The 285467-nt window shown below is 41.1% G+C and overlaps 9 protein-coding genes and 1 long non-coding RNA gene across 26 annotated transcripts; 5 read left to right on the top strand and 5 right to left on the bottom strand.

Moving 5' to 3' along the window:
• Nucleotides 1-22286: 22286 nt before the first annotated feature.
• Nucleotides 22287-30473, bottom strand: NPY4R2 (neuropeptide Y receptor Y4-2). Its single transcript, XM_014875323.2, has 2 exons — nucleotides 30336-30473; nucleotides 22287-24746 (listed from the first exon to the last, which is right to left on the bottom strand). Exon 2 carries the CDS (start codon nucleotides 24628-24630, stop codon nucleotides 23497-23499), a length of 1134 nt encoding a protein of 377 aa, XP_014730809.1. The 5' UTR covers nucleotides 24631-24746; nucleotides 30336-30473; the 3' UTR covers nucleotides 22287-23496.
• A 16746-nt stretch (nucleotides 30474-47219) lies between these two features.
• On the bottom strand, nucleotides 47220-51206 carry LOC106852601 (beta-microseminoprotein-like). Its single transcript, XM_014875325.2, has 4 exons — nucleotides 51156-51206; nucleotides 49699-49807; nucleotides 48364-48469; nucleotides 47220-47657 (listed from the first exon to the last, which is right to left on the bottom strand). The coding sequence occupies exons 1-4, from the start codon at nucleotides 51204-51206 to the stop codon at nucleotides 47528-47530; spliced, it is 396 nt and encodes a 131-aa protein (XP_014730811.2). The 3' UTR covers nucleotides 47220-47527.
• A 4463-nt stretch (nucleotides 51207-55669) lies between these two features.
• LOC148223021 (beta-microseminoprotein-like) lies at nucleotides 55670-59577 on the bottom strand. 2 transcript variants are annotated; one of them, XR_015805152.1, is made up of 5 exons: nucleotides 59425-59577; nucleotides 58930-59032; nucleotides 58512-58763; nucleotides 56956-57001; nucleotides 55670-56752 (listed from the first exon to the last, which is right to left on the bottom strand). XR_015805152.1 is itself a non-coding variant. In XM_088169072.1 (3 exons), the coding sequence occupies exons 1-3, from the start codon at nucleotides 59573-59575 to the stop codon at nucleotides 58634-58636; spliced, it is 384 nt and encodes a 127-aa protein (XP_088025198.1). In that variant the 5' UTR covers nucleotides 59576-59577; the 3' UTR covers nucleotides 57171-58633. The 2 variants fall into 2 exon arrangements, 1 of the variants encoding a protein (XP_088025198.1); XM_088169072.1 differs by lacking the exons at nucleotides 55670-56752; nucleotides 56956-57001 and having other exon boundaries at nucleotides 57171-58763.
• Nucleotides 59578-62785: 3208 nt separating this feature from the next.
• Nucleotides 62786-69791, bottom strand: LOC106852602 (beta-microseminoprotein-like). 3 transcript variants are annotated; one of them, XM_088169069.1, is made up of 5 exons: nucleotides 69544-69791; nucleotides 67259-67377; nucleotides 64792-64891; nucleotides 64315-64417; nucleotides 62786-63152 (listed from the first exon to the last, which is right to left on the bottom strand). In XM_088169069.1, exons 2-5 carry the CDS (start codon nucleotides 67259-67261, stop codon nucleotides 63023-63025), a joined length of 336 nt encoding a protein of 111 aa, XP_088025195.1. In that variant the 5' UTR covers nucleotides 67262-67377; nucleotides 69544-69791; the 3' UTR covers nucleotides 62786-63022. The 3 variants fall into 3 exon arrangements, with proteins under 3 accessions (XP_088025195.1, XP_088025196.1, XP_014730813.2); XM_088169070.1 differs by lacking the exon at nucleotides 69544-69791 and having other exon boundaries at nucleotides 67259-67393; XM_014875327.2 differs by lacking the exons at nucleotides 67259-67377; nucleotides 69544-69791 and having other exon boundaries at nucleotides 64792-64915.
• Nucleotides 69792-69821: 30 nt separating this feature from the next.
• On the bottom strand, nucleotides 69822-71764 carry LOC148223020 (beta-microseminoprotein-like). The gene is made up of 4 exons (XM_088169071.1): nucleotides 71649-71764; nucleotides 70850-70949; nucleotides 70355-70457; nucleotides 69822-70188 (listed from the first exon to the last, which is right to left on the bottom strand). Exons 1-4 carry the CDS (start codon nucleotides 71649-71651, stop codon nucleotides 70059-70061), a joined length of 336 nt encoding a protein of 111 aa, XP_088025197.1. The 5' UTR covers nucleotides 71652-71764; the 3' UTR covers nucleotides 69822-70058.
• Nucleotides 71765-75932: 4168 nt separating this feature from the next.
• Nucleotides 75933-112612, top strand: WASHC2C (WASH complex subunit 2C). Of its 5 annotated transcripts, XM_088169064.1 has the most exons (31): nucleotides 75933-75990; nucleotides 76100-76204; nucleotides 76579-76743; nucleotides 78329-78394; nucleotides 78953-79126; nucleotides 79797-79890; nucleotides 80255-80313; nucleotides 81107-81154; nucleotides 82396-82500; nucleotides 83035-83122; nucleotides 84297-84365; nucleotides 84733-84845; nucleotides 86993-87065; nucleotides 87853-87909; nucleotides 89751-89909; nucleotides 90488-90621; nucleotides 92410-92502; nucleotides 93002-93106; nucleotides 94017-94133; nucleotides 95507-95670; nucleotides 96106-96208; nucleotides 96956-97141; nucleotides 98134-98316; nucleotides 100639-100767; nucleotides 100977-101072; nucleotides 103155-103271; nucleotides 104859-104921; nucleotides 105587-105799; nucleotides 107545-108147; nucleotides 108779-108953; nucleotides 112118-112612. In XM_088169064.1, exons 2-31 carry the CDS (start codon nucleotides 76100-76102, stop codon nucleotides 112252-112254), a joined length of 3993 nt encoding a protein of 1330 aa, XP_088025190.1. In that variant the 5' UTR covers nucleotides 75933-75990; the 3' UTR covers nucleotides 112255-112612. The 5 variants fall into 5 exon arrangements, with proteins under 5 accessions (XP_088025190.1, XP_088025192.1, XP_088025193.1 ...); XM_088169066.1 differs by lacking the exon at nucleotides 87853-87909; XM_088169067.1 differs by lacking the exon at nucleotides 104859-104921.
• A 2773-nt stretch (nucleotides 112613-115385) lies between these two features.
• On the top strand, nucleotides 115386-136913 carry ZFAND4 (zinc finger AN1-type containing 4). Of its 2 annotated transcripts, none has more exons than XM_088169063.1 (10): nucleotides 115386-115525; nucleotides 116223-116525; nucleotides 123641-123716; nucleotides 123818-123885; nucleotides 124415-124601; nucleotides 128698-128845; nucleotides 129695-130876; nucleotides 131492-131546; nucleotides 133822-133936; nucleotides 136021-136913. In XM_088169063.1, the coding sequence occupies exons 2-10, from the start codon at nucleotides 116342-116344 to the stop codon at nucleotides 136154-136156; spliced, it is 2151 nt and encodes a 716-aa protein (XP_088025189.1). In that variant the 5' UTR covers nucleotides 115386-115525; nucleotides 116223-116341; the 3' UTR covers nucleotides 136157-136913. The 2 variants fall into 2 exon arrangements, with proteins under 2 accessions (XP_088025189.1, XP_014730806.1); XM_014875320.2 differs by having other exon boundaries at nucleotides 133819-133936.
• An 8904-nt stretch (nucleotides 136914-145817) lies between these two features.
• Nucleotides 145818-232012, top strand: MARCHF8 (membrane associated ring-CH-type finger 8). Of its 6 annotated transcripts, none has more exons than XM_088169060.1 (8): nucleotides 145818-146015; nucleotides 167727-167905; nucleotides 211397-211447; nucleotides 221001-221080; nucleotides 221390-222235; nucleotides 224157-224337; nucleotides 228008-228155; nucleotides 230671-232012. In XM_088169060.1, exons 2-8 carry the CDS (start codon nucleotides 167810-167812, stop codon nucleotides 230973-230975), a joined length of 1707 nt encoding a protein of 568 aa, XP_088025186.1. In that variant the 5' UTR covers nucleotides 145818-146015; nucleotides 167727-167809; the 3' UTR covers nucleotides 230976-232012. The 6 variants fall into 6 exon arrangements, with proteins under 6 accessions (XP_088025186.1, XP_014730794.1, XP_088025187.1 ...); XM_088169061.1 differs by lacking the exon at nucleotides 145818-146015 and adding an exon at nucleotides 146491-146580; XM_014875311.2 differs by lacking the exon at nucleotides 145818-146015 and adding an exon at nucleotides 165096-165216.
• Nucleotides 181455-182813, top strand: LOC148223019 (uncharacterized). The gene is made up of 2 exons (XR_015805151.1): nucleotides 181455-181647; nucleotides 182686-182813. It is a non-coding gene; the product is annotated as an uncharacterized LOC148223019 (long non-coding RNA).
• Nucleotides 232013-240184: 8172 nt separating the features above from the next.
• On the top strand, nucleotides 240185-267980 carry ALOX5 (arachidonate 5-lipoxygenase). Of its 4 annotated transcripts, none has more exons than XR_015805148.1 (15): nucleotides 240185-240488; nucleotides 246179-246377; nucleotides 248048-248129; nucleotides 249581-249703; nucleotides 252752-252858; nucleotides 255742-255914; nucleotides 256625-256771; nucleotides 256870-257073; nucleotides 257298-257384; nucleotides 259031-259209; nucleotides 261891-262012; nucleotides 263637-263844; nucleotides 264149-264249; nucleotides 266054-266224; nucleotides 267390-267980. XR_015805148.1 is itself a non-coding variant. In XM_088169059.1 (14 exons), the coding sequence occupies exons 1-14, from the start codon at nucleotides 240243-240245 to the stop codon at nucleotides 267567-267569; spliced, it is 2121 nt and encodes a 706-aa protein (XP_088025185.1). In that variant the 5' UTR covers nucleotides 240205-240242; the 3' UTR covers nucleotides 267570-267980. The 4 variants fall into 4 exon arrangements, 2 of the variants coding, with proteins under 2 accessions (XP_088025185.1, XP_014730792.1); XR_015805149.1 differs by lacking the exon at nucleotides 240185-240488 and adding an exon at nucleotides 242280-242476; XM_088169059.1 differs by lacking the exon at nucleotides 263637-263844 and having other exon boundaries at nucleotides 240205-240488.
• The last annotated feature ends 17487 nt before the right edge of the window (nucleotides 267981-285467 follow it).

The following is a 285467-nucleotide window of genomic DNA, read 5'->3' as shown; positions in this document are numbered from 1 at the left end:
GCATCCCGGACTATTCCGGGGAATTCCGGGCACCCCGAGCACGGCCTCCTCGGGAGCCAAGTGGAACTGTGGGTGGGATTTTCCCTCCTTCCCCCGTTCGTTCAGCAAAGGCTGACAGCGAGGGGTGAGCTCCCTGTCCCCTTGGGGAGCCAGCTCGGGGACTGTCACCCCGCAGCCCTCGGCATGGCTGCGGGCTCTGCAGCAAGGCACTCCACCGGCCAGAGTCGTGTGAGGAGGCTTTACTGAAGGTATGACCCATTCCGGTGTGTCTGGGGTATTATTCTGGAAAGGCCAAACGGGAATTTGTGTCTGCCTGAGCAGGGAACAGGAGTGATTTACACTGCTGCACTTACAACACTTCTGTTTCCTGGGGCTGGGCAGGCAGCAAGTGAACAGCAATCCCAGCTTTGAGGGACTTAATGTCTGACTAGAAAAGCCAATGAAAGCTCAGCTCTTCAAGCATGTTTTAGTTCAGAGTTGTGTGATGATTTCACTAAAACATTTGTGTTTCCATCCCCCCAGAGCTCCTGTTGTTGTTATTGTTATCAGGTTACTCAGGTCAGAGGTTGGCTTTTCTTCTTGGCCTGTGCTTAGCACAGTGGGCATGGATTAGAGCTGTTTCACTGTGATTGTGATCCCAATTTATTAATAACAGCTTGGGAGATGTTAAGTGAGTTGCCAGAATGCTCACAGGAGATCAGTAGTAAAGCTGGAAAGGAGGAACAACCAGGGGAAGCTGATTCTATCACTGTAATTGCTGGGAAACAAAACAATTGTAAAACATCAATGAAGATTTAATTACATATTGATTGCTGCTAAAATGTTCCCTGGGTGAACAGGTGCTTTAATAAATCAGGATCAATTCCTAAGCTGTTCTAACCAGTCTTTTCTAGGTGCAAATATTGACTTAGGGCCTTTCTATTCATTCACAGTTTTATTAACATGATTTTATTGCACAAAAATCAAGATAAAAGCTTGGCAAGGAAAAGGTAACAGGGGCGATGTAAAAGATGCCCAGGACTGGTGTAAGCCTTCTGCTGCCTCTGTGCCAGCCTTTTTCTTCCTCCTGTGCTGCAGAAAGACCCATGTGCAGGGAGTCTCCCGGGACAACACTAATGCCACCTTGCAGGGTGGCTGCTCCGTGTCCCCAGATGCAGCACACACAGCAGGAGCTGTGCCACCCCTCAGCCCCGTGGGCACATCAGCTCTCTGCTCACTCACACCCAGGTGTACCAGCTGTTAGCTCCGCTACTGAGACCTGGAAAACTAACAGAAATCTGTTCCAGATAGAATGCTAATGCACCTACTTCATGTTTAACCCCTGAGAGTTTCTGTTCCAGACAAAGCTGACCTCATTTAGTCTTGCTTAATTCTCCCAGAAACCCAGAGCAGATGTGACCTGAAACGCAAGAGGCCAGCCACAGGCAAACAAAGGCCCTGCTTCTTAAGAGGTATGTCATCACTGTGACTTCTGGAGAGAAGAACAAGAGATTGGATTGGTTTGGCCTCATTTGTATTTCTATTTTGCAACAGTTTGGAGTAAATTTTGGATAAAATATGTTTAAGTGTTCAAACTGAGGTTAAAAGAACATTGTTCCTGTCAGGAAGTGGAAGAAGAGAATAGCAGATATCTTAGGCAAAGTGGGAGATCTCTTTACCATCTCTTCATGTTAAGGAAAGTGTTTCAAGGGCAGGAAGTAATCTGAGAAACATGTTCAGTCTTCCTTTATCCCTGTGGTTTCCTCGTCAGTGCACAGAGGTGACCCTGGCTGCTGCAGGCTGTGTGAGCAGGGGCTGGGCTGGGCTGGGGCAGAGCCTTGCCTGAGGCACCAGAGCTGACACTGGGGCATCTTTGAGGCTGCCCAGACGGCCCCTCCCTTCAGAGCTGAGGGTGGGCTTGCCAAAACACAGAACAGCACAGTGTGTGGCCCAGGGGAAGGGAAGTGGGTTGTGCTGTCGTGGATCCCTCCACTATTTGTTCCAGGGTGGGCTGAAAGGAGGCTCAAGGGCAGAGCACCTTCACTGCTGGGCAGATGGGAGCCTTCCTGAATGGAAACTGCTGATTATTTTCTATTCTTAAATTAATAAATTAATGGTAAATTACTGTTGATGCATTCATGTAAAATGCTGCAGTGTTTAAATACTGCCTGCTACAGACATCCAGATGGGATAATGGAGTCTCCTAGTGTCGTGGCTTATTGCCTGGCTATCTTGAAGCAGACTGTTTTTCTGGCAAGGTGGCCATCTGATTATAAAATGTACACCTTCCTCTGGGATTACTGTGTGGGATCTCCTTTGCTGGGAAGATAGCAGCAAACTGTGAGATGCTAAGATGGGAGTGTGCCAAAGACCTGTCAGGCTTTCCTTCAACTTCTGCCTTGAACCCAAATGCCTGAATGGCTCCAAAGACTCTTCACTTCTTTAGTGTCTGGGGTCAATAACTGCAGAACATCCCCATGCCTGGGATGCTGCAGCAGCAAGAGATGTTTTGTTTGACAAAAACAAGCAGCAAGCTCTTCTCCTCACATGCAAACAAGGTCACTCCAATTCCCTTTCTCTCCCCTCACTGCAAATATTATTGGCCTTGTAAGTAATTGTTGTTTGGTCTTCTGGTGTCATACATTTGAACCCAAAAAACTCTTCCCTGAGGTTCCAAGAAATTGCCAGTAGTTTTTGTTGTTCACTAAAAACCTTATGTTAGGCTGCAGAAAACAATTAATAGTTTGGGGGTTGACATCTGACTGTCCTCTGAGAGGACAGAAAGAACCAATCCTGGGGATCTGGGCTCCTGTCTGCTTGGAAGGAAGTATTACTTGTTCAAGCTGTGTCTCTGTTTCCCCAGCATCCCTTCCTGTTACACATCTCACTCAGCCATGGTGCGTTGGTATCGTGCCTTGGACTTGTTGGAGGATTAGAGCTGGAATTTCTGACTGAAAGTTGTGTGCCCAACACTTAAGACTGTCACTGTATGGGAGATCAAAGTTCAGAGGGACTTTATCTCATAATAATTTGCATTCTTCCAGTTGCAAATAAATACTTATGGTGATACTTTTCTGTGATATAGAAGCCATATGGTACATCCAAGTATAGTCCTGAGAAACCTTTTCTGCATTTGTGGCTTGATAAAAGTACTTATTGCAAAAGAAACACAGATGTCTGTAGGTTCTGTACATGCAGGAACCTAACATTTGGAGAAATAAATAGCTCTGGATCACACAGAGGAACCAGTACTGTTCTCTCTGTGGTAATGAAGAACAGGATATGTTGTGGGCACAATATTATTAATAAATAGTGAGCAATGCAATATGAATCTGTAATTCAATTTAGGTTTTCAGCTGAAATTGCTCTTTGGAATTATAGATGGCAGTGAGCTCTGAAATTGAATTACATTCCAAACAGGAACTGAGTCATGTGTAGCAATGGTCTAGGGAAGCATAGAATCACAGTCAGCACTGGGCAAAATATTATTGGCAGTACTATATTCAGAGGGAAAAAAGGCATTTGGTAGACATAAATGAAATTTAACTGAGCTTATAAATTGATATCAGCCAGAAAAATAGGGGGGGAAATGAAAGTCAACATTTACATCTATTGATTTTAAAATGGCAACTTTATTTTTAAAGCTGATTCAAGCTGAAAAACAATTATTGAAAGGTTTCACTAATCTGAAGCTTAAACATGAACATTTGGGAGGGGAAAATTTTAATATTCAGTTTGCTTGAGAACATAACATTTACTTTCTGAAATATCTCCTAAATTTCTCTTTTCGTTTAAGCCAGAGAACCAGTCTCCCCCTCAGTTCCTCCGTTTAGCCACTAAGCTGAAAGGTCCCTTGTTATTTTAGCAAAAAAAAAAGGCTGATGTTTTTCAAAAGGGAGGGGAGAATCATGGCAATCTTCTCTAACAGAAGAGAGCAGTGTTGGGGGTCTAATTTCTGAGTTTAAACGGATCCCCAAAGTTTCAAAGAAGGAATAGGAAAATTACAGCTACAGCCGATGTCCATTTCTAGCCTTGTCAGAACCAAAACAGGGGCACGGGTTGCCCAGAGAGGTGTTGGATGTCCCATCCCTGGGAATATTCAGGTTGAAGGGGGCTCTGAAGATGTCCCTGCCCATTGCAAGGGAGCTGGACTGGGTGGCCTTTAAAGGTCCCTTCCAAACCACTCTGTGATTCTGTGCTAAGTTCACTTGTTCCTCACTGCTTGTCCTCCTTCTGGGACTGAAAGAAAACCCCTGCACAAGGCAGTTTTCTGCTTTGCAGACATGACAGCTCTGGATTTCTAAGTCACCCTGAGTGATGTGCTAACTGTAAAAGCCATGTGGAGATAAATCTTTACTTCATGAGACTGTCTGTAATGAGGCTAAATGGATTAATTTCAGGAAAGTGTTTAAAATCCATTATAGAAGCTGCTAAATAAATAGGATTTTCAAGCAGTAAAGCACAAGATGGGGTTCATCTGAAGCACCAGGTATTGTCTACAGTTAAATTGGTGAGCCAATATGATGTTCTTTTTAAGAACCACACTAAGTCTATAGATTCCATCTCTTTCTCCTGCATCTAGATCATTCTGTAAGAAATCCACAACCCCACTATTGTCTCCTTTCCTGCCAGGAATTCTGAACAACTGGTCAGAGAAGGCAGGATACTGAAAACCAAGCTACCTTCAGAAAAAAGCTTGACAAGATCATCTGTCTTTACATATGTAATAAATTTTCTACAACTGGCTCCCAAATAAAATTATATCAGACAAAAACTTAGAAGAGCTGTAGCTTTGGGTTTTGGTGGAAGATAGGGTGAGGAGTGTCTTTTTACACCAGCCTCTAGGCATTGCAACTTTTTTTTGGTTTCCTGGTGAACTTTTTGCATGGTTCTAATGATAGGTCATAACTACTTCGTTGAATGTTTCAGTGACAGTAAACACAGCAAAAATAATTGTCTAGAATACATTGTTCCTTAAAGCTCTCTCACTAGTTTAGGAAGATCATGGCTAAAAACTGTGGCATTTGGATGACCTCCCTTTTTCTGTTCTCCAGCTAATATTAACACTCAAATCTAGTATAAATAAAGGCAAACATTAGTGATAATAAACTCTCAAACTCAGTCACTGGTTTGTTTATAGCTAGGTTGGTACTTGAGGGATCCAGTGCAATTTAAAAGGCAATAAATTGAAACAAACTCACTTGTTTTGGAGGCTGTTTATGAACCCTTTTAATTTGGTGTCATATTTATTTGGGGAGAATTAGATTATCCTATTCATTAGATGCTGTGGCCAGTGATGAATGGAACAACATTCCACATCAATGGCATTAATTGAATCCTAGCAAGCACAGATAATACCCCTGCAGGAAACAGGAGAAGATGGAAAAGTTCTCCAAAGTAGGTCTGCAAATACTGCAGGGATGAGGGAGCACTACTGGACAGCCAAGATAGTTGGCAGCACTTGAATGCTTTTCTTTTTTTTTTTTTTTTTTTTTTTTTGTGAGACTACTTAGAGAGTCTTGGGGCATGCAGTTAAAATCGATCTCCGTGGTGCTATGGGCACCACGGACCTGACAGAACCAAACAGGGAGTACAGGTCTCCTAAGCTGCAGGCTTGTGCCAGAACTAAAGATTTCATCTCAGGGGAAATTTATTTCAGAGGGAAGCATAATCAAAAAGACTGACAGGCCTTTCAGCAAAACTGATTTACAGCTTGGGTTTGTAAAAATACCCAGATAATTTTCTCCTAGCTCATCAATAATACATGCTTGGGTCTGTTGAGGGTTTCTCAGAAATGTGTCACTCTTCCAGGCAGCGTGTCCTATTGATAGAGCCATAAGCCACTGCCAATTAATCAGGGCATAATGCAGTGCTCAAAAATGAGCATGAGTTTTTCATGCCAGTCCTCTTTGATTCATGCCTCCGCTATGATTCATGCCAGTCCTCTTTCAGATGAGCAGCTGTTTGTTATGAGCAAATTACTTTATTGTCCATGAAAGGTGAAAACCAGCCTGAGACATTGATGAGCCTTGGTGCAAAGAGAGTAGAAACTTCATCAAAATCTCAAATTCCTGCTTGCTTCCTGTGGAACAAACTTTGCTCTCTCACATCTCAGTGGCACAAAGAAGTGAACACTGGCAAATGAGGTTGAAGCAACTGTGCCCTGGATGTATGGGATCCCCCAAGACCCCTGATATGACCTGTGAAGTCTCTGTATTACTGATGGACCCTTCCCATCACTGATGTCCAGTCAGCAGGCAGGGACCAAGTGTCCTCAGCAGTGTGTGCACCCTGGACATTTCTGGGAAATTCAGTAGTTGGAGGGATTTTTCCCAAATGTTCTGATCACATGCCCCAAAAACTCTTGCTGGTAAAATGAGAGCAGCAGGGCAGCACATGTCAGGAATTATGATTACTCATGCTTGAAAACGGAGGTACCAGAACTGGCCACTGGGAATAGTGGTGACTGAGCTCTGCCAGAGCATGTCCTTTGCCACGGGCAGAAGGCTGAAGGCAGTAAGTAGTACCTCATTTTACTGAAGCAGAAACACAGGGCAGGGACCAGATCAGGGTCAGCAGTGGAACAGCACGGATTAGGATGCAGTTCATCAGAGCCCCAGACAAATCACCCACCTGACAGCTCCACATCTTCTCACTGCTTGTGCTGGGCTATATTTTTTTTTTCTGACCTGCACTCTCAATATTGCAGTCCTAAGAAAGTGCTCTCAGCCAAGGTCTCAAAGAGGTTAAAGCAGTAATATCCAGAGAGGGAGTAACAGGAGCATCTATAAAACTAACCATTTCAGAGCACTAATTTCATCAGCAAGCTAATTGCAAATATTGTATCTAAGAACATTTCCAGCCATCTGCAGGAAGGGAATGTCACAGTGCTTGAAAGGCATCTTGTATTTATGATTGTGTCTTGCTGATACATAAATCTGGTGCAGTGAGTTTTGGATGTTATTATGATAATCATACTGAAGGAACATACCTTGCTTGGGAGGTATATACTTGGAGGTATTTACACACCACCTTTATTGTGGTATCTGAATAATTCCTTCTGTGTGTAAAATTCTGCTACATTTCACCTCTGTTTTTGAGTACAGAGCTGAGTGAATCTGGAATCTGTTCCTAATCCCTACAGCAGGACTTGACTGTGCCTGTTGTCACATGGTAAAACTGTGATCCTGCAAGGAACAAAATTACATCTTTCTGGATCCAAGGCTGTTACTCTGCCAAATGCATTTCCCTCTAATTGTGGATCCAGGTAAATATTTACAGTCTCAAACCACTTTCATCAGACTCAGTCCTGCAGTGACATGAGTGTCAAAGGGACCAGGGAAGGGTGTGTGTCTGTGTCCCATTCTGAGTAAGGGCAGTAGTAATGTCAGGGAAGTGGAAGTTTGAGCTGTCCCTTTGCTCTCTGCATTTGTAAGTTGAAATTCTCCCTTCCTGGAGCTAGAGATTATGACAAGCACCAAACTGCTCTGCTGGAAGGTAAATAATTTTTATAAAATATACAGGGCAAGATTCACTTCAAAGTTTGGTTTGGTTTTTGATGCTCCCTGAAACAAGCAAAGATGTTTGAGCTCTAAAGCAACCTGCCACCTCATTGAATAGACAATTTTCCTTCCAGTCCACTTGGAACCAGCTCTTGATGCTTGTTGTTCCCTGGGAACCAAGTTTAGATGTTTTGACTGTCTCACATAACTCTAAACCATCTGCATTTGCAGCCAATGCTTTTCAGGGATTTGCATGTAGTGTATACATAAATTAATTGTGCTTACCTTTTTCCTCCTGTGCAAAGGTGACTTGTAAGGACCTGACATACGAAGCTACCTGATGAGGTGGGAATGTAGCAAATAACCTGCAAGCTCTCCCTTCCACTTACCTGCTAAATAGTTACATATCCGCATACAGACTGAAGATTTTGTGAGTTGCCAGCCAAGGAACTTGGCATTTGACACCAGCTCAGGTCCTGCTTTGCTAGAGCCAGCAGCCTTTTAAAGAGCAGCCAAAATTATTTTTAAAAATACTTGTTTGTGAGTCAGTTTAATGAAGGACACTGTCCCACTAATCCTTGTTATAACACTTGTTATGACACTTCCCTCTCCTGATGATCAGTGGAGACATTATATTGTGAAGTCTTAAAAATTTGTGCTGAGACCGATGTCTTACCAAGCACAACATTTCTGTCTTGAAGATGGGGTGAAGTTATTAAATCCGGGCTTAAGGCTAAATAATCCCAGGGGTCAAGACTGAACTTGAAATGCAGATGTTAAAATATTACCCATTTTCTTCTAGAATAAACTGGGTGAAAAAAACACACTTCTGTTTTTTGTTAATTTTAGCATGCAGCTATCAGTGAGACCTTGATGTCATGTGTGAAGAGAATAGAAACCTTTCCCTAGAAACAGCTCACTTTGGAAGCATTTATTAGCATAACAGTCTGGGCTCCAACCCTGGTAGACAATTTGTCTGGACAGATTCAATGCTAGGATTGAGCACCATGGATTTTGTCAAAGTTCTCTTGGATCTCTGGGGTCCAGTTAACATGTTCTTAAGATCACAACCTATGGTTGGAGCAGAGAGCTGCACCAACCTTCCTTCTCCCATTGGCTTTAGTAAGAGGTGTAGAAGCTAAGCACCTCTAATAAATAAATGTAAGTGTATTATTAAGTGCTTATTATAGTAACTAGACAGAAGTAAATAGACAGATGCTGAGTCACAGCATTTCAGAGGGACACAGCTGGATCTCTCATTGCAAACTCTGGCAGATCACTACCTGGGTCCTGCTTTTCCTACAGTCTGTGTTTTGCCTGCCCTGTAAACATATGCAACACAAGATCTGTACTTTGAAGAACCTAAAGGATTTTCATGTGAATATGAGGACACTGAACTATTTTCCCACTTTACAATCCTGACCATGCTCTGAGAGCTGAGCCTCTCTTGTGGTTCAGGGCAGAGGCTGGATGGTTATGCAGCATGAAGTCTGCTTCTCCTTCTGCTCTGACACAGGCTATGTGAGCAGAAGATGTTGCTGTTACCTGGGGACACCAAAAGAGTTTTTTAACACTGATGTATGAATTAAGGGTGTCCTAGAGTTGCAGTTGTGAGATTGGTGATACTGGTGACATACAAACTGTGACTAGATCATGAACTCTGTATGCCTGCTACTCTTCCCAGCAGAGATAATCCACACAGGTGACCCAAGAGGTGAAACAGGTTGAAGACAGTTAAAATAAGCAGCACACAGTCACTCAGTCTCCATGAGCAGAAGAGCAGAAACATGAACACAAACAAAGCTTTGCTGCCTAGCTTAGCACCAGCTAAGCACCAAAATCTGAACCAGCTCACTGAAAAACATTAGAAAGCCCAGTTGGTCCCAATTCAGAGATGAAGTTTCTTCTAGTCTTTCATGCTCATTCCCAAGAGAACCACTGTAATAATAATATTTCTGTCACAGCAGCAGGTGGAACAGGGCCCAATATTCCAAAGGTGTATGAAACAGGCAGGAAAATTTGCCTCAAATTATGAAGCTCTTACAATTTAACAGAAGGTCTGCTAAAGAAAACAGGCCTTTTCTAGTGTAATAATGAAAATGTTAGCTTTTGTCTATCCTGCAAGAGTGCTATTGACAGGACCAAACTTTGACCTTTATACTGTCTATTTGAGAAAAAACACTGTTTGGAGAAAAAAAACAGCAGATTCACCTGATTAGTGGACAGCATTCTTAAGGTTAATTCCAAATTATGATCTTCCTTTTTAAATGAAGTCCTGAATTAAGGACAAAATTATCAGCAGTCATGGAATCACTTAGCAATTAAAATCTAAGCAGAAGAGTAAGTGATGAAGGACCATGATTTTCACAGAACAAGGGTAATTTGTAACACAGATGCACTTGCTGTTTGTAGAAAAAACAACCTGCTTGCTCATGCCTGAGCTCTCAGTTCAGAATTCCTCAGTGAAATGAAGAATGAAATAACCTGCCACCTAAATGTACCTCAGGATGGTTCAAAACTGCTGAGACCTGGATGGGGATGGAGCTTTGGCCCAGCTTCCCCCATGATAATGAATTGGCAGAGTTTGCACAAGGGAACCTCTGCCCTTGTTTCATTGACTCTGATGGTGCTCTGCTGCTTTAGAGCAGCTAAACATCTGCTTTTAATTTAACCAGATGTTAATTCCCTTAGGCTGGGCAAGTCCTTGCTGCCTGGAAATATTTTTTTTACATAAAACACTCTTCCAGCCTCCCCTGCTGGGGTAGCTCCACCTCGTCTGTCATAACCTTTGCCCTACATCCACTGAACTAGGGCTGAATTTTCAACATCAAATACTAGTGAAAAACTTGGACTGAAAGAAAACAATAAAACAAGGTTTTATTACTGCTTGCAAAATGTTGTGCCATGTTTCACCAAAAGTAGCTTTTCAAAAACACTGATTGCAGTTTATTGTGGACACCTGAGTATAAAATCACCACCTGAGGCATCAGGCCATGGAATAATGTAACTTTGTGTAATGTTATCTAAGATAACCAATTTAGGGATGGTAGGGAGCATCCCAGAAAACTTGTCCTTGGTTTTTTCCTATTTAAAGAACTGGACATGAGGCTGACAAAGTTAGTTGTTGGGGAAGATTAGTCTGAAAAGGAGCAAGGATAGCTGCTACATAGAAACTTGTTTAGCCTTTGCTACTGAAGTGCATTTCCCCATGGTGTTGTTATTGTTGGGGATCTAACTAGAAGTTGTTTAAAGTGTTGTTAATGTTCTTTTGATTGGGTTTGTTTTGTTGGGTTTTTCGTGGTTGGTTTTGGAGTTTTTTTAGTACCCTATACTGAGATATTTGTTACTTGTAGAATTATCTGTCTTGTGATCTAGAAACATCAAGGTATATTTCTATTTAAACAGAAAAAATTTCTTCTTTTACCTGAAGGGAACAGGAAGTGACTGTTGTGCTGTTGTGAACTGCCTGAAGACTTATGCTAGTTCCTTAGCCGAGGTCAATGATATCTTGGGGAATCTTGTCTGCAGGTAGCTTCTGCAAACGTGTTAATTTTTTCTCTGTAATATGTCATCGAAGTACATATTAAGGCATGGAGAGTTAGTGGCTTGGAGGCTGGGAGAAAAGAAGGAGACTTCAAGCAAGGCTGGAACTGAGATTGCAGCAGTCAGTCAGATATCTCAACTACCTGGCAGCAGAGCACAGGACTTTAAAAGCTGGTCTACATCTATCATCTGCTACAGCACCAGGTAAATGTGTTTACTGCCTAACCAGGCTTTTATTCTGAAAGGTTAACATGGTTAGAAGGTACCTCAATGAAAGCCTTTCAGTTTCAAGTCCAGACTTGGCTTGTTTTTGTCTTAACATTGCCCTTTTACCTCAACTGCTTTTTCTTTCTAATTTAATTTGCCTGATGCAGGTACAAATGTCAATTGCACCCTGAACAGTGAAGCTCTTTTAATCATTTTTGGTATATAGATTGGCTGTTTCTCTGTTCCTGGTAATCTTACTTTGCAGCCTGTTCTGGTTTCTGTAGATATTTCCTCAATGTGGGTCTCTGCGTTCTGCCTTACGTCCTTGTCTAGAGTCACTCTTGGCAGTAATTGTAATTATGTTGCTCTACAACACATCCCCAGGTTGTATTTGCACTTCTGAGAACTGACCCGCGTTGGGAGCTCACGGTAATGCTGAGAGGAAAACATTTTCCTCACCCTCCAGCAGCACCAGCAGCCCTTGTTTTCTTCAAAGGGCACGATGGGTTTATACAATGGTACCTCAGAAGTATCACAGGTGAGCATCTCTCTTGATAGTGTGGAGGGCAGTACCTCAGTGCAGGGTGTGCACTTGCATTATAACTACTCCTGAGTTTGTGCAAGGACCAGATTCTGCTCCTCAGCATTATGGTGTATAGCTTAAAAACTCTACAGCCACACAGTATTGACCTAATATTGAATAATTAATGACATAATATCTCTATAGTCCTCAAATGCTCAGACATAACAATGGCAGGACAATACGGAAAGATGTAGGGAGTTGTTTTATGTACTCTCTGGAATAATGGTTTGTGGTGGAATTCACCAGTTTTCCTGTTCAGTGATAATTTACCTTACGCTGATGACTGCTAGAATTTATATTCATTCACTTACTGTCAGCTGACACTTAGTGGTATGAGTTTCATGTTAACTCCTTGTTCCTGCTCTTTTGTCACTAGGAGGCCAAAAAAAAGGTAATTTTAATAAGTAAATAGATGTGTTTATATTTATTTATTCAACTCTTATAACTTACTGAGAATTACTCAACATCTTCTCCATAGTGCTGTGTAGGACAAACTAAAAATAACCAGGTTGTCCCACTCCACTGTGATCAAGAGAGGAACTAAGCCAGATGAATACAATTAGGCAAGCTGGAGCAGGAGCAGCATCCAAAACACACAATCGGAATTCCCTCTGGCACAGTAGTGCTTAAAAAACTTGCCATACATTTGCAATAACTACAGAGGGTCAGGAGCTCAGCTCTACAGCTCGTTGGAGAAAACTAACTTTTCACACTAGTACTTCTACCAGACTCTATTTGGCTTCTTGTTCTAGACTCTCCTCTGTCTTTTAAATCGATAAAAATTCCATTGTGGCAATATAAGAATGAGATTTTCTTTTTTTTCAGAACTTAGAAGGCAAAATTCAATGTGGGGTACTTTTCCTCCATTTAGTATAGAGCTTAAATATTTGTTAGAAGCTTCTATAAAGCACCCTCTGTGGTGAACTTGTGATAATGGGAAGCAATTGTAAATACCGCAGCAATTCTGCTAAGATCAGTCAAAATGCTTCATCCAAATTACATGCTAAGTACTCTCTGCTTTATCATAACATTGTCTGAATTGTCAATATGGAGCAGAATTTTATGTTTTCCTGTTCTGAAAGCCTGCCTACATCTACTGCACATTGTTAAACAGATGTTGCATTTCACCCAAGAGCTGGTTGTGTTTCAATACTGGATAAAGTGGTTCCTGTAAATAAGGCTTGCAAAATGCTTTCTGTCTGAACAGAACTATGGGCCAGTTTTTATTACATGCTATTATTATAATTATAGGATCTTTTGCTTAATCAGGATGGGCTTAATTAGGATAGCCATTTAATTGGGACATCTCCCAAGGAACCAATTTAGCTTAATGTTATTAGTACTATCTAATCAGGCCAGCTTAGGAAAAAATTTGCTTTTAAAAAATAGGACCCCAGCAAAAGAAAAGATAACCTGGTGTTTTGCTGGTCTAATGCTCCCAGTCCATTTCTCAAAGAACTGCAGGGATGATTTCCTCAAAGTAACACAAGACAAGCACAATCCTTTTGTTTTGAAAGCATCAGACATGACCTTCACTCCTGCTGTTGGCTGCCATCTCCTTATACCAGAATACCCTGGCAAATGAGACCGATGAACTTCATATTGTACCCAATTGGAAAAAAATTCTGCCAGCTATAAATGGCAAAATGGAAAATGCTGCTATATGTTCATCTTAAAGGTGTTTGCAAGGATATGAAATAAAGCAACAAGTAACAAGCTTTGAAAGGAGAGTTGCTCAAACAAAGACTCCTAATAAAGCTGTTGGCCATTGAGATGTCTTACTCTTATTTCATTTAAAAAAAAAAATCCATTTGTTCTATCTTAAGTTTTGGAGTTAGTATCATTATGATTATATGTTCAGCACTGTCCAATGGGACACCTCCACCGAACAAAATATACTGTTTTAAGAAAACAGAATCATGCAAGTTGGGTCTAAATTTCAGTAAGTTCAAAGGCAGTGTATTTGGTAATAAAATTTAAAACCCCACAGTTGTCAGCAAGCTGGTGTGATCCTAGATGGGCAGTATGAGCCTGCAGCTGAACTAGGGCTCAATTTTCAATATCAAATTCTAGTGAGAAACTTGGACTGAAAGAAAGCAAAGTGGTGTACAGACTTCCAGTAGGTGTAAACCAGTCATATCCCATTGCCATTTCTGCAGACATTGCAATTGCTGCTGGTTTTCATGTGCTGAAGTTCTTAAGACAATGAGATGAAGCAGCAATAAAATTTGCCTGTGTATGATGGCAGTACTGAACAAAGCTGGCCAGGGCAGTGGTGGAATTTCCATCCATGGAGATATTAAAACCCCATCCAAAAACAGTCCTGAGTATCCTGCTTGTAGCAACCTTGCTTGAGCTCAGGGGTTGGACAAGGTAGCACCAAGAAGCCCCTTCCATCTTCAGCTGCTCTGTGTTTGTACGAAGTTTCTGATCACAGTCCCCTCAGTATAGGTAAAGTACAAATCCAGACACAGGGAGTTGAGTTGGGCAGAACGTTGACTTTGGTGGTAAAGCTCATCTAAGAAATCCGAGTCCCCAACATTCCCCTCTGCTTTTTTTTCCATGTGTAAACTCACTGTCTCTTTATTTGTGATGATAAAATTCTTTATAGGGTCACTGCATTAACTGAATTAATGATAAGACAAAGTTAATAACCAACCAGGGTTTTAAAATAATATTTATAAATAATATTTTTCTTTTTAAATCTTATTTTTAAATGCATGTGAGTTCAGCTATGCAATTCGCAGTTCTGCTGGGATGTACTGTCACAGCCCACAGGATGATGAACAAGAGAGTGGGGAGAAAGCTGAGAAGAGACCAGCATGATGCCTAGATCCATCATGTATAATTGCACACTGGCTTATGCTGTCTCTTGCAGAAAGGAATATATGTTATCTGATGTTAACTAACTGAAAAAATCAGACCTGTGTCTTCATCTCACTGTACATACTGGGTGCTCTTCTTATGGAGATAGAGCATACAAAACCTTTGCTTTCTTTAGGTGCAGCTGAGGAGGTCTAATGGTTAACCAAACAAGAATTAAAATTGCATGAAAGCATATCTATCAATTTCTGCACAGGTAGGTGTTCCTCAGGGGCTGGGTGGTTCATTAGTACTACAGAGCCTGCAAGAAATAAACTAATTCAAACTAAGTTAATTATAAAATCAAGTAACTCCCCAAGAAGGAGAATAATTTTAATTGTTCCAGTTGTGTGACTGCCCCTACTTATTCAGGTCACCTTGTACATCCCCATCTCCTTTCCAGGGCTCTTACCCCGAGTCTATTCTGAATTGAACATGCAGGAGCTGCAGTTTTCAGAGATTTAGGTATGGTTAGGATGGAAGTGGATTATTGATTAGTGTGCTGGTGTAGGACTGGGTTCAACAGCTGCTCAGATACAAGCTCCCTATGTGACTTCAGGATGCCACCTTGGAGCTGAATTTAATATTAGATTTAGATGGAGCTTGGGCATCTATACTCCAAAAAACGATCCTCAAAGCTCTGCCTAACCTTAGACCTCTGCTTTGTGGCACTTCCCTGGTCCCTCTGAAATCCTGCTCTGACTATGTGGGAATACTCTTGGTTTTGTCACCACTGATGAGCCATTCACCTTCCCAGCCCCTGCTGCTGCCTGCAGAATGGGAGCTGCCCAGCCTGTGCCTCCCAAAACCCTGTGCCTCCCAAACCCACCTGCTCCACCAGGTGTACATCAGCAGCTTGGGCAGGGCCATGCCCTTCCCTGACACTCGTGGGACTCGTGGGAATAGCTGATATATGGGCAGTGTGTGAAGACCCCTCCTCACTTCCCTGCACAGCTTCTGCAGCAGCAGAAAGCTGTATTTGTAGCACAGATAGATGAGCAAAATTATCTGCCTGTGTCTTCAGGGCTCTGAAAAGAGACAGGCAAGGTGGACACCTACTTAATTAGTCAGTGTATTCTGTTCTCAAAAGTTAGTTATCTGCCCATGCCTACTGTCTTGTGTGGCAAGGAGCAGGTGTGTGGCTGTGTGTGCACTGGGAGTGTGTGAATATCCATGCATGTCCTTGTGCCATGTAGGAAAACATCCAGTGGTGTCCAAGCTCATGTGGAAAGCTCATTTCCAAGCCGGTGGAAATTAAGAGTAGTTGCCTACACTTAATTTCTGTGTATCATCATGGCACTGGGAGGCCTGGAGTTTATTGTAGGAGATGCTGCTGGCAGTTATTTACAATTGAAGCATATTAACAGAGGATGCAACACAGACATTCTTTCCTAACAAAGCAGTGATTTGTAAACCTCTATTAAAACAGTTGACAGTGTTTTCCTGAATAGATATTATAAATGCTATTTAAAAAAAAAAAAAAGTTTGATAAAGAATGGATGTTCCTGGAAGCTGGTACCACTTATTGACCCCATACCTCTTAGTAATTTGTATTTAGTTATAAAAGGATATATTAAACAGTGTTTGCTCTTAGTATAAAATAGGAGATTGCTGCTGATAAGTATGCTTAAAATAAGCACCAGAGTGGTTATTTTCATTCCCTACCTTTAATAACAGACTATACAGACAAAAGTGAATGCAGCCAGTCAAGGTGATGGCTGAATCATAGCAACAGCATCAATTGATTTGTTTCCAAGTCTAAAAAAAACTAATAAAGACTTTGCATGATCTCCTAGATACAAGAGGATTATGGTTAATGTCTTAAACCTGTCCTTTAAACTCAAATACTCTCTCTGTGTGCTCAGATGCCGCCTACTCTCTCTTTCAGGTGAATTCTATTTATAAAAATTGATACTGAGTTAAGCTGCTTAAAACAAAGGCACGTTCCTTCCTATTAAACTAAAGAGAAGCTATCAGCAGTTCAGAACTGCCACAAGCCAAACCATTTACCAGTCACAACAGTGCACTCATGTGTGCTTTGCAGTGTTTATCATTACTGTTCCTTTTTGTTCTTTCTAGTGAAACTAATGTGTTGACCTAGGAAGTACTGCACAGTAGGAAATTTAACACCAAACCACTCTTATTCCTCACGTAATTTGAAGTAAACAATTTTTTTTACTGCATTCAACCTGTTTGCAGAATGAGGGACTATTTTTTGTCCCTGTTAGTAGTTGTTTGAAATTTTTCAAAATAAAAAATCTATTTTCTTAAGGTCTTATTTTTAAAATGCACTGCTTACATTTGTTCCAAGGCCCAGATACTGAGAAATTGTGTGTTTATGATAGATTTTATGTATATTTTAGTCCTGGAATGCTTTGCATATTGTAGTTCTAACCAATTGTGGTTTGTGGAAAACTGATCAGTGAAAATGTTATGAAGCACAAAACCTCAAATTGTCCTCACTTAAACCCTTAACCTTTGCAAATCTGTAATGCCATATATTCATTTTGCACTGCAAATAATTGAGCATGTGCTGGATCAGGGGTTTGTTTGCAAATACTTCGTCTGTTGCTCTGAATACAGGTAGAACACTTTTTTTTTGTTCCAGCCAAGTAATTCCTTGCTTCCTTCCCACAAACAATAAGATACTCCTTTTTTAGGGATGTCCATAAGCCACTCACCCAGATGCTGAATGCAACTGCAATGCCATGAAGCTTTTCCTTGCCATGCATGGAAAACATCTTCATCCTGTCAAGAGCCACCTTTCATAGAGTCTTTCTGAGGCAGGGGAACTGATTGGCAGTTTTTAGGTTTAACACAAGACCTTTTTGTCTGCCCGAGGAGATGAGCTAGCCCGGGGTGAGGCTGTGCATGCCTGTGTGTTGTGTCATATGCTGCTGCGTGGGGCTCCTGCAGTGGTTTGTGGAAATGTGGGTTATTATGAAAGGACATTGTGCAATTTGGGGCCACATGGCTGGATCTCCCTGGTGGGTTTCAGCACATGCTGAATTCTAAATGGGACTGCTGGTGTGAGTTCATTTCACCAGCTTTAGAAACCTTTACCACAGTGCTAGCCAGCTTCTGCTATTTTTATAGCCTGGGAGCCTTCCCAAAGCTAGCCCTGGGGGTACTGTGTGCTGTGCTCCTGGAGCACTCTGTGCATTTGTAAGTTTAAACAAAAGTCTCTGCTTGACTGTGTAAATTCCTTTCAGTTTAACATACATGCTGAGAAAACCACAATTTTCCTGTGTTTTTCAGCTGTGAATGCAGGGTCTTTCAGAAAGTGATTACATTGGTCTTTAGGGCATCAGGAATTTTTCTACAAACTATCTTTAATATAAAGAAATATATGGTGCATGTAATTAGTCATTAAGTCAACCTATCAACCAGATGAATCAATGCTCATTAACTTACCAAAGCCATGGCATTGGAGAAGTGCATTTTACAAGAAATCACCTTGTAGCAATGGCATCAAAACAAATACTTAGGAATGATGAAGTAGTATTTGCCCACTAGCTCCTAAGAGGAAGGATTTATATTCCCACAGACAGGATAAGGGACACAATAATTCATGAACTGAACTTACTATATTCAAAGGACAAAATTTTTTATTGGGGAATTTATGAACAAAACCTAGTCCTATTTTAAAGAGTTCCAGTGCAAGTCCCATGTTCTCTGTTAGCATACCTTTTGACTGAAAATCCATCTTGCTACTGTCAGTTTGCAACTTGTGATATTCCACTAAAAGTACTTATTCATATTATTATTATGCCATCATTTTATGAGTATCATGGCCTTTTGTTTTAGCATTACATCTGGTAATCTGTGTTGCAATTTCTATTGAACAAAATACTTTCTACCATATGTGATGAATATTATAGCATTATTTAACTGAGTATTGTTTTACAAAGGGATGGTGGGTCTCATCAACTAAAGTTCTATAAAGAAAAAAACAGAAGGTAGACATCTCTGAAATTAAATTTCAACACAGGTTTCCATCATAAAATTTCTGTGCTGCTCCTGGGCTTCATATAAACATTTATTGGAAGGAGAACAATTCTGACTACGGCCTAATGAGCATTGTCTGGCAGGAAAAGCATGGTACAGAAGTATAAATCTCAGGCTTATTCTACTTATGACTTCCTGAGTTAAAAGAAGTAACTTTATAGAGCAAACTGAGAAAGGGAGGGAAGATCAAAAAAGCTCTGTGGATTTTGATGCTCATACAATACAAACCCAGATTACACATCGTGCTAAGCATCAGCAATTCACATTGAAATCAATACTGGTATGAAAATCAGGCCAGTGTTTGATCAATAAGAAACTTGAAGAGAATAGCCCATAAAATGAAATGCCAGGTGATCTTGTGAGAAGGCACATGGGTCAAGGCTAAAGGATCTCTGAAGTGCTCCTCGGGGTATGACATTTTATTTTACAATAATCTCTCATTGTGTTTGCACACAGCAAACCTACACTGCAGGCATGACTGATGGCTGGCACAGCCATCACAACATTGCTGCCAACCACTGTAGCAGTTTATGCCACACCTCACCAGGCCAGGCAGGCAGACACTGCTATTGCACTCTTCCCTTGCTTGTGCAAGTGTCATAAACCAAACCTGGTTATAGCACAATCTGCAGTCATTTCTAGTACCTTGGTTTACTTTCTGTCAAGCCAGGTAACCCAGGTCAGAGAAATTTACCAATACTTTCAACCCAGTCAAAGCATTCTATGAAGTTCAGTAAAATTTTGTTAAATGTCCCACATCGGTTTTCATCCCAGCAGGGGCAGTTAATTTCTGGCTGTGGTTCTGCTCAGGGTTCAGGACACTGTGCCACGTAGGACCCAGCTTCCTGTGCAATCTGAAAAGTCTGTGAAGATGATTTGAGTTCTGGCATCAGAATATTCCAATGTTCCATGTTGAATTTTTGGTACTTGCCAGTCCTCCATTGTTGGCTGCACAGCACCATTGTCCTTTGGAATAATGTGCCAAATTATTAATCATTCACATATTAGTGGCTCTTATCACACCATACACTTTTTCTTGATAAACATTAGTTGAGGACTAAATGTTATGCATTTTTATACTATGAAGAGCATTACATCATTTTACAGAAGCAGGCACAAAGAAGTGACACAGACAATATTATTTTATTTGTTATTATAAGATTCCCTGTAGTGTGCTACTTATATCACAGAAATTAATTGTTCTCTTGCTCTGAAAACCTTACTGTCTTCTTATAATGTGTCACAAGAGGCAAGATTATGAATCTTTTTTTTTAAAAAAGGCAGTGTAAGGTCTTAAAATTGCAGGAACTCATGATTTGCACAACTCCTGCCTATTTCTCCAATGTTGCTTTTGTGACTCAGTAGCAGAACTTGTAAGAGTATACCCAAAACCATGACTGTATACAATGAACACAAAAATGCATAATGCTTCTTACACATTATCTGTTATTTACAGATGGATAAGAGGTATGTAAGCTATTTCTGTTCTGTTACCTTCTGCTGGGACCAAAGAAGGCTAGCCTCCCTTGGCTGCATAAAGCCTCAAGGTGACAAATAAAATGGCTCTTTCAACTGTGCAGGCATAACTGCACCCAGCCTTGTGGCTTTGCATTCAAAGGGAACAGGGAACAGTTGCTACAGCAGTTCTTAAAAATTAACATTGTAGTATCCTCTACTGTGTTTGTGCACAGCAGCATAAGCCTTGGTGTATGCACAGAATGAAGAATTGGTTCAGGCACCTTGCCTGTTACATGTTCAGTCCTTTGGTACCTAGATATATTTATTCTTCTGGGTTTTCTTCAAAGTTTATTTAGTTACTTAGGAAATTTAAGAGGTTGAAAAACATGCATCTCAGGATGGTAAGCAGATGGACAGACTGCAGCTGATTGGGGGTTCTGAGGATCTGCATTCTTGCAGTTAGATGTATGGGTGCAGTTTGGTGACTTTTAGTGTTTAAATCCTGTAGTTTATCCAGTCCAAAGTCAGTTACCAATAAACAGTAGTTGACTCCAAACTTGACACTTTGCTCCATCACGAGAGGAAGAAAACATCTGTTTGTGTTTGTCAGTGTTAGTGTAAAGTTGGATCTGCTTGCTTGATAGATCTACTTGTATTCGTGGAAACAAATGGCCACGTGAATTACAGTTAAACAGTGTCAGATCTCGCTCATATTTCTGCCCTTTGCAGGAAGAACTCGGATCTGATGCACAATGCCAGTGCATAGCTGTAGTGGCATGATATACTGGAAGTGCTTTACCAAATGTTTTCACTTAGAATTGGTGACAAAGGTTCATGGAAGTGCAAATGCTAAAGGTAATTGTGTTTCCGTTTAAGACACTGGTGCTTGAAAATTCATGTATTTAAGACCATGTATCAGTTAATTTTCTGTGTTTGTGTTTAGCACAGTATTCTTACAATAGCTTTACAGACACCTTAGCTAGCTAAATGCTGGAATTCTAACAAGTGTGAAAAACAGGCAGAATTTCTTAAATTGATTCCATATGCAGAACAATGACAAAGCTGAAACAGTATTTAAGCCCTGAAGTAATATAGCACAGTTCTGATATAACTCACACTGATTAGGAGAAGCTACTGTATTTTGTGCTACTCAGCATCCTATGGTGGTTTTGGCTACAGCAGCAAATTTCAAGATGCATCTAAGATAAAATAAGAGACCTCTTGTTCTGTGTTTCTAGTAGACTCAATGTCCAGTTTAGAAATCACATTGCATGCAAACTAATCAAGAGAAACAACTTCTCAGCATAGCATAGCAAGTAACAAAGGAAAAAAAGGAAAGCTGGAATCCATTCAAAAAAAGCAAAAATGTCTTGTCACATCGTTGAGGAAGATACAAAAGGTAATCACACACAAAATCTATTACTAAGATAAAGAGGTTCTGGCCAGAATTACAGGCGTGGCTACATCAAAAAAGCTTCTGCTGTAAGATTCTGCACACAAGAATTCAAGGCCAAACTTCGAGTTTTACCACTGAAATCTGTGCACTCAGCTCATGGCAAGGGGTTAACTCTAATTTCTGCCAGCTGGGGATATGATCCCATACTTACTGATAGCTCTTGCTGCCTTATAACATAGGGTTTAGCTCTTGTCCTCAGATACTCTGCTCAGCATCCATATTCCTGTCAGTTCACAGCATGGGAAGAAGCCTTTTCCTTGCCTATCTTTATACCAATTTGTCTAATCAGAGATTTGCCAGCTAAGGAATTTCTAGCTGTTTGCATAACTGTACACTGGATATCTTCAGCTCCATGCAAACCTATTGACTGCAACAAGTAACCACTGCTTATCATAGCACAATTCATGCTGGAAGTTACCTCAGCTGACCATCTAGTCCAGTCTTCTGCTAAGGTTAGTTTAGCAAATTAGGACAGAATATGCTTCAGTACTTCATTAGCATTGAACTGGTTGGTCTCCTTTTTGCACTTGCAAAAAACCTGCTGTTTTTTTTTTAATCTGTACCTCAGTATTGCCTTCTTAGACATGCCTTGGTTTCTCAGTAGTCAGTGAGCAATTTCTCTGGCTCCAGAGGTTAAAATGAGTTTATAGTTTGTAGGTTTCATGAACAAAGGCTACAAATAAGACAGTTGTGGAAAAAAAATGATCTTCATTTTACTAGAGCATTTTACAGTACTACTTAATTGCATGTGGCTTGACTTCAGCCTGACCTGGATTCCACCTGTGTATTTTCATTAACCTACTATTGACTTGTTGGAAATTCAGCTTCACCTGTGTTGCTGATGCCAGTGAGTGGGATTGATCACTGACATCAGGTTTCATTTTTTAAGAAAACTGAAATTCTCCATGCATATGTTTATTTCTTTGGAAATGTATCCACTCTGGAAACACATGATTTCCACAAACAGGTTTTTATGCTCATTCTGACCTTCTGAATAAGATATTTTGCAATTAAAGTACCTAGAAGATGCCGAAGCAGAATGTCATTTTGCTGCCAAGTCCTGGAACAACTCCTCTAATCTGGCCATCTTGTACCATCATGGCATGAAGTTTTAGCATTGCAGAGCTTTGTGATTGACAGCAGTGAGACCTGACTCATTTCCATGTAGATCTACAACTGTTTTTCACGTGCTTAAAAATAGTTCTCAGTATCATCTCAATGCATTTTGAGTTTAATCCATTGAATAACATTTTCATTTGCTGCCATCCCTCATAAGTGACTTTCTTCTTTACATAACAGGGTCATTGTTCCTTGTCCCTACTTGCAGAGGCAATGACTATTTTCAAGCCTATGGCAGAGAGTGAAGTTTCATAGAAACAGGCAGTTGTTTTATGTGAAGATCTGAATGATTACTGTTACTTAATGGGCTGTGAGAGGTGGTAAAGCAAAAAAAAAGAAATTTGATATTTACATATCTCTGTTCCACTGGTGTTTCAGCCGTGCATAAAAATCTTACTAATACTGAAAAACTGAGTCTTCCCCAACACAACTTTTGGCAGCCGGCAGTGCTGAAACTGGAAATCTGTTTTTCTACTGCAGCCATGGTAGAGATTTCACTGATGAACCCTCTGTGCAGCCACAGCTCAGCTGCTGATCTTAGAGCAGCTGCTTATACATCAGCCCAGTCTCCTCAGTGTCTGTACCTCCTCATTGGCACGAAAACCTTGTGCACCACAGCAGCAACTGTGAACATTGACATTACTTTACTTCTTCCAAAAATCAGGTAGTGATGGGTTCCTGTTCACATCCCAGCTGTGGCATCACCAGTTGCTTTATATGCCCACAGGTAATAATTGGTGTGTGGTGTTAGCACACCCTTCTGAAATGTTTTCTGCTCATTAGATAGAATTGTGCCTGCAGTTCAACATCAGTGACCCCTTGGAAATTTCAGTCTGCATGGTGGATAAAGGCAAATGATCATATTCTTCCATTGAGGCAGTTACTGAATTATGCTGGCAGCTCAGAATCAGTGACTTCACTTCTTTTTTGAAGTTGCTGTTTAGGAAACCATAGATAACAGGGTTGACACAGGTGGAAGCCATAGCTACCAGGTGGCACAATGAGAAGATCAGGTTGTGGTGGCAAGGTGAAATGATTTTGTAATTCCAGTCCACGATGGTGTTGAAAACATGCAGAGGTAGCCAGCAAACAGCAAAAGCAGCAACCATGGATGCTAACAAAATGTTTATCCTCCTCAGCTGGACAGCTCGGTTGCTGTACTCACTCTTCTCAAACATGTCCTTTCTCTTCTGCAGGCGCAGGTAGATACGCAGGTAGCAAAGGATAATGAAGAACAGAGGGATGCAATATTGCAAGAGCAGCAAAGTGGTGGTGTAGATAAGTTTGTGCTGCTCAGAAGGCCACGAGTTGATACATATTGCCTTATCAGTGGAAAAATTCATGAAGTGTGAGAGCTGCTCGTACAACTCGTTAGACAAGACGGATGTGGTCAAAAAGGGCAGGGACATGAGACATGCTAAAGTCCAGATCACTCCAATTCCTAGGTAGGCTTGGGAGGTGTTTGGCCTCCAGCCAGTCGGGTTTATGATGAGCTGGTGTCTTTCCAGAGCAATAAGGACAAGGGAAAGGATTGACACTGTCACAGTCGTGCACTGAGTGAAAGAGGTCATTTTGCACATGACTTCTCCAAATATCCAGTAGTCCATCATGGTGTAGACAACGGTGAAAGGCAGGCAGACAAGACACATAAACAAATCTGAAATTATTAAGTTGGAAATTAGGATATTGGTGACATTGGCCTTTTCCTTCTGCCTGGCAATGACAGCAATCAGACAGATGTTTCCCACAATGCCCAGAACAGTCTCCAAGCTGTAAGAGGTGGCCAGAAAGACAGTAAGGTCAGTGATGTTCATGCACTGATTAGAAATGTTCATAGGAAAGCTTCGGCTTGAGCTCCAGTTCTTGCTGATCAGGAAATGAAAAACATCATTAACAGCCCTTGTCTTATTCATCCTGAATCCCAAAATATTTATCCAAAAGGGTGGTAGTCAAACACAGTCTGAGTCTTCTGGAGCCAGCCTAAAAGCGTTATATCTGTTCTGTCTGGCTGTGGAAGGTCTGAGTATATCTGCAAAGGAAAGGCAAAGAAAAAATATGTTTAGTTATGCTGCAAGAAATTAGTCAAAAGGGTAAGGAGAGAGACAGGAAAGCAAATGCCAGGGATTCTGTGTATATTCTGCAGCTCCCTCTTACATAGTTTATTAGATCATAAAATTGAGCCCTTTGCTACACTGTGCTATGAAACTCTGTGCAACTGTATTGAATTATGATCATGTTTATTCATTGTGAGGTTGTCCCATAGATTTAAGAACATCTTAACTTCATTATTTCACTCAGTGCAGTATCTTGAACATCACTAATGCAGTAGAGTGGGGGTACAAGAAAACCGGATCAAAACCCACCCAGGGTAAAAATAGTGTGCAATTCTGGTTTTGCAAGGTTCTGATCCAAAACCGGGCAGAGGACATTGTGAGGCTGCATTTACCATCAGCTGAGCTAAATATCAATGTGCAAAGCAGGGCATATTAGGTGTAAAAGGCCAGCATGAAAATATCTTCTGTGAAATGCATTTGTAATTGAAGCCAGAATGCACATTTGTGCGAGAAAATAACCATGCAAAAATTCAGGCTCATTATCTGGAGGGATATCATGGGAAAATTTTTAAAAGTCTAAAATAATTCAAAATAATTTCAACATTTTCCAGCTTCTGCACAGCTGTGATAGGTCATGGGAACTGCAGCCCAAATTTCTTGCTTCCTCATTCCAGATGAACGAACTACAGTGCCCACGAAGCATTGATATCTCCCCTAACATGACCATGACAGGGTTTATCAGAAATACAGTCCAGTTCCCTGGTTTTGGCTTTAAGAGTGAGTGATTTTGATAGTGTCTTTTAATTCCTTCTGGGAAGACTTTTATTGATTCTCCCTCAGCATAATTTTGCTTTTTTTTTTTCAAGTTTGTTGTAAAAGCCTGTTCTATCTGCTGGATAGTGTTCCTGCACAGACAGATAGGTCTGCTTAATAATCACTGCAGCAAGCCATGAGCTGGGACTTTCAGTGGGATTCAGGAAGCAGAACCCATGGAGTTAATTGGTGCTGCATCCTTTTGGAAATCTCAGTCACAGGACTGCTTCGACTCCCAGATGACTCCTGTGAGCCATAGCAAAGGCTGCTTCATAATCCTGACCCTCGAGTCCAAATCCTCTGTGTCCAGGAATCAAAGAATAAAAAATCTGACTCTTCTGGGAGTTCTCATCAGGCCAGAGGCAGTTGCATGCTGTACAAAGGCTTGTAGTATGAAAAGTAAATAAATACTTGGGGAATGACACTATTTAACCACTGCATGACCCTTTCCTCAATGACTAAATATCACTCAAACAAGTTTGTGGGGTGGTAAAAAATGTCTGAGATCCAGAAAAAAACAACTGATTAAGGTATGACTACATAAATAACATGGTAGAGTGAGCTTATCACTTCAACTGAGTAGCATTTATGGCTGAACAACTGCATGCCTAAAGATAACCAGTACTGTACAGAAAAGCACCCAATATCCTATATCTTTCTTTTTGCCTTGTCTTTCCCATTATGAATTTTATTGTTTTGAGATATGTTGTCTCTCAGGAACTGTAGAAAGCAATCGTGTGCAGTAAAGGAAAGGATGCTTTGGGGTCATTGTTCTGCTTGATCAGAAAAAATAGATGAGTACAGTAATTTTTTTGTTACTTTGCTAGACCTGCTGTCTAACTGTATCTCTCTTTCTCTCTCTATCATCTGTCTATATCCATCTGAGGCAGTCAAGACAGCCACACAAACAAAATATAGTAGCCCTTTCTCATTGTCTTTCATTTCCTCAGTAGTTTAAATCTTAATTAAAGAGGGGCAAAGAATATTTTCCAAATTGAGGGTACAGGCATGACTCCTTCTGTCCACTTATTTTTATGTTGTTGCCCAATCCATGTGAACAGATTGATACATTTGCTGGAAGAAAAGGAAGAGGCAATGGTGATGGATTCCATGTTCACATATGGGGAGGATTCAGTAGTCTGTTTCAGTGTGAAAATGGACATAGAATGAAAAGCCTTCAACCAGCCCCATAGTTTTTAATGATTGCTGGCCAGTGGAGATGCTGCAAGCGAAACAGAGCAAAGGGACCAGCAGCCTGCAATATTATTTTGTACCAGTCAGGAGAGATAAGTCCTGGCATTTGGACAGGACAAATAGATTTTGCTGTAAACAAAACACAGCTTTTTACTACAGTCCCAGCCTCATATCCTTAGCTACAGTATCCTCGACAACAAACACATGGTTCTCCTTTGTTGCTTGAAAAATATGAAAATATGTGCAGTTATTACAAACATCTGTGTCCACAGAGTAAGCCCTCTCAAGGGTCCCAGACACTTTTGGACATGCTGAAGCATCAGTGAGAACTAATAATGCTGAAGGAAAAAAAAAATAAAGTGGTGGAGCCACCTGAAAAGTAGAAGCCAGATCCCACAGGTTTATGGACCACGTTTCCAAGAGAGAAATACTAAAGACTGAGCATGGCTGTGTGTTTGTCACTGGGGGTCAGAGTGGTGGGGATAAAGAGCATCTCTGAAGGCTCTGTGTGGTGTTGGGTTAGGAGCTCCCTCTCTTTTAACACCTTGCATTCCATGGTGTCCCCCACCAGGTGACTGGCAGGCACTTCCTGGGCATTCAGGAGGTAAATAAGGAATTATCACCCTCTTATCACAGATGAGGGGACTGTGAGAGGGAGATGGGACATGAGTTGTGCAGTGTCTCAAGGGAACCTGTGAGGCACTATGAGGTGCTTTAAACCACCTGCCAACCTGATGTGTTGGGAAAAGTCAATGCATAGACCACCCATGTCTGTAGTGCGCTTTAACTCTTATTCCAGCAACCAGAATGTAAAAAGCAGTCCCAAAAAACCAGAAAAATAAATATTGCAGTGACCTTATACTCGTGCATCCCATTATGGTATCCTTGGGTGGCAGATCCTCAGGGATAGTCACTCCCAAATGATGTGCTTGACTTTCAAGGTGTTTGGTTGCCATTCAGTTTATTCTAAACCAAAAGCCAGTAATAAGCAATGTGTGCATATTCTGTTTAGACATTTGAATCAAAGGTGAGCTAATATAGCAAATCACCAGTGCAGTGGGAACAAGGGTGTTAGTCCCCTCATTGTATTGAAGGTTTGTTGATTACCCCAGAAAACACAGCAGTGAGATTATGGTCTAAGAAAAAACAGCTTATTTCTCCAGAAAGTGAAGCAATATTTACTTGGCTTGTAGGAGTAAGAAGTATATCTCCTAAATCAGCTTGTTGAGGGAGAGAGGGAGAAAGATTTTTCATTTGTTTTTCGTTAATGTGTTTTTAAAGAAGAAAGAGGAATCCTGTTCAGAACTCTTAATGAATATTGGGAAAGGGTTAGGTAACAAAAACTAAGATATTCATGAGAGTTTCTTCTCTAATTAATGCAGCATGAGACAGCTTCTCTAAAAAGCAAGTGTCACAAAAGTCTGCAGCAGATTAACAGGTTACAGAAGGGAGAAGAGAATGAGCTTTAAGATTTAATCTTAGTGTTAGCTAAATTGCCCACATCTTTTTTTAGACATTTATCACTGTTTGCCATCATTCTGTTTGTTTATCATTTATTATTCTGTTTGTGTTGGAAGCAAGGAAGAAGAGCAGGCAAAGTTTGAAGGGTTTGTCTTGGTGAACAGCACAGCCTTCTAAACTAACAAATGTCACTCAGCTTTGTCTCAAATAAAGAAACCAAATTATCACTTGTCAGCTCAAAAGTCTTGCCCCAAGGCATTACCCTGTATTTCCCAGAAAAATTCCTCAAAGGAAAGGGAATTGTGCAGAAATGAGTCAGAGAAGAAAATGAAACCCTCAGTGGGTTTCAAGGAGAGTGCTAGACCGTAAGTGGCTTCAAGCAGTTAATGCATGACTGCTCCTTTACGAGACCTCTGGACTCAAAGACATCCTATGTAAACCCCTATAAAAACTTTTTTCCTGGAGGCAGGATAAAGCAAGGGACTGCTACAGATGCTGGGCTCTATGTGCCCACTGAAAAAGGGGGGTCGTTTTTGCAAAGCTGATCACGATCATCCACTGCCATAATCAAATAAGTCTCCATAGCTGTGATAGACAGTGGAAGCCAATTTCCACATCAGACATCAGTCAAAGAAAAACATGTTTGCAGTGTCTGGCTTCATTATCTGGTACTTAGAAGCACTTGTTTGTCTACCTCAGAGCCTAACTAGTTGCTCAAACAACTGCTGCTTTCAGTCCATAAGACATTCTGAGAGAAGCAATTCCTAAAGACATGCACTGATTGTATCACTTATTTAAAGAGTTACAGCAATTACTGGGAGTAAAGCTGCCTGTTGTCTACTAGGAAAAAAAAAAAAAGAAGTAATGGAAAGGTTCAACAGAATGCCAGAATTCATATTACAGATATTAATTGAGGTAGTGGGGACTGGCTGACAGTGGTATTCCCTTTTGGCTGCCAATGGCATTATCTCAGTAAAGCAGATTTGCCCTGTTTAGCCTTATATAATAAAGAAAAGTTTAAAATCGCTTGGCTATTATTACAGCTTCCCAGGAAAGCAACACTTAAACAGAAGAGGAAACATGTCACTGAGTTTGCACAGACATCCCACAACAGTGTTAAATCCATAAGGGATTCGATACAGTGAAAGTTAATGATGGACTCTTCACCTCTTTGTAACTCTGTATTGCAAAAATATTGGGAGAAACTATCTTAGGTCATTGAAAAAGCTATATAGGATAAAAATTTCTAGAATCTGCATAATTAGGGCAGAGAAAAACTTTTGTATATTAATATATTACAAGTCTATAACAGAAGGGGTGGTGTAAATATCCAGGAAAGTGAATTCTTTTTCCCCCTCTCACATCTGCATGTTTTCAGATGGAAAACATTTGGACCTTATGAAATTCTGGTATGAGTTAATCTTCTCTGATCCTGTAGAAAGGAGGGAAGTTTTACAAAAGCATTTACTCCGATTTTTTAATTTTCTGGTTAAATTCATAACCTTACCAAAGACATGGAGTCAGCTCACAAAGGTAAAATGTGAATAGCAAATCGGAGACTGAAGAATGGTGGTTAGTCCCTAATTTCTGTAATGGCCTTTGTGACATGTTTGCTACCCAAGAGAAAAACATTTTTATAAAGGTGATCTTTACCAAAAAAAAGGAAGTGGTGAATCTGTAAAACATTGCAATGGGCACCTTAGCAGACAGTCAGTCAGGATTTCTGAAGAGTGATGTGTTGTGTGCTGTCTGAAGCTGCATTGGTTGTGTGAGGATCAAGAAATCTCAGGGACTAGGAGATAAGAAGGTTTTCCAGGACCAGAGGCAGCCAGGAAGGTTCTTTCTGTCACACCACAGGGTGGCAGGGAGCACACTGAACTGCAAAGGCCCCCAAGAAGCTGCCATCTCCCTCTTGCACCCCAAAAGGTTGCAAAGCTTTGCTCAGTAGATACAAGGGTTGGGCCTTTCATGACAAATCAAACAGTCTTCATTTATCAAACACAGCAATCTGCTTTTTTAACATTAACAGTTGGTAACTTTCATAAAGAGATGTGAGGTCTTGACAATCTGAAATAGATAATTTAGAAAATTCTTACCAGTTATTGATGGAGAGAATCACTGCTGTTGGTGCACATTTCTGTTCTGGAAGAAGGCAGAAATGTTGTAGGAGTGAAGTAAGATCTTCTGTGCCCTAGCAGCCCAGGAGAGAAGCTCTGCTGGCTGTTTCTGTAGGTAATTTGGATGGCATCTCTCTCCCTCTCCCCCTCTCTCTCCCGCCCTCTGTCCTTCCCTCCCTTCAACTTAGCCAATGAATTCTGCTTTATGGTTATGGTCTGACTTTGAAGTTCTGGCTCCCTCTGCTGTTGTATAAATATACAAATTCTAGGGATACTTGGGAGGAATAACAACTTCAGAAGAGAGCTGTGAAGTATCTGAAGCACAGCATGCCCCCACGCTGCACGGGAGTGGGATCTCAAGTGAAAACAAAGAGACAAAATACATAGAGCCTGATCCCCTTCTCCTTGCTCAGGCAAGATTTCTGTAGGGCTCCAAAGAGAATTTGCCCTCATAGTTATGAGGCCAGTAGCCGTTTTCTCAGATTTTCCATTCTATCACAGACAGATGTTGAAATTTCCTTTTAGATGGGTGCATACTACAAGACCTTAGATTGTGAAAGGGGAAGAGGCATACTGTTACTCAGAAATGAAAGAGCACTTAAAAAGGTGGAAATAAACAGGGAAAATGGATTTGCAGAAGTGCCAGATTTCTGTTATTTTTTCCCCAGGTATTTCTCATCAGAAACCAAGGCAGAAATCAGAGTTTCAAATATTTCTCTTGCATTGAGAAAACACTCAAACAGAATATTTACAAGTGCTATACCAAAATAACTAATTTTGGTCTTCGTATAAAAATGGTCTTAAGCTATGGTCAGCTATGTAATTAGTCCAGTGGCTAATGCTGCTCTGGAGCCTTTCTGAAGTTGTGATAAGCAGTTGTAGCAAATAGGTATTTTTATTTGTAGGTATGTAGTATGTTAACAGAAATCAAATGTTTCAATATCAAAATAAATGCAAGCTCAGATGAACTAAACTAATAGTGAAAAGAGTTTTTAATCTATCTTGTACTTCTTTCATTTTTTCTGGTAGCAGCTATTACAGATGTGATCATCGACTTCAAGAGCTTAGCAGACAGCTTTCATCATTAGAGAAATAATCAAAGCAGAAGTAGGGATATAATGTATTTTGGTATTTCTCATGTCTTATGGTGCAGAGAAGCACAGAATTGGAATATATATAATGAACAGTGTAAGCTGGACAGTTGTCCAGTTAATGATTTTTAAATCAGGGGTTGCTTGAGCTGCTTATTTTGTGTTACTTATTTTTTTTACAGCCTCCTTTTCAGAGGCTTTATTTACCAGCTAGTTTGAACCAGCACCCCATATCCCAACATTTCCCCTTCACCCAGGCACCTCTGAAGGAGATGAGCTTTCCAGTCTGACAATGGAAAAGGACATACAGGCTGTGCTCAGGATGAAAAAGCATCAGCCCACACAGATCTTGAGCTTCTGGCCAGCTTTGCAGGAAGTAGAAGATTCTTCCTATCTTACTGGGGACAGAAAATCCAAAATTATTTATTTGGCTGGCCTGTACACTTCTGTTTCTTCCTTAATTTATTTATCATATGTTTATTTGTACTGCTGTTCAAAGCATTAAAGAAAGGGGAGGAAAACCATTAGGAAACAGACAGGACTTTTCCTGAGGGATATTTGGATTTGTGAAGCTGTTCTTCTGTTCCCTTCAGCTGCAGAATTCCTTAGCCAGCCTTGCCTCCACACATCCCAAATTCCATTTAAAGATATATTGCGCCACTTTTGTTCTCTCAATCAGACATCTGGGCAGAGCTTGCAAACTAGCAAATAAACATCTGTTATCTTCTTAAAGTCAGTAGAGAACAGCTGTATCACTGTTCCTGAAACACTGCTCAGGGCTCTGCTGTCCGGGGGTCAAGAAATGATTTAGCCACCACTATCTTGCTGTGTCATCTGGGACTTGACAGATTTTTAGGATGAACTTCTCTAGCAAGGTTCTGGCCATTGTGGTGAGGTGAATGGGCCTGCATTAGAGTCCTGTTACACACATGTTCTTTCCACCTCATATCCAAAGTGCAGGGTGAAAAGGCTCACTATTAATAAGCTGATGTGGGAGCAGCACTTGGGTCATTCCAGCCCTGCAGACATTCATGGAGTTGGGACTTACACGCATCAGCAGCCACTCAGGGTTAGCCAAGAGGTGCAGTGGGGCTGGAGCTGCCAAGCAGCAGCTGCCCAGGCTGTAGCACAGAGAGGACAATGCTGCAGTGACCCTGGAGTGACAACAGCAGCAGCAAGACAAAGATGCTGATGCGAACTTCCTCAGGTGAGTCTGAGTTCAGCCCCTTGCTGGAAGGGGTTCTGGTACTGGAGCTGGCTGGTTTGTGCCTGGCCATGGTTCACTTCCCAGTGGGGACTGCTGAACAATAATCTGGACAGAGTCTCTGTGAGGATCCCAATCTATTAGGACTTGAGAAATGAACCAAGAATATTTGTATGAAGGTGCAAAATAATGGAAATTCCACCCTGGGAAGCAGTGTGGAAGTACTGTAGTCCCAAATATTGCTAGTCAAGTGCTGCTAATAGACCAGTCACATTTGCTGTTGATAGGGGATGGGGTAAAGAAACTGTAGCTGGTGTGGCATGGGCCTGTCCTAGTTCCCAGAGAGCAGTAAGAAGCCTTGTTCCCATTCTGCACCCACAGCTCATGCTCCTGTTATGGGAAGGCACTGGAGAACTGCCCTGCTTGCTCTGCAGCTGGCTACAAAAACAGCTGGACTCCATGGAGACAACACATTTCAAGGGGGTACAGGTGCCTGGAGAAACAGTTCTCTGCTCTGGCCAGGTAACTCCTTCCTGCAAGAGGTAATGGGACAGCAAGGCCTCCAGCAGCCAACACTGATTGGGTGCAATTAAACATTTCCCTGCAGTGGCAGGATTGTCACAGCAGTGGGATTAGGGATGCTTTGAGGATCTCCTCCAGCATTCTTGTGTCAGATCTTCAGCCATATCAGCCTTCCTTGATGGAACCCTGATACTCTGTCTCCTTCTTTCCTCTGAGCGTGACATTTCAGAGGCCAATTCTGCTACAGTACATTTAGCAAATCTAATTGTGTTCCAGCATCTGGAGTCCTGCTCTCTATGGCACTGCTAAACAGTGAGCAAACAATATGCACAAAGAATAGTACTAGGCACTTGATGACAAAAGCATGTGGAGAAAATGTACCATGGAACAGTACATAGTCCATGTGTATGCTAAGTTTATCAGGGCTACACAGCATCCTTGTATATATATTTCACAGAAGTTTGGTTTGGCTTCACTTTGTCAGAATCTTTACCTCTTTCCAAAGCAGAATTGCTATTTCAACCATTATCACCCATCCTCAATCTGTTCATAACCTTCATTCCATGGGGAGAGCTATGAAACTGAAGTATCATCACAGGAATTTTTCTGAACTGCTTAAATGATGTTCAGAGAAGTAGCCTATTACTCAGGGGTCCCTAGATAGGCCCTTATAAATGTATCTGGCATTTAGGAAGCTGATAGCAAGACCCCTTGTATATATACCTGTATCTATATCTACTTCCACAGATATATACACACAAAAATCTATATGTGTATGTTTATATCTAACTGGATTAAATCCTCTGATTCATCTTCCTCAAGCAGAGAGGTGAGAGCCCCTCTGATGTCTGTTCCTCCAAGACTGGTCATAGCCAGATGCAGGGATGTCCATGGCATTGGTCCCAAGAAGGCACAGGGGGATATCATCAAAGGGAGCTGTTACTAGTTCTAACTGAGCCTGAGGCCCAAAGATTTAAGAAGATAAATTGTATTTCTCATTTTACCTGCTTTCTGGATTCACCTTATTGACTGCCACAGATGGGGTTTTCTGATAATTGGTAAGCAGTTTTCCTTATTATGTGCAGGTTTTCTGCTTGTATGTTCTCAGCACCACACTTTAAATAGACCATGTGATTGTAGTTTTCCACAACAAATATTGAAAGAAGTTGTTGTTTGCATCAGGTGAAATGTTTAATTGTAATACACTTCAGGAAGGTAGAGGAAAGGCAGATGAAGAAAAAAACTATGACGACAGGGTTGAATAAACTGAACACACTCAAATTATTTATCTGGGCCTTTTAAGCTGTACAGAACTCTTTTTATAATTGCTCTTAATAGTGTATAAATATATTTTATAGGATATTTCTCATATTAACTACTTTTATGGACTTTGTACCAGGCACAGTGTAATGCCTGAAGTCTACAGGCTAAACATGATTTACAGTCTAGGTTTCCTATAAAAACAGCTTTGATGGGGTTGTTTGTCAGTGGACTTTGATCCAAACAAGATTATTGCAGGAAATTCTACCCTGGTATGGAAGGCTACAGAGCTATTTATATGGCATTTCTTTGCAGTAGGTTGGACTCTCAGGCAAGGGATTGCCGTTTTTGAAATGTACCCATCATCTCCTGGAGAATATGTTCCCTTGTGCATCTGCATTAATGGATTGACCTACACAAGGCACCAAGGTGAGGGGAGACTTTCAAGGGGCTGTTTTTCTGCTTTGTTTCATCCCATTCTTCTAGTACACATGTCATTGGTGGAATGTCAATAAGTGTAATAGCATAATGAATCCCTGTGTCTGGCAACAATTTATACAATACTTGTTACTTTAAAAGCTAGATTATTTCCAAATCAGTAATTAGATTTGCAAACATTTATAGACACCATGAATTCTTCTGTTTTCAGGGAGACCAGTCAGTGACTACAGTGATTCGATGTATATGAAAATTTATTTAACTCTGGATCCCAACAAGAAAAAAGCCTGTGGTAAAGTTTGGTTACAAATGTGTATAAGACAAGCCAGTGACAGAAACGAGACAGATATGGCACAATTAGAGCTGTGAAAGGCACAAGGCAAACTCATTTTTCTTGAAGCCATGCTGCTTGCTGCTTTCCTCTAAAGGAGAGATCCAGAGCGTATTCAGCTTCTGGGGTCAGTGTGAAAGAGGAGAAATACATCATGTGTAGACTTTGCAACTTATCTCAGGATTAGTCTTCTTCACCACTCGAATGGAGCAGCTTTTCTTGTGGAATAGGCCAACACAGTTCACTCTATCATACTTCTTGGGGATTAGAACCCTGTCATTGAGAAAGGCAAAGAGAAAATCAGCAGCTGAGGCATGGTCTGAGAAGGATACTTACTGAGCTGCAGCCATCCTGGAGCAGCCATGGACTGACTTGGCCTGTGGATATACATAACAAGTACTGTGGGTTATCATAGGAGGGATACAGAGCCCTGATTGTGGCTGTTAACAGATGAAGTGATTCCTCAACGTTTGTTCTTGTTTAAAGGCAGTTCTTAAAGGTCATTCTGTTAGGAATTAGTGTAAATTCCCACACAAAGGCAAAATACAGATTAATTCTGTCTTCCCCATTCAGACTAAAACTTTATTGATAATAACAAACAATTTAAAGAATGCTGAATCATCTCAGCATGAATGACTCCCAGCTGAGCCTCGTCTCAGCACAGGCCAACTCCCTCCCTCTTATGGCTGAGAAAAGCTGGGAATATTTCCTCTAAAAGTGCCTTGGATTGTAGTCTTCCTCACTGATCATTTCTCTGGGACTCTTTCTCCCTCTCCTTAAAAGAAGGATTTTTCTATAATTCTGAGGAGATAATCAGCTCACATCACTATTCAGCTCTCCTTGATGAGTCACTGCCATCCATGAGGCAGAAACACACAAGAAAGTAAATTGTCAGCATGTATGTCCTGTTTTGATAAGGAGAAAATGTGGGCTCTTGGCAGCATGGCAAGGATGTTAGAATATCTGAATAGATGCTTGCAGGCAGGCAGTGGTTTGGTGCAGAGCTGCAGAAATTCATAGGTTCACGTGTTGTGGGGTGTTTAGGTATCTGGAGACAAGTTGGTGAATAGAAGGAACAAGAAAACTGAGGCTAAAGGGAACCACACACCCAGTTAGTGTCTGAATCAAAGGAAGGACTAGGTGATGAGGAAGATCTGTGTGCTGGGAACACCCTGTGTTTCATTATGTTTCTTCCCCAAAAAGTCTGTGTGATTGACCAATTATTCTGCTGGTCATGATTAGAGCTAACTGGGACACAGGTAAAGGAGTTTTGTTCTCATGAGTATGACACTTCAGTGCATGCTTTCAATGAGGTTTTTTTAAGTCTGAATATTTCAATCAGTTTCTGAATAAATAAACAATAATTTGGCTAAACTTACAAGCTGCAGCAAGTCATTGCACCCATCTTACACCTGCACTGGAAACAATCTTCATTCTTCCACACCGCACCGAAAACGTAGAGGTTTCTGTCTGAAAGGCACCCTGAATGTACACACCAGAAAATAATAGTCAGTAAATCAACATAGACCATGGTCCTATGTTTGTGATCTAGTAATCAGATCACTGATTTCCACAGAGTCACACCAGGGAAGAGCTTTGATGAAAAGATACCCTGCCTTTGCTCCTGCAGTGTGCATGAGTGCATGGCACAGCATGAAAAACTGTTGCAACCACATACCAGATGCACATTATTCTGCTATTGCAATGAATCTGAAAACGTCCTTAGCTTATGGCTACAGGAGGATATTTCTGCCCTTTCTTATATTCAACGCACAGGTTTTATTTTCTCATTCCTTCCTCCTTCCCAATTCTTATTATACTTCAACTTGCACTACTAAATGGAATTTAAACAACAGCTGTGTTGCCTTTGCTTTGATTTTAGTGTCAGGTGCCCCCTTCAGATTAATCAATGCTGCTTAAATTATGTGGGTTTTTGCCAAACAGGCAAGTACCTCAGCCCAGAGTAATTATTGAATCTCTCAGTCCAGAGATGCCTCCAGGTGTGTTGATTCCTGAGTAAGCAGCTGTTTGGGTCACTCCTCAGCAAAGAGCGTATTATGCTACTCCAACATTTCTAAGAGTAAAAGCTTTTGAATCTCTGAATTAATGTTTCAGGGATGTCCAATATATATTTGGCATTCTTACCATATTTTCTGGCTGGTCTAAGGTAACAGCGAGAAGGAACACACAGACTTCTTGAGAAGAGAAGGATCAAGCAAAAAACAAGCAAGAATTTCTAGAAAGAAAACAAGAGATTTTTTTTTTTAGAATTCAGTGCTTTTTTCCAAAGGTCTAGCACAGAGTTATGGATGAGTCTTACTATTCTAAATAAAATCAAATTTAAAAATACTTCCAGTGTAAAAAATACTACATACACACACACACAAAGCTGATAACTTACCATACTTGCATGGGCTGCTCACATATAATAATGAGGAGTAGTGTCTATTTATATAGAGTGAGGAAACAATGGTCAGTGCAAAGGGATGTGAATGTGTTCCCAATGGACACTCTAACCTGTTCCGATCATCGATCAGAAGGTGGCACCTCAAAAAGTCCTGCAAAGGCTCATTTTGTGCACTGGCATACTTTGGCATCTTGAACTCCATTGTGCTGGAGTAAACCTGAAGAAACTCCAGCAGATACAGTGGTTGCTCTGCATCAGCACTGGTGTCAGTGGGGAAATCTGACCACCAGAAAGCAGCGCCTCCAGAACTGGCAGGCCATCAAGGACCAGCAGGGAAAGGACACCATTGTTCAACTGACCTGCTATGGGGAGGTACAGGACAGGTCATTCATGCAGTGCTGTGGTGTGGAAAGTCCACTGTTCTCAGACTGATTTATTTTATTTTCAATTATTTTATACAAGACGCATTACATCCATATTTAGCAGCCTGCAGGAACTAGCTGTAGTTATGTATCTCTCAGCTTTTGAAGCAAAGCCAGGCCTGGGGACTAGAGGCAGATCAGCATGACCAGGTAGCACTTTTTTGGCAGCAAAAATGAGATATGTATTATCTCAGTCCAGAAGCAATGGTAAGGACTGAGGAAGGCAAAGAAAGAAGTTCCACTTTTATTTCACTGTATGTGTGTCCTGACTCAAACACAGCTGGAATCAGACACCAAAGGCAGTGTTATTTCTGCAACAGTAAAATGAGGACATTTCCTTCAATACATATCTTACCATAGGTGTCCAGGTTTTTGTGACAGTAGACTATTAAAGCACACACTATGTGAAGCTGCCTCTCACAACCAGTCAGAAAAATTAGCACAGGTCACTGTGGCTACATTAGGGCTGCAGGGATGCAATGCTTTACTGAATTGGAGTATAGGCATAACAAGTTTCAAAAGTTACCAGAGCATTCCCAGCCTAATGAGTTGCATTAATTCTATTAGCTTGGCTCTTTTAGCACACTTGGCTTTAATTAGGCACTTGATTGGTATGCCTGAACTCATTAGCTTCCACTGATTGACAAAGAGCTAGAGGGAGCAAAGCTGCACTGGAAGGGTTTTGGGATAAAAAGGACAATGGCAGAACGAGAGTGGTGTCCTGAGGGATTTGGAGTCGAGTAACAGTTGTAGAGGAGGTGGCCACTCTTTGTTATGGTAGAAGATCTGAATTATGTAAGTTCCTTTCCTTTATTTGCTTGCATGAACTTTGCAAGAGACTTTAGAGCTTCTGCTGTGTTTTGCAGTACAGCTGTCAAGTTTTGTGTTAACCTTATGATTTTAGTAGATCACGCTCTCTGTGTGCATTTCTGCTGCAGGGAACAGTTGCAGTGTCTAATGAAGTGCTTTGAGGAAATACTCTTTCTCTGGTAGCCTTTAAATAAATGAATTTCTTTTTGAAGGGAATTATTTCCTCAAAATAACTTGTTAGCAAAGGCAACAAGGTGAAAACATAGTGAAGCTCTTATACTACTGTGAATTTGGTTTTATTTTAATTGAAACCAATTGATTAGGGTCTAGTGTAGCTAGAAGCCAGACCCACTGCTTCTCTGTCCCTGTTATAGTTCTCGATAAACCTTGTGCTGTGTCTTAAATAGACAAAAAAGTGGATAGTATCTCTAACAAGAATATAGTTGCAAGGAAATGTAATAAACAATTCTGTCTTGAATGACATGGCTGATTCCAAATTATTCTCTTACTTAAAATTATTTTTTTTAATTAGTTAGTTATTCTTTTCTCCTTGGAGACAAATAACTGTATTAATAACTTTCATGTAATTTTTGATGTTTCTCAGGTAGGCAAATACATTTATATGTATCCAATATACACATAAAATAGGAAACTGAAGTGTGGCTAAGGCTATTGCTTCCAGAGGTCCCTGTTAGCTCTACCTCCTGAAACTGAAGTATATACTGAAGTATTCTTTGTGCACCGTTTTCTAAAAAATTTTAAAAACAAAAAGGCAACCTAAAGCATCTTGGATGAATTTACAATAAAAATTGCAAATGCTTATGAAAGCCTGAAAATTTGGGTGAGTTGTCTGTGGGATCTGGGGCAGAGAAGAGGCTGAACCTGACTATTCATCTTTCTGCTTGGACATTTCCTCTTGAGACAAACAAGGTTTTCCATATCAAATGATTGGAAAAAGAAGGAGAGAGAATTCTCTGTTGTGTAGATATAGATGAAGTTGTCTTCTGGGGCTGCAATGTTAAGCACATGTCCTCTTTTAAGGGAAGGATAAGTTGTCTCGGCTGAGGTGATGGATGGCCGGGTACCTCAGACATGGTGACTTTGTCAATTTGCTGCTTTCCCTCTGTACCTTCTCCCTTGGGCTCTGTTGTGCTGGAAGTGCTAAAAGCCCAGTTCTAGACATGCTGGCTTAGGTCAAACAGCTTCCTTCACAGCCTTGTGAGGGAACAGCAACAGTTAATGTGTCTCCCCTGCCTGAGTTCTGTGAGGCAATGAGAGGAACACCCAGCACTTGCCTTCCCCTCTTTGTCTTGCTCCTGCATCTGTCAGAGAAGTTGCCAAAGTAAACTGCTCAAATCATGTAGTGGATTGGCTAAAACAGGGACTCGGAGCCAAAGAGGCAATTCTGCCCTGGGAAGATTTAGACGATTAGAAGGATCCTGTGTTTTCTGAGGAGAGACCTGGAGCTGGAGGGACTGGGCTGTGATTCCCCCTCGAATCAGAGGGGTGATGAGATGGTGGCTCCATATCACCAAGGCTCTGCCTAAACTATCAACTCTGTAATTTTATTACAACTTGCCCACATTGAAAACATATCCTCAGAAGACTTTAGTGGCTTTAGATGCAATCTGCTAGACGTCTGTTGCTTTGCCCTGTGTTTCAAAACTACATCAATGTAAATTATTACTAATTTACTTAATTAGTAATACTTAATTACTAAACACTATGGTGGGCTTCAAAATTGGGTTGAAGAACAAAAATAAATATGACCTGACTTTAAAATGGTTCATGTCAATGTGTTTTAGTGAAGTTAATAAGGGAAACTGATGTTCCTGCTGGCTCTGACAACTGGCTGACTCCATTTTTAGCTGAACTCATGGGGGTGAGTCACTAGGTAGGATGCTACCTAATGTTCATGCAGCTCTCAGGAAATCAAATGAAATTTATTGTTTTCCCCAAAACTACTGCCTGTGTGACATGGCTCTTTTCAGTGACAAGATGGTTTGCTTCTTATGAGAAGTGCTGCAGCACCAGTCTGGCCACTTGTGTTGGGTGATACTGTCTTCCCTCTGTACAAAGGATTCCTGATGCTTTTAGGTTATGCAAAAACACACTACCCAAATCCTCTCCCTAATGGTATATTTTAAAATCATTTTCCTATTAACTCTCACTTTTTCTCCATCAGTTCACACATTTACTGTTCTGGGGCAGATGGGTCTTTTGTGTATGTGGGGAGAAGTTATTTATTTTAAGACTGAAGTATCTCAAGTTGTTTAGCTCATGTGCATGTTCCCCTGCTTGGGAGTGTTTCTGAACACTCTCCCTTTGAGGCAAAAATGGATTTCTCTAATGGCTCCTTGTGAAAAATGCCTGATTTTTTTTTTTTTTTTTCTTTAAACTCGTCAGGAAAATGGCATAACACAAATGAAGTGCAACACCTATATTACTTTAAGGAGAGGTCAACATTGCTTTTCCCTTCCTTCTGTACTGGGACTACAGAGGGAGTAGTTTTGGTCTAAATCCACAAAGATTCCCACTTGCCTTCAGAAGGAATTAGCCCTTGCTAATTAGTTTGAGTTCCAGAGCAATTCCCTTTGGTTTTGCTGGCCTTTCTGCACCCAGGAAATCTCTCTGCTCTTTTCTCATGCTGCCATGGAGAACACACTGCAATGCACAGGGAACAGGCACACGTGTGTCAGAGCTGGCATGACATGAAGAGAAGGTGAAGGGGTAAGGCTAACAAATGAAATTCATTACCTTCCAAGCTAAAGGGTGCTGCACTACTGTAATGCACATCAGTGAATTTTTAAAGCTGATGTTAAGTATTTTTACTGGCATGGAATGTAGAAAGCCTCAATCAACTGGGCAGAAATTTTCCTTCAAAGGATTAGGAATTTACTTTCTGATACTTGCCTTCTCCAATCTTGATAGGTGAGAAAAATGCAGCGGAAAAGGGGCAGTATAGACAGAAACTGAAATAATAAAAAATGCAGTTTGAAGTTCTGTAAGAAAAAGGTTTGTGACATAAACTTTAAAGCACAAGATTGGTCCTATCAATGCTTCTACTAAGAAAATGTATCAAGTCATTTCACTTTTCTTCTCAAATCAAATTAATCCCCTATTATTTTTCTGTGAAACAGAAATGCCTATTTAATAACTCATGTTGAGCTTTCCCTTTTACTCCCAGTGATGTTTTCATAATCTGTCATACCTGACTCAACTTGCACTGCTGTGCTCAAGGGGAAACCCCTGATTTTGTTCTGTTAACAGTCAGAGGTGCTGCTACATCTGTTCCCTGAATGAACTTCTGATGTAGTGTTGTGATGGTTTTCCTGGGATATATTTTTTCTCTTATATCTACATATAGCTATGTACACAAACAGCAGGACGGGCCTGTTGGAGCAGCTGTCTCAAAGCCTTTATTCCATCACAGTCATCAGTCTCATTTTACAGAGCTAAGCCAGGGAGATGGAACAGCCTCGGCTGCTAACAACAGCAAATGAAGTTCACTTTGTTACAAAGTCTTTTAACAACTTTCTACCCAAGAGCATAATATTAAAAGCTGACATGCATTTGCATAAGGCCAATTAATAAAGCTACATGTACATATTGCTTTGAACAATGCTTGCTTGTAATAGCTTAAAAAAATGGATAAAGCTTCATTATTAAGCTTACATATTTCTACTATCTTGCTTAACATATTTTCCTGAGGCCTCTCTCGACACAGCTCATAGCCCTATTGTTTCTTGACCTTGCATCTGCAACATTCTTGTATTTCTCCATCCTGAGATTTGCTTTCACAGAGCTTTCTGGGAGTTTTATACCTTTTCTACTTCCCACAGTGTTGTTGTTAAGCTTGTCTTTCCCTGTAGTGAGGATAATTCAGGCAAGCCAGTCTTTGTTCAGGTTCAAAAAGCATTCTTAAAACTGCTCAGTCCCACTTATGATGTCTCTTTGGCTATAGACTAAAGCCAGGTCTAAAATGCCACTACATTCTAAACCTCAGTGGAGCAAAATTAAAATGAGGTCAAATCTGCCAGCTGGGTGAGGATCTAGGTTTTTGTGCTCTCTGTAGCTCCAACTTTTCTATCCACTCCTTCCAGCACAGGAGCACTGTGACAAAGCTATGCTGTAATGCAGTGACTAGTGAATTTATAGTAGAGAAAAAAGAACAAACAAATCCAAAACATTGGCAGCCACAGAAAAAGTTCCAGAGCTGTATTATCTGTACATAAATAAGCTGTACTAATGTAGCTGGGCTGTAGTTATAACAGTCTGTTCAATCAAGCTCCTGGCACCTTTCACTAGGCTTGAAGTGAAAAACTGAGGTCCTCTCTGAAATTCTTGGCTGGTGTGTCGCTTTCTGTCTCTGCTAAAATTTTGATTGTTCCAACTTTTGAACTCTTTCTTAGTGTAGAGAGATTGAAGAGTCCCCCATGTAAAACTGATACGCAGAAGAAAATGGAAGAACATGTTAATGTGACAGATATTGACTGCTCAACAGTATTTCTATCCTGAAGTCATAGACCTAAGGCCAACCTTGTAGCCAAACCAGACACTGAACTCCTGGGTGTTGTGCTTACAAATGCCTGCCATGATTTCTCGTAATATTAGAGCTGATCTTACCTAATCCATTTATATAATTTCTTGTTAATATTAGAGGACAATACTTTCTATGCTTTGAATGAAATTGTTCAGTAGCCTCCTCTGCACAGCCAAATACAGATAGGAACAAATAACTGAGCTAGGAAAAAAAAAAAAGGAGAGAGACTTGTTACATAATCCAGTTTATTACTTGAAGAGTCTAAAGAATTTTGAATGAGTACTGCAGCAAGTCAGACCCCTGCTCACCTCTCCTTGACCATCAGCTTTGGTGTGCAGAACAGCATCCCTTTGTTCAGGAGCAGGGCAAGAGCAGCAGAGAACCCCAATAAAATAAGCTCTTGCAGCCCCCAGAAAGCTTCCCTTTTTAATGCAGAACATGAGGACACTAAGGGACAGTGCTATTAGGAGAGCTCAAGCAAGTCCCAAACTAGAAACTGAAAAGGGGAGGCAAAGTACTTCAGGGAGACACTAATGAATGTAGTCATTAGGCTTGTAGTCTAATGAGACTGTAACTTTTCTCAGGGCATCATTCTTGCTACAGAGCCCCAAGCTGGTTTTCAGCCCAGTCCAGCTCCCTTGTCTTTCATACAGCAAACTGGAGTGACTTCTGCATTATACAGCTTAGGGAATGAACGTTTTCAGTCTCTGTGCCAGTATAATTAGCTGCTAAACAAAACTACTTGTTCCTGTCCCTGCAGATTCATCCCATCTTTAGCAGACCGGGGCAGCCATGGGAGAAGCCTCTGGAATTACAGTGGAAAAAATACTGGGATATTTTGAAGGAGGTTATCATCTAATAATGACAAGGGACTGCAGTTTATCAGCAGTTCTTAATGGAGATCTACTGGAAGCATTGGCTCTGCAAAAGCACTGAAACCCTGGAGAAGTGTAAATACCATGGGTCAGTGCTTGAGACCTCCTGAGATAAATAAAATGTGAAAACAGACTTTTGAGTATGGGGAAGAAGGTTAAAGTAACCTGGTCTTTCTGTGTATTTTAGAATGGTCATATGACTTGTGTGTTCTACAGTTTCATGTAAATACCTGTCAAAAAGCAAATAAATTCCAATTAGTTTCACCCTTAAATAAACCACAGCTTGACCCAAGGAAACATGCTCACAACATTAGATTTGAACAGAAACTTTCAAGCTTTGAAAAGGTGCTAATGCAAACTTTCCTGCATAGCAACAGAAGAATTAACTAAGAGCAAAGTGAACAAGCAAAATTGTCATTAATCGAATTTATCTGAGATTTTTAAACTGGCACGTAGCAGAATGTGAACTGAAAGTCCATGGGTTCTTTGGTATGCATAATGTAAATGAGATATTCACTTTCCTTGTTTAAGTTGGATTTTCATTTTAAGATTGGGTGTGAAAATCTTATTGGACGCAAAATATAAATGGGTACAAAGCTATTAAGCTTCAGGTGATAAGCATTGTTTAATAGGAAAACTTGCATCAGATTTATGTGTGTTCTGGTGTTTGATTTAAAGGGTTTGGTAGGCTAGGTTTGGTTTCTAGGATGAGAACACCTTTCCAATATTGAAAAGAGTTGCCTTAAGAAGACCTACTGGAAAAGGAGGGCCAACTATCCAAAACTGCCTCTCTCTCTAGCAGGAAAGCTGTGTGCTTTGAGGAGATGAAAGGGAAATTTGGGGTAAGAGAGCACACAGAGAGTTTTGCTCTGCCAGGGATGATTTGCCCCTGAAGCTTCTGCAGAGCTTCCTAAGCCTTTAACCTGACAGGATAGTGGAGGAAACTTTCCTGTAAATATTTTCTTTCCACTATGTGGAGCTAGTGGTGTTATGATCTAAAAGTTTTGAGGCTGGGGGAAGTATTCTTTGTATGAGACTGTAGCTGTGAATGCTGAAGTAGAGAAATACCAAGGCAAAACATAACTTAGCAAAAGTGGGAAGTTCAAAGTAGAGCTTTGTATGCTCTCTCTCTCTGTTTTTTCCAGGTTTGAGGGTTTTGTCTTCCCACAGCTACAGAAGGGAGCCAGGTCTCTGCTGTGTTTCTGGTGTTCCAAAACTAGATGCAATAGGTAAAGTCATCTGTATCCATGTTGAAACTTGGAGCAGACAAGAGGAGAACAGGGTCTCTACTTGGATGTGTTTTGAATTAGGCAGGAAATGAACCTTTCCTATTTCATCATAGCAGACAAGGTAAATCCACATCTAAAACTTGGCAGATAGTGGAGAAAGGTGATTGGGTGGATTCAAAATGTGATTAAATAGCTCCAGATTGTGTAGGAGTCCTGCTTCAGGCTGGCTTTTTTGGAATTTGGGTGCATCCCAGTCAGCCTTAAAAAAACAGAAGTAAATCTTTGGTCACAGCTTACTTATGTATTGGTGTTCTCTGTACAACTGTACCTGGCAGTCTGTTGCAGACAGAAACACATCTAGAGAATGGTTTGGATTGGAAGAGACCTTTAGAGGTCATTCAGTCCAACCCTTCTGCCATGAGCAGAAGACATGAGAAGGGACACCTTCCACTAGACCAGGTTGCTCAAAGCCTTGTCCAACCTGGCCTAAAGCACTTCCACGGATGGTGCATCTGTGCACCATCAACAAGTTCTCTGAGCAACCTGTTCCAGTGTTTCACTACCCTCATATTGAAGAATTTCTCCCTTGTGTCTAATCTGAATGTAGCCTCTTATTTTAAAACCTTTACCCCTTGTCTTATCACTGCCTTCCCTGGTAATATCTGTCTATCCATGCTGCTCCTCTTTCTATGTCACCTGCTTTGGTGAAAATGAGAAAGAACAACCCTACAGTTTCAATGTACCAAGGTGCAGTAGTTTCTCAGAAATTATTTTCAAATTCTCTACCCTCAACCCTCAAGTATTGGAGTCTGTCCTGGGTGTGGTGTCATTCGAAGATGCCATCAATTATACTTTATCTTAGCACAGGCTTGCAAAGGGTAGTAAGCAGGTTCACTGCCCAGCTACAGTGGGGACAGTGTCTCCCAGCAATGTCACTGAATGTGGATAGAATTACAGAACTGTTAGGATTCAAAGGGATATTTGGAGATCATCTAGTGAATTGTGAAGTCAAAGCCTATACAAGCTGAGGTTTGCCTTTACCCTGCAGACACCAGGTCTGGGCACTGCTCATGAGGCATTTGCTCATTCCATAATTTGAAACTATGAGCTATGGAAGCAATGACACACTTTCTGTTGTGAAGAAATAGAATATGGAGATGTAGGATGCCCATAGTCACTTGTGAAAAGAGGCAACAGAATAAATAAAGATTATGAAGCAGTGCCTCAAAGGGAGCTCATACCAGCAAGCATATCCCTCTCAGTTACTGTTCGTGGATTTGCTGAGCTGCTTCTCTGTCTGAGCCCAGTATAGGTCAGTCACTCCATGCAGACACAATCCTTCCTCTGGCCCAATTTAAAACCTTTAATTTTTCAAGGGTTAATCTGAAAAAGGGACCCTTTCTTTTACCCAAAGCTCAGGCTGAGGATTGGGTCTGCTCTGCTGCCAGTGTAATGGAAGAATAGTACTGGGTTACACTGGGTAGCTGGTACATCTTGCAGGCAATAGGTTGGTCTCCAGGGAGCCATATAGGACAAAAATTACTCATGTGAGACATTGTCATAGAAAACAGAATGTTCAGAAAGATTTTTAAAGTAGCTTTTCATTTTCTTCCTGTGGTTTTAGGAATTTTAATTCTTTTGGTTTTTATCCTTAAAGAAAAAAATAAGTCACATGAATTTCTGATGCTTTATTTGGTTTTATTTCAGCTTTAAGATACAGCTGTGCACAGATTATAGAATATGCTCCTTGACACTGAAATATGACCAGAGAAGAATACAGATTAGCAGCTACCAAGGATGCCTTAAAATGTCACATTTAATGTCTGACCTCAAAGAAGGAACAGGTCAGTTCTTTGTTCATGGTGAAGCATAAGGCAGAGAAGTCAAGGGAGATTTTTGTGGGTAGGTACTCAGTTTCATTATATTTTGGTTTTATGAGTAGATTTCACTCAACGACTTCATTTTAAGTATTTTTGAATTGTGAAAGAGAGCCATGAAAACAACAAAAGGAAATATCCCCCCAGTCCACCATTCTTCTGTTACCCCACCCATGAATGGACTGGGCATTCTTTTGAGTGATCATCTTTCTCCACTACTTTATAAGAGCAAGTCTCCTTGTTGAAAATGCTTTCACATTTCTCTTCATCGTAGTCGACTGGTGTAATATAGCTGTGGTTGGGAAAGGAAAAAGAGGTGAGGAGACCAAGAAGTAAGCAGCTTCCACTTCAGGTGGTATCTGCACTTTTGATATGAAGAGGCTATACTAAGGAGACCTTTGGTAGCAGAAAAGGGAACTTGCACGAAGCTCCCAGCTCAAATGTTACTTAGCCTGCTGTGTAAGCAGAATGAGAGGAGAGTCGCAGCTTTTCTGGTCTGATTTACACCCAGGGATGTTTGTTGTGTTTATTTGCTATTCCAATATCACTACTTCTTCTCTTTGCCCATGGTACGGAGCTCATATTGCAGGAGTGGTTGGGTATCACTACAGGAAGAATTACAGACAATGTACCTTGAGCTGCTTCTCAGAGGAAAGTGTGGCAATGCTTGCTTTTGGGATGATCTGGACTAGGATCAATAGAAATCTCTTAGAAAGTTCGCTCTTGAATCAATAATTTGCCTGATGTTTTAGCCCAAAGGAGAATGAAATTCTCTTTTTGTTTTAAATCTAGAATGATTTGTTAAACATTACTTCTATTTTTTAGAGGAATTTCTTGCATGTTCAGTGATGATGGTGTTGGATTAATGCATAACTTAGTGATGGGAAGTGAGTGAGAGAAGGGTTATGGTTATTTCTCAGGAGCTCCTGTGTGAAGGGAAATGGTTTGTGCTGTATCATGGCAGCAGAGGAAAAACCCCACTGCTACTCTGAACTCACCTATTGCAGCAGCCAATTCCAGTATCAGAACAGGAGCAATCATTGCAGTCCTCAGTCCTCCAGCTGGAACCAAATTCATGGACCTTTCCTTCCTCATCAAGGCAGCCTGAAAATGCAGTGTATTGGCAGACTTCAGTGTCAGACCTATTGCACTAACAGCACTATGGCATGTACAAAATGGGTGGGATCTTTCATGGCTTTTTGCACTGACATCCCTATCTGCCAAACATGGAGGTTCCCCAACACAGCAGGGTGTGCTGTCCTAATGCATGGAGAAGAGAGACCTGTGTCACTCTGTCTCCTGAGGCTCTTAGCAGCATGAGGTTTCCTGGAGTAGTTCATCTTCAAGTATGGAATTTGAAGCACCCAGCAGAAAGACAACTAGACACAGACCTGGCCAGGATTAAAAAGGGCTTTGACTTTCCTATTAACACCATATTTTGTTGACTCCTTTAAAGGAAGATTATATCTGACCAGAAAACTTTTCCCAGTCCTCAGCTGTAGGAAGAAAGCAAATACTGGATGTGAAGTTCCTGTTCAACAGTCACAGAATAGATCATAGGCCTCCTAAATAACTGATCTGGAAAGCAGAATTTTATGAGAACAGAACAAGGGAGAGGGATGGGGCTTCTAGGTTGTATCTTTGTGTATAAATGTTCTTTTCTTTGGCAATGTTAACTCATTTCTTCAATGAGAACAGCTTTCCTGGGTAAAGCTGGGGTTTTAGACCACTTAGGATTTTTTTGCATATTGGGACACAACTCTTGTTGTGTCCAAAAAATAGCATGCTTCTCTTTTGGGAACTTATTTTCCTGCAGCTCCACTCATCTGTAGACTGATAGACTAGTTGTGCTCAGGCAGGGTAGATCCAGATTCAAGGGATGCAGCCATCCCGCTTTTAAGAATTTGCTTTGGGATACAGAAACAAGACATGAGTAAATTGTGTGGTGCTGAATACTTGTAAATCTGTCCTGTTTTAAACTGACTATACACACTTAAACACAGGTCCTTCTCCCTTCTCTGATTTCTAGATGTGATTCCATGGTAGAAATATGAGTTGCTATTTCATGCAGAGGGGTAAACTAAAACTGTGCTACTTCCCTGGTAAAAAATAATTTGTAATTTGGTCTGTATGAAGCTACCCAAGTAACTTGTTCTTCTTATAACATTATTATGATATTGCTCTCTATACCTCATTTCCCTCCCATTTCTCTTTGTTTCCTCTCCACTGTTTCCACCTATTTCTAAATTGTGATGAATTACACAGAATGGACAAATCAAATCAAGCAGTGATTCTGACGATGTCTGCCAAGCTGAGGGCAGTTGACTTCTTACCTACAACCTCACCATTAGACGTCCCTGGCTTGAGTGGTATGAAGTAACAAGCAGCATCAGACAGTGGCATGCTGATGGCAAGAGCAAGAAGGCAGGCCACGATGGTGTTCTGAACAAGAAAACAGAATTAATATCAATCCTTCAGTAACTATGAAGATGTCTTCATGATAAATAACAAGAAAATACATTGTGGTTTCAAATTAAAATCCAATTTTTGATGCCTTAAGTATTAGTTTTCATATTTTACGGATTCTGTACTGCATTAGTATGTAACTCTGAACTTCATATAAAATGTTAGCAAGTTCTCTTCACAGTTTAGTTAGACAAAACAATCCTTTTGCAGCCTAAGAATCAAGGACACCATTGCAGCCTCAGGCCCAGAAAGTTCAAACAGCAGCAAATTGAGGAGAGCAGTCTGGGAGGATGGGACTGCAGAACCTGGAGCTGTAATTGGATAATTAACCCCAATATGTAAATGGACAAAAACTTATAAAAGTGTGGAAACTCGTGACACGCAGTCCATCTGGCCAGGCTCTTGTACTGCCCAAGGTGAATCCTTTGAAGGCCTTTTAATAAATACCTAAATAGCTCAGTCTAGCCTCTGTTCTAGGTCAGCCTCTCAAGGCATTGTTGTCTTTTGCAGTTTAGACAGTTTAACACACTTATCAGGAATACTGAACCATTTTGAAGAAGCAGAGGCAGAGCATCACATGGGAGGAGGGAAAATGCCTGTCTTTCCAAGTTGTTAAAATCAAGCATTGACTGCTAGACCCACATACTTTTTGTGAAAAGAGTGTTTTATTCCTTTACACTTCCCATTAATTTTTCTTGTCCTTTTTTTTTCTCTATAGGGCTTGTCACCAACTGTTTTTTTCACTAACCTCACCTATAGTTGCAAAAACTTCTTTACTGTAGTCTGAAGCACTACAGAATGTTTCACTCTAATATTGAAGGATTAGGAACAAGTGAATTTACTCTAGCTGAAGTTAAATACTCAAGTCTTGGCCCTGTACCTTACTTGCAGGTGTTACAACCCAGACAATTCTATATTCTGTGACCTTTGTTAGGGTTTTTTTCTGAAAGTTTAGCTGAAGTTTCAATATTGGTTTGAAATGTTTGAAGGGCTTCCTTTGGGGAAATGAAGGAAATAAGTGCAAGAATTCTAGGATGGAATTAGCTGTGATTAATTGACGAAAAGAAAGGTAGACCAGGGATAAACAATCACATGCATATATTGTATGTAAGTGTGTCGTCTTGGACAGAGTACAACTGGTAACTTATAAAAAGTCATTCCTGAGAGATAAGAGGAGGAAAATTTAGCATTTTATTTTGCAGAAGAGAGGAGGTTAAAACCCACAAAACTGCAACAGAGTGACAAAGGAGTAAAAATCAAGACACTCTTTTTAGTTCAGTTAAATGTTCAGATATTATCCCGACTTTTCATCCCAAGTTCTTACCTGCCTTTGCCTCTCTTTGACTCTTGCTCTCATAACACAGAATTTATACATTCTCCAAGTTTCTTAATGTGACAAGTACTCAGAGAAATCCAACAGAAACTCCTTTAAAATCTATAGCAACATACCATGGTCTTTTACAGCACAAGATGTAGGACTCACCATTCTTGCAGGATTATGAGACTTCCAGTAAGGAGAGGGCCTGTACAAAGCTCATCTTCCCAGAGACCTTATATAGAGAGGGAATTTGTGCTAACAGCCCTTGAGCAAACTGACCATGCATGTCTAGCACCAATGAAGTATCTGCAAAATTACCTCATGGGGTGGACATTATTAATATAAGGCAATTACATACAGGAAGAAAGGTTTGTTCTAACAGATACTGGAGAAATAGGTGTGGCTTCTGTGCCACACCAGACTTGGGAGGTAGCTACAGGAAGCACTTTTCAAGCCTAGAAGGAATATTTAGCACTTGCCCTGAGAAAGCCATCAGAGACATGATGATTGTTACTCACAATAAAATTGCATGCTTAGTTTGAACCATCTTGGGTTTAAAACATGGGTTCTAGATAACAATTTTCTTCCTTGTTCAGCTTTCCATCATGTAGAAGATCCATATGCTCAGGTCCTCTATGAAGAAATAGGCATTACATATTTTATTTCTTAATTCTTATAGCCAGTGAGAAACTGCTCCTTTTCTGCAGAGGCTTGATATATCAGGGGCAGACACACTTTCCAAGTGCTTAGAACAGTAATTTGATAGAAAAGAGGTCCAGTATGGTCCCCTTTTACTTAGCTTTCACCGACTAGATTCAAGTATTTTAAACTATGTGGCTCTTCTTGGTGATTGAATTCTATCCCTTACTACCAGAGCTGCACAGTTTGCAGTATGTGAGTTAATTACTCTGACCACATAATTGTGATGACTTCTTGTGTGGTTTTGGGAGTAGAGGCTGAGCTCCAAGTTGGGTTGGCTACTCCACGTCTTCTACCCAAACTCCAGAGCTGAGAGGTAGCTCAGAAGTCCATGAGGGAAGGTCAGAATTAGTGCAATGCAGGTCACAGTGAGACCACTACTTCCAGTGACATCTTAGCTGGCTTTCAACTCAGTAAGTTGGGTACATTGGTTTTTCTTTGGTTACAAGACCATCACTCTTCAGCACGACAGAAAAGGGATGAGTGCTTGCAGGTGTTTGATAAAGCTGTGACAATCCTGTCATCAGTAAATTGGACTTGTCAATGCTGATTTATGCCCTGCCCTGAAATGGAGGATAATTACCATACCCTTGACTCCTAATCAGTGGACATGTGAGCCCTGGGAATTTCTTTATTGGAATCAAGAGAGTCCACATATCCCCTTTGAATCTCTCAGAAATATGTGTTAAGCCAATTGAGCAACATCATTGTGGTTTGGGATACTGTTGGTGTTTCTGAACACGTTCATTTTCCAATTAAAGGAGAGGGGGAAAGGCACAGTAGGAGAGCAAAGTATTGCACACTGATCCTAGGCCAAAGCTGCTTTTGTGTTGGTTCCAGTGAAGATGGAGAGAGTTCACAGTCTCCCTTTTCACCATCCTGTTCCTGTGCTGCCTGACCTGATTAATTAATATCTGTGAGATGCCTAAGGATGTGCCCTAGCTTTGCATGCTGGCTCTTCATTGCCTTTAGGTACTGAGAAGTAACAATGTCCTCTAGGCTGGTGATACCTTGAGCAGGATTCTATGCTACTTCCCACAGTATTGGCTCCTCCATATCCTCAAAGGTGACCTGGAACAAATGTTCCATGATATTTTGGTATAAAAGGACCGTCAAATTGCACTGCATTTATTAAAATTACTGAGCTATTTGATTTTTTTTTTCTTCTTGTGTGTTATGTACTTGGCAGGCAATATTTTCCTTGTCAGACACCCTGCAGCAGTTCTTGTATATGAATAAAAATTATCAGTCACAGGGAAATCTGTGATGCAGGAGTGAAACTCATGGAATTTGTTACAGCCAAAATGAAAGGAAAGACAACTTTCTGGGTTGGTATTGAGTGACAAGGGATCAGCTTGTTGCTCAACTCTGATAAAATTAAACATCCAACCAACATGCTGGCATACTTTCTTTCGCAGCTTTCCAGACTGCCCAGCTGCTCCCAGTGCAGAATGTCCCCCTGTTGTCTAGGTGCACGCTATGCAGACAGCTATGCAAGCTATGGTGGGAACTTGCAAATAGTTTTCTTTGGACCACAGCAGAGAGTGACCTGCCTAAGCCTGAGCAGTGTTAAGGGACAATGAAGAAGCCTTTTTGCATCTTTGAATTCAGAGGAACCCTGACAAAATGCTGTGGTGCTGAAACCACTCACAGCAACAAACTCTCTGGGGATAGTCCATTCATGTATTGATTATTTGGGTCATTTGTGACCCACATAACATCACATTTCTTCATATTGCTCATGTATAGGATGATAGGTGCCTTGCTTCGATGGGGAACAGGTTTCTCTAACAGACGTAGCACTGTTGAAATCTTATGTTGGCTTCCCAACTGGTTAATTTCTTACTGAAAACATTCTAAGAATATCATTGCTCTGCCCGCCTCTATGCATCCTTTCCACTTATTCTGGTGGATAGAGTATCCTCTTTCTTCCTAAGGCAGAGAAAAGTCTTGGAGACTTTTCTGAAGATTTACCTTGCTATTTTACTCTAGTCCTTCTTCAGCTGAAGTTTCTGGTTACATTTCACTGATAACAGAGAGAATCAGAGTAATGCAAGATGACAAACTTGTTTTTTTCCTGTGTGTTTTAGTGCAAGGCAATCAACAGAGAAATACAGCATGGTTTCAGAGCAGTAATGTTATTAAAACAGCCCAATAAAACAGCTAATATCTATGGAAAGCTCAAAGCTAGAAGAGATGTGCTAAAATGAAAGCAGTCCAAGAACCTTGTTTCTTAGGCCAACATTTCAGTACTTCTCTCACATTCTTGAGAGGCATCAGCTTTCTGTGTGGGAGAGTAAGTGCAGAACACATCACAGCAGTTTGTAACCTACTTAACTCAGTAGGTTGATTATCACCACTGTTGGGAGGGGAAAAACAAGAGGAAGCATGAAGCATTTCAGCTCACAGACCATAAGTAAACATGATTTTACAAATAAACTCTTCTTGACATTAAATTGGCAACGCTACATATAATGTACTTTGGCATTACTTTATTAAAGTCTGTCACATTTGTGTGTGAGAAAGGACAACTGTGCTAAGGAAAAGCACACACAAAACACTAAAACATACAGTGCACTGTTTACACAAGAACATATTGCAAGGGTGGTAGAAGGATGTTTTATCTTGGTGGGGACGCTTTTCTTAAGTCTGAGGTTCATATACCCACAAATCTCAAAGCCTAGGCACTCAGATATCTTCCAGGACAGGAATTTCCAAAGAATTGTATTAATTTTATAGCAAGGTACACAGGCGGTGTATTTGTCCCAGGTAACAGATGGCAGAGCTGAAACTTGAATTGAGATCTCAATTCAAGATGGAAGACCCAAGGCTGAGACAATAATATTATTTCTCCTCTGATCTGAACATACCTGTCTTCTTCTGTGTGTAGTCAAGTCCCCATCCATGAGCCCAGTTTCAGTTTTAATTCAATGCAGTTTGAGTGGGATGAGAAACACTTAATTTTTTATCTTGATGCAAACGCATTTTTAAAACACATTATAACTTCTCAGATAGCCTGGAAAATCCTGTCAGATCATGATCCCGGGATGAAGGATCAGTGCTAAGCAAGGGACACAGGGACAGACAAAATGATCTAAAGGGCCAACCACGAATGCCAGATAATGCTTGCATCTCTGAAGTGTGGGTAGAACTGAGGGGGATGGCCACAGACACTGTACCAGTGAGAATAAAAGTCCAGAGGCAGTAAATCAAGATGAATAGGAGTGGCAGATTCAGCAAAAAAGGTATTCTCTAGCTTATGGGAAATGCTAAATATCTTTCACTTCCACCTTCCATTTCAAGGCATGTAGTAAAAAAAACTCTTAGTCTTCAGTGAACCAGAAAAATTAAAGTTTATTCCACCAATTAAAAAAGCCACAGTGGTTCCAAACACAGCTTGTTATCTTGACCCTGCAGCTGACTAAGCAAATGAAGACCATATGTCTGTGAAAAACACTTTTTGTGGAGCCATGACTTAAGGAATTAGCTACAGAAAGAGTGGCAGGTTGGAGAATTGCTGCAGTTCTGTCCACTAGTGCCTCTGGTTTTGTGGAACTTACATGGTGCAACAGCAGACCCTGCTGTGGCCACACTGGCCTTGGGAACATGCCTTTGGTCCTTCAGGTGGTAGCAAATTATCTGGTCTTTCATCTTGAGCACATTCTGCCCATGCATGCACAAAATGAAAGGAGGCTTTACTTCAATTTTATGCCACCAATTACTTAGTTCAGCATCCTTTGGACTTACTTCTGAGGAAATTCAGTTAATTTTATGTATATTCTATTGGGAAATCAAAATCACAAGAGATGGGGCAACTGAGACACTTTTAAAAGATGGTTTATTGCCTCATGGCATCAGTCTCATAGAAGGATGATACATTAAAGGTCTGTTACATTTAATGCCATAAAATAAGAAGCTGTCTAATTTCTTGGTTTAGTGCCTTATGTTAATTTTTTAGCCAATTGCATACTTCTACAAAACTTGGTAACATCTTTTTACACCAATCATTAATTGCTTTACTTTTGTGCCTTTGCTGCAATGTGTCATTTTTAACCAATCATATAACACTTCACAAACCTACATTGATATATCTTAAGCTTCTAACTAACTTTATAACGTGTTTTATTGCTAAACTTTAAAATCTTTTACTCACTTAACATATTGCTTAGCTTACATATCTGCATAATGCATATCTGTTTGCTTAAAACATATTTCTACTTAAACTATGAACTTATATTCTTGTTTTATGTCTGTTTTATTTTCACTGTCCTGATTCTCCAAGCTTTCTCTAAGGCCTTAGGTCAAACATTGTATCCATCTTTATCTTTGAGCCTGTATGCACAAGGCCCTGAGAGCACTCTGTACTTGCAATTCCCACATATCCCACCTACACTGTACTCCAGCTCTATTTAGAGTGCATGAGGTTTTTTCCATTTTTAAAACCTCTTTGATACTGATTCCATGAAGACTAAATGCCATGGCTAGAAGTTATTGCTGGAGGACTCAAAACAGATGGGGATGGGGAGGGCAACCACAGAATGCTTCAGCCAAATCCAAAGCGTATCTTGGATTTTGGGACCTCTTCTCTTTTTTTTTTGCTGTTTTCCTCTGTAGTATGTAAAATCCTGCTTCCTGCCACTTCTTGTCCTACACCCTTCCTGTCAATTGAGATGGGCAGGAGCTAGAACAGAACACCATGAGAGATTTTGTGACTTGTATCTCTGACAGGTTTCACCAGAATTACACTTGGGTTGTTTAGTCTGTAATGACAGTATGCACTATGCAGTGGAGTGAAGAAGTAAGCCCAGGAAACCCTTCTGTAAAACCCCCACAATGGCTTGAAATACTTCTTGAAAGTAATTTATCACTTGCTGAGAGCAAACTTGAGTTAGGATTATGGCCACCTGAAAGGGTAGAAAATGAAACAAATTTAATATAATGTTTTTAGAAAATGACAGCTAGCATTTTATTTTTTAAATCCTTAAAATGTTAAATTTGCTGCAGATTAAATACATGTGTGGTATTGCCATGATTATCTGATCATATACACGTTAACAGATTGAATTTGAGTGCTATAAAATCTTAAGAATCTGAAATTTGGACTTACTCCGACAATAATGGGTTGTTTCTAAGGAGCTTTTGTAAGGTATATCCTGTGGATATAAAAATGGCAAGAGTTTATTCTCCAATGTCTTACTAATACAAAAAATATTTCTCTTGGAGAGAAAGTTCTTTTGGGATTTCTGAGGAAGTTACCAAAATTCATCAAGTTTTTCTTTAGTCGCATTGCTATGAAGAATGGAAAAAGAATTAATATCTATCTCTTTCTGTCCAACACATTTTATTAATTTTTGGTAGTATGTAAATAATAAAAATAATTCAAAACAGGATGAGTGATATATAAGCCTGCTTTCCTGCAGATGGATAATCTTATTAATAAAAAACCCCAAAACAGTAAAAATTACCTGTGGCAATGTTGTTGAGCATTTCCCCACTCAGAGCAAGGGAGATTAAAGACTCCTGAGCTTCATTTATAAATTAGTTTTAATTAGAGGGGAGGAAACAATAAACAAAAAAAAAAAAAGTTTAAAAGGCAGTTTCAGTATTGGCAGCTACTCTGGTAATAGAAAAACCAATACAGTTGCACATTGAGACTAAAAAATATCTTTTAAAAAACATTTATGTGCAATTTCTGGATCTCAGTGAACACAGTCTATTCTCTGGAGCCTATGGGATAAGGCTCTAAATTTCCTTGGCCTGGTAAACCCATAAGAATTCATTTTCTTTCTTCTCTAGTGTCAGCTCTTGTTTGTGCTGAGCTACTCACATTCTGCTTCAAGTACAAGTTGTGGAGGAGGTGCCCTTGCAGTGGAAGATGGACTTCCCTACCCACAGATAACTTCTGGAAGGATGTGCTAATCACAAATATGCTGTTCCTCCCAGTCCCAGAACCTTACATGAGTGGGTCATTAGTGGGAGACAGGGGCTACACAAACTTTCAGAGATCCATGTGACAATAGCCATGGTTGATTGTTTGGACCTTCCTTATAGAGCAGGTTTGAATCTGCAGCTTAAGAGAGCTGATTGGTTGGGATGTCAGATGTCCAGCTCTCTGACCATTGATATCTGCATTTAGGGCTCAATGACACAGGCTGAAGGTCTCTGTGTAGGTTTGAATCCAACCAATCTTTGTTTACCTGAGGACTTGTTTACTTCTAGGCTGCTTGAGTCTGGGGGGCAACTTCAGCCCAGCTTGCAGGTTACACTTACAGAATATATTCTCATGAGATTCAAAACCTGAGTTAGATTTATTTTTTTGATCATTAATTCACACTTTTACTGGTGCTGTCAGCAAATCAAAAATGTTCTTGCCTTAAGAAAGTCATCTTCATCTGTAAGAAAACTGACACCAGGGTTATACAGAAAATCTTGGGACCTTACAGGTAATACGGCTATAATTAAAAAATAGATAAATACAGTCCCAAAAAAGGAAACTATAAAAATGAAATCCTACTTAATTTAAAAGTTGACTTCGCATTTGTAAATCACTTAAATTCAAAGTTTTAAAAAAATATTAACAAGAGGAGTAAGAGCTTTTGATAGAAATGAGACATTATCTGATTATGCATCTTGTAGACTCCTGATACTCCTGATACAGCTTACAAGTGACATAGTGAAGTGCTCTCTTTTCTGAGATTTTCCCATGTCATGGTGCTTCTCTGTGATGGCAAAGCATCTGTGGGAAGGTGAGGAGTTCCACAGTGCAGAGAGGGTTGTAGCAGGTCTTAGCCCACACGAGCAATTTCCGAACACGTCTTTGAGGGGTCGTCCTTCTGCACCACATCATAGTCACAGCGCTCTTTGTTGAAAACGGCTTTACATTTCTTATTGTCGTAAGAAACAGGAGTAAAGTAGCTGTCAGTGTCAAAGAGAAACCAAATGTCAGCTAGAGAGCTTTCACTAGCTCTGCGACATGGATGAGAAAAGGCTCTCTTGTGCCCTTACAGACCCATTTATCCCCAGCAAGGGAAAGCTGCAGTCATCCTACAGGCAATGAGGGTACCAAGAAGTTCAAACTTACAGGGTACAGCATCCCATTCCATCTTTGTCACAGTAACATTTGAGGCAACCTTCTGTCCTCTCAATGTGTCCAAAGGGATACAGTTTTCCATTCATCATACAGCCTGTATGAGACAGCAGCAAAACAGAACATGTTCTTCAAGCCTCCACCCAAAGGCTGGAGAGTTTAAAATTTATTTCAGCTCTTCTGAAAATGCTATTCCGGGCAAGAGTAAAGTGCAAGGATTTGGGTTCTATTCTCTCAACTCCTGAATGAGCTCCATGTGCTGCAACAGCAATAGCCACCCACCACCAATTGCAATAACATTGCTGCAACCATACACAGCCACTGGGAAGATTTTGTTTTCTCTTACTTTCAGCAACTTGCTGCTGGAGCCCCCTATTTGTGTGTTGGCAATGTCTTCCCCCTCCCTTGTATTTGAGCCCTTCCTGGCAGCTCCACATAGAGCCAAGTTATAAAATAGCCATCAGGTCAGAGAACCTTCCTTATTTCTACCTTTGTAGGGCCATCCTGGCTTTCTGAATTCTAACATGCAGCTTGCATCACCCAGGGTCACTATGCTGTCCATCACAACTAAGAAAACCAGAAAGCTCTTCTGTAGAGAAAAAGAAGCAGATGGTAATTTCTCCTGTTTATGAATCAACATGTATTATAGAAACTACTGCCTGCTCTGTAGAACTTCTGCCATTCCTGATATGCTCATCAAAGCTAGTTCTTGATGTATGTACCTCTGGGATGCCATGATTACAAATTACAGGAAAACTAGGCCACAGGTCAGTCTATTTATCATTACCTAACTATTGATTCTCGTTCTGCAAACACCTTTAGAGGCTTAAAGACATGGAACAGGACATAATTTGAGGGATCAAAAGTGATGAAAAAATACACGGACAAAACATGTATTTATTTTTTGTGTAAATGACTATTTTTTAAACTGTATTTGACATTTGTAAGTTTTAAAAGCATAGTCCTCAATGGTTCAAAATTCTTCTTTCAAGAATGTTTCTTTTTACAAACATTTCAGAGGAAAGGATAATAACCAGTGAAAGACTAAGAGATAGCTATTAGATCTTCTTGCAAAGAATTACAATACAAAGAACATAATTCACAGTAATCTTCACAGAGGTGTCTGCCTGTCGTTGCATCTTACAGGTTTGAATGATAATATAGCCACATTGAAAATGTGTCACTAGATGATTCTCTCAAATGCTCTCCTTTTGCTCTTTTAAAGCAAAATACCTGTCTGTATCCCCATTACAAAAAACCCCAGACCAATCAAAACCTTTGACTTACCATTGTGGAAAGCTTGCCTTCCAAAGCGATCTAAGTTTCCAGAGAAAGCTGAGTTTCTTTATGTGGAAGCAGAGAGCAAATATTTTATGATGCCTTTATGTTGTGCAATTCAAGTCTAGCTGGAGGGAAAAAAGCCTGCTCAATACACATGCAGTTATTTTGTAATACCCAAAGAAATCTCTGAAATTTTTCCAGTTGGCAACAGGAAAATGTTTGGTTTTGTAGAGCACTGGCCTGGGTAAATGACTGAGTCTAGAACCTGATGCTTCCAAGGAATATGATGATGTGAAAAAATGCCTTTCTGATGGGATACAAGTATTGATAGCTAAGCTATCCATACACTATTATCCAGCTGGGTGGTTTTCAGGTGGGACAGAAATGCATGCCAAATCCTTTCTGCTATCAGAGGGCTGGAACATGCTGTGAGTAGTGCGTTAGGTATTAATAGCAAATGGAGCTTTTGCCAGATCTTTACATACTCCTGGTTAGTGCTGTGGTGTGCACTGGAAGATACCAAAGGAACTTGGCCCCTACCAGGATCAAAACCTCCTAACACTGAGACCTTAGCTGAAGCTGGATCCCATTACAACATCTCTCTTTCTCCTTCACCAAAGTAAGATAATGAACTAAGTTTCCTAAATTTAGAAGAAATACTTCCTCACTTAATTTGTGATGGCTTGCTAGGAAAAACATTGGAATTCTGAAATATTTCCATGTCACTTGACACAGTTCCAGGCTCCAACAGGCTGGATATTAATCTTCATGTCTGCAAGTCTCAATGATTCCAATGAAAAACGAATCCATTAGGAAACTCCAAGGTGTTTTGTTTGTTAAATTCTTGATTTTTATAAATGAAATTTAAATAAACCCATACATTCTGAAAACCACGTTTTCTCAAGCAGCAGTTGTGTAAGCTGCTCAGGGAGGAAGTCTTTGATCTCCATGCTCTAAATATTACTTCCCTGAGAAGCAGGGACTTTTTTTTCCCTAAGCAGGAACGTTCCTTCTGGTGCATCAGCTGAGGCTGTGCTCGCTGTAATTTTGACATGAACTGGCATAAAAGCAGAAAAGTCAATCAGGACAAGTTTCAAATCAGTCCCTCTCCTGCAGAACACAAAAACCTTTTGGGCAAAACTTGCTTTAGAACATTAAGCAACACGAGAATGTTTGTTTTCACATGCTCCATTTAGAGGAATGGTAGGATGGAATCAGTGAATAGGCGTCAAGATTTTTAAAAGGCATATGGGAATGTCTGTACTGGAAAAAGCTGAGCTGACCCTTATTCTGGCCCCTCACATTTTTCAACTTTACAGGAAGCAGTTGTACAGAAACACTGAGCTATTGACTGATAGCCAGATATCCAGCCCGCAGCATTACAAGAGAGCTTTTAAAATTGAAGTATGTAATACCAGTGCCTGCAAAATACTTGGATTTCTTCCCCAAAACAAGATATGTTACTTGCAGATCTTAGAAACCATAAAAAAAGTTCATAAGCAAATTACCAAACCAGAGAAAATACCCCACATTTAATCTTTCTGATTTTAAGAATGGCTCACAGAGCTTGAGATAGATTGTCTTGTGAAGGAAACACCCCTGCTGAATAAATGGGGATTGACACTTGACTGGGGGCCAAGTGAGGATCCCTGCTCTAAGAATGCTCAGCTGTGTGTAACCTCATACTTTCACAAGACAAATGATTTGCTGTGATCCTGGAACATCATTAAGCAATCCACTTGTTTAGGAAGGGGTGTTTCTGTTCAAACCATGGAGCACTTAACTACAGACTGCTGTGACTTTTTAACATCCAGTTCTGGAGTGGAGGACTCCACGCAGAAGCAGCAATTAACAGGGTTTTGTTGTCTGGTCTCACACATGTGGGCAGATTTCAGAGTCTAGGCATTGCCAGGTGGGAGATTTGATTCCCAAGCCCTGCTTGGAAGCTGAACTTTATTCCCCTGTCAACGTGGGGAGTTGTTGTAGTGAGGAGACAGAAGGCATCTGCATTATTAGTACCTCAAGCTCTGCTGCCATCAGGAAGCATGACTGCAGGGGCTGATCTAGATCTCTTTCTCAGAGTGGATGAGAACCACTAAAGCAGCACAGTGTGTGCAGACTTTCAGGATCAGGGCTTGGCAAAGGACAAGTCAGAGTATCAGAGTTTAAAAGGGAACATTGCTTGAAACTTCAGGTCTGCTCAGAGTGGGCAATGGACATGAACAGTCCCTGCCAATGCTGGGTGAGGACATAGATGAAAACAAGGGAGAAAGAGGAGGATGATCTCTCACCTCACTGATTTTTCTGAGGTGTGAGCAGCACAGGTCTTACCCAAAGCCCATGCACCCTGAATTGGGGCCATTGTACAGCGCATTCCAAAGAGTGCATCACTTCAAACTGATAATGGATTTTGACACCTGGCAGGAAGAGAACTTGTAAAGCATGAGAGTGGCTTGTGCCAGGGTACTGATGCACAGCATGTCAGAGTAGAGAGCCAAGTGCATTTATTTCTCACAGAAGGTGGCATTTCCCCATGTCACTGCAAAACACAAAACATCAATATGAAGCGTTTCTGGCTGTTTCATCTCAATTTATTGTAGTCAACAAATGCACTAACGACAGAAATGAGACACTCTATCTGATTATGCATCTTGTAAGCTGAAGTTGAACAATTAGGAGATTATAAGCAAGCTACTGAAGTGCTCTCTTTTCTGAGATTTTCCCATGTCATGGTGCTTCTCTGTGATGGCAAAGCATCTGTGGGAAGGTGAGGAGTTCCACAGTGCAGAGAGGTTTGGAGCAGGTCTTAGCCCACACGAGCATAGACAATACACATCTTTGAGGGGTCGTCCTTCTGCACCACATCATAGTCACAGCGCTCTTTGTTGAAAACGACTTTACATTTCTTATTGTCGTAAGCAACAGGAGTATGAAAGCTGTCAGTGTCAAAGAGAAAGCAAATGTTAGCTTGGAATCAGTAAAAGTTTCAATATTTCAGTGATTATTGCCTGAGCTACAGCTGAATGAGAGAGGACTGAAACTATGGCTAAGGGTAGCTGAGCCAGCTTGAGTACCACAGAGCTGCAGCTTTCAGAGACTCAAACAATGCCCTCTGCACTGTGTGGATCTGTCGCCTTGATGTTTCTGGCGTTCTGATGTTGACATATTCATGTTATACTTTCTCACACACTCTTTCTGATAAACAGAATTCTTTTGCATTCCTCTTTGGAGGAAGCGAGCATTGAAGGACAAGTGATGAAGCCAGTGGAGTCAGGAGGTCTCATCATCACTGTCCAATCCATGCTCATTGTTAGATCTCTTTAAATAGACATGTCATGTAAATAAAGTGCTCTTTTCCTGTTCATCTAAGTCAGGTGCGTGCTTGCTCTCTCTCTTTTATGTGTGCATCACAAGACCAGAAGTGGTGACCCCGACTGACATGGATGTACCAGGATGCTCAGCACTAGCAAAGTGTGACATAACCATGGGCTTGGTGTCTTTCCTCTGTTTTCCTTTATTTTTTCATTATTTTGAGTTCGCATAGGATGTGGTGGCTGCTCACTGACAGACTGTGCCACCTAAACAAAGACAATCCTCAAAGTATTTTGGACCTTTGAGAAAGCAGGAGTGGAGAAAAGGTGGGTGCTGGAGAGGTACATCAGAGCAGAGCCTTGCCATTCTACATTTAGCATATTCACTAGTGAAAAGCATTTCAGGAAAGGGATTCAGATCATCCTAAGCTCTTTAGGGAAATGTCACTTAAGTCATTCCTCCCTACTTCCTCCCTACCCCCACTTTCTAAGCTAATGAAAGCCTTAACTGCAGTGAAAGAGGAGTTTACAAGTTCCTTAAAAATTAAAGGCAAGCACCAACTGGATATGCCTGGAAAGGTTTATGTCCACTCCCAGTCAGCAGAAAATGAGCTAAGGCAAACACAGCTAAGGATTCAAACAATCAAGAGTTATCTGTGGCTTTCACTAGCTCTGTGACATGAATGAGATAGGGCTCTCTTGTGCCCTTACAAACCCATTTATCCTCAGCAAGGGAAAGCTGCAGTCATCCTACAGGCAATGAGGGTGCCAAGAAGTTCAAACTTACAGGGAACAGCATTGCAGACTACTTTCACTGCAGCTGCATGTGTAGCAATCCTCTGTCCTCTCAATGTGTCCAAAGGGATACAGTTTTCCATTCACCATACAGCCTGTATGAGACAGCAGCAAAACAGAACATGTTCTTCAAGCCTCCACCCCAAGGCTGAAGAGTTTAAAAATTATTTGAACCTTTCTGAAATGTAATTCCAGGCAAAAGTAAAGTGCAAGGATTTGGGTTCTATTCTCTCGAATCCTGAATGAGCTCCATGTGCTGCAACAGCAATAGCCACCCACCACCAATTGCAATAACATTGCTGCAACCATACACAGCCACGGGGTAGACTTGGTTTCCCCCCTACTTTTGGCAACTTGCGGCTGGAGCCCCCTGTTTGTGTGTTGGCAATGTCTTCCCCCTCCCTTGTGTTTTGAGCCCTTTGAAGCTCCACATAGAGCAACCAGGTCAGAGAACCTTCCTTTTTCTTACCGTTTTGGGCCTCCCCTGGCTTGTAAATTTTACTCCAGCAGTATGCATCACCCATAGCCACTATGATGCCCATTGCAGCAAAGAAAGCCAGAAAGGTCTTCTGTAAAAGAAACACAGAGCTCATGCCATGCATTTTAATCCACTTTGAACAACTCTGTTCTCAAAAGCTGTCACTGAACCTGAATCAAAATTAGAAATAACCTTATGTGTACATCAAAATAGTGGCAAAGTCACTCCAGATATTTCCTGGCGTTGATGACTTTTTCATTTAGGTGGGAAGATACAAAATGGCATGATATTACCATTTCAGCAGCATTATACGGACAAAATTCAGTCTCTAGAAATCACACTAAACTTCAATTGTATTAAAAACTTGAAAGCCCTGCCAAGCTCTTTTCAATGCTTTATTTATTGCCTTTGAGTCAGATTTAGCTATTTCTCCAGAAAATCTTTGTAGACCATCCTATTGCTTCACTTTTGAGTACAGCAATTGCTTCATATTTTGCAATGGAGAGGAGATTTCAGATTTAAATATATTCCAGTAGGATTTTTGACACAGGCAGCTGGTTAGAGAAGAGAGGGATAAAGGTGTCTTTGGGCAAAATTCAAGTGCTGTACATTGTACTTAGGATCACCTGAGCCATCTTGTCAAACCATGCAGACATGAGTTGGGACTTGAGACAGGATTCACCTCCTTTTGTCTAGTGGGGGCAACAGCTAAGCATCTGTAAGAGACCTCCAGATATGTCCCCTGGCACCTGCTGAACATACAGAACTTTTTCTGAAAAAGCCTGCATGACTTTGTAATGACTGTTTTACTAGGGTAGAGGGACTGGAGAAGCAGGAGAGAGCACAGGCTTGTTTTGATGGGTCCCTCCAGCTGAGTAACTTCAAAGAAATTTTAGGAACAGCCAGAGACTGAGAAGTAATGGAGGAAGTTATTTAAATTTTCTTGATAGCACTTGCAGACTAACATGAAAGGATTTTAAATGAGTAGATCTTTCCCAGTTACTGTTCTGAACTTCAGAAGCTATTGCTGAGGCTGTTGCTGCTTAAAATTGGGTTTAAAAGAGCAGTGAGGGACTTGGTTTACTTGAATCACAGTGCTGTAAGACATTGAAAGGTTCTGAGCTCAGGCAGGAGGTGAGCCAAGGAGAAACTTCTCTGTCTGCTGTGAAAAAAACTTGGTATTTTAACCCTTGATATCTTGTTTCCTTATGAGACTAAGTGACATTTACAGTGTAGAGAAAGCAAGAAGGAGGAGGGTTTATGGAGTGGTCTGGGAAGGGGATAATGCATCATTTTCATTGTGATTCTGGGATGTGGAGTTCCCGAGGCTTTAGGCTAGAATAGAGACACTTGTCATGCTGAGCACCATAGCCAGAACGAGAGCAGTTAAAGAGAGAGACTGAAATTCCTAAATTGGGCTATTCTGTGGTGCCTGGGTCAGGTGTTTGCAACAACACAGATAGTCCATGCCATGTCACTCAGGTCTTTATAGAAAATACAAAAATCCTTCGTTTGTTGCTGTGTCTTCTGTTAATGTTTTGTCATTATTTTTCCCTCCAGCATTTTCCTTATCACGTTGTTCCTGGAAATGCCAGTTACTTGAGCTTGGGCATGCTGCTCTCTCTAAAGATCAGAGTTTTAGGCCTTCCAGTGAAAGTAAACAGAGACATAAGGGCAAGTCTGTGGTGTTCAATCAGGTGTCAGAATGTGCTTTATGCTGAAACAAGCAAACGATTTGTCAGCTAAGTAACAGAAACTTTGCAGCAAAGCTTAAGCAGAGAAAGAAATGGTAATTTCTCCTGTTTATGAATCAACATGTATTACAGAAACTACTGCCTGCTCTGTAGAAACTCTGCCATTCCTGAGATGCTCACCAAAGGTACTTCTTGATGTCTGTACCTTTGGAATTAAGAGAACACAAATTACAGGAAAACTAAGCCATAGGTCAGTCTATTTATCATTACCTAACTACTGATTCAGATTCTGCAAACAACTTTGAAGGCTCAAAGACCTGAAACAGGACATAATTTGAGGGATCAAAAGTAAAGAACAGAAAAAAATATGGACAAAATATACACATATTTTCTTTATAAAATTAATATATTTTAAACTGTACTTGACATATATAATGTTTAAAAAGCATAGTCCTAAATGATTCAAAATTCTGAGTGTTTTCAAAAAAATTTCTGAGAAAAGGATAAGATCAAGTATAAGATTAAGAGATATATGTTAGAGTTTCTTGCAAAGAATTACAATACAAAGAACATAATTCACAGTAATCTTCACAGAGGTGTCTGCCTGTCGTTGCATCTTACAGGTTTGAATGATAATATAGCCACATTGAAAATGTGTCACTAGATGATTCTCTCAAATGCTCTCCTTTTGCTCTTTTAAAGCAAAATACCTGTCTGTATCCCCATTACAAAAAACCCCAGACCAATCAAAACCTTTGACTTACCATTGTGGAAAGCTTGCCTTCCAAAGCGATCTAAGTTTCCAGAGAAAGCTGAGTTTCTTTATGTGGAAGCAGAGAGCAAATATTTTATGATGCCTTTATGTTGTGCAATTCAAGTCTAGCTGGAGGGAAAAAAGCCTGCTCAATACACATGCAGTTATTTTGTAATACCCAAAGAAATCTCTGAAATTTTTCCAGTTGGCAACAGGAAAATGTTTGGTTTTGTAGAGCACTGGCCTGGGTAAATGACTGAGTCTAGAACCTGATGCTTCCAAGGAATATGATGATGTGAAAAAATGCCTTTCTGATGGGATACAAGTATTGATAGCTAAGCTATCCATACACTATTATCCAGCTGGGTGGTTTTCAGGTGGGACAGAAATGCATGCCAAACCCTTTCTGCTATCAGAGGGCTGGAACATGCTGTGAGTAGTGCATTAGGTATTAATAGCAAATGGAGCTTTTGCCAGATCTTTACATACTCCTGGTTAGTGCTGTGGTGTGCACTGGAAGATACCAAAGGAACTTGGCCCCTACCAGGATCAAAACCTCCTAACACTGAGACCTTAGCTGAAGCTGGATCCCATTACAACATCTCTCTTTCTCCTTCACCAAAGTAAGATAATGAACTAAGTTTCCTAAATTTAGACGAAATACTTCCTCACTTAATTTGTGATGGTTTGCTAGGAAAAACATTGGAATTCTGAAATATTTCCATGTCACTTGACACAGTTCCAGGCTCCAACAGGCTGGATATTAATCTTCATGTCTGCAAGTCTCAATGATTCCAATGAAAAACGAATCCATTAGGAAACTCCAAGGTGTTTTGTTTGTTAAATTCTTGATTTTTATAAATGAAATTTAAATAAACCCATACATTCTGAAAACCACGTTTTCTCAAGCAGCAGTTGTGTAAGCTGCTCAGGGAGGAAGTCTTTGATCTCCATGCTCTAAATATTACTTCCCTGAGAAGCTGGGACTTTTTTTTCCCTAAGCAGGAACATTCCTTCTGGTGCATCAGCTGAGGTTGTGCTCTCTGTAATTTTGACATGAACTGGCATAAAAGCAGAAAAGTCAATCAGGACAAGTTTCAAATCAGTCCCTCTCCTGCAGAACACAAAAACCTTTTGGGCAAAACTTGCTTTAGAACATTAAGCAACACGAGAATGTTTGTTTTCACATGCTCCATTTAGAGGAATGGTAGGATGGAATCAGTGAATAGGCGTCAAGATTTTTAAAAGGCATATGGGAATGTCTGTACTGGAAAAAGCTGAGCTGACCCTTATTCTGGCCCCTCACATTTTTCAACTTTACAGGAAGCAGTTGTACAGAAACACTGAGCTATTGACTGATAGCCAGATATCCAGCCCGCAGCATTACAAGAGAGCTTTTAAAATTGAAGTATGTAATACCAGTGCCTGCAAAATACTTGGATTTCTTCCCCAAAACAAGATATGTTACTTGCAGATCTTAGAAACCATAAAAAAAGTTCATAAGCAAATTACCAAACCAGAGAAAATACCCCACATTTAATCTTTCTGATTTTAAGAATGGCTCACAGAGCTTGAGATAGATTGTCTTGTGAAGGAAACACCCCTGCTGAATAAATGGGGATTGACACTTGACTGGGGGCCAAGTGAGGATCCCTGCTCTAAGAATGCTCAGCTGTGTGTAACCTCATACTTTCACAAGACAAATGATTTGCTGTGATCCTGGAACATCATTAAGCAATCCACTTGTTTAGGAAGGGGTGTTTCTGTTCAAACCATGGAGCACTTAACTACAGACTGCTGTGACTTTTTAACATCCAGTTCTGGAGTGGAGGACTCCACGCAGAAGCAGCAATTAACAGGGTTTTGTTGTCTGGTCTCACACATGTGGGCAGATTTCAGAGTCTAGGCATTGCCAGGTGGGAGATTTGATTCCCAAGCCCTGCTTGGAAGCTGAACTTTATTCCCCTGTCAACGTGGGGAGTTGTTGTAGTGAGGAGACAGAAGGCATCTGCATTATTAGTACCTCAAGCTCTGCTGCCATCAGGAAGCATGACTGCAGGGGCTGATCTAGATCTCTTTCTCAGAGTGGATGAGAACCACTAAAGCAGCACAGTGTGTGCAGACTTTCAGGATCAGGGCTTGGCAAAGGACAAGTCAGAGTATCAGAGTTTAAAAGGGAACATTGCTTGAAACTTCAGGTCTGCTCAGAGTGGGCAATGGACATGAACAGTCCCTGCCAATGCTGGGTGAGGACATAGATGAAAACAAGGGAGAAAGAGGAGGATGATCTCTCACCTCACTGATTTTTCTGAGGTGTGAGCAGCACAGGTCTTACCCGAAGCCCATGCACCCTGAATTGGGGCCATTGTACAGCGCATTCCAAAGAGTGCATCACTTCAAACTGATAATGGATTTTGACACCTGGCAGGAAGAGAACTTGTAAAGCATGAGAGTGGCTTGTGCCAGGGTACTGATGCACAGCATGTCAGAGTAGAGAGCCAAGTGCATTTATTTCTCACAGAAGGTGGCATTTCCCCATGTCACTGCAAAACACAAAACATCAATATGAAGCGTTTCTGGCTGTTTCATCTCAATTTATTGTAGTCAACAAATGCACTAACGACAGAAATGAGACACTCTATCTGATTATGCATCTTGTAAGCTGAAGTTGAACAATTAGGAGATTATAAGCAAGCTACTGAAGTGCTCTCTTTTCTGAGATTTTCCCATGTCATGGTGCTTCTCTGTGATGGCAAAGCATCTGTGGGAAGGTGAGGAGTTCCACAGTGCAGAGAGGGTTGTAGCAGGTCTTAGCCCACACGAGCAATTTCCGAACACATCTCTGAGGCTCCGTCCTTCTGCACCACATCATAGTCACAGCGCTCTTTGTTGAAAACGGCTTTACATTTTTCTCTGTCGAATTTTCCAGGACTAAAGTAGCTGTCAGTGTCAAAGAGAAACCAAATGTCAGCTAGAGAGCTTTCACTAGCTCTGCGACATGGATGAGAAAAGGCTCTCTTGTGCCCTTACAAACCCATTTATCCCCAGCAAGGGAAAGCTGCAGTCATCCTACAGGCAATGAGGGTACCAAGAAGTTCAAACTTACAGGGTACAGCATTCCATTCCATATTTGTTACAGTAACATTTGTGGCAATCTTCTGTCCTCTCAATGTGTCCAAAGGGATACAGTTTTCCATTCATCATACAGCCTGTATGAGACAGCAGCAAAACAGAACATGTTCTTCAAGCCTCCACCCAAAGGCTGGAGAGTTTAAAATTTATTTCAGCTCTTCTGAAAATGCTATTCCGGGCAAGAGTAAAGTGCAAGGATTTGGGTTCTATTCTCTCGAATCCTGAATGAGCTCCATGTGCTGCAACAGCAATAGCCACCCACCACCAATTGCAATAACATTGCTGCAACCATACACAGCCACTGGGAAGATTTTGTTTTCTCTTACTTTCAGCAACTTGCTGCTGGAGCCCCCTATTTGTGTGTTGGCAATGTCTTCTCCCTCCCTTGTATTTGAGCCCTTCCTGGCAGCTCCACATAGAGCCAAGTTATAAAATAGCCATCAGGTCAGAGAACCTTCCTTATTTCTACCTTTGTAGGGCCATCCTGGCTTTCGAAATACAAAAAAGCAGCTTGCATCACCCAGGGTCACTATGCTGCCCATTGCAACAAAAAGAACCAGAATGCTCTTCTGTAGAAAGAAAGCAGAAAATTGTAATTTCTCCACTGTTTATAAATAGACATGTATTATAGAAACTACTGCCTGCTCTGTAGAACCTCTGCCATTCCTGAGATGCTCACCAAAGTTCTTCTTGATGTCTGTACCTTTGGAATTAAGTGAGCACTAATTACAGGAAAACTAGGCCACAGGTCAGTCTATTTATCATTACCTAACTATTGATTCTGGTTCTGCAAACACCTTTAGAGGCTTAAAGACATGGAACAGGACATAATTTGAGGGATCAAAAGTGATGAAAAAATACACGGACAAAACATGTATTTATTTTTTGTGTAAATGACTATTTTTTAAACTGTATTTGACATTTGTAAGTTTTAAAAGCATAGTCCTCAATGGTTCAAAATTCTTCTTTCAAGAATGTTTCTTTTTACAAACATTTCAGAGGAAAGGATAATAACCAGTGAAAGACTAAGAGATAGCTATTAGATCTTCTTGCAAAGAATTACAATACAAAGAACATAATTCACAGTAATCTTCACAGAGGTGTCTGCCTGTCGTTGCATCTTACAGGTTTGAATGATAATATAGCCACATTGAAAATGTGTCACTAGATGATTCTCTCAAATGCTCTCCTTTTGCTCTTTTAAAGCAAAATACCTGTCTGTATCCCCATTACAAAAAACCCCAGACCAATCAAAACCTTTGACTTACCATTGTGGAAAGCTTGCCTTCCAAAGCGATCTAAGTTTCCAGAGAAAGCTGAGTTTCTTTATGTGGAAGCAGAGAGCAAATATTTTATGATGCCTTTATGTTGTGCAATTCAAGTCTAGCTGGAGGGAAAAAAGCCTGCTCAATACACATGCAGTTATTTTGTAATACCCAAAGAAATCTGAAATTTTTCCAGTTGGTAACAGGAAAATGTTTGGTTTTGTAGAGCACTGGCCTGGGTAAATGACTGAGTCTAGAACCTGATGCTTCCAAGGAATATGATGATGTGAAAAAATGCCTTTCTGATGGGATACAAGTATTGATAGCTAAGCTATCCATACACTATTATCCAGCTGGGTGGTTTTCAGGTGGGACAGAAATGCATGCCAAACCCTTTCTGCTATCAGAGGGCTGGAACATGCTGTGAGTAGTGCATTAGGTATTAATAGCAAATGGAGCTTTTGCCAGATCTTTACATACTCCTGGTTAGTGCTGTGGTGTGCACTGGAAGATACCAAAGGAACTTGGCCCCTACCAGGATCAAAACCTCCTAACACTGAGACCTTAGCTGAAGCTGGATCCCATTACAACATCCCTCTTTCTCCTCCACCACAATAAAAAATTCCTCTCAAATAAAAAGCCTTGCTCTTACTCCTGTGGAACTGTTTTGATTTTGACCTGAATAATCCTAGTACAGTATATTTTTAAATGTGCACTTTCCCAAGAAGTGATAAATTTCTGAGTGCTAATCAAGTACTCTGCTTTCTCCTGCTCCTACCACCTCTCTTCAGAACACAATATCCACTTGCGGCCCTACCTACATCTAAAATACTTTGTTGCAGATGCTACCAAGCAATTTGAAACTCATTTCTGGGGTAGATTTATAATCCACTACAGGAAATTTAGCTTATGGTAAATGCTCTATGCTCCTCTGGAGATTTCAGGCTGCTGTGCTGGTCCAGTGACAGCACATGTACTTATTTCTAGCTATAGATACTCCTTTCTACAAGGTGCACCAGAGTCTGGAGCATCTTCAAGCCCTGACATTGCCTGTCACCCCCGAGACTTTCTGCAGCCTGGGGATAATGCAGGTTCTGGGATTACATCTCAGAGGCTGAGGAATTCTGGAAACTGCAGAGCTTGAAGAGTCACATCTCTCTGCCTCTACACCAGGACATACAGCACTACTGAGCACGAGAGCAAGGAGTGGCTGGGGAAATGAAGAACAATGTACAAATTGTATTGGAGTTCTTTTCCACGGGATGAAGAAGCTTAACTTTTAATTGTAATTTGACTTTTTTTATGTTTGCATCCTGTTCTAAGGTTATAAAAACATGTTTGCTTTCTGTTAGCTATGAGGAAAGCTGGCTGTGGTATTCTCTTTACCTTGTAAATATTTGTGAGTTTAACCAAGTGCTAAGGCATGGCTTTAAGCACCCTATATGGTCTTACATGTTCTGTTTCTTAATCTGCAGATTAGTCCCTGATTATATATGTGATTTTTGATATCTTCATGTCACACAATCATTTAGAGAGTTCTGAGGGGAACAGCAAGTGATTTTTCTTGCTGCCGTCTTTTCTTTAAACTTTAAATGGAACCTGTCTAAATTTCTCTTTAAAAGGAATTTTAGGATCAAATGCTTTTTGTAACCTTGTCTGTAATGTTTAGGACAGGACTTCTAGAAAGCAGATTTTTGTTGTGCCATTCATAGTCCTCTTGGCTCAGAGACTGGTGTATCACAAACAAACAGCTTTCCCTAAGGAACCATTCAGGTTCTATGTAGCTGTCATGCTGGGTTTTTTATGGAAACTGATCTGTAAGACCCCCAGGCCTGAAGCTGCCCAATGCTAAGACCCTACATTTTGCAGCATCAGTGGACAAAGAGCACATAGATCTCATGTTTTATAATGCAAAAATTTCTGTGAAAGTAGAGCTTTGCATTATCAACAATGGAGACTCATATGTCAGTGAATATGGAAAGTAACTAAAGGCAAGCTTTTCTGGATGTTGGAATATTGTGGAGGAAGAAACTACGGCAAAATATTAAAAGGTTTTGAGAATAATTTTATATTAAACCCATCTGTGATTTTTAATAATCTTGCTAAAGACGTTGTGAAATTAGCCTAGGCTAGTATTTTTCTACTTGTCCTTTATTAGTTCCTGCTTTATTATCAATATATTACAATTCTTTAAATTCAACTAGGTTTGAAAGTCTGAGCCAGTTCAGTAATGGTGTCTTGTCATAGAATCACAGAAAAATAAAGTTGAAGGGAATATTATTGTTATAAATGAGAGACAAAAGTCTCGATATTCAGCGCAATTTAGATTGTTTTATTTGATATAGAAAGAGCAAGCAGCACACTGGGGAACGTGAGGGGTCACTGCCCACACCACGCTCCACTGAACCTTGGTTTGCAGCCTCTTCTTAAACTGTGGTTTCTCGTTGTAATAAATAATTTTTGGGGTTTCTTTGTTGTCATAAGCAGTGGTGGTTGAATAAACATCCTTGTAGATAACCACCAGAGAAGTTCTGGAAGCCTGGTCCTTGAGTTAAGCAGTATTGATCAGACAAAGGCAGGAAGGGCTATTGGGAAGTCTGATTTTGCAAGCTGGTAGCTGATATAACTTATTTGGAAAACATAACATAATATAACATAATATAACGGAACATAAAATAACATAATATACCATAACAAGGTGATTTTAAACAGATTTTTTTTTATCATATAATTTCCTTTATCTAGTGTCTATGCTTCACTTCAGAGCTTAGTATTCTGGTTTACATAAACCCCAATGCTTTTGTGATTAACACGAATCTTTTATCAATTATCACATTATGATATTTTGCTTTTAGAAGTTTCTGTGTCCCTTATTTAACAAAGTATTTCCAGTATCTGAATGTAGCCATTAGATCAATATATAAGAACTTGGAGATCTTGCATGTTTTTTTCTTATTTGAGAACACCAGTAAGATCAATCAGTGCTCTGGTTCCTCATGAGTGGTATCAATGTAGTCAAGTGCAATAAATAAATAAACTCCATGTGCTAATATAAAGGTCTGATTATTGCCAATGGATTATTTAGTTACCGTCTGGAAGAACAGGTTATTTTATTGTCATTTCCTTTCTCATTAATTCACTTGTAATAAAGACCATATGAAATACGGTGGTATGACAAGGCTTTTTAATCCATTGGAAAAAAATTAGCAAGAAAAGTGGAAGTTAGTGGGGTGTTTAACCTCAAAAGGCCTCGGGATAACTGAATTCCAGTTTGGCGATTTGCACTGTATATTTGTTCATGTTAGTGTGTTTTCTTCTAGCAAATCCTGGAATTCTGGCATGCGTTTATTAAGGCTCAGGCATTTCAAAACTAAGTTGATTTTACTTGGCTTAGGCTAAGCCTTGCACTTACATTGGTAAGAAAAACAGGAGGAAGGGGTCCCTTTTTACTCGTAAGCCTGGGCATCAGCAGACCCCAGTGCAGCGCTCCAGTGGGGAATGATGTGCGCAGACCCTCCTGCTACACTCCACTGTGCTGCCCGCACGTGTCCCTTACATGTCCCCATGTCCCCTCCTCAGGGATGGTGGTCATACCCTGGGCACAGCTGCGGCGGCCGGAGCCACCTCCCACCGGGCTCCCCTTCCCGCGGGACGCGGCGAGGGTGGGACGGGATGGAACGGGACGGGATGGGAGGAGATGCGATGGGATGCGATGGGATGGGAGGGGATGGGAGGGGATGGGAGGGGATGCGATGGGATGGGAGGGGATGCGATGGGATGGGAGGGGATGCGATGGGATGCGGTGGGATGGGAGGGGATGCGGTGGGATGGGAGGGGATGGGAGGGGATGGGAGGAGATGCGATGGGATGCGGTGGGATGGGAGGGGATGCGAGGGGATGGGAGGGGATGGGATGGGATGGGATGGGATGGGATGGGATGGGATGCGATGCGATGCGATGGGAGGGGATGCGATGGGATGGGATGGGATGGGAGGGGAGGGGAGGGGAGGGGATGGGATGGGATGGGATGGGATGGGATGGGATGGGATGGGATGGGATGGGATGGGATGGGATGGGATGGGATGCGATGCGATGGGAGGGGATGCGATGGGATGGGATGGGATGGGAGGGGAGGGGAGGGGAGGGGATGGGATGGGATGGGATGGGATGGGATGGGATGGGATGGGAGGGGATGGGATGGGATGGGAGGGGATGCGGTGGCTCCGCCCACCGGCCCGCCCGCGCGCGCCGCCTCGCGCCCCCTGCCGGCCCTGCGGCGCTGGCGCGCGGGCGGGTCACGTGACGGCGCTCAGCTGACCGCGGGGAGCGGCGGCGCGGGCCCAGGGTGAGCGGCCGGGCTGGGCCGGGCCGGGCCGGGTCGGGTCTGGCTGGGCTGGGCTGGGCTGAGTGCGGCCCCGGCGGTGGCTCCGCTCCTCACTGTCCTTCTCCCGCAGATGAACGGGGACGTGGCCGAGCCGGCGCCGGTGTGGGAGCGGCCGTGGTCGCTGGACGAGATCCGTAAGGGCAGCCAGAGCTGGTCCTTGGCCTCGGACGCCGGGGTGAGCGCTGCGGCCGGAACCGGGCCTGAGCCCGATACCGGAGGGGTGCGCGGGCCGCGGCCTCCCCGGGGCCGTGAAGGGGCGGTGCTGCCGCCCGCTGGCCGGGGGTCTCGAAACGGGCCTGCCGCGGGAAGAATGCTTTAAACCTCCGGTCCTGGCAGGAAAACTGAAATGAGGAGTTGACCCGAACGGAGGTGCAGAATGAAGTGGCTGAGACTTGGTCCTATGTGTGTGCGTGGGAGTGTTTCAGTGTAATGTGCGTGTATTTTGGTCCTTATTTGAAGTCTATGATTAATTCTGCCTGTCTTACAAACGATGCCAAAAGGAAAAAGAGTTGGATGCTGACTATTGTTTTCCTTTGTTGTTGTCAACAGCTTCTGCATTTTCTACAAGAGTTCTCACAGCAGACCATTTCAAGGACACATGAAATCAAAAAACAGGTGGACGGATTGATTAGTGAAACAAAAGCTACAGACTGTCGCCTTCATAATGTCTTCAATGACTTTCTTATGTTGTCCAACACGCAGTTCATAGAGAATGTGAGTGTGTTGTAGTGTAACATCAAACTTGTACTTCAGACATTGTCTCTTACTGTAGTGTGGAGAAGTGATTTAGCTTTCTGGCAAGTCTGATGCTTATTTAGGGATGAAGTGACTTTTAATTGTATTCTGTTAAAGGATATTCTAATTCCCTTGTGAGTGATGCACTATCCAATATTGGCAGGTTCCCTTTGCCTTTTCAGCAATACCTTCCTTCCTTGCTAATGCATGACTAGGAGATCAGAGTTTTGGTTTTAGAACTGTGAATTAATTGGGAATTCGGACATGTCTTGGTTTACCTTCTCAAGTTGCATGACTGTAGCATTTGCCTGCACTTACCTGTCTAAATATGAGGAATTTACAGTGCTGTAAATTTGCCTAATGGTGTTATTTTACTCTAAAAGCATTTGATGTTAAAGCTGTTGGCCTGCAGGCAGTTATGCCCTTTGTGTGGTCGTGACAATGTTAATATTGCCACTTTATAGATATCTTTATTTTGAAAGATAAAGCTAGCTTTGAAAGCCTGTTGCAGTATCGTATCACTAGAAGTATGTGTCTAATGAAGATGGAGGACATTAATAGTATTTTAGATTTTTTGAGGGTTTTTAGCACTTGTGAGTTTTATCAGGTGTTTTGTTTTGATCAGCATTATTTCAGGCCCTACGTGTCTCAACATGGCATTATTATTGGAAAGATGGTGGCAGATGAAAAGATGAAAAACTGGATTTATATTCTGGTGGTAGTGTTTTTTTTCAGAGCTGCAGTGTCCTTTTTGACCTAGCTTGGCTGTTAAGTACAATAATTCTGCTGAGAACTGGTTGTACCAAGTGTTTTAAATCTCATGTGCTTACAGCTGTTTGTTCCCAAATTAAGGTGCACAGAAATAGGTCTTCATTTCTGATTTTCAGTTTAGTTAGTGAGAGAGCTGTCTCTTCTCAGGGGATAACTGCATCTGTGTTTGAGATTTGGATTTAGGTTTGCAGGTTCCATGGAGATCTTTTATTCCCCTTTGTCTCCTTGTAGCTGGTCCTACAAAAGAGTGCTAAAAGAGCTGGATGTGGGGGGATCATCAGAACAGACTGAAGGTTGAGGGATGTTGTGAACCCACTCTGTGAGTATGGAAGGAAAGCTACTAAATTACAGAAAGCTAAAGGAAAGTAGACAGCTGATAGCCTTCTCCAAGGCCTCAGGTCAAAAGCGGTGTTATTTTGAGGGTCAGTGTCAGAAAGCACAGAAAGTTTAAAACTCCCAGGCTTTAGAGTTCCAACAAACAGCTCTAAGTAAACTATAAGTTTCACTCTGAAGGTTTTGGGAAGGTTAAAAGTGAATTTTTTATCATGTTCAGGTAATTCAAGTCTGTTAGCAGACATGAATTACCTCAGTTGCATTGAGAGGCTGCTGATGGTACCTTCACTACCAATGCATGAAGGTACTTGTCATCATCCATGGCTTCCTTTTTTTAATGTGTAATGAATTAATGTGTAATTAATTCTATATTAACGGTGTATTTTGTTGTGGTACCCATGGTTTAGCCCCTGTAGTAGTACATTGTTCTTACATGAATTAATTTTGCTTGACTTTTTAGAGAGTATATGATGAAGAAGTGGAAGAACCTACTCCCAAAGCTGATGTTGGAGACAAAACAGAGCAGGTAGTGTATGTCACTCAAACATAAATTTGACAGTGATATTGAAGGCTACTACAGTGTGTGATCATCTGTTAGGGCCTCCCCAAGCTCAGTACTGTGCCCAGCAGACAAGACTTATGCATTGATTGTTCAAGTAGTTATGCATGTTTTTTCAGCAAGAGGACTAAGGCCTTGGGCAACCTTACTGTATTCACAGGTAGTGAATTGGGGAAGCAGAATCTGACTGGAATAATTCCTAGGAATAAGTACTCAGAGAGCCTTTATATGTATATGTGTGTGTGTGTTACAATCTAGGTGTATTATACACTAATGTCCCCATAATAGTTTAGGAGCACAAATAAAACAATACTGTGCTGGTGTGGATGTTTAGAACATCTCTGTTTCTGTACTGATGAATATTAAGTCAAGCAAAAAAACCAAAAAATTCTGATTGTCCTCCTAATGCACATAGTGAAAAAGCTTTCATTGTGTTGATTTGAAATTAACATTTTGTGTGTGTATTGTGGTAAGATTGAGTTTTAAGTAAAATGCAATGAGCCTGTGTTTTTTCTGTTACTAAAGGAAAAGACGCGGGAACAGAAAGAAGCTGATCTAATCCCTAAAATTCAAGAAGCAGTGAATTATGGGTTGCAGGTTTTGGACAGTGCATTTGAACAGCTAGACATCAAAGCAGGGAACTCTGACTCAGAAGAGGAAGAAAGTAACGAAAGAGTGGAACTGATACTTGAGCCAAAGGTACAGGGACCTGTTCTTGTTGGGTTTGTTTTGCTTTTTTGGACTTGCTCTTTGCTTCTATCAGCTATAACACTGCCTCAATGTAAAATTGATGTTACCTAAACCTGTTACCTAAAAAGAGGATTTGATGACTGCATCTGAAGAAGTGCTCTCTGTTGAGCTATTCCTTGTGTAACCTGCTTGTCTTACAGTTAGGTTAGCATTAAGGTATGGCACTCTAAAGGAAGGTAGTTTAATGGAGTCAACTACGAAGGGGAAGCCTTAGTTTTATGTGGGAGTGGGATGTACAAATTTCATGCTTTTTAGGTACAAACCATATCTTTATGGGTATTTTTTACTGTCCCAGTAATTAAAAATCCAAGGTCCAGGTTTTGGGATAAGACTCATGCCTGTAGAATATCCTTGCAAGGATATTCTTCTGTTAGATGGCATGTAGAAAACAAGTCGGGACTACTCAAATGGAAGTAGCCACTTTCTTTTGCAGTGTTGAGAGGAATGAACCTCAGCTAGCCCACCCGGTTGTATGTTGACTTGTAGCATATGTTTGGTGGGACTCTAAACAAGCTTGTACCTTTCTTAAGTTAAAACAAGGAGTGTAAGACTTCTGTCTTTGTCAGCCGTGCAGGGCTGTTCAGAGATGTCAGAAAGACCTGATGTTTTCTCTTTCCAGGATCTCTATATTGACAGACCTTTACCTTACCTGATTGGCTCTCAGCAGTTTATGGAACAGGATGATGTTGGCCTTGGAGATCTTTCTAGTGAAGGTATGTGCTGGCATGACCTTTTATTTCTGTGCAAGTAATTAGTTCCTAATCCAAGATTTCTGACTGTTTTAAATCACTGCTTGGTTATCCTGTGTGCTGTTCTTGCACGTTTAGATGCAAACTGGGGAAAAAATGTTCATCATGCTGTAACAATCACTTTGCCAATATACGAAGCAGTAACTTCTCAGTTACCTGTTCTTTGTGTATTAGAAATGCAAATTTCATCATCTTTCAAAGCTCTTTCAAACCACTCTCTACCCACCTGAATTTTAGTTTTCTTCACAGAGTCTTCAGGTTGCTTAAATGGTGACTACATTGTTCTGTGTCTGTCTGATCTCACCTTTTTTGTTTCCATTTAAATTAGAAGGATCAGTAGATAGTGATCGTGGAAGTGTAATTGACAGTGAAGAGAAGGATGAGGAGGTAAGTGGCAAGTTCCAGCTGCTTTGTACAAGCATTCCTTGCATGTGAGGCCATTGACTACCTTGCTTTTTGATGTTGGCTTTCAAGACACTACTGCACGATGTTTGTGCCCTGTGTTGGTTGTGGTAAATTTACTTCCTGTTACTGTTCTTATGCAGTGGTTTCCTCTGCAGCTTTCCAGAGGAACATTTATGTGGTACTGATTCTAGCTGTTAGGAAAGTAGAATACTTCAAACTGAAGTGTTTTATTCCATTCTAAATTAATTTTGTGAAGCAAATCAGATTCTTATAAAGAATTGAATTTATGCAGAACAAATCTGTTGTAAATTAGAGTTACAAAGAATGGGATGGAGACTGACAGGAAAAAGTTTAAGTAAAAAGCTTTAAGTAATGCACCTCCAGGCTTTGCCTCATAAATCTGCTGCATTGGCATATCAGTTTCTGATATGTTTTGCCTGCTTTGGCTGGGATGTCTCTGCTTTGCAACTGTGCTTTGGAAGCAGTCTCTTTCTCCTCAGGTGTTTGCTTTTAGTGGTTTTGCTCACTTAAAGTGAAATCCCTTTTGAGTTACTTGGATGCAGTCGCAATGGGACCTGCTGTCTTTGCTGAATTAATGACTTTCTAATGAGCTCCTTTCATAAAGATGGTCAGCAGTGGGGGAACAATTTCTTGGTCAGATCATGACGAGGAGATCTGAATGTCCAAACTTCAGGTTCAGAGTTTCTGAGCCTTCTCCCTTAACCACTGGATGAAGTAATGTGTAATACTTGTCTCTGGGTCTCTTGTGTTACAGGAATCAGATGATGAATTTGGAAACCCTAGTGAAGATGACCAAAAGACGGTATGGTTAAATGTTCTGGTACATGCCTGAAAGACTACACACCTGTGGCACAGTGAGCATGCAGGAAAGAGGAGATGAGAGCTCTAGACAATTGACTATTAGCAACTTTGTGAGGCCTGATTTTTATAACTTTTTATGGGAGAGTCCTGGCCAGATGGCACCATGTTCTGAAAATGAACCTGGATTGGGCTTAAAGACACGCTTGCAAGTTGTCATTAGATACAGAGCCTATGGGGATGGCATTGCCTGATAGGGGTTTTCTCAGGGATAACTTGGGAGACATGAGAGATCAAAGAATCTACCCCAGGAAAATTAGGCTTCTGTGGGTTTATTTGGTTTATAATTAAAATCCTGATCTTGCCATACAGGAGGCAAGGAACAGTACAGTTTGAGTATGGCATGAAATCAAAGATGTGAACATTATTAGATGTTTCAACAGTATATCCATTTAGATAATGAATGAGAAGGGAAAAGAAACGTTGAGATGGAAAAGTTCAAGCCTGATTTTAGTGACTGGTTTTAGAAGAAGGAATCTTATCCATATTTAGATGTGCCACTGCAAAAAACTTTTATGTGGGGTTCCTCAGTTTGGCATGATTTAATGTCAAAAGAGCAATGTTGCAAAAAGCAATCGTTATTTAATCTACTTATTAATAAAACAGTATTGCAAAAGCATTCAGATGTTACTTTAAGCTTAAGATCTTCATAGGGTAGCTTTGTATGCCTGATCTATTTTAAGATGAGCAAGTATCTTTGGGTTGTTGGTGATTTAGTTCAATTCTGGGCCCTTGCCTGTGCCAGCCCCCAGCTCTCATCCAGTTGACTTTATCTTTTTCACCCTCTTTTTAACGTGACTGAAACCAGGATGTGAGCATGTAGTGTCTGTTATTCTGCTGTTCAAATTATATTTTTTTTACAAGTTCACATCTAGTTCGCTAGATCACAGTATTCCTGTGTTAAGACTAAATACCAGATCTTGAGTTTGTGTATGGTAGTGGTGCACGCCTTGTGAGGGGAGCCTTTGTAGCCTCAGTTGCAGCATTCAGTAAGACAGCACAGAGTTGGGGTGTGCTAGAGAATGTAGCAACTTGCTTGGAGCTAGAAGCACTTCTTTCTTTACCTTTCAAAAGCTGTGAACTACTACTACTGTGCATCCTTTCTGTAAGTTTGATTTGAATGTTTTATCTTAGAAGATGTAATTTTATGCTTGTTTTGTAAACAGGATATTAATTGTTTTTTAGAGGGTAGTCCATATGAGTGATGAAGATGATGATGATGGCTGTGATCTCTTTGATTCTGAAAAAGAGGAGGACGAGGATGGAGACATAGATGAAAGCATAAAGCCTGTGAGTAATTGTTGCTTTCCTGGAGTGGGAGATTTGACTTCCTGTATGTAAAATCTGTTCTTAGAGGGATTATAATGCTAGCTCTCAAGTACCTGGAATAGAGTCCTGTAGGAAGTGCCTCCAGAAATCCTGAGTAATCTTTTAACATGATTGTTCAGGTGTTACCCCTTTAAACTGAAGGATTCCTGCACCTTAAGCAAGTATCAAAGTTGTCTTTCAAGAACATTAAGAAATGGATTGTTTCATTTTTGTGAGGAAAAGGCCTTTTGTTTCTCCTGTTTACAAAGCAAGGTGACATTAAAAATTACATGTTCATCAGAACTAGAAATTCTAAGTTTGTTTTTTTTTATTCTTGATGCACACCTAATCTCTGAACAGAAAGCTGTATTGCTTCTTCTGAGGGCTTCAGGCAAAGTCTAGACAAGATACTGTACAAGTCAGGCTATAGAATACAGTATTTATAATTACAATTGCATCAAGTTTCTAACTGGATCTTATGTAATTAATATGCTGTTATTTGTCCCTGCTGCTCAGAAAAAGAAGAGGCCGACATCATTTGCAGATGAGCTGGCAGCCCGAATCAAAGGAGAAGTGCCAGTCAGACAGGATGAAGAGCGTTCGTGTGAGTTACCTCCCAAGCTTTGAAAAGTGCTTGTACAGTAATGGGGGACTCATGAGAGTATGTGGGTAACAATACATGAAGTTACACAGACGTGTTATTTGAACATGTATTAGATAAAGCATGATGAGGAATTGCAGACACTATTTTGTGCTCTGAGAAACCCTTTGGCCATAACTCAGAGGACTGAATTGGAATTCACCGAGAGTTAATAGTGGGAAACACATTGCTTTCAGATCAGACAGGTCACGCTCAAAACACACATTATTGGAAAGGTTTTCTCTCCAATCTGATTCTCCCTCTGCATATTTGACTACTTGTGCTTTCTCCTGTTTCAAGTAAGTATGTGGAAGCTACTGACCACTGTGGTCTTTCTGTGAGCTCTACAGTGGAAAACACCTCAAGCAGTAGATTAGTGTTTCCATGTGGTGTGGATTGTTTGTTTTCTTTGTGGCTTAAATATACTGTTTTGAGGAAATTTTCCTTGCTACTGTTACTCATGATGTTTTAGACTAAAGAAAGCATTTGCTTTTGTGTTGCTTTCAAAGGGAGAGATCTCTCAAGTATTTAGTCTTGTAGCAAAGCAGCAGTTGAAAATAATTGGCTGAAGTTGAGTTGGCAAGTGCTTATGAGGTTCCTGTTGACCTGTAATATTGAGAAAATGAGCAGACGAGCTCTGTGTGTGTGTTCTTGCACAGTTCAAACAATCAAACTATGTCTGCTGATATAAGAGCATAAAACCTTACCCTATTCAGTTACAGGGAGATCTTCCAGTCATTGAAGTAACCTTGTAGGGCCAGAGAGATAAAACTGCGGCTTTGCATTTGGTAACTGAATGAAGACAATAATAAATCTGGAGTCATTTGAGGTGCTCAGAGGTTCTGCAAAGGTGTGGAACCTGTACTGTTTGGAATGCTGTGTTGCTTTCTGACATCTCAGGCGACACTAGTCTGCCTGTGGACAACTGTATGGAGCCCCTGGTGCCTGACAGGATGATTCTATTCCAATTTTAGGCACTAGTTTTAGAAACTATCTTAGAATTGCTTCATCAGGTTGATTCATATGAAAGCACAGAGGTCAGCTTGATTTGCTGATTTTCAGGTTCTTTTTGCCATAAATTGATGTCAGACTGTAAGTAAAGGTGGACTAGTTTTTAATTGAAACTTTCTTCTTAAAGCCCTCTCATCAGAGCCCAAAACAAGGAAAACCCCAAAAGAGAAGAAAGAAGTTAGAGTCCCATCGGATGGTAGGATATCCTCCTCTCTTGTTTTTGAATTATGGGCTGGATTGTAAGCTACCACTTAAGAAATTGTGGCCTCTGCTATAGAGTCTGGATGGGATATCAATGAGCATCCTTCGAGGTGAATGGGTAAACAAATCTAGGTTGTGATGTGTGTGTAGATAAGGCTGGGAATACCCTTTGTGAGAGTTCTTCCTTTAATGTGGCCTTCTGGAGTAACTGCACAACCCAGTGTGTCTTCAGCAGCTTCTCTCTATGTGTCATGTTTATGAGAGCAGATGGAACCAAAGCCATTTTTATTTCGGTTGTCTCTAATTCCCTTTCCTGAAACTTGATCAGTCTTACCAAAGCTCATGGCTCTTGTACTTTCTAGATGAAGATGATGACATCTTCAAGCCTCCTAAACTGACTGATGAGGACTTCACACCATTTGGTTCAAGGGGTGGCCTCTTCAGTGGTGGAACAGGCCTCTTTGATGATGAAGAGGTGAGAATGCTGCAGATTGTAGAAATGGAGTGTTTCCACCTTTTAAAAACAAAACAAAAGATCCATGAAAATTCCCATCTCTGGAAGACACAGAGGACAAACAGCATTTTGTTGCTTGGTAATATTCAAGTGTTGTGGAATAGTATAGCTTTCCAGTGGGGAAACAGAACTACACATGTATCCCCTTGATACAGTGTCCTCTCTTCTGTCTCTCTTCTGTCTTCTCTCTACTGTTGAGAGATGAAAGTGTGGTTCAAGCTCTATATTAGACAGGTTCTCATTCTAGGAGAGCTTAATTGACCCTTTACTTGTAGCTCTGGTGGTAAATCAAATGCCATCCAGTTTGTTTATTTTAAATGAGTAGATTTCTATTAAAATGCCTGTGAAAATACTGAATTTTGTCATCCTATCTCTGACTGTGGGAGAAGTGTAAAGGAAAGAGAACCCTGAATGATACCATTCACACTTTACCTTTCACATACCATGTGTAGACAGTGCTACCACTGAGTTTCTCTCTGTGCTGTTAAGAGTTTCCTCTTGCAATTATGCTGTATTGTTTCATGTAGTTATTGTACAGTTCCTGGGATGCCTCTGTTGGCAAGAAAAGTTCAGTTTAAGTTTACTCTTGTGCTATGTAGAGCTGCCTTGAGGAAGAAATGGCATGAAGTGCATTTCTGACCTTATTTTACCACTGTGCACATGATGTCAGGGCTGGTTAAGATTTGAGAATACAGCTGTGTAAAGCAAATGATTGCCTCTGAGGGAGCTGGTACTGGTGACAGTCAAGATTAGTCCAGAACAGTAGTCAAAATGCTGCCTTTGTGGGATGTTGTGTTCATTGTTGCACCAAGAACAAAAGTCAGATGTTCCTTGGAGCCAAGGAGGTATTCAGCTGAAATTTGGAGGGAGGCCTCATGTTTCTCAAGCTTACCATGCCCAATCTACTAGAATATAGAAAACAAAACACCAAACAGGGACATTGTGTGTAGGGAGGGGGGATAGTTCCATGCAATGCTTTCCATTCTAACACAGCCTTTATTGAAAAAATGTTCGTTCTTTGTTTTTTAAGTGGAAGACAATATCTTAAAAGAATATTAAGAAAAATAATCTGATCGTGCAAGCCAGCTTTGTGTCAGTGCAAATTTGGATGAAGCCATGGCTGGTTACCTCTTGGTGACTTATTACTGAGACTGCTTTCCTCATCTGTGTAGACACAGGACAGCCAAGCACATCTCTGTGATTGTTGCCTGCCTGCATACACCTGTTCTTGGTTTTCTGTTGTCTGAAGTCAAACATCTCAGAAGGGTGACTTCACTTTACTTGTGCATTGGAGGAGGCTGTGCTGTACCAGCAGGCAGACACAGCAGGGCAGCAGGCAAATAACAGCTGACGAATGGGCAATTGATCACTGACACCTCCGCCACACCCCTGTGCTCCTATACTCTTTCTGAAGTGTTTTGCCTTCTTTCTACAAAGTTTTATACAACGACCATGCATTTTGAGTCTACAGGTAGTCAACCTCTAATACACAATTTGCAAAAGAGAGAGATTTTCAACAAATTAAGTGGTCAGTACTCAAAAAATCTGGAGGTTTCCTGGAAATCCAGGCTGTGATTGTTGGAGATTGGTACACGGCACTGCAACCTGAATACAAGAACAATGTGGGAGTGTCTTGCAATGCTTTTGAGCAGTAACGTGTTTCTCTGCACATTTGTTTTATCCACATGAAGTTCAGGAGTATTTTTATGCTTGTCCTGACCTGAATTTTTCACTCAAACCTTACTATATAAACTTCAGTAGGAAAGCTTAGAAGGGTATAATCAGGATCTAAACAGCTGTAGGTTAATTAGTATAAGTCCTTGAAGATGTGCAAATAAAAGATCATTCCTTCTCTTCAGCAGACAGACTAGTGATGAGTAAATTAAATTTTAGAAGAGAGCTGCTTTTCTGAATGTATACACTCAAGTTAATACTTGAGTACCTAGGTTTAAGTCTGTATTTGCAGACATCCTTTTGAGAAGGGAGTGGTGATACTGCCTCTGTCTTGGCTTAGAAGTGGACATTCAATATGGAAAAATCAGCATCCTTTATTTCCTACAAAAACAAATTCACCACTTCTTTTGCTTTGCATTTTCATCTATGATCAGAGTGATCTTTTTGCTGAAGCACCAAAAGGAGAAGAATCAAAAAAGAGAGAGGAGCGAGTCTCAGTAAGTGAAGGTAAGAACCAACAGTTGCCTCTTGTAGTGTTGTCTATGCTGTGATTTATTACTGCTATCAGCTACATTGTTTGTTCCCAAACTGGAAAGCCTGGTGTAGCAATGGCAGAGCAAGTCTCTTCTCCTCACCAGTCTTAGTAGAAAACAGCTGTGTTGAATTTTCCATGTGTTTGTTTGCTATGATCTGTTACACACACCTACTCCCCTAGAGCTGAAAGATGTCTTACTGCTGTTGGCAGAACTCTCTGCGTGTGCTGGGTTCCAACTTCTCAAGTGTACTTTGCACGATCCAGTTGGGAGTTTGAGGGGAGCAGAGATTTCTTCTTGCAGATTAATTCACATGAGTTTCCCACTAGGTGCATATCTAGACCCTCAAGGACTCTGAGCACACATTCTGTATTGCAGAACTCTTACTGAAGCAGTGTATTTTATGAATATTCAGATATGTGTTGGGAGATTAAGCCATTTTGTTTTGAATGTATTGTATTGAAGTGGTTTTGAGTGTGTATATGTGAACTGTTGTAAGTAATGCTGTATGTAAACATGTAATGTGGTTATAAGCTTCAGTGTATTAGAGCTGTTCAGTGGAGTTTAAATGGAAAAAAAATTAGACTATTACATACCTTTGCAAAAGCCCAGAAATTCAAGGAAAACGTGTAAAGACTTCTGAGCTGTTAAAAAAGAGACTCAGACAACTTCTTGGATTCCTGTTTCTGTGGTAGAGTTCTGAAGGCTTTGACAGCATAAAATAAGTGCATCCATTTGTATTGTACTTCCTATGATTTCAGCATCCTCTTCAAAGTCCCTAAAGAAAGTTCCTGCAGGTGCAGTATTTCTGTTTCCAGGTATGATTTATTCAATAGCCAATTGCTTCATGCACAAAATGCTCTTTTCTTTAAAACCTACTGCCGAGGTTTTAAAGAAAAAACTATCCAAATACAGCAGCACTGCATTGCTTGATCAGATGCTTCTACCATGCTAAGCCTAAACTGCAGCATGTTTTATTGATCATCAAAGATTCTGGAGGAGCCCTGAAGGTAGGTGTCACTGATGGCAGATGTTAGCAACTGTCAGCTTCAAGTGTTGTGCTCTGAACTTTTAAGAGTGTGTGTCACTTCAGCTGATATTATACAGCTTAGTTCTGCTGTGCTTGCAGTCACAGCTTCCACCTGTACTCTGAGAAGGAAGTGCATTTTGATCTTTCATATTTGATCATATTCCTCTGGGTTAGCAGAAGAATAGTTTAAACATCAAGTTCCTGTGTTTAGACCACCTTGTTTTTCTGGTTTTGATTCAGAGGATCTTGATACATAGAGAAAAAACAGATCTATAACCTGGAGCTGAAAGTAAAAAAGAATTGTACTAAGATCTCTGTTTCTTATTAGAATCCAAGCTGATCAATGAGAAGAAACACATCACCAGTCTTTTTGAATTTACTGACAAAGATTTCTGTCAGTATGCAGGCTCTTCACTTGATTGAAGTACCTGAATTTTAAATTTTGACCTTTGTTAATAAAGAACGGCTTCAGTTAAGTGAGCCCTCAGTCAGCATAAATTTTAAAGTAGGAAGTATACAGATACAGACTTTTTACTCCAGGGTCAAAGATACATGTCAACAATGGAACTTCTACATAATTGTAGAACTCAGTAGCAGAGTTTAAAATAGCAGATTGATCTGTGGGGTTTTTTTGTCTTCTTTCTTGGAGGTACTGTTGTATAAGCAGTGAGTTTAGAGTTTAGTTGCTCCCTCTCAACTTGCAGACAGGTTTTAAGTCACCAGAGAAAAGCCAAGAATGAAGCTCCTTTGCTATTCCAGTGAACAGTTTGTTTAGGAGCTCAAAAATCTTTAATAAATTACCAGATTTTCTGGCCATATTCCTGTCAATCCTGAGGCACTTTATAATTGCATAATACCTTTTTTTAAATACAAACCTGCTGCTGGATCAAATTTGTTCAGTCTGCTGACTTAACCATATAGCAGTTGTTCTGCTTTCTGCCAAACTTTCATTTAAGTATCTCCCCCACCTCTGTCTCATTTCCAAGCATCTACACATGAGAAGCAAAAAGACAGGCTTAGACCATTAGAAGTATTTGCAGATGATCGTGCACTTAGCACTGAGGCTGGACATTGCCACAGCAGATGCAGGAGCCAGCAGTCGCTCTGGCTGGCTCTGATTAATCACTGCCGTATCTGGTGTATGCCAAGCCCAGCCTCATACCACAGTACAGCCGGTGAGCTCACATGGCAAGTGTGGCTCCTGGGAAGAACTCAGTCACCTGTCCTTCCCTCTCCCCAAGCACTTTACCACTTTTATTGAGCCACAGTGATGTTAGGAGTTTATGTACTAGTTAGGAGAGCAGGATTCTGGTTTGAGAAGTCCACAGGGGCAACCATGTGGGGCTACCAAGTCTTCTAGTTTCAACACGGAGCCTTGCTGCTGTTTTTAGGGAAGATGAGCAGTTTTGAGGAAGAAGTGGCTGCAATGAGAGTGAGGGGCTGTCTGTGACTTGGCTTTATTAGAACGTGTCCAGCTAATGCTTTTGATGTGGCACTGTTGCAAGAGCGCCTTAAAAGTTGCTGAGATGGAAACTATACCTGACGTCACTTACTATGGCACAAATTCAGCTTTTTGGTAACTCTGGCAATGTTATTTTGGTTTTTATTCTGCCCCTGTCTGATCTCCAGGAGGAAGTGATGTGTTTAGTTCCACTGTAGTTGAGGAAAAAGACAAGAAATCTGCAGCACCGAGCACAGAAAAAACTCCTAAACAACCTGGGAAAGTTGTTCTGTTTGATAATGACGATGACTTCTTTGTGGAAGCAACTAAAAAGCCTCCAGCTCCAGGTACCTCTAAACATTTGTGGTGAAAGGTTAAACACTGAAGTTCATAAAAATTCAAACTGGTAGGAACCAATGAGTGATAATATTCAAACCTTCATCACTGCTCTTTCTGCTTGGGTTTTGAGGGGTTGTGGTTTTGATTGGTTTATGGTATTCTGTTGTAGAGGGGTTTTTTTGTCATTGGCATTTCTTTTCATCAGAGCCGTGTGGGGCTGGTTTGTACATTCTCTCCCCGGACTTTTCTCTCTAAGGATGCTCCTTTTACCACTAGGGCAGTATCTAGACTTGAATCAGGGAATTAGTACAGGCTTTATTCACGCAGCCTTGACTCTTTGCGCCCAAAGTTCCCTATCCCTGTGCTAAGCCAATACAAAACACTGGTTTAGAGGTGCCAGCTGACTCAGCTGTGTGCATATTCTGTCACCAGTGCTTTCAGGTAAGTGATGTTTCACTTTGAGAGCTTGTCTGGCTTTTTCTCTCTATGTTGGTCATTGTTTAAATAGTATAGTATAGTATCTTTTGATACTCTCTTCTCTTGCTCTGTATTCCTCATTCCCTGTTTGTTTTGTCTCTTTATGTAGTCAAGTCCACAGCTGATCTGTTTGATGATGATGATGAAGGTGACTTATTCAAGGAGAAACCTGCCATTCCTTCTGTGGTTGCTGGCACAACTAAAGAAACACAAAGCCATAGGGAGGCAATAATGGAAAAAAAGGTAATGGCATAAAAATGGATTGTATGGCTGAGGTTTTAGGAATTGTTTATAGTGAAGTTGAAGTAGTCTTTCTATATACAACACAATGAAAATGATATGAAATAGGACTAGGTTCATAGGGTCTTCCATAATTTAGTGCTTCACTAGTCCTTAAATGCCTTTTGCCTTTTAAACTAGGGGTTTATTGGAAGTTTTCATTTTGGACAGTGATTGAAGGAGTCTTATTAAGACAGGATTGAAATGAGTGCAAAATGATAAGCTTCGGATAGTAATAAATGTTTATGGATTTTGTGGCTGAAGTGAAACCAGCCTGAGTTACGAACCTTTGGTGTCACAGTTCTGTGCTGCAGAGTCTGCTCTTACACCAGCCACTGACAGCAAGTTAACTGGTAACCCAGAGCTTGTGTGTATTATGGGAGAGGAGGGTGGGTGTCACAGTTCTACCTAAGCATATACAAAACTTGGAGTTTTTATAAAACTGTTTTTCAGCTGAAAACTCCTCTAAGTTGTAGAAAGCTCTGAGTGTGGTGCTGAGCACATACGTAGAGTTATGAGAACCTCCTAATACCACTCCACTTTGAGAACCGTGCCTTGAGGAAAGTAGTAATGTTTTTTGTTTCTATTTTAGATACTCATATGTATATACTCATTTTATACTTCCTGTCCAATTAGTGTTTGAACAGAATTAGCTGCAGTGACTCTTCTCCCCTCTGAACTGAGGGATACACTGCTGGGGATGTCTAATGCAAATTGCTGTAGCAATTTCTCCATATTGTCCTATGAGAAGCACCTGAGCACAGGCACCAAAGCCAGCTTCTGTTTCTGCTGCAGTGCAAGAGTATCCATGGTCAGTGAAGTGGGAGCAGTCATGGGAGGGAACTCACAGCACTTGCCCTTCCTGGAGAAGAGGATGAGAACTGGTTCAGCAGCCCCTCTCGTGCTTGGTCAGGAAGAGAGGGCTGTTTTATACTCCAAGCTTTATGACAGTAGTGCATGGGTCTGGGATCGTTCTAAGTTTAATGGCAGTATAGCTGGTGGCAGGCTGGGGATGTGCTGTGATAATGCAGGAAATGATGGCTGGCACAAATTGCCCTGTCCTTTATGAAAAACAGGTTGTTAAAAGAAACATTTTCCTTTAGCTCATGAGGCCTGGCATGAGTTGCTGCATACATCCTTCTGGTGAGAAGGATGGTGTGGCAGAGGAGGCCTGTGGTAAGACCTGCAAGTCACTTGTACATAGCACATGAGTTTTGGACTTCAGCCCACGTGTGACAAGCTTGGGTTCTATCCCTTCAGCTGCGGGCATTTTGCCATCAGCATGCCTCTTAGCAGGGGTCTGTCATGGTTTAGGAAAGGTACTTCCCAGTTTAGTGCCCCCACTCCAACCGGACTGTTGCTCACTCCTGCCACCCCTCTCTCCCTGGAGAGGGCTAAAGAGGGGAATTGGCGGCACAAAAGGTAAAGATCAGGGGTTGAGATAAAATCAATTTACTTGAAACAGCAATGAGATAAAGCGAACAGCAGCAGCAGCAATGCTAATGACTGAAGGTACAAAAAAGAGGCAAATGATTCTGCTGCCTCTGCCATGCTGAGCTGACTGGGAAAGAGTGCTTCTCCCTGGAAGAGACTCCCTTCCCCCTATGCCCAGCAATGACACTAGGTAGTATAAAATAACTTCTGGGTCGTGGTCACGCCCCCTCCTGGCTACTGTAAAAAAAGAGTCCCAGATGTGCCAGCCCTTACTGAATCTAAATGGGTGCTGATGCAGTGTCTTTCTTTGTCCTAAAGAGTCAACTATCTTCAGGTGAGGACTTCAAGCCTTTATCTGAAACACCTCCAAGAAAACAGAAGAGCCTTTTCTCTGATGAGGAGGATTCTGAAGTGAGTATTTCTTTGAGAAATCCCTACAGAAATCCCTACAGAAATCCTTGGGGTCTCAGTCAACCTGACTTCAGTCCACTTGTATATGGGGGCTCTCTATGCATTTTGTAGGATTCGGAAATCTGACATCCATGCACGTACTCCCAGCTGTCCTGAAAGTTCCTTCTTTCTCCAAGAGTGAAAGCCCTGTGATTGTTTTCCCTGTCTTCAGGGAGTTAAACATTCGTGGTACACACAGGTATAAATTAAAAGCGTGAAGACAGGAAGGAGCAGTAAATGAAGAGTAAGAATCATTAAAGACTGCATGTGTTTCGTTTTTGCTTTCAGCAAGCAAATAATCTGAAAAGATCAGGAAGATCCCTGTGCAGTTGCAAGTGATTGGTACATCAGATAAGGCATCCACTGCTTCATAGGCATTTTAAACATCGTTTTTCATAAGGAAAAACATGAATGTTCCCTTTAGAGTTCTTAAACATATACATTTCTTTGGTTTGCATAGGATTTGTTTTCATCAAGTAAACCTGTGAAGTCCAAAGCTACATCTCTCCCCACCAGCAAGTCCATGACAAAAGCTCCACTGTCCTTGTTTGATGATGACGAAGAGGTAAGTACCATTTCCTGATACTGCCTGTGTATGGGAACCCACCTGCACAGGATGTTGCAAATGCAGCAAGAAATATTCAGAAACTTACAACACTGGGCTTGCAAATGGAGCACTAAATTGATCTTGCATTGTACAGCAGTTCTGAGCATGTGGACAGCACTGTGGAGGAGAGTGGGAGTGGGGAGTCTTGCAAGTTCTTGAGGGCTTTTAAGTAGTTTGTAGTCAGTGCATTTCACCTCTGGACATGAAGGATGTTATTCCTGTGATTGATAGGACACTGATAGAGAACACTGAGCAGTAGCACAAATATGAGCTTCAAGAAGCTGTTGTATCCTAAACCTTGCTTCTCTTGTCATGGCTGTTGAATTCCTTCTTTTTCCCTCTTCAGTGTGTAAGAATCATGATTGCTAGTATGAAGCAGAGGTCAGAGCACAAGTTTGTGCAAGAAACCTTAAAAAAAACTTCAATTAGTGCATGCTTTAATTTTTTACCCAGTGGTAGTTGTTCAGGTCTCTTTATGCCTGTCCTCAGAATAAGATTCATTCTCCACTTCATTATATGGGTTAGAAACAGTGCCCCATTGTGTTGGCTGCTGTGCTACAGAATTGCTGAGTGGTGCTTTTTGGCTGCTGGTTACATCTTGTGGTGGAGAATCTGTGGGCCAGACCCAGGCTATGTGCTTACAGGTTTCTCGTCTTTCCAATGCTGTTATGTGTGGAATTCCTTGTACCAGAATATGGTGTTTATACTTGAAATGGCCTTCCAAAAACACCATTTCTGTATCCTACTTATAGGAGAAGTGGATGGCAAAAGTATCTTACGTGCTGATGATTTCTCAACGAGCTTTTCATTGTGACTTTGGCTTTTTTATTGGATTTTTTAATAATATTATATTTTATTTTGTTTTAAGGATCTCTTTGGTGTGGGACCTGCCAAGAAGCACGAAGAAAAGCCTCCAGAAGAGAGAGCAAAACAGTCAGGGCCTCTCAAGAAAGCTTCCAGCTTATTCTTCAGCAGTGATGAAGAGGTAACTGAGGACTTAGATTTGGTTGAAGGTGGTTACTTTCAACTAGTTGCTGGGTTTTATACTGAGCAAAGCACAGACCAACTCTGCTGTGTTCACATGCCATACCTACCCCAATCCTTTGACTTCTTTGCAGCTAAGAAGACTGATCCTTGGTCCAAATTTTCATGGGGTCTAGGTAATAGAAGTCATGTGGAAGAGAAAATCAGTGTTTTAAATGTAATTTATAGAAAGTTTAATAGAAAATGAAGACTTTTGCCAACAAATCTGACTTAAAAACACTAAGAGGGAAAAATAAGTCTGTTCTTACTGCTTTAAATTCTGTAAGGAAAGTTTATCAGTTCTAGAGAGATATGTGTTGAGATTTTCTTTGTTTTGAGGTGTGTTTCTTTTGTATGTCGTTTTGTTTATTGGAATTTTTATTTGTTTAAGTTTTGCTTTTTTTTTTTTCTTTGTTTGACTTTGTTTTTTTAAATCTAGGGATAGGAAAATTATACATAAATAGTAAGGCTTCCCATAGAGCAGTCCTTTTCTAGGGATGGGCTAGGTATTGTCCTTCATCTTAAATGAAAGCCAGAGACACTGAAGTAAATTAAAAACTTAAAAACTTGTCTGGAAGCCTCTGAATTAGCTCATATGAATAGGATCCAGACTCTTCTTAGTCCTCCTATCTCTCAAAATTAGTCTGTTGCATAGACTTTATTACTTATCCTGTAATTGCTTGTTTAGTAGACAACAGTAATATCTTTAGATGCATTTTTATCTTAATGTAGAATAAACCAAGTTCAACCTTTGCCTTTCACAAAGAGGACAAACAAAGGTGAAATACTGGGGAAAACCACTTGACATGCTGGGAATAGCAAACCAGAAAAGGCAGAAGTATCCTGTTTAGTGTGTAGGCTTGAATAAATGGTAGCTGTAGGAGGAGATGGGTGCCTGGGGGAGAAGTACTGTGAAGGAAGTAAGTGCAGCATTGAGCACTCTAGTAATGAGGTGTCTTGGGTGTGTATGTGGTGGGATTTTTCTTTTTTTCATGTTTTTTCTGATACATCAATCTTGCTAACAATTAGTGGCTCCAATCAGGTTCTACTGAATGACCCTACTTTTGTGACACTGCAGTTGACACTGACCTCAGTTGTCAAAGGAGCTGTAACAAAGCGTGTGTACTGTATTTTGCTGGATTAATACTGTGCCAAAAGGTGACCAGGCCCTCTGCAAATCCTGAGCAATGTCAGATTACAGTGGCTAAAATGCAGGCAGCTAAGTAAACTAGTAGAGAGATGAAAGGACTGCCAAGATGATGAAGTGTTCCTTATAGAGAAGATTGCAAAGTGGCTTTGACCAAGACAAAAGAAAAGTTATTCCTTCTTTTTAAGGAACATTGGAATGTCCCCAAGCCAGCTAAACTTCCTTCTGAAGATGGCCAAAAAGAAGACCCTGCAAAACCAGCTAGCACTGTCAATCAGGTTAAAGATGTGAAGACGACAAGCCTTTTTGAGGAAGAAGATGAGGAGGACTTATTTGCAATCACTAAAGAGAGGTGACAGTCCTGGGAGGGGAGTGGGGAGGCATTTATTCAGAACAGCCCAGCAGGCCTTTCAAAACCAGATGGAGCCAGGCATATTGCAAGTGTTGGTTCCTGGTACTGTTGCTGAGGAGGAGGTAGGGGTGTGTGAGTAGGAAGGAGCAGTGCTGGGCTCTTTTGTATCTGTGGTGGGTCATTCTCCTTGCCAGCACTGAACTGGCCTTTCCGTTTCTATGCCAGTGATATAAAATCCTTTTGACCTTTTTTTATCTCCATTTCTTCAGAAAGCTTTGCAGACAAGAAAGAGGGTGTTGGAATTGTTGGGACAATAAGGAAGCCAAGTGCTGTATCTGGGAACACTTGCTGCAAATAATGGCCCTAAGTGATGCTTTTAAACAGATGTAGTGCGTGGCCACTGAATCTTCCACTTTCTTCTCTCTCTCACTGCAGCCAAAGGAAGCCACAGAAGCCATCATTGTTATTTGAAGATGATGATATTAATGGAGAATCGTTCTTCAGCTCCCAATCAATGCTACTTCCTTCAGCTGCTAAGGTAACTCCCCATTTTTTAAAAGTGACATGGAACACTTTTACAGTCTTTTTACAATCTGTCTTTGTCATTAGGTACTGAATATAAGTCTTAACTCGTTTTACACAATGGTAACTCTAACAAATTGGCAATGGGAACAGGGAAGACTGAACTCTTACATGTGCACTCTTACTACTATTAGCCTAATAGAGACGTCAAAATTTTCTTGACCACTTACCCTAAATTTGTTTGGTTTATGCTAAAAGCACTTCCTAAGGATGTTTTAAAAGCTGTCAACCATTAAATTACACTAAAAGGAGCAAACAGCTTACTGCTGACTCAGTAGCTAGGGTTAACCTCTCGTGTTACCCTACCCAAGATGATTCAGATGTGTAAACAGGCTTCTTACTGGCCCTCCCTTTTGTGTGCAAATGCCATTCTCTGTCTTACAATCTTAGCCCACGATGTACTGCCTGTCTGGTTGTGCTTTGGAATTGAGAGGAGGAGATGCAAAGCTGTATCTGTCGTTGGGATTCCTGTACGTGTGCTTCCTGGCACTCTTCAACCAGATTAAAAAACTCATAACACTGGAAATTAATAGTCACAAACCAGAATGTCCCATGGGAGGAAAATAGGAGAAGTCAAATATGTTGCCAGTGTCCTAGACCTCTGCAAACTGAGGCAAACTGAGACTCTGCTATCCCACAGCAGCATACACTTGTTATATATAACTACCAATTCTGTGTTGCCAACATTCTGCTGATTTTGCAGGAGAAAGTAAAACCAGCACAAGCACCACTTATCTTTAATGAAGAAGAAAAGGAGGAAAAGGAAGATCTGCCAGATAGAACAATGAAGTCTAACCAGGTAGAAGATACATTGTGGTGTTCTGAAGACCCTGGAGCAGCTCCTGTGTGTCGAGGAACAGATGTTGCAGAGCAGCAAACAAAGGAAAAAGTGAGGGATTTTCTTACATTAATCTGAAGTTTGGTAAAGATTCAGTTAAAAAAAAACCAATCAAACAGTGCTGCTCTGGCACAGAAATATTTTTCTGGATTGGAGGAAAGAGTAAATCAGTCTCCATTTGACAAAATCACTTTAAAAGTTGTTTCCTAACTGATGTTCTTGAGAGGGATTGGGATTTTTGGGGGGGAAGGAGGTTGGCAGAATGTTTCAGTTTTCCTTCCAGGGTGGGTTGGGTAATCTTATTTACATGAACAGAGCTTTCCCTTAAAACATAGCCTATATTAATATATAGATTTTTCTTCAAGCTCAGTAACTTTGTTTCACCATAATGTGTGATGATTTATAAAATGATAAGTGTTATTATGGCCTTCAGGATTGTGAATTTCAGCTGGGCAATACTGTTACAGAACAATATTGATGAGTATTGAGTGTACCATTGCAGAAGCTTCAGCAGAACTGATCTTGGGCACAGTCTTACTGAGTGATTGTCGAGGAATTACAAGCTGATGAATTTCCATTGTAGTTCTTACTCTTCACACTTTTCCTGAGCACATTTAAGGTTCTGGTACTGCTGTTTCCTCTAAAGTATCCCAAATGGTATGAGCTAGGTAACTCAGTGGAAAGCTGATCAGTGCAGCCTTGTGGTGCATATGCAACCTGACATAAAGATAAGGAGAAAAACTTACACAGCTTATCAATAGTGCCATAGGGTAGGGTGAAAATTTGGAGGAAATACAAGAGGAAATTTGTCTTCCTTTCAGAGCTGAAATTGCTTTCTTTATCAACTCTCTGTTGCTAACATGCATATTAATATTCTGTCTGTTTGGGAAAAGTTAGTTGAATACAGTTGCCTGCTTGGTAACAATTGCAGAACTCTGACCACTGTTGGTATTTCTCCAAGAAAGCTCAGCAGGGTTTTTGGTCAAACCTGAATTAAATAACAGGCTGATGTGTTACTTGTTTTTTTTTCTTCTTTGGTGGAGCCTTTTGCAGTAATATCTTCAGAGCCAGCTGGCAGTTCAGATCTGTTTGCAACATCACCACCAGCTCCGGGGAAAGATGTGAAAAGCCAAGCTAAGAAAGTGCTAAGCTTATTTGAGGAGGAAGAAGAGGAAAGACTGGAAGATAATAATGGCATAAAAAATGCACAGAAAGGAGCTGATGTGGTGAGTGTAAGGAAGTTCTTGAGCACTGGGAAATGGTATTTCTATCTCTGCTTTTCTAGGCAAGATTTTGTTTTCACCTTTCCCTCTCTTCATGTCATGCAGGCTTATGTTTCTCAATTTCTAGCCTTCCAGATTCTTGGGTGAGAAATAATTCCTGCTCTTCCTTGTGATCTTGAATCCTTCTGTAAATTTTCCTGTCCCACTAACTTGAAAGCATTTTGCTTCATGCTTAGATGAAAAGAAATTCTATACAGATGTTTTGGTGCAGCTACTTGATATTTGCTTTACAGAACTGATTCTTCAGTTACTCCTCAAGATCAAAGATACTAGGAAGTAAAAGCATGTGGACTTTTAAGCCTTGTGGTTTATATTTTTTATTACATTGTTACAGTTTGCTTTCTGGATATATGCCTTCAGACTTAGATTCAGCAATAATTATCTTAATCCTATGCTTACTTCTATTTTTCAAGTATGTGTGTTCATTTTTTTAGAAAAACTTCCAGCTGCTGTACTCTTAGTCTGGCTTTTCTGATAGAGTGTTTACCATCAAGAGGTGAACTTGGAATTTTCAGCAGCAATATCCTTGAATCTATGGCAATATTCTTGTTTCTGCTTTATGCAAATGTACTGAATTTTTTTCTGTAAATTTGAAATAGTGTCAAAAGGTACATACTCTATATTACAGTGTACCACAAAGCTTTGTCATCTTAGTGTGTAAAGTAAGCTGCCAATCCTAAAGCCTATGTACACTTTATTCAGAAGCCCTTGGAACTGAACGAAATAGGTGACTGTTGGAGAAAAATCATTGTTTAGAGCAGCTTCTGAGTTAAAATGCATTGTTAGCATGAATGAATACTGTGTTTGGTTTTTTGTGGGGAGCACACTGGGAGATGATTGAAAGAAGCCACATCTGTCCTATGAATTTGGAAAAATAGAAATCCATTTAAATCTTTCCTTCAAAGCTCTCATCTGTCAGCATATAGTAAGTAGTCACAAAGTGATTAAGGTGCTGAAATGCAAAAATCAGAATGGTAATTTATGGACTTCACATTTTTGATAGGCAAATCTGAAAGGTGCTACTATTTTTCCAGCTTATTTCAACTTAATATTTGTTTTGTGTGTGTCTAATTCTAGATGTGCATTAGGTTTTCACGTGTCTGGGCGTAAACAGCAGTTCTAGTGCTCTAAAAATGTGACTTGGCTTTTGATACGAAAATAAAGCTGGTGCACACAGAGGCTGAGAATGTAATGAAGAAATCACAGTAATAAAAAACATAGGGGAGGGTGTATGGATGAAAAATGATGTACTGGAAACTAAATTTAGGCAGCCCTTTGGGGTTCCTGGGGACTTGAATAGGAATGGGGAGAATCAGGCTTTATTCTTAGGATGACCACTCTTGCTGCCTGGATTTTGTGTGTGGTGTGATGGTACTGGACATCGAATCATGCTCTGAATAGGCACCTTTAATTTGAGTTGTTTTAATAGAGACAGATGGGTGGTAAAACATAGATATGGGCTTTTACCTGGATATTTGAGTGGGGCCTTTGCCTTTTTTGCAAGCCAGACCTGGGTGCCTACAATGACCACGATCATACAAAGGCATTGTTTTTGGTGCTTGAGGAGCTGATACTCATTACTTTGCCAATGTAATGGAGGTAATAGGGTGATACATGCAGCTTCAGTCTTCCCCACAGCAGCAAATTTGAAAGTACAAGTTCTTGCCAAAGGCAGTATATTCTGTTCTTCTTTGAGGGTGTTTGCTTGCTTTCACAGGACAAGAACAGGGAATCTAGTAACAATAATAGCTTTACAGGTGCCTTCTGTTAAAAAAAAAATATTCTGTTTTTATTCTTCTTTGAAAATGTTGCTTAGGAAGGTAACTAAGAAATTCTCTTCCTTTCACTACTGTGTCCTGCATCCTTAGCTGAAATTTTTGAGGCATAAAAGTCTTACTGGAAAATAAACCTTACTGTACAGTCATGATAACATACTGAAAGCTTTTTTTTTTCCTTTGAAGAAAGCTTCACAAGTAAATAGTAGCAGCTGGATCTTAGATCAGCAGACAGAGATATTGTGGTGAATGTCTTCTCATTAAATTGAACTGTAAATACAAATATTTGAACTTTGTAAATACAAATATTTACATTGTAAGTTTTGCAAATTTGATCAAAATAAAACATACCCAGCAGTATAAGTTATATTTTTGTTACCAGTACAGAGCTGTAGTGTAGCCTCAGGGGAATTGTAACCTGCCTTATCATGAGGCAAATAACCTCCTCAGAGAGTTTCTCACTGTGTGGACCTTCCTTCTCTCCTTCCAGGCTTCTGAGAAAAGTACTCGGCCCAAAAGCACTGGGGTCTTTCAAGATGAAGAGCTACTCTTCAGTCACAAGCTTCAGAAGGACAATGACCCAGACGTTGACCTCTTTGCCAGCCCCAAGAAGTCAATGGTGAGTTCAAAGCCCTCCTCTGAACTTCCTATTTTAAAACAGTCTTTGAAATGTTCAGTGTCCTGGTGTTCCTTGTTTGGACACAGTTCGAAGTCACTGATTTCCAGGGAGGGCCAAATGCTAATGTCAGTTATATTCTGGTATCATGGGCTGAAAGAGATGGACTTTGGATCTGTGACACATCTTTCCTTTATCTTTTGTTGCTTTAGTCTGCAAACCGTATCCTGAAGCCACCACCTGGAGGAGGGCTTTTTGGGGATGATGATGAGGATGATCTCTTCAGTACTGCAAAAACAAACATTCCGGTACCTGTTTCTCTACTATAAATGGCTTATATAAAAGAGACTGGAAAAAATTGTATGGAAAGGTTTTTCTCCGTTTGTATACCCACAAGAAATGAAGTGACTTTTCAAATATTTTTGAGAGAACAGAAATGGTCATTGTGACTCTGAAGACATAGGAGGCAAACAGATGCATTGGGTCTCCCAACACTGGGATGAGAGAATTGGATCCTATTTTTGTGTACCGCTGGGACTGGCTTAGGTGTAAGAGAACATACCTGAACAGAAATCAGAGTAGTAGAGTTTGTTTTGTTTAATAGCTTAACTTGCTAGTTTACTTCCCTTTGCTTTATGCATGACTGATGAGCCGTGCTCTGAGTTGTGTAATTCAAGTTTCTGTAGGTTGGTTTGATCTCAGGTAATGATGCAGCATTAAAATCCTTATGGTCACCCAATTGCTTTTAGAGGGCGTGTAGCTGCAGTAATGAATTAAGACTCTGTTACAGGTGGTCTGAGGTCAAAGTCCTAACATACATTCTAAACTGCTATTTTTAAATATAATTATCTTTTAAATTGAAATTAACATTTACATTAGTTTATATTCATGTCTGTAGCTGGAAGTTAGGCTAGAAAACTGGCAATAGTTCCTGGAAACAGTTTCTTTGAGGACTCTGGACAGGGTGGTCTTTACTAATTAGTGCTTGGGAGACTATATGTGGAGCCTGGTTGCTTGAAAACATAAAAATAGCACTGTTCCTTAGCTAGTGTTGTGCTTTTGTTTTCTCTACTGTTTTGTTGATGAGGAAATACGCATTTGAAAATTTACTGAAACTCTCATTATTACTTGTTAGCACAGACAGCAAAGGTTGAGGTAGACTAAAGGAGTGGAGGAATGGAAGGCCCTTGCTTTGCAGAGCCATAAGTCAATGCCTGTTGTTGGAGTGACTTGACCTTGGCAGGATGCCAGACACTCAAAGCCCCTCTCTCAGTCCCCTCTGCAGCTGAACAAAGAAAATACAACAAAGTTATATTTTATATGAATGAATTAAGATAAGGACTGGGAGAGATCACTCACAAAATGCTGACACAGGCAAAACAGACTTGAGTTAGAGATATTTACTGAATTTTTTCTAGCAAAATCAGAGTGGAATAATGAGGAGTAAAATAAGACGTTAAAAACACCTTTCCCCTATCCATCTCTCCTTCCCAGCTCTACCTCCTCCTCCGAGTGGTGCAGGGAGATGGGAAATGGGGGTTAAGGTCAGTTCATCACACCTTGTTTCTGCCACTGCTCAGAGAAGGGAGTCCTCCTCTTGTTCCAGCATGGGGGAGACAGTTCTCCATGAACTTCCCCAACTTAAGTCCATCCCATGGGCAGTGGTTCTCCAGAAGCTGCTGCAGCATGGGTCAATCTTCCACGGTCTGCAGTCCTTCAGGTATAGCCTGTGCCAACCTGGGTCCCCCACAGGGGAAACCTGCACCAGTGTGGGCTCCTCTGCCACGGTTCTGCATGTCCCTGCCAGGAGCCAGGCTTCCCATGGGTTCACAGCCTCCTCCCAGGTATCCATCTACTCTGGCCTGGATCTCCTTCACAGGCTGTGAGTGAATCTCTGCACTCCTGTGGATCTCCATGGGCTACAGGGGCACAGCTGCCTCACCATGGTCTTCACTACAGGCTGCAGGGGAATCTCAGCTCTGGTGCCTGGAACACCTCCTCTCCCTCCTTCTGCACTCACCTTGGTGTCTGCAGGGCTGTTCCTCTCCCATGTTCTCACCCTACTTTTTTTCTGGCTGCAATTACATCTGTGCATCCGTCCTTGGAGCCACTAGGGATTGGCACTGCTAGATATGGTGAAAGCTTCTACCAGTTTCTCACGAAAGCCATTCCTGTAGCCCCCTACCACCTCTAACAAAAACTGGCCATGCAAACCAAATACAACTAAGCACAGCAGGATCAAAAGTTGTGGCTAGTTTTCTGTTCAGTTAAAAGCAAGATTTTAAAATTTTTGCTTGAGTTCTTTTGGGAGTTTGGGTTTTTTTTTTTTTGGATCTGCACACCATGCTTTTTACCCCATTCATGTTGACTTGTGCTCATAATGCTTTCAGAAAATGGCCGAGAAGAAAACTCTTCAGACCAGTGTTGACCCTTCCTCAGTGAGCAGTAATCTAGAAAATGCTTCAAGTGCCAAGCAAGATGAAACTCTGAAGACAGCAACTACAGAGGCAAGTACTTAAATCTTGTGCCTTAAATAGCATGCAAAGAAAAGGGAGATGTTTCATCTTGTTTTAAGTAAGTGTCTTGGAAAAAGGAAAACTAATGCCTGGATTCAGTGGCTGCCACGTGGCAATGCGTGGCCAAACTTCTCTGTTCATCAGCAGGTGCACTGTTACTAGCAAGATGTTTAAATGTTACTGATGTTTTATTCATTGCATATGCACTTTAAAAAGTGAAATGGCAGCGAAGAGCTACGCCCTAGGTCCAGTCGTACTGAAAATTATTTGTTTCTTCTTCTCTGAAGTGCCAGTATCTGTTGGGATGAATGTGATCTTTAAAGGTAGCCTTTCTCAGAGAGGATATCAGGGCATGCAGCATAAATCTGTGTCAGTTGAGACTCTTATGTTAGAGTCTTTATGGTGAGTAAACTAGATTCCTGTCCTTAAGCTTGCAGAATCAAAAGTCTCTGGGAGAGGTGATCTGGACTCGAGTTCTGGCCTGTGCCTCACCAATGCTTGATGGATTTTTATGTGTAGGAGATTAGCTTTTTGTTGTAGGGAGTGGGAGTTGTTTTTTCTCCCCTGGGCTGGAAAACACAGAGCACATCTGTAGGGCTGGTAATTAGCATGTCTTCCCTTTTTGTTAAGTGTTCCTTCAAGTGTAGAACCAGGCCATTCTTCCTGGTTTTTGTAGCTACTGACAGCCTGCTATAGGAATGGTTTCAGCCTGTCTGAGGTTAAACTGAACACCACATGCAATTAAGTAGAAAACAATCTCCTCAGATTCTAGGATTCCTCTGTCATGTTATTGAGCCCTTCAAATGAGTGTCCTAACCCTTGCAAACCCTCAGTTACTTCAACCTAGCTGAAGGAGCTCTGTCTGCCCAGTCATACCAACAGCAGTAGTACCTAGCTCACAGACCTATGCAGATGACAAACTTCTGGAGAGCAAACCCTGAGAAGTGCACCTTAGCTAATATGATTCATTTCTGGAGTCCTAGAATTGACCCAAGTCTTCACACCAAACAGCTTCTCTTGCTCTTTAGCCTAGTCTTCTTTCTAGTACTACTGGCCTGGTTTTTTAGAGGGACAGTCACTTCTCTGAAGCTGTTTTCCTTGAAGTCTGAGTGAAACAATTTTGAAGCCCTCTTGGTTTCCATGTGGGCTTCATTGAAGTCTGTAGTCCTATTACAGCTAGTCACAAAGAGAAAAGTTAGATCACTGCCTGGCAATATGGCTTCAGAGGATTTTAGGGGACAGAATAAGCAAGGAGAGCAAAGATTGCTGTCCTGGTTTGATTTGACTAGTAGTGGCAGTGACCTGGAGAAGATGGATGTTGTTCAGTTACCATGGCAAAGTATAATATTGGGTAGAAGAATAAGTGAATGAAATGTGATAATGAAGATGGGGCCATGGCATGTGGGAAACCGAAAACTTAGTGACTATAGCTCTAGTAGTAGAATGTGATGATAACAAAGTATCTTCAGAAGAAATTGATATGCAATTAGCTGCTTTTTGTACATGTGTTAAAATGAAAACTATGGTTTGGCTGATAACAACTTGTCAACTTGTTTAATCCAATGTAATTTTGTGCAGAAATCTACAGGTCCTGTTCCCATTAAAACCAAAGAGCCTTCATCTCGGATTGGAAAGCTACAAGTAATTAACTTTACTGGCACTTCAACTTTCAAAAAAAAAAAATAAAATCTTCCTTGCCTCGCTGATGGCTTTCCCTGAACCAAAATCTTATTGCTTCCTTACCTTATTCTTGCAACGTTATTTTTTTTTCAGATGGCATATTTTTGATTGCTTTTTCTGTATTGCATGTTTAATATTATTTCCTCCTTGTTTCAGTCCTGACTCTAAACAGCACTATTTACTCATGTTGGGGGGGAGGGCAGAGGGTGGGCTCCTCTTTGAACTGCTACTGATCTTAGCACTACTAAGTATGATTAGAGACTCTTAGGGGGGACTATGGTTATGTCCCCCTTCTGACACAAAACGAGTAGTAACTGTCTATATCACAATATCATTCAAAGTCAGAACCAGTGTCTCCTCAGACAGAATACTAAGCTACACAGGTCTGTAACATAACTTGAGCCTGCTGTTCCTGAAGCTCTTACACAGAATAATACTGTTGACAATTCCACAGTTTTAGTGAGACAGAGCTTGTGGGAGACACAGAAGTTCTTATATGTGAGAAAAGCCAGGCACTTTAGAAGTAGAACTTGAATACTTAGATAAACTAGTTCTTTCAGCTTCTCTGGAGCACTACTAATGTGATCTCTTTTTGTGTGTGTGTTTTTGTTGTCTCTGTTTTGTAGGCTAACTTAGCTATTAACCCTTCAGCCTTACTACCTGGCGCAATGCCTAAAATCTCCAATGTCAAGTCTCCCTTACCAGTGCTGGACACTCCATTACATGAGCCCAAGGAGGTACAGAACAGTGAAGCCTTCCCTGCTGCAGGAAGCAATGAAGAACTGGGTGTAAGCTTTGATCAGCCCATGCAAGCAGACACCTTGCACAACGCCAATAAGGTAACATTGGTATTTAGGATAAGAGGAAGGGTTATTAAAAACACAGTCTGTACTTGTGCAGGAGTTTGTTATGGCATGCAAGTTCTGCTAACTGTGAGATTTATCTGAATCTAAATGGGAGTGTGAAAATCTAATCCCCTCTCACTTCCGTGGATCACTGAAGAGAAAGTCTAGCTTAGCACCTATACTTAGCTCAGTAAGGGGCTTAAGCATATACCTGGTGCCTTTTAAAGTACATGTGTACCTTTTCCAAATACTGGTTTTCCCTATTGGTTGAAGGTATGTTAGTATAACATCTTGTCCTATCCTAGGAGACACCAACCTAAAAAAATATTTAAAAAGACATCTTGCTAGGCTAACTATAAAACAGGTTGCAGGCAGCTGCTTTGACAAGCTATGCAGAACACATCACTGCTGTGAATATCCCTCTGTGGATAAAAATGCCATGCTGTTCTGGACTGTAACTCTCAATTCTTTTTCAAAGAAAAATTTTGTTTTCACACAAAGGAAAACAAAAATAAGTGTTTCAGTTTTTGACATGGCAAATCCTTGCCTCCTGACTCACTTGTTTTTCAGTCATACTTTCTACTTTATGGACTGCAAAAAGCATATTCTAATTAAAGCCTTAGTGGTTCTTTAAAAAGTGGAAATGTCAGCCATGTAGTTAAGATTTCATCTAGGTAACTATGATTTTATAAGTCTGTGGGGTTTCCTGAGAGCAGCAATTTGAGTAAGGTAACTTAAAATCTTAACTTTGATTCTTTCTTCCTTTAATGCTGATGAGGCTGTTCATTACTAGATGAGCAGCAGAGATGACTTGGCAAGGTGCAGCAGCTGTCACCACAATGGGTGACATAACCCCTTAGTGACAAATGGATGTGAAGCTTGTACATCAGCCTGGTGCATTACTATGTAGGCATAGTTGTTTCCAATAGCAGCGTGTTCTAACAGACAAAGCTCTCTATTGTAATACTTTTAAATAGACAGGCTTGCAAAGAATAGAGTGCCTGTAGCTGCATATTATCAACCTTGAATGTTTATTTTAGTGTAGTGATGATGCATGATTTTTAAAGAACTAATCAGAGAAGCCACATGTTGGTAACTATACAGTGAATGCTTTTTGTGGCTCAGGTCAGATGATGTAATTTTGGCATATCATTGCTTCTTCAACCTTTCAAGTTTGAGTGTAAATATATCCAGTCAAATGCACTTTTTTCCAATGGCTGGAACAAAGCAACCTGCTCAGCATTCTGCCCTTTCAAAGACCAGTGCATGAAGCAATTAACAAAAGGGAAGAAGACGTTGTAGTGATCCATTTCCTAGCCATGTAAATACTCCTGTCCATGTGGGATAGGGGAGAGGCTGTAATGGAAACTTGCAGGGGGCTTCCTTAAAAGCAGCAATTAACTGCAATAGGCTATGCATAAAATGAAATTTCGTGGAAAATGCAATTAGTCATGGCTTGAACTGTACTGTAAAAGCCCTTAGATTAGCAAGATAACAGGCTGACTACGGTATTACCTAAAGCAAAGGGGCTGGAGTGGCTTGCTGACCTGTTGTGACTCTGTTTGTGAGTGCTGTTGCTTTTATGCACCAGTTCCACTGCTGTGGAATGACTAAGGGCAGCAAATCAGAAATCCTGGGTTATATTTCTGAATCTTTCTCCAGACGACTCCAAGCTTGAATGTCTTGTGGGGCTTTTTCCTTATGTATGGTCCTGCTTTGCTTTTCCTCCTTCCTTGCAGACCAGGATCAGGGTTCCAGGGAAGCGCAGACCCCCTAGCAGAATGGCGCGCCGACTGGCTGCCCAAGAGGCCGGAGTGAGTGAGGAGGTGGACACTGCTAAAGAGTCACAAGTCTCTCTACCAAAACAGACGTCAGCAGTAGTGAACATAAAGGAACCTCTTGCTGCTGAAGCTGAGTCCAAGGAAAATGGCTTTCTCTCTAGCTTGTCACTACCAGCTCACAGCAGTGTTTCATCTGGTGGAGCAAACAGACTCCTTCCTCCAGAATCCACAGAAAATGGGGATGATCTGTTTGAATCTGAGGACCTTTTTGCAAGCAGTTCAACATCCAGACCAGCTGCACAATCAAAGTTGAAGGAGGAAATGCCAGACGGTATGGCTAACAAACCCATAAAGGGCAGGGAGAAAAAGCCTGATCTGGGTGATGAGGACAGCAATGATCTATTCCAGCCTGTACAACAAAAATCTTCAACAAAAAGCAGCCCTATACCTTTTTTGGAGGAAGAGGAAGATTCTCTCTTCACCTTTCAGAAAACTGGAAAAAAGGAGTTAAAATCTGCTGTTCTCCAAGCAGTTGACCCTAATGCCCAAGATATCTTTGAGGTAATGGCTGAACCTGCCACGTTGGGTTTTTTTGTTCCCCAGGGCCATATGCAGACCCCTCAAATTTTGGCTTAATGGAGGCTGCGGAATAGGATGGTGTGTGCAGGATGAGAGTGTGAAGTAAACTCTCAATCCTGCTCCACTGCTGGGATATAGAAACTCTTTTTTTGGTTGTTCAGCCCCTAACTAGCAGCAGTGGTTTAAAAAGTGGAGCCTTAACACAGAGCAGGCATGCTTTGAATGTGCTGTGACAACGTACCTTTTTCAGAATAATAAGGTATTTGGTTCTTATTTGTTAACTATCTGTACAATTCTCAGCAGCTAAATAATACTTTAAAAAGGAACAAAATTGGTGGTCTGGGCACTTGATACAGGCCTCTGTGTGCTGTACTTGACATGTATACAATCCAGTACTAAGGCACTTCTGCCAAGTCCCCCATGAGGAAAAGGGTCTCAAACTTCTTGCTAGTTAGGTTGGTAAAGACCATTCAGGTCATTGAGTTCAACCTTTGTCTGATAAGCCCAGGAAACCCGAGTCTTCGAAACATCTCAGCTGCTGTGTACAGATAATTTGACTATTCTCTTGAAGTGTGTTTTGGATTGATGAGATCTTTCTGTGTTTTCCTCTAAGGATGATATATTTGCTACTGAGGCAATTAAGCCAGTGACCAAAACGAAAGAGAAAATGCCAGAGACTAACCTGTTTGATGATAACATTGATATTTTTGCGGATCTAACTGCAAAATCAAAAGAAAAGAAGACCAAGAAGAAAGTGGAACAAAAATCCATATTTGACGATGATATGGGTAAGTATATATAGAAGTAAAAATCTTGCTACTAGTCTTCTAATATTGTCCTGAGTTTCATTCATCTATAATCTTTTAGAGCCCTTTGATTTCTTTTACTTTTCAAGTGCTCTGAAATCTCTGGTCATCTTTGGATTTGACCCTTGGATGAGAACTTTCTAGATTTGTAGAACTAGCATGGCATCTAAGTAGTTTAGGAAAGAGTATAAAATTGTTCTGAGATAAAGCTAAATTTCTGTAGGGAATTTCTCCAGACAAGTTTCTAAAGAGACTCATCTCACCTGTTTATGGCTCTGAGACAGATTCTGTATTTCAATTTTCACAGCTTTTTGTATTGTACTTTCAGATGAGTCACTGATATGAACAAATTAGCACCTCTGCCCATCCCACTTTCACTATTGTGTTAACTGCCTTGGAGCCCATAAGATTTTGTTTACATTTATGTATCCAGAAAAATTTACAAATACTACACCTGAAAGCAAAGATTTGCTATGTATAATTTGTTGAGAAAACAGCAAGTAGTAATGTGAAATGATGTGCAAAGCATGCTCCATCGGCAGATACTGAAAGTAATGTGATTTTCAGCTATGTCTGTTCTCAGGCTCTTCCTGTTCATAGCTCTTCTTTGAGATTGTATGTATTTCTTTTCTAAGACAAAATATCTCTAGCTTTGGTTTTTGTCGAATCTTCATTCCCTCTAACTTCCTCAAATTGAACCTGACTTACCACCATTTTACTTGGACTCTTGCTAAGCACTTTAGCCTGATTGCTGAAGACTGTAAATATGCTAAAAAATTTGCTGGAGAATGAGCATCTTGATATTTCGAAATCTTCTTGAGTGATATGAAAAATAAGACTTAAAGGTTTGTTAGAAAGGTATTTGAAATATATTTAGAATAGATTTGAAATTTTTTTTAAATCTTGTTTCAATAATTTACTTTTTTTCATGTAGTCTGTAGTAAGTGAAAGAATTTTCCAAGCAGTTACCCTTCCAAATATTCAGCACAAAAGTCTGAACTGAATGTTAAAAAAACAGTTGTAGAGTGATACTTGAAAATTAGCCACAACAGAACCTGTTGTTTGAACTTCCACTTTTGACATCAACTCCGGTGGTAAAGCTTTGTGTTTGATGTCACAGCTGATCTTGATGCCTGTTGCACCTAAAGCACCTGCATCTGATGGACTTGATCTTCCTGTAGAGTGGTGACTGTTCAGTGGTACAGCCATGGGCATGCAGCTCCTTGGTGCCCATGGAGCTCCAGAACACCAACAGGAGTGCAGGGAGGGATGCCTGAAGATGAGGATGTTCCGCTGGCAGTAGAGTTGTGGAACTGGCACTTGCCTACATTTCACATTAAGGGCTGGCTTAAGTGAACATGGTAACACTTTTACAGAGCTGTATATTGTTGTCTTAGGAGAACCTTTCTGCTGCAAATGAAATAGTAAATTTCAGCTGCAATTTGAGGGGTGTGAAGGCTGCAGGCTGTTTTCTTTTGTCCTACCACACCTTCCAGTCACTAGAGTCCTCATTCACCTTATAGCTGATGTCACCTCTGCTTGTCTTCAAAATGGTGACTGAGCTTTCTTGCACTCTGACAAATGCTGTGTTTTCCCTGGGTAAAATTGTCCTATTCTTTAAGCCTCTTTATAAAAAATGGGAATGATACCTCTACTGCTTATGGCACTCACTGTACTTCCTCTCTGCTGTAAAGCTAATCCATGTGACAGTTTCTTGCTTTGGAGTGATGCCAATAGGGGATTACTCTATTTTGCTGCCTCTCTAAACTGCTCTTGTGCTGAAATGTGGTCCTGGATTATTCCTGTGTAATCCCTATGATCAGCAGACACATGCTGAATTGGAAGTAGTGAGAAGAGACAGGGAAACACATTGTGCTAGACCACATTGTGCTTGGCGTCTTCTCAAGGTTAGGCTATGTGGTGAAGATTGAAATACTAGTTTCTATATACTCTGGTCTAGTAATTCACAGAATATTTCAATGAGTTGGAAGGGACCCACAAGGATCATCAAGTCCAGCTCTTAATGGGAATGGCCTATATGGGGATCAAACCCACAGCCTTGGTGTCATTAGAACCATGCTCTGACCAGCTAGACTCAGTGGCTATATTAACCTCTATATAACATCCATGTTTTCTTAATAGGGACTCAAGACCAGTTATGTGCTATTTACGCTGGCCTTGTGAATCACTAGTGATCCTCTTATCTAAGTCTTGCAATCTTTTGGTTTTATATTCCAACTGCATGATCTGAGTGTCCTACACTTTATATAGTATGAGATACACTGTTGTGTACACTCAGGAAACCTCAGGGCAACCCCTCAGTATGTGTATGGTAGCAGTTTCATCTCTTTCATGAGCACAGTCCTAAACACAACAGTTCTAGCCATAGCAAGAACTGCAGCACTGTGAGCTCTGCAGCTGATACAGGCTATCTGTGTTGGACGATTTAATTTCTGCATATTGTTGCCCTCTGCCTTAATGGCAGTGTGGTATTTTTCCACTTTGTGGTCCTAGTTATTCACAACAGATATGCTTGTATTGAGGAAGGTGGTGGGAAACCTTGATTCAAGACTGTAGACAGAGTTTTTGAATATTCATCAGGATGGTGGTTATAGCTGTCTGCCTCCTTGCATCTTAGCAATGGTCTCTTCTCAGGGGATTTATATTATGTTCTTACTGTGCTGTAGATTAGACTCATGGTTAGTGACTATCACCATAGTAGTTGCTAGCAATTACCATCTTTCCTCTTCTGATTTTCTTTAGCAACAGCCTCGCAGCTCTTGGATCTCTCAGGTTCCTCAGACACTAATGTTCCAGATAAGAGGGATGCTATCTGGCACTTGCATGATAGAATTTATTGTGGAGCTGTAATTTATTAGTACTTTACAAATGCTTATGAGAGCCTGAACATGTTATAAAATACAAGTATTACGCTGTCTGCTGAGAAGAGAAAAAAAATCTTACCGCTAACAGCTCCCATGTATGTCCTTACAAATGCATGCAGAATTGCAAGTAGCAGGAAAGCATTTGTTTATCACAGAATGTCCTTGGCAGTCACTGCTGTGTGATGGACTCTCTTGTGTACAATGTTGCTTCTGTTTAGTAGTCACTTGTCATTAAAATCTCTTTTTTGTTTCCCTCTTTAGATGATATTTTCTCTAGCAGCCAAGTCAAGATACCTACTCCTAAGACCAGATCTTCCCAAGCAACCTCAGAAGCAAAATCTGAGAGCAAGATCATGAGTACATTTGATGACCCGCTGAATGCCTTTGGAGGCCAGTAGTCATGAGGTTATGTTGCAGAGAAGCAGCCTTCCTTAACCCTGTCCAGTACTAATACTCTGGATTCTCTAATTCAGTAGAGCTGGAATGAGATGGACATGGATATTTAAATGAGATTACCCATTTAAAATGGTTAGTATTCTCTTGTGCTTGTCTAATCCTGCTAAATTATATATTTTTTAAAAAATACAATAACTTCCTGCTATCATGTTTTCCATGGTGCCGAGATGAATACAGCCTGTGCAATACCTGCAATGAAGTAATCTATTATATAAAGTATAGTTTGTTTTATTGAACAGATCTATAGATAAAATAATTGTTAAATAGTAAATGGAGTCTATTAAACTTGATTTGTTTGCATGTCTTACTTTCCTCTTTACCTCTTGCTTAGAATGTCTGCATCATGACTTGAAAGCAACCAAAATTACCACCATGCCTTGTCTGGGTCAGCTGCCACCTAATGAGCTAATGGGAGGGTAAGGCTGGGTTCAGTATCAGGCACAGCTGCTCTTACAGAATGAAGCAGTTAGGAAATCTCAGAGCAGGACTTGACATCAGCTCAAATGAGGTATTTCATATAGGCAGCTAATGTGGGCTATAAAAATAACGATGTCTAATGCTTCTCTGCCAGGAAGAGTGTGAAGACAACAGAAATCTAACAGTGTCTTCTGTTCAAGTTGTAGGCCATTAAATGAGTTTTTTTACCTCCATGGAGCTGCCAGAGTTGCAAATAACAGTATTCATAAAGTCCGTCTGTACAGAGCCCGCTTGGTCACTTCCAGGCTAACAAGCCTATGTACATACTTTATGCAAAGACTCTTTTGTGCTTAAAGGCTTGCTGTCTGCTTTCCCTTGTCATCCATAACAGTGTAAGCTGTATACAGGAGGTTGCTCCTCTGGAATCCCTCTAACTGTCAGATATATTTGGTTTAACTCTGCATCCTGTATTTTCTAGATTCCCTTCTGGAACAGATGCCATTAACCATACTTGATAGCCAGTGGTAGATGCTTGCTCTCCTGCATGCATACAAGCAGAGCAAATGCATAAATGCGGGAGGATCAAATGTTTATTTTATTGTACAAGTGACTGTCTGCAATTCTGACTAGATACACTGCTTTTGTGATAGTGATTACTTTATGTTGGACTCTTAAGACTGTTCTCCTGTAAATTTAAAGCATGTGCTCAGAGGACCTCTTTGAAATCAACCCCCACTTGCACTGAAGTCGTCATTCTGAGACATCTGCTTCAGTCTCTTGTTGCCAAAGCTGGATTTCCTTTGTTGGGCACAATAAATACTACAGCTGAAACATCTAGCACTAATGAGGGTAAAGCAGAAGGAAAGGTTGGAAAGGATGAAGAAGAAACATGATATATCGATTTGCACCATAGGTGGGCCTGGCAATGATTCATGTTAAGTGGGGGTAAGCTGGGAGTAACAGCTTAAAAAAGAGAGTGGGGGCTATTTGCAAATGGGTATCTGCAGTGAAAACACTTGAACTTTATTTATAGGCATTACATCTGCTGCATATGCCTCATACATGATTTGGACTGCTTCTTTACTCCTTTCTTCTATGCTTAGAAGGGCTTCAAAGATATGATGGAGAAAAGAAGATGGTGAATTCTTCTGTTTCTTTTCTGCTTCTTTCTTCTTGGCCCTTCACATTAATACCTTCTGTTAGCATTGCAAAGGGCTTTTCACAAGCTGAGAACCCAGAGGGCCAAAAGCTCTTGGAGTAGAAAAAAAAAGCTCCTTAGTGTTTCTTAAACTTTCATGTGAAAGCTCAGCAGAGAAAAGCTCTTCATAGTGCAAGTTTCTGTGATGAAGATCAGAACCTTTCTTCTCACCTAGTCTTTCTTAACTGACAGAAAGTCTTTGTGCCTTTCCCCATGTCTCTTCACACATTGAATTGGGTGGTTGTCAATTTTAACAGACAGAGAACTAAGCACTTCACTTTTGGGGGGGGCTTGGTCTGAGTGGTGACTTCTTGAACTGGGTTATGACTAGAGGGTTTGATTTTGGGTTATGTTGGTTTTTTGGTGATTTGGGAGTTTTTTGTATGTTGGTTTACTTTTCCGGTTTGGTTTTTTTTTTTTTTTGCAAATTCGATAAACCACGACTGTATATGGTGGGAAGGGCGGAGCTGAAGGCTCAGTATTACAGCGTCCAGAAGCTCTGACAGGCTCCCATACCCACTACATACTTCTCAAAAGCCACAGTTTCAACTGGGCCTGAAACCTAACAGCGAGTCACAGTAGGTCTTGCGTATTTTAAAACCTAAATGGGAAAGTACAGTGGTTAATGTAATTAGCACCTGCTAAGAGGATAAGCTTGTTTTCTCTAGCCTGTGATCATCCACGGGCCCCGCTGCTTTTGGAGCTTGCCCTGGCCCCTTCACGCTGAAACGAGAGCACAAATGAAGGTGTTCCAGAGCACTGCCTGGCCCCTGCCATGGCCGGGAACGTTTGTGTCCGGGCTGGGCACAGCGGGGCGGCTGCGCGCTGGGAGCGGGCCCGCCCCTGCCGGCCGGGCCCATCGCTGCATTGACACACCGGCAATGCCGGGGAGTCATCGGCCTGAGCGCAGGGTCTCGCTGCTGACTCTGCGGCTCGGTCCTGAGTAACGACCGGCGGTGTTCGGGGGAACAAGCCACCGGAGCCACCTTAGCCTTAACCTGCCCTGGCCGCCTCCCAGGCCCCGCCGCACTCCATGTCCCAGGAGGCAGCGCGGCCGCCGCCTTTGTCACGTGTTGTCCACCGGTATCGCTGGGGGCGTTGCCCAGACTCAGCGGTTTGGGGCGGAAGGGACCTGAAAGGCCACGCCGTTCCCCTCGGCCCAGAGCAGGGACACGTCCCGCGGGCCCGGGCTGACCGAATCCCCATCCAGCCCGGCCTTCAGCACTCCCCGGCATGGGGAAGTGGATCCGGGTCCTTCCCCGCGCACGCGCTGCCGCCCCGCGTCTTAACGACCACAACAAGCGGCCCGGCGGGCGCCCGCCCCTGAGGAACCGCGAGCCCCGCCCCCGGGGGCGCTGATTGGCCGAGGTTCGTGAGAGCTGGCGTCCCATTGGCCCGCGGCAGGAGCTGTCACAGGGCGGGGCAGCGCGGGGGCTGCCGGGCGGCACCTCCCAGTCCTGACCCCCGGCGGCTCCGGCTGCGCTCCCGGTCCGTGCGTCCCGCCGGGCCCGGCCGGCTCCGGCAGCTGTGGCGGGCGGGGCGGCGCGGGGGGAGGGGAACCGTGTCCCCCCCGAGCGGGCCCGGCGGCGGCAGATGAGGTGAGACCCCGCCTTCGTTCGGTGCGTTCCGGGCCCTCGGGAACGCCGCTCCTGCGGGGACTCTGCGGCGGCAGCGCCGAGGGCGGCGGGCAGAGGGGCCGTGCTCGAACCGCCCCGGGCCCGGCCCCGCCGGCGAGGCGCGTGTCCAGGGAGGAAGCGGGGCCGGGGCGGTGGTGGCGGGGCCCGCGGCCAGCCCGGGGGGCGAGGCCGCCCCGGGGCGCGGCGGGGACGGGGCAGCTGCTCGCCGTTCTTTCTTTGTTCGCGGGCGCTCCGCTCGGCTGCCGGGCTGTGGCCCCCGCTCCGCTGCGGCGCTGGACCCCGCTGGCGGGAGCACGGCTGAGCTGCCACCTCCAACTGCCTTTCCGGAGCCCGGAGCAGTCCCCGTTCCTACGCCTTTCTGGAGTTTTTCTCTAGCTCTGACACTGCGGAGGGCTCAGCTCTTGTCAGGAGGCATTGGGCGTCTGGTTGTCATGTCGCTTGTGGAAACAAAAATAACAAAGGTAGTAGGTTGCGTCTGGAATGCTGGCTGACATTAGGGCCCTAAAACGACAACGTTGGTGATACAATTTGTGCTTATCTTGCCCCACCTAGGTAATAACTTAATGTTTCTCAGCAGCCATTATGCATAAAATAAATTTAAATTCTCTTTCGTAGTTACGTTTAGATGTTGTCAGAACTATATTTGTTTGCTTTATAGGTGAAAAATCCTAAAGATGAACAGCAATGCACTACACGTGTCTTCAAAGCTGCCTTGGCTAGAAGTGGAATGTAGTTTCCTGACAGATCTTCTTACAAGGAAGTTGTAAATCCTTTCTAATGGCAAACAAGAAAGAGCCTCCTTTTTTTAATAAAGATAATATGGGACCATTTCACTACAAACTTCCTTTCTATGAAACTATGGAGCTCTTCATTGAAACGCTAACAGGAACCTGCTTTGAACTGCGAGTTTCCCCCTTTGAAACAGTTATTTCTGTGAAAGCTAAAATTCAAAGACTGGAAGGTACTATTCTCTCTTATTTCAGTGTAAAATTTATCACTTTAATCTTGTTTAAAAAATCATAATTGCTAAAATCGAATCAGAAAGCTTTAATGTCATGTTTAGCAATATGTATAAAAAAACAGGTGCTTAGTTTATGGCTTGGGTTTAATTGAAGTTGAGTTGCTTTTCTGTTCTTTCCATTTTCTATAAGCTCATGCCTTAGGCTTCACTGGAATTGGTATGTTTGCTCTTCTGGTGGGTTGGTTGGGGTTTTTCTCCTATGTACAGTTAAGGTTAATCTTTAAAAAAGTCTGTGGATTCTCTGACCCTAGGTGTTTGTTAACTAGCAAGGTTATAAATATGAGCCTTGCAATATGTGTATATTGTAACTGACCATCCTTTAAATTTGCTGCTATGTTTGTTGCTGATTAGGTTAGTCAGTTTATGGTTTTTTTATGATACTGCAGTCACAAGAGCAACTGCAGTGCAGGCAAATCCCAAAGGCAGCTTTAAGTTACTGATTTGAATTTTGTTTAGGTGAGTGATCTTTTGCTGCTAGATAATTGCTCTGGCTGAGCAATGCTTATCTTAAAGTGATAAACTTGACACATTTTGCGAAGTGAAAATCTCCTTTAAGTTATGAGACCAGTCCTGATGCTTATGCAAGAAGAACAGGTGTAGATTAGTCCCCTCTTACCTCTTTTCCTCTCTGGTGAGGATGACTTGCATGAAAAAATGTGATTTGAAATATTTATATAGTCACAGTTTAAGCATTGCATCCTCTATCTTCTTTTTCACTTTGGAGGGGTTTAAAGAATTGTACAGCTCTAGAAGCTGAGTGCATCAGAGTTGCTGATTTTAAGAAAAGGGATCCCCTCCTTCCCTAGTAACCTGTACGTGTTCTTCATCCTTCTGTCTATGTGGAACCCGTCCTCTGGGAGATGTAATATAATGCTGTTGACTGGAATCTAAGATACTCTCCTCCTCTTATGGAAATCTGCTCTAGTGGATGGAAAAAAACCCAGACAGCTGGCACAAGTCTTAAAACACACAAGCATTGCAACAACAGAGGGGACTGTTTGCTAGTAAGATCCACACAGCAGAAGCTCCAGTGTGCACGAGTGGAGCTTACATCCGTGTAGGTACAATAGGGCAGCTGTGTGGATGGGCTTTTGTTTGCTGTGGACAAGGCCATAATTAGTAGCAAGTCAGAAAATATAACAAGATGCTTCTGGAGGTTAGAGGCGAAACAAGAAAAGGAAAGGGGTTTTCCTACCTATAATTGAATATAGGAGTAGGAGAGATGCATAGAGCACTAGCTAACAGTGAATTAAACGGTAGCAAAGGCAGGAGAGAACAGAAGGCAGGCTGTCTGAGCAGTATCAGTGATGGAGTGAGCTTTAAAGCTCAGAGATGAAGAGATCAGTGGGAGATGTGAGGAAGAAGGATTTGAATTCCTTGTAGTCCAAAATGTGAGATTGTGAATAGCCGTACTCAGTTACACCTACAGCTTACAAAAGTGTCCTCGTTTCTTATTAGAAGAAAGAACAGCTCAGTAATGAAGTTATAATAACGCTTATCTGGAATTTTGTTTGCATGTTGTCATTCATAAGATGGTGAGGTAATTACGGCTTGGCTGCCTGCTGTATAGAATTAATAAGTAAATTTCATTAAACATGGAAGATGAGTTCACTGGTGCTTATCATTGAATTGTAAGAAGTCAGTTGTAATACTTTAATACTCCATAGCAGAGTTAAAATATTTTTACTGTTCTATATAATAATTTGTGGGAGGCAGAGTGAAAGCAAATTGATCAGTTACGTATGGACAAAACAGATACGCAATGACAAATTAATTTTATGTTGCATTTGGGGTCCCTATTGCATTTAAATAATAACAATTTTTCAGCGACAGAGTTCCTATTATAGTGCACAAGTTTGAGCAGTAAATCACCCAGATAGAGTGAAAATTCAGAAGTAATTTTGTTGTGATTTAGCATGAGAAGGGGAAAGCTTACATCTGTTCCTGTTTCTGCTGCTAGTTTTCTCTTTTTATTATTATATATCGTGTCAGCTTTTGTGAGATGTGAATCTCTCTTATTTAAGCTGCACTTCTGGTTGGAGAATGCCTCCTTACAGTGCTGGAACACTACATGAGGTTTCTAGTTATGCATATTTTCTTCATCTGGATGTTGGGGGTGATAGTATGTAAGCAAAGAAAGAGATGTTTTGAAAAAATGAGGTGAGACCTGAAAGCTCCAAGAAAAAAATCTGGAATTGTGTCAAGTTAACAAATTGTTGAAATATTACCAATGTCTTTAATTGTAAGAAGCTAATAATAAAATTGAAACAAGACAAATTGATCTTTGTCAACAACTGGAAAATCAATAGCTGTAGACTGTCTTCAGCATAATAAAAAAGCATAATATGGATGGTACGTTAGGAATTTTGTCTACTTCAGATACTGTTTGTCATTCTTGATGCCTGCTAGTGATCTGATATGGAAAGGCTTTGTTTAGACAGCTGTAGTAGACATTGGCACCTTACTAAGAAAGAGCTCCGTGTTTCCAGCTGTGTGTTTTCAGTGGTTTTAGTCGGCAAAGAATATACATAAAAGCTTACGGGTTCTAATGCATCTGAAATTTCAGTGCAAGTCTTCTACTTGTAAATTGAAGTTATAGAATATCTGATGTGTGTTTGGATCAGGTCCAGGCATTTGTCCTCAAATATGTTCTCTGTGAAGTAAGCAGGAGATTTGTTATAGTGTTGACTTTGGAGCCCCGGGGGTAAATCGCTCCTAGTCTTAAATTCACTGACTGAGCCCTTTAAAATAGTTCATCTGGGAAGAAACAGCTCCCTTTGTCTCTACTGGTGGCATAAAAGCTGGAATACACACACAGTGCTGCTAGCAGTGCTACCTACTCCATTGGTTTTACTTGTTAATCAGTGTTGATGGACATGGTATCTGTATTTCAAGGTGGCTTGAAATACTGAGCTTTAACATGAGTAGTACTTAAAAAATCAGGATTTCATTGAAAGAGGAGGTAATGGGGTTTTTTAAACTGAGATCTCTGTTTTCTCCTTTGCACAAGTCTTTGTAACTGCAGGGCTGGGCAGTCAGAAACACCAATTTTTGCACTGTTAGAGACAGATAGCATTCAGGTAGCATATTCGTAGTAGTGGCTAATTAATCTGTTAAAGAACCATAGACAATACCTGTAAGCATGTTTGTTAGAAAAGATAGGATTGAGTCTCAAGGGAGGAGGTAGGCATTGGGATTTAGTGGTGGTATTATTGTTGTTAGCTTGCAAGAATTAATTTTAATTCTTTGGTATGGAGTGTTAGGGCATTCATTTAAGTAGTTAGCTTTAAAATAAAAATCAAACTTGGTCATGGTTTGTTGGGTGAGTACTTGCAATTGAATTGTATGATCTGTGTATGTGGAAATATCGACCTTTTTAGATGAAAATTTAGATGTTCTCTTGTTCTTGTATTATTGTAAAGGGGGAAAAGAGAACTAGATTTCAGAGTACATCTTGATTTTAGTGTTCAGTTGGTGTTCCCTTGTGTTCAGCAGGGAACGACAGATGCAGCAGTAATTTTGTTGTGTATGTGTGTACTCAGTTCATCATGTGAGTTTTTATTTTTCTTTGGTCCTTTTACTGTCGTTATTTTGCTGCTGGTGTACAGCAGCTTTACTTAAATAAAAGGAACTAGAAGAATGTCGAGCAGACTTCACGTGGATATTGTAATTTCTTTCAATATTCTGTGAATTCAGAGTATGTCACACTGATATTTATTACTATTTGCATTAGAGAAAATAGCTGTGCTTCGGCCGGGACTGGAGTAAGTGGATTGCACAAGTGTCATGAATTTTTAACAGAACCAATCCTGCTTTTTTCTGTTTACTATTTTCCCCCTGCATCTTCTATTTGCTTTATGATTTGCCTGTTTACTGTGCTGATACAGAAGTTCATGAAGCATTTTTTAAGCTTGTGCCTTATCTGAGCTGGGGAAACATTTCTATGAGTGCAAGACTGCTCAGAGCGAGTTGCTGCCCAGAGCAGCATCTGGAAGTTGTAAAGTAAGGTCACCTTTGTCAGGAAATTTTGTTGGCCTGCATTCAATTACTGGTGATTTGCTGTCTTTAGTCTGTTCTTAGTGAGTCCCTTGGACAAAGAGTAGGTCAGTACTGGCTCCATTTATGCTGCCGTAGTTACTGTCATTCAAGTGAAAGCTGGGAGTTTAACAATTAGGAAAATGGTCCTGCTGCTGTAAGTTGTGGGCTTTTGCATGTCTTACTAATGTAGCCAGTTTGTGGGGGAAAATGAGACTGTCAGCCCAGCCTCTCTGTATAAAGAGGCTCCATCAGTTTCAACACTGAATGAAAGATAAGTGCAGTTTGAATTTTGACAGTGAAATGTATGTGGCATTATTAAACATAGGAACTTTATACCCACAACATAAAATCAAGGTTTTTTTCTGAAATCTACAGGGATGTTATTTTTTTTTTCCTGTGTCAGACTTGACCAAATCAGTTTCTGTGGTGAACCTACTTAGCATGTCAAAAAGAAGAGTTAAGGGAGGGAACCTTGTATGTGATGTGCTGATTCAGAGACAGGATAGGGTAGCTGCTTCTCTCCTTCCCCCATTTTAGTAGGTCACATTGTCAGTGCACCTACAGCCATTTCAATAGGTAGTCTGCAGACTCTTCTGTCCTCCTGTAACTGAAATGAGCCTGGCCAGCTCATTTCCATTTGAGCACCGAGATGTAGCTTATTGCCCTGCTTACCTCTCAGTAGTGATTTGGGGCAGGCCAGTGATACCATCATGTGTTGCTTAGGGAGAGGGTATAGTGGTTGGGTATCTCACAATTCTCATTATTGTTGGCAGTTGTACATGCTGATCTTGTGTGCAAATGTCTCCTCAATAAATCCTTACTATAATCCAGAAAAAGGCCAGCTGATGAATATTTTGCTGCCTCTGAAGCTATAAAGCACATACTATTTCCTCAGTGTATAGATACAGAATTCTAAGAAAGCAGTATGAAAGGGAATAAGTAATAAAGTTGTGTCTGTTTCCAATCACAGCAGAGTATCCTCTTTTCATCTGTTCATTTCACCAAAAATACATTGTCATTGTTGAATGAGAAAACCATGTTTCACTCCAGTACTGCCAGCTGCAAGCCAGCCTTTTTAATAAATACTCTCTCAGTTTATCAAAGTAATTGGAAATTGCTCCTTGGAGGCTGCTGAAACCATAACAAATGCAGACAGTAATCAGATTGTTTGTAATCAGAAGAGTGCAAAACAACACAAAAAACTTTAATGTAGACTCACTGGTTATTGCCAGCTTGTTCTTTTGCTTACACTGCTGACTTGTAACATAACCAATAACCAGCTATTAAATAGCTGGCAGCGTAGTAGCAATTATATTAGGCTACTGTATGAAGATACTCTTCTTATAAATGTCCTGTGAACTTCAGAGGATATAAGATTCCTGTTAAAAGTAATCAAGTGGAGTTGTTCATTCAGAACAGGGAAGATTTGGATATGTGCTGTGGTGAGGAGATTGTCATCTTCTGTAAAGCCTAAAGAGAAACAATGACTGTTCCTCCAAAGTGCACTCCCCCTTCTGCAAAGGGATGTCTCCTACTTGCCTGTTTAATATGCTTGGACTTGGATCCCCTCTTCTTCCTTGGGTATTGGGAGCTTTGTGCCCTTCCTCTACCTAGCAAGGGAATACTTTGCTGATCTTGCCACAGCTTGCTAAGCATTCTCACAAGCCTTCAAAAGCTTAGATGATTTTGGGAACTATCTGGAAGACTCTGATCTTTGTGTTCCCCTCCTGCCCGATGTATTTAGGGAAGGCTTACTGTGTAGCACTGCCACGTCCATTTCCTTTTAAGTATCTGAACATGCAATGAATAAAATTTTAGGATAATATTATTTTAATGTAACCTGTAGGAAAATGCATTTATAGATTTTGTTCCTTGGTATGAGAAGTGGTGTTTAGAATTTTTTTTAAAAGTAGTTCTTCCTCTATAGATATACATTTTAATTAACATTTGTCATGAATGCACAGTGAGAGATCTTAATTACCTGGGTTTCACTAGACAAACTGAACAACTTCCTTTTGATGCTGGAGGGAAGATTTTTTTTTTTTTTTTTTGGTGGTGGTGGTCTGATATTTCTCATCCTTTTGTAACTGTCTTCATTTGTATTCTATCCAAAATTCGGAAGGTAGTAGCATTCCAGTAAAAATGTGTGAAGACCTCAAATTGTACCAGCTTTTGCTTATTATCTTTAATGTGTATTACAACTGTATATAACTGAGTTGACTATGCATGCAAAAATAGTGTAGAATTTGGATTCTCTTTGCATAATCCACAGAATTTTAATAAGGAACAAATATTCTGTATACTTACTTTCTTATAATGAAAAATAGCCAAATCACCCCAGAACTTGGGTTGAAAGTGAATATTACTGGATATTAGTAATAACATTCTGATGGCTTGAAAAAACACCCAGAATGAAACAAAAGTGTTTGTAGGATGAAGTTTAATTAAGTGCTCTGGTACTAAACTATACGTGCACACTTTGAGGTCCCAAACCAAGCAGGGATAGGAACGCATTTGCACTTCTCATCACTGTAAGAGAGCTGCCACCAGTCACCTTAATGTGACTGTGTCTGTACTGTGAGTAATACAATGTACCAGTCTGTGATTGCATTATTCAGCAGTTTTGTCAGTAGAAGTTGTTTTTTTTATCCTGATTTTCCTGTTAGTAGACATGAAGTTCAGACAACAGGAAAAAACCTCTCTTATCTGGTGATTTGAAAAAGCAAGTATTCAATAAGCCTGAAGCAGTTGAACACTTCTACACACACTCTGATGAGCCACAAGATTAAACTTTGTGTTTGAGCTAAAGCCTTTGGAAAATCTTTCGTTTTAATAACTATTTGGAGATTGGATGTCATGGCTAAAGACAGCTCAAGTGCCTGTCCTTGTCCTGCTTCTTCTCTTCTTTATCCTGTGATCCAGTTTCAGTCCGTTACCCCCCACACTCTTCAAAGAGACAATCTCCCCAGGAGCCCTCTTGCCAAGCCTTAAGTCATTTGTTTGTATGTTTTGTTTAGGTATTCCTGTCTCTCAGCAGCACTTAATTTGGAATAACATGGAACTGAAGGATGACTATTGTTTGGATGATTATAAGTAAGTATAGAATAAAATTAGGTTTCTAATTAATGTTACTAAATAATTGCCAGCATGAACGACAGAAAATGCTATAAAAACTTATTTATTGTTATTTACAGCATTTCAGAAGGCTGCACTCTGAAGTTGGTTCTGGCAATGCGAGGTGGACCTGTTAACACTAGAAGAGGTGGGTGTTAAGGAAGTTAAAGATAGTGGTTTTCCTGCAATGTCTTGTAACTGTAAAGAGCTTCTCCTAGGTAAGCATTTTAGACAATCAGACTTCAGTCCCAAATTAATTGGAAAAATACTTAAAAATTTGTGCGATTTTTTTTCTCCATCTTCTCTTAGCATATAGAGTGCTCCTTGTTTACTTTTAAATTAAATATATTTGTATATACAGAATCATCAAGTCATAAAACCATCAGTTCTTCACTTGAAGAAAAAATTATTCTGGAATGTCATGATACAAATAATTTTTAAAATATGGTTGATAAGAATCAGACACTGCTGCAGTCAGACAATAAACTTGGTTATGTGGATCATATGTGTAGGAGTGAAAATGAAGAAATTCCCTTGATAATTTTCACTTGGGAATAAACTCGGCATATCTTCTATCTTGGGAATTCCTGTTATAAACCAAGCTGAGCTCTCAGAGATGCTCAAAAGAACAATAATAATATTTTGGTTTTATTTTGTTTTTTTTTTAATCTTTTTAGTTCCTGTGAAAGATCCTATCAGGGAAATGGCTGAGTACATGGATCCTGCTAGAGACAAGATGTGGGAGAAAGGGCCATCCAACAAACAAGTGACCTTCTTAGTGTATCGAGAAGGAGATCGGTTGAATTTCTTCCGTGTAGTTGACCGGGGCGATGGCACTTTAACACCACTGTCTGAATCTTTGAGGTAAAGTTGGTTTTAATCTTGATCTTATTCTTCAAAAGTGGGTTGCTGTGTAATTTTAAGCTGTGTTTGTTGATTTTATCAAAAGAGTATGTGGCATATTCCAGAATTATTCCTTTAGGGCTATTAAATTGTTGTAACTACATAACAGCACGGTAGTGCTTTGTGGTCAGTGGTTGTGATAATGGTTCTGTTATCACCGTATGCATTAATATAGTGAGATAAAACTGACTTCATACTTCAGGCAATTCTCAACATTCCAGTTCTTTCTGAAAAGGAACGTGTTGCAGGAGAGTCAAATGAATATTTTATTAGATATTAACAACTTCTGTTAAGCACTTTCTCTAAATTCTTAAGGCATATGTTTAATTTTGTAAACATTTCCCTGTTCACACAAAATTTTTTTTTCTATGGACTGAATGATTAGTCAGGAAGATAGTAGATTGGCAGTGCAATCCTGTGGGTTTTTAGTTTCTTGGTTGGGGAATGGTTGTTTGGTTTGAAGGGTGGTTTTGTTATGCTTCTTGTGGGGTGGGGATTTTTTTGGTTTTACATGGATTTTGGTTGGGAGGTTTGTCCGTAGGTTTTTTTATGTCTTATGTTTTTCAATGTACTGAGGTAATTACCAATACAGCCAGATTTTGGATGTAATTAGGCCTCAGGTTAGCTACTGTTGAGTACCAAGCTTGTGTCAATTGCTGTCAGAATCCAGTGATTTTATCATCAGGACAGGTGTATCACTTTACCTGCTGCATTGTAGTCGTAGTAAACAGTTTGGTAGTCTTTTCCCTAAAACTATCAAAATGGCTATTAAAAATTATTGCATTTTATTTTTATACTGCAGCTTTTGGGTAGGTACTTTTATCCTCTCAAAAACTTAATATTTGTACAGCTGTGAGGAAAGGAGTCCCTTTTCTGGGAATTAGCTGTATTTTCTCCTAAGCCTAAGGTGCTTTAGTGCTTTAAGTGACTTTTCTTGTTTCTATTTGCAAAGGGAAAGCAAGAACTTTGTACTGGATTTATATTCAGTTTGTATTCAGAATGATACTACTCTTAAAATTTTTTAGGACATCCATACTTAAGAACCACTGACAGAAAGAAATATCAAATTCCCACATTGTTATACATAGTAGAAAGATCTAGTGTTTGATATACAAGGAAGAGAAAATACACAAATATTTTAGATCTGTGATTTTTATCTTTCAGCCCCTGTAGTCTTTCAGTAAATAGCCACATATGTTATTGTTTGAAATAGGTTTAAAAAAGCATAATTGGTTAAGAACTGAGAATCTGGCTACTGCACTGGGCTAGATACACTTCTGGAAAGATGAGCAGACTGGTATAATTCTTGTCCTTGCTGCTACCCTGACTGTTACCACTTTGTTCCTATTTAACCTCTGGCTCCAGTGAACATCAAAACCCATTCACAAAGCTGGGACTGTGGATGCTATACTGTGAGTTAGTGCAAGGAGTTGTCATAAGCAGCTTGAAATGCAATTTTTCAATAGAATGGGGTCCCTGGTGTCTGCCTATGTGTCCAGATTTTAGTGTGTGTGTGTTGACTTTTTTTTTGCCATTTAAAACTGGTGTAGATGATGGTCTGAAAGTCTTTGTACTTTTCCATTGGATAATCCTAATGTACAGATTTAATAGTAATTTTACTGAGATTGGCTAAACGTTGCAAATGGGAGGAGTAAACCACACTCGTTTAGCTCTTACAAGATACCTGGGTAAGCCTTTCAAAGCACAGCAGCACGTAGGAAAGTCAAATGCCTTGGGCTTAAGAAATGTGCTGGCACTGGTCAAGTGAACCAGTTGGGTTGGAAGCCACTTGAGTTGAAAACATTCAGCTTGAGTTGTTTCTGTTTTTCTGTGTTAACTATGGGAGTTCATTTACTAGCTTTTCTATTAAGGCAGATAGTAATTTGGAGGGGAAGGAAATCCTAATTGTTGAGTTTGTTATCATGGCTGGGTGAGACACTGGGAAATGAAAAAAGTAGCAAAGGGAGGAGAGAATGGAAGCAAATCAGACCTTTTTGTTTGATCTTTATAGAGTAAAGCTGTGGGTCTGAATACTACTGTTTTCCATACTGACAGATGTGTTCATATGTGTGGGTACATTGGTGATTAAAAATTTTGAAGTACATGTTTTATCATACTTTTTCACATTGCTGATACTTGGAGCAGAATTCATTGAATGAAATTCAGAAATGAGACATTGGTTTTGGGTTTGTTTTATAGCTCTCTAGATAATTTTATTTTATCTGTGGTTGGAGTACTGGTTAAAACGTGACAAAAGTATAAATCCATACAGTGATCGTTGTCTGGGTTAGAAGAGTGTTGAAGTTGTGGTGGAGGACTGGCAGACACTGGTGCTGAAAGGGTTTCAGCAAGCTAATAGTTTTTGAGATGTACATTTTACAAGGAAGAGCTCAGGAATGTTGACACCTATGGACAAAGTAAATTTAAAATTTACTCACTGTAAAATGGGCTGAAAATATAATTAATATCAAAACTCCATGTCCAACTTCGATAATCTTACAATCACATTAAAGCAAACAATCCTTTTATCACCCCCCCCTTTTTTCTTTTTTTGGTGTGTGTTCTTGGCCCCATTTGTCAGCAAATGGAAGAAAAAGATAACAATTATTTTTGCATTTAAAAACAAAAATCAACCAAACATGAAACATAGCACTTTGCTTTCCATCCTTACCTAGCAGGAAGGGACGTTTAACAAATTCTTTTGACTTGGTGATGTAAACCTTTGTAAAGATAAAATTTTGGAATTATTTTTTTAGTGTTGGGTTTTTACCAGGAGAAGTATGTGTATGTAATATTCGTGCTAACTGTCCCCATATGGAATTACTCAGGTTCTGGTCTATTTTGCTGACTCTCGGTTTGCATTTGCTGCTGTCTTGCTCTTCACACTGTCTCCCAGCTGTGCTCCCTTTGGAATTTTGTTACATTTTAGGAACTGGATTTGGAGAGTCAGTGCAAAAAATGCTGGCTCTAAAGGCAGCAGGATATTTCCAAGAATCAGGTAAGATGCCAGCTCTAATTAGTGATATTTTCTTTTCGGTACTGACTTCCACATGACTTTTAGTCCTTCCTTGATCTCTTTTGGAGAGCTGAATCTACTAAGATATTTGTATGAACACAGGGAATTAGGGGAATTGCCTGATTGTCATGATTTCTAGATGCTGACAACCTAATGGAAGAACTAAAGCACTCTTTAAAATGTACGATGTGCAGTGTTGAAAATGCATCAATTTGTAATGAATGGGACAGTCCTAATAGTTCTTTCATTTTGCTGTCAGATGTTGAATGTGTTACTGATCAAAAGCAAGCTTCATTGCTTCATAGGAAAAACAAGTTAGATGCTGATTTTTAAAACCTTGAGGTTTTGCACTCTGTTAGAATGCAGAATGGAAGAAGGAAATGTCTTGCTATAAGCTTTCAGTGACTACTGACTTAAAATATTTCGTCTTGGGACTAGCAATTCTAATCGATTTATTTTTTTCCAAATATGAGACTCTTTGGAATCTTTGGAAACCTCAACTGATCTTTTTTTTTTCTTTTTTTTTTCTTTTTTTTTTTTCTTTTTTTTTTGAAAAGGAGAAATAGAATATCACATCCACATGGGTGACCCCTCCATTTCCATTTATGGTGAGAACACCCCTCAGGATGGATAGAAATTTGGACTTTTCCTTCCATGCCAGTGTCTGGTTAATTGGAAAACTGATCAGCTTGTTGTCTGAGTCACACACTTAACAGCTTTGGCCATATCTTCAGGAGACATTTGTGGAACTGGATATCCCCTCTGTGGGGAAAATATATAGTGAGTGTGAACCAACTGTATATGATATAACAACTTCCCAGAAGCGTGGCTGTGTTCAGATTTCAGCAACATCACTTTGCCCTAATAAGGGATGCTTATGTGGATAAATGGATTTGAAATATCTTTGCATACAGTTTTACATGATGTTTTGTCAACAGATCAACTACGGATATGACTTCCTAGTTGTGAGAATACTCTACATTGAAAATGTAATTAAATTATTTCATGAGAGGGTGAATACAAACTTTCTTTTATTTTCAGTGGTGGTTCAGTTTATAATTTATATGCTGATGATGAAGATGAGACAGAGGCATCACCTTCTGGCCAACAGATCATTGAGAATTCAATTACTATGAATAAAATGAAACTGCTCAAGGCAAAGATGGAGAACATGAATCTGAGTAAAAAGGTGAAATTGTGATTTCAGTTTTTCTGTCATGAAATGACTTGGGCTTTCCTTGTGCTGACTTCTCTAAAAAGTAGATCAGATACTCTGCCATATTGAGAAGTCAAGTTATCACAGATAGATGATTTCTCAGCTATTTATGTAAATACTATTGTATAAACATTCTGCTGAGGGGCACTATCATTCCTGGGACCTACCTGCCCTCATTCAAAGAATTCATTACTAGTTCTGGATTTATTTGCAAGGGTAGATCTTTTGGGTGGGTGGGTTGGTGGCTTTTGTGATTTTTGTTTGTTTGGGTTTTTTTCTTCCAATACTTTAAGTAGCATTGTTTTGCAGTATTGCTCTGGTAAAAGTCACTGTTTCTCTTAAAATGAAATTTCATTAGATATACTGTAACTGAAAAGCCTATAAAGTGATATATGGGAATTATATAATCTTGAAAATAAAATTTTAAACTGATGCTCATGTGTGACTAGGTTTCCTGGATGTAAAATGAAGAGATTATACTTCCTTACATTGTTTGTTGTATTTGAGACCTGAAGCTCCTCTGGATAATTTTGATGACATTCTGGCTTCCCTTTTCTGTTTCTCTGATCACTGATTTATTGAAAATATTTCATGATTATAATCTTTGATTTTATTACTCAGATGTTAGGGTGAAGTCTTGATGGCTAGTGACACATGAGGGAGTAGAAAGAATGATCTTGACCTTTCCTGGCCTTACACTGTCTGAATTACTCAGAACATATTTTCAGTCAGCTCTTTTGCAGGCAACTGGAATTCAAATACTAATTGTTATTGTATCTGTATTTTTTGATTTTGGTTGGGCTTTTTTTTTTTTTTTAATAGCCTAAGAAAACTGTCAAGGTGAAACCTCGCCCTCCCATGACTCCTCGACCATCTAGTGGCTCAGTGGCTGCTGCTCGTCATCGCTTCCTGAGAGTGCTCCCCCATATTGGACAGTCGTGCCTACCTCCTCCTGGGAATTTGCACCAGTCAGAATCTCCCCAAAATGCACTTTCAGCATTGGCTACTTTGGCCACTGCTGGTAGAACAATGCCATCCACAGCTAATCACTTCCTTAAGGAAGATGACACTTGGCAGAGCAACTCTTGGTCTCAACCAGTCAATAGCATCAGGTTACCACCGAAAATATCTCGCGTTGAACTAGAAAATGCAAAACTACCTACAAATAGTATTCTGACTCCTGTTTCATCCCTGTCTGCAAATTCAGAAAAACCGTCTGAAAATGTGACCTCAGCAAGTGAGGAGGATGCTGTTTTGTTTCCAAATCTAACAAACGTGGAACTGTATGGAACAGAAGAAGAACATCTACCTGAACCAGATGCTTTTGCTTTTTTAACAGAAGCAAGCACTGCTGAACAGTGTAGTGAGATCTATGACATAGGAAAGGTGAACCCAGAGCTTGACCTGCCTGATGGAGACAAAGATTCTAAGGTTGTAGAGGAGCATAGAAAACCTATTGGCAAAGTGCTGAGCACTGCAGCAATGGAGACTGGTCTTCTCAGTACTCGTGAATTAAGTCCTCAGAAAAATCTGCTTTTGTCTCCCCTCCGGTATTCAGCACAAGTGGCACATCACAGTACTCTGAAACCACAAGCACCGCCCAGATGCTTTGAGGCTGGTAGCTTGAGATCTACGGCCTCCCCAAATGTGCTTCGATCGTTGGAAGTACGTAGTATAGCAGACTCCTCTTTTTCTAGGACCGCTAGATTTTGTAGTGTGAAAGTAGAGTCACTTGGCAAAAGACCTGATGTAATTTCTAAAGCAGAGGCTAGGGACATCACAAATGTGGCTAGCAAGGCATCCAAAGAACCTGCGAGTTCTGTAAGTAACTTAGGATTTCTGGCTTCGCTGGCCCGAAGCACAAACAGGGAAAGTTTACAGAGTTCCTGTGGGACTGACAGGTTTCGGACTTCTGGTATTGCACTACCTACAAACCTGCAGCATTTCCAGGAAGAAAGCTTTAGGAAAACTGCTCCTCCAAATGAAGCTGCTGAATATATTCTAGTAAGTATGCACGCGTCCAAAGAAATCAAAGTTTTTCTGGTTTTGTGATACTGATGTTACAAAACTACTGTGTGTGTGTGTCTTGTCAGGAGAGGCAGATGGGCTGTGGGAGGTGTATTTAAATCCCTGATTGTCTTAAACTGTTTTCTGAATGGCTGATGGTATCTACACTGCCTGTTTATCTAAACAGGTCCTAGAAGTAATTCTTCGTTAAGATTAAAGTGGTTGTTCCATTCACAACTGAAAGTATGAGTTACTTTAGTGATGGGGTTAGGAGTGTGTGTGTCAGAAGTGTCATCTGGCTTCTGCTGCTTACCGATTGTCATTTATTCCAAAGTGTGCCCAGTGACTGGCACGATACGTTCCAAGCTTCTGCTCTCTAATGTACTTGGCTATTGTGGTGTATTTTGAAGTATGGGGAGATTGATTAAATAGCCATTGAGGGTAAGGCTCTATATTGCAGAATTGTAACTTTGTGTGCTGAAGTTATCTTGGACTCTTTGTGGGTAGATTGATAAACATTGTTATCAAATAAGCTGATGTCAAACTACCTACATTTTCATTTAATTTCCATCTGCTAGTAATTTCCTTGTGGAAATTTTTCTTTTTTTTTAGTCTGCACATGGGCTTGGAATGAATGGAAGTATGGCAGCTGTAGGGAAAAGAGTAGGTAAGTAACTTACATAATACTTTAATCTTTCCTCGTATATCACACATAGAGAGGTCAAAATAATTTATCTTTGTAAGGCTTTTGGCGTCTAGAGTCCTTGCTGTATTACATTTCTATAGCATGGTTAACCTTTTAATATTGTAAGCAGTTCTTAAAAATGCAGATGGCATCCAGATCTTAGGTGGACCATAACTGCAGCTCTTTCTTAGCTTTTTTAATACTCAGTTAATCCTGCACATCATTTGTAGATCTAAATGTGAGTTTCTGTGCTGAAGTTTCCAAATTATCGGTTCTGTGAATACTTCTGCGTCTACTAAAATCAGAGCCAAATTTACCAGTAGCATTGTCTTTGAAAAAAGTGGGGAGGAAGCAATAAGGGCATGGATGCTGCAGAACACTGATATAGTGCAGATTTTTCACTGCTTTTTGTGCTTTTTGTACCCTAGCCTTGGTAACTGTGGAGTGCTTAATGTTTGACATCTACTGAAAAAAGGTGTGTTATGTGTAGATATTAACTGCTTATGTGATTAATTCGATTGAGGGGAAAGGAATTGTCTAAAATAATGCTTTTAAAGCTCTTAAAACAATGAGCTAAGGATTTTCAGCATGTTTAATTTTTCTTCTATGTATCTTTGACTTGCAGTTAGCAATTTTTCTTTTCTTTTCTGTATGACCTTAGGAAGAGGTAAGTATATATATTCCATATCCAGGTATAGAAAATTAGCTAGACAATAGGTGTTCAAATAACAGCTGTAACAGAAAAAAGTTATGTAATTGTAATGTTGGAGCAAAAGCTGCTAAAAGAGTGGTTTGTGCCTGTGTTTCACAGCTGTAGGTGCAGGTTTGACTTGGCAGTCAGTTAGTAAACAGGTCTGTCCTTTGCTGCTCCAGAGGTGATACCCTGGGAGCCGTGTCTGCATGATGGGAAAGCCTGCTAATACCTGAGTCACTTTGGATAGGACTGTGAAGAAAGCACTCCTCTGGTGAATCTTAGTCAAAAGTGTATTTTCCAAAAGGTGCCAGATATGACTTAGTGTGATCATATCATGCAGGCCCTTGAGAGAGATGTGGCTGGTAATGATTTGTTGTGTAACTGGCCAAAAGACAGATCACTTTTCACTGTAGTTGCTGTAGGGATGGAAATGTGAAGGTAGGTGTATAGTTTTTTCTGTTCAAGTAGGTCCACAGGGCCAGCTGTCTTCAAGTTCTGCCTGTTTCACAAACTGGGCTAACTGATGCTTCTGAAATTGTGTGCTTTCAGATGATGAAGTTGTTAACGTGGACAAACATTGCCTGGAAGTTTCAATGCTAAATAGGAATGGGGTGGGAGTGGTTGGTAGTGATGACTGTGATGTGTAGTGACTGCCTGGTGCTGCTGTTGAGTGTAGTCTGCTGCTTTTCAACTGAGAAATTACTGTTGGGATTAAAGGTGTGCAGGACAAAAAATACTTGTGAACTCATGAGATAACTTTTTGGGAACATCCTGACAATACAGCAGTAGAAACACTGAAAGAATGAGAGGATGCATTGGTCACTTTACTGATCCAGATGTGGGAAATACGCTTAAGCAAGTTGTGGACAAAGAACTTACTCCTATAGAGGAAAGGGAGAAGAAGAAAGGAGAAACCTTTTCTTTGCGTAATCTCCAGCTAATAAAGCCAAGACTGACATGGCAAAATGCAAAAATAAAGTAAACTTTAAAGTATAGAAATTTCACAAACATCTGCAAAGTGCCTAATGTAACCATGTGGCTAAGCAGAGGCCTGTAGTCTAATACTTCTGTTGCAATTATGGAGTACCAGCAAGATTTTAAAATGCTGCAGTACTTACTTGGCAAACTGGTATACTGAATATATTGGATGCTAGGTACTGCTTGTCTGGTTGAGTCTTTGTAAAGTCATTGTGCACAGTGCTTCCCCAATGACACTCTGTGCTTGTTTTACACCTGGGAAGACCATTAAGATATGTGTTTCTTGATTTGTTCTGTAACTTCTTGCTTATGTGAACTTTTAAGGGTGTTCAGAATAACAGTTCAGCACTGTGATTCCTCTTCCAAAGGTGTTCATAGGCTTGAGGTGTTCATAAGTTCAAAGGTGTTCATGTGCTTCCTGTTTTGGCTTTCAGGGTTTATTTTTCTCCTTTCCTTTTATGCTTTGGGGTTCCCCCCTGAAGTATCCCCAGAAATGCAAAATAAATCTGCATTTCAAAAGATAACATTTAACTAGTTCATGAATAAGTTTAAATGTCTTTGCTGTCTTTCTACTTCTGAAAGCAGGTGAAGCAACCCATCTTCCACCTGTGAATGGCTTAATTCAAGCAAAAAAGAAAATTTCAAAGCACTGCTTTCTTTGTGGCAAGAAAACTGGATTGGCAACCAGCTATGAGTGCAGGTAGGCTGAGTATATAACCAGCTGTTACTTTAAATTGATAGCTGATAGTTAACCAAAAAGTTTTCTTTGGTGCATGGTATTCCTTAAGCGCAGCAAATCAAAAGGCAACCTTCAAAAAAGTTGCAGTTCTCAGTTCAGCAGAATTGCAGGAATTAGAACTCAGGAATGTTGCCCCGTTCTGCCCTTGAGGTGTATATTCTTCCAGGAAGGTCAAGAAATAGAAGGTAACAGAATGGAAGATACCAGGAAATGAGCAAGATAAAAAAAACAATAACACTTTATATTGGTGGGAGGAGACCTTGCTATAGATGCATGTTCTGCAAAGTTTCTCATCAATAATGATACCTTTAACAACTTGAGGAAAAACTGAGTTTGGTAGAGTTTCTCAAATCTCCCTCAGATTTCTCCCTTTTGCAGGACATCTTCACAGTTTGTTAACTTATCAAAAATTTGTTGAACACAAATTTGGATTTTATATGTATTCTGTTTTTTGCAAGACTTCAGTCACCTTTGAGCATTTAGAGCATCTCAAACACAGAACACCACAGTGCTGGTCCCCCACATCATTACTTCTAGACAGCACTGTGAGACCTGGTGCTTGATGGTGGTCTTGGGAAACTGTAAAAAAAAACAGCAAAAAACTCCAAACGAACAAAAAAAAAACCCAATAGCAACAAAAACCACAGGGAAAAATAAATGCTTTCTCTGTTATTTTATATAAGTATTTTTTCCCCACAACCTATTTTTTTCTTAGTATTGTTTCCTATGAGCTAGTCTGGGTTGGGAACTGCTACACTGTGAGTGCTGTATTTGGAGCTGATCTTGGTTCACCACTACCAATAGCAAAATGAAAAAGAACTTCTGCCACTGGGGAATCATATAGAGAATTTCAGGGTGAGGAATTGTCTCCTTACTGACTCTTCAGTCTGATTTTGAAACAGTTCTGGATACTGCTCACTTTCCTGATGAGCAAATAGCTGCCAGCTCTTCTAAAGGTAGCAAAGCAGCTTGCCTAAGGTTAAAAATGAAGGGGGAAATGGCTCATCTCCAAGAATAGCATTTATTTTGGTTTCAAAAAGACCAACCATAGGATCTTTTACTAGAAAGCAGCATTAACCAAATAGAGAATACAGTCATATGAGAAGAGTTGTGGTTATGGGACTAAGAACCAAAGAAAAGCAAATTTATTTCCAGGCACAAGGCCTCAGGAACAGCTGCCGAGTTTATTATGAACCCAGATAGATAAATAAATAGGGAATCATAGTGTAATAGTGAGTTCAATGGGTAACACTCAATCCATTTCAACAGAATTCTGATTTTGAGTGGTGTCAGTGTTTTACTGTCAAGAAGCATCTCTATCAAATAATCAGGCAACAGGATACCAGTATGGGTCTCCAGGTAAAGCACTTGTCCAGATCATATATAACATCCAAAGTATGCTTTTCTCCTGTTAAGACTCTTAGCTGCAGAACTGTCAAGTTTGAAGCAAAAATCCTGATCTTAACTCATCAAAATTTCAACTGATATTGGATAGATGGAACCCTTTTGAAGTCCTACAGGAAGTTATGTTTCTTGTAGTTTGTCTGATGTCTTAACAGCTGATGAAATCTGTATTTATTAATCTTAGATGGCTATTTTGAGTTCATGCCAGGCAGAAGTTTTGCTAAAAACAACTGTTTTGATTGTCTGAGTGATGTCATGGTTTTGAATTGAAGTGCATGACATGGATTTCACCGGAGGGTATCTGAATTCTACAAACTAATATTGTGTGAGGTCCTTAAAAAAGAAGATAAAACAAAGCTCATCATTCTTAATTTATAAGTGTGTTTGATCCTTACTAGCTGGTTCATAGAGTACTGATCTTGATTAGCTTCCCAGCTGAAGAGACTGTTGGGTCAGAACTAAAACATTCAGCATGGAAAATTGTCATTTTGTGTACTCCACCAGTTAATGTTACCAGTCAAGGATGATAACAATTCAAACAGCTCTGTCATTTAACACATGATTAAGCAAATGTCTCTCAGCATGTCAGAGCATTAAAAGCTTCTAAAAGTTTGTAACTAGTAATATTTTTGATTCTTCAGATGTGGAAACAACTTCTGTGCAACACACCGCTATGCAGAGACTCATACCTGCACCTACGACTACAAGAGTGCAGGACGGAGGTATTTACAGGAGACCAATCCCATCATTAGTGCACCAAAGCTTCCCAAAATTTGACATGGTTGTGCTGCATGTGGCCACTCTGCTGTTGAAGAATTGTATTGAATTGAGAGAAGCACTTGCTTAAACTGCATATTTTTGCCATGCTCCATATTTAAAGGTTTGCCAAGTAACAAAAGCACATGAGGATGCATCGAAGAATAATGTGAACACTACTGCAGTTAAAACTTTTCTTCTTGGGTGAATGAAAAGTTAAAAACTAGTTTCTAAAAACTTACACTATGATTTAACTGTTACTGCACGTGTTGTGTTTTATATTTGGAAAAGCTATTTCACTAGACAAGTCTTTAAAGATGCACTTTACTAACTTTACTGTATAACCAGAGTTGAGGGGGTGTTGTAATGAGGGTGTCACGTAATGTCTTCTGTACTCTTGGTTTTGTCCATTTTGTGGTATTTTCTAAGTTATTTCACTAGAAAGGTCCTTCTCCCTCCCCTTTCTTCAAAAAGCCTGGTTTGAGATTTTAAGGGGATAGTGTGTTCCACCCCTCTGTTTCATTCTGATTGATATTCGTACGTTGTGTGTCCATTCTGAAAATTACATATCATCTTAATCACATTTTCTTAAAATAATGCTGTTTATATGACAAGTTTGTTTTTAAATAGAAGGTTCCCTCTTTGTTGCCATTAAATATAAGAAACAACTTATTTTAACTTTTTTTGTAATCCTAGATTTTTTTAAGACTTCACAACTTGCTTTGTTAAGATGTTGAATGCTGTTACTGGAAGAAGTTCTAATAAATATTAAATTTTATTCTTGTTTATGCTCTCATAAATGCACAAGTTAACTTCCCTCTTACAATGTGTTCTTAAATTAAAAGTTGGGCTCTGTTGGGAGGGTATATATTTTTTTTTTCAGCAAGCACTGGCTCATATCTGTTCATACTGGAGGTGATGGGAGGAATTCCCACCAACTTCATTAGGAATAGTGTGACCAACACTGTGTGCTTTAAATAAACCTCCTGAAGTCTTACAGGTGTACTAGCAAAGGCAACACAGATGCCCAACAAATGGCATGTATTAACCTTTCTCCCTTCCAGCTGATAGAGTATAAAGGCAATTCAGTAAATGCATGAGACAGCTCTAATGAATATGTAGCCACTGCAGAAACTGCTTTTGGAGGAATATACCTGCTGAAAGACTTTATTCTTTCATTCCCTTAATGCTTGTGAAGTATTTTTATAAGGATAAGTTGCATGAGGTGTTCCAGTATAAAGAGATTAATAAAAAACCTACAACAAACCACCAAAATAAAATAAATCCCCCCACATTGTATTTAGGTAATCAAATGTCATGGTCCCTGTCTTGTCAAAGTCGTCAGCTACTTAGTTGGTTGTGGTATTAAAATGATCTATGCTGCATTCCAATCAAAGGGTAGCAGCTTTGAGAATGACAGTCAAAAGGTGGATGAAAAAAGAAGAAAGATGATCACTGAAAGAATCTCATCCTTGAAGGAAATCAATTTCGTGTAGTCCACTTGAAACTTCATAAACCTGAAGTTTTCAGAGTGATGAACTTGGAAAAAAAATATTCACAATCATTCTTCTGGGCATTGATAAGATAAAAATGTCATTCCATGTGTGTGACTTCTGTGCTTGCTATTACTGGAGGAAGTTCCCCTGATCTGACAAACTTGGTGTTACTGAGCCGTGCTATGTACCATGAACTGCCTGGAGTTTTTTTTCATCTCCAGCATGGGAGTGTTTGATGCTGAAGGAAAAGAATAAGGAACGTGACAAATGTACAAGTGTTGTTTTCCCAGCAATTACATACAGCTCAGCAACATTCTGAAGACAGAAGTATTGCACTTGGTGTAGGTACTGTAGGGGTTTGGTAAGAAGTGGAATTACAATAATGTGGTCTGTGATCACTTAATCTGATTTTGCAGAAGTATAATTGTCAGGGAATTGTTTTCAGTGTGTTGGAATGGCTATACTCAAATTTTAGTACAACTACATAACAGATACATGGTAGGAGGTCTCTGAGTCACATCTCAATTTTGACTCTCTCTTTGTGCATATGTATAACGAAGTGCACAACAGTGCTTTCTTAGAATATGCAATGCACTAATAGTCTAATATCATGTGCATAGCTTCTCCTCATTTTTCTTATACCTCATTTTAATTATACTTAATACAGATACTTCTTGTTCAGAACTCCCTTGGGTTTTGTTCTCATGAAGTGTTCCAGGCATTAATTTTCAACCAGTAGTACAGCCACAAGAGCACTTTAATTTGAAATTAACTGTTTCAGTCATCAATTCAGATGCTACTGGCTTTTACCAAGTCTTGTGTTAGTTTCTGTTACGGATTAATGACTGTTTACTGTGTAAACTTAGTTAAATGGTTTGGGGTTTGAGTATTAGTGTACTGTGTTGCAATGCATCTGCTGAAGACAAATGTTTAGTTTTTGTGTGTTCATGTAATTAGATTATTGTATTATAAAGAGTCTACATACTGGAAGTTGAACAGTAACTTTGGTGTGTGCTCTTCTCTGCCTTCCTGCCAATATGTTTTGCTTGTTTCTTTTATGTTTGAGGACCTGTGAGACTAAGCCAGGCTGCTCTCTTGTTGAATCATCTCCAGGATTCTTGTGTCAAATTGATAGGCACCACAGAAGTGTCGGAAATGCTTTTGGATATTGAATTAAATAATACCTTTCTCTGGAATCTGTGGAAGCCCATGACGATAAAAATCTGTCTGCTTGCAGTTTCTGTCTATTCAGTTTGCAGTCCCCTGGGATGTAATTGCAGTTGTGCCTTCTGCTCAGTCTTCAGCTGTAGACAAGGCTAGAATTGTTAACTCATACTACAAAATATAAATTTTTTTTCTAGGTTTTTTTTTTCATATAATGGATTAGACACTTTGCTTTCTTTTCAAGTACTTCCAGCTTTCATCATGGGGCACTATCTTTGGGGTGTAAACTCTGGATTTGGTGTTGCTTCTGCCTGTAAGGAGTTGCTTCCACCTGCAGCTTTTGTGTTGGGTCACGTTTTTCTGATCTTTATGTAATTCAGGTTCATCTTGAGATGCATTTGACAGTTTTTCTGGTATCTACATTAGCACTGAGCCACAGTTGCTCACATGAGAACATTTATGTGGCTGAGAACCACATCTGGAAGCGTAATCTACTTGTTTGTGCATAACTTTTACACAGGGACGTTGTGGCAGGTTTTTCTTGATTTCTTTTGCATTCCCTTTGTGTGTGAAGCTGCAGAGAAACAACATCAGGGGGCAGCAGAGGCATTTAAAATGGGAAAAAGAATGGGGAAAAGATTTTGGGTCTGTCCAATAACGAGATTTACCAAAAAAAAAAAAAAAAAGTGGTTGGTTGTTTATGACCCTTACTCAGCCCACTCTGAACAGATCTGAGGAGGTCAGCAATAGGGTACATTCCTTCTCCTAATTCCAAAAGTTTTTTAAAAATCAGAATAGAAAAGTACCTCAAAAACTTATCTCTATATGCTGGGTTTCATGATGTAATTTATTAGGTAGTCTTAATGTATTGAAGACTAGACAGCCCTTCTCTCTTCCTTCCACTAACCCTGCAAGGATGGATTTCAGAGGTGTCTGTTAGCCAAGCTATGTTGGATGGTACGTTTAGCTATGTTCACCAGGTATAAAAATACTGCATGTCCCCATAATTTCTTACTTTGAAATGACAAGTGTTGCTTGTTTTTTCTTATGGGTACAGGATGAGGCTATGGAAGTATAAATTCAGTGGTATGTGAGGAATGGATGCCAGTAACTGCTAAAGTGACCACTCCTTACTATCTGTCCTGCCTAGTCTTGCAATTCAAAAAGCTTTACAGTTTGTCAGTGGCAGAAATTTATTTCTAAACCACACTTTAAGGCTGTTTCAATCCTTTTTAATCCAATCTTCAGAAAGACTGATTACTATGCACCATATATATATAGGAAGCATATATATATAGCTCCGTAAGACTTATATTCTAATCACATCTGAATGGTGAATTATTGCTGAAATTAGGTGTTCTGCCCAGCTCCAGAAATTCAAAACAGTACCTAATCACTGAAATAGTATTATTTTCATGGTATGTGATTAAGAGTGTTAATGAGGAGGAAATGAAAACACAAGTTTTCTAAAAGGAAAAATCAGGGAGTTCCGAATACCCTCTCTTGTTTCTCTCTATGTGAGGGGTTTTTTTAGGAAATGCATATGATTTTTTTAAAAGTGAATAGTCTTTTCTCTCTCCCTTTTATCCATAAACTTGATGTGAAGAGTTTTGGGTGGTGGTTTTGGGGTTTTTTTTGTTGGTTTTGGTGGTGGTGGTGGTTTTTGTTGGTTTTTTTTTTACTTTAACTAATGAGACTTAGACTTATTTTGCCTGAATTTTGTATTTAAGTACTGGAACCGTTGCCTGTAATGGGCCTTATTTGCTAAAAAGTTGCACTGGCTGATGCAAAGGTACAAGACAGATAAATAATGAAATACCTTTGGTTTTAAACATGGTCTTGAGTCTGAGAGTTGAGTGACAGGATTTCTTCTTAGCATTTCCTGTCTTGCCAGTGATCATAGGTAGTTTGTTTTGGGAAGACACAGGATTCATCAAAATAGACTGGATTAGCCTGAGATCCGTCCAGCCCCCCATCTGTCTCTGGGAACAGGAGGAACAGTCACTGCAGAAGGTGCAAAAATTCCCTAACCAAGTATTCAGGAACAGGACACTGGATTTTACCTCCTATGCTAATGACTAGTCTGAATTGTGAAGAACTTGCTGTCTCAGTGTACAGTATGATATTAATTTGGAGATCCATAGAGGTCTAAAACTGTTTTTCAACCTTGATAGATTCATAGTTTCAATTATTTATATGTGTAATGTGAAAAGAATTTTCTTTCACTGCAGTTTTGAATTTCCTACAATTTTTAAATTGAAATTCATTTGGTCTAGTGTTATAAGACAGGGAGAACAGTGTCTCCTGAATATTCAGTACGTTCTGTCTTTGAATCACATCCCCTCTTACTCATCTTTTCTATGCCAGCAATTCACTGTCTTTACTATTACAGAGCCTTAATTATGCTTGCTGTCCTCTAAATCTCCTCTAATTTTGCATTACACTTTGTCATCTGCAGTTCTCTGGTTCTCGTTTTCCTGTATTGTGTATTTGGCTATAAGCTGCTCAAGGTACTGTTACAATGGAAGCCTCTAAAATGGTGATTAAAATAATACCAGGTGAAATATGCCCAGGGTTCTTCCAAGGAGGTCCCATAGAAATGCTTAGTATTATTAATCCTCATCTAGCCTGGACAGGATGTAAATAGCATTTGTTAAGAGTATGAGGAAAAAGTGTAGCAAAGTGCCATAAGGGGAACATGTGGCTGAGTTCAGCACAACAGCTGTGCTTATGAGGAAGATGATGGATGGGGTTTGTTGCACAGAACCAGACTGTCTGTTTTTATACCTTCACCACATCTGCATGTTGGTTGCATGCAATCTAATTGCAGTGGAGAGAGTCAAAGCTGAGTATTGGCTGCTAAGAGGTAGGCTTGGAAAATGTCATTCCTCCTCTGCATGTTTGGTATGGGATAAATTACTTTTTACATTCCTTAATAGTCCAGGTAACAAATGTGAAAGTGAAACAAACTGGCAAGATCCTTTTCCCAAATTTTTATCTCTCTGAGTTTCTTCTTCCCAAGTCAACCCATCACATTGAGAAAGCTTTATTTTTTTCTCTCTGTTCCAAAGGAGGGGAAGAACATGGTAAGCCCTAGACCCAGTTGCAGTGCCACCTGACTTCTGGAGAAGCATTACTTGACCCTGAGCTCCACTTTTTTTGTAGTAGTGCATCCTGCCTTGAATAAAATTGACTGGGATACAAAGAAAGGACCAATGTACTTTCTTTTCTTTTTTCATTTGGATACTAAATGACAATGACTTGCAGTGCTCTAAGCTTTAATCAAGTGTGACACCTGAACATTGTGGGTTGTGTTTCTCTAAAGCCAGTTCACCATACCCAGATGGTTTTACCTAGACAAATCACCTCAAAAAGTCAGTTTGTTGTATTTGCCAACCTTTAGTTTTGAGGCTCAGAAAGGAGAAAATACCTCTGAAAGCTTCTACAGAGGATAGTGGTTTTGGGGCCTGAGTTAGGCTTTATTTCTTCAAAAGCTTATCTGCTCTGAGACAGATTCAAAGCTGTATCCAATCTTGTCAGTCTTCAAAGGCACCCTCACATGACTGCTGCAGAGTTGCTGAAGTCTGCTGGGGTGTGTTGTCATATGCCTGTTTGTCACACGCCATGCCAGATTAAACCTGCTGCATTTTGGGCTGGCTACAGCCACTGTCTGCTGCATCCACAGCGTTCCAGGCTCTTACAGCACTGCACTGGGAGAAAGGGGACAGTTTGCTTTGCAGGCAGGAATGCTCTTTCGTCCTGCCATTTTCCATGTGAGACTTCAATGGCTCATGCCACTCTGTCCCACAGATGGGTTTCAAATCATCATAGTGATTTTCAAAGCCCAGGTTCTAGTAAAATGTATTTACTATAGTACTGGTTTATATCTGCACCTGAGACTGAAGAAAGTTGGATGAATTTCAGGCACTTTGAAAAAGCATTTGTTAAGATGTCTCCAAATCACCACCTCTGGCAGTGTTTTTGTTAAAGGTGATTTAGCCTTAGAAATCTGGTGCCTTTCTGGTTAAAGCTGATTCCTTAATCAGTCAGGAAGAAATTAAACTTTATTTGTATTTCCGTTCATCTTTCTACTTGAATTCCCATCAGTTCTGTTCACCTTCTCTAATGACTCCACTTTTCCCTTCTCCTACCAGAATCTGTTTTATTCACCTAGCACAGGCAGAAACCAGCAGAACAACAGCGCAGCTCAGTAAAACATAAGGTCATCAGAGAACTTTTGGAGAAATATCACTTTATTTTGGCCAGTCATGTGCATACAAGAGAGTGGACAGATGGGAGAACACACAGCTCAGGATATGCAGGTTGAAGGAACTAGAGGAATTGAGCTGGCTTGGATAAGAACTAGACCCAAAACACAGTGGAATTACAAAGTAATCCCTGACATATTGTGGAGTTGCTATGGAAACATGCAGGTGCTCAGACCAACACTGTAGACTAAAAAAAATCCTTTATAATTATCTGGGAAAAAATGATTTCTGCTTTTCCACATAACTACTGTATGTATTGTAATAATTAAGGACCAGAAAAGGACACAGTTATACAACAGTTGTTACTATTCAGGGTTTCTGCCCCACACCACTTTCCAGGTCTTCGTGCTAAAAGGAGTAGAAGTATTTCTAAAAAGCATAGACTTAGAATCATATGCTAGACCTGTGCTGCTTCTAGAGAAGATCGGAGTCTACTGGGTATAGAGATAATTTTGTTTTGTCTTTTTAAATAAATTCAATAAAACTGTGTTTATTGTTGATGGCAAGTAAGGCCATGTGTGCTCATAGTCCAGACTTTGTGTGCAGGGCATTGGGGCAGTTCTCTCTGCAGATCAATCAGTTCTTCAGCTAAGTGTGACATGAATTTCTAGGCACACATTCCCAAACTATGTTTTTTCTGTAACTCTGAGCCAGGGCTATTCAATTAGCAAAATGAAACTGCTCTGTTCCGTTCCTGTAATTGTTTTTTAAACCTTGTATCTTCTACTCAGGTTTTGAACAGCAACACTAGCTGAAAGAATTTAATATTTCCATTTGACTAATAGCCTTTAGCTTAAGTTTATTCATTCTTTACTTTTTTTTTTTTTTAATTAGCTGCAAGCTTGAGGGGGGAACACTTACAACAGTTTAGGTTTGCATTTTCTACTGAAGGCTGTGAGGGATTCAGGATGTTCCACAGTAGTGCTTGCCCTTCAGTATTGAGACTTTAGTCTCAGCTCTGCAGTCCTGTATTCAGGAGGCTGTTGCTGAGACTTTTAGCCAAGAGCAACAGTGTGTTAAAATACAAGACAAACTTTCTGGGGAAACAGAGACCATGGAGTAATAATTGTAAAACACAGGGAAAGCTTCGATCTGCAAAGTGGTTTATTGCAGCTTCCTTTATGTCAGGCCTATTTTTTAGGTATTCTAGTTTGCCTGGAAAACCTCTGCTCTGTGCAACTATTTTTCTTTATAATATCTACTTCTATTCCAGCTGTGTCTACAGGCCCTTTTCCTAGTCTGGCACAAAGCACTGAGTGGTGAGCTGCACTATTCACAAAGTGGAATACAATCCTAACCCGAAAAATAATTTTAAAAACCCAGACAAATCACACAACAAAATGGATTGAGAGTGTGAAGGAAGGAAAGAGCCTCCCTTGAGAAATCCCAGTGGCCTCAAGGTAAGCCAGCAGTACTGGTTCTCTTTACAAACCTATTCTGCCTATCAAGACGACGATGGTTATCATCACTTATGCATGTTTCCTTACCCTATTTTATAAAGGGATACAATCTAAGTCTGTTAATTTCAATCTACATAGGACTAAATTGGAGTTCTACACACACTCTCCTCTCCCCAGTAAGTCATACCGTACACCCTGGGTGGTGTTCTCCCACCTTCACTACTCGGGGGTGCAGGGTACTAACGCTGCAATATAATGACACTATTTCAGCCCAGCTTCTCTGTGCTCTGCAAACCTGATGTAATATGTCATTTTTCTGTAGGGGGTGGTCTCTGCATGAAAAGGGGTTACCTTACTCGTCTTACTCTTTTTGCGCTGTTCTTGATGGGTAAATGTAATCTCCCTGGAGCCCTGTAAATTATTGTGAAGAAGTGCAGACTCAGAAGATGAAAATTTCAACTTTCGTTTAGTGAATGAATTTTCATGTCAAGTCAGGAGGTTTCCTTGTTTTCTGCTTTATTCTCTGAATAATACCTGCTTTCTTGTCTGTGCTGCACTGACAGAAACTGTTCAGTGAAGCTGCTTATTTTCCTGTTCTTTTTTGCTTATTTCCAAGTGGGATGGACATCTTGTCTTAACACAGAAAACTCTCCCTTGACTTATTCTCATAAAACTTATTTTACTTTTCCGTCCTGCAAAATTCACCTCAGTTGTATAGTTCACCTATTCCAGCACATCTCAGAAGAGAGATATCTTTGGGAAGAAAAAAATTAAGTATCCTGCTTGCATAACGCAAGTATAAAACAGCAACAGAATATGGCACCCAGACATAAGTATGGGGCAAACTCAAAGCTTTTTGTTGACAATTTTTTTTTTTTTTTGCTGATAACTCAATTCGCGCAGGCGAGCGATGAATACAAAACACCTTACAACGATGGCTACAAGCCATCTTCAGGCTTTCAGCATACATACGTTTTTTAAAAGTTAAATGGCACCCCATGAACTTGTTTTATTCCACGTACTAAAGCGCGGCAACAGGGGCAGCAGCGTCCCCGGCTGCGGGCTGAGCTCAGGACAGCCGGACCCGCTCGCTCCGCTGCTGCTGTCGCCGCCCGGTGCCCGCCGGGGCCGCCCCCGCGCAGGTGCCAGGCGCGCGTTCCCGGCTGCAGCAGCAGCGCCGCGGGGCCGAGCGCGCCCGCGGGGGCGGCTCCAGCGGGGACGGCTCCAGCGGGAGCGGCTGCAGCGGGGGAAGCACCAGCGGGAGGCGATCGGGCGCCGGGACAGCCGCGTTCCGCTGCGGAGCGGCCGCCTCGCCGGCCCGTGCTGCTCCGGGCCATGGCGGCGGGGGCGGGCCGGGGCGGGGCGGCGCGCTGACAGGCAGCCCGGCCCGGGGAGCCGCGGTAAACAGGAGCCGGGGGAGAGCTGGGGGACAGACCGGCCTCGCAGGAGCTTCCCGGCCCCGCGGCCCGCCGCCTCCTGGCCCCGGGCATGGGCAGCAGCAGCCGCCGGAGGAGGAGCCGCCGGCTCGGGCCCTGTGCGGGGCACCACCAAGGTAGGCTCGGCCGCCGCCCTGGTCGCGGGCAGCCGCTGCTTCCTCCGCGGGGGCCGAGCCGGGTCCGGCGCTCCTCTGGCGCCGCGAGGCCGGGCCCGGGGGCGGCCCAGGGTGGGCTGGAGCGGGGGCCGCCCACCCCGGGCTCACTGCCCCGCGGCCGCCGTTCGTCCCGGCCCGGCCGGCAGCAGCTCGCCCCGCCGGGTCCGGCAGGTGAGGCGCTTCGGGGCGACCAGCCGGCGGCGCGGCCCGGCCCGGCTCGGCTCGGCTCCCCGGGCAGGGACAGCGGAGCGCCCTGGCCGCTGGGGCGGGCAAGGCTGCTCCTCTGGCGGAGCTGGGAGAGCGGCACCTAATTCCCTGGTAAGAGGCTTTCCCACCTCCGCCGCCTTTGTTTGCACAGCCTCAGCTGCTGCTGCTGGCGCTGGGAGCATTAGTGTTGCTGCGGGGAAACCGTCAGCTGTGGGAAACGGACTGTGTTTGCACCATGTGTCCCGTTAGGAGGAGGACGCGAATTCGCATTCCGTGAGCAACGTGGGACAGAGATACGCCAGGGATAACAGTACGCAAGGTGTGCTGGTCACAACATGTTCGTAAGGAATCGTGAAGTTTCACGGCAGACTAAGAAAATAGTCAGAATTCCTTCGTGCTTCTTGGAGCTAGTTGGCAGGCAGAGTAGTGCTCGAGTTGTTCCAAACTGTAACACTTCAACTTCTCCTTATTTTAGTACGCTAAAAGTGCAAGCAAAGTGAGAATTGCAGTGTGCCAATGCCGGATCAGTTGTCTCAAACTGCAGTGCGAGAGGGCACGCGGCTCAGCTCTGCAGTTGGCACAGGTCTGGTCTATTTCCGAGCATCGCGAATCTCTGAAATAACCCAGCAGCATAAACGTAGAAGGGACTACGGCTAGAGCTTGAGCGGAGGTGGAAAGAGAAACTGGAAGGAAGATGGGGGTGGGAGAGAGCCGGTCTGACAGTAACGCTTCAGTGAAGCAGCAGCAATCTTTATGAATTTGTGCTTCTAAAATTGGTTTGGAGTAGTGTCAGATGAGGCTGAGATTGATCTAGCAATAATCCTAGTCAAACGTTTTCAGAGAAAAGCTTTCTTTGAAAAATACTTTATTTATTAGACCTAAGATATTTTGTTGGAAATCTGTCAACATTGATCAATTACTACTAATGCAGAGTTCTGCTAAGCCTGCCTGAGGACCAGGATTGCTGGAAACATCAATGTTCCTGTCTCGAGGGTATGCCCTAGCACCCGCAATAATACCTGCCGGGGCTGTTAGCATCTTCTCAGCTGTAGCCCAAACTGTTTTATGCCACTCTCTCCTCAGAGCAGCCTTGTAGCTGCTCAGAGAAAGCGAGACTTGACTCTGCTGCGGTTGCTCAGAGTGGTAGGACTGCTGAAGTTTGAACAACTGCCCTTTTGCTGGGAGCTTTGCGTGACTTAGATCTAATGTAAACTTAAAAAATTAACAATTCACCGAATATTTTTTGTTCTAGTGTTGGGTTTTTTGTTGTTCTTTTGATTTATATTTTTACTTGGTTTTCAGCTAGCCATAGCCGGCAGTTTGGCTTAAAGAGATAAACTAGTTAAAAATAAGTGATTTTCTGCTTTGACGTGTCACACTGGAAGACAAGCTGCATGCTTTCATGCCTTAGAGTATGGATATAGGGCTAGAATTGTTGGAGATGTTCAGATGAGGTGTAGTGCTAGAAAATGCACCTGTTCCCAGGCTGCTTTTGCACAGTCTTAAATATTATGAGGATACATTAATTCAGCATGCTGGACGAACTTTCTGTATTTTCAGGATGAGTTTGTTTGGGGTGGTTTTTTGGGTTTTTTGTTTTGTTTTGTTTTTGTTTTGCTTGTTTGTTTTTTTGGGGTTGGGGGGTTTGTTTTAACTTACGTTGGTTTAGTTCCAACCTTTTGGACAAGTATCTCTCATGTTCAAGGGTGAAAGGACTTCCCAGCTGCTGAGGCTGTCACAGGTACTTTAGGCAATGTACCAAAGTGTCTGACAGACTGACTTCCTTACTGTTCTTTGGAACGCTGACGTTAGTGGGGAAGGCAGGGTACTGCAGGAATGTGACAGCTTCCAGCAATAAAGCTGCTCAAGGAAGGAGTTGAAGGTGGTTGTTACAAGTCCTAAATTGATCCTGCTGTATAAGAAAAAGCAGTTTCCTGCTATGGGTCTTTTCTGCCATGTACCTCAGTGAGCCCTAGTGGGGCTGATAGTTAGCTTCAGAAAATGTGAATTGATAGAGTGTGCATGGCTATCTGCCAAGAAAAAATGAAAGCAGGAATCAACTCTCTTTTTTATTTTGCTAATTGTTTTTTATTTTGTTTTGCTCTTGTTCTGCCCATCCACCCTGCCCCAAAAATCTAAGTAACTCTTGATCCTGTGGAAGTGTTTAACTAGCATTCTTTAAGAGCCTGTAGATGGACCATAAAAAATTAACAGGCGTTGAAAGAAGGAACTTGCAGGAACCCGGAACAATCTTGTGCTTGGACTGTGTGTGGCAGACAAATAGTGAATAGCAAAGCTATAGAAGGCTATAAGGAATGAAAAACTTCAAGTCTGGGAAAAACTTCCCTTCCTGGGCATAAGATGTTAGAGGGGAAATCTTCCTGGGGGACGAATTACCCATTTGCTGCTCGTGCCAGTTCTTTCTTTGGAGCATCTAGTGCTAGCTGCTGCAGGGACTGTGTGAACCGTGTAAATCACACTTCTAATTCCATTTCCATATTAATTTCCATAGTGTGACAGAACTCATGCAGGGTTTGCTGGGACTTCTGTTTTGCTGACTTGTGGATTGACTGCAAAGATCTGGTGGCAGGCTGATGTAGCATAGCAGAGCTGGCATTACACTTGCTGGGTGGGCTTTGTTCACTGTGAATTTTCACAGCTCCACATTGTTATGCTCTTCACTGAGATAGGGTCAGTTCTACTAGTTCTGTTTGGATTTTACTGAAAACTTCTTAAAAGAACTCATAATTTCTAAATCAGATTATTTTTTACTGCTTCCCACGATGTTTTTGTGGGGCTTTATCAAGATATCCATATTCATGTGAAGCATTAAAAAAACCAAATAACAGATTACATAGTGTTAATTGATTCTGGGGCAGGTAAATGGATAAGAGCCCTTGGAAGCCTGGTCTTTTTGCAGTTAAAGATACGCTTTAAGAGCTTTGTTACTCTTAAATGTAACTCATCACCAGACAGCCAGACAGTTCACCAACAGCAAGAGATCTCAGCCATCAGCAGTTTCTAGTGCTTGCAGTTTCTTTTCCCCTGGGATCAAGAAGGAAGGCTTGCCTTTATTAGTGGTTATCATGTTTGGGCTGATCTAGGTCAAAGGTGTTTGTAAATGAATGTTAAACTTCTCTGTCTTTTAAAGTGAGTGCCACCCGAGCTCAGGTTTGTTACCTGCAGGCAAGTGGGGGGGCTTAATAGCAAGTCTTGAATTTGACCTGGCAGAATGTCATGGTTGGTTGGACTCAACTGAAAACAGTGTTGGAAATTTTAGATGAAATGCACATATATTACCTCTGTGTAATATGTATATATGTAATGGGTGGAAAATAGTGAAAGGTTCTAGAAAGTGCAGCTGAGATTTTCCGTAGGTACATGAAATAAAGGTAGTAGATGAGCTCTTCATCCCTGGAGACTCATTTGAGGATCCCAGCTGTAAACTTTGCAAAATATGTAGCTAAAATTCGTATGGAATGTGAATATTGTATATTTTGGGGGTAAGTAAACAGTATATATCAGTTTGGTATGCCTCGATATCTGCCCTTCAGAGTTTCTGTGTGTCCTTTAAAGGGCATCAGGACAGAGTACATGTTACCAGGCAATCCTGCAGGTGAGGCTGCAGATGAACAACTGCACCAGAGTTTCTCCTTGGGAGAACAGGCATTGGTCTTAAGAACGTCATTGAACAGGTCACTGCTACCTCAGCTAAGGCTGAGTTTGTCTCCCATTTGGGTCATGGCTTCAGTAAGATCTTGTGTTTATGCACCATCCAGGATAAGAGGTTCGTTACAAGGAATAAAAATATTGTCAGCTGTTCTTTCCTGAGCTGGTAGCTTGACTTCTGTCATGTCCTCACACAGGATGAGAAACTTCTCTCTTTGAATCAAAGGGTCAGTTGGATAATAGGGAAAAGAAAGGTGAAAACCTTTAGGGTGACAAGCCAAAAACGAAGAAAAGAAAGGAATAGGGTTCAAGTTTACACATAAAGTTGCTAATTTTTTTAAAGTGTACTAATCCTTTGTGCCTCTCTTCCTCTCAAATGTGCTTTATTTTTAAAAGGCTTTTTAGTTCCTCTTTAGTGTGTGTATACTGAGCTTGCGAGGAAGAGTATTTGTAGGGAAAAAAACCAGCAATGCTTCTGAATAAATAGCTAGGCTTCCCCTGGGTCTGAGCTGCTGATTCTAATGACCAGAAGAAGTTGTCACTCAGACTTACTTACTGCTAATAACTCAGTGCCATTGTGCAGCTTGAGGAAGGGAGTTTTGCTTCTGTTCTTTTTGCTAGAGTTGAGTTTGAAGTTCTGCTTTCTCATTACACAAGAATTTCCATGGGTACACCACACATGTGAGGGTCCACACATTGCCATGACTCCTAGGACTGAAACTAGAAAGGGGCTTCTAGTCATGGGATTTGGGTCACTTTTGCCTCTAGAGGACCATTTGAGTACCGTTAACTGACGGAAGCAACAAGTGGAGTCTGAACAACCTGCCCTATAGCTCCAGTTAAATATTGAGCAAGTATTCAGTCAGATCTTCTACTGTAAGCATTTCTCTTGGCAGTGGACCTGGCCTTTACTTTCCTGGGAGAGGTAAGGTGATGTCACAGGGTTATTAGTGGGAACCCCTCATCTTCAAATTACTTCAGGATTTAGAAAAGGGATGTCATTGTTTAATGTCATCCGTAAAGGTCTCCTAAAGCATTTCTTTGTTGAAGAGACTCCTTCAAAACCAATGGGAGCTGTAGCAAGACAAAGCCTTCTCTGCCTATTTATATTTGCTTTTCCTGTCACTGGCTCCTTGTCTCATCCAGGACAGAGGATTAATCTCTCTGATCCCTCTATTTCTAGTTGTAAAAGCGCAGTGTGCTATTGAGGGTGATTCACTACTATGCCAATCCTTGTTATAATCTCTTGTAACTACGAATGCATCAGTCAGAAGAGAAAGAAAAAAATACATACACAGCAACATGCCACATTTTTCCATTAGCCTATGTGCATATAAATATTCATGGGAAGATTGATGGATTAGAGAACAGGAAGTGATGCAATACAGGGCTCTGCCAGGGTTTCATAACATGGGCCACATTACAGCAAGAAATTCTTGCAAATGACTCTGCTTGCCCTGAGTGCAGTTTTGTCTCCTTGCATGTTTTTCATGGCCGCCTCCAGCAAACCACTCTTAAGGGACTTGCATTTAATATCATGATGAACTCTGCTACAATAGATGGAAAGTCAAAGTTGGCAGTGGCTTTTTGGTTCATCATATATAAGCCTGGTGAAGTCTGGCATACTGGAGGAATGTGAAGAGCATGAGGTAATAGTTTACCATAGGTGATGACAGAGAAGAAAACACACATGGAAGCAGTCTGGCTCTTTCTGAAGTAGGCTTTGATATTTTCGTTCCTTTCTAGTAAATGACATGAGTTCCCCTTGCAGTTCTGCATCCAAAATGTCCTTTTAACTGTGATTATTGTTAGAGCTTTTAGGATAATCATCTTGAGCTTGCCTGCCAAATCTGAACTGGAAGTGCCAGGACTAGGAAGGACAGTTGTTGTCAGTGTTTTTTCTCTAGCACAATCTGTGAGCACTGATTTGCAATGAAGCTGCTTCTGTAAAATGTGTCTATACGTGTAGGTATGTATGTGCATGCACACAATCCACAAAAGAGGATGGGCTGAAAGTTTGCTACTCTTTGACATTGTGAGTGATCTCTAGAGGAAGGGATTTTTTACACCAAACATGATAAATGCATACTGAACTAAATGCTGTCTTGTTTCAATGAGAAGAAAAAAATCTGCTTAGCTTTAAAAAGAAGAGGAAGTTCACTTGCAGCTAAAGGGGTTTTTTGTGAGAGACAGGAAATCTGAGTATTTTTTTCCTGCTTCTGGCTTGTTTTCCAGTTTCAGTTACTTCACCTATGCACACCTTAGTTTCCTGCAACTCAGTTGTCATCTGTATCGTGGTATTTGTAAAGTTCTTGGATTTTTTAAAAAATTTTTTTAACCTGTTCTCTAAGGGAGAGTGGGCTTATGCAATCACACTGCCAGTAACTTTTGAACCTGTTGGCTAAATGTCACATAAGTGCTGGAACTTTAGATATTGCAGAAAGAACAGAATATAAATTGCAATGTCACAACTGGGAACTACAGCCTCACTCTGTGCCAAAGCCTATGGAGATGGCACTTTTTAAACATAAGATAGGCTATATGGGTGAGTGGCCCCTTTGGAACCTACAGCCACAGGATACCAAGCACAGGATTCCAGGCTGTACTAATCCTTCTGCTCTGGAATGGCCTTCGTCCACTGCAAGGCCTTCTGAAGGCTTTGGAGAAATTTAAAATATTGTTACTGAATTAGAGCAGGTATGATGTAGCAGACTCTTCACAAAATTAATGTTTGATAATGTAAGGGGGTGGAGGGAGGAGAGATACCCTTGCAAGATTACATGATTCTTGTCAGGCTGGCTTGATCTTGGGAATTAGCAAAAAATTAGTAGCAGGTTTGATTAAAATATAGAAGGGAGTTTTAACTTTGCTCTTGGCATAATAAAGCAGAAGTCAATAAAAACGAGATCAGATCTCAGCCTTCTAAACACATTGGTGTTCTTATGCAGTGTTTTCCTATTGAAGCCTTGAAATAGCTTCTTATTTTGGGGAATGAAAACTATATATTGTAGCAGTTCCTTTGTGTGAGGCAGGTATGTTGTTTCTATGATTATTTTGACAGCGATGTTCAGCTATCTTGTACTCTTTATCTTAGGGTCAGACCTGACAGGGAAGGATAACTCTGACTGAGACCACTCAAGTTGAGTATTTCTGATGTTGCAGAAGTTCTCACCAATCATTGCAAAATGGCAAGGCTTGAAAGGTCTCTGTATTGTTTTGTGTGAGGTGCTACATGCTTTGGCAGGGTGTGAAAAAGAGTCCTGCTCTAGTACACCTATAGAGCCCTGCAGTTCGTAGACCTTTTAGAGATTAATTTCTTTTTATGTGCCATCCTGGAAGTGTTGAAAAACGGCACTGTGATGTTTTCCAGGCAAATCATGGAGAACCTGCAACACTGATGTATTTTCCAAATGGCAAGAAGTTCAAAATTATTCTTTGACCTTTCCTAATCCATCTGATGACTTTCTTAAATGAAATGTGTGGCTTTGTTTCTAGTGAGGCAGTGTGCAAGTTGATAGATTAGAAATGCAGCTTTGAAACAGCAGGAGATGGCCCTGCCAGAGCCCTGTGTCTCGTACTAAGTGCTCCTTGCATTTTACCCCTGCTCAATGAGGCTGCATTTGGGATGGCTGCTAGTGGAGTGTGGAAGCATCTCCTCTATATAGCTACATAGCAAGTGCAGCAGGGTAAGTCTGACATACGCTTTGCAGTGTTTTGGTGGTGTTTTTCTTCCCAGGATCTCCCATGGTCAGTGTTTGGTGTTTTGGGGACCCTGAAGCACTTGTATCTGCCCCAGACCAAGACTTTTATTTACTGGTGGTGTTGGTATCAGCTTCTCCAAACATAAAGCAAGGATCCCAGCTTAGTTGCTGTTGAACATGTGATTCAAGATACGATTTCTCACTCACTTTCCTTTGTTAGTGATACCCTGGCAAGCATAGCATCATGTGGTCCTGTAGCCTGAGAGCAAAGAACTCAGGATAAGTTCCTTTTATAGAGAGGAATTAGATATATCATGCACTTTATTCTTGGCTGTGATATTTCATTGTCTTGTTAGGTATTTGTTATGGTTGGTTGCTTTGTCTGTCTACTTGAGCTCTACTTGTCAGCTTGGACACGTGTTCAGTCTGTCTCATCATCTTTGCCTACTGGGAAGTTTTTGGTTGGCATGTTCTCACTGTGCAGAACTAGAGGTGCTTTGCAGAGACTTGGTAGGGCTGTGATGCCCTGCAGGCATCGTGCTGGTTGGCTGTTTGTCAGCTGCCTTTTCAGTTCCTCGTTAGCTGCTGTATTAAGGCTCTCTGCTCTGTAAGACCTGCATGGGTTTGGCTTAGCCTGTCTTTACTGTCTATGCCTTGTGCAGGGGTTGTGGGAGGAGGCTGCAGGGATGGTTCTGCTTCAGGGTAGATGCTCTGCTCAAGGAAGGGATGTTTTCCAGTTGCATCCTGATGCTCTGGTGTTATCTGCCTTTCCATATGACACTACAAAGCGTACACTTATCCTTTGTCACACAGTTTGCATTGCTGCTTCTGTGAATAAGGGAAGAGAAACTCAGGAGTTGATGATCCAATCTCTGAGTGATTGCCTTTGAGCTATATCCTCTGTGGCTCATGGGCAGGTCTTTGTGGTTGATGTAATCTAACTAATGCATATGAGAGACATCTGAGCCAGGAATGGGGGAATTTAATAAGATGATGAAAAGTCTGTAAGTACTTCTTGTCAGCTGGGGCTGGGAGTGGAAAGCAACTTGACTGTACACAGTGCATCCCACCAAGGCCAGTAACGTGGACGTTCTGCAGCACAGGCCTGCTTTTCTGAGATGCTGTTTATTCTGTGTCCAGCGACCCCTCTGAGTCAAGGACAGTTGGCAAGTTTCTGAGCCAAGTCTTTCTTCTGTGGACCTTTTTTTCTTCCTTTATTGTAACGTGCCAAAAAAAGAAGAAAATCACTAGCAGGCTAAGTCATGCTTTAACTTAGTGAGCAATAAAACAGTGTGTTATGCTGTCTCTGGGCCTTCTACAACCCCTTCTAGAAAAGGTGCCACTCCAGCATGACAGCTTGCAGAGGGATGGGTTACTCAAGCTTGTAAATGCCTTCACCACTGATGTATGAAGATGCCTGTGCCTTTTCAGGTTTCTTCATCTCCCCTCGCCATTATTTCTAGGCTTTGAGTAAAAATCTTGAAGATGTTAAGAAGTACCTTCTTGGGTGTATGACAGCTGCTTTGTCTTTGCTTATAGATGATGGCTTTTGAGGAGATACTAAATGTTGTATTGGAAATTTGTTTGTAAAATGTAGTCTTAGAAAAAGCAGTAACTAATTTGCAACTGAGTGCAGCTTTGGCTTAATCAGACAATTGCTAAAAATAATCTACATTCTAATTCCACTGGTGATGTCTAATTAGACAAGTCTTCTAATTCATAACCTGCATATAGGACAAGATCAGAGACTGAAGTGGTTTTACCAGTCTGGAACGTCTGGACAGAATCAGTGTTTGGGGAAGTGATTCTGGGGGGAGACCAGGTGTTCTGTCATTGATGGCAGTAACTTTGCACTGCATTTATGCTGAGCCTTTGCCCCAGCTAAATGCCGTAGGGTGCAGGTTTTCCAACAGTGTCGTCTTCTTTTGGCAGAGAAGATGCTCCTTGTTGGGCATCTGCTTCCTAGAGATTTTAATTTTCCTTTAGAAAACCTCCACCTACCCCGGAAAATCCAATCCATGAGCACAGAAAGGAACATTATATGTGTGTTACATTGCTGTTTCGTGCTTGAAGCTGTTAGGTTGAGCATTTTAAGACAGCTGTGTGGCTTTGCTGCAGAAGCAGCACAGCAAGGAAGAGGGAGCCTTTTCAGCTGAGGTATTTCGCATCTCCTAAGATTGGCATCTGAATACTTTTTAGCCTCTACCGATTTAATTTCTTAAGTTCGATGATTTCTGTTGTCTGTAGTGAGGCAGTGAGAGACCAGCTGGCCTTGCTGGGATGTGAAACTTCTGTTAACTCTGCAGGAAATGTAGGGGATGTGAGCTTGTACCAGATTATTTCTTTGTAAGATGATGGTAATGTTGCCAGGTAATGCCATTCAATGAATAGCACGTGTCCCTGAAAAACAAGGAGTGTAACTTCCTCCGAGCTCAAGGCTTTGTGCTTCTTTCAGAGCGAGCACAGCCAATGGAGAAGCACCGTGCGTGGCACAAGGTCACTTGTGACGCAGAGGGGACCATGCCTGTTCCCAGGCACACTGCTGCTTCCTGTAGCACCCAGAGACTGAACGCAGTGATTGGGTCCTCTAAGAGGAAAGCAGCAGTGTTTTGGTCACTTGTGGGCTCCTGTGACTTCAGAAATAGCAGAAGACATCTTTAGTCTTTATATACCTTGTGAACATCTTGATGTTCTGTACAGCCCATGTGTGGGAGTAGCTAAAGATGGGACTATCTGGAATGGAACAAGCCAACTGTTTTAAGTGAGCAGAAAATGAAGGAGATTTTTGTCTTGACTTTCTAACATCTGTTGCATTGGGAATAGGAGGTAGTTTTCTTTTTTTCGATTGAGAAAGAAAAACTTGCATTTGCCATTTAAAATGATTAATAGAGAAATACATCATTATCTCTCTATTAGCCTGATTTGGCAGATGTTCAAATTATTTGTTTGTAGTTATTTTTCATCTTCTCTTTGGGAGAGCAAATGTCCCTGAATATTATTGTAATTGTAGCTACTTAGATAGGGAAACCAGAAAGTCAGCTGGTATGGGTCCTGGAAAACATGGGGGAGAGTAGGCTGGAGTTGTGTGGGTTTTCCTCTCTGCAGCGAAGGGTGCTGTTGGTGTAAGCTTCAACAAGTTCAATGCTTGCTTCTTTCTCCAGCAGTAGATTTTCCACAAAGACTAATGATATTTTAGCTTGATAAATAAAGAAATAAATAAGGTTTTTTTCTAGCTTTCAATTTCAACAGATCTGTGATAAATACTGCTTCCAGGTTCCTTCCAGGTTTTGTCTCCATTAATGTTTCAGGTTTTACAGTAGTGCTCATATGCACCAGAGTTGCATCGGCCTTGTTTAGCACTCTTGGCTCATCTCACTGACTCCTGTTTAAACAAATGTAAAGCAAAGGCCATCTGCTTGGGGAAAAGACAGAAAAGCCACTTCTAAATGTGATTGGGTTGAAGAATGTGACATGTCAGTTGGCATGAGTGATGTGGCCATGCTCCTGAATTTTATTTGTCTGTTTGGAGAACTTCATATAGCAGCTTCTTTTACTGCCTTGTAGATATGCAACAGCATCCTGTTATCCATTCCATTGTATTGCTCCAGCTATCACCAGGTTCCTTCAAAGCCATCTTTTGTCCCACAGAATTTTGCTATCTGATGGCTTGGGCCTCACCCTTACTAGACACTTGGAGGTTGCTTTGAAACACATGCTAGGGTAAAAACTGGTAATCATTTAAGGGTAGGTCAGAAGGGCACTGCAAGTCAGCCTCTTCTCCAGCAGCAAGAAACAGACCTGTGCAGTTCCAAGTGTTTCTCATTACTAAGCCCCATTTTTCTGTACCTGGATACTTCACTCTGTCTCAGTAGCTTTCTGCAGTTGGCTGTGTTTGGCAGGCAAGGAGCAGCTAGTGGATGATAGCTGGACTTTACTGCTGTAATTCTGGTGATAGAAAGTTGTGTGGATTTACTTTAATAGGATTCCATACAGGTCTTGCAAGTGCATAGGAATGGATTGATGGAGTTTTGTGCTGTTTCTCTACATTTCTCATAAAATCTCTAAACTTCCAAATACTTTTAGAAATGAAGGGAGTAATATTGGGTGGGACAGAAAGGGTCAACACTTGATTGCTGAATTAAGAACAAGGACAATGGGTGAGGATGCAACTGCTGGACACTGTTTTCTTGTCTGTGCAAGAAGGCAGTGATTGAAAAGAATCCACAGTCGTGTATTCATCTCATGATTGCACCCAGTGGCTATTTTAGGTACAGTAGGGATGAATGGCCCTTTATAGACAGTGGTAAGGAATGCCTTGTCTGTGGGTTTCAGTAATGCCAGTCCCTTCTTTTCGGGTGGCACAGAGCACTGTTGTGAGGGAAGGCTGGTCAGAGCCAAGGCACGCGTGCCAGCCCGCCCGTGTGCAGTCACATCCCCATGAAGGGAAACCGCGCGGGCGCTCCGCTGCCGCCAGCGCGTGTCCCTGTCAGCTCTGGCACAGGGAGCTGGGGTGACACTGTTTGTCAGCCATCTGAAATCAGCTGCTTGGCTTTCAAACTACATCTGGGACACTTAAAATATGATAGGATATGCAGTCTTTTTAACCACCCCATTAACAAATCCCATGATAAGGCTGCAGCTGGAAGAGGCTGTCTTGTTATGGCACTGGAAGGGATTCAGTTCTGCTCACAGAATTGGACTCTGTCTGTGGGCTTTATACATTACTTTTTAATGATAATGCTATGACAGAGGTTCTTACACTCCTCATAGTGTAATTTTCATGTTGAAGTTGATGAGAAATACTGTGTTTGTCTGCCTGGCAACTCTCAATTTTTGGTGACAATGCAGGTGTGAAACTGAAAGGGTGACTCAGACCTGTAGTGCTGTTATTGTTTACTGTAGCACTTCAGCCTGTGCTGATCCAGGTACTGTACACTGCCATGGCAAGGAACAATACCGTCCCACAAAGCTACCTTGTGTGGCTGGAACATCCTGGAGGTGGGAAGTGGAAGTACTGTTATCCTTCCATTGCACAGAAGTGGCTAAACCGAAAAACTCCAATGATTTGCCTTCTTGAACCACAGCCAGTGAGCACACATCTGTATTGGTGATACTTGAAATAAAGATGGGCAGCAGTGTCAGTGGAGCTGTGGACTTAACTTCCCCAGCATGTTGTTCTGCCTGGAGGACAAGTTCTCATGCAGGCTATAATATTGGTCCTTCCCACATTGCCCTTTGCATGGGGGATTCTTGGATATGGCAAATGTACAGGGAAGTATCAGAATGGAAAAAGATGGCAATGTAAAGCCTTTAAGGAAACATACTGTGCCTATTTCCCAATAAAAGGTTCTTGCTGAAGTCTGTTGTACTTTAATGACTCATGGTATTTCCCTGTATTTAAAATGTGTTTAGAATTTTTAAATTTGGGGGGTAGCAAACGACTTCTGGTAGTGGGTTTGTCATCAGAAATCAGGGCACTTTAAAATGTGGGAATTTTGGGTTGAAATCAAGCTCATTGCTGTTATCCAAGTTAGCAGAAGAATCAGGTACAGGATGCTTGGTACATTGCTCTTTTTACTCTACACTTGAACTTCTGAAGACCCTGGTTTTAGACTCTCCAGTTGCTTTGGGCAAGTCCTAAAGAATGTGGTTTGTAGGTGTTTCTTTAAACTCTGAAGGTTTGTCATAGTGATGCAGAAATCTAGATTTTCTTAACACTTCCACCGCAAAAACATGTTGTAACTTAAACCTGTAAATAAAGAGTTACCTGACATTTAACACATAAATCATTCAAAAGAAATACATTCTTATGTGCATGGCTTTGGAAATTTCTTACTCACCCAAAGACAAAGAAGGAATGATTTCACATTTCTGCAAAACACAGAATTATAATCAATAGTATATTCTTTTTACTCTTCTTTAAGGGGAATGTTTTGCCTGGTAGCAGTTAAACAATAGTGAAGAATGTTCATTAGGTGCCTGTTGTTCGTAAATGGCTTCTACAACTGTTAGTCTCTGATGTAATGGAAAATAAGTGATGTAGCACAGAATTTTCCTAAAAATGCATTTTTGTTATCTCTGTACAATATAGAATGTGGGCAATGTCCTCACTGAACAATGGTAAGATTGTTCTGTTTCATCACTGTCTTGCATTGTAAATATTTACACTGGTTGAGAAACCCAGGCTTTTGTTATCTTCAATGTAAGTGTATGCATTTTTTAATAATATTTATTAATTTTGAAGATAAAAATACAGAGCAATTTTTCCTTGGATTTCAGAACTAATTTAAAGTTTTGTGAGCCCCAAAATTATTATAATAGAGAATGGGAAGGGATCAGAAATTATAGGTGTTATATTGTATCATGTGGACTTGTGTACTAGACTAGAAATTTACCTGCAAGTAATTGGTGCTAATTTCTCTCTCTGGTCTAGGCATGTATTAGTATGTCTCTTCTTCCATTGGATTATAATCTTCATTACATTTTCTTTTAAAAAATACGAATTGTCACATGAAGCACTTTGCCAAGTAATAATGATCATGTGGGCTTTTTTCCCAATAGATTTGCAGTTTTTCCTGGAGGTCTGAGGTGTTACCTTGTCCTTGACATCACTCACTGTCTTTCTGAGGCGTGTCATAGTTTTGTGGGTTTTTGCTGTTGCACATGAGTAGGGGCTAGGGGAGTGTTTTTTGTATTTAGTAACTGTATTACTGTGGACCCTTCTGTGCTGATGGCAGGGTGTTCTGCAATTGCACTCGACCAGCTGCAGCAGTCTCGGTGGACCAGTCCCAAACCTGTGTTCACACTGTGATGGAATCCATGTAGGTTACTCCTGTGCATCACTTTTGGACATGCATTGAAGAAGGAAAGACAGCTTTTCTCAAAAGCTGTAGGAATGACATAATAGTGTGACATGTTCTTCTCTGACAATGGGTATTATAATGAAGCAAGTCTTCATCCATATCTTTTATAATTTTATTTTTTTGGAAAAAATTAAAGGTGTGTGATTAAGACATCCTATTTTTTGATCTAGAGGGTGGCTTCAGTGCCGAATTGGAGGGAGGAATGCCTCTTCTGGAGAGGAGCATTAATTTCTCAGGAAGCCAGTCTCTATTCATGCTGGAAATTGATGGGGTTATGGCTAAAAGTGATAAGGCAAGCCTGAAACAGGCTGTGATGTAATGTCCTGCTTGCAGCAGAGCTGTAAAGGCTCACAGCTTGCTGTGAGAGTGATTCATGTGCTAGACTTGCTCTGTTCAGAAGCATGTCAGGACGGGAAGATGCTTTTAATGTGAAGGAATGAGGAGAAATTATGATTATTGAGGCAGAAGAGTGAATGGCACCCCCTTATGCAAATAAATTTGGGAATTCAGCGCAGTAGGTAGAACTTGATGGCTGAGAAAACAGGAGCCCTGGCTATTACCTCTCCCCAGCTCCACCATTAGGACTTTCCAATGTAGAGAATGAAACTCTTGCTTTACTTCCTTTTCTTTTTGCTTGTTGTTGTTAGAGACTGTCCCAGGGATTATTGCTCATGTTATTATGGTCTGTTTCATCAAAAAATATATGAAGGGCATTACTTAAAAGTGTCTGTGAACCAGCAGACCACTGTTGGTAAAGAAGTTTTTGCATCTGTAGCAGGAGCTTACTGCCCCAGGTGTGTGTGGAACACCTGGTGTTTTGTTTTTTCCACAGGACATCAGGAATGATCAGTGATGCTTCTGATGCAGGTCAATTGCTATTAGTAGCAGAAGCAAGTAATTAAGTAAGAAATTAAATAAGTAATTTCTTTGTTTCTCAGGACTGTAATGACTGTATTACTGTTTTATTGTAACAGAGGGAAGTAATATTTGTTTTCCTGAATGCTGCCCAGCTAGTTCATAATTGCATTTATCAGCTGATTTGATTTGAAGGGAACAGTTCTTAAGGAACTTGTTTTTCAGAGGTCCAGATCGTGCTCAATTCCCATTGAAATCATGGAAGGGGTTGCTAAGAGCTCTGGGACTGTTATTTACTGAGACTGTAGTTTAAGTGCTTGCTTGTCTAGCTGTATTATATTAGTAAAAATAATAATATTCTTATTTTGAGAAGAGTTAGCCAGAGCTGGCAGATACTTCTGTTCCTCTGTGGGTCATGTGTAGTCTACACATGTATATTCCTGTATGTTGAGAAGCTTTCAAAGGGAAGATGGGGAACTTGCAGAAGAATCTCTTGTCCCCTTTCTAAGCCTTTCTTTTGATTTTAGCTACTCAGTAACATGATTTAAAAATATATTCGAACTTCAAGTCTTGAAGCTAATTAGTTTTGGGACATTAGCAGGTGGAGGAAAGGAGGAACTGAGATAATAAAGGGAGAAGTTACAGCTAAGCTAGTAAACGGTGCAAGATGTATAGGCAGACTCAGAGCTGTAAATAGCAATAATCCAGAATTATATCTGCCTGGTCTGAATACAAGGGTTCTTTTCAGGGTTAGTACAACATTAGTAGTGAAATGTGAAAGGTAGTGCAGGAAAGGAAGTGTTAGTTCCTCTCCCTTAAGCTCTCTTGATTAGATTTGTTTGTCAAGTTAACAAATGCGTGTGAAGTGCATGAGGCTTGATAACATCTCTTAAATAATGCTGTTAACAAAGTACTGATTAAGCTACAGTAAACTAAAATGAAACGCAGATGCAGGATCCTCTTTTTGAAAATGCACATCTGTCATCTCTAGAAGAGGATTACGTAAGATACATTAGTAGGGGAAGAGTCTGAACAAGCTCAAAATGAAATAAATAAAAGCTGCAAACTGGAGCCAACACAAGCTGATAGGATTGGGAATACTTGCAAATATGGAAAATGTGGTGTACAGAAAGTAGGCATAAGCTATATCCATGTGAAATGTCCAAGTAGCTAGGAAAAGTTAAGATGCACACAGGAATTTGCTAAAGTCATTGGATGAGGACTCCTGTTACCTTTGGAACAATGACAAAAACACAAAACCAAAGAAGTTTTTAAATGGAGCTTTGAGATTTCATATCAAGACCTCCAGCAGAAAAACAGATTCCGAATCTGCATTAATAGATTATTTCAAGCCTTATTATGAGAAAGTAATCCAGCTGATAAAGATGTTACACCATCTAGCAGCAGTCAAATTTCTTCAGGGAGTTTCCATTCCATTTTGGGTTGGTCAGGTTTTCTGCTGCGTAGAGGGGAAGTTTCAGAAGACCAGATTGCATGGCAGCAATCCACAAAGTCTTAGAGCAGAATTTTCAGCCTGCATCTGGAACGTGCTCTGTAGTCTACAGATTAATCTGGCAGGATTGTCACAGTGGATGGTACTTCAGTGTCTGCATTATGTGGACATCAGTGATCTGGTGCTTTATTTTTAACCCATCCACCCTGCAACAGATTCAGAGCACTGACGTAGGTGTTGCTGCTCACCATCACTGCTGGGGACGAGGGCGGTTGAAGAGAAGGGTAAGAAACCTTGGGGCAGACCAGAACAATTCACCAGTGAAATTCTCTCCAATTCCTTTCTGTTAGTGACTGTCATCTTCCTTCTCCCGCAGGTTCGAGGGCATATCTTTCATGCATATAAAGACATATTTTTTCAATCCAGAATACTTATTGTACTTTAAGCAGGAAAGCAACTGACCTATTTGACTGCTGTAGTTTTTCACCTTCTGACTAATACAAAGCATTTGTACACACCTACAAGCATCCTCAGGATGCATTTCTTTTGGTAAGGCCTGTGTACATCTGCAGCCAGTGCCACTGCAACTCCAGAGCGTCTGTTGATGTTTTCCGGCATACCTGGTATAGCAAGGGAATATGGTGCAGTTTCTGAAGTATAAATGACCTGATAGAAATGACCTAGTAGAATCCCAGCTGTTCAGATAGCATGTTTGTTACTATAGTAGGTACTAAACCACAGACAGGAAGTCATGATTTGTGCTTACTTGCCCCATTCCAGTTGTGAATCTTTGGCAGAGAATAGTTTAGCCTTTATTTTGGAACATGTAATGGGCAGAGGGCTGCAGTAGGTGGCAGGTGAGGGAGGACTTCCGTCTATGTTCTTCCAATGGCACTTGACACTCTAACAATCCAGCAAGTTACAGATCATTTGGTTCATCTCATGTTCTTGCTGTCACTTGGGAAACTGAAATCTTGACAGAGTGGACGATTAAAGTGGGAATTCAAGTGGTTTCCATCTACTCCTGTTACACTGAGGTTTCCTGTTGTTGCTGTTGTCCCTTCTGATTGTTGAGGGATACATCTGGTGCAGGTAGTTCAGTTTGCAAGATGCAGATTGAGCTCTGGGTGGGAGCCTGAGACAAGAGGCCATGGATTGCCAGCCTCTTGGATAACCAAGGACATGAAGATGAGTGGTGCCAGTGAGGTAGGTGAATGGACACTGGGAGACACAGCAGGAGCAGGGGACTTGGGAGGAAGAGTGAGATTTTTATGCAGGTAGACTGTGATGGGCTAAAAGTCCAGGGCTCCTTTGGGGGTAGAAGCACTATTTCAGGCTGTTTCTGTGCTACTGCTCTGTGAATAAATGATTTTGTGGAACAAGACATCTGAGATGCTTCCGTGGGAAAGCTGGGGTCAAGCTATTGAGGAAATCTGGTCTGACTGTGTGAGTGGGGTGTGCAGGGAATCAGGCAGGGGTCTCGTGGGCTCACAGGAGTCACCTGCTTTGGAGGGGCTTTGGTCCCAGCAGTGAAAGTGTCTGGTGTTGGATGTGACTGGCAGAGAGTCATGTGGATGGTCAGACTGGAAGGTTTCCTTAAAACCAAGTACTTCATGCTGATAACCCAGAAGAACCTAATTTTCTGCTTCTGTCAGATGTACTATTCAGGGGAATGCCCCAGACACCAGGCCCAAGTCATGTGCATGCTCTTCCTTCCTTTTATACTTCTCAACTACCTTGAGAGACTCTGTCCTGTTTTCTCTGAATCTGACTGATTTTGCTGCAGCTTTGTGGTTCCAGCAATGTAATGAGGACCCAGGTGGTGTGGTTCCAGGTGTCTGCAGGCATTTTTTGTTATTGTTTTGCTTGTCCTGCAGATAGCAAAACTGGACTATCTGAGTGGCTGAAATCTTAGCTTCACTGAGCTAAGATCATCTGGGGGCTCTGCAGCCAGGATTTTGACCTCCTTTGTCTTTTGAAATGGCCTTTGTTTCTGAAGGCTCTCTGCAATGGCAGTGTGGCTGGAGTCCATCTTTTATCTATAGCCACACTGGTTCCTAAGAGTAGCAACTGAGCTTCAAGCTGTCTTCTGTCTTGGCATTCCTATGTGCCCCAGCCAGCTTTGCAGGAAGTTATGAACCAAATAAAGCACAGTGAAGGAGGAAGCTGAGCCCTTACCTGCCTCCTCCTGGGCAAGTGTACTCTGCTGTTGGGTGGAGATTCTGTAGAAATGAGGAATTCTCATTTTTTGTGAGGTGTGGCCTAAACATCTAACTGGAATCCTGAAGAGAAGGGACTATCTAGGAGCAATCTCCTTGCATTAGCATTTCTTCCTTTTTGGCAGGCCCCCGGTTTGATGTGCCTCAAGTTTGGATCCAAATTTGCAGGTGCCCAACTCCTCACCTTTGAATCAGGTAGGATGTGGAATTAATTTAGCTGTGAAATGTCCTGTGGAACTTGTCATAACTCAATTTGAGTGGCATTGCTTCTCTGGCATCCTTGTCTGTTTGTACTCAGTACTGCAGATGGTCTGTTCATTCACGTAACTTTGTCCTTTAATTAGCACTCTGGAGTTAAAGTGCTTTAGGTTGATACAGACAGAATTTGAGCTGTGTGCGTTATTAGGGACCCAGCAGATTGGGGATGTGACAGGGTGGCATCTGGGTTTAGTTTACAGCTTTCTGTGAGCTACCCTTGAACAAAGGCAGGCTTTATTAGAGAGTCTGCCAGACTTCTTTACTAGAGGAGGGCTGTTTCGCATCACCTTTGAATATGCAGTTGGATTATATCTGCTGTTTGAGCTCTTTCAAAGAATTCTAACACATGCTGTCCTTGAAGTACCTGCAAAAAAACTGGTTTGACTTGTTTGCCGTCATCAGAGAGGGTTAACTGTGTTTTCCAATAATTTTCCTGTTCTCTTTATAGTCATAACGTGTCCTTGCCTGCAAACCCAGAACCCTTTTTGAGGGGGGGACACAGAGCAGAACTCCTTCCCTTTTGTTCTGTTATCACTGGCAATAGCACAGAACATAAAACCTGGCATATTTTCATTGAAGCTTAATGTTCTCTGGATTTCCTTTCTCTGTGTTTTCTTGGGAAAATACCTTCCCTTCCTGCCTTGTTGATTGTGGTTTGATAATCTCATCTCAGCCCGTGTTTGTTTATATTCCCTCTGGTTTGGCTCTTTTAGAGGATGTAACTAAGCAGGTGTGGGGAGGATCTGAGGAGGTTCTGTGTTTTCTCTTTATACTGGGATTCAATAATGCTGGTAAAGCTTATGTTTCCATTTGTCCTCCAGTAAGGAAGTATCCTTGTTGCTAGTTTATGCATACTGATACATTTTACTTCTAAAGTAAGTGCTGCCACAAAGTTCTGGAGGCGTTGCCTTTAAAGCTCTGGTACGTGCTGTATGGTGCTGTGTCCTGGCCTCTGTGGGAGTAATACAAATCCTGCCCACGTGTCAGTAAAGCTCTTGAACTTGGCTGAGTGCTCGAGCAGGCAGGCAGCATCACGCAGCACAGGGAGTGTGTGATTGGGATGCAGCATTGCTTGGTTGCATTTGTATGCATTTTTTGTTTTGTTCACAATTTGCTCTATGACCTTTGATAATTCTTTCCCTCTCAGAGAAAAGAGGATAGTGAACTGTCATTCTCTATATAAAGTGACTTGAAACTTAATTTTTTTCCCCTATTGTTTAGTCAAAACCTGTCAAAATAGTTGATCCTGTTTCCATTTTACACAACTGCAGCATGCCTGTGGAGTCTAGTGGAAATAGGCCAAGCTTTTTAGATTTTTGATTCCACAAAAGATGCTGAATGGTCTGGTTCTATCTTCAAAACTTCCAATTAAATATTAAATAAAAAGTGCGTGCAGCTAAGTTAAGGGTATGCACTAAGTGTTAAGCTATGCTTCCAAATTAAGCAACATAATACGTAGGACATTTATCTAGTCTCTGGTTTTGACTTTTTCAGATTCAAAACCACCCAAACAAAAAATTGGTATGTTATGGAAACAGAAGAACAGTGCATCATTCAGTTGTCCTGTTTAACATAGTCCCTGCTGTGTTAATTCCCTTCTAATCTGTTCTTTAAACACAATTGATTGTGTCTCATTTGTGGCAAGTTACATTCCAGATAAACACTCCATGATATTACGTGTTTCAAAAAGCTGTTTATTTAATGTAACTTCACTAATCTAATAAAATATATGGTTAATTATGCCTGCCGTTCAGATTAGCATTGCCAATTTTGGCTAATTTATGTCTATCACTATCTTTCCTATGTGTAATACTTCCCTGTTACATGAGTAAGAGAAGGATAAAGTGTGTTTAGTCCATCCAGTGAATTCACAATCCCTAGTGAGGGATTTTGATTATATTAATCTCTAATAGTCTTAGGAAAGGAACAACTCATGTGATACATCTTTCAACTGACAGTGGTACAGGTTTATATGAATGACAAGAGCCAAATTGACAAATGAGGGCTATTGTCTGTTTTTAGCAAAGCTACAGCATTCACTTTGTTTTAGGATGACTCCTGAGGCAATTTGGGGGGGTTGGCAGTTTAGGAAACTTACCTGTATGAGCTTTGTTCTCTGCACCTCCAGGTAGCATGCTCTACTTGGAAAGCTACTTTTCTCCTTCTCCCTGTCCAAGCAAACTCAAGCATGATCCCTGCCCTCTAGCTCTGCTCTCAGAATGCTTTCAGAACTGGTTGAGAATTTATTTGTTCATTTCGTGTTAATTGTGCTCTGACCTGTCTAGTTAAAATTCTTCAGAATTTCTGTGTCTCTTCTCACCCAGCAAGTGCACCAAAATACAGAGAAAATTAGACATATGTCTTGGTCCAGTGGATAACATAGCTTTGGTTTAGAAATTACTGCATTTCAAGCTACTTTAACATCATCTAATATTTTTATTTTCTAGTTGCAAGGCCTTACAATGGCACGGAATGAGCACTGCGTTCAAGCCTCCTTCCTGTAAATGATAGGACCAAACAAGGCGGTGTGATGAACATGCCACTGCATCAAATCTCTGTCATTCCAGCTCAGGATGTTACCTCTTCCAGAGTCTCCAGGAGCAAGACCAAAGAAAAAGAGGAACAGGTACTGTCAGATATGCTTGATTTTCACAGAAAGTTATGGAAGTATAAAATGATAGGGGTTACCAAATCAGACCTGGTTCTGTTCCAGAGATCCAACTCCTTGCATTTCTGCTGCTTTTAATGAGGACGAATGCTACCAAATTATCTTCTTATTCTTGTGTTTGCTATTTTAAAGCAGCTGGATACAAAATTCTAGAGATTGTTAAGTAAATTCTGCAAAATGCAAGCTACAGCCATTTATTTTGCATAAAAATTCAAGGCAGATATAGGGATTTACATGATGGCTCTAACAGCATTTTTGTAGAAGCTGTTACAGGTGTGTTTAAAGAAAAATTATATGAAATGTGAACCCCTATATAGCCATGCATCCTCTTTTCCTTTGTTCTTGGTAGCATGTTGTAGTTGTGTTTCAAAGTGAGCAGAATATCACAAGGAAGGCTGTATACACCCATATGTATACACACTGTACTGTTTTATGGAATATGATTTGTATTCTTAATTTGGGAGCATGTGTATGATGGAATCAATCTGAGGTCTTGCTGTGGTGCAATGCAAAAATATCTGTAGTATCTACAGATTATAAGTCCAGTAAAATCCATTCAATACACTACTTAACAGTTTGTAATAGCATGTGAAGAATACTAGACTGTGTCTAGTCTTCACATGTCAACCTTATTTATCTGGGCTGTGTCTGATCCAGCCCAGAAACCTTAATGTGCATCATGCTTTAGTGTACACTGTATTGCAGTGATCATATATTGTCTGTCAGTTCCACAGAAACCTCTTTGTGGTTTTTTAGCTTTAACGTGAAATGACGCCAGGAGAACATTCACATTGTGGTACAACTGCAGGGCTTGCTTTGTGCACTGCTCAGCAGTGGTTAACTCTGAGGAGACCTAGAGTGATTTTGATAACAGATGGGGTGTAGCTTATGTATAAGGGACTAGAAAGGCACTGTCATGTTACAGAAAGGGGTTCACCAACACTAACTTTGAGTAGGGTAAAAAAGTCGTTTCTGATGTGTTGGGATAATTTGTCCTGACTACCCATCTCGCCTGACAGCTGTCCAGATTCCACCTATCAAAGTCACCAGGAGAAATAAACTGTCCTAATACTGGGTTTTTTGAGTCTTTTCCTTAGTAACACCTTAAAATAGATTCTAGCCCTTCAGATTCTTAAACCTGTAATTAAGTAGGCTGGCACACTGCTGTCTTCGGTTTCCAGGACTGGGCAAGAATTTACTATCACAGAGGAGATGCTCTAAATCCATAAAGCACCTTGTCTCAAGAGTCTGCTGGGATCTGTCACTTCCCACCTGTCACATACAGTTGCTGTCTGGACAGCTCACTAGGTTAGAGGGCTCTGCTGTTTCCTCCCTTTGGCGTTCTCCCATATAGTAACTGTATGTGCTGAGAGTGAAACAGCTCCTTTGTCAAATGCAGGGCAGTGCTGTGAATTTACTACCCTGCTCTGGGATGGTGGAGATTAGGAGGCAGATCAGAACAACTTGTGCCTCCAGCCATGCAGTGGGCCCAGAAGTGGGAGTCCCAACTCTCCTAAACACGTTTTTCATTTCCAGCACAGTGAATTCAGTGTTAACAAATATGCCCTGCGTTTCCTTCATGATAATTAGTTGAAATATTTATTACTGTTCCCCTTGCTGTTATATTTTCAAGCCTTAGGGCATTAAAAGCAGAACATAATCCTTGTTTAAATACATGCAGTATTGAAGAGGAAGTGGGACCGTGCAAGCAATAGATTAGGTTAACTTGGAAACAGTTCGTGTTTCCCAAGTCTTGTCCTTCCTGTCTCCATCAGTGTATTCAGTCATCCTCAGGTGTCCTGCATTCTGCCAAAACTACAACTGGAGCAGCTGGAGCTCTGGGTGAGCTGTCAGCTGTACTGACACTGTGGCTGCTCCTGTGCACATGAGCCTGGCTCTTATGCTCCCTTGCCTTGCTCCTGCTTCTGGTGTTTACCTTTAATGCTGGATCTTACAATGAGCTGGAGGGCAGTCAAGTTGTTAATGTACTGACTTGGACCAATCCAGTTGAATTTTCATATTGCATCAGTTAGGATGTTCAAGGATGCTTTTTAGTCAGAGTCCCTGTTCACTCTCGGATGCAGTCAAGACCTGCTGGGCATGACTGAGTTTTGCTCATATTTAAAGAATATAGTAGAGGAGAGGTGGGATGCAAGAGAAAAAAATTTCTAGATTATCCTTGTCATATTTTTAATCAGATTTTCGTTTCAAAATGTCTGTTTTTCTGTTGAGATAGCAACTCCAAGATAAAGAGCAGCAGTGCAGATGAACATGATCCTATGTTGGACAAATCTGCTGAGCAGTTGCAGGGGTAGTTGTTGTGCCCTAGGTAATATCTACTGTACAAGAGATTGATACTAGGTAAAGCTGAGAAAGAAGGTGTTTCAGTACAAAGTCAGTGTAACTTCAATACTTTCATATTTCAGTTGCATAAGTTCCCATTAGACAACATAGGTCACAGTTATCTCTTTTTGTTGTGGTTGGCCTAGACACAGTTCTTATGTCTGCAAAAACATAAAATAGTTTTTGAGGAAAACATGCAACATTTCACAGATTGATTCAAATACCATGGTTTTCTTACCTTACCTTTATCATGTAATAAGAATAGTAAATTCTTACTTTTTCTGTGCAGGAACAGTAAGCAACTCGAACAAATGTACACTGTGGTCTTAAAATATTTTGAGTTGTACAAAGCCTCTTGACAATCTGAACAAAATCAAACCACAAACCACAATTAAAACCAATAGTACTATTTCACAGATAAGTACATAGGTTTGCTTTGTAGTACCAAGCTTCTTAGACCAAGTGCATTTCCAGGTGTGCACTTTATAGATTGAGCAGACTCATGTACATATCTCCCCTGTTTATTAGCAAGCTGTTGCTAAAGCCAAGGTGAGTAAAGGTAGAGTGTCATCTAGCACATGAAATTTTGTCTTACTTTCCTTTTTGCTATTTCAAACCAGACCTTTGGCTTGTTGGTACCTACGTTCTGCATTGTCCTTTCGAGGAAAGGCTCAAGAAGCACAGCAGCAGAAAATGAAGGACCAAGGTGTCTAGAACTTCTACCAGTCTCTGAAAAATCAGTGTTTTTCCTGTTCCCCAATACTTGCTTTGTATTCTGTTATCTTTTGTTACATTTTGTTATCTTTATATTATGGACGTGCTTAGTTATCCACATGTGTAGTAGAGCTGCAGAGGAAGACTTCTCAATCTGAACAGTACAGATCTCTTACTATTTCTTCTCTTCTATGCTTCTGGTCAAGATGTAGCTCTTGTATTTCAGGTTAAGGCTTGGTTTTATTCTAGTTTTTCTTGCTACATGAGGAAGTTTTCTGGACTACTGATTTGTGACTAAGTGAAGAACAGGAAGAAATCCTTATCACCTTTATCATTACAGTTCAGTTTCTCATATTGAGTGATGTATAATACCTAGGCATGCTTTGTGGCAGATTAAATTGTAGACTCAATACCTGTGGAAGACTGTGGCAAAAATCCTATTGAATTTCAAAAAGCATTAAGAGGAAAGGCTTTTGCCTACCATTTCTGGTCTGTGTCCTCAGTGATATGTATACATAACAGAGCCTGGTAGATTCAGGTTAGTGTAATTTCAGCGTTTAAAGTAGTTGAAATCTGAGGTTAGCAGCAGTATTTAATGAAACTTTGTCCATTTCCCCAGTAAAACTAAAGGAAGGTCATAAAGGGATTAATACTCTTGCATTTAACTCAGATGAACTGATAGCTTTAAGAGCTATTAATAACCATCATTAGCTTCTTACTTACCCTTCACTAGGAATAGCTTCATGCTTACCTGATTTAAGGGAGAGTCACTCTATTGTGTGTGAGAAGCCACAACCTCCCTTCCCCTGTTTAGTGGTCAGTATGTTGGCAGCAGTGTTTCCTAATGCACACAAAAACAAACAGCTTTCAGGATGTGATGGGGAACAAGGAAACTATGCTGGCATGTGATTGAGGTGGTGTTCTGGGTTTTTTATGTTACAGCATTGTCTTTTTGAGGGCTTTCTGTCTTCCTCACTGAAGCAGACTGATGTCTACTACTAGTTGTTAGTGTTTCTGCAGTGAGTGAAGCTCCCTCGGCAATAGCTTTTCACTGCTCTTCTAAAAATGTGCACTAACCGTGGCCTCCTGGGCTGTGATCTCTGCAGATCTCATAAGCAGATCAGGGATGGGTGGGATCAGTGACTGAATGAAAGATCGAGATGTTGGTGCAAGTCATTTTTGGGCACAGTACTGTTTCTTCTCAATAGCTTCAGCCTGGTAATCAATACTGAGTTGTCATCAAAGATCACACAGCATTTATCACAGATGCAGATCAATCTTCTAGTCAGACTTAAACTTGCTGATTCCAGTTGATCTGAGTTGAGCTGAAACTCCCTTCTGCTCACCTCTCTTGTTTTCTAAGTGTTGTGTAGTGTTACTGGCTGCTATGTGCTCAGCAGAGATGCTGTGATTGTGCCTGACATCTCCAGGTACTTCTCAAAGCTGTCATCTGGAAGATACTGAGTGCCTAATTTGTCTGGATGAAATTATGGTGAGAGAAGCACATTGTGATGTATCTTCATAAAGGTATTTGCCTTTGTTATGATCTCCTGCATCCTGTAACAGGAAAGGCTCTATGGCCTATTGATTCAAAGAAGTCACATCTTACTGGAAAAGCAGGAAAAAAGCAATTGATGCATTTGCAAGAGTTTGTAGTCGTGGATCAATATTCTCAAGGTAAAGGTGTGTGCTTTATGTTGTTGAATCTAGAGTGACACTTTGAGAGCTGTTTTTAAGGTACAGAAGCACTCTGTGACTTTTCCATTCACTTTTTGGACTTTGAGCTGTAAGTGAGGTCTCTGAGCGGCTGAATTTGGTCCAAATACTCAGGCTGGGTAAGGCTCTGTGTGTGTTTTTGGGTTTGCTTGCCCATTTAACTAAATCATTCATTAAGCAACCAGGCTCTAAATCCTTTGAGAATTTTACCCCTTATTTTTTTGTACTGCAATTTGTGTGTTTGTGTAGTTTTGTCATATATTAACACGGGGCCTGGCATTTTTCCTTTTTGAAGTTTGCTTTGTAGAGAAACTGGCTAACTGTGGAAAGATTTTTGTCTGAATATTCTTTATCTCTTCTGTGAGAAGTAGAATGTACTTCTCCTGCAGTAGTTCTTGTAGGCATAGTGTGTGTGGGAATTGTGAAGACCTTTCCTGACAATTCAGATCTTGGCTTTTACTTGGTGTGTTTTTTCAATGGATCATAAAGCATTTCTCAGAAAAAGTTACACTTTCCAATCCTCCTGCCCCTTGCCAGCTTAAGGGCTTTCTTCTGCTGTCCCACATATTCCCGGCAAGAGCATGACTTGACTTGCCTTGCCTTTGGTGTAGTACCTGGAAAACAAGAAGCACTAAATTCAGTGCAGCCAGGACTGACCAGGTCTGTAATTTGGGATTTGTTTTTTTTGTCTTGCTACCCTGCTAGATGGTATTGGGCAAATCCTTTGGGTTCTTGTGCTATCCTGACTCCCTTCTGTGAAAGAGGGCTGGCACTACTGACTAGCCTTGTAAAGGATTTCAAGTGTATGGATAAAAGCTGAGCATCTGGAAGCCATTGTCATTAGGTCCTTTGAGATGTCAGCTTTGCCAGAGTCCTAATCTGCAGACACTTGTGCTGATGGCCCAAAGCTCTGCTGCAGGACATGGTGGGCATGGGCTATGTGGAGAGCTGAGAGGTCTTCCTCCTGAAGGTGAGCATTGCTCGATCTCAGTCATGATGAATGTGCAAAGTGTTGTGACTTTGCTGAATTTCTTCTGCTCTTACCGTGCTTGAGTGCAGGATGAGAAGCTGGTCCTCTCGAGCCCTACTCTTGGAAGCTACCACATGCTACTTCCCAGCAAACCCCAATGAAGGAGGAAGAGGGGAGGGGATGGAATGGGAGGGAGCTGCCCCTGCCTGAGCAGTCCTAACAAAAAAGTCAGATCACGCTGTTTGAGTCTGCATTGTGTTTGTTTTGGAGTGTGTACAGCATGTGTGTGTGAGGAAAGGAGCAGATGGCTGCTGAGTGGGGATGAATTACAAAAGGCAAAGTGTGGGAAGTGGTTTCTGAAAGGGTTTTGAGGGAAAAGAGGAGAAAACTCTTTCTTTTAAAAATTCAGTAAACGTTATGAAAACTAACAGCAGTTGATATAGCAGCAGAGTTTTAGGTAGTGATTCTTCAGAGAAGTTTGAGCAGTTTCAGATTTTGCAGTTTGCTTACAATCACTCATTTGTTTATAGTCTATGTTTTGACTTTGCTTATTGCATGTGAACTCCTTATTTTGATGTTTCAGGACCAGAAACATAGAGTTAATGATTACAATCTCTAGCTGTTGCATTAACCTGATTTTTAAACCACCTTTCCGATATTAACAAAATCTCTGGCTTTTATTAGCCATTTACTTAAATAAGCTGAGTCATTCTACAAAAAATACTGTATTCTAAAAGAAGTGCTGATGCTGTTTAATTACATGATAGTCATGTATGCTTTGGTGGTGTTTTGCAGGTCTGTTAATGTTTCTGGTGTATGTTAATGTGCAACAACTTTCCATAAAGGGGGTCCTGGATGTGAGCGCGTGACTTTGGAGTTTACATGAGTTTATATTTTTTCCTTGCCTAGCAGAAGCATGCTTGTTTGTTTGCCTTCTAATGAGATGTGTGTCAGTCACGATCCCACGGTGATGTATATGTGCATATAAATACCTGTGTTGTTAAAATCATCACAGCTCCACAAAGACATTAGTCAAGACTTGATTGTAATGTGCAGTGATTTTCATCATCCATTGGCTATACTGTTTCTTTCAAGTGAGGCTGTCAGATTGCTGCAAATTGATTTTTAAAGTTCACTGTTTATTAAATGTAATTTCTGTAAATGTGACACCCCAGAAGTATGGATGTTTTTCCTCCTGTAAGATGTTTTGCCTCATGCATTGATACATAATGCATGACTTTGTTGATTTGATCCTTCACACAGATGTGTTTCTTTGCCTGGTGAAATAAAGTAGGTTGGATTTTGGGTTGTTTTTTAGGGTGGTATGTTTTGGGTTGTTTTGGGAGAAGAACAAAGACTAACAACTCTGCAAGGGAGGCTTGGTGTAGTACCCTTAATGTACTTGAACCTCAGGGATTTTTAGAACTCTGTCTAATTTTAAACTGCTGATTCCCCTTAAACCCTGCACCCCAGTGGTTTACAGTGAAAACTTTAGCAAAATTATATACAGGCTTAGATTTGCACGTTGAACTTAGCTAATTCTACTTGGCCTGCATGCCATCTATGAAGAATTCTTGACAGGGGAAATTCTTCAGAAATTGCTCCTCCCTGCTTTGCTGAATCTAAACTCTTAGGAGTACAGCCTTCAGAGTCAGTAGTCTTCACACCTAGAAACAAAATCCACCTTTGGGGTTTATTTAGCTTCTCTTGGTCCCAGAAGTGATGGTCTCTCACCTGCTACTAAACATGTTTCTCTCTGGCAGAAGACATATAGCTCCTGTTATAGGAAATTTCTTCTGGAGATTTTTGCATGACAGCCACAAGTCAAAGCATACTTTTATTACTGAGCAAGCCTATCTGTGTATTCTGTGAGGTCAGTGGTTGAAATTCAGAATTTCATTTTTTAGCAGTCAATAATTGAATTTCAGAAACAAAGGAAGGAGTATAATCACCTGTTTGTCAAGGTTTAAGTTTATTTACAAGCCAGTTCTCTCTTCCTGTAAATAAGCACTACTTTGATGTTGATGAAAATGAGTAAAGGTGGCCTGTTTATAATTTTTACATTTGCTTGAATGTAGACCACATCTGATTACTTGTGCACCTGAACTACAGGTAGCTATTAGTGTCAGGGAGAGGGCTGTCCTTGAGTCTGCAGCACTGGACTTCACCCCTGTGCTAAGTGAGCTCTGCCTGTTTCCACCGTGTTCTTTAAGGGTGCAGCATTTCTGGTGTTCCTGCAGGCAGGAATCTGGGGCTGTGTCACCAACTGCTTTGCACACACGTGCATCTGTCAGGGTAACTGGAAATGGGTCTGTTTAGCACAGATACTTATGTACTCAGATTCTGTGAGTGTGGAAGCAATTTTTGGTGTATTTTTAACATTAGAACATTTTTAGTAACAAGCTTGAATTTTATGCTTAGGTTTTTCAGATATCTTAAAGTAATGAAATGGGATGTACATGTAAATTTTTCTTGTAACCTACTGCGGTCTCTATCAAAGCTGGGTTTGGAGTCACAGACTTCCAGTGTGCCTCACTTCCTTGAAGGATAATTCTATTTCCTACAATTTGGTACTTACATCTTGGAAAATCACTGCTGTAGGTCTCACAGACATAGAACTATTTATGACTGTTCTTATCTAAAAAGTCACTCCTTTATTTTTTCTAACTCTCAAGTCAAATTCACTCTCTAGTGTGTAGTTGTGTATTGTACGTAACATCTCATGTGAAAATTATGGATTGGAATCAAATTCTTAAATGAAGTATGAGATTATCCTTTTCCTAGAATTTAGAGAGAGGAGCCTAAAAAAGATATTTTAAAAGTTTTAAAGAGGCTGATCTTGGTGTTTTTGAATATCACCTGATCAATAGACTTATTTTTCCTGGAAGTGGTGAAGGAGCAGCCTCGTAACACATTGACAGCTTTTGCTGAATGGAAAATTGCAAAATCGGAAGTGTTTTAGCCACCTGTGATGCACAAACTCCGTGTCAGTTGTAAAGTTTCTACTGGCAATCATCTGCCTACCTATTTCTAGTAATATTCCCAAGCAGTAGATGCAAGAGGAGGTGATTAATGGGTTGTTCAGGATGAAACAACGTGTGTTTACCTCAGTCAGTGGCTTGTGTGATACTTCCTTGCTTCAGTTTTTATGCATAGTAACAGTGAAAACTTTTCATTGATCCCAGAGAATGCAAAAGAGCTGTTTGGGCTTGGTTTCCCTCCAGTATTCTTAGGTATGTTTACTGTTACTCAGATGGCTGAAAGCACATTATTTGAGTAAAGATTGCAAGACAGCCGTGTATGCAATGAACTGAAACATTTGCTCGTTTTTGCATCTTAATTTCTCTGAGCTGGTTAACTTATCGACAGTTAAGCAACTTCGTTCTGCATGAAATACTGGAATGTGATGTCCTCTTTGGCTGCTAACAAGCTTCAGGTACTCCAGAGATACTGGAGTTACTGAAACAGCCACAGGCAGATTTGTGGTAGTGACTCCTAAGAAGAGGAATTTCTGTCTTCATGCTCCACGGTTGGGATATTTGGGAGAAGTGAAGCAGAGCTACCACATACCTCTAAATGTTAAACCAAAGCTATTTTAAATTAAGTAGTGACAAGGGAAGCACTAGGATACTTCATGGGAACACTAGCAAATTAGGACCATTAGATACTGTTACTGATCATTTGTGTTTAATCTAAGAAAAGATACCTTCTCTTTTACAGCTGGGAATAGGACTGAGCTGGTTCTCTTCTGTGATTAATACAAAAAACTTGACTATTTGGCTTACAATTGCTCCAAATCAGCAAGCAAAAAAAATCTGTGTCACTATACAATGACAAGGTTCATGCAGAAGAGGAACAGGCATGTTGGAGTACAGATTAAAGTTTTTTAAAAAACACCTGTTTTGTATGTTTTTAATATGCAGATCAGAACATGCATACCTGTATGTATAGATATGTATATAGTTTTTAGATGCTGGTAATAAAGGGCTGATTGTCCTAATTCCTAGCTGGAGTCAACATAAAAGTAACACCTCCCACTCCCAAAACTCTCTCCCATCAATGGGGTTGAAAATGGCTTGTTTTATTTTAATGATTCTGTTGAAGTTTGTGATACTGAAGGCTAGCAGGGGTGGCCACATCTGATTTGGAATTACCTGTGTTATGTTGCATGTAGCTACCCTGAGCATTCAGCCTGTAACTCGTGGTATTTGGAAGTGGCACTTTAGCTTCCAGCCTGGATTTGAAGATGAAGGGTAAAGCTTCTGTCTTAGTTTGTAGTTTGTTTCCATGCCAGCCACCATTGCAGTGCACAGAAACCATGGCTTCACCTGCTGGTTGCTACCGGCTCTTTCTTGGCTAATTGAAACAGGATCTTAAATTGTGCTTTTGGATCTGTGTGTTGAAAGCAAATCAGGTCATTCACTTTATCTAAAAATTTACAGATAAAATTCTGGAATCTCACCCAATAGGGTGTTTCTTTTAGCATTGTAAATGGGGCAGGGGGAATGAGGGATGAAAAGATATCCTTTGTGGGGGGCTTCTCTTGTCCTGTTTGAAAGTAAAGGTTGGGACAGTGGACAAGTATCTTATTTACAAGGCCAGCTGTGCTGCTTTTGCTGGTAGGGTTTCAGTGACTTTCCAGTTTTTGTCCTCTCTCAGTTCTCCAATACTACCTTGGAAGTTCAGAGGGAAAACTGAAAACTGCTTGCTCTAAGGCAAGGGTGAATGACATTGATCCTGTCCTCAAACCCCACTCAGGTTCTCCTTTCCATTTGTCACTTCTCTACAGCTTTCTATGTCTAATCCTCTACTGTACTTCTGCTTTATAAGCTGAAACCCACATAATTTGCAATCACAGCCTGTGTCACTTTGGTTGAAAATAAAAGGCAGTTTTAGGAGTGTGGGTATTTTTCCCCCCAAATCAGTTTCACATGCTCTGTATCTGTGAGTGTCTGTAAGCCTTGTCAGTCTGCTAAGCTTTGTGTCACCTGTAAATATAACTAGCAGAGAGTTTCCTATGTTGGGGGTTTTTTTAATTAATTTCCATAATATTATTGAAAATATTGACTGGTGCCTGGCTTAGCACCAGTCTTGTGGAAACAGCAGGGATGTCTTCATTTGATAAGGCCATCATCAAATCTGTCATCAGTCAGATCTTCACCATTGAACATGTTTTATATCAGTATCATTTGTTCCATTTTTAGATGGAAACATTTGAGAAGAGAAATAGAAGGAAACATGCTACTATATCAGACATAGTAAAGGTGGGAGTTCTACTGAGCTAAAACAGACCTTTAGGAAAATGTTAATAAGAGACAACAGACTGGCAAAAAAGCCCCACCCAACAGATGGCAACAGCATGATTGCAATAAGGCACCACTTCCTCCCAATGACATCCTAAGCACAGCTACTGTAAGGGATGTTTCTTCTGCAAGAGTTAGTGGGGAGAATTTCAAGAGTGGGTAATGCGCCCAGGTATGGAAGTTTCATTTACAGTGTTTTTTCTGTGTATTTTGGAGCCTGAATAACTAATGCCATTCTGAGAGATGCATGTTAATGGTTACTAACAGTGAACTGACTGAAGTGTATAGGAGCTCGCAGTTTCTGTGGGAAACTGAGCCTTTCCCCTGAGTGCAGGTAGGGAGAAAGAGACACAACCTGTATGTCTGGGCTATGTTGCCCCCTCAGAGTTTCAGTTCCAGCTGTATCATGTTCACGCCAGACTGTTTAGTCCTGGGGTTTTTCCCTTATCATCTATAAACCTCTGTTTCTTCTTGAATGTAGATACAGAGTACTGCTGTACTAGATTTATGAGCAATTTGAACTGCCCCTAGTCCCATGCTAAGCATGACTGGTGGCAGCTGCTTATCTCCTGAAAACATTCCCAGTTTTAGCCTCTGTCCAGCCCTGCTTCCAAGCTGCCAGGAATCCTCACACCACCCCCAGGAGCCATCAGGAAACATGTACAGGTTGTGCTAGATCTCCAGATCCAAATATTTGCTTTCAAGAGTTCTCATATTTAGGTCTAAATATTTTAGTAGTCTGGTTTCAGTCAGATCTTTGTAACACAAGCCCACCTGTAAACATCTAGAAAATAAATAATAATTACTATAGCCCAGCAATTCCTTAGAGGTTTCTCTTTGACCTCTCTCCACCTCTGGTGCTACAGCTGCTCATTTAAAGGAACTACTTCAAAAATTCCATCCATCAGCACCTCATCCAGTAAAGCCCAGGTATCTTTCCTCTCGCCCCCTCTGAAATGTACTCTTGTGGTTTATCCTCTTCAAGAAAATGTTCACTGCTCACACATATCCCACCAGGAACTCAGTGGCAGGCTCTGGTGCTCCCATGCCATCTGTCCCAAGAATGATGGAGGGGTACCCAGCTGGAACACAAGAAGTACATTGTTAAAGTCCTTTTTTTAACAGTGACTTCTCTTTGCCTACCTGGAGTAAACCTGAGGCACACCCAAGTCTCTGGATTGCAGAGTGCAGGAAGGCAGATGAGATCAAGCTGTTTTTATAGCCCTGCTGGTTTTCAGTGCAGTCATTAGGACAGAAATAACTAAGTCTAGTATTCTGGTTTATAACCAGAATTTTTGAGCGTGTTTAATGCAGAGCCTTTACCCTATGCCTGTTGTATTCCTTCTGGTGAATTCTTGCATATTTGGGTAGGTTTTAGCTGTTGTGATTTTTGAATCTGATTGGGTATTTTTGAGGTGAGGTTTTTTTTGGGTGGGTTTTTTTTTCCCGTTGTTATTTGGGGATTTCTTTTGGAGAAGCTTTTGAGGAAGCTCATACTGTTCCTCTTTATAGGAGAGTTCTGGGTTTTACTTTTTTCTCCTAGATTTCTCAAATGTTTATGAAAGTGACTTAACTGCACAGGCAGGAACTAGTTTTTGTTGGTGAGAACTTGTGTGCAGTCCACTGGTCTGAACTCAGTTCAATTTTATGAGGCCAAAAAGCAGAACAAAGAGCCAAAAATGTAGATGTGAGGGGAAATAAAAACATTACCGAGCTACATATGCCCCTTACTTGCTTGGCCATTTCATTTCATGTTCAGCCATCCAGTTTTTTGATAGTCTGAATTGGTTTATGTGAATTTGGATTGTTGGTGGGGGGGTTTTTGGGGTTTTTTTGGTTTTTTTTTTCTGCAGTCAGTCTTTTAATGCTTTTTTGAAAAATTCTTCAGGTCCTGCAGTTATACCCCACTCTTGTTTTATAGTTGCATTAGTAACACCTACAGTACTTGGGTAAGCAGCTCTTAATTGCTTTGCAGCATTGTGAATTGATGTTGCAGTATTCAAGTTAGACACAGATGTCAACGAAAGTCAGCTCCTACCAAAAGGTACTGCTGTCTTTCTACCTTTTCCATAGAAGCATGGGTTAGAAGAGTGGCTTATGTGGAATTTAACACTTGGTACAATTTGGAGATTGGTGTTAATTTAACTTAAAATGGCTGTAAAATCTTCACAACTTTTTTTCTACTGTGAAATTCACATGCACTTGGAAAAACATCTGCTGGATCAAAGTCCGTTAGCTTGTTCAGACTGTTCCTGATTGCTGAAACTCCCTTCAGCCTTGTTTGTTTGGAAAAAGTCTAGTGTGTCATTGGATCTGCACAGCCTGCAATGTTTCACAAGCCAGAGAGAGCAGAGCAATGCTTGCACAAGCATGATTATGGGAATGCACAGACAGGAAACACTGCCTGGTATTTACCATCTCCTTATGTCATCTTTCCCTGTTCCACTTTTTGCCATTCCAGTTGGTTCTCCCTTCCCTCAACCCTCCTTTGAGATTAGACCTGGGAGACATCCATCGCTGTTCCCAGGCAGTACCAACTGAGATGATAGCAAACAAGGTGCTTGGACAAGCAGAAACTCCAGAGAGAATAACAAGCTGAAAATGTGAGGTGAATTGCCCCTGGCTTGTGACTGTCCTGTGGCCAGGGAAGGACCGTAAGTGCTCATCCACTAAAAGTGGATCTGCTGCTTGAGGTGTGCTGCAGAGAAATGACTCGCTTTGCTGCTGTTATTTTACTGATCAGAGGATAACTAATCTCTTTGTACTGCAGGTTTTAATTCAGAATAGTTGGGGTTTTGTTCACGCAGACATCAAAGAAGTTCTGATTGGCAGCTCAGAAATTTGTGTAAGGTCTGAAAGGAGGATTTATAGGAAACGAGCAGATGGTCTAGTAGAGAATTTCCCCAGGAGGTTGCAGTTATTTAGAAATGGGAGAAACTAAATAGACTGTACAAAATTTGACTGTAAAATTAACTGGCCAGCCAGTAGCTAAATACTTAACCAGAATGATTCAGCTTGGCCCCTAGCATAAGCATGTATGAAGTGATAAGTCTGTGAGTTTACTCCACACACATTATTTCAGGTTTTACCTGGTAAGTGCACATGAATGAAAGATGATTTTGATAAGCACTGTTCATGCTGTGGTGAGGCCTTTCCTCTTCTCTTCCTTTCACACTGGCAATATGATTGTTCAGGCATGCAGGCGAATGCTACAAAATGTTGCTCATATTAAATGAAATAGAAAGCTGTTCATCTGAATGTCTTTAATATTTAAACTGCTCCTTTTAGCTTCACAAACATAAGACTTAACATATTTGTTAGATTGCAGTATTTGAAAATATTTGGTATTTGAGAAAAAAACCCAAGCAGCAACTTGCATTATTTTGGGATGCAAGACTGAAGAGTATGTTAACTCTAAGTCACACATCCCTTTAAAAAATTCCTGAACTCAAATCACTTCAGAGTTGTTTGTCACATGGCTGCAGACTTTCAATATTATTGTTCCAATGTAGTTTTTTTCCTAAAGCTCTGATATATGGAAATTGGAGGTTTTGTATAAGAGTAGGTGTCTGTAAATGGACAAGGAGTTTTTGGTACAAATCTCATGATTTCAAATGAACGGATGGATTCAAAAACCTGTTGAGCTTATTGTTCTTTAAAAAGTTAGAAAAACACTTTTTTTTTTTTTTTAGGTTAAATCCCTGTGAAGTACCCTTTTTGGAAGGCAGGCTTAAATTCTCTTGTTACATTTTAAGTTGAATATGCAGTGGAGAGAATGGTCTGAGAAATGGTCTGCAATAATAAAGTTTGTTTTAATTACTATCATGCTCATCTGTTTATGTTCTGGTTTGCTTTTCCCAGAAACTTACACGTAACACCTGGTGTCACAGGGGCAGTACTGTAGGCCATGTGCACACATAGTTCTGCTGAGAGTTCACTGGTGTAACACTGGTGCAGAATGTAATTTCACTGTATTTCTCTTCCAGCTTGTTGTGCTTGCATAATTCTTTGTAATGGTAGTGATACACTGTTGAATTTAGAAACCAACCTTCGTAACCTTTCACCCAACCTCCTGAAGTACAAATGGAAGAGGGTAAATATGCAAAGGGCTATGTGAAAATTTTTACTGAGCTTAGATAACGTGCTTCCCTTTATAGAAGCCTTAGAAATGCGTGTTTTTGGCATGCTTCTCCCCCTCCCCTCCAGCAATTTATGTCCATTAGCCTCAGAGTTAGAGCCTTTGGAAAAAAATTCTCAGAATTCAACACTATCTTCCAGAGGTGAAAGTAAACATCTGGGTAGTGAATCCACAGCAGCTCAAGTTCAGCTAAGGCAGAAGTTTTGTTTGCTAACAAGGTGTAGCCCTTTAGGCTTCCTTTACAGAGAGAGAATCTCTCTCTAAAGTAATTCTGCATCTGTCATGTGCAGCCTGATTGCTTACCTGATATACAAGGCTGGATTTTTGCAGAGTCCCTGCTTTCTCACTGTTGGAAGCCCTACTAATTCTCTGGAAGCCTCCTGGTTCCCACTTTTAAAATCATAATGGAGGAGCCTCAAGGAAGACATTAAGGCCTCCGTTTTTAAATGTTAACATACTTTGCCTCCTTGAGGTTTGTTTATCTGTAGGACATTGGTAAGTGAAGGGTTTCCATAGCTTTTGTTGTAAAGCTGAAAATGCTTGTGTGGATATGATTTTGCATTGGAGTTTTTCTTTTTTAAAAGGAGTCTTTAGTGCGGGGGAGGGAGAAACAGTGAGTTACTGAGTGCACAGGATATGGGACCAGCTGCGTTGGATGAGACAAAAAGTCTGTCTAGTTCGGGGTGTTGTCCTTGACATTGAGTAAGAGGAAGAACATGAGAAACGAAGTATTTTCACAGCGATCTTTGCCACCAGAGTTGTACCATGTAACTTTGTGGTAAAACAGCATTTTAAATAGGGTACAGTCCTCTGAATGAGAACTTCAGTTTAAAAATGAATGTGGCAAGAACTGATGAGAGTAAAAAGATGGAGTTGGTCTGTAAGAAAAGTGTAGTTGCTGGAAAGGTAAATCCTTTCCTGTGCCTTGTGATGTGTGCGTCACGTTCCTGAGGTCACAGGGTATAACAGCAAAAGCACAACAATAAATGTCACTGTCTGATAATGTTGTCTAGAGAGACCCAAGTTTGATAAGTTTATAAGCTTTGATCGATGCAGGAGGACCACCTATAGCAGAGGTGAAAGAGGACTCCTTCCAAAGTAACAAGCAGTCATAACTGAGTTTCAGATGACTCTAATATTTTTAATATACCTTTCTGATGTCTGTTATCTTTACCTTTTCTCTCTCATCTTTTGTGTGAATTGAAGGTAGAAAGCATGAACTGTCTCTTTAGTTATGATGTGACCTAAGACATGTGATTTCAGAGCTGTCTAAAGAATTAAGTTATGCCCAAACTGAAGAAGCTGCATGAACTCTCTCACTGTAAATCATAGAATCGTTTAGGCTGGAAGAGACCTCAGTGTCTTTGCATCTAGTGAGTAAGCCCACACTTCCAAGTCTACCACTAAAACACAGCCCTAAGCACTACATCTACATCTTCTAAATACCTCCAGGAATGGTGACTCAATTACTTTCCTGGGCAGCCTGTTCCAACATGTAACAACCTTTTTGGTGAAGAAATTTTTCCAAACAGCTGATCTAAACCTCTCTGATGCAATTTGAGGCCATTTCCTCTGGCCCTAACTCTTGTTGCTTGGGACACTGACAAGCCAGATTTCCTGTACAGGAAACAAATGGCCTTGAGAGCCTTGTCAGTTGTGTTTGGTCAGCAGTGTCACTCGGATTGCAGTGGGTAACTGAAACACAGATGCCAACTAACTTGATACGTATCTAACAACGAAATCAAAACAAAGTAATTCTGAGAAAGATACACAAATCTACAAGTAATATTTGCATACTGCAATAATTTGCAATAAATTATCTACGGATTACTCGTCTATTCACTCTTTGGAAGAATACCTGAAAACTATTTTTGTAGTTGGCTTGAAAAATTTTACTGACATAGCAAAATTTATTGCTGAAGAGAATAAGCATGTGAATTTATCCCCCATATTAGTTCACTCCCTAAGTTCTCCTGAACAATATTATTTTCTGGAAACAGTCAACTGAACTCGCCAGCTGCAGTAAGCTTTTTTTTTTTTCTTCTTTGTACAGTATTATTTTCTGATCTGTCACATTATTTTGCTCTCTTCAGTGTTCGTCTTTACACAGCTTCACTTGCATCACAGCCCTTAAGAAAAATTAATTACTAAGCAACTGAATTTACAAGTGTTATGTTGTCCCAGAGACATGGTTCTGTGCTTGTCATGCCGTCTTTGACTTGTAGCTGTGTACGTTTTTATTAAAGAAAAAAGAACATCACCAATCTATTTGGCTAATGAGGAAAGAAAATGGATCTGGAAGGGTCGTCATCCTTGCTCTTTGGACATTTGGAGAATTGTTATGCTTCACAGCACAAAAATTGCTAAGGAGTGCTTTGGAGAAGCAGGGAGAGATGGACATCAGCTGCTGCAAGGAATGGAGCATGTTTGTAGGGACTCTCATGCATTATTCATCACAAGCTCTTTTCACTGGAATCAGCTGGAGGAAGTAGTTAGTCTAGTTTAAGCTGTACTAGTATTTATATTTAGGCGACTTAAACAAGCCCAGGCAAGTACTGAACCAACTCTTTCTATTCATCTGCGGCCAAATGTAGGGCACACTGCAGCTCTGCTTACACCCCTCTGTCTCCTTAGTCTGAACAACGGGAGTCATACAACCAGGAAAAGCTGCACTGAAGATACACACGTGCATTCATGCTGGAAAATGAAGCTTCAGGTAGGAGAATGTCTTGTCATCAGAGGGATGCTGTTGAGCCCTGCAAGATTAATGTGTGTCAAGGCATCCTCTGTCAAGGGAGGCTGCTGGAGAGGTTCCTCGTTAGAGTGCTGCCTGAATGATCCCTTTTATTGTCATACTTTGTTCAGTTCTAATTATGAAGATGCATAATTTTCTTTTTCCATGTTTCCTTCATTCAAACTGACACTCTTCTAAAGGTGCTGGAGTTAAAAAGCAGGGAGATGATTTGCTGATTTTTGGAAATTTTTGAGTTGTTTTTCTTTAAGGTGGTTTTTTAACTTTATTGGTTATTAGTCCTTCTGTTTAGGGGGAAGTAACCTTAAGAGAGTCTGTTAAAACACAGCTGGATGTGATAAGCTTTAAGCTCCAGTGTGTCCTTTCAGAGAGTCTGTGTTTGAATGGCTCCTATATTTGCTACTTTTTAAAATTTGCTGAATAAAGACGCTTGTAAATAGGAGCTTCTGTTCTCAAAGCATATCTGCATTTTTTAATGTTACCAGTTGCTCTAAAAGAAATCTATAGTCTGTCTCTGCAAGCTTTGTATGTTTAAATTATTAGGGTTCTAGCAGTACTGTTAATTCAGTTTTAGACAAAGAAGGGGATTTTGCGAAACCTTGTGGAACAATAACAAAGGGCCTTTGTTCTGTTCTGTGAGCATTATTTGCTGTGTAATGTGTGGGTTTGTGCATATGTGTGAGAAGGAGGTACACAAACACAATCTCACTTGGCAAGAATGTTCAAATGTTATTTGCTTTGTTTTTCTGAAGTGTGTTTATGTGTGTGTGCTGCTTCTGGCTGCGAGCTGTGCTGTGTGGGTTTGTGTCCTGCCTCTTGGAGATCTGCTTGAGCTTTGGGGAGGATGGCATTTATCTATCTATCTATCTGTTTGTTTATTTATTTATTTTAGTGAGCTGATAAAACTTGACAGTGCAAAGATCAAGAGTCAGTGCTAGACAACCAGGACAAAATGGTGCTTTGCTGTGCAGATGAGTTGTTTTCTTTTCAAAATAATAGCTTGAAGTGCAGTCCAGCATTTAGTAAATAAGCATTGCTTGTGGAAGCAAAAATTGTCAGCTTTATGGGAAATCCTTCCTGAGATTAATGGTCACGTGTCTTTGGTGGAGCATAAATGTATGCTGCCTGCCAGTACGTTGTCTTCCAAGATGACTTGATCACCTAAATAAAATTTGCATGTACATAAGAATATGTTATTTAGTGACATTTCTTTTTTTGCCTTTTAACAGTTGGTAGTTACAAGATTTTGTCCCACACATTCAGTCTGTGGCCTTGGTGGGGGAACACATGTATACTTTTGGTATTCCTAAATAACTTGAAATGTTGACTCTAAAACTTTTAAAGCTTGTTTTGACTTTTTGTGAAAATTCATCGAATTTATATGCTGTACATACATTGAGAATTTCTCTCTGACTTGAATTTTGCAGATGCTTCAGTATTTGCCATAAGATAGAGAGCTGGCAGTCTAATACGCTCTTCCACTGAACGTATGACCTTTCAATGTGTAAGATCCTCGTTTCATGGAAAGTGGCTAGCAGAATTATTTATCTGATTTTATTGCACTTTAGAGGTCCTGTGAATTCAGTTAATTGACTGAAGTCAGTGGAGATGTATTTGCAATTATGTGACTTAAACATTAAGATTTTTTTTTCATAGTAAAGTGCATTTTACTCTCCTGCTGCTCAGTTACACCTAGAATCCATAGTTATGTTATCTAGTCATGAGAGTATGGGGAAGGAAGAGCTATTTCTGCACTTGTGTGTTTGCTATAGCATTAATTTAAAATACAGTTTTCTAAAAACTGTCGGTTTTAGAAATTCCATGTTGTTCTTTTTCAACCATCCACATTCAAATTTCATCTGTACTCAGCTTCCACCCTGCTACCTACTCAGCTGATTTTATTAATTCTTTTTTATAATCAAATACTATCTAATACTATCACTGTAGCACAAAGCCACAACTACAGCATAGTTTGCATAGAGAGGACTCAAACATGTTCACTCTGGCTTAAACTGGTTTGGGCCCAGATGAAAGTGTCATTTTTGATGTGTCATATGAAAGTGGTTGGGCTTCTGCCCATGGTTCAGAAGTTCCTCAAAATCTTCAAGAAGCTGAAGCATGAGAGAACTGGATGGACTATGATCATAAAATCATATGGATGGACTGTTGATCATAAAATCTCAGGCTTGGAAAGAGAATTTTTATTCTGATTTTTGCAATTTTAAAAAATTCAGACATGATTTCAATGATGATAAACTTTCACATGTCTGAGAAATGTTCTGGATTAAAATATCTTCAAAATTTGCTGAAGATTTGCTCCATAAGCTAAGAGTGAGAAAAATACTTTGACTGAACAGAACACTTCAGACATTATTTAGAGATACAGGAAGATGAGAGATTGTACTGAATTTTTTTTTAAAGGTGGTAAATAAGGAATAAAATTTCAGAAATCAAATTTTTGTTATTTTTCTGTAGATCACTGTGAAGAGCTGGACTCAAACCAGAAGAGGAAGCAACATACCCTCTATTCAGGTTGTGGCAAGCAGCAGGGCTGAGACTTAGGAGGTGAAACTGCTAAGGAGTTTTATCAAATATCAGTGTCTCTTTGTAAAGGAATGTAAAGCCTTCTAGTGGAAGAATCAGAAATACAATTAAAATAGTCCCTATTTAACAGCAGCGAGAAATGTCACAAACTGAAATGAAAATATGCTTGTATTGGTTTTAAAGCAGTGAATGGAAGAAGAGTTATTAGTTCTGTGATATACAGGCAGCATCATATTGTAATAGCATTTAAATTAAATCTATCTGTGATGTCCTTGGGAAAAGTAGTAGAAAGCAGGGAAGACTCCCTCTTTTGCCAGCAGCAGGGGAGGACAGGGACTGCCTTCCCCCTGTGGGTGTGGATGGGAGGAGAAACAGTGATGGGGCTGCAGAAGGGATGGTCCTCTGCACCTTCTTGGTGCAGGGATGGGCAGCATGCCAGGCTGAAGATCTCTGCACCTGAATCTGGTGGAGGAGGGCAAAGAGGTGTCATTATCTCCTTGTGCTTCAGCCTCAGCACTGTAATGGGTTTGGCCACTTCATCATGGGCAGGTCTTGGCCACTGGTGACAAGGGAGGGTCAGTAACACCAGGGACAGGGACTGTTTCCCCCATCACACCTCCCCAGACTTCTCCATCTCATTGATCAAAAGGCACAGGATGCTCTGATATCTGAGCAGAAACAACTGAAATGCTCTTGTACATTTCTTCCCTCCTGGGAATGACTGCAGGATGGGAAGAAATACAGTAGGGATGTGACCCTGTGTAAAGTTTGGTGGAGACAGAGGGATAGCAGGCAACCATGGATGGACTGCAACTCAAGTGAGTCAGGACATGACTGTCAATACAGTCTGAAAGCTGAATGAGCACATTAGTGCAGAGATGTGCCAAGCTGCAACTGCTGCTCTCTGAGCAAGTCTTGGGCAAAGGGCTGAGTCAGGTGCTATCTTGGCATAGCTCAGGTTTGGTCTAGTTTATTTGTGCATTCATATTAAAGTAACAGCAAGTTGACAGACCGGAGGTAAAGCAGCATTTTGATGTTTTGCATACAAAAAATGATAGTCATTGCAGTTTTTCTTTGGAGCTACCTGGTTATGTGTCTGACCTCTAGTAATGTTTAGAGAACAATCCTGAAGTGAGATGATTGCAGATGCACACAACATCCGAGCTTAAAGCTAACAGAAAGGCATTTCAACACCATTTGTAAATGTTGGCATACAGATCATTTGTAAATGATGACCTTGGACTGAGATATAAAATCATGAATACGGATTGGCCAGTTAAATCTCTCCAAGTCAGACCACCTCTGCACTGGACTCTGCAGAGAGGTTTAGCCACTGTGCCTTTCCTGTGCTTCTGGAGGAGTTTGTGTGAAGCTAGTGAAGACTGGCAGCTTGAAAGCACTGAGAAAATGGAGGTCAGGAAGGAAACAACAGCTACAATTGCAGTCTGGGATTTGAGGAATTTGGTTTTATTTTGTTATTTTTATAGTGTCATCCTAGGATACTTTTGTCTAACTGCATCTCTGCACTATAGGTATTTAAGGCACTAGTGGCATTTCTTTTTTCCTCTTCTCTTCCTGTCATGTATTGTTGTTTTTCTAATTTGCTGTATTTTTTTCTAAGATCTAAATTCAGTTTCTGGAGAGAATCATCTCCTGTACAGGAGTAGAAAATAATATTTTCTTGCGCCCTTCAGTACTAAATGCATATCTCATGAATGCTGATGAATCCAGCAAAGGATTAATCTGACTCAGAGACCCAAAGAGCCCCTTACACTCATGATAACCAGAGTACTAAAGTTGTCAGCAAAGTTAAGACCATAGCTAGATTTGAGAACAAGAGAACTGCTGTACTAGGTTGGACTAAAGCACTTTGTGGCAGTGTGCAACAGGAGATGCTTAGGGAGTAGTGAAAAAAGAGGCATGTAATTATGTGATGGATCAAAAGCTGGTGTATTGTCACCCATATAATGGTGCCTCCCCATATATTGGAAGATGGCACAAATAGGTAGAGCTTTTGTGATGAGTGGTTTGACAGAATTGTCTCTGTCATATCCACCACAACCACAAATGTTACGGCTACCCAGTTGTACGTTCTGTATTTGTTAGTAACACTTCATTTTGCATGCCACATAACTCCTTCATAGTGAGTTGTCAAAGGACTACAAAGGATTTTGGGAGCACGGGAGTCCTGTCAGCTGCAGTAGAAATGAGCCAGCCTCAGTGGGGAAACCCTGCCCCTCATGACAATATTAGAAGAACATTTGGAGAAGGTCAAAAATAAGCAGTTGTCAATAGACAGTTCAGTCAAACTTACAAAGCAGAGCTAAATTTTGATAAGTTACTATTGCAGTGAGTTACTGAGAAAAACAAGACACACATTAAAGAAAAATAAGGAACTTTTTCTGTATGATCTTTAACATTCATAAATCTGTAAAGAACAGAGAGAATTTCAGATTATGCGGTTCTTCCCACCTCCTCTGCTTTTTGATGTCTTTTTCTGACTTGCTCTCCTTCACTTTCATGTCTCTACTTGATGTGTTTTCAGCATTGAGATTGAATTTTTATTAAATTTCACTTCATCTGGATATGTTGCTTTCACTTACAGATTCTTTCCACTTGTTGCTAAAGTTACTAATTTCTTTCTTATGGTTGCATTTCCTAAAAATACTCTTTTTTTAATGTGTCTTGGAATCCTTGTTTCTATGTTAACAATGACCCTTTTCTGTGCCGCTCTACAGGTTGGGGGAGGAGTGCTTGACAGCTGTTTCACAGAAAGGGATTGGGAGTGCAGGTTGCAGCTGGATGAGCATGAGCCAACAGCGAGTCCAGATGGCCAAGAAGGCCATTGGCATCTTGGCTGGTATCAAGAACAGTGTGGCCAGCAGGCCCAGGGCAGTGATCATCCCCCTGTACTCAGCGCTGCTGAGGCCACACCTCAAGTACTGCCTTCAGTTCTGGCCCCCTCACTTCAGAAAAGACAGTGAGGTGTTGGAGCATGTCCAGAAAAACTCATGAAAGATCAAGAAAACTTATCTTATGAGGAATGGCTAAGGCAGCTGGGTTTGTTTAGATTCGAGAAGAGGAGGTTCCAGGGGGACATTGTCACTCTCTACAACTGCCTGAAGGGAGCTTGCAGTGAAGTGGGGCTGGTCTCTTCTGTGGCTACAGAGAAGACAAGAGGAAATGGCCTAGAGCTGAGACGGGGTGACTCAGATTAGATATTACAAAAATTTTTCACTGTTAGGGTGGTCAAACACTGAAATAGGTTGCCCAGAAATATGGCGGAATCACCACCCTGGAGGTGTTTAAGAGGCATCGGGATCTGGTGCTGGGTGACGTGGTATAGTGGTTACAGTGGTAGTGCTGGGTGGATGGTTGGACTTGATGATTTTAAAGGTCTCTTCCAACCTTAATCATTCTTAGATTTGATCATCTGTCTGCTATACTTGAATAAAAGAAGCAATGATTGGGAGCTTTCCTGGGGCTACTTTATTATCTTAACTGCAAGTTCATCAAGTAACTGCTAAATGCTGTTTAGTGCTGCTGAATGTATTTGTTTGGTGGCTGTCATAAAGTGTGTGGGAACCTTCGGAGGCTTAAACTGAGTTAATCAGGAGCAAGCAGTCAAAAAATTATGCTTCTACCAGTCATCTCAGAAAGTAAGCTTTAGAGGGTCAGATGGGCTAAAGAAAAGTAGGTCTCTGAAGACCTATGTTGTAAAGTTCTATTGCTTCTCTTAGGAGCAAAACCTGTGAGGTTCGTGTTATCTTTTACTCTCACTGAAGTGATTTAGTTTGTCACAAGAGAGTTTCATAGTGGGCTTGAAGGAGGTGATAGTTCTCTCTGCCAGTATCACTTCAGAGGCTCTATAAAGTCTGATCAGGTGCTGCCCTTCTTGAAATGAATTAAAATACCCTTACCCTGAACTTTGTCTCCTGCTGGGCAGGAATTTTTCATTCCAGTGCTTTCTTTGAGTCTAGCTGTGAGGAAATCCGAACAGTTCAACTCAAGCCTTTCATCGTACAGCTGGACAAAGCATATCCACCAGTGCTGTTTCTTCCAAGTTCTCTTATTTTGATGTACTGCAGACACCAGAAGGGTACCATAAAGTTACTCAGAAGTGCTTAAAAGCATAGGATATAGTCCAACGAGATTATTGGCTTGGAGAAGGTGAGGTTATGTAGAAGAGCACTGCAAGGGGGTGATTTTCCCATTTCCTCAGTTAAGCAATTCAGGACTCAAAGACTACTTAGATTATTTCCCCACTATATCCTTTCCCATCGTTTCATCCTTTTTTTTTTTTCTATTTTGCCTTTTGGCAAAGGACACAATGACTTCAGCCTGTTGGTTAGATGATAACATCAGACAGCCTTGCCTCTCTGAATGGCAGCCTCATTCGGTGGAAAAAACCCCACCTTAAATTTCAGTCCCAGTAAAGAAAAACAAAACTAATAAAAAGAACCAAACCAACCCCAAACCACCAAAACCTCACTGAAACCACAAAAAAATAAAACAAAACAGAAAAGAAAGCAAATCATCATCCCCACCCCTCAAAAAAAAAAAAAAAAAAAAAAAGCCAAACAAACAAAAAAACCCCTAAAACATACTGTTAGTTCTTTCTGAGATGCAGCATGTTCAAAAGCAAAATCTGAACAGTGGTACTGAAATAATGAGTATGTTAAAAGACATGGTAATTTTGTGATCTCTGCATTGAGCATTCCCATGCACCTGTCCTGCATGTAACTGAAAGTTATGTAGATAAAGACTTCTTGGTGTTTTTTATCTTACTAAAAAAAATTTTAAGTAATGCTTAAAATGTGTATTTTTTAAGATTTGCTTCTTCTGTTGCAATTACCAGGCAGTGCTGCTGACTTGTTTTTATTGTGTATTTTGGTGTACTCAGCTTCTGTGACTGGGGATGCATGCACTTGTTTTATAAATTTTAAGCTAATTTCATAATTTTGAAACTTGAGTAATGGCGGGGAAAGGAGTCGTGCATAAGAGCTCACTGAAATTGATTGTTATTGTTTAAAAGGTGATGAACAGTTTGGATTCTAAGTACTAGAGCCAGTAATGCTTCAAGTGGCAACTTGGTGATAAACTGGCATGTTCCTAGTCCTTAAACTAGGTCCTAGCAAAGACTGTGGAGATGCATGTTTTTTTATTATTATTTTTATTATAATTATTATTATTATTTTATTATTATTTTAAAAAGGGAGTCTGAAGCTCTTCAGTGATAGAATTTGGCAGTTCAAAGGAGAGGTAGCAGGAGAGTGTTGGGAGAATGAAGAAATGTCTTTAAAATGTTCTTCCAGAGACTAGTTTCTGCACCTTCTGATGGGCAGCTGAGATGCTGTTAACATGGCTTTTTGTGTTTTTCTTGTCTGGGGATCTTTTTTTCCCTTTTTCTAATTTAATATCAAGTTCCCAGCTTAGCCTAGTGTAACAGGAAGCAGTTTCAAAACCAATGAATTTAAGCTCCCTTATGATGGCTGTTGGTTGGTTGGTCAGTCTCCATATTGAGGCATTCTGTGGTTACTAAATGCTGAAATTACACACTGTTACTTCTTTCTCTTTATATTAAGTTGATAGTTGAACAGTTTTTACCATTCCATCTTCTTTCTGTTAACTAATTTTATTGTTGTTACTTGCCTTCAGTTTTTCTCTTGCTGTCTAATGGAAAATTAGTGTTTTATGACTCGCTGGGGTACTTATCTCAATTGACAGTCAGTGGTTAATATTAGGATGTTGAAACATAACAACACTCTTCCCCAAGGTAGTGTTTGTCTCAAAGGGGTCAGATTAGTGTGAAGAACCAGATGTAATACCTTAGGCAATTTGAGGCACCAGCTCTATTTTCAAATCCAGGCTGGGCCATCCAGGTTAAAGTAATAATCCCTGTGTTTTCTGTCTGCATTGTTCAGGAACTCTGCCTCTGCTATTTTACTTTTTCTTAATACTTCCCTCTCCCATGATTGTGGCCCTGCACCCACCCTGGTCTTTATGAGAGTACTGACTGCATGCTGCTGTCCTAAAAATATCCCTTGCTTCAAGTGAAATTAGTCTCCTGACTTCTGTTGGCTTCTCATTTCCCAGGTTACAATTAAGGGTCAGAGTAGGAGCTGACTTAGTGATCATCTGTGCTGCAGGCTGGTATAGTTATTACAGTTGGACAGAAGCTCTTAAATTAAGAAACATGAGCTTAGCTGCAGTCAGCATCCCTGAAACAGCTTTGTGTACAAAGCTGGGGAGCTGCTGGTTTCTAAGGGACAGAAGGTTTCTAAGCCTTAAAGTAATGAACTTTGGTGACAAGTTGTTATGACAATACCTCATCATCACCACATCAGACTTTCAACTGAAAGCATTTTCACAATTAAAAGACATTTTCTCACTATTTTTCTTAATGGCAGCAAGGCTAGGAGAGCTATAAGCCTGAGCTGTACTTTGAATGCTCGTGATTCACCAAAATACATGTATTTAAATGGCAAACACACGGTAGACCAGCAAAAGAAAAAATGAAAAGAAAAAAAAACCCTCTGTCCATAAAGCTTGTTTTGATTGGCAAATTTTCACTGGCTGTGCATGGCAGGGAGCTTTCTGTTGGTGTTTTTCACCATGGTTTTCATGACATACCTGTGGCATTTAAACAAATTGCAACCCTATCAAAGCTCTTAATTAGGCATTGGGCATTTTCTCTTCTGCAAAAATACTTATTAAATGTAAATAGGAGTTGAAGAGTACCAGGACCAAGCCAGTTTCTCAGGAAGGTTGCCTTAACCTACTACACAGTGTGGTTTAAAAATCAGAGGATGCAACTTCTCCCAATAAACTGTAAATACCAGTGTTATGGATGATGAGAAATGTAGCTCATGACAAGAAGCCATTTCTATAAACCTTGCTTCTCAGTCTCCCTCAGCTGGAGAAAAGCCCTTTCAGAGGTTAGATTGAGACTATCTCCTGATTACCTGGCATAAAGTATGGCTGTCCTATGTGGAGAGGAACAGGCTTAGGATAATGTATGTGATAATTCAAGAAAGGCAGTCTTTTTAAAAAACAAACAGAACAGAGGCCAAATTCACGTTGAAAAATCGAGCTAGGTAAATGCAGTGATAATCTGGCCCAGATGCAGATTTTTGTCTTTTATTTCAGTCTTTTGATCAATAAACTCTGTATCCTACAAGATTATAATAATATTATGGCAGATGACAACTGGAAAAAACCTTAGTGGTGGGAGCTGAGGTTCTTCTGTGAAAGAATTTCTGAGGTGCAGCAGTTGTAGGACGGATGTTTTAACAGTCTCATTTCTTCAGCTGAGTAAAGTACAACAGGGACAAGAATATTCCTTGGGTGGGTACAGTTGGAAAGGAACTCAGCATTCTCCTTTGCTGTCTGATAGTCTCCCCCAGCCCATGAAAAAGCTTGTGAATCAGGCTCTTCAGTCTACTTTTTCTGGATACTTCAAACCATTAATGGTTTGTGCAAATTGTCTGTCATCAGAAGACCTACATTTCTCATCAGAAATTCAAAAAAGAATGTTAGTCATATCCTCTCATTAGAAAAACAAAGCAAAACAAAAAAATAGGGGTAGAGGAGGATTATTTATTTTGTTTTTTGCTTCCTCAGTTGTTTTGCAGATTATATTTCTTATTACTTGCTCTGTCCTCCTTTCCCTTTTTTGCTCTTCTGCTTTTTATTTAAGAGTTTTCACTTCTGCCATGCCATGCCATGCCACGTAGCAGCTGCTTTTGATTTGCAGAAGCACACACAGAAGCTTTCTCACATGTCTGACTCCAGGGAAGATGTTAACATGCTTTGCACTGAAAGGAAAACAAGGGTGAACACAGATACATCTGAGATGAAAACAGAGCATCTGCAATAGCAAGAAGTGTGAATTTAACAAGAAGGAAACATGAGCTCCTGATCAGCAGTGGGAAGAGAATCTGCTCATTGTAATGTGACCGTTTTTGCAAGTTGTCTTCTTTGCCATTTTTATATGTGAACCACTTTTCCCTGTCAGTGCTTTTCAGAGGTGATCGCTGACTCTGTCCCATTCTTTTCAGCTGAGCTTTGGGAAGATTTAGTGTCCAAGATTATGAACATCTGTCTACAGAAAGTGCATCTCAGCCCTTCCTCAGTGGTTAGCCTGACTTTTCTTTTTTGCTGTTGTCTGTGGTACAAATGAAATCAACTACCTTGTCATTAAAATTGAGGTGACATGTGAAGGATTTCTCTTCAGAGAGGGTTTCTTTGTCTTAGTTTACTGTAGCCCTTGATTTGACACCCGTCTAGTGCAGATTCTTTCCATTAAATGAAAACATAATGTATTTTGTGAGGTTTTTTGTTGTAATATATATGTATATCTGTCTATGTGTGCATATTAATGCATTTGACATAAATACGCCTAGCAGTCTTTCTACTCCAGTAAAACCTTCAGTTTTTACACCAGTATCCTCTTGTTTTAGTGCCTTTTGTTGATTGCAGTAGTCATTTTTTTTGTACTGGGTTATAAGATTTCTGAATAAGTTCCAGCCTTTTGCCATGTGTTATATTGCTGAGCAATACACAGCCCTGCTCCTGAATTCTTTCTTGAAAGCATCAATTGAATTTGGCAGAATATTCTGATTTTTAATTACATCCAGACAGAATGTTCCAGTCGTTCTAGGCTCTCCAGTATTTGTAACTCTTGTAGTGAGATTAACTCCGTATCTTTCAGGGAATAAAACCACCCTATCTGTAAGTATTTGTTAGAAGGGTATGTTGAATTGGCAGCCTAATCTAATGCTCCACTTCCAAGGAGTGTTAGCTGGCAGAGAAATAAAATTCCTCCTGGATTTAAAAATTATTGCAGTCCTTTTTTCTAAAGCTTACAGGAGTTCCCCTTTGCACCCAGGATTAGATTTTATGAAGATGACTGTATTTTTATCCATTCTAGATTCTTGATATGGAAGTCACACATCCCAAATTGCATTTCTTTCATTGAATTAAAAAATATTTCTAAATTATTGCAGGGGTGGGGAAGGATACAGAGAAAGACAATATAGTTAGCCACAGAAAGGAGAAAAGGGCTGATTCATATGGGAAGAGCAGTATCTTAAGAAGAATCAAGAGTGCTAAAAGGCACAAGGAGACAAAGTGCAGGTGTGATGTTAAGATGGTCCTGGGGACAGTGGTGGTGGCTGAAGATGCTCTTGATGTGGTCACTGGTTCATTGGCTGTTCTACCCACTGTATCTCTGCTGCTAAAGGGTACGAAGCAATTCTTACTTACAGGTGTAGCTGTGGGTTAGGGATTTAACCCTTTGGAGCCGTGGAAATAAGACACACAGCTATGTGGTCTCTCAAGATAGGAAAGACACGACTTTATTGTAACACACCCTGCTTAAGTAGAGTCACTCGTTACTCCAGGGACAGAATACAGTTGGTTGGTCCAGAGAAAGTAACACCTCACAGGTCTTGTCACGTATCCAGCAGGTGTATTATCTTTGTAATTAATTCTTCTCTTACGTTTACATTAGAGGAAAGCAGCTAGCTTTGGGAAAGAAACCTGGCTAAGCCTGAGAAAACTGGAATGGAAAAACTCACAAGAGCTTTTTCTGGGCCTGAACAGCCACATATGTGTGGGCTTTGCTGGTTTCACCCTGCCTCTTTGGGAAGTAGCTCCTGTTCTTTAATCTCCATAAGCCTCTAGTCTCACACCAAAACATGTCCCTCCTGAAATGTAATCCTCTTACTTCAGTTACACTGCTATGCTCCAGTTATGCCCATGTGCTTGGGAGCAAGGTTTCTGAGTGTGCCAAAGTTTGGAAAAACGTAAATATCCGAGCACCTAGAGGAAGCCTAATTTTTTGGGTAACTTTGTAGGTTCCTTATGTGTGGGGCCTTACCTGCAAAAAAAAAAAAAAAAAAAAAAAAAAAAAAAAAAAAAGACAAAATAAAACAAATTAGGCAGCTTTGAACATGTATCAGTTTGCATCACCCTCGGTTTGCTTGCTTCAATGTACAGGGGAATGAGGATATTGTGGAACACCTTCTGCATGATCGTGGACCACATGCTTAGAGAACGAAAGGTCATTATACAGCCAGGGAAGTACAATCACAATTTGAGATGAAATTTATAAGTGGTGGGGACAAACAGAAAAGTTTCAGGGCTGAAATGAGATTGGTGGAGTGAAATGCATCACTCTGACTTTAAGTTACTAAGAAGTAGTCAGTGTTTTGCCAGGTGATGGGCTCTGGGAGGCAGCTTTTAAAGCAGATCCTGAAGTCTGATACTCGATGTGAAAATCAATGCCCTTAAAAGATCCAGCTTGGAGATTTACATTCCACAGCCAAGAAGAATGGAGGGGAGAGCTCTCTCTTATGTTCTCCTTGTTTTGGCATGGTTTCACTGTGCATGAAACCCATCCTGTGCAAACCACACACACTGTTGGGCCACGTGCCTGTAACAGGACACAGCTGCTGGCTGTGACACGGAGCAACACCATATACAACAGTAGTACAAACAGGGGTGAATTTCACTCAGGGCAGCATCATTTTCTTGTGCCTCAGCTTTCTCCTCTGCCAAGTTACTGCCACATTTTCCTGCTTCAGGATACTGATACCAAACTCTAGGCATGTGTTTTGCAAGAGGCTGTAAATTGCAAACTGGTTTCATCATATCCCTTTTACAGGTATCATTGTGTTCTGCTTTTATTTTGAGTTGCTCTCTAATGCTGTTCAACACTGAGCAGCTGCAGTATTTCCTCTGGAGGGGGAATACTGGTTTGGAGGAAAGGTGCTATATCAGAAAGCACATGCACTGTGCATCAAAGGTTCAATCCTGTACTACAGCCTGATTTTCAGTGATAATGTGGGTGTTAACCAAATACTTCATTGTACTAGGAGAGGTTCTTCAATTTTGCATCCTCTTTTTTTGTATCATTCATTCTGTCATTTTGGGTATTAGCAGCAGATGGTGTTAAGGAACCTTTAAAGAAAAGTATCAGCTTTTCTGAGCATCTGTGTAGAAAATTGGCCACTTGTTCATTTGAACTCTTGCTTTTCTTATTTACCTCTCTGTTATGCTGCTTTGTTCTTAGCTTCAGTCACCCCAGGACAACTGTGTATTTCACTGCTTTGAGATTCTAAAGCTTGGAGTTTTAAGTGACTGGAAGAGGTTTGTCCCAGCGACTTTTCACTGGAGATGAGATGTTTTCTTCACTTCCAGGTATTAAACAAGGGAAACCTACAAGGCAGTATGTCCAAAGACCCACAGATTTTTTCCAGACCGGATACTTAAATATCTTTATTTCCTTATTTGGAGGATTATTAAAAATTGAACTGTAAGGGTAATAGGAAACTGTCATAATTGCAGGGTGAACTGTTATCTTTTGATCAGTTGTAAGTGCGTTTTCTTCTGGGTTGATTCCCATTGTTCATGATGCTTGTTTTGTTGCAGGAATCCCTACTCACCAGTCTCAGGTCTTGCCTGACCTAAGGAATCATTTAATCTCATCTATTAATTTCTTCCTGGATGCCTGTGAAAACACAGTGACATTTGTGACTTTCTCCAAACAAAGCACATATGTATAAGGAATGGTGAAAGGGAAACAAAGAGTTAAAATGCAAACGTTGATAAACCTATTTAACCCTTAGCTTTTCCTTGCAAATTCACATCAGTCTCACTCATGTTTGGTGACTGTATTGAAACACAAAAGCTGTGAATTTTAAATATAGGGGAGTCTGAATGTGGGCCACAGTGTTCTGGTTTCAGTCTTTGTACATTTAAGTGTCTGTATTTCAGAGCACAGTCCAGTTGTTCGTGCAAGTTGCATCCTTATCCCGTGGTACTGTCTGATCACTCTCATTGCCTGCACTTGCAAGATGCAGCTCAGCAGCATCCAATCCTTGCCCCTGTGCTCCTGCCTTTTCCCACAGTGCTTGTCGTGCCAAATCATCTGTTTTGTCTTTTAGAGAATGCTTTGCATATTTTAATTTTCTTGGTGGATGCCTTCTGAAGGGTCTCTTTAAAACTAAAATCTAAGGGAGAATTCTGACATTTTTAATGTCTGCATAAGCAATGTTGCTTGCCTGGGATTTGGCTTTTATGAAAAATGGATTTCCAAAGAAGTAGTTACTTTTCTTTAATTTTTAGGAAGATACTTCAGTAGTCATTTCAAACTGGAAGTATGGTACTTATGTTCAGGGGTAATTTTATTTTTTGTATTTTTAAAACTAAGAGGAATCAGGAAAAGGTGTGGGGCAGGGGGTGTGTGGACTGAGAAAGTTCAGTTCTGGATCAGAACTTTGTTGTAAAAGGATCAGTAAGCATGTGGTTGATACAGTGCTCTGGGTATAAAAGCTTGCAAACTGAGGATCCTACTCCCAAAGGGAATCTTCTCTGCTGGATTCTAGTACCAGTGGTGAAACCTCTCATTGTTTCAGCTTTTCACTCAATTGCAGGTGTAAAGGCTAAGAGAAAACAACCTCCCTTACAGGTATGATTATATATATTTGCAAGTATATGAAAATGCCTTTAATTATTTAGTGGTTTTTTATGATGTTTTAAATGTTACTTCAAAAAATACACAATTATGTATTTTAATAATATGTATTGCTTTCTAAATCAGCTGCAGACTTCACAGAAAGCCAGTGTGATTTCTGCAGATAATGAATGTGTAGAGCAGTGAGCACAGAAAAGATGGAAACTGAGTTTTTAAAATCTAGCTTTGGTGGGAGTCAGTTTAAAGGCAATTTGACAAAAGTTGAATGTATAAGTTAATACACTTTTCCTGATAACGTTGATGCAATTTCCTGTGACAAAAATAGTCCTTACTCAAAGCTTTAGATAAATAAAAATCTAATGTGAATATGAGACTTATTTATAACCCTTACCCTTTGGGAAGTAAACTTTACAAAATGCTGTGTCAGCACAGGAATGCAGCACTGTCCTCAGTAGGTCAGCCAGCACACTCCACAGCTGCAGTTCATTTTCTGTTTCATAGGAATAAATGAGTGAGGCAGAGGAACTCGAAGAAGTGAATTGCTTAATACTACTTGCATAATATCAGTACTTTTAAGCTAATGCATGTGTGTTTTCCATAAAAAACTCTGAGACTGAGCAGGATTTCACTGGAACTGGAGCATGAGAGTTGCAGAAAGAGAATTGAGTAAATGTCTTCAGTTAAGTGGAAAAGCTTCTGTTTCAATAGGCTAATGGCCCAGAGATTTTATTTTAGCAGAAAATGCAGGCGTTCCTGGGACTGTGGTGGTAAATTTAGTTCTTACGCAGCTGCTGGCATTCGGCTCATTCAGAGACACAGAAACCTCAGCCCTCCTTATTAGCCAGTGTTTATGGCTGAGTTTCCCAAATGGGTGAAGAGCAGTGCTCTCCTGGAAGGCTGCTTCTCTTCAGCTGGTAGGTTTTGTAAGTCTCCCATCTGACTGCTGTAGACAGTCTTCTGTTGTCTTCTAGGTTTTTAGCTTTTGAGGCTGCCCACATGGAACATCAGTCCTCTTTTCAGCTACAGGCACCGTACTCTGTATTCACACCACCTGCCCAGAAAAAAAAAATCTCATATTTTCTTTCCTTTTACTGTGTGTTGGCCTGCAGGTTGGTGGTTCTGCTGTGCTGGGTCATCCCTGCTTCATTTAGCCAACAAGCTTCGTTGGCTTGTGTGTTGTACAGTTTAAGCACTGCACAGCTGTCCCTTCCTGCACAGGGGTTCTTTAAGAAGTGTTCCTGATTCTCCCAGCTGAATGTGTAGTAAATGTAGATTTCCATGTGCAAAGGCAAACATGTTTTTCTAACTGACTCTTACTGCAATTTTTTCCTCTTTTTTTCTCATCCCTTGAGGTAAATCAGTACTTTTAAAACTACCTACTACCACTTGTAGCTGCTGAAATGCTTTTCTTCCGGTCAGGCTGTTGGTAGTGGCTCAGTCAGAGTCTTTGAGCCAGCAGTGTGTCCAGATGGCAAAGAAGTACATTTAGAAGCACAAATGTGCTTTTGCAGCCTCTAGCACGGTGCAAATCACAGAATTTCTTGGTCAGTGAAAAATGGCCATCTCGAGTCACTGTTGTTCACACACAGCTGTGAGCAAACAGAATGGTCCTGGCAGACAGACATGTAAAAGCAGGAGATACCATACCTTGGCTTCTTCAGCTCTGCATTTTTGCAGGAAGCCCTGAAATTCACAACTGCAGAAAATGTGCTGCTGAGCCAGGGTATGGTTAACAGCACAGGAGGCTGGGGATGGATGTAGCCAGATGTTTCAAAGCACTGCCTTACCAGGTCCTTGCCATGCACTGGTACTGTTGTAGGGCAATAACTTTAAATGTTTGCAGCACCCAGCAGTGCAGACGTGGGTGCCCATGAATGATGCTGTGCCCAGGAGGGCTCTTCTCCCTAGTCCCAGGTAGCCCGCTCTGGATTCACACTAATTGCTGCATCCCACAGCATCAGGTGAGGCCCTGTGTGAGACCAGCTGTGTTTTCTTGACAAAATGATATAAAATGCTACTGGTTAGGGTGGCCTGCTACATCTCAAGAGTTTTTTACCTTGGTTTCTGGTATCAGGATGTGAGTTTCAGGGAAAGAGAAGATAGTTGGCTGTATATGTGCTTTGTCTAGTTTTGTAGGTTTTTTTCCAGGTGGAGCAGGGGAGTGGGTTTTTTTTAATTAAAAAACTTAAAAGTATGTAAATGTGGGCATTCACACATGCATGTTTTTTAAATTCTTTGTGGTATATAGTCAGTCAACATGTTTGGAATTTCTTGGATAATTAGCCAGGAACTCTGAAGAGTCATTTAATAAAAATCTTTATTAGCACATTTATACTTTAAAAGATTCTCATTCTGCAGTTCAGATGCTCTGTCTTTTAAATGAAAAGTACCTTTTCCCTTAGGTGTGAATAATATTTTTTTCCCAGAGCAGTGTTTTCTTTAAGGACGGCTGAATATGTTACTTTTCTTAGTGAGTTCTCTTAACTTACAAACAAATGGTGGTAGAAATGTAATGTGATTAAAACTATGCAGAACATCACAATTTAGAGTCTTACAAGGATTTTACTCTAACCAGTGTTTGGCTCAGTGAGTTTAATGGCATCTGTAGGTCCTAGTTAATAATTTACCTAAATTTCTGTGATCATTCAACACTGAGTTTGAAATGCTTCAGGCAGAATATTTTTGCTGACTACACTAATAAATATGCAAAGGTAAAATTTCAGGAAAAAGTAAGTTGGTCTGTACTGATTAGGTATTGCTAAATAGGTATATCTGTAAGTGCTCTTTCAAGAGTCCTTTTGTCATGTGCTTTTAGCCATATCATGTTAAATGTTAACACAAATATCCTGAACACTTTCCCAGCATCATTTGGGAAGTGATTTCTCTAGGGAAGATTGTTTGCCCTTACGATCCATGCAGTCAGAAATAGGTTAATAAGCAATCATGTTACATTAAGATGTAAAGGGAGGAAAAGAAGGTCAAATCCTTGAGCAATATAGAAACTACTTGAAGTATCAAGCTTTCTTTGGGTAGTAGACAGTTTTCTAGTGTTGTTCTGAATCTGGTTTTAGAGTCAGGAGGCCTTTGTGACCTTGGCTAAGAGACGAATTGGTAACTCCCTGATTTAGCAGTATACTCTGGTGGTATGAGTTGAAGATAAAAGCAGCTTTGGGGACCATGTTAGGTGAGCAGAGGCAGTGATGCAGCGATCCATGTGTCAGGCCCAAGGAGCAGGTACCAAAGCATGGCCTGATGGTGCAGCAGGCACTGCACCTGCAGGGCCCTGCACACACCAGGAAAGGCCAGCTCTTCTGGGAGGCTCTCCTGGCTGCAGGCTTCCTCTGTCTGCTGGCAGCTTGAGAAATTCCAAGTTTCCAGCTGCCCAGAGGGTTTTTTAATCTGTGAATGTTTAAAATAGTCAATTGATTTGGCATATTGACATGTTTAATGTACCATGAGAATTCCAGCAGTTGCATTAAATGCAATTACTTTGTAAAAGATAGAATGTTATTCCTTTTAATGTGTTTATAATTGCAGACTTCCTCAGAGCCTGTCTCTTTCTTTCTGCTGTTAAGTACACAAAATTGTTTGAAATGGCATTTTCGCTGTAAGCTTAATGTGTACTGCTTCCATTATCAAGAAAGGTGTATATTTTTGGATCATGTCTTTTGTAGTTCGTATGATTTGTTCCCTGAGGGAAGGATTCATTTTTTTGTGTTGCATCATATAAAGTCGTGCATTGATTTTAGGCAGGTTGTCTGGCAACAGCAAGATAAGAACATCAGTAAAACATGTTGGGTGCCAAACTTTGAAGTCTGCTTTCTTTGTCTGAAATTGGGCACTTGGCATGTGCATGTAAAAAGTGTGCAAATTGATATGATTTTAGTAAAATGTACCAGAGTGGTGGTCTTGTACAGAAATAAAAGTATTCACTTCCAGGTGAGGCAGCCTTTGGTCATCAAGAAGAAAACATATAAATCATCTTCTAACTCACACGGTTAAAGAAGGAAGTGGAGGTCAGATGTCCATTTGAAAATAGCAGCTGGGGATGCAGGTTATCTATGATAGGAAGCACTTCACATAATCTTTGGAAGTAAAGCAAAGCAATGCAAAACCCAGAAAAATGGTATGCTGAACAAAGCCATGGAGAAGAGGGCCTTTTTGAAGAGAATGCTCTTCTCACCTTACCCACCATCTGGCTGAAGCCAAGAAAGAAGCCAAGCACTGTATCTCTCTTGTATCTCTCTAGGACCAGACTGGCAAAGCCAGGCACAGAGCAGTACACAACAAGTAATCTGTCACATGTAGGGACCCACGTGCTTGACAAATTTGCATCATATTGGACATATCCATGGAGGTTCTGAGAGCTGCTCCCAAGACAGGCAGGAGATGGAGCATATGGTGTTTCAGTCCACACTGGGGTGCAGACTTGGGCAAGAGATTCTTATTTAATGGCAACATTCTGCTGTGTTTGCCTTGTTCTTTGAATTTCTTCTCAGTTCTAATTCTTGTTTGTGATCTGTTGGCCTCTTTGACCTGCCTCCCCAAACCCCTAAGGGGAGTGGCCTGTTCTTTGAATTCCTAAGCTCCTTGAACTTTACCATTGAAACCATTTAGTCTCTTCTCTTTTCCTTTTGTTGGCCAGCCTTTTCTGTTAAAGCCATATGATCTCATGATTTTATTTCTGTTGCTGATATTTTCAGGCACAGCTGTAAGTTCAGTGCCTGGAATAAAGCTTGTTAATTCTCCTATGTTTTGCTTTCAGGCTTATCTTTTGCCTTCAGGGTGTTTTTTTGAGTTTGTCTCCCATTATGTGAAGTGGCTTAATGTGAATATGAATGAACAAGTTAGAGAGCTCTCTGAGTTATCCACAGTAAACTTGCTGTAGATTTTCCCTTATGATAGATCTGAAATCTTACCTTGGCTTTTTGCCCTTAGTCATGGATTGCTGGTTGCCAGGAATCAAGTGGGATTATCCAGTAACAGAAGATACTGGACTAGATGTAAGGGTCATGATTCGGATTCCTAATTCAGTATTTATATTGTGTCTCCAGAAAGGCAAAAAAGGGAAATAGGTAATGTGATTTTCTTCACCTTTTTGCTTTCGAGTGTCAAGTGAACACTGCACAAATATTTTCAACTTAATATTCCACAAGAGCAGAGATGCAAAGCATAGATGCCATTTTACTAGGTGTGTTATGGCATTATTCTTAATTTCATTACTTTTCTAGCTGTGTGCAAAAATCATTGATGAACTGTGATGATAGTTATTGCTCTTCCACAGTGACCTGGTGACTGCCAAAGAAATAAAGGTCACATTCAGATGAGAAGATGCAAAGTACCATTTCTTACTGAAGTAATTAAATGTAGAGTTCTGTCAGTGACGAGATCTAGTGCTGACAGAGCTTTTGTAATTTAACAATCCATTGGTTTTGACAGATGAAGGAAATAATTGCAAAGTGTTTTCCCTTTTCTTTCCTCCCATTCTATCTACTTCTGACAATTAAGTGCTCTTGGCAATACTATCAGCAGCAATTCCTCTCCTCAGACTAAAAGTATCTGTTCTTTTTAATATATATTGTTCAGGTATAGGGTTTCAGAGCAACATTTGCAGAAATTCTTGGAAGAAGTTGTCAAGAAATTTGACACAGTCATGAAACCTGAAACAATACCTGGGGGTGTGTGACTGCATGTTTGTAGAACAGTGATGCATTCATGCTCTGGTCATAGGACTCAGTGGAAGAATGGAGTTTCACTTCTGATTTGCTGCTTTTTCCCTGCATGGATCAGCTACTCAGTACTTCAGCACCTCACCATTTCAAGCAGTCCCATTCTCTGTTCCACTCTCTAATTCTCATCAGATCTAAGAATGAGGATTGCTGTATGAATCAGAGCAGTTGTTACTTGTTCATTCTCTTCTGCCAAGTTTTTTATTAAGAAAAGCAACCATTTCCCCAGAAGACATTGTTAAAGTTCATTGACATGAATTGTTGATAACAGCAAGTGATTTTGCTAGATATCAATCTCATGCTTAATCTGTCATTGTAAAATGCAATTGTAATGCACAAAATGATATCAAAATGCCTTTCAGAGTCCACGTAGAAAACCACAAGTAGGCAGTGCTCTAGCCAGTCTGACTTGGATTTTTTGTGTCTCTTTTGGGCTGAGACGTTAGTCCTTGCCTTGTAGGGATTTCTCTCTGTGGCCTTGCAGCAACACTGTCCTCAAAATAAAGTCTCTGCTCTTTGTTCCTGAGATTTTTAGATGGAGAACGCTGATCTTCAGATGAAGCTCTTAATCCATTTTGTCATGTAAGATAAAGTAAAACAGAAATTGTATTGCAAAATGGGGACTATAGTGCCCTATCAGTTCACTGTGTGTTAAAGAATTAAGACTTCAGGAAGCAAGCCTGTGCTGGGTTCACATGTAGCCATTGGTGTCTTGAGGACAAAGGAGCAACATCCTCTGGTGCCTTCTGTCCTCCTTTCCCGGGTGGAGAGAGAATAAAAGTCATCTTGCTAACCTGTTGGGATCTGGCTTGCAGTTTCTTCTGCAGGTCTATGAGCAGAGATAAAGATGGGTTTAGCATTAATCATTCTTAGGACTGAATTCAGGTGTATAGTCACAGTTGTAACCAGAAGGCAGTTGCACAAGCTATGAAACTGCTTCCTCTGTCATCTTCTATTTACCTGCCTTGACTGGAAACCAGAGTGCTGGAAATACAAAGCCAAATTATTTTACTGATATATTTTTTTACCTTTCATCTGGCCAAGATATTTAAGTTTTATTTCTTTAGGGTGCCTGCTTTCTGATGCTGCAGTAAGTCTACAGCTAAGTTTGGGGAAAGGTCAGTTTGATACAATGGTATTTTAAGTGGACCAGAGCAGCTGTGGCTGCTCTGGCTGGCTTGGTAGAAGCTGATGTATTGGGGTTCACAGGAATTCTAGGTTTGGCTGTGTGAGTTATGTAGCTGTTGTGCTTAGTGGAAAATGCATATATTAGGGTAGGGAAACAAGGGTAAAGTAAATTGAAATGCTGAATATATGAAAGACTGAGGTAAAAGGAAGGACAGAAGGGAGTTATCATCTTCTAGATACCTGAACTGAAAAGGCCTTGAGAGATGTCATGCAACTGAGGAATGGTGGCAGAAGGGAAAATGAGCCAGGCAAGACAGGAGAAGGCAAAGTGTAGAGTCCTGAAGAAAGGCAGTTGTGAGCTGAAGCAACTGCTGAAGAAAGAAGGCAGCTCTGTCACTCACAGCTGGGAGCAAATTCAAGAGGAAGACAGAAAAAGAAAGGGAAGCTGGGAGGAGGATTCTGGCAATTGCAAGCAAGTGCATCCAGAGGACTGGGTAGCAATTTTCTGGTTTTGAGACATTTTTCTAGAGCCACAGTAGCTGTTGGGAACCTCAGAGGAGCAACTGCCAGTGAGTGGCTCAGGAGAAGTGACAAGATGCACTTATAATTTTTTCCTATCTAGGTGGGGTTTGTTTGTTTGTTAAGCATCTGCCAGGTGGTTTTGGTTAAGGAGGATGACTTCAAAAGGCAGGATTGCCATTATTCCATATAGAAAGACTGAATTGCTAAAAGAGAGTGACACTCACTTTAACTGGTGATAATTGTAGGATCCTTGCTTGCAGATGTTGTTTTTGTCTTGATCTTTCATTCAAGTGCAAAGCCTCATGCTTCTGCATGAGGGAAGAGGAGCTTGTTTGGAGCTGTGATTACCAACCAGAATATGTTTTACTGTCCCATGGGAACATACTAGAAATAGTTTCTGAAGGTTTTTATTTGTTGAGAGTGATAGTACCATGAAAGCTTAGCCTTGCCACTCCCATATCACTGGTAATTTGTGAATAATTCTAAAAGATCCTAGGATTAATGTCCTGGTGATGGATATAGAGTGAAAAGTGAGATTTGTTTGTTTGCGTTTTAAATAATTTTTAGCTGTTTAATGTTTCTGTTCCTCATTAATTGTGCCTGCTATTAAATCTACTGTAGTGAATTTCCTGTTGTTGTTATGGATGTACCTGCTTTGTGTGGCTAAGAAACAGAGATGTTAAAAGCACTTAGGTGCTTAGGAGTCCATTAGGAATATCACAGATTCCTAAATATATGTGTGCATGCACTCTGTAGCCCTTAAGGGAATACTTTTCAAGACTGATTTTTGGTTTTAAAATGGTCACTTTTTCAATAATAGAACTAGTTGTTCGCAGTCATCTGCTATCTGAAACCTCTGATGGGTATGTTTCCAACAGTAGATGAATAAAGATAATATGTGCATCTGTCTCTTGGAGGTTCCTGGCATCTATCAGATAAAATCAGTTCTGGGAGCAGAGGCAGAAAGACAAGTTTCTGTGGCAGCAGCTAAAAGTCTGTTTACTCTGCATCATCTACTGTGTTGTGCAAATACAGGTCTTGTCTTCCAGCCTGTCATGCTTATTGAATTTTAGCACATCCCTTTCAACACAGGTGCTTGTGTAAGTTGAGTCATGTTCCCTTGCAAACATCTTCTTCAGCTACACAGGAGTTTTTGGGGGACACTGAGTTAACCTGAAGAAACCTCTGCTCTGTTTAATTTCATCCTTGTCTTTGACACCTCAGGCTGGATTTGAGACTGTCACCTGTTCTTGCTTCAGGGAGATTTCTCACCCAAGGGTTTCACTCTCCACTGTCATTTTCCCTTGTCACATGTAGCCTCACTGTTTGCTTCCCACACATCCCTAGAAGGCCAAGCACAGCCTGCTTCCCCCACACCTCTCACAAATGCAGTGGCAAGTCTTTGTGCTTGCCAACTTGTGTTGGTCTCTTTTCGTCATAGCTTGAGAACATGTTCCTGCCCCCTTTTTTCTTCCTCCTGTCTCCTGTAGCTTGAATGAACTTTTTTTTTGCCCTGTTGCTATGGTTACACTGCCTTTGATGAAATCATCTAGGCTCTCCCTTATGATTGGAGCCAGTTTTTAGCTCTACAGGTTCTGGCAGTACTCCTGTCCAACATTAGTCTTTGCATAAGCATTATGTCCATATTTTTGAGGGTCCTTTGTGTGTTTGTTTCTGTTCCAGGAATACTGTTAGCTGTGTAACAAAAGCTCATAGTTATCTTAAAAATCAAACTCAGCCTTGCAGTGTATAAATCTGGCATGCTTATACTTGCTGATTTTTATTTTGGCCATCAGTCAAAGCTAGCATGTGGTGTTCCCTAACAACTTTTCCCCTTTTCTTCAGAAATACTATTTTACTGTCTTCTAGATACTTGGATTCCTTCAGGAAATTTCAGAACACTGTATTTGTTTCCTCGTGTTTTTAATGAAGGAAATACAATTTTTATTGTCAACTGACATAGTGCCCAGGACGTTGTTGAGAGGCAGCTGATGGTGTAAGGAAGGAACACCCTGCTTTTGTAAGCATATGCTAAAGTTTTATGCCTTGACTTCTCTTTTCTCACCAAAAAGCTTTGAAGTTGCTGTGGAGGATGCACTATAGGAAGAAGGATCTGGGAGCACAGGGATGTCAAAAGTATAAGTGTAGTATCTGAATGCTCAGCCAACCAGGCTGACTTCATATGGGCTTTAGTCATTGAAGGATAATTTGAATTGTAGCAAACCATAGGCAAGAAGTCTGAGACCAGTGTGCTGATCTAGGGCTAATAGCAGTTGACTGATGGGGCATTTTTCATGTCCCTATTTGTTATAGGTGTAGGACTTCCAATCTCAATTTCTGTCTGATCAGTCACTGCCTAGAAGAATAGAAGAAGGTGCTGTCAATCAAAGTGTCTCTGTTAGGTTAAATTTTCTTGAGGAATAAATGTGAAAGAGTTTGTTTCCTAAAATCCCAAGCGAAAAGATGCACTTCTAGGAGCCTTTACATCCTTGTTATCCTTATGCGTCAGGATCTGCACCCTAAAAAGTGAATAACAGATACAATCATCACTAATTTCAGTTTTGAGAATTGCAGCTTCTACATTTCTATCTTGCATGATATTTCTAGTTTAATTCCAAGTTCTGTATTAAAAGGAATTTCCTGAATACTTTTCCCCTGTATCCTGAAGTGACATGCATGTGGTTATTCACAATTGCTTCCGGACATCACTATGTTATTTTTGTTTGTCATTAAGCAAGAGCTTTTAGCTTTAGTGGTTGGATATTGCCTTGAAATGTAGATGAAGCAGGTCTTCATGATACTGAGAAGTATCCTTTGCAAAACAGATGCCATCTGAGTAAAGTTACATTACCCTCAGAGAGAAGAAATAATTGTTTTAGTATTTGTCAGTTTGTACATGTGTTGCCTATGTGATTTTCTGCAAGTTAATATCTTGGTCAACAAACAAAGCAATTAAGTAATTATTGTAAATCAGGCTGATGTCAATAGAAGCAACATCCTTAAAGGCCCTAGCTGTAGGACTTTGTGGAATTTGGTTTCTAATGCCAAATTTTAAATGTTTTCATAACTGTGAATTGCTGCTGCAGTGATCCTGTTCTTGCTCTTTCAGAATGAGAAGGCTTTGGGGCATTCGGTGAGCCGCTCTAGTAACATCTCAAAGGTATGTTGCTCCTTGTAACTCAGTCTTTGATAAATTTGGGGATACTGGGATTTCTTTCATTTCAAAATTGGGTGATACGTGTGATGATGTGACCAGTAGAAAATGCTTTTTATGCCTGTCATTGATAGTCACTCCTGAAACATTAGAGCTCTGGTGTTTTGCAGACTCTCTTTACAGGTCAAATGAAATGGAAGCTACGGTAGGTTTTCTCTTTCACACTGTCGGCCTCCTTAGCTTGATAGGAGCAAGATAGATGACAGATACCTGAGATCTTATCTTAGAGGGAAAGTGGCTCCAAAAACATCACTCAAGTGTGTTGTTTTATAAGATAAAGCTGTGCAAGATATGTATAGTCATGCATCCCATGATTTATGTAGGATATGTGGTTAAATGTTATTCTGTTGTTACTTCAACACCAAATTATTTTTAAGTGCCATGAGCTTGTTTTCAGGACGTGACTATGTAAGTATTTTTAAATGTTTGATTTTGCAGACCCTGGTCATGTAAGGCAAGCATTATGCTCCACCCTGAAGAGTTCTAGTCACTCTTCAGCATATCCAAAGCATAATTGCTTTGTTATGCCATTAGGAAAAAAATTATCTTCTGTCCAAGATAACTATTGCAATACATACCCTACTCCTGAATTGTAAATAAGATTGTTGATTATCTGTAAGCCTGACAGTGTCTTGCTTACACAAGTACAATTGCTTAAAGCCTTCGTGCAAGCAAGGCCGTGCTGGTTGAACAGTACTTTTCATGGGGTGCATAAGCTTCAACTCTTTGTTGCCACAGTTTAAGTGGCTGCTTGTACTTACTTTTATTGAAAGACTGAGTCATTATGGCTGCAACCTAATAAGTATTGTGAATACTTTGGTATCTAGGGAACTGTTCATGACTATCTCCAGCAGAGGAGACAATGAGTGCACATATAATATACGGTTTATATGGGCACAGACATCTTTCACTTCGGTGCCAAAAGACAGGATTACTGGGTGTCCTAAAGAGTGAGAAGGGCAACTGCCTAGTGCACAAGGTATTGACCAAGCTGTAGGTATTGTTATCATGGATTGATAAGAGATCATTTTGCATTTGGCATCAGAAAATGTGCATTCGTATAAGGGGTTTTAAAATAAACACTGTTTGAGTATAAATTGTCATATGAGTTTTTCTAAAATAGGAGTATGCTTCCTTTTCACCCTGGTTCTTATCTCCTTAGGGATCCTTAATTGGATTTTTGGTCTTGTTCAACAGAGATTAAGTATCATTGTACTTTTCTCAGTGTCTCAAATCAGCACAAATTTTGGCAGCTGCGCTTTGGTACCCATGTGAATCTGTACAGTTCATTTTAATTCATCAAGAACTGATAGTGTGGCAGTGCAGTGGGAAGGACCTTGCACTCTGGCAAAGCTCTTCCTGGAAGTGCTGGCAAGTGAGACATCAATATTTACATTCATTTTGAAGTGCTGGAATGCTCAACGTGACTGCTTTGTGTTACAAAAGCTCAAGTTCTTGAGGGAATCAAAAATCAGTCTTGCTAGTTTAATGGGGGAGACTTTTTGGTTGCAAAGTGAGTTTCCCAGAGGTGTTGATGTTCTTAGTGCTCCTGTGTCACCTCTGTCTGATCCATTCTGTGCACTTTCTCCACTCTGGAGATAAGTTCAAACAAGGGCAGAGGGTGAAAGTCCCATCAGTGAAATGCCCCTGATTTGCCTATGTGTCTGAATGCTGCCTTGTGCATCCAGGCAGTTCAGAGCTAAACTACAACAATTATTTTGTGGTTGACAGGTGTTTTGGAACATTTTGAAATTGCTGTTGCAAGCAATTTCAAATGACAAATCAGGAAAGATTTGTAGTAGTGGAATGGTGCGTGGAAGCTTAAGTACATGGAAAATTTTTCTTTAGTTGTGAGTGTTAATAGGAAAGTGCCCTTTTTTTTTATTTTTCAGAATACCATAGCAACCTGGCCAATAAGGCAGATAGGATACACTAAAAGGAATAAGTATGGAAATGCTTGGCTGCCTATATAGCCCATTCTGAAATCCACAGAACTTTGTTGATCCTACACCATTTTAAGAGGAGCTTTTTAACCAAAATTGGGTTAAATCAACTGCATACAGCATTTCCAGATGTGTTGAAGTGTGTGTGTGTACAGAAATAATGGTCATGCTTTCTGGAACTGACTGTTTCAGCCATTGTTTTTCCACCCAAATGTAGCTTACAGCACAGCAACATAGCAAATCTGCTACAAATTCTTGGCATGGCACTTGATTCAAAGCCTTACTGGTGCTGATATATCATTATGAACCCGCTGTGATTATTACTGTGTATCTTTCCACTGCTCTCAGTTGCACAGAGTGCAATTTGAGTGGAAAGGATTGAGTCAGAACTCAGCCTTTAGCCAAGAGAGGATGCTGTGTTACTTACTGTGACCAAGGAAAGCAATGCCCATGGGCTAGAAGTGATCAGGGAGGGAGGCAGACAGATGGTGCTACTGAAAATGTAATCAGCTGGTAGAGGTAGCCTCTCTGAATACAGACCCCCAGTGCTGGGGCCAGGTGGAGCTGTCCCTCGGGAGAAAGGGGCAAAAAGGCACTTCTCCAAGAGGCAGATGCTAAGAGAGGCAGAAGAGATGCTGGTACATGTGGCCAAGCCAAGAAAAAGCAATCACCTGTATACTTGGCTAGGAATGAAGGCCAGAAAGAGCAGAAAAAGGAGCAGGGAATAAGATGTAGGACAATCTTCATGTGGTGCCATTAGGCTGTGTGCAGTATGTTGCACACTGGGGGATGTGGCGTTCCTCCAGGCCCTTCTTTGCTTTTTCTGTATATACATTTCAAACACATTTCAAATTTCCTTTGAAATCTGCTACACTTGAAACATTTAAATTTCTGAAATCTTTTCTATTTGTTTTGAAATAATAAAAAAAATAACATTCAAGGCAGATTTAATTGATTTAGTCATGGGACTTGAACACAGCCCGTTTTCCCCAACTTGCCCTGTTCAAACACATAAACAGCACTGCTGCTGATTGAAACAACCCCAGTTGGCACAAGGGAATACAGCCCAGATCCACATCTCAGCTGTTTACCCTAAGCCAGCATTTTTCCAAGCAAGATTGCTATGAAGTGCCTTCATCATACAAGCCCCATAGAGAAATAATTAAGCTTTATAGAAGCTTCTTCCTCTAAATATAAAAGAAATTGACCCTAACACACAGATAGTCACTGGGAGCAGCTAAGAGTGGGATTTTCACAGTAGTGGTAATTCATGCCCTCAGTTCATAGATAAAGGAATTTTACTTACAAGCAGATGAAATTAGGCCACTTACAAAGCTGGTCTCTAACCAGTTCTTCTCAAATTAGTGGTATTGTTTGCCTTTAAAGTGTCTTATATATCCTGAAACTGATGATGTGATGTCTGGAAATACCTTCAGGTCATCTGTGTGCTGTTCTTGTCACCTGATTGCTTTGGAGAGTTGAATCTAATGTAAAGGGGAAGCACTTTGTAGTCTTATTTTCATGGCCCTCTAAGGGATTAACTTTGAAAATGCTAATACTGGGATCACAGCAAAGAAATCAAAAGTGAACTCCTTAAAAAATGTAAATGCTTTGTCTTTTCTGAAGGCCTGTATAGTTTTATCTTTTGAGCAGAAGCACACTGTAAAATATTAGATTGTTCTTAGGCTGAATAGCAGCCAGTGCAGACACAAAGTGGTTGCCTAAGCTTGCTATGAAATTTAAAATCCATTTAGGCTGTTCATCAGCTTGGAACAGATTTAGAAAAGCATATGAATACACACGTCCACTGTTGCCTGAAGCTTTAATGGATTCAGTGAGCATTTGTCTGTAGAAAAGTAGTCCAGGTTTTTCGGTTGCAGAGCTTACTTGTCCTGTAGTCTATCAGATGACCAAGGCTTACTGAAAAGAACTGTTCCTCAGAGGTGTTCTTTTCAGGTACGTGAGCCTGAGGGTAGGGAAACACAAGTTGCTTAAAAAAAAAACTTCTACTGAGTTACTGGGGAAGTGAAAGGAAAAGACATGAAAAATTGTATAGTGCGAAGATGAAAGTATACTCTTTCCCCAAATACAAGAGCAAGTAATCTCATGCTGGAGCACAGTCATGTTAGTAAGGAATGTGATAGTCTCCTTGTGCTGTGATAAATTCCCTCTCCTGGGGCTGGATTCTTTCTTCATATAGTATAAGGGCACCCCATTAAGGAGGAAGCTGCAGGGGTTTCCTTTCCGCTTTTGTTCCCTCAGTCCATTCAAGGTATTTTGAGGAAGATTTTTAAAGACAAAAAGCCATATATACTTTTTTCTTCTCCCTGCAGAACCTGTGCAGTTGTTACTGGGTTTACTCAACATTAATCCTGTGCTATAGGCAGATTGTATTGTTCTTGGGAAGATGTTGAAGGGATAGATAGCCTCCTTTCTCTAGTATCTTTAGCTCTGGAATCTCTAGAGAAAATTCCTGACAGAATCCTCCTTTGGATTTCTTTAGAAATAATATGGGGAAGCTGACTTCAGCTTTGCTTGTAGTTGCTAGACATAGTTTTAATTATAGTCATATACATTATATAAAGTATGGAAGAAAGTTCTTCCAGCAGCTGAGTGCTAGTTCCTATCAAGTTGTTGCCAAAATTACATGGTGGGGTTGATTGTCCTGAAATTTTCAGATGCCTCTTTCCCTTATCTCCCCTCCAGTTTTTTAACCTCTCTATTTTAATAATTTATCTCATCCCTCTCTAAAGACATTTTATTTTAATATGCACTGGAAGTCAATATGGCATGAATCTGGTAGGGAGAACTTACTGGAGAAGATCAGAAGTTGCTGATGGTTGATCCTGTCACATTGGTATAAAAGCTTTCAAAACCAGCCTGTCAGCAGGGCTGTCTGCCCATCACATCCCCCAGTCTGTCCATGGGTGGCCTGTTCTGCCTACCTCAGGAGTCAGGTTTGTACAGTTTGGTCTCGTTGCGTGGAATACAGTACTTGCTGGAAGTACTCAAGAGCACATAAAATAAAGGCAAGCCTGTAAACAAAAGGCCAGGTTGAAATTTGATTTGTGGAGTGTTTCTCTCCTTGCTCTGTTGCTAAATTTGTATTAGCCTGAAGCTCCTTGTTCTGAAGTTCCTCCCAATAAAAGACTTAAAATTGAGCTTCTTTTCACTCTCTGTCTGCACACAAGAGAGTTGTGTTCTATTATTAAATGTGCATAGTTCTTAGTATGTTAGTTCCATTTCCTTAGCTGAGACTTCTCCATATTTTTGTAGCACAGTATTGTTCCTAATCAAGTGGCGCCTAGAAATGACAAAGTTTGCATGTGTGGGGGAAAAAACCTTTCTTTGCTTCCTTTAGACTTCCAATTAGTTGTAAAATTCTACAGAAGTTATTTCTCATTTTTTACCTTCAATGAATAATTTGATAAAGCTTTTAGAATGTGACAGGCTCTGTCCTTTAAAATGAGATGTAATTGCTGTTACTGAAGTTCAGCCCAGAGTGGGACAACAGCAACTATACCAAGAAGTGGTATAAGCAGGTTATCTTGAAATATACTCAAGCCATTGGCATGTTCACTATGGCTCATTTCTAAGATGCCTCTGTTTTCTTAGGCAGGGTGGGGTTTTCTTGGGTTTTGGTGTGCAGCATGTAATCAAAAGTATGTAATAAGAAAAGGCTGAGTTCTCTCACCAGTAGGTAACACTGCTCATGTGGAGGCAGAATGAGAACATATATGTGTATATATGCATGGACAGCTGCATATAGGCATATTAAAAAATGTCTGTGTTCCTGCTGGCAACCCTTCAGAGAAGTGTAGGAATCCCAGGAATTGTTACCTTCAAAAGTGCTGTGATTGTCTGAATACCAGAAGGCCGTGCTGTGACCTCAGTGATTGCATTAGATGGGAAAGTCAATATACACAATTAACTGACTATTGACCTTTAGTACTGAGCTATTTTGGGCAACCAATTGGGCTGTACAGAGTAACTCACAAGCACTCACAAGCTCCAAGGCTTGTCACTGGAGGTGATGTTCCTCCATGCGAAGGGCATGACAATCCAGAGTTTCAGCAAGTGATTATGGGGTTAGAAGGGTCAAATTCAGGCTGTCAAGGCTTTAGGCTACATGTCGCATATGAACATGGCAGAAAACTCCTGTGAGGAGTGCTCTAAAACCTGCTGCTGCTGTTGCCATCATAATAGACAAAGATGCTGCTACCTGGGAGGCTGCTGCTGGGGCAGTAAGGGTGCTGTGTGCCAGAGGCTGCAGAGTGTAGAAGGCTTTGTCTGCTTATTTTCCCAACCTCTTCAGAGCTGAGCCGTGTGTGGGAGCAGCATCAGAGCTCCAAGACAGCTGGATCCGCCTGTTTCATTCACCCATCACCGCCTCTGCTTTGCCCTGTTCTGTCCCGAGGCTGCCTGTATTTTTTCTTTTCTGTGGCACCTCTCTGCCTCAAAGCTGCTGTGTCTGAGTCAGTAGACCCAGGTGAGCTGGGAGGACTGGCCAGCAGCAGTGATGTGTAGCCCTGCTTTTAGATCCAGATGAACTTGGTACTTAGCTTTTGCATTTACCTGTGCTCGTGTCAGGGAGTTGTGCTTCACTGTTAGAGACTCCTTGCTGTCACTGACTGGCATTCCTAGGGAAGTGACTGGCATTAAAGCAATGGTTCATTTTACCTCACCTCACTATCCTACTCTGAGTTGCAGCACAGCTCTGTGAAGTTTCAGGAGCAAAAAGCATGGGATGGAAGGAGGACAGAGTGAGTGACTAGAGGCTCATTGAACCATGGCTTTTGGTGGTAGCCAAAGCTTGCATTAGTTTGAACCAAGGGTGGGGCATAACTTCCTCCAGTGATTTGTTGTTCCTTTTTGTTATGCCTATCCAAGTGTGTTAATTTCTGTTCATATTTTGGTTGCACTTTCATTATGTATGAAAACAGAAATAGCTTTTTTTCTGAAGCAGAAAGATGGGGGGGAAAGGAAGTGTGCCTTAGATGCTGAGTTTCTGTAAGCCACCCTGAACAGTACTGGCATCTAGAAACAAAATACTAAGCTTGAAATGTAAATTAAATTCCACATTTTTTTTTGTCCCAGCCTTTTGATTTCCCAAGTGGCAAGATTTTTTAACACTGTTGATACCAGACAATTGGATCAAGAAACCAGTAACATGGTTTTGGAAGGGAAATTTTGGATCATTGATTCTAGTCATCTGCTATTAGACTGTCACATATATTCTGCTGTCCTTTTTAGAAAAATTCATTGCTAAACTGAAGCAGCTGATAGATTGGATTCATTCTTAGCAGGTTACTTTTTGTGATTTGCTCATAACATAAAACCTCAGACAGATTTATTGACTCCATAGCAGAATGCAACATGCTGGTTTACTGGTTTAATATTTTGTTTTTAGAAGAATGTTCAATATGCCTTTCAAACTATTTCATTATTTAAGTTATATTAATTTTCATTTGCAGAGTGAAACAGTTTATCAGTAAATTAGTGTCTGATCTTTCATTTAATTGTCAGACTTTGAGTTAAAAAAAAGTTACTGCACAAACCCTTATAAAAGGATATGAAGTCAGGTGTTCCTGCTTTTTTAGTAAAGGTTAAGCATCAAAGAGACAGATTTCCAACAAATACCTGGACTCATATCACTACATAATCAGAATCCTGTATCATTGACATGTGCAAATGGTGTAAAATGCAAAGAACTGTAGTTTCCAGGCTAAAGCCAGTAATTGATCTTCATCTTTAATTTGTTTTGTCACAGTCGTTACATAGTTCAGCTTACTTTCTGGCCCAAAGCTGTTCTACTGGGTTTTATTTTATAAATGTACCCAGCTTTGGGTAAGATGGGAAATAAGTTACAGTGTCTTACTAAGGGTTAAGAGGCGTGTGGCTGAGTCCTGCCTTTGATTCCTGCAGATCCAGCTGTAACTAAATACTTGTTTCTTCAGTGTTTGTGCACCTGAGGCCTCCTAATGTGAGGGCAGTTACGTTGCTGTCTATAGTGCTATTGACTAGAGAAATAAAACTTTAAAAGACGAGTTCTGTGACAAGGAAGATGATTATTTTATCTGTGTTTATAAAGTAGCATGTGTATGTATCTTCTCTCACAAAGAAACAAGAGTATAATGTGTGACAAGGAGCCTTAGTTTTGCTATGAGAGTATAAAAGCCTGTGGCAGCCTTGTTTAAATATACAATAGGGGTTTTTAATAAATTAAATAGAATTGATGAGCCCCAAGACAGATACAGTGTGTGTTGCAGCATGATCAAAGCAGTGATGACTGAGCAGCTCTGTCTGAAGCTGAAGCACAGGGCTGGGCACAGTGTGCTTCGGTGGCAGCACAGCTTTTGTCACCTGAGGTCTCCCCGGTCTGGCTGTCTGCAGTTACCTGACCCAGGTCTCTGCTGGCAGTGCTGGTTTCTGTGCAGCCCAGTATGGAGATGACATTTCTGTTGTTCTGCTGATTGCATTGTTCTTTGCTGGCTTTCAGGCTTTGCTGTGCAGATCAAAAGAGCTGTACACCTTTGTTTGAATTTTGAAGTGCTAACAGTGTTTGGCAGCAGTGGGTCAGCAGTGCAGCCCGTCCAGCAGCTGTGGCGCATGGGAGACCCAGGTTTAAAGATTCTCTATAGTGAGATTGTTAATGCAGGTCTCCTCCTCGCCAAAATCTCCAGGAAGAGTTGAGCAGTTTGTCAAAGTGATGTGCAGGATACAGCAGCAGAAAAGGTCTTTAATAACAGCCAGTGGAGTCACAGCTGAAACAATGCTCATTCTTAGCACATTGGCTTTAGATTTGTCTATTCAGTGTTAAATATGCCAAGAGCTTCACTGTAAGTTTTTGAGTTAGTTCAGTTAATTATTAATTCTTCAGGTATGCTATTTATCACTGTGCTCTTGTTGTGACTTACAAATATGACTGCTGCCACATCTTTCCTCCAGGTAGATGGAAGATCCTGTTCAAGAGCAGGATGAAAGGCCTCACAAAGTACAGAAAACACTTCAGGGGATGGTCTGGGTTGGCAGATGGTGCTCATGGTGCATATGGTAGTAAGGAATATAAGTCCTCAGGTTGTGTTCGAGTTACTGAATTACTGACAGTTCTGTTTTGTGAAGAAAACCCCAAGCCTCTAATCTCTTGCCATCATTGTTAGAGGAGGGATTAGCTATTACATGGTAGCTAAATTCCAACTAGTTTATACACACACTTCCATCTAATTATTCTAATTACTGTAGCATTGCTCATTTCCTGAGCTATTGTTCTGTGCAATATTTGACAGCTGGCAGGTTCCACTCCAGAGATGTCTGCATTTGACCTTGGGGTAAAACATTTCTGTTCTGATCATTACTTCTGCAGGGATGGGACTATGTGACCTTTCTCGCATATAAGAGTAAAGTCACTTTCTTGCAGCTACCCCTTGAGTATCTGCTGTAGAGTGATATCTGACTCCATATGCTGTGTTTCACCCTGAAGGTGATTGCTCTGCATACTGACTCCTGACTTTAGGGTTTTTTTGTTTGTTTGTTTGTTTGTTTTAATGTCATTGCAGGCTGGAAGTCCAACCTCTGTCTCTGCCCCTCATAGCTTCTCTCGGACTTCTGTTACACCATCCAACCAGGACATCTGCAGGTAAAGTGTGACATTTGCGTGGCTGCAGTGAGGCTCAGGCGAGGTTCAAATAAAGGAAAAACAAAACTGAAAAAGCATGTTTATGGGGAAGTAAGCAATGTGGGGTTCCCACTTGAAGCATCCATTTGTTTGACTCGACTGCTGTCTAACACTGCTTTGTTAAATCCTACTGACTGTTTGGCCCTGCTATGTTTGCCATTCCCACACTAGCTGTAATTCTCATTTCTTCACTTTTAATTATACATGTTCTCTTTTTTAATTGTTTTATTTTTTACTTTCTGTGCTTTTATTCCACTGTTCTGCATGCAGTTCCAGTGCAGTGTTTTCTGAGTGTTGTCATCACAGTCCAGTGCAGTCTGCTGTTGTCTTGAAAAATCCGCACTGCCAGAGCCCTCTGACACAAGGGGTCACTGTGACAGTAATCTGTCAGGACACGTTACATGCAGCAAACAGAAACTCCCGTGGGCAGGATCGGGGCCAGGCACTCAGGTCTGCTAAGAATGTAAAGCCCACCCACACTCTGAAATTCTCCAAGTCCCTCAATGACGTGGACCAGAAGGCGCAGAGCACCAGCGAGTGCTTTGATTATGTGGAGCGAACACGCTCAGAAGGCAAACTGACCCCGAACCAAGAGCAGTGTTTAAGGATTAACAAATTTCATCTTAAAGAGAGGAAACCGCTGAATCTCAGGCCTCTTTCTTTTAGCAATTCTAAGCACTCCTATATCCCTTCCTTTTCCAACTACTCAAGTGCATCGGGAGGAGCAGAGAACCACAGCGCTGTACATATCCCCCTGCTGGAGGACAAGGTGGACCATGACTCCTCAAGGAGCAAAAAACTGTTGCGTTACCTTTTTTCCTTCTCCCACACCTCCAGCATCAGCAGCCTGCATAAATTTCATGAACTGGAGAGCTATTCCAGTCACTTCCAAGCTGACAAATCCTCCAGCATGCTGGTGGAAAGCACGGACTTCTGCTCTGATGATATGGGAGATGATGACGTCTTTGAGGACAGCACCTCAGTGAAACTCAAAGCAAAAGAGCAGCGGGCACCGCTCTGTTCAGTTGAGAAGGACAGTGACCTTGACTGCCCTTCCCCCCTCTCAGAAAAGTTACCCCCTCTCTCCCCTGTGTCCACATCGGGGGATACCTGCAGGTTGGTTTACCAGAGAACCACCCACCTACCTTTTTAACCACCCCCCCCATGTGCAGTGGTGACTGTTCTGCTTTCCCCTGCCTTTGTGCTTTTTCTGTCTCTTCTTTTACCCTGTCACCTTGCTAATACAGTATATGTGATTTGAAGCATGGAGCCTTCTCTTTGCACCCCTCTGATGCACTTAACAAGGCTACTAAGCAAAATAATTTCCTTTGGAGTCAAATAAATTCTAAAATTTATTTCAGCTTTGGTGTTCTGAGATAGTATTTGTCTCTTATCAGTGCCCAAACTGAGAACACCATGAGAGACTCAGCTACACATCATAAAGGTCAAGCTGAACACGTCTTAGCTTTTAATGAGCAATGTGTTGTCCTGACAGCACTGCTGGTTTGGTCAGAGGGTGGGAATCAGGAGGAAGACAGACTGCTTGAGAATGGCTTGTGAGAGCAGATCAATATAGCTTTCAAGTTTTTCCCCCTTCAGTTTGTGTCCCACCACACTTTATTTGTTACGGGTTTCCTGGTTGTCTTGGTCAAAGGGGATCTGAGCACTGGCTGTTAGTGGTAGGTCCGTGTGAGGTTCAAAAATGATGGGTGTCCTTATTCCAACTACAGAGGATTAATCATGTGCACTGGTGGTAGGAACAATGAGATCTGAACTCTCTTCATGGTGACTTGTCTGCAAGTCTGCCCCGTCCTACATCCAAAATGTGGTTGAGGAGCAAGAGTCATCAAGTTCAGGAGCAAATGTCCAATCCCTCTATCTAGCATTTTATTATCCTAGTCTTTCTCCTCCCTAAAAGTACTTCCTAAAGCTGGCTTTGTTATTACTTGCCAATATTATTTGATTTCCCCCCTCATTACCACCATATCTAGTTCTGACTGATGATAAGTCTGTACTGATTTATCATCAACAAGATGCTGTTGTAATCCACCCACGCCTTCATTTCCACTTGCCAGCGCTCAGCAAGGTCACAAGAGGCAAGATGCTACACATCAGTAAGAGATTTCAATAATAGACAGGGATGGCAGCAGGCCAGAATATACTTCACATATGCTTAGTAACTTGTATTCAGTCCCTGAGCTCCTCACCATCCCCCTTTCAATTAATGACCTCTTCCACATGGTTAGAAGGACTTCATAAAGCTTGATGCTACCCAAGGGTTGTGTATAAATTGAATCTGGAAATCAGATGTCAGCAGCTGGTAGTAACACTTTATCAGATGTCTTCGCTGTTTGCACAGTTAGGCTGTGAGGAAAGTAGGTAGGGAATTTTGCAGAGCTGATGCTTTCTTAGCTAAGTAAGAGTTGGGGAAGCAAAACCATTTAGAGTGTTTTGGGGTTCAGATTCAGTGCTGTAGTTCTGCATTGTGAATCTGTCTCTTAGCAATTTGTGTTGGAATTAATCACTTGTGTAAGATCCAGGCTGTCTAAATTAGTTGCACATGATCCTGGGGTGGACTGTTTCACCATTGATATTGGAATTTTGTTTTATCTTCTATTTCAGACCTTAGTACATGAGTAGCTGTACCTCTCTGTGCATATTTTGTCTTGGGAAGTGCTGTCTGATCTGTTTAAATGCTATTTGCAGTTAAGTGCTATTGGTCTGGGTGAAATGTCATTTCTTGCTCCATTTTTTTCTTTCAGGTACTGCATTTCTGTCAGGCTCTATGTGTATGCCTCATCTGTGAGAAAGCAGCTGTCTAGTTAGCTGAGTCTGTGCTTAATTATTTTGTGCCTGTGTGTGTGCTTGCACAGCAATTGAGTTGTTTAGTTTTAGCTCCTTTGTGGAACACATCCCTTTGATTTATATGTCTCGGGATCCTCAGTGAACATCCATGCGTGATCACAGATATTACATGGCTCTTCCACATCCTTTCTGCTTCCTCTTCTCCTAATGAGCAGCTTTGCTTCTGATTCAGGATATGTCACTGTGAAGGAGATGATGAGAGCCCTCTGATTACCCCCTGTCACTGTACGGGAAGTCTTCATTTTGTGCACCAGGCCTGCCTGCAGCAATGGATCAAGAGCTCGGATACGCGATGCTGTGAACTGTGCAAGTATGAGTTCATCATGGAGACAAAACTGAAGCCTTTGAGAAAGGTAGGCACAGGACCTGCTTCCCCATGGCATGCTTTGTTAAACAGAGATCCACTCTGGAACAGGCTGTGCCCACGAGCCTGCAGCACCCACCATGTATTTATTAATATTTTTGTGGCTCCTTAGTAAGTCTGGTCAGTCTTGTATAGTTACAAAGGATTTGAATTAACACCCTAGCAAATTCAATATAACTGGAATCCAGCTCTGATAACAGCTGTTATAGCCCAGCAGCTTTCTGTGTGTAAATGTGTAAGTATATATATGCGTATGCGTAAATATATTTATTTATGTCCATGCAACAATCTGACTTTTTTTCTTTAGATTTTAGAGCACAAAACTCTCAAAACAGTTATCAACTTTTTTTTTAATGTGGAGCTTTGTATTACTGTTACCTGCTTTAGTTTTGGCTCTAAGATCCACATGGCTTTTAAGTTCTCTTCAAAATACGAGGGTTTCACATTAAATTTACTTTAAATCTCACTTCTTGAATGTACTTTAGTTAAAATTTGTAGCTTTTCTTTTCTTTTTAAAGGATCAAATCTATTTACTGAAAATAATACATTATAATTAGAAGGTGGTTCACTGTTAAATGTGTTTTCATTTTTACCTTTTCTTAGGCTGTGAATGACTAGAGGCTGTATTTTTGTTATATAGATAAGTAACTTTCATAAATCTGGTGACCTAAGTATAGGTGCTAAGATGAGTTTTGTGCTTCTCTTCTCGTTTTGTTCTCTCACATCCTCCGAGCTTTCAATGTCAGTTGTCCTTACATCAGGAATTTGAGAAGGAAGTCACTGGTATTCTTAGTACAGACAAATATTGCCATATCTACCAAAGAGGTTAATAACAATAACTTTAGTCTGGAACTAGAATAAATGAGAAACATTAAATTCAGTTATGATGAGCCTAAATCATGTAGGGTGAGAAGTCTGGACTGCAGCTATCCAAAAACTGTTATTAGAACTTGTCCAAATCCTAGAAGTGACTTCTAACAGAAAATAGAGCAGATTTCAAACACTGCTTATTTTTGCAGAGAGCTCTACTTGTCTGCAAAGTATATAGCTTAGTATGTCCAGTGGATAGGATGTCCTTTGCTTATGACTGTGGTGGATCATTGCCTTCTAAAAACGGCAGATTTTGGCTTGGTAGCCCCTCGGCACAGAGTGTAGTTGTTTCAGAGCTGCAGTGTTGGTCATCATAAGCTCTGTTGTCTGCACAGACAACACTTTGCACAGCCCAACCATAGGACAGGAAAGAAATTACTCTAGAGAATCCAAAGAAAGAAGACTTGATACAGTCGTCAGTTGACTGCTGGTTTTTTTTTTCTGTTCTCACTCTGCCTGAAGTGGGTGGGGAACATTTTCTGAATATTTGTGCCCTGTGAAAAAAAAAATGCTGTGCACCTTAGAAATGAGTCACTCAGCATCATTAGCTATATCTGAACAGGTCACCTGTGGGAAGCAGACAAGTTGCCAGAAGGTAGGGATAGAGCCATAAATAGAAGGAGTTTACTTTTCAAATACATCTAAAGAGTCCTTTTAGAGGTTCAGCTGCAGAAAAAAGATAAGATGCCTCTGTATCTTCAACTCAGCCCTTATGGTAGCCTTCCAGTCAGGAGAAAACAGTCCAGAACTGGTGAGTATGATCAGGATGGGACAAATAATAGGGCTTCTCCTTGTCTGTAGGGTAAAAATGGAATTAAACTTCCTTGGTATCTTAAGGTTTTATTGCAGCATTGGGCTGTTCAAATACTAAGTTACTAAGGGAAGAGGGTGAGAACAAAATGTGTCATGGCTCAAATGAACATGAGGGCAGACAAGAGAGATGCTTAATTTTAAAACGTCAATGAAACAGAGATACATTCAATCTAAATTTTCTGCTGTTCTTTTTTCTTTGTTTTAATAACACTTGAAAAGTCCAGAACTGCTGACTATTTTAAGTAGGAAATGCCACATGCTGTGTCATCAGAATAATATAGTGGGGACCTAGATTCTCTGGGCTAGTGCAATTGGCAGAATATTTCCTCTTTTGCTTTGCAGTCATATCTCTTGAAGCAGTGAGGTGGTGCAAGCTGTTTTTGTGACTGTGTAGCCAGCAGGAGGAATTGTCCAGCAGAGGATCCCAAGCTGTGGAACAGAAAAGAGAACTTTAAATTAGTCAAAGCACAGGTCCTCTAGGCTCTGTAAAAAGCATTTGCAAATACATTTAACATGGTTGTTTTTTGGCAAAAAGAATTTGATTAATTTGTACTTTCTATCAAAAGGCAACACCTTTGTATAGAAGCAAAAGCAGTTTTCTATTTAAAATACAACATGCAAAGGGAATATTTTGTCCAATCTTTTTCTAAAATGATTGAAAAAAGGGACTTTTCTAGTACAGTGACTCTGTGCCGTTCCTGGAAGTACTCAATTCTTAGGATGAGGTTTGGATGCCCACATAACTGGAGATGTAGCTTGGATTGGACAAAGAGATGTGTCTGTTGGCAGCACAGAGATGATCACAAAGTCTCTCTCTGTCTCATGTTTCAATCACTCTCGTTTTTGTGGCAGTGGAAGCAATAATTCAACATAATGGATGATTTCAATCGTACCATTCAGGTCATCCTCTCCCCCTTCCACATTATGCCTCCTTTTTGAAGTCCTCTTTTTCTACAAATTATTCTATGAGACAGCAAATGCACCTTTTTATGCATATGTCCCAGCATATATTTTGTGAAAGCATGAGAAAAGCCTGGCATAACTCTCTTCCAAGCAGATATGCTGAGGGATGTGTGTCTCACATACAAAAACTTTCATCATACACATAGTCAAAATTACAGAAAAGAAGTTTAAAACAGCTTCTGGGTGTCCCAGGTATGTCTGGAATATTAAAAGCATCTGTAATAATTACCTAGTTTCCTTATATCTTTCTGAAAGTACATTGGGCTGATCTTGTGGCTTTGTTTTGGGCTATATAAGCATTATTGATAAATGCAGATCTGGGGATTTAATTTGCTGCATCCTCTCACTTAGAAAAGCTGTCACCCCTATTCTACTGTGTATTCTTAGGGCATATGTATTTAAGTGCCCTTGAAACACTGAAAATAAAGTGTGAGTGTCACTGCTCTAAATGATGTTTAATATATGTAAAGATTGAATGAAACCTCCAGAGGCAGAAGGTGAGAGCTGAACAGCCATGGGACTCTGAGAGCTCACTGTGAGGTGTCTTTACACAGCCTGGTCAGCTGAATCATGTGCTACTTCCACTCTTCCGTTGAATGCCTCCCTGAGCAAGGGAACCCACTACCACTTGTGATGCTCACCTGCAGCTGTGGGTACCTGCTCTGAGTGGGGAACACAGCAAGGAGCAGCACTGCTTGGGCCCCTCTGTGCTGTTGCTGCCCCTGTGTGGATGGGTAAGCAGGGTGTGCTGGCATCCTGCTGAGCCTCAGGGTGGGAGCTGGGCACTCAAGTCCCCTGTGTCACAGCATGGCTCCTGTGACAGCAGGGTGAGCTGCCAGCCACCACACACATGCAGTGCCCAAAGCAGTGATGCCATCTGACTTTTAAAATCCTTGTTAGGAGGAAGTTGGTCTCCTGCCTGGCTTTTGTTCTTATCGATGTTCTCTTTTCATACTCTCTAGTAACTACAATAAACTCCTAATCTCTTGCTCTGGTTCCTGGTTTCTTGCCAGTGGGAGAAGCTGCAGATGACAGCCAGTGAAAGGAGGAAGATCATGTGCTCTGTAACATTCCACATCATTGCCATCACCTGCGTTGTGTGGTCTCTCTATGTCCTCATAGACAGGACTGCTGAAGAGATTAAACAGGGACAAACTACCGGTATGTTACTTGTTTATCTTCCTACTTATTCTCTTGGAATAATTATATATCCTGATCGCAGAGAGGATGTGAAACATAAGTGTTAAATTTCAACTAGTCGGCTTTACCCTGGTGTTGGGTTGGTTTAAAAGCACAGTTCTAAAATGATTTAGTTAAATCAGTAAATTAACCAGTGAATTAATCTGTGGGTACTTTTTAAATCTATTTCAAGTCAATTTAGTTTGCACTTGTGAAATTCATGGATATGAGAGCTAATCCACTGTAGCCAGACACAAAATTGCACTGCCTCAGCAAATTTAGGTCTAAATTTGCAGATAAGGATGTAAGCATTTGTTTGCTGCTATGACTACCTTTAAACTGGGCAAAACTGGCACTGTTTTAGAAAAGAGAAGAAGTAAGAGGAACCTAAATTGAAATCTTTGAGGTAAATCAACAGGATTTTCTTTCCACCCAGTCGTCTGTGGGGTGGTTAGTCATCAGTGAGAGCCATGTCAGGCTGGGAGAACTTATTATGAGTGATTGTACTTGAAGCAGAAGAAATTCATGTTGAATATTAGGACTCCAATTTGCACAACTAAGATGAGATGCATTGCAATCTTACCGAGGGCTGCCACCTCAGTGCACAAGTACAAGGTTTTCTTTAGTATGTCAGCAGTAAACATACCAAGGTGACATGTGTTTAGTCAGGTATGCTGGGCTGCAGATTTGCAGCTGTCACAAAACTGTTCTCAGGCAGCTGAGCCTGAAGGTGGGAGTAGAATGGATGGAAGCTGTTAGAAGGCAAGCTGTCCTTGCTTACAGAGTACTGCACGCCAACTGGACTTGCAGGTGGAAGATGTTTTGTTAGTGATTGAACAGTGTCCTTTAGGGAGGTAGCTGAGTATTAATAAACCTGTAGATCCACAAGGCTGTTACAGTCTCTTCAAAGCAGAATCACTTGAAATTAAAAAGTTATCCTCTCATTTCTCATTTAGGCTATAGTTGGATTGTTCATAACTTCAGTCAGGAAGCTGCTTTCAATGAAATCTCTTAGTTTCTGTTCCATCCACCCCCATTTCTTCCATGAACAGTGAACATTATTGGCCTTTCAAAAGTGTAAAGTTTCCGTATGATAATGAAAAGGATATGTTTTCAAAGATTTATTGTCTTCAGGTTATTTTAACTGATACATATATTGGATGAACATAACTAGGAGAAATTATGTGAATATTTGGTACATATTGTAGTGCTTTCTTTTTCTCCTTTCATTTGGATTCTAAATCCAGGAAGTGCTGTAATGAGCGGGGGATGCAGGAAACATGTGTGGATATATATTCATGTCCACTCAGGGGCAAGCATGTGCTTTCAGTGCCTACAGACAGCATCAGACCACTCACCTTTGAATGAGAGGGTCAGATATGAATCACGGTGGGATTTCACCAGTAGTAGGGCTGCAATATCCTTTGTATTTTGGTACTAAAATATTTTCATTCCCCCCACACTACCGTGCATTTCCAAATAACCAGCCTGTATCTTGGTTAAAACTTTGAAGAGTTGGAAAGAAACGATTTTAGAAAAGCCTTAGTGATTCAGTGTAGTTTCATATCTATCTTGTGATGGCACTTATTTTAAAGAGGCTAGATGAATACAGGACCTATGTATGTGGAAAATTTAAAAAAATTAATAGTTTTTAATTTAAAATTGGTTGATAGAAATATAACAAGATCCACTGTCTAAATGTTCAAACTAGTCAAATTTAGGCAAAGTGATGGTGGTAATTTTTAAGGACAGAGGGTAAGCTTGGAAGGTTTCAGCATCTCCAGCACTTGCAGTTTTCTATCAGAGGAGATGCTCTAGTTCAGTTACAAATTACTGGGTATGATGCTGATAAATTTTTCCTCATCTGCTTAGCAAACGTGTCAAGCTGTATGGTAACAATCATTCCTTTATGTCTCTATGTACTGTGAGATCACAGAGTGGAACAGACTTGTTGGGTCACTGAGTTGAGTCTCTGCTATGAAGAGGAAACCATGCCATAGAATCCCTTTCATAATTTGATCCAGTCTTGGTTTAAAAACAGGTGTTAAAGGCCCTAAGCATATTATGAGTGGTTGCCTTGGATCTGTGATTGTACTACATCAAGGCTCAGACACAGAAAATCAGTTGTTTTGTTTTTTTCTGTGGTGGGTAAGAATGTGATATGTGAAGCAGAAGTCTGTATGTTTGACTTGAAGAGGGAAAAAAAAGCCAGACAGGAAAAAAAAGCCAGACAGGAAAAATTGCAAAATCAGAATAGTTTGCATGACCCAAACTCTGTGACAGCTTCTTTACAGTACATTTTTGAAAGATCCAGTTTAGTCCAGCTAAAGAAAGTCTGGCTGTAGTCAATTAAACTACTTACATGAAGTTCAGAAATCCAACAAGATCTCTATACAAAATTACCCTCCTGGGGAGATGGTAGGATAATTTCCAGGGCCTGCTGTTTGACTGGCAGTCTGTGAGATGAATTTAGTTCTTTTTATTTTCTTTCTTCCAGGTATTCTAGAGTGGCCATTTTGGACTAAGCTGGTAGTTGTGGCTATTGGTTTCACTGGAGGACTTCTGTTCATGTATGTGCAATGCAAGGTGTACGTACAGCTGTGGAAGAGACTTAAAGCTTATAATCGAGTAATATATGTACAAAACTGCCCAGAAACTAGCAAAAAGAATATTTTTGAAAAACCTGCACTAATGGAGCCAAACTTCGAAAGTAAAGAAATGTTTGGGGTTCACCATTCAGACACAAACTCTTCACATTACACAGAGCCAGAAGACTGTGCTGCAGAAATCCTTCATGTCTGATTGCTAGGTATAAGGGGTGTTTCTGTATGTCCTTGAAGATTTGAATATCATTGTTTACTGCAAACTGCTCTACCTTTTTAAAATCTGCAAACAGCTGCAGGCTGGCGGATGAATTTTTTACGTTTGTATTTTTGTTGGAATTTTTTAAAATCCCTTAGGCATATCTGTCAATGTCATCATGGTTGCATACCTCTCCACATTTTGTGTCTCGTACTGGCTGATCAAAGAGCCACAGGATATTGTGTAGAATGAGCCTTGGGTTTGGTATCAAGGAAGCCGCCAGCGAGCTGTCATCAACTTCACGGAGAGTGTCACTTTAGAACATGGCTCTTAAGTGATTCTGGAGGATGTGTAGTGTGGGCTTGGTTGGTTGGTCTGTTCTTTTTGTGTGATGAAGGAGGTTGTCCCAGACAGTGAGAGAAATGAGAGAGAGACTAATCTGCCACTAACATTGTGTCTTAGGCAGCAGGTGTAAAATTTTGCTTTACATATTGCGATGAGACTTACAAAGCATATAGCACTTTTAAAAATCTTTATTTTGTGATATGTATGTCAAATGAGAATGAAACTTGAAAGAATGTGTCATTTTTGAAACATTTATTCATTCTTTACCCCGTCTTTTCTTCTGGAACATAAACCTCTTGCCTTACGAAAAAGATTTTAAAAATTTCAGCCTGTGATTTCCAACATATACCCACATTAGCTTACTAAACATAACACTAAAAAACTCTGCCTCTTTGGGTTTCCTTTGAGGAGCAATTTTCTTCAAAGGATATTGCACTTGTGACTTGTATATGAGGAGTAGTGGATGTGTACAATGTCTGTTTTCAGTGGTTTCAGTGCTCTGTTTTGGGGATTGGTTTTGATTCTTTTTTTCCCAACAGGTCAGACCATCAACATACCTGTACATATATACCTAATGTAACTTTCATTCCAAACCATTGGCGAAGGGTTTGTTGCTATATTGATAAAAATGTGAGCTGTTACAGAAAAAAGGAAACTTAGTCAATACAGCTGAAACTGGTTTTCTTTCTTTAGTGCTGTGTCATATGTGAATTACCCAAGAATTTGATGTTGTCAGAGGAGATACTGACATACAAGTCTAGGAAGTAAATATCACATTAAGTGGATAAATTTAAAAATACCTGCTTGATGTGGTGCACTGTGTGGTCAGAGAATAGTATATGTCTGTGCTTTTGAATTTGGGACTGGATTTTTAATCAGTCAGCTTTCATGCAAAGAGAGGGACAGCTTTAAAATCTGTTTGCAAGGCTTTAGACAGAGTTGCCCAAAGCCTGGAGTGTCTGCAGTCGATTGTTTGTCCAGTCTGTTTCACTGCACCACTGGCCAGCTTTAAGCCCTCATTTAACCAAAGTCTCAGTGTGACTGGAGCAGAAACGAAGCCCCACAAAAAGTCAGCACATGAGGCCTCTGCATTTGAAAGCTGACTTTCCCTACCTGAGCCCTGTCTAAATCTCTGTAAAGTCAATGATGATAATATGGCTGGTTTTAGTAGGAGTTGCCTGGACTTCTCAGGTAAAAATTTCTGTTTACTTGTTGAGATAGTGAACTAAATTCTGAGCTCTAGTTCAAGTTTCACGTAGTATTTTTGAAGTACAATTTTGGGTACATTCTTTCCATAGTAAAAGCAGCTGCTTTAAGACTTCTTAAAATATAACAGTAAGAGATCAGGGATTTTTTCCTTAAAATGCAACATTAATTTATTTCTAAATCAATATTTTAATAGAAGGCAGAGAAGGGACTCTGGTAAGAGAACACTCATCCCAGTGGTTTCTAGAAGCTGTTAGAGGAAAAGCACGTGTGCCTCTGTCACTTCATTCTTGAAGCTTGCTGTCTGTGATCTTCATGAACAACTTGGTACCTTGTTCTTGAGACGTGTTAAAACATCCAGACCTCTGGGCAGTCCTGGTAAAGCTGCACTGGCATGGATTTGTTTACTGTACTAGCTGTCAGGATGTCCCATGCTTAAGTGATACAGGCAGACAAACCCTGCATACCCTGCTAGTATCAGGGCAGTCTTTGTGACCATACACATGCAGAGTTTGTTGCCTGTGCCTGCCATAATTTAAAGTGCAATTACTCAAGACCTTTCCTGAACTCTGCTGTGGGTGATCCTCTGCTGTTGTGAGAGCCAGATAATGCACTGTCTCGTTCTGTTTTCTCTTTTGTTCTGTGAAAGTTTCACTAGATAAACTCAGGTGGGTTAAGTATCAGGTCTTGCACACCTTCACGATGTTCTTCTGAAATGCCCAAGTGCACAAGGCCTGCCCGTCTGCAAGATGCTCACGTTACAGCTGCAGGATGCACAGGATCAGCTGCCAAGCGATGCTGTGCACGTTCTCATCCCATCTGTGGCCGGTGGGTGAAATGAAGATGGACCAGTCCTGGTTTGAAACCTGGCTGTTCTCCAGCTCACACCTGAGAGGCTCTGGTGTGTGAGCAATGTTCTGACATCGCCGACACAGCATACCATAACGTGCTGCTTCTGCTTCAGTCACTGTTGTATGTGATTCTGGGGGAAACATTGCAAAAGCTCATTTGGTGTTTTGGAAGCTGCATGTGGAATGTGCCAGGTAGTGTTCAGTGTATTCAGGTTACTGAAGGTTTTTGCTGTGCCCCTGAGTATCTTAACTTGTAAAGAAAAATCATCTCCAGCAAAATCATTTGGGGAAAAATATTTGTGAATGAAAATGTTTTAGTCAGTGTTGCTGCTAGCAATTCCCTCTCACAGCAGGTCTTTTCTGAATGAAAATTAATGCCGATTTAAACTCTTTATACTGCTTAGGAATGCTCATACCAGGAGAGGTTGCAGAAGAGATCCATCTGTCCGGGGGTTTCATTTATGCTGGTTACACTTCTCATCCTAATACTTGCTGGTGTTAATGGTGGGCTTCTGGAGATGTAGTTCTCCACTTCTGCATGGTGCCATCAAATGTTTGAGAAGGCTGAATGGTGCTTTTTTCTTCTTTCTCCTCAAGAAGATACTGTTGAATTTTTTTCAGCTTCCAGCTGTGAGGCACTGATGCCAGCTCAGGTGAGCTCTGTCCTTTCAGGTGTTCAGGTGTCAGTAAGGGGAACAACCACCCCCTGTTAGATCAGGCTTTCCAGTACTTCCTTCTGGCAGCTTTTGAAATGACTGAAATAGAAGCCTGGTCCTTGTACCTTGGCCAAAGTTAGCTTGGGTAACCCTGAGATATTCCTGAGACCAGAATTTAAGTAGGAGGGAGCATAGGCTTAATGTCATCTACCACAATCCCTTCCCTAGATTGCCAGAGCCTTTGCTGATATGTCCAATGCCCCAGATAACTGACCCCGTTCTATTGATGGCACTCCTGTCCAAAAAGACACCATCTGGGCCAAGGAAATTCCTCCGCTGTGTCACATGTGATGAATCTGCCAGGTCATGAGCATGCATTATGTTAAAAATACAGGTGTGTGCTGCAGGAGGTTGATCCTATGTAAGAGCTGATGAGATACTAAATTCCTGTGAATTCTCAGGACTTATGTTCAACTGTAAAGCCTGTGTTTGGGGAATGAGAGTGGTGTTCAAAATGTGTTCTGAAGAGATGGCCAGACCCTGGGATGGCTCCGTCTGGTTGAATGTCACTGAGATTGGCTTTGCTTCAGCAAGGAGGCGTTCAAGGAAGACTGAATGAGCCTGTGAGGGGTTAAAGAAGCACTGGGGCTCTGTGCTGCACCTGGGAGTTCCTGGGAAGCAGTCATAACCATGAATCCCACTTGGTGCTGTAAGGAAGGGCTGCTTGGCCTGCCACTCATGGGAAACCTTTGAAGTGATGCATGGATGTGGCCATTCACAGGAGCTGGTAGCTTCTGCCCTGTGTATGGCAGAGTATGTATCTGTTGCAAAGTGGGAACCAGGCCCAAATTTCTCCTAAAGCTGATGTGTATTAAGATACAGATTTTTGGTGTGGTCTGCTCTGGAGACTGGCCAGCAATGAAAGGGGGGAGGTCAGTGACTCTGGGTTGGGTCCCTCTCAAATATGGGTGAAACACGGCAAGTACAAAAGCAAGGATATTGCTGGCTGGATTTCCTTAGTGTTGTATTAGATACACAAAGAAAATTTTTAAGTGGGACCTTTTATTTTGTGATTATTTTTTAGTTTTGAGATATTGCAGTGTCTGTATATTCCAATGAAGTACTGAAAGCACTTGTCTTTGTATAGAAGATAACTGTTTAAAAATTGCAGCTAATCTTGTATTTAGGTAAAACATTTGTAGATAGGTAATTGTATAATGTTGAAGAACTTTACACTGGCATGTGTTGTATAACGTTTATACAAGACACTTCATACTTCTGCAGAATTTTTTAGTTATTAAATTTCTAGTAACTTAATGTATAGTTTTGTATCCTTTCATGTATGTTCGTTTTCTCAGTATTACCACTTGCAGAGTTATTTTTAGTTTCTTAAACTGTAATTGGTTATTTGTGTGTGATACACAGGGTTATTGACTGCAGCAATAAAGTGTTTCTATAAAAAAACAGAAAAACCCAAACCCATTATAGTATCCATTTTGTTTGAAAAGGCATGGAGAGAAAAATTGAGCTCTCCAGTAGTAAGATGATGATCAAAACACAGAACTTGATGGCTCTTCAGTGTAGCAGACCAAGCAGAGTAGCATCCCATGACAATTTAATGAGAAAATTATTCATAATGATAAAGACATTGTAACCATCAGAATAGTTGGGCAACTTCTTCTGTGCAGGTGAGTTCGCCTCAAATGCAGGAATCATGGGGAGAATTTTCTGCCTTCTGCCATGCAGGAGGTGGGAAGACAAGATTCCCATGGGCCTTAAAATCTGACCTTCTGGAGCCAACACTGCATGGGGCATCAAATTCTTCATGTCTGAAGTCAGCATTCTCACATGCATCTGTGTAGAGGTGCAAAGCAGAAGATGCTCATTGCTGTCATCTTCCCCTAGGAAGAATGTTCATTTTGTATACAGAAGAGGAAATCTCTAGCAGTTTCACTAGAATACATCTCTAGCACCAGTAGGTCAAGGAAACAGCACTGCTGTGAAAGAGCTTGTTACAAAGGCATACACACCAAAGAGCAAAGACCTGGAGAGTTGTGCCTGTAGCAGACACAAGGGGGCTCAAAGAAAAGCTTCTCATTTCTGTTAAAGTAGTAATTAGTTTTTCATTTTCTTTTAGATAAGGAAGGGAAAGAGATCTTAAATATGCAACCCTAAAGAGGTGTCTTCCATGCAAAACAGAAGTTTCTGTCCTACATTCCCTTAGTAAAGAAAGTCTGGCAACTTGCTACTTGCATAAACTTTGGAAATCCAGCAAGACCTCTATACAAAAATACCCTCCTGGAGAGATGGTAGGATAATTTCCAGGGCCTGCTGTTTGACTGACAGTCTCTGAGATGAAAAGCTGATGAATGGTTTAAGGAACAGAGCCCACAAAGCCATCTGGCTGCTGGTTAAAAGTGTTCCTTGTCATGGGCTCAGGCATCTCAAGTTAATTATAAATTAACTTACTTCCTCTTGTAAACCTTATTTTCATCTCAAAGAGTGTTACTGTCACTGTGTGAAGTGTGTCCATCTCTGAGGCAGAGAACAGCACTGGCTCAGCAGCATATGGCACAGCTGTGACTGCAGGAACAGGATTTTTCATCTGGTCCCCAGGAACTGGAGCTGTCTGGTGAGTAGTTACTGGCAACTGGCTGGCAGGACCAGCATGACTTGCCTCTTGGAGCGGGGCAGGAGGCAGGGGAAGCAGAAGAGAAGCATTTTGCAATGTCCATGAGTGCCCTGTGGAGGCTACAAAGGTGTCAGAAGATGTAACTCCAGCTGCTGATTCTGAAAACTTCTGAAAAGTCCTCTCTCAAAAGCCAGGCTCGTGCCTGCACTGCTGCAAGAACTGGACATCTCCCATCCCACCTCCCACAGCCACCCTGTGGACCAGTCTCCTGTCAGCCACCCCTCCATTCCAGATTTCCCTATCCCTGGTGTGTTACCCATCTCATGCTGTGCTTGTCCTTTCCCTTTCAGTCTACCTGTGCAACCCAAGTTTCCTTCCTCTTGCCCCCTTTCCTCACTTGCCTCTGGGCCAGGCTGGCTGTGAGGTTTGTGCTGGCATGTACCAAATTGCAGGCAATGTGTGGTTGATAGGAATGACCATAGAAGCACCCAAAAGTGACACTGCAAATAAAGGTCAGTATCCCCTTGTGATCCCAGTTTTTCCTGTAAATCCTCTAGGCTCCAGTCTCTGATGTGTAGGATGCTCTCTGACATTTTGGCATTGTATTGTGTAGCACAATACAGCAGAAGAGGATGATTTTTCACTGCCTTGGGATGGATGTAGAACATAAGAAAATGAGGCAAGAATATCTTAATATATAGCAAGAACTGAAGAGAGGAAAACTCAGTTCATCTTGGCTAGATGGAGAAAGGAGGCAGAAGAGGGTTTCAAAACAAAACAAAAACCAACCAAATCAGAAGAGCCATGGACAAAGGAAATGGGGAGCAAATTCAGTGCATCATACAGAGTAGAATAATTGTAAATGTAATATTTGCTCAGGCACGGTCGAGTGATAGCGAAGTTTAGGAATATTCTTTAAAGTGCATTCTAGGAAAAGGCAGGAATGGTGTTAGAGGAACTGAAATCTGAAAATAGAGAATAGACTTTGAGAGTATTAGGGAGATAAATTAAGATGTCTCAAAGGCTTTAACATCAGAGGAAGGTTTGAAATAACTGAATAAAACACCAGAAGGCTGTACAGAGCAGAGGGGGGGAAGATCACTACTCAGGGCCTGCTCATTAAATCCTGGAGCTTCAAGGAATCAGGCTTGCAATTCCTAATATTTTTAGACTTCACTAAAACAAACCTCCCAGTCAATTTTGCTGGCACTGTTTTGCTGTGCTGGGTTGTTCTGATACTGTCTCAAAGGCCACCTGCAAACAAGGCAGGCCAAGCAGGTTTAGGGGAGCACATCACTGTTAGAGCTGCAGGGTCTGGTGCAGGGACAGGAGGTTCCTTTGTCACGGGAAGTTATCCTTGTGGTTGGGAAAGGACAGGAAATGTCTTGGGCTGGTGACTTGGTCCAGCTGCGAGAGCACCGCTGTCTTGGAGAGTGTGTCATAAATCATACCTGCTTTACTCCTGAGCATCCCAAAATAACTCATCAAGTACCCCTGTCCCCTTCCTACAGATAAACCGAGGTGTCTCTAGAGCCTGGCTTGCCACTCAGTTTGCTCTCATGTTTACCTTCTTGCTTTGAAAGTGCTGTATTAAAAGGGAACTGATTCTAATAATGCAATTATCTAAACCAGTATTTTCTCATGCCGGCAAGTTGATGGTTTATTTTATCCCAAAACTGTTTTCAGGACTATGCTAAATTCATGGTCACATATAAGCAGTTAATGTACCCCAGAGAAATCAGATGTCAATTCAATCAAACCATTCCATGGAGCAGCCTTCTTGCAGCCCTGGACCAAATCAAGGTGTGGTAGAAGTTAGAGGTATTATTTCAAGGATTATTTTGGACCTGCCTGATGATGCACAAGTCTCTATCAGGATTCTACCTTTGCTGCTTGGGCTTAGGAATTTCGCAGCAGTTTTCAGTCTCCCACTGCTGTTCTAATTTTGCAGTTTTCAAAGAGCTGCACAGCAACATCTGCAGAGGAAGGAGAGGATCTGCATATTTAGGGGGAAGTGATGAGGTCAGGCAGTTTCAGATCCCATGGTCCTCAGGGCTGAGGGAGGTGTCCTAGCATCATGGTAACTGGGATGAAGGATCAGGGAACACCTGCTCACGAAGAGGGTAGGAAGTTCATGGAGACAGAGGGACCCAGCTTCTTGCAACCTGGATGGTCCCTTGCAGAAAAGGTATAAAGATACTGTTTTAAGTGTTAATAAAGCAGCCCTGTTGGGGGTTGTGAGAGATTGAACTGGTGCCAGAATTGCCACTGCCTGGATGGCAGAGCAAGCCGTGCTGAGCTTTGCAACTCTAGAGTTCATTAGTGGGCACTGAGTGGGACAAAGGCAGTTGTACGAACAGGAAGGGATTTTTCTCCCCCTTCTGGTGGAGTAATATGCAATTAGCACCCATATGTTCTCAGCTATTAAGCTCATGCCCCTTAGATTATTTATGTAGCTTGGAAATTTCTGTAGGCTCTGCTGCTCCTCTCTTGTCATTTGTTAATTGCCGCATTGTATCATTGCTCCCTACTGCCAGTCCTTATTAACATATTTCAGGAGGGCCATCTGCCATCCCCAACTGCCTGTAACCTCAGGAGGGCTGTAAGATACCTGGCATCTTCCCACAACAACCGTGTTTTTCACTGGCCCTGCACGAAGGTAAAGAGAGACAGCAGCTGACTTCTGCTGAGAGTTTCCATGTAATAAATCCGAGGGGTGTTTAGGTGAAAGGGAGCTGTGAATAAGGAGCAGCAAAATCTCTGGCAGAGTAGATGTGCCTCTTGCTGTCCTGCCCCACACTAACACAGCCAAGCCAGGAATAGCAGCTGCTCATGTTTTGAGGGCCTGGTTTCCAGCTGCCTTCATGTGGCTGCACAGATCCTGCTGCCTTATGAAACCGTCTCCAAGAGAGGAGCCAGGTGTTTGTGCACAGGTGCTGCAGGGAACAATTCCTGCTTCCCCAGGGAAAGGGTTGGGGAGCGTAAATCTGAGCTGGTTGTGACAGTGTGCATCTCCTCATGAGTGAAGTAATGTACTCTGGATAAAATGGTTTGGTTTTTGTGTATCCTGCATTTTGTCTGGCAGGATCTTGACAAAGTGTTTGAAATTATGCCAAAAGTAGTAAAAATTATCAATAACCTTCTGAATGGACTTCATGATAAAAGTGAGAAGTGCTACAAGAACAGACTTAAAAAGGGACATAGCTGTGAAAAGGCTGGTGAGACACAACAAATGCATTCCTCCAACTTTCCTGTACAAGACTGAACTTATCTCATATTTTTAAATGAGTTTGTAAGAGGAGTTGTAACACTATAGGGAGACTCCCAGTCACATCTTTGCACAGAAGAGCCTCAAACCGTGTGAAAACAGAACTCATCACTCAGGGGAATGGAATTGTGTTCAAATGCTGCATCAGAGCTGAAATGCAAAGAAACATGGAAACCCACTGATCAAGATTTGAACACCACTTTGTTCCATATTTGCAGTGCAAATGAAGGTGTCTAGAAAGAGGCCTTAGGTATGACAAATCTGTTTCTGAAGCATTTGATATGTTAAAAGAGTTTCAGATATCTTTCAATGAAGGCTGTGAACCTAAATTTAGAAATGTTAGGACTAATAGCTCTTGTGCAAAAAAGAAACGGAACTGTCAGTTCTTCGAAATCTTACGTAAAGGGAAGGGGAAAGCAAGAAAGATCTTACTGGGTTTATGGTGCACTTTTATTTGGTAACATTGTCCATGGAAGTGATCACAGCAAGGATCCTTTGCTGCTTAAATCTCAGGAGAAGTCAGATCTCCAGGCTGGGATTCTACAACTACCTCAGGTGGGTCATGCAGCAGTTGGCCATTTTGCATTCGTTTGTTACTTAAACAGTAGCAGCAGCCTAGAAATTAATGCTGAATACTTTTGAATCTTTTCTATGTCTATATATAACAGCATGTCCTGAATGTGGGAGAGCCTTGAAATCTAAGTCACAATATAAAAAATGCTTGAGTTTCTACTTGACCTAAAGAGACAAATGAGACTCTTCTGGGTGATCATATCCCAGTATTTTCATGCCTCTGCAAAAGGAAAACAGGATCCTTTTAAGGGCAGCAAGGCTGTCCCTGTTGTCCCCATTGTGTGGCCACGACATGTTAAGTAATTTAAACCTGACAGGCTACAGCCTATCTTGGGAAGCTGAAGCAGAGAATCCATAAGTGTATCTCGTGATGTTGCTCAGCAGTCCAAGGCACTTTGCATGTGGACTTGCCAGAACAGAAACAGGCACAGCCAGCAACAACTTCCAACTGCTGGCTTTAATTGCTCACTTCCTCTGTATTTGGAGGTTGCTGCCTTACCTGTTGGCAGAGTGCCTCATACTGAAAGTGCTACCAAAGTATGATTTGATTAGTTACCATCTTACACTTAATTAATCCAGCCCAGAACCTCAGCTCTAATTGCAGCACAAGTGAAGCACTCCTGATGTGGTTTTAATTTAGCTTGTTAGGCATATCTATCACTAGAGATTCACAAGAGCCAGAGACCAGCTACGCCAAGGGTCTGGTGTCTGACCACAAAGAAATGCTGGGTTTGATCGGAGCAATGATGAAAGGACACTGAGATGTGCAAAAGCCCAGCCCAGTTCCTCTCAGCACAGTTTGTGCTGCCAGCAGCACAGAGGGGGATAATCAGTGAGATAACGGGGCTGGCAGCATGTAGTATTTGTTTGCTTGATGAAATACTAGAGAACAGTATTCCTGGTCTTGGTGTTGAAGTGCCAAGTGTGCAGTGTCACTGCTATGGATTTATTTCTCTGGGCAAGTTGGAGTCTGGATGAAGCACAGGCAGCTCTTCTGTTCATAATGTCAGCATCTTGGTGTACTCAGGGTGGGGAGTATGAAATGGGATGTTAGAGGGCTTTCTGCAAATGAGGAGCTGGTTGTGTATGTACAGCCCTGATGTTCAGACATGCTGGCATTTGGTGTTACACACAGAAATGCAAAGACAGCGGGGTGTTTCAAAAGTTTAGGAAATAAAGCATGGGCACATACAGAAGTATAGCCCTGAGAAAAGTGTGAGCTGTACACAGATTTGCACATTTGGTGTATAGAATGAAGGTGCAGTATGGTGTGAGTCACCATCCCTAGAACTGCTCAAAAAACAGGTGGATATGGCAATTATGGACATGGTTTAATGATGAATTTGACTAGACTTGATGATCTTAAAGGTCTTTTCCAAGTTTAATGATTCCATGGTGCTATGATAGAGTGAGTAACTTTGGATGATGAAGAGAGTGGGATATTCACAGTGTGTAGTGTGTTGTGTCCCTGTATCTGAGAGCTCTGGACGCTGTGTAGAGCTGTGAAACTGTGGAAGGTTATCAAGAGGAAAAGAGAACGTGAAGGGCTGTGTAAACCGTGCTGGCATGGAGCTGGTGCACAGCGGGAGGGCAGGTGCAGAGAGAGGGCTGAGTGCAGGGTGAGCGGGACAGGGGCACGGGGCAGGGCTGGCACTCAGGGTAGGTGTGCCGGGCTGGGGAAGGGGCGGGCAGCTCCGAGCCGCCCCGTGCGGTGGCGGAGGAGGCGGCGGCGCTGGGCAGGGTCGGGGCGAAGGCAGGAGCGCTGCTCAGCGGCTCCGGTGGAGCTGTGCCGAACCGAAGCGAACCGAGCCGCCGGGACCATGCCGTCCTACACCGTCACGGTGGCCACGGGCAGCCAGTGGTTCGCGGGCACGGACGACTACGTGTACCTGACCCTGCAGGGCACGGACGGCTGCAGCGACAGGCACCTCCTGGACAAGCCGTTCTACAATGACTTCGAGCGCGGCGCGGTGAGTCCCGTCCGCTCGGGGCGGCATCGGCGGCTCCTCGGGCGGCTCCTGCACGGAGCCCCGGGGGGCTGCGCAGGGCTGGGCTGGCTGTAAGCTCTTGTCCCCCTGTGCCGGTGCTCCGGAGCGGGACACCGGCGCTGAGGTACCCGCTGCCCTCCCCGGCACCGTCATCCGCATCCCTGCCCCAGGAGGATCCCCGGCTGTGGTCAGTCACTTGGGAAGGATGGGGCTCTTCGGTTCTGACTTACAGTGGGCTTTCAGATCTCCTCGTGCTTTCTTACAAATATTTAAAAAAAAATACTGTGCGTTTTAAGTGATATTTAGGGTCAGTATTTACTAATAGTCAGAGCCCTGTAATCTCCAAAGAATTAAACAGAGAGGTAAGAGCATCTAGTGCGACTTGCAATGCCTGCCAAGAGAAATGTGTAGGGCAGCGTCAATGAAAGCTGAAAAACAGCATGAATGTGTGAGAATGAAGTTGTGGCTGAGTATCAGCTGTGCTCTGAACCCGAATTTCTGCTGTTTGCTGTGCCCTGTCCTCTCTGTGGTCCTATCACCGCATTTGGGCTATCCAGATGTAATTGCTTGTGCTCTGAGCACTTGTTTAGAATGACATTTATTTATTTGCTTATTGTCCACTCCGGAAATAATAGATGTTTTTTTTTTTCCCTTTGCCAAATGTGTATTTTACCTGAAAACCAAATTCACAGTTTCTAGAAGGTCTGATGACATAGAAACAATTTGGAAGTTGTAAAAAGATACTTAGAAGTTTTGGAGGTTAGACTTACCACCACATGTACAAGTGCGTTTTCAGTGTCAGGGTGCTGCTTTGCCCTGAGGTGTGTTTTTTCAACCATGTGGTTCTCAGCCTGAATTAGGTCCATGGTCTCTTCTGTTAAACATCATGGACCCACTTAACAGAAGTCAGTATTTTGAGTAGGTGTTGATGGCATGTGTGTGTGTGGTCCCCCAGATATTTACCAGCCACTGCTACTGAAGTTAATTTTCTTTCATGATTAAACATTCATTAGCTTAGAACCTCGTCACCTGAATCTCCCCAGTGGACAGCCAGTCATTGTTTCTGTCTTATCTGCTGAATAGTCACATATTTTAGGCAAAACTGACCAGCATTAGCCAGAGAGGTAGAAGGAGACCTCGGACTGTCCTGCAGACTTAGGGTTAGGGCACTGCCCAGCTGAGAAGATCACCACCAGGGTTTTACTGACCAGGCAGTTTGATCTTATTGCTGGGCTGCAAAAGGGGATTCAGGAGGCTCTGATGGAGAGCCTGGCAGGACTCTGAACATTCAGCTGGACTGGATCCTGTCACAGGGAGAAAGTGCCACGATGGAGCATTCAGTATCTGCCCAATAGCAACTGGCAAGATGCAAGATCCAGCAGGAGCAGAGATATATCCACTGGGTGAGAGAGCAATGAACAGAGTGTTAGTAGCAGTCAGTTTTCCAGCATGTATTTATTGTGGACCGTCAGAATAAGTCTGTGTTTTGTAAAGTGTCTGGCTCACTGGACACTTGCAGTACAATGTGCTAAGTTTTGGTTTTGAGGATGTTTTCTTGGGGAATGCAGCATGTTCAGGTAACATTGTGCCCAAAACACTGTGTCTTAATAATATATTGTGCAAAGGAAAAAGAAAAGACCAGTACAGAACCAGAAGACTGAAACTGAAGCAGGCCAGAAGACTTTGAGTTTGATTGGTTTGCAAAATGTAGCAACTGTTTTCACAGTTCTGCCTTTAGTGTTTCTTTTAATACCATCTTTATAATTTTTTTTCTGCAAAGCAATTCAATTGTTAATCCATTTCTAAAAGAAAGATAACTTTTCAGTGAATGAGCAGAATTTTGCAGTATTATTTTGTAAGTTGTTGTCTACTTGCCAGGTTTGGACTCTTTTTTTCCTAAATGTTGGGCCAGGCTCCGTAGTTCCATTATCCTTGTGATGTCTTCATTTGCATTATTGCAAATTGTGCATATTACTAGATGTGATTATAGAGGGCATGGGCCAGATCTTAGTAGGAGATTTGCATGGCAAATGTTGACTGAGGGAAAAATATGTGGCAAAACCTGAAGGAATTTGCACAATGGTAGCTCAGTTGTAGTTTTTCTGACTTATTTCAAGCTCTGGACACAGGCAATGTTGAAAGTCATCATTTCTGCTCTTTGCATAGCGTCTTTTGAGTAAATTCCACTGGTGCTAAATGATTTCAAAGTTTTATGGTGTCCCTCCGTTCTCTCCTTCCTTCCTGTTCCCCTTTCTTTTCTTGCTTTTGTTGAAAGAAAAGTACTAACATGTATTTCTAGAAAGGAAATACAGCCCTTTCCACTTAGAGCTTTGTATTTATAGAAAGAGAAGTTGCCTGTGCCATCCTTTTCCAATATAAGGATGGTCAGTAGGAATCTCTCCTCAAAATCAGAGAAGACTCAGGTTTTGCATGAGATTAAATTGCTTGAACAGGATGATACAGGAGTTTGGACAGTCCAATAGTCTTCATTACTTCTGTTCTCTCGCTCTGCACTCAAACTGTATAAAAGCTCCTCGCATCTCTGGCTCACTGTGCAGCTCTCCTGGTGTTAACCAAGGAGCAACAAATGTCATAGAAACCTGGAGCAACCAAGTGTCAGTTCTTACCTGCACCTTGTACATTCTCTGTAACCTTTACTGTACACACCTGTACTGTACACACCTGTACTGTACACACCTGTACTGTACTGTACACACCTGTACTGTATTAGCAAAATTGTCGTCTGAGTTGAGCTCATGGCAGTGCTGGCTTGGAGGCAGCAGAAGCTGTGTGAGGTACCAGGAGGGAGCCCTCCCTTTCCGAGCTGCCATTAAAATTGGAATTGTGATGGTCATAAAAAGATTAAAAACCTCCAGGATCATTTAAGTTAATTACAGGTCTTTCTTGCATTGCATCAACAATAACCAATTTAGGGCTCTTGTAATATAGACATGTAGGTTGTTAGCAGAGGAATGAGTTTCTTTTGAAAGTTGGCTGTCAATGTGGTATTTCTATCAGCTCTTTGGATCCAATTCATATTGCTCTTTAATTTAAATCTTATGTGTGCATATCTCTAGGTGTGACATTGTACTTAAATTCCTTTGTACATCTGAGCCTTGCAAACATAAAATGTATAATTGTGCAAATTTTAGCTGTACAAACATAAAATGTACCACTGTCCTCATTTAAAAAAGGGAGAACTGAAGAAGACCAGGAAGCAAAAGACAAACTGGATTTAGGTGACCTGGATACTGTCCTTAGTCTGAAACACACATAACTAACACACAAAGGTCTTTAAATTGCTAGTCCAATGTTTTAATCTTTTTAACATCTTTCCACTCCAGTTGCATGAGTAGATGTGCCCTAGCAGTACCTCCTTCAGCTATTGTTAGGAGAGTAGTGAATGGTTTCATGGTCTACATGTTTTTCTAAGACATGCAAACATTACAAGGAGTAATAAAGTTCTCAGGTTGCATCCAAAAATGTTTCTCCATTTCTGGAATTTTTTGCATGTTGTTGTTCTTCTTTTCACCTTTCTGTTGCACTGCAGTCCAATAATAGGACTTCCTTTTTTCACCCCTAAGCAGCTGGAAAGCAAGAAGAGGGAAGATTAGGTATGCCTGGGTAGTGCTGGTGGTGCTTCCTTCGTGTGCAGTGGATCACTGGCTGTATTCTGCTCTGCAGGTTGACTCCTATGATGTGACTGTGGAAGAAGACCTTGGAGAAATTCAGCTAATAAAAATTGAGAAACGAAGGTACTGGTACCAGGATGACTGGTACCTTAAGTATATTACAGTTAAAACACCAGTGGGTGACTATTTGGAGTTCCCATGTTACCGCTGGATTACGGATGAAAAGGAGGTTGTCCTTCGAGATGGGAGAGGTGAGAGCTATTAGAAATCAGATTTCTTGAAAAACACCTGGAATTCTTCTATCTCTCTTTCCCATTTCTCCATGTACCTCCCAAGCTTCTCTCTCAGATGAAGACCCACTGCCAGTCCCCTGCTGCATCCTGGAGAATGGGCTTTCCCTGCTAGGAATACTTTCTGAGCAGCTTGTTGGGCTAGGCACTGGCAGCTGGGTTGGATGTTTTGGGAAGCCTATACAAGGAAGAGTCCTAATCCTGGCTTGTTACACTGGTCTTCAATTTGAAGGCTGACCCTAATGCCAAATTTTTGACTACTCCACATCCCCATTGATGGAAGCCCTTTTGATCTAATTAGCATTAGTGTTCCCTGTTTGTTTCATACTAAGCTCCTAACTGGCCCATGATTAATTGCCTGTAAATTGTCTTGTTTTCATGACAGTGACATAAAATTCCAAAGCTACTCAGCAGGTGCAGACTGAAACAGCAGCTTACTTTTCATTCATTCTCTTTGCATGCTGTCAAGTCCAGGACAAGGCAGGGTGATGGATTTGACTGCTCAAGTAATGCTGACCAACTGAGAAAAACAAGTGTTTTTAAGTGTCTCTGACACCCTGTGACCAGGGTTTGGGCAGACATTTGTCACTGATGTTTGCTTGTTCCCCTCTCTGGTACCTGGGGCACATTGGCTACTGTAGTGTTCTGCAGCATGAGTGCCTGTAAACAGCTGAAATAAGTGTGAGGTGGCAGGAAATAAATGTTTATATTCCCCTTACCTTTTTGGCTACTCCTGGCTGGGGCATTTTGTATTTGAAGTCTTTTGTCCTGTAATGACAACTATGTGTCAGTTTATTTTTGGTCTTTCCATTTTTCATAATTTGTTTTATAACAACTGTACCACTTCCATGGAAATCAGCTTTGCTTGGCTTTCAGAGTATGGTGACATAAAGGACAAGAGCAAGTGAGACTTTCTTAGTAACTTGAAGACAAATACCTGGAAACAATTAGCCATATATGTTATCAGCTGTATTACCTCAGATATTTCCAACCCCAACCCCAAACAGCTTTTGTCATGAAACTCCTACTGGTTTTATCTGCCTCCACATCTGTGTATGTAAAGTGAGTCTCGTACCTTGCCCTTTCTCTGATCACTAAGGAAGTCTCTGTGTTATTTAATGTTATATTGAATTAGTGGTCAGAAGAGCAAGATGTCTGGAACTGAAGTCTCATTAGTTTTTTTCTTTCTGTTCTCATGACTGGAACATGTGATTATTGCCCCAAGCTGCCAGGGGAGAGCATTGCTCAAGGAGAGAGAAGCTTGGAGATGTTTCCCGGAGATGTCTTTTAGCAGAGAAGATAAGCTGGAATAATGTTGTGGTTTTTCTTATTGATAGAAATCCCTCTAGATACTGAACTGTAAAATTAGTTAACATGACCCTCTTCAGACCATGTAACACTAGATATGTACAGCAAGTGTCTACATTAGAAATCCAGGGTTTATATACAGTTGAGACAGATGTTCCTAGCTTAAGCTAATAAGCACTACATTGGATCATGTAGGTATTTCCCACGGGAACTTTGTAAAGGTATAAATGAGAAGTTGGAAGGTTTGAAAACTTTGCTGTCCTCAACACCTGGGCAGTGATAGGCAGAGGAACCTCCTAACTCTGTCCCTTCCCTGTTAACAGCAAAGCTCCCCCGAGATGACAAGACTCAGATTCTCAAGCAGCACAGACGCAAGGAGCTCGAATCCCGTCAGAAGATGTACCGGTGAGTCTCCCACTGCTCCAGGGTCTGTCCTCACCAGGTCAGAGTTTGGCAGAGTATATTCACATTATCACATGCCTCCAATTACTCAGCTGATGGATAAGAGAAAGCCTGAGTTACCGTGTTAGCTATATCTGGTTTTTACTTAGATGGAATTCATTGTAAAGTGATGATCATGCTGGTGCAAGTGGCATTGTGAGATACTTGTACCTCAGGTAAGCCTATCGGGAAGACTTCAGTGGGAGTTCAGTGACACAGCCTCTGTGTGGGCCCTCTGGCACACCGTTGTGCTTTCAAGGAAAATCTGAAGGCATATTTCATTTGCCTGTTAGAAGCAGTACTACAGTTTCAGAACATCACCTGAACATGTCAGCTTCTCCTGGAGCTTTTTGGCTGTTGCACCAACCTAGCTTGGGTTGTTTCCTGTACCAGGGTCCAGTGAAAACCTGGCCCTGTTTGAGTGAGCTGGAATGTGCTAACAGAACAGTTGTGATATATAAAAATCTCACATATGTATATTCTACATATCTATTTCACATACCTATATGTATGTGTCATGATGAGAAAATTCTGTCTTTTCTCAGAAGGTAACTCCAGAAGGCATTGGACATTGCCTTTTGCTAGAGACATGCTCTATCAAAATAACACGTTTCTTGCATTTATATCTCCTTATTGGGAGAGTAAGAATGAGGGCAAAGGGTCTATTCAGAATTGATGAATTGAGGCTTGGCGTATGTGTTGTTTATTTCATTTGAACAAGAAAGGTTGTTCCCTACAAATTACGGGAAATAGAGCAGAGGAAAATATGGTTCAAAAAGAGGTGTGCCACAAAATTTTATTTACATATGCAAGAAGGAAGGCAAAACCATTTGTAATTTCAGGGAAATAGCTACTTAAAATTCTGATGCATAGCTGATAATACACAATACAGTCTATGTGCGGCAGGCAGTTTGGAAATACCATTGAAATAGCTTTCTTTACAATGCACTTTCTTTGGTTTAGAAATAAAAATAGGGCAAAGAATGTGTGCCATGACCATTAGGAGGTTGAACAGTAGGATCAAGACTCCTGGAGAGTGCCTTTTGAAGGAATCTAAATACATGCTTGAGTTGTTTTAGCTGCTGTATCTCAGTTCTGCAGAAGTGTAGCCCCAAGAATGAGCGTGCAATGGGCAGCTGTCTCTGTGTCCCCTCCCCTCGTAATACCTTTGAAGCTACTGCCAGTTTCAACCAAATGTGGCAAGTGTTAAGTTACTTCAAGCTTTGGGAAGGTAGCTGGCAAGTAGATGCCTTCCAGGATTCTGTGGGGTACTGGTAGGTATTGATGTTGGTGTAAATCACTTATTTTGGCCTAAGTGAGTCTGACACAAAATTCCTTTATAGCAGTGAGTCACCAAAACAGTGGCAGTAAGGACATGCTGATAAGCTTATATCAAACCTCCCTTATTTTCTCAGCTGGAAGGAGTGGCATCCCGGCTTTCCCCTGAGCATTGACGCCCATTCTCACAGTGAACTGCCTCGTGACATCCAGTTTGACAATGAGAAGGGAATTGACTTCATCCTGAACTACACGAAAGCGTAAGTGTTTGTGGAACTTCAGGAGTTTGCAGAATCTCTTTTGGGGCAGGGTAAGGATCTGATATTAGGTTTCATTGAATCTCAAAATTGGATTGTTTTCTCCAAGCGCTGGATCAGCAGCCAATCAGAGTAGGAGAGTAGGAATTTAATGGATTTGTTATTTTATATTTTAGTTATCAATATTTAATGCCTCTGCATTCTTGTTAGCCATGGATTTGGCTGTAGGCAGATGGAGGAGACACTGTGAAAAGCATCAGCAGGACTACAGGCACCTGAGACTTTTCACTCAGTTCTCAGCAGTTCCCCCTGGAGATACCTTTCTCCTCTGACTGTTGGTGATAATTAAATCTTTTGGTCCCATATGCAAAGATCATTACCAATGTGCCCTTGACATTTCTCCTGCTGTTGAAAATCTCTTCTGAGCAGCTCATCAGTCATCCACATCTGAGTGTGCTCTGCTTGGGGCAGCCAAGTTACTGTCCAGCCACTAGCACATGTCATGTCATTGAGGAAAACATGGGATGGCCATTGGATGAGCCTGAATAATCAATCCTGCAGAGCTCTGGAATAGTAGAGTGTCAGTGAGGTAGATGGGATCTCTCTGACCTGTGAGTCTCCTTCTGTGCTGTCTGAAATGCCCAGGTCATATCACACTGTCTCTGATATCCCATCATACAATCAGGTGGTGGAATAGTCTGATGTGAGACAAGACTGGTCCTTACATGTCAGAGCATTCTGGGTATTTTATTGTATTTTATTTATTCATTTATGCAGCTGAATCCCACTACCAATGCAGAGTCAAGTCTGCATGGTGTTAGCCCGTGCAGAACAGCTGTTTCCCAGCTCATATAGAAGACCTGAGTGGTGCAGGAGCAGCAGCACCTGAATGCCAGAAATGAGGGGTTTGCCATTAGGAGACATCAGCAGTGTGGAGGTTGCATTCCTCTTCCAGCAGTCCCATCCTGCCAGGCTGTGCCATGCTGTCAGAGGTCCTGAGTCACTTCCAAGTGAAACTTGGAAGTAACTCAACAGAGTGCAGGGACATCTATCTTTGTCGTTGGCTGTGAGGGGCCCTCCCCATAAAATAGGAACCTGAAACTGTATTGCTGACAGCCAGCCATTCTGGATAACTGCTATGACGCAAAACAGATTTTTCTAAGCAATAGCAATGCTTCTTGTCTGGCACATTTGGCTGAAAAATCTGGACCTAAGTTTCTGGTTAAGTGAATTGTGAAAATCTTTGGAGAAGAGTTTGATAGGCCTTATCTAGCTACCCTGATGTGCTTTGGGAGCTTGGAACAGCTGTTTGCAGGAATGGAGAAACATGGGGGAAGGCAGGGGGTCTGTCTGCAGTTTGAGTGCAGTAGGAAGGAAGTCAGAGGTGTGTCTGGAAATCCAAAGGCAGGTGTGGAGCTGCAAAGTGTAGCAGTGGGCAAGGAGCACTTTTAAGGGAATATGTGAGAGCTGAGAGAGTTATATGAGACATAGGAAGTAGTGGAAGAGGAGGGGAAAGCCCTTTTTCTTGAGACATGCAAAAATTAACTTGGAGGGAGATATGTCTCAGATATTCTTTATGCTGTTGCAAGGTTGGACAGTGGATAAATCTATAAGTTTAAAGGATTAATTGTGTGTAGGTGGAGATAATCCTGAAGGTGTCTGGTGCTGACGTGACCTACACTATCTAGCAAATGGAAATTCTCAGCCTGGATTCTGTGTCAGAAATGCAGGCTCGTGTGGCTATTTTGGACCAGTGTTGCATTTGGGCAGATTAAGTTCTGCAAGCAACCCTGACTTTGACTTTTCTTTCCTTGCTCTGGTTTCTAGTGTGTGCCAGAGACTTCCAAGTACTTGATTTCTTGAGGAAAACAAATTTTTGTTTCCTAAGACCTTTGGAAGTTTTTTCCAAGATAGGAAATGTGAAAAACTTCCTCCTGTTGGAAGTAATCTTTGAAACATCTGAGTATGGATGTGTACTTGGCATTCAGCAGGTCAAGCCACAGCAGGTTTGTGACTAGATCCCAGGTGCTGTGCCTACTGCTCAGTTTGATCAGTAGCCCCAGGTAGGAAGAGCATCTTGGGCAGGAGAGGAGCAGTACATATCTGCTTATATTCAAATGTTTTCTAATCTTAGAGCAGTTCTGAAGGAGGCCAGAGGCTCTGCAGGGCCTTTAGTGGAAATTCTCAAATGAGTCAGTCTTAAGTAACTTTTCTCAAGCTATTTAGTTATGTTTTTTTAAATAATTTAACCTTCTGATGATGGTCATGCTGCCTCTTGAAGTTCATCTTTCCAGTCAAAGTAAATGATTTCCATCTAATAACAGCAGTTTAGTGTTTATGCAATAATTTAGGACTCGTCATTTCATATAAAGGGAACTTTCTTGGCTGTTCTGTATTTGCTGAATTAGCAAATGAAGTCAAACATTTCTGGCTCCCAGCCCACTTTGTTCATGTGATGTCTTCAACCAAGAGCCTTGGTTTCTGACATTAGATGTGAGCATCAAGTTTATCCAGCAGCTCAAGTAACTAGAAAGCTTTCAAAAACTCAGGTCACACATTTTCAGGATCCAGTCTGGCCTTGGTCATGTAGATACTTCCAGTATCTGTTCTTCTTTTTAGGAATGATGGCTGATTGATTCTGGGTTGTTTATAATCTGACTTTGTGCACCTCTCTCAGTCTCTTTGTGTCACTTTCTGAACTGGTGTTGGTAGAGCCCTCAGCACTCTCAGCTGATACTAACCACTGACAATGTGTGAAGAGCTAGCTTTTCTGACTACAGTTTTTATAGGTCCACTGTAGGCTGCTGAGAACAATTCTAGAATGGAGTTCTGTAAATGCAATAGCAGAAGTTGAGCCCTTGATGTGCCTTTCAGCCTTGAGTGTAAAGGTACAGCCTGCAGTATTAATTCTGTAGGGTGACTAATCCCACATTCCATTACTAAACATTTATTTTGTTTAGATATATGAAAGCATGGAAAATAACAGAAAGGGGTATGGAGAAAGTTGGAGATTCTTTTTCTCAGATATGTTTTGGTTTGGTTTATTTTTAGGATGGAGAATCTTTATGTCAACCGTTTCATGCACATGTTCCAGTCCTCCTGGAGCGATTTTGCAGATTTTGAGAGGATCTTTGTCAGAATCAGCAACACAATCTCTGGTGAGTTTATCAGCATTTGCTCATGTTTGCGTCATAGAGTGACTGATTAGTTGTCTTTGATCATCTGATTAGGATGAATGTGGTTGACCTGCTCTTCTGCTCTCCAGTAAATAAACTGTAATCTTGGGCTAGTGATCATACCATCAACCACAAGACTTAAAAACAAGCCTATGATCTCACAAGGAACTAGAATTACTGGGAATTGCTTGGTGACATTCTCTGTCCTCAGCTATGCTGGAGGTCAGGGCAGCTGGGCGTCATGGTCCCTTTTGGCTTTTAGAAATGTATTTTCAAGCATGTTCAAGTCCCATAGGACAGATTTTCATCAGTATTTTGCATCTAAACCTAGAGAGAACTTAGTGTGAGTGCTTTTCAGACCGTAGTAGCTGTTAAGGCATTTTTGAAAGTTTGATTGTCCATGCTCCACTTAATCTGAACACACAGAAAATCTCCAGAAAGGGAAGTCTGGTAATGTTCTCTGTCAAGGGCAAGTACGAGGGTGACCCCTCTTGCCTCTGCCAGATACCCCAGCCATGTGCTCAGTTGCATTGCTGCTAAGAGTCCTGGCTTCTCAACCCTCTTGCAGCCTGGGGAGGGTACCAGTGCCTTGGCTCTGCTGTCATAAGACCTGCACCTGTCACAGACCTGTAGCTCTTCATTGGTTCTCTTGGGCCATTTGTGCCAGTGCCTTGGGGCAGCTCAAATGTTTTTCAGGGGTAAATTTTTCCCCACAGGGGTTATTTTGACAGAAGCCATTCCAGATAGGAAAGCCTCTGCTGTTAGGCCAGCAGATCTGGGGATGGGTTACAATGAACTGGGAGCTTTAACTTCTTCACTGGTCCTGGTGCAGGCCAGGATAAGTCATCAGACCACAGTCCAAGGAACCATGCTTCTTACTGGAAATTAGTGTGAGCTAGACCTGGAAAAGCTTATGGCATTTGTCCAAAATGTCACTTATCAAAAATGTGTCAGAATTATTTATGCATATTGCATTAAATATCCTCCTGTGTCTGGATTTCATACTCACATCTTCCTACTAGAAGACAAAAAATCTCTGTCTAAGAGTATGAATTCACTTTTGCTTTCAGGGACATTCCATTTCTGCATTATCTTTCATTCTGTTAAAAAATCCATTCATGTAGCATTGATGTATTTGTAAAGGCAAAATGCTGTTTTTCTTTAACACTTTTCAATGTATAAATTTTAAAGGTTACTTAAAAACTCAGTAAAAAGAATTGCAGACAGTCAGGGGGTTTTGAAGTTCATGGTGTCATTTCTATAGACATGAGCTGGGGAGCTTCCAATTTGTGAGCCAGGCCCAACCTGGTATCATTCATGATTACTTTTATCTTTCTGTATTATTGGATATAATGGATGCACAGCGACTTTAAATTGGTCAATGTGTGACTCCTTGAATGTGTATGAATAGGCTGTTTAGACTCTGCAATGGAAAATGGTTTTCCCTCCTTCTCAGAAGTTTTGCTCTTCTTCAGGCTACCTAGGGATCAGTTCACAGAAATAAGAGCAATTATGCTTTTCTTGGGTATAAACCCAAGCACACAAGGTGGAAGAAGTATTAAAAACTAATTACAGCAATTCATTACATTCAATAGGATTACTTCCTACTTTTAACACAATAATTAAATATGATCTACAATTAATTTAATTTATAACATTTCCATATTCATGATGAAAGCTCCAATTCTGTTACATTTAAACATTAAGCATCTGTCTCAGTTATGTTAATACAAATCTCAATTTTCTTTCTTACAAGCCTTGGCAGAAACAGGGATAATGGAGAAATTGGTTCTAGGCATTTTTCAGTCATGCTGTTTCTGTCCAAGGTGCTGAGTCATTTTTTTTCTTGATGTAGACTTCAGATACAGCTCCAGATTCATTAGGCAGTTGATGGAGATAATGTAAATGTCATTTGGCATAAACTTTACTTTTTTCTGCTTTATGGAAAAGCATTATTTAAAAAAACCCCAAAAAACAACAAAACCCCCATTTTTAAAAATTATCACTGCATTCCCTTGAGGCCTATATTTTTAATCCTTTTACCCTTTTTAGGAAAATTAATTGCTTTCAGAAAAAGTCCTGTCTTGTTTAAAACTAGCCAGAAGTGAAAAACTTCACTCTCTTCATTTTTCCCCTGAAGACACCAATGGGGCTTTTCATATTAACTGAAGTGACAACGTGACATTACAAAACAGAACACTGGGAGTACTACATGTGTAATAATAAAAAGATGGAGTATCCAAAAGTAGAATTTTATTGAGATGTTAATCTGGGTTTATATCAGCCATTGAAAAATTAATAGAGGGAAAACAAGTCAAACAAGCAAAACAGCACATGAGGAGTTTTACTGACTCAGAGTCCAAACCCTCCCTCAAATTTCCCTCACCCAGCTCTAGCAAAAAGAACTGCTCCAGCCACTGCTGGCCTTTCTCCTCACACATTGATGCACCTTTCTCCTGCTTGTGCCTCCTATTTTTGGACTTATCCCTCTGTGCTGCATGCCCTGTGAATTTGAAGAGGGGGATTTAAAAATGTCATGGAAGACCTGAGGAGGTGGTTTACAGATGAAGAGAGTATTCTTCATAAAAGTGGAATATTTTATTCCTTGTTGCTTCTGTATCTGGAGAAACAAATTGTCATCAATTTAATTCTTCTCAGTGTGAGAAGCAAGGATTGAATTTTCCATTTAACTTAAGTGATTTTTCTTAAAAATCTGTCACCTTTTGAATCCTTTTCTTGCTGCTTTCTGTATTCAGAGTTGCAGTGCTGTGTAACAAAAAGGTGAGGGGGAAAGGAGGAATCCTACAACGCAGTAGATATTGATGCTGCACAGATATTGATGCTGTAGGCTTGTTTTCCCTTTAGAATATGTGATGCAACACTGGAGGGAAGATTTTATGTTTGGCTACCAGTTCCTGAATGGATGCAACCCTGTGCTGATCCGGAGATGCACAGAGATACCCAAGAAGCTGCCTGTGACCATGGACATGGTAGAATGCAGTCTGGAGAGGAACCTGACACTGGAGGAGGAAGTGAAGGTACAGCTCCGGCTCAGGCTGGGCTCCACCTGTTCCTTCTCACAGCCTCTAATCTCCAGGGTCTGCTGTTACTGCCTCCAGCCCCATCTCCTTTCTTCAGGATGTGACAGGTGATGGCAAAGCTGTTTGTCTCTGCAGACTGGCAGTGCTCCTGTTGGCTTTTCTCCTCTGTCCTGGAGCTGCAGGCCATGCCTGTCTCCAGGTCCGGTGGAAGAGCTGTAGCCAGCAGATGAGCAGTCCTTTCTCACTGGCTTTCTCTGAAAGGTTAGGGATTTACTGAATGCCTCAGAGGGGAAAGGCGCCTCTTCCTTTCATGTTAGGGTCTTACCCACTAAGCATTGACAAGAGTGGTGCCTTGCTTTTATTTGTACAGTTAACACAGGGTTCTCTTCAGCTGGCAGTGTGAAACTTGCTTGCATCTGACTGTCACTGCATGAGTACCAAATACATGATGCTCTTTGCTGGAAGGCTCACTGCCAGACTGTGCAGACACAAGTCAGGTAGTTTGTGCAATGGTGCTTGCTGTCTCAGTGGCATCATTCCTGAGCTGCTGTGAGCAAGGGCAGGCCAGGGTTTGCTTGTAACCACCAGAATCAAGTCAGTCTCTGGCCAAGGCTTCCCATTCCTTTGTTCCAAACTGCTTGCATATCATTAAAATACATCATGCTTCTCTTTTTTAAAATTTTTGTTTGGGTTTTTTTTTCCCACAGCAAGGAAACATTTTCATTGTGGACTATGAGCTGCTTGATGGTGTGGATGCCAATAAAACAGACCCGTGCACAGTACAGTACTTGGCTGCACCCATCTGTCTGCTGTATAAGAATCTGGAGAAAAAAATTGTACCCATTGCAATCCAGGTGGGCTTGCTGTCAGGGTCTTTAGGGGGTCACACTGTTTGTTGTCTCATTTTGAACATGAAGGACTTGAGGTTTCATACTCTTTTTATACCTTTCAGCTTGGTCAGAGGCCTGGACCAGACAATCCCATCTTCCTTCCTTCAGATGCCACATATGACTGGCTGCTAGCTAAAATTTGGGTCCGCTCGTCTGATTTCCACATCCATCAGACAGTGACCCACCTCCTACGGACACACTTGGTCTCAGAGGTGTTCAGCATAGCAATGTTCAGGCAGCTGCCTGCTGTACATCCCCTCTTCAAGGTCAGTTCTTGCATGAAGCGAGGGTGTATGTGGGCTGGGGTGGTTATCACATCAGTTGGACAAACCAAAGGGAAGTTCTGGTGATCGTTCAGCTGAAATAGTTTTACTGGCTGCCCTGGAAGATAAGATACAGCTAAGCCAGCAGGACTTCAAACTTCACATCTGGCTGCTGTTGAATTCAATCTGAGAATTTTCCTTCTTCTGTTGTTTGTTTCATTTCGCAGCTCTTGGTGCCCCATATGCGGTTCACAATAGCCATCAATACCAAAGCCCGAGAGCAGCTTATCTGTGAGTGTGGCCTTTTTGACAAGGTAGGTAAACTCTGTGAATCTTCACTGTTCATGTCAGTTCATCGTTATTCATGGTTCTTTGTTCTTCGTGGTTCCATATGTACATATCCTTTAATCATCACGCATTGCCTTGTTCCCTGACCTTTCTATTAAAAGGCAAATGTAAGTAATACCACCTGAGAAACAGGCACACAGAACTGATGCCTTGTTGTGCTAAAGATGTTCTCCTTTACCTCTAAGCAGCCAAATCAGAACTGGCCAATGTCAATCAGTGTCTCACTCATTGCTGATGTGCTTTACTTATAATATAGGAGTGCACATAAATTCCTGGATATGTATCCACATAGTTAAGCCCCCAGCTTCTTTTAAATACTCAGTTATTCATCTGTGAGTGAAGGGATTTGTGATTTTCCATTTTGCAAATGGAAATTTCCATCACAGAAAGACTTGTAGGTAAGGCAGATTTCTAAGACCATAAAGAGTGTGTTTGGATTCCAGACTGTCTTCTTGAGTTGCCATAAGCAGCAGACCTGCTAGGACTGAATCTCAGCTTCATCTGAGTCAGCTGTATGTCATTCCTGTATCAATGATTTGGGTGAGGGCTGGCATGCATCCTCCATACATTTACAGATGACACCAAGCTCAGTGGGAGAAATGGAATGCTGATCTGGGAACTGCAACAGCTTGGACACACAGCAGTCTCTGTGACAACCTGCTAGGAACATGCTGTGGAAGTTTAGGGAGGTTTCAGAAGCCCTTTCAAGGAGGGAACCTGTGTTTCAGGACACCTCTGTCCTCCTTACACCACCGGCACCAGGCCAGAAATAGCTTCCTTGCTTCAGAGTTTTTCACCCAAGCAGAATAGAGGGGTTAAATCCTGACTCCTTTCCTATCTATACTCCACTGCTGACTGTGGAGACTTTGCATCCCTTTAAACAGAACTGTCCCGTCCTTACCCCATGCATGTGGGATGAGTGTGTGGGTAAGACCTGCCAGCAAGGATCTGGAGTTCCAGAATTTGTTGGTTCCAATGCAGACGAACATCCAGCCAGAGGACAGTAAATGTAAGGTCACAACAGCTACAGCACAACGTCATATGCTGGAAAAGCAACTTTTGGGAACTCTTGTGCAGTGATTATCTGAAGAGTTTTGTGGACATGCTGTGTTTTTCAAATGTAACATATACTGAAACCCTGGCCACTCCTCATTAGTAGCAACCCAGCAGGGTTGATCTGGCAGGATGACTAAGGGTAGCCTGCATCCCTAAAAACTTGCTCCTAAACTACTCTGTAACAGCACTGGCAGTTTAGCTTAAGCCCTCTTCTAACACCTTCTGGGCTGCCTTCCTTCACACATGCTTCTGGAGCACAGGACTGCAAGGAGTGCCATGCTTTGATGTTGCTGTACTTTATTAGTGTATTCCTGCATTAGCAGTACCTATGGTGCAAATGTGGATTTTAACAGTGATTCATGGGAGAGGTGTCAAATCCCTGTAGACAAAATGCACAATTCCAATCGACCTCTGCAGTTTGGTACTTTGTGTGGAGATGTGGTTTTATCCTTGACAAGCAGATTCTGTATCCCACGTCCTGCAAATTTGTAAAGCCAGTCTTGGCACAAAGGGAACATAATCTCCTACTATTCCTGTCTTGCTTTTCTTCCTGCAGGCAAATGCTACAGGTGGAGGAGGACATGTGCAAATGGTGCAGAAAGCAATGAAGGATCTGACTTATAGTTCCCTCTGCTTCCCTGACGAGATCAAAGCTAAAGGAATGGACAGCAAAGAGGATATCCCCTACTACTATTACCGGGATGATGGCATTAAGGTCTGGGAGGCTATAAAGAGGTAAAAGACCACAGTTCAAGATATTGGCTAATAAAGACACAGAGAGAGAGACTTCATTTTTTTCCTGCTCACTTTGGTCTTCATCACATCTTGTAAACAATATCTGGGCTGGTTAGCCACGTAGTGCCTTTTCCATCCAGTATATCTCATCTGAGGAAAAATATTTAGTCAAGCACACAGTCTTGAAAGGCGGTTAATTCCTGTTTTTTTCAGTGCTGTTTTCTTGCATTCTGTATTTCAGAGGACCCTTTACAGGTATGCACTCTGCTATAGGATTTCACAGATATTTAGTGAGTTGTAATTTAACCTGCAAAACAAATTTAGTTATCTTTGTTTTTAGCTATGCACAAACCAAGAGAAGACTCAGTTCTCTGAGCCAGCCACGTGAGCTCATCAGGGTTCTTGTGGACTGAAAATACAAGCTTGGCTTCCATGATGGGTCTCTTTTGAAATTCAATGAATTAGGTAAAAACTGATTGGAACAAAACCTTTTTTAAAATGCCTTAAAATTGGAAAGTCTGAGTTTATTCAGGAAGGGCAGCAATTCTCAGTAAGGAGAAGTACTGCAAGGCTGCTCGACCACACAAATGTGGCTCCTTTTCAGGTCTAAAACACTGCTTTGGATGATGTATATGGTTTTTATTCTGCAGTGGCATTTAATTTAACAAACAACGTATTTTTGCATGGCATAAGTTGCTTTCCAAATATGCAGCTGTTTCTGATCACATGACTTTTGAAAAGCATGTTCATTAAAAATCAGATCTTTTGTGTACACAAAGTAGGAGTTTTATGATGCAAGCATAATGTTGGAAGTTCTGGGGACATTTTTGGCTCCTATGTTTTCTCTGTGTTTTGACAAGGTCTTATCTTGCAATATTTCCTGCAATTGTGAGTGCCCATTTGAGAGAAAAGGAAGCTGTAACTTTGCTGTGGTTATTTTCTTCTTGTGGTCCATTTTTTTTAAATCTGCCTTCTCTCTCCTGTGTTTTCTTTGCCGATTGATATATGCCTGTCAAATACCAGGTAGTACTCAGTCATCTCAATTCAGTTTTACTGTTTGTGGGTGCTCACCTTGCTGGAGGATGATGTTACTCTGCCTCAAACTTGGCTGAGAGTTGTGAATCATTTGGTTTTTCAGTGGTGTGGGCAGTACCCTTTTGAGTGTGTGAGATCCTGACCCATGGAACCACGGTCATGCATGTGTCTGCTCACCAGGAATCTCCTGCATTCTGCAGGGGTATCTGTCTTCACTTTTTTGATGAAATAATTTCTATCCCCAGCATTACTTCTACGTGTTGTAGGTGGCCTAGACCTAAGGAGGCTGATAAGGTTGTTCCCACAGAAACTTTGAGTCTCACACAGCAAACCTGTAAAGTCCTCTTCCTGTTTCTGATCTAACTGCAGATATGCCAACCCAAAGATACTTCAGCCCAAAAGGTCTCACCCACACTTCATACACTGATTTCTGTTTGCATGGAAGGGGGTCTGAAATACTGCCATTTTTTGAGAGGAGGATCCCCTTCCTGTATCACCTGGCACCAGTGCCAAACACATGGAGACTGAGCTCATAGAGAGCAGTTTTCTCTCTGCATGTTGCAAAGTTTTTGTTGTCCTTTAACTTCCTCTGGAAGCTAAAATTACTTAAACTTTTGGGGTTATGCAGTTATTTGTCTGCCTCAATGACAGCTCTTGATTGACTGATAGGAACTATATCAATAGATATGTAAAAGTCTCCAAATTGCAGTAAATTTATAAAAAGTGTAAATTTATATTTTATTAAGGGATAAATCTCTGTTGGGTAACAATTCTTAATCCCATCAGTCAGTTTCTACAGTCAAGTGTTTCACCCTATGGGCTGTTGTCAAAATATTTAGCAAGAGTACCTGCAGAGCTAACAGAATATCTCAGCACAGCTCCATTAACCAGTCATTCAGTCATGAACTGCAGTTCTTCAGGAGATCAGGATTACCTGTTTTCACTGCTTTCAAAGCTACTTCTGTTATCTTAGAGTTTTAAGAGCCTTTCTTTCAGAGGTGAGCTAGCGTGGGAAGCTTTTATAGGAAGAGGCATCTTGAGAAGAGGAAGAGAACAGGAAAGAAATGTCTGCTGTAAACAGTGGGCATAGGAGATAACTGTACATCTCTTCTTCCCTGGAGAGGTTTCCTGGGCCACTGAAGTATTTCACAAAAAGGATGTCCAATGGGAGGGGTCAACTGCTGGCATTCAGGAGCAGCCTTGGATTGTCCCACATACAGGGAATGGTACTGGTGTCACAGTTTGGGAACCCGACTGCCCAGTGTGGGAGCCATGGGGATATGCAAGAGAAAGTCTGTATGGAGTGAGGAAAGGATGTAGATGTGATGACAGAGGTCTGTGCAGGAACAAAGCCTCAAATAAGAGAATAAAGTGCACAGGATTTTTCAGGGATTGCAGTGTGTCCAGGATCTTTTTGTTGAGGGAAGAAGTCCTAAATGCTGCAGTCCTAAATGAATCAAAGTTGCCTCTGTTCATTCCCACTGCTTGTAGGAAAGAGATAGGAGGGTTTTGAGACCTTCTCTTGCCCTTCTCTCACCCTTCTCTCTTTCCCCATGTAGCATCTGCAAGGTCAGAAGATCATCTTCTGGAATGACAGAGTTGCATTCTCCTTTTCATTTATTTTGTTTGTCTGTTCCTGTCTGCAGTTTTGCAGAGGATGTAATTCACATCTACTATGAGAGCGACGAGGTGGTGTGTGAGGATGTGGAGCTCCAGGCCTTTGTCAAAGACATTTATGTCTATGGAATGAGAGGTGTGAAAGCCTCAGGTAAGGCATGAGCCCAGCCGGGTCTGCAGCTTGTCCAGTCCCTGCTGACAGCAGTGCTGAGTGCACAGCACAGGCTGGAGACCCGCTCTCTTTTTGGCCTGGAGGTGCTCAATTTTATTGTGAGACCCTGGCTCTGGCCATCTCTCAGGAGACAGCTCCTTCCTTTGACACAGGTTCTCATAATCAGCTTGGGCAACTCGTGTAATCTCTCTACACTGGGGACAGGTCCTTTGATTTTTGTCTGCTCATGCTTTAAGCATTAGGGGGTGTGTCTGTGTGTGTTGGAACCACCAACACAGGCAGACTGATAGAAATCAAGGAGCAGCGAGGCCCCTTAAATCCTCCCCTCCAAACCTCACACCAAATAAGAACATGTAAGAACCTTCCCAAAAGTATATTGCTGCATTTCACATTTGTTCAGCGTTTGTGTCATCACTGAACTATTCTACTCTCTTCAAGAAAAGATACTCGTAATTATTTCCAGTAAATATTTTCCTTTGCTCTGTCTCTTCTCACTGCCTCTCTTTTCTTGGGAGCTCTCATCCATAACATGGCTCAGTTCACCCACCTGAGTAAATACTCCCCTGTCGTTCCCTAAACATCTTGCTTTTCTCTTCTGCTCACATTTTTTCCAAGCAGATTTTCAGGAATTTATAGAGGTGGCTGGGGATTCTTCCTATTGTCCTGTCTGATTTACATCTGTCAACACCTGTTGGCCAGTGACCTAGGGCAGATGGCTCTGGTGTTGCATGCACACATTGGAGTGCTAGATGTCCAGGCAGAACTGTGATGTTTGCAATCATTATGGTGGATAAAAGGCTTCTGGGTTCTATCTGCCTGGACAAGCAAAGGTTCATTTTTGTTTGCCTAGTTGTCTCTTAGCAAAAGCTTAGAAATATTGCTCCTCCTGGTAGGAGCTTCATGTTTGACCTAAGCATCTTGTCATGGGACAAGTACTGAGCCTTTCCAGGGCTCCAGCTGGGGTGGGATGCTACAAGCACCACTAGTGGAGGACTGCCACTACAGATGGGAAAACCACCAGGCTTGCAGCATCTCTTTCTGCACTGCTGCTGCTCCAAGGGTTGTATCATAGAGAAGGGAGACTTGGCAGGGCTGTAAAGAATGGGAGGAGGCTAAATGAGGGAGGCTGTGGCACCCCTTTCTTCCTTAGGAGGGCTACTGTGATAGCCGTTTGGGAGAACGCCAAATCCTTTAAAGATGAGCACAATGTATTTAGAATAGCAGGACACAGGAGGGGATGGTGCATCCTCTCCTCTTTGGGCTTGGCCGGAGCTGCCTCTTCCTTCCCACAGACTGAGTTCACATCTGCATCAGGTTGGTGGTGGAGAAATGAAGCAGCTGGCACAGGCAGCCTGGGCAGGGCAGCTTGCCCCTGTCTATAGGTGTCCTCGACCTGTGGTCACGTTGGGCTGGGACAGGGATACAGCACAGCACTGTCCTTTAGTGAGGACAGAAGTGATACAGGCCTGGGGTTGCTTCGGTTGCAAAATATTTCTCTAATCCATGACTATTCTGTTTTTTCTGTATATAACTCTGATTATTCTCCTTCAAAGACAGCTTAATGCAACTATTTCTGTTCCTCATTCTGTTGTTTGTCTTTCAGAAGTTCTCATTTCCTCACTTCCCATTTCAGTGAATAAACTCTCCCTGCACTCTTTCTTGCAATGCTCTTGATTGCTGAACCTCAGACCTTTATGAATACAAGCTCATGGTCTCTTCCTCCTCGGCATGAACCTTCCCTGCTCACACTGAGGAAAAACGGAGCATCTGAGGTCCCTGCCCTGGGGACTCTGGGAGTTCCTTGCTGCAGGGTAGGTAGGACAGGGACACTGTTTTTTAAAGGCATAATTATACTTTGTCTCTCCCTTATGGAACACCACATACTTTGCAAACAGTGGCAGTGCCTCACAGGCTTGTATGAAGCAGGGCTGTTTTTACAGCTGCACAGCCAAGCACAGAGAGGTTGAGGAGCTCCTGTTAGACCACACAGCAAGATTCATAGAATGCCCTACTCTTCAGTGACTGCTGCATGGCCTCTAACCCATGTTTTTTGGTTACTGCTGGGTGGCAGGGTTACTTCATTGCTGGGTCAAGCTTTTCTTCTCCCTCATTTAGGGTTCCCTAAGATGATCAGGACTCGAGAGACACTAGCAGAATATCTCACAGTGATCATGTTCACTACATCGGCTCAACATGCAGCTGTGAATTTTGGTCAGGTAGGAATTTGTGGGAAGACTGTTCTTTCTGGGCTGGGAGTTACATCTACCAGGACAGGGTCTGAGAAGCATTTTTTAGTAGATATACGGAATTACATTACTTTTTCTGGTCAAAATAACTACAGAGCCATTTACAAATCCCTATGAAGTCTCTTTGAAGTAGTTTGGAAGCTGAGAAAAAGCAACAAAGATCAGATTAGGGGCTCTAATTAGTATATTTTAGTTTTGTTGATTATTATGGGAATAATTTTTGAAACATTTAAATGGCATTGCCACTCGTTTCTTGAGTTTACAAACCAAGTGGCAACTTTGAGCTTCCTCTGTGGTGTTTAATGTGTCACATACTGATAATCTGTGTTATCCCTGCCTGCCTTGATTGACATCTGCCCTGAAACTATAGTAACAGCCTGCCTTTCAAATGCTGTTTCTTTCAACATCAAGGCATTTTGGAAAGCAGATTTAACAGCCAGAAGCAAATCACTTTGTCAGTCATAGAGCTTTTTCACTGAGTGGGTAGTCAGTCACTAGAGCAGGCTCCTCAGGGAAGTGGTCACAGTTCCAAGCCTGTCAGAGTTCAAGGAGCATTTGAATAATGCTCTTAGTCTGATGGCTTAGTTTTAGGTAGTTCTGCAAGGACCAGGGAGCTGAACTAGATGATCCTTATAGCTCCCTTCCAACTTGAGATATTCTATGATTTTATGAGGTTTTTTTGGCATGTTCTCACTTCAGGCATAGGTGGTCTCTGAGATGTGATCTCAGAGATAAGCAGAGAGACCCCCTTTCTTATGGTGGTTATTCCCAAATACCCCACATCACTTTCTATGCTGACCCTCCTGTCCACCTCTGCAGCTCAGGAGCCTGTAGAGGTCTGGACCTTGGTGTCTACTGAACTCACACTATTGCTGTGACATGTCCATGACCAGGGACCTCTGCAACTATTCCTTTCTAACTTGTCTTTGCAACTGATTGAGACAGCTCCCCTCAGAAAATCCTGTCTGTTCAAGTACCACCAAAATTCATCTTTTAATTTGGCATACAGAGGGTATGCAGCCCATCAGTAAAAGGATCTTCAGCCATGGAAACAAAAGGCAGAGAGGGCTGAGGGGAGGAGGAGGAGGTGGCTGTGCACTTCCCCTCAGGCATAGCAGAGAATATGTATGAAGGTAATGAAAAAGTGCTTGGGAAATAAAGAGTTCTGGGAACTGCAGCATCTTAGATGGTGGCAAAACTCAGGGTCATATCTGAGGCAAGATGAGGTATCAGCATCTCACAGCACTGCACCAGGCCAAAAGTGGCTATAAGTTCCCAGTCTGCTGCTCACCATGGCCATATCTGCATGCCATATTCCACATTTCTTGAAGAACCAGCATGCTTTATCTCTGTTAGTATCTGAGCACATGGGCATTCACTGTGTGCATGTTCTTGGAGGAAATTTTGCAGAAAAGAGAAGCTGGAGTAAAGGCAATCGCCCCAGGTTATCAGAAGGGAACTTTGTTTAATAAAATATTTAAGGCCTTAGCCAGTCTGCTGAATTTGGGCTGTGTGGCACATACTTGTGGTTAGCAGAATAAATACTCCCATTTAGATTACCCAGCTCTCTCTCTTGTGAGTTCCTGAGCAAAACAGTAGGGACTTCCCTGTCACCTCCAGTCCTTTTCTAGAGCATCTCCCTGTCCTTAGTATCGTCTCTTTCTGAGGGGCTCATATTACAGGAGCAAACTCCTGATTTTCTTTGGTGTGTTCCTAAATATCAGCCCCTGCTGGTATTGAGGTTTTCACTGTGGTCTCTTGCTGTGTTGTGCAGTATGACTGGTGTTCCTGGATTCCCAACGCCCCACCAACAATGCGCTGCCCTCCTCCAACAGAAAAGGGGACAGTCACCATCGAGCAAATTGTGGAGAGTCTGCCGGACAGGGGACGTTCTTGTTGGCATCTTGGAGCTGTCTGGGCCTTGAGCCAGTTCCAGGACACAGAAGTAAGTCAACCTCCGTGCTCGAGGTGCTGGAGATGTGAGACCATGAGGGCCATGGCGAGACTGCACAGACTCAGGAGATTGTCATGCTGCTCTGTGCTTGACTTGGCCATTTTCACCTTTCTGTGGAGATGTGTCAGTGCTGTGGGTCTGCCTGTGTTCTGTCAGATGCAAACCAACTCTGAGAAATAAGTTGTATTTTTACTCTGAGGCTGTCTCAGTCATAATCAAAGTTTATAAGCTTGAGCATGACATTGCTGAATAAGGATGCTGGGGTGGGAGGCAGAGGGCTGCAGAGGCATAAGGGTTTTCTTCATTCCTTGTCCCTGCAGTGCTGGGGAAGAAGGTACAGCAGTGCTGTGTCCCCATGTCCTGTTCCTTTGGAAAATCTGCTCCAGTGCCATGTGCACTACAGCTGTGGCTTGTGCCTGGCGGGTGAGGAGTGAAAACAAAACGAGCCTACAGAAGGCTTTGCAGGCATGGTCTGTAGCCCTTTCCCTCACGTAAAATGAGGTTGTAGGTACCTGGTTTCACACAAAGGCTCTGGAGAATGTGTTTTGAAATTTCATAGAGGGTACTTTAAATTCAGTTTATCTATAAGAAGAAAGCAGTACTAGCAGAGAAGCTCATACTGTGAGGAAATAGTTCCCCAAGTTCCCAAAGCAATGCCAGTGTACATATTGGCAGTCCAAGCTCACTAAAGCAATTGTCATATTGAATTCTGAAGGACAGTTATAAGTCAACAGAATCTTCACTGTCACTGAATGAAGTAGTCATCTTCCTTTTAAATCACTGGCTGTGAATTCCCCTCTCATGCTATCCTTTTTTGTAGCAGCATAAATGTTTGTATGGCTATACAGACATCTGGCATAGGAAGCTTGTCTGACTGACCACTGGCCTGAGTAAAAGTGCATGGTTTTCAGTCGATGAGTCTCTTTAGGTCAAGGAGTGCCATGTAGACACCTGAACCAGCACCACAGAAAGATGTAGGGATGGAAAGAAGCAGCAGTAGAAGGAAGGTGTAGGCTAGCTTTAATATTGATAATACTGTTTTAATAGAAGCATTTGTGAGGTAAGGCTCTGGGTGGTGGACTGCCAAATGACATAATATTGAAACAGAATTGCCTTTGCTTTCTCAAATCATGATTTCTTGGTGCTTTTCAATTAGCTGTTTCTGGGCATGTACCCAGATGAACACTTCGTGGAGAAGCCGGTGAAAGAGGCTATGGCGAAATTCCGCAAGAATTTGGATGAGATTGTCAGCACCATCACCGAGCGCAACAAGAACAAAAAGCTTCCTTACTACTACCTTTCCCCAGATCGTATTCCCAACAGTGTTGCTGTTTGAGCACATAGCCAGGAGGGTTTGAAGGCCTGTAAAGGCCTTTCTGTTCTATGCTTCTTCAATTTACTTTTCAGAAGTGGATAAGAAACCCACCCTCTCCATCAGAGCTTGCTTAAGTCTATTTGAACTTTCAAAATAAGTTTGGTTATGACCAATCGTGCAAACAAAGTCCAACTGACAACTCTCTAGGTCAAATTTGTTACAAATTTGTTTTTCCAGGATTTTTAAACTCATCTTAGAATCAATAGACATGTTTCTGTTATCTTTTCCTCTCCTTGTCAAAACAATGTAATCACAGATTCACTTACTCAGTGGAAATTGTATCATGAGCAATAAGCATGTCACATTTTTAAATCCTTCCTGTTTTTAATAGGTGGCACTGGTGACATTAAAAAATATAATATTTAAAGTTTATGCATTGTATTGAATCTGATTAATGTTAAGAATTTTCACTACCATCATGAATATCCTAATCAGGATGAAGGTAGAAGCAGGAAATTTTCTTGACATGGTTAATGGGGTTTTAGTGCTTTCTCACCAAGTTCATGTGAAATGACATCTCATAGGAGATGAAAATTTTGTACTTACTTAAACCTAAATATTTTCTACATAAAACTAGGAAGGTTTGTTTTAGCCTCTGCCAGCAGAGTTTGATGTCATTCACATGTAGGGACAAATGTTCTACTTAAGGCAGTGTCAGCCAGTACAGACCTAGCAGTGCTTGTGCTCAGTTTGTGTTTCATTGCTGAGGCTGCTGGGGTTTGTGGACAATTTCTTCTGTTTTGTGGGGAATGAAGAGGCTACTTTGAATAATGGGAAAATTTGTGGAGAAGGCTTAATTGACAGCTTGTAAGAGGAATCTTTAGATTTGGCCAGTCAAGCAAAACTGGCATGTTCCATCTTAGTTATAAACCACTGAGTTTTGTCTGGTTTTTTTTAGAGGTGTTTACATTCAAACACTTGGACTCTGGTAAAAGTTGAGAAAGTCACTGAGAAAAGCTAAAGTGAGGTTTGTGAAATTTAAGAGTTGTGGTTTTGCTGATTAGAATTTAGGTTTATTTTTCTGAGAATTGGTTCCTTGTACTTGATCTGCCAGCATGCAGTGTGTTTTCTCAATAGATAAGAAAGTTTCTTGTGCTAATAAAACAGAACTGAACATCTAACTTTTATTTCCTAATTCAGCATCTAATGCTGTATATCTCTAAAACCTTGTAGGAATAAACAAAATGTGCTGTGTAGTGAATGTCATTGAGAAATACATTTATTTCCATCATTCATGTGTGATTTGGAAAAGAGTACTACTAAAATACACATCCTTTCATATGAAACAGGTGTGGAAACTGATTTTAGACCCTTTACAGCAGACTGATTCCTGCTTTTTTCCCCCCCCAACCGAAGCCTTCAAGAAAAATATGGAAGGTAAGGCCATTTCCTGCTATTAGTAGTGCATTTAGAAGTAGCACATTTATGATTTATGCATCCTCTTCTCACTGCAGCCCATGAGAATTGAGTGTAGAAGCAGAGTAAAACAACATGGAATAGGACCAAGGAATCAGAGACAACTTGTGAACCCACTGCCTCGAAAACAGAAAAGTGCAAATTAAATGCAACAAGCTGATGCAATATATCCAGCATGCCAGCTCTAACTTTTGTCTGCTATTTACAGAGAATGACCTCTTGCTTCAGCTTTCATCTGAAAATGATTTGCATAGTTATGTATCTATTTAGAAAAATGGAAGAGACTGGTGGATATTCTCTCACATCTGTGCACTTTGCTGTAGCCTGAGGACCTGGGATACAAGTACAGTTGGTGGGGGGTTTGGAGAATTAAATGTGTAGCTTTGAAAACTGATATTAGCATCTGATTCAATGGCAGGAAGGGCTGTGGAAAGAGGTAAAGACATTAAAAGTAATTCTGGCACCAGAAAAGAAGCAGATGCTTGCAAATAGTAAAGTGCTTACTTTTCCAGGGGGTCTGGGTGTACATGTTGCTGTCCCACTCTCAGCTCCCTTTTCAGCTTGTTTCCATCTATCAGAAAGTCATTTTTCTGTGCACGGGCTATGGGTTCCTTCCCACATCTTTAGCCATGACATGCTTAGAGGTGACCCCTAAGTCATGGTACTAAGGTACAGTACCCACTTGCAGGTTCCCTCCTAGTGGAAATGAAAGTATCATCTCTCTCTGAAGTGTGTCATGCACTCAGCTTGTGATAGACATTGGAGCTTGATGTGATCAGCCCAGCTCTACCAGGATTTGACAGTCAGGTAGCTCGTGTCTTGGCTGGATGGCTGTTGCTACTGGCCAGTCCAAGGGAATGTAGCCTGACTCTTCAACTCAGTCTCCCTTGCTGGAAAATCAATTGCAGTGATTCTCAACTGGCTGGCAGGTTGAACTAGTTTCAGGAAGCTGGTTCAGGAAGTCCTGGAAGCATATCTGAATGTGCTTTCCTCTTTTTGCAAGGTAAATTTAACTCTATAAGCTACTTTTGGGATTGTCCCTTTCCCCAACCTCCAAACATACCTTGCAATAACATGATTCTCACTGCCCCTGAAAACAGAGCCCTCATGCTTCTTAGCCATCCCATATGAAGTAAGCTACCCTTCTCCCATCAATCCCCATTTTACATGTGGGGACATGGAACAAGAGCAATGAAATTCAGTATATCAGCTCTGATATGAGGTTCTTCCTTTATAGAGAAAATGTGAGAAAGTTATCTGAAGCATGCTAGTTTTATCCTTCTAGAGAGTGGACAACACGTCCAGGGTTGACTGCTCAGAATTACCTACTTTGTTGCATGTTGAGCAGAACACAGAATAAACCCCAAAAGATGTATTTCTAACTAGCAAGCTTCAACCAGCACCTGCCCTTTCCTGCTGCAGTAATACACATGGTATCTAGGAAGAAGTGGCACACACTGAGATAGTATCGCTAGGGCATAGTTTGCTTTATTTATACTATAAAAAGGCATAAATATTGCACAATCTGATGTGGCTGGTACAGTCAGAGGTTAACTGAGTCATGGGTTTTTATGGCCAGAAGATGGGGGTTTGATTGCTTAGATTGATCTCAGCATAACACAGGCATTTGGATTTTCCAAGCATTTCCCTCTTCAAATTCAATACAGGGGTGCTTGATCTAGGAATCATCTGTGAACATATCACAATGTACCAAGACACGATTCACCCTGGTGCTTGAGACATTTGTCTCACTGGTGAATCCCTCATGCTGTGAAAGATAAATGCTGTGTTTCTAGTTCAGTGTGCATTCTAGCTTCACATCTTGCAACAGATGGCATGCTTCTTGCAGCAGCCTTGTGTGACTGAAGATCCTTCTCTGACCATGTTCCCTACTACATGCTTCCCCTTTTCTTTTGATAAACTGAATAATTTCCTGAGTCTTTTGCTGTAAGTCTTACTTTAAACCTCTTATCTGTTACCATTGTGTGCACAGCGTGTGGGTAGATGGCAATGATGATTAAATAGCTATTTCAGTCATTATTTCATAGGCTGCATTTCCTCATGCTTGCAACTGTGTATCTGCAGTTTTTCCATAGATTTTTGTCGTAAACTACACAGCAAATTGTCTGTGTTACTGAACAAATTTCCTGCTTATGTATATGCAAGCAGTGGACAATACCTTCAGGGAATAAAAGAAATATTGAGTTGTTCAAATATTTCCTTCTAAGAGTTGAGTAGAGACCTGGACTTCAGTAGGTCACTATCAAGCTTCAAATTCAGCATACTGTATAGCCAGCAGCCTTTTAACTTTAGATTTGCAGTTCAAAATCCAGCCTTTGGTGATTAGGCTCAATCTCTAATTACATAGCTGAGTAACTGTAGAATCATAGAGTAGTTTGAGTTGGAAGAGACCTTGAAGATCATCTAGTTCTAACCTCTGCCATGGAGAGTTCTGTCATCCAATGCTAGAAATATTTAACTTGTATTTAACCTGATCAGGGTTTGCTCTAATGTTAATTCAGGCTTTTGGTTACCTGTATAGAGCAGAATACAGCAGAGGTTTCTGGGGAGCCTGGCCAGCCAGTTGTGTGGAGCTGTGCAAGATACAGCAGAGGAGGGCCTTAAACTCAGTGCAATTACCACAGTGTCATCAGTGGGAATTAAACTGAGAACATCCATTAATACAGGACACTGAAGAACCATTTCTTTCCCAACTTGGTGCTTGTTTGTAGAGCTCTTCCTTCACTCTTCAGTACCTTGTCTGAGCATGAAGTGACTAAAGTCATGTGCAAACATTGCTGTCATGTGTCAATCCTCCCTCTCCACTTGCTGCCTTTTCAGGATCCCTTTCAGGAGAAATCCCATAGGCACGTGGTGTGTTGGTCTTCCTGCAGACTGGGCAGCAGAGCCTCTGAGTTCTTATGTCTCTGCAGGAAGTGCAGCAGTGTAAGAGCCACCATCTCTAGGGGAGCTGAAGCACTGGATGATTTTCATCTCATTTAAATGGCTGTAGATACTTTATAATGCAGTGCTCTTTGGTTACAGCCTGCTGCTCTCAGATGGATCTTTTGTTTCATTTCACCAATAAGCTGAGCCACACCATTTGTCTCAGATACTGTAGACATGATAGTAAAGGGAGCTCTCTTTCTGTCCTCAGGCAGTATCAAATACAGACTCCAACCTTTATTTTATTTCTGGTTCTAGGGTCAGATCTAGACAAGCTACATGACATAATGAGCCAGTTCTCACTCATCTATGAGGAAAATATTGTAGGGCTCATTGTCAAAGGTGGTTGGTAACTTTTCAGATCTGCCAATTTTATAAATATCTTTTTTTCATGTTCTAGAGAGTGGTGTCTGTGGCACTTTCTGCTGCCACTCATATCTACTAATGGTTAGCAGCCATCAATCTTCAACAGTAATCAATAATCAACATTAACCACTATCCTAATAATTGTAGGACAATCTGAGGACATACTTACTGAAAAGCAGACATGCATGGTGACAAAGCCAACCTGATAGGCTGATGATCAGTGTCACAAAGTGTTTGGGTAAAGCTTGAATTTTCTGGCTTTGTCTGGTGCTTGCTGAGCTTCAAATGGTAGAAAAGCTGTGTTTGGTCAGGCCTAAAACAAGCAGCCCTGGTTTGCCCGGCCCTGTGGAAACAGCAGGTCAGAGGCAGACTTCCTACCCTCCTGTGTTTGTGTATTAAGTGTTGCCTGATTGTCACTTGGCCACTGCATTTGACCCAACATAGACGTACCCATTAACAGGCTTCATAGTGGACTGAGAAAATCAGATGTGATTTTGGCATAAATAGAAACGGTTTTCTATATTTTAATCTAAAAGCAATGTATTTACACCACTGGAATCCTACTTAAGCCTGAGTTTTATCAGTATATTCAAGCTGTTTCAGCAGCAGCATTTCACAGCAGGTTTTTGTTGTTTGGGGAATAAAAGGCCATCTGGAAGCCTTCTCCTTCCCAGAAACTGAAACATTATTTTTCTGGCATCATTAGATCTCAAAGGCTAATGAGCACTACATGATTTAGAAGTGAGGTTACTGGTACTTCTGTCTGCATAGATGGAAGTGAATAGAAACAATCAATAAGCATGGCCAAGATTTAGTTATGTTTCTTCTCCCTTTGTTTTACAGGGGAAACTTGACAGCAAAGATATGAATAGTTCTCTTAAAGCATGCATGAGAAATATTTCTGGAAAGGAAATTTTCTTAACTGTACTTGTGTCTCAAAAGGCAATCAACAGATTTAGTAATAGAAGAATGCAGGAGGCTTTACAAAATCCATGTACTGGAAGCAGAGGGTCTGAAGAGAGCAGTGACAGGAGGTCTGAGCTGCATTTGGGTGACCACAGAAAGGTCTGAGGCTTTGCTGAAGTAATGGATCATATTCAGATGTACAAATTGATTGAAGCAGCTAATGACAAAATGTCTTTCCATAAGGTTTTTGGGAGTTACACAGGTGGAGATACAGAAAGTAAGTTTGGGAGTAAGCTAGCAGCTCATCCACAGTCTGGGTGAGTTCTGGATAAAGGTTCTTGGCTCTGTTTATGTGAAAAATCTCCCAGAACAGGTGTTACCAATCATGAAAAGGGAATGTGTGCTTCAGCATTTGACCCAGTGCGTGGAAAACTGCCAAAGGAGACTCAGTGGGACTGACCACATGTGATGGGTAAACACTGGGAATTCCAGACTTCATAGGCACTGACATCTTGTGAAATCAGTTCCTGAAAGACCTTGGTAATTATGTAAATCCTAGTATCATGGAATATCCTGGGTTGTTAGGAACCCACAAGGCTCACTGAGTCCAAGTCCTGGCCCTGCATAGGACAACCCTGTGGATCACACCATGTGCATGAGCATGTTGTCCAGTTGCTTCTTGAATAAAATACAAATACAATAATAATAAAAATATATAAAAACAAGAATAAAAGATTTCACAAGCAGATTGCTGTCTACTTGATTTAAAAATCTGAAGACTGATAAAGAGCAATGAGGGATAAATTAGGACCAACTTTTTGGACACCTACACCCATATGTCAGCATACACCTTATACATATATGAAGAGAAACAGGCTTACTGCTATGTTTGCCTGGCTGTTTCTTCAGGCAACTTCAAGAAAAGTGATTCACACAATGTGCTTCCAGTGAAGCATGAAAGCAGTGTTGAGTGAAAAAATGCTTTGGTTTGGTTTCATACCACTTTATCTCTTTTAAAACTTTATCTGCTTTATTAATAGAATCACTTAAATGCTGCAGTCAAAGTCATGTCAAGAACCAGTAGCTAAAGAAAGAAAAGTTCAAATGAGTAGGACTGGTGATTGATTTATCATCACTGACAACTTTTGAACTCAGTCTGGCTGAATCTTGAAAGATTATGCTGGCAGTCTAAGAAGCAAAAATTCATTGTTCTGTAGAGATGGTCAAGTCAAACTGCATTCGTTTATGGTTTCATCATTTATAAATGCAAATTTTAACAGGGGAACCCAGTTTAGAAGAGTCAGGAGAATAAGGAAAAATCCTTGCACAACTGGAAAAAAAAAGTAATGGGTACAGTTATATATCTGCAGTTTTTCTGTGATACTTCTTTATGGTTTTGTTTATTGCTTTTGGTCTCATTTGATCTGCCAAAGTTCATCTGTCTCTAGGCCTTCCACGATAAATGTTTTCACTATGAGTAAATTCACTGGGAAAAAAGTGTATGTAAAACCAAGGTTCCTGTTAGTAACGTGCGTGGTACTGAATGTACTGAAGTAATGAATGGCATTTTCACACCAAACCTTAGGCCAATAACATTTCAGAATATATTTTGGATGTATTTTTGGTTTTCCAAATCTAGGGCCACTTAAAGCTGGAACATGTCACTTGTTTGTTCCTAATGCACAGTTAAATCACCACACTGTTCTTTTACTTTTTTACTCTTCAGTCATTCACATAGCTAATTAAATTCATAGGACCAGTAAATGCAACTTCTTTTTCATTGCAAAGAGTATAATTCTCCAGTTCTTCCTTTGAAGTTGGCTGGTTTTCACCAAGGCTGCAAAGGCTGAGAAAAAGAAACTTTTTGAAGGAGGAGCTTGACTCTTTATTGCCATACCAGGTAAGATTCAAATTCTGTCCTTTTTTTCATAAATATGACAGCATCTTGCTGCTAAAGTGTTGGTTTTCAGGCTCTGAAAATGGCTCATAACTGCTTGTGTGAGTTGGTGTCACCCAGATTGAGCCATATGGCCAAGATGTCCCTTCACACAGCATGAGAACATGGTGACAGTAAAAGAAATCATGCACTGCTTGCCCGTGGCCCCGTGCTGGTGAGGGCAGCAGGGGGTTTGTGAGAGCTTTGCCAGCACTCTGTGTCCCCAGTGCAGTGACTGTGCCCTGACTTCCCACACGTGGAGCATTGGTGGGGATGACTGTGCATTCACACCTGGAGGGGAGGTAAGACAGGGCAGATGTGATGCAGCTGTGGAGAGTTTTGACTTTCAAGGGTCTGGATGTGAGCCAGGGAAGAGAAGCAGAGAGAATTACCTGACACAAGTATGATGTGAATCCTGATACAAATCACATGCCTTTAGTACTGTGGGTCTTCGATGTGCTGTCACTGCCATTGTCCTGCAGTCCTGGAACCCAGTTTGTTTCAGATAGAGAGTGCTTTGGTTTGGAAGCAACTTTGTGCCTGTGTTCAGCTGGTCTGATGTGCTCTGGGAGGTCATCGGGAAGGCTGAGAAAAAGAAACTCTCTGTTCATAGCAAAATGATGAGATCAGAATTTTCTAGAGTGTTTTATGATAGATTTATGAAATGAGAGTCACAGTGGCCATGACCTCTCAAATTCCAGGTGTGGTTCCTTGTGGAGGATAGGGAGGAGTGCTGGAATTCTTGGAGGGGTTGTCATGGGGCAGGCACATGCCTGGGGGAAATACCACAGGGTGAGAGGTACCTGCGGCACTCCTTCCATCTAGGGCAGGGCACCTGAAGCAAAGAGGAAAGGATGCCCAGAGGGCTCACAGCACAAGCTTTGGGAGTGGGAATGGTCATGGCATAGGTGAGGATCACACAGGGAGGAGCTGGGACGAGTATCATGAGAGATGAGTGAAACTGAAGCACTGCCCAAAGCTGAGCAGCAAGAGAAGCTGAAACACCAGAAGCGAAGCAGCCCCGCAGGGATGGACGGAGAGTTCTGGAGTACTGCTGGAGCCTCCAAGGGGCCCTGTGGGGTTGTGGGATTGCCCTGGCTCTGGACTCTGAGCTAGTCAGATGTTCTTGTCACTGGTGCCCTCTGCTGCTGCTCGGCTGTGTTAATATTTTTTAGAAACATTTCTTGTTCTTTGCCAACACTGTTAATATTTACTACCTGGTAAACAGAGTGCTCTGGCATCTCACTACAGGATTTCTAAAAGAGTATGTGTAAGCATGGAGATAGGATTTTCCTCTTTGATAGAGTTTTACTTCTGAGAGCACTAAGGTCCCACTTCTTTACATCTCAGCAATTTGTGCAGCTGTCCCTAGTGATCCCTGCTGGAATCAGCACTGAGCTCAGATTCACATTTTCCAGGAGCTTATGTTTTCACCTGGACATGTCTGACATTCTCCTGCTACAGTGATTTTTTCTAGTTTTAATCACACAGTCATAACTTTACATGACTGACTGTTATTGACTTTTTCCCTCACTCAGTGGGTCTCAGTATAAAAACACTGAGTCATTTTGTGTAGACACCATATCCATGCCTTGGGTGCTTATAGCATTTTTTCTTGATGGATAGTCAACAGATATCTGAGATCATAAAATATATTGATGACATTTGCTGAAGCTGTCCCAGCACTTCATCCAGCTACAACCACATAAAAGACCCTCTTCCTTTCTCAGCCACAGCAGAAACAGCAGGGTGGCAGTTTCTGGAGCAAGGTGGTACAAGGAGACCTCCAGAAGGTAAAGGCAGTCCCACAGCAGCAATGTGGCTGTGAGGTATCAGTGTGGGGCCTTTGGGGCTGTCACAAGCTCTGTGACTGCAGGAGTGCTCTCAGACATATCATGTCACCAACCAGTCAGTCCCTAAGCTCTGTCTCTACCTGCTTCTCCAGAATTCTGCAACTGAAATCTTCTGGCACTCTCTTTGTGCATCTTTTGATAGAAATAAGTGCACAAGGATTAGTGTGTGTGATGGCAGAAACAATAGATTATAGGAAACATCAAGTTTAAATTTGCTCATTTTATAAAGTCTATGTTTGTGCAGATCCCTTGCATAAAGAATGGTCAGAGCAAAGCAGGGAGAGAAAGGTCAATTATCTCTGAAAGCAGAGATGGAAACCTCAAAAAAAGGAATATTCATTGTCTAACTTCACAGCAGAGGGATTTTCAGCTTGTTATCAATGGGCTTTCTCTATACTTATTTACACTTACAATATCAGGACTGGATCATAGCTTTTCCTTTCCCAGGACCTGCCAGGCCAAGGTTGAAAATTAGTTATCATATTGTAGAGAGGTCTTTTTGAAGATGATGAAGGCATTACTGGATAATTCTGCTGTTATTCAATTCCATGTTAATGCAAAGTGTTTCTTCTGAACTGAATTTTTGCATATCTATATCAGTATGTTGGAGTAAAGAGTCCCTTCTCATACAGAGACTTTCTTAGATTCATTACCTGGTGTCTGCATTTGTCTTTTCTTGAACTGAGGTCTCAGACTAGAAGGTACAAGAGGATCCTTCTAGGTAGACAGAGGAATGAGACTTACCTTTGGAGCCTTCCTGCTGATAAGTCCCTCCCTGAGCAGGGAAATCACTGTGTAGCTGTAACTCTTTGCCCCAAGGCTTTCCTGGTAGTGGCTGCTGTGTGTGCATTCCAAGGAGCTGAACAGCAGTGGAGAGAGGAGGATCCCTTCAGCCATATTTACCATAAGGTTTTATGAGACCCTGATCTTCCACAAGCTTCTGGAAACATTTTAGACCTAGGCAATCCCTCTCAAGTCCAGCTGTTGGAAAGAAGCAACCTTTTTTTCTCCCAGCAAGATAAATGGGAAGAGATGGTTTATGAATTTGAGGCATAAATAAGAGCCCAGCTGCTTTCAGGGAGACTGGATGGTATAGTAATGCTGCCATTAAAAACAAAGATGGAAAACCCTAAGCTGTTGGACCTCTGAAATCCCTGATTCATTGGCTATGAAAATTCCAGCATGGCCAGTACCAGCCAGGAGAGGGCACTGGGATCTCAAAACACTCGGTCTGAACACTTTACACTGCTGCTGGTGGGACTGAACAGCAACAGGATATCCTTTCTCCTGCATTCTCCTTTCTGATCAAAATTAATAATAAACCAGCCAAGCAGCAGAAAATGTTCATTTCTCAAAATAAGATGTACCAATTAATACCCAGGCATGGTTTGGTTTGGTTTCCTTCATTTTGGGAGAGTGAGGGTATTGTTAGTTTTGTTTGGGGTTGGTGGTTATTTTTTGGGGGATTGTTTTTTTTTTTTCTGCCATAGGGCACCTACCAGCCTTTCAATGGCCTGTTACTTATGACACTGTTTCCAGACCCTGTCCCACACTATTTCTGTTCTGGCAAGGAGAACACATCAGTGGTGGGCAGGAACTCAGCCACTATCTATAAAGAACCTTTGCAGCCATACTGCAAGGATTTTGGGTTTGTTCACTTTTAAATAGCACTTTTAATGTTAATATATCAGTACATGACCTTTGGGAATAAAATTAGGCAATTTTCTTTTGGTGAAACATAATTGTGATAGCAAACAGTTGGTTTGGGTTTTGGGGGGTTTGAGTGTGTGTGTGTCTGTCGCTGTGTTTTCGTTTGGGGACATTTTTTTCAGAATTTCTTGGTGGATTTGGATGAAAACTGGGCTAAAAATACAATATTTAGTTCCTGATGAAGAGATAAAATTCTGTCCCCCCACTTCATCAACCCTGTCATTATGTGAATAACATCCTAAATTGTACAGCAGCACACAGCTGGAAATGCATTTGGAAGTGTAAGAAGAGCCAGCCACCAAGCCTGGGCCACCCCAACGTTCTGTCCATGCCAAAGACTGTGTGACAGTAGCTGGGAATGCACAGGATGTGAATGTGTGTGGCACACACTTCTGGCTGCTTGCAACATAGTCTGCATTGACAGTCACAGAGACAAAAAAGTGGGTTTGGGACAGAGAACAAGACTTTCCTCACCCCTCCAGGCACCGTCCTAGATGGGACAAGGAGATGACTGAGCGAGGGGCTGTAGTGACAATTCCAGCTGTGTAACTCTTCATGGGATTAATTGGTTCGTTCATGAGATTAAGGGTGTAGTTCTTAGGTTGAACAGGAGAAGGAGTTGTTCTGTATTAGATGAGAATCAGTCTAAAGGAGAAATTGCTGACATGCTCGTTTTAGGAGCAGCCTGTAACATGGAAAAGAAGTCTGGGTCTCAGGTGTTAAAACACCTGTGCAGACATCCAGCTTCTTGGGGCACAAGATGATCAATCTCTTGGTATAATCGCTCTGTCAATGAGTATATGACTTTCAACCAAGCTCTAAATGAACATCACCCAGGTTTGCCCAAATTTCTGTAGCTGATCTGCACGTTGTGCACATCCCAGTGCTGCAGGTTCAGGTGTGTCAGATATGGTCCCTATGCCCTCCCTCCACTGATGGAACCACATTGCACCTTACCATTTGTTGTGACATTTTTATCACTGAGGCAAATAGTGCCTGGCCAGAGGCCTGGAAAGAAAGAGGATCCACAGAGCACCTGAGGAATTTGCACATTTGCAGCACCTCACCTTATCCAGCTCAGAACTTGCTTAGCAGCCATCTGGAGAAAACACTTTGTTTATCCAAGACAATGTGAACCCCTCCCTAGACTTGGGATAAGCCAGCCAGCAGTAGAAAAGTAGTGAAGGAATGTCCCATTGATTGTGGAGCCTATTTATTTATAATAAATAAAATTATTTAATTTTTTTGAGCTGTAAGAGAAGGTCCATATATTTTTTTTCCCTTGGAGTGTTGAGAGGAAAAAGGAGAGAGGTGAGAGAAACAGCATATAAAAAAAGGAATTGATATTACCTTTTTGGGGTTTTTTTCCCCACAAATTTACTTAACCCAGCCCACAGACATAAGGAACTTACCATATTATCACACTGATAAAGTGAGACTTTATATACATGATTCCAGTAGAATCAAATTTCTTTATATATCAATAAAAAATTAAATTAAAAAACAATGGCTGAAGCAAGCAAATTTTTTTTAATTTGGTATACCATGGCTATACATTATCTAGCTATCTGTATTTATTTTTATGAATATATGTTTTGTCTTATTTAAATTTGTCTGTTACTTTCAACTGCTCTTTATATTAGCCAAGATAAATTCCCCCTTGGGGCAGAAGGGGAAGTGCCTCAGAAGTGCCTCCCTGATCTTTGTGCATCCCCTTCTTTCCAGTAGCACAGCGTGTCTTTCCATGGAATGAAATGGGACCCTGTGCCAGGGCACCTACCAGTACCTGCCTCCTGCTTGCTCCTGTGCAGGCCATTGTCCCCTGCAGGGTCTCCAAAGTGGGGTCACAGTCCCCTTCCAGAGGCTGCTGCTCACAGTGCCCCCATCCTGCCTTTGTTCTGCCACCTATTTTCTTTTAACCCTGTGTACCTGCTACCCCCAGATAGCTCTTGTTTGCTGCCCAGGCTTTTGTGCTGAGGCTTCCTGCTAGCAGCACCTGGAGACTCTGCATCTGACCAGTCTGCTATGGGGAATGACAGCAGGTCTGTGCTGCTTGGAGCTGGTTTTCTGGGCTCATATTTTGCTTAGTTTTCTCTATTCTTGGCCTCCAAGTACACAGTCTGTGAGACATTCAAAGTCCAGGACCTGCTTTTAGGGGTTGGACTGACGATTTTCTGCCTCGGTAGCTTTTTTCCCCCAGGCAGTAGTCTGCAAATGATATTCAAATGGACCCTGAAAAGCAGAATTACTCTGCCTCCAGGACAGACATAAACATCTCATAAGGATTAATTCAGTATTCAGGCTAGGCTCTCTTAATTTCATAAAAAGAAGGCGACAATGTTCTTTTTTTCCTTTCTCAATTTTTCCTTTTTTAAGGCTGGAACATTTCTAGGCAGGCCTTTGCCATCACATGATCTACAGGTACCCCCAGGTAGGTAAGTAGTACACCTGGATCAAATAATAAATAATAATCCGTCCTTACTAGCTCTTAGTCTAATGAGTCAATGCACCTTACGTGAAAGGTGCAATGAAAAATGTCACAGAACAATAAAAGCGGTCATGGAAGTTCATTTTCAGTGAAACCTAGTTATAAAGCATGATGTTGGAACCTTTCAGGTGATGCCTGGATTAACTGAGTTCATTAGGAAACATTTAACCAACCTATTTGCACTGAAATATCAAACATCCTTCTTGCAAAGTCCTTGTGAAATATTAGATAAAGTGTGCAATATTTGTTTTGCTTTTAGCAGCTGTGTCATCTGAGCTGTTGAATATTAAGAGAATTTATTGTACAGTACCACATGTGGATCCCTCGGCATCTTTTGCCATAGCACTACTGGGAGATTTACTTCAATTAATAACTTTATCTGAAAATCACAGAGAAAGAAAGAAGAGGTACATACCCAGATATTTTATTTTCTTTTTTTTTCTGAACATTTTTCATTGAAATATCATATACTTCACACCTCTTAAGTGGTAAAAATAAATCATAGTTAATGTTCTCCTCTTTCACTATTCCAAATAAATGAAAAAGGATAGGACACATCTTTCATGTTTATGAGAGAGAATGCACTAGGCATCACTATTTCCAGAAGAGGTAATATGTGTAGGACAAGGAGGTGCTTGGGAAGGGGGGAAGAGCCACTTTCACACTTGAGGGAGACAGGGATGACACCTGAAGCAGGAGAGTCTACATGAGCCCTTTTTACCCAGTGATCCCAGGCATGAAACCTGTAGTGAGGGAGGACTGGAAGAGCTTGTTGCATGCTTTGGAATGAGGCAACAGAATCAGTCCCTGAATGCAGACAGCTGCCATGGAAGAGGACGGCCCCTGTAGGTTCTGAACCAATCACTATAAAACATTAAATGGAACTCAAATACAATTATTAGCTTAGAAAAATTCACTTCATCATGAAGTAGTCACATATTTTGTTTTAATAAAGTAGTCACATATTTTGTTTTTATGTTAACTTTCAAGCCACTGTTGCTTATGTCCCACCAGGAAAACAGAATCTGTTCATCTGCTACCCAGATACTGCTTCTCAGTCCATGCAAGTTCTTATTCCTTGTGGGATGCTGGCAACAAATGATGCAATGGCTCAACATGCACTGCCAGAGCACTTCATAGCTCATTTTTACTGTGATGAGCAGACAGTGGAAGACATTCTAGAAGTTCCCCATTGACCCTGCAATTTCTTCTTCTCCCTCTGTCACCATGTAGCTGATGTAGGCCCTCACACAGGGATTGATGGGGTCTTTGGCCAAGGCAAGTCCTCCCTGTCTCACCTGTCTGTCCTTGTATCCACAGCACCACTACATAGTCACCAGTTTGGCACTGACTTCTACAGGAAAGGCCCCTCCAAGGCAGTGCCCTCCACACTGTCCTGGGCTTTTTGCATTTCTCTTTGACTGTCATACAGTAAACATGCTTCTCTTGCTTTCCTGCATCTGCTGGCACAACTCTTCTTTCTCAAGTTATTTTACACTTCTTACCGATTAGAGTAGGGAAACATGATTTTAACTTTTACTTCTTGTAATTTGGCATGGTTTAGGTGAAAAGCCCAACTGGCAGATACCAGTACCTGTAAACTTGGAGTTTAAATGTTGCTAGTTTCTTTTCTTCATTAAAAAACTAACCTCACAACAATAAGAAAATATGTAAATCCATCAATGGGAACTGCTCTGGCAGATCAGACTGATGTCATTAGCCAATGGTGTGTTCTTCTGAAGACATCTGTATTGTATTGCACCAGAGACCCCTCACGTGGTGCTGTGGAAATTGCTGTAGCCTGACTCTCTACACAGCCAACAGGGAGATGGTGTCAGCAAGGTGAGGATTCCTCCTCCACCACCATCCTCCTGCCCAGAGCTGGCTGTGCCACTGTGTTGGGGACACTTCCTGGAATTCTCGTGTTTCTTTGATTTCCTCATTTGTCTTCTCAAGCCACTCTGCTACCTCTGTTCTGTCTCTGGCAGGACTGAAAGGCATGATGAAGACATACATTTTATCACTTGGTGTCAGCATCAGTTACTGTTTTTTATTGTGTTTTAAATGCATTATTTATCATCTGTTTCCCTTATGACTGTAGTAATTTGATATCATGAAGTGTTGACAAGGGTTTTGTTACTTGATGATTACTGAATTCTTCTTGAATTTTAAATTATTTGGTAAGGTTTTTCTGTTATCATTTTTCTTTATGATATGCACGGTTTTCAGAGCATACAGCCTACCAGCTAATTATATGCTTCATATAATTTCTTGTGATGATGATAAGCAATTTTCTAAAGTTGCAGAGTGCCTCTAGTTAAGGCCCTAGCTGAAGTTTGAGCACGTCTGTGCTTAAATCTTGTTTGTCCTGCAAACAAGCCTTTGGAAAGGCACAGTGGGCACTCTGTTCCGTGATGACAGTCTTACAGCTGGGACAGCTGGTAATGTTGTCCCTTTGCTTCTTTATCTCCCAGAGCACAGACCTTTTGGGTGACCTGCTGTACACCACAGTGTCCTGCAGCCGGTCAGGAGGAGCTCAACTGCTCATGCAGGTAGCTGAGAGCAGCACTCTCAGGAAATCTGCTAAGCTCTGACACACTCTTTGAAATTGGCAGCCTTCACGTGTATAGCACCTGATGGACTTTTCCAATTTCCTGACTCCTTTTTTCCCCTGATTTGGGGAAGTGCCTTTTCTTTCTTTATGCTGACCATAGTCTAGAACTAAGCACCTTTACTGAGAGATGTTGGGGTATCACAGCAACGTAGTGATTTACTGTTGGTGGAGTCACAGTACAGGTCAGGAAAGGCTGTTATCAGCTTCATTTCCCCGCCCTTATGATTACCAAAAAGCAGTTTGCCATGTATTGTGAGTAACTAATGAACTTCGTTGATTCCATCCTTTTACAGCTGAGCTGTGTTTTGGGTCTAGAGAGTTCATACGTAAATGTTTAACCAAGGTTTTTGATCTAGCTGGTCAAATGTAATTTCTGTGATCTGAAACAAATTATGTGGTTTGTATCTTATCTCTAGTACAACATGAAGCATTTTACAAATATGGGTTTTACACAAAGGGTTGAACACTGAAGGTATCACTGAACCTTAATACTTGCTGACCATGGCAGATCCTTTGTCAAATTGCTGCCAGAAATAAGGCAGAGGTGAATATTGTATTTTCTGCATGGCACTAAGGAAAGTCCTGTCTGAAAGTAGTAAAAGTTTAGTAGCTAAAATGTTGCTATTCACAGCAGAACAGGTAAGATGATTTCCACAGTTTACTCTGCCAACTTGCTGTCCTGGTTTTGGATGGGTAGAGTTAATTTTCTCCATAGTAGCTGGTATGGGGCCATGTTTTGGATTTGTGCTGGAAACAGTGTTAAAAATTCAAGCATGTTTTAGTGATTATTGAGCAGTGCTTGCGCAGCCTCAAGGTCTTTTTTAATTCTCCTACCACCCAGTCAGCAAACAGGTTGGGGTAGCACAAGAAGTTGTGAGGAGACACAGCTGGGACAGCTGATCCCAACTGTTCAAAGGGATATTTCATATTTCATACCATATGGCAACATGCTCAACACAGGAGCTAGAGAGAAATAGACTGGGGGCCACTGCTCAGCACTGACTGAGCAACTACTTGGTTGGTAGTGAGCAATTGTTTTTAGTTTCCATTACTTGTCTTTCTTGAGTTTAATTTTTATAATATCATCATCATCATCATCATCATCATCATTTATTTCAATTATTAAAATGTTCTTAAGTCAACCCATGAGTTTTCTCACTTGTAGTGTTCCAGTTCTCTCCCCACAATCCCACTGGAGAGGGGAGTGAGTAAGAAGCTGTGTGGTGCTCAGTTGGCAGCTGGGGTTAAACCATGTCAATGAAAAAGTTTAGTGAAATGTCCCATTTTAATGTAAGGACATAAGAACCCGAGGATGGGCATGCTGGATCGTGACAATAGTCAAGGCAACCCAAAATTCTGTCCAACTCCAATACTAGCTTGAAGACTAGAGGAACTAAAGGAACAGAACAAAACCGACCGTGGCTACCACAGAGGACTATTCTTTCAGACTGCTTCAGTCGCCAGTGATTCCTGAGCTATCAGTGGCATCTTTGTGTTTGAGTACCCTCAATGGATTTTGCTCCCATGAATTGGCCTGGTTACTTTTTGGACACATACATCTTGAAAAATGGTGTTCCACAGGCCAAGGGCATTGTGTGTGAAAAGCCACCTCCTTTGGCTTATT

This window comes from Sturnus vulgaris, chromosome 8 (assembly GCF_052056855.1).
Source record: "Sturnus vulgaris isolate bStuVul1 chromosome 8, bStuVul1.hap1, whole genome shotgun sequence".
NCBI lineage: Eukaryota > Metazoa > Chordata > Aves > Passeriformes > Sturnidae > Sturnus > Sturnus vulgaris.
This window is presented reverse-complemented; position numbering and strand designations above follow the sequence as displayed.

Coding starts and splice junctions, on each gene's coding strand:
- MARCHF8 (XM_088169060.1), top strand. CDS start 167,810: ATGAACATGCCACTGCATCAAATCTCTGTCATTCCAGCTCAGGATGTT. Junction 211,448..221,000: donor GCTCTAGTAACATCTCAAAG/GTATGTTGCTCC, acceptor ATGTCATTGCAG/GCTGGAAGTCCAACCTCTGT. Junction 224,338..228,007: donor AACTGAAGCCTTTGAGAAAG/GTAGGCACAGGA, acceptor GTTTCTTGCCAG/TGGGAGAAGCTGCAGATGAC.
- WASHC2C (XM_088169064.1), top strand. CDS start 76,100: ATGAACGGGGACGTGGCCGAGCCGGCGCCGGTGTGGGAGCGGCCGTGG. Junction 81,155..82,395: donor GTGAAGATGACCAAAAGACG/GTATGGTTAAAT, acceptor ATTGTTTTTTAG/AGGGTAGTCCATATGAGTGA. Junction 98,317..100,638: donor CACAGAAAGGAGCTGATGTG/GTGAGTGTAAGG, acceptor CTCTCCTTCCAG/GCTTCTGAGAAAAGTACTCG.
- LOC106852601 (XM_014875325.2), bottom strand. CDS start 51,206: ATGTATAAATTCTGTGTTATGAGAGCAAGAGTCAAAGAGAGGCAAAGG. Junction 49,808..51,155: donor TCAAAGAGAGGCAAAGGCAG/GTAAGAACTTGG, acceptor TTTCTTGTTCAG/AACACCATCGTGGCCTGCCT. Junction 48,470..49,698: donor GTCTAATGGTGAGGTTGTAG/GTAAGAAGTCAA, acceptor CTGCATTTTCAG/GCTGCCTTGATGAGGAAGGA.
- NPY4R2 (XM_014875323.2), bottom strand. CDS start 24,630: ATGAATAAGACAAGGGCTGTTAATGATGTTTTTCATTTCCTGATCAGC.
- ZFAND4 (XM_014875320.2), top strand. CDS start 116,342: ATGGCAAACAAGAAAGAGCCTCCTTTTTTTAATAAAGATAATATGGGA. Junction 123,717..123,817: donor TATTGTTTGGATGATTATAA/GTAAGTATAGAA, acceptor TGTTATTTACAG/CATTTCAGAAGGCTGCACTC. Junction 133,937..136,020: donor GCAACCAGCTATGAGTGCAG/GTAGGCTGAGTA, acceptor TTGATTCTTCAG/ATGTGGAAACAACTTCTGTG.
- LOC148223020 (XM_088169071.1), bottom strand. Junction 70,458..70,849: donor GCCAGGATGGCCCTACAAAG/GTAGAAATAAGG, acceptor TGTCTCATACAG/GCTGTATGATGAATGGAAAA. Junction 70,189..70,354: donor GGAATGGAATGCTGTACCCT/GTAAGTTTGAAC, acceptor TGACACTGACAG/CTACTTTAGTCCTGGAAAAT.
- ALOX5 (XM_088169059.1), top strand. CDS start 240,243: ATGAAGGCTGTGAACCTAAATTTAGAAATGTTAGGACTAATAGCTCTT. Junction 252,859..255,741: donor AATCAGCAACACAATCTCTG/GTGAGTTTATCA, acceptor TTTTCCCTTTAG/AATATGTGATGCAACACTGG. Junction 264,250..266,053: donor CAGCTGTGAATTTTGGTCAG/GTAGGAATTTGT, acceptor TGTGTTGTGCAG/TATGACTGGTGTTCCTGGAT.
- LOC106852602 (XM_014875327.2), bottom strand. CDS start 64,915: ATGAGCTCTGTGTTTCTTTTACAGAAGACCTTTCTGGCTTTCTTTGCT. Junction 64,418..64,791: donor GCCAGGGGAGGCCCAAAACG/GTAAGAAAAAGG, acceptor TGTCTCATACAG/GCTGTATGGTGAATGGAAAA. Junction 63,153..64,314: donor AGTCTGCAATGCTGTTCCCT/GTAAGTTTGAAC, acceptor TGACACTGACAG/CTTTCATACTCCTGTTGCTT.
- LOC148223021 (XM_088169072.1), bottom strand. CDS start 59,575: ATGTTGATTCATAAACAGGAGAAATTACCATCTGCTTCTTTTTCTCTA. Junction 59,033..59,424: donor GCCAGGATGGCCCTACAAAG/GTAGAAATAAGG, acceptor TGTCTCATACAG/GCTGTATGATGAATGGAAAA. Junction 58,764..58,929: donor GGAATGGGATGCTGTACCCT/GTAAGTTTGAAC, acceptor TGACACTGACAG/CTACTTTACTCCTGTTTCTT.